This window comes from Mauremys reevesii, linkage group 6 (assembly GCF_016161935.1).
Source record: "Mauremys reevesii isolate NIE-2019 linkage group 6, ASM1616193v1, whole genome shotgun sequence".
NCBI lineage: Eukaryota > Metazoa > Chordata > Testudines > Geoemydidae > Mauremys > Mauremys reevesii.
In genome coordinates this window covers 79,213,817-79,459,582 of record NC_052628.1, presented here as the reverse complement: position 1 = coordinate 79,459,582, position 245,766 = coordinate 79,213,817, and the positions used below count along the sequence as shown (strand labels likewise).

The window sequence follows — 245,766 nt, the reverse complement described above, 5'->3', positions numbered from 1 at the left end:
CTGCTGTGAAGCACTGCAGTACCGTGTCTGCCAGCAGCACCCAGGAGACATACAGTGACAGTGAACTTAGTGGGCTCCAGGCTTGCTGTGGTATGTCATCTACATAGGTAACCAAGGAAAAAAGGTGAGAAACGATTTTTTTGTTGTTGCTTTCACAGAGGGAGGGAGGAATGGGGGCCTGATGACATGTACCCAGAACCATCTGCGACAATGTTTTTGCCCCATCAGGCATTGGGAGCTCAACCCAGAATTCCAATGGGTGGGAGAGAATGCGGGAACTATGGGATAGCTACCACAGTGCAATGCTGCAAAAATCAACGCTAGCCTCAGTACTGTGGACTCACACCACCGACTTAATGCGCTTAGTGGGGACATACACAATTGACTATATCAAATTGATTTCTAAAATATCAACTTCTATTAAATCAACCTAATTTTGTAGTGTTGACATACCCCAAGAATTCCCAAAAGCTACAAATTACATTTTGCATATTCTTTTTTATTTCATTGATAAATATATACAGATTTAGGGCAAACTGGGATTTGATTTGAATGTTACAATTCACTCTCTCCACTAGTGAAACACAACACCAGACAGTTTGAAGAATGTAGTGCTGAATGAGGCTCAAAAATCTTGGGATCTAATAGTGCCTCAAGAAGCTGCTTTGTTACCATGGCAATTTACCACACCCAGGAGCCACATTATAAAGGTGTTGCTGTGGTAACCCCTGCTTGGTGAGGCCAGGGCAGGATTTTAGCAAAGCCTGCACTACAGAGGGATTACAGGGGATACAGGGGTCCCACCTTCCACCCCACTACTGGTGCCAGTCTGGGTAGCAGTGGCAGACATGGCAGCGCCAACTCCCAGGTCTGTCTGTCTGTTTCTTCACTGTAAATAAGATTAGCTTTTAATAGCTATTCAATTATTCATTGGGCTGAGGCAGGAATAACTAATTTGTGCTTTGCACCTAACCTGTCAAAAAAGTAATGAGCTGTCACTGGGACAGAGACTGTCTCTTTGTTCTATGTCTTTCTTCTGTCTAGCACAATAGAGCCCTGGCGATTAGGCACGACTGTTAAACATATCAGTGATAATGAAGTGGGAGAAAATAGATTTTTTTCTCTAATCACATTATTATAGCAATCAAGTGTTGTTTGTAGGGGGGAAGTATAGCTCAGTGGTTTGAGTGTTGGCCTGCTAAAGCCAGGGTTGTGAGTTCAATCCTTGAGGAGGCTACTGAGGGATCTGGGGCAAAAATTGGTCCTGCTAGTGAAGGCAGGGGGCTGGACCTTGATGACCTTTCAAGGTCCCTTCCAGTTCTAGGAGATTGGTATGTCTCCAGTTATTACCTTTAATAAATAACTTAAATTTTTCTATGACCATGATTTTTAATTTGTCCTGACTATTCTTCAAGTGTAAAACTTCTTTACATTTTGCTGTATGCTGAAGGGCAAACTTAAGACCTAAGCTCAATAACTGAGCAAGAAACTAACAGGAAAAAAATTCATTGCAATGCATTTTGCAGTGCATTTAGCATGGGAAATGAAGCATAATTATCACCACTGATTTCACTCCAGTTCAAGTTAAGACAAGCAACAAAATACATCTCAAAGAACTTCATTGAAATAAAGGGTAATAAAATACAAATCAATCAATTGATTTTGCAGAATGTACTTATATCACTTTTGCACGCACAACTTGATTTTTTTCAGTTACTTTTTATGATGTATCTTGGGATCACCCATTTCTCGGCCATATTCCTTATTGTTCATTGTTAGCATTTCTTCCTTTAAAATAGATTGACACACTGTGTTATATTGCTTTGACAAGCACCATCCCTTCAAATCAATGACTTAAAAAAAATGTTCAATGCACAGTATGTTTTGTTCCATTGCAATAGATCAATTATCGTTAACATATTAGGGTGAAGGTTTATAGCACTGTGGTTAAGGAAATATTTCCCCCCATCTCAGTTATGTCACCACAATCTGTTTTAAATTTGCAACTGCTTCCCTTTGTAATCTGTAAATTTGCAACTGCTTTGTCACATATCATTTGGCATTGATCATTGCCAAATATATTTACTATCATCATCTGGTTCTACACTAGGTGGGCCATTCTGTAGCACTGTTTGTTCTGGATTCTTTTGGATTCATAATTATGGCCTCAAATGGATTTTATTGAATTATTATTAAACTAATGTTCTTGCATGCATTTTTTTGATCAGTGAGAAAGAGGTCTGATTATGAAAGTCAACACCTTGAAATAAAGTCACTTCTCAATGCCGTACAAACTTACATTTTCCCACGTATTCCAGATGAATTTACATGCCTGATCTGTGGAAGTAAGGTTTCCAAAGTGTAAGTCAGAGAGAAAAGAAGAAAGGTTTTTAAAAACCATCATAGGCTTTTCATTTAAACGCCTATGAGATACTGAAATAACTGTCTTGAGCTCTTGAAAGGGAGACACAGAAATGTGTGTTTGGCATCACAGATTATCAAGTAAAATTTTTAAATGTCAGCTATTGCTCAGAAATGCAAGAATCAATATGGATCTAGGAGTTTCAGCTCATCTAAGATGCACATAACAGCACAAGCACCAATATATTGGTAAAATCAGGCAAATGGTAGAAGCCATAAGACTTTATGAAAGTGACACAATTTCTGTATTTTTCCCAAAATGCTGATTATAGGAATGGGTGAATCGATGCAGATAAGTTAAGAACCACCTTCCAGGGAAGGAATATATAAAAACTTCTCTTTAATGGAGAGAAATCCCAAAGGCAAAAATAAACGACAACAACCCAGGTTAATCTACCAGATGAGCATTAAAAATACTGGTCTTGTGCTTGCTGCTAGACCTGGCTTTGTGCCTTTAGCAATGCCCAAATTCTACTAGACAAGGATGTCCTTGGAAGTTGAAATGAGCTTGCAGAATAAGATTATGTAAATAATAAACCAACTCATCTGCTCAAGCATAATAATTAGTTTTCTTCTTTATTACAACAGTCAGTATAATTTACCTCATATATGCCCCCAAACAATTGAGATAACTCATCACCACTCTTTAATACAAAAAATGCATTAATAAAACATTACCTAAGGTAACCCATGATCACTACAAACAACACCTGCCACTTATTGGTCCACCAGTCCCTCTACTCCACCTGCTGGTCCTCAGCCAGTTTCTCTGATGTTCTGGATCTGAATTCTATTGGAAACCATATTGCATTGCAACTATTGTACATATATAATAAGTTACTATAGTTTAATCATAGCGGTGACATGCATTTTTTCCCCCCTGGAGATTAGTGTCAGAGTAATATATGCCTTGTGGGAAAAGTTGTACACTAACAGTCCAGTATTTCCTGATTATGGCTGTGCCAGGCAGATCATGAAGTGCCATGAGTCATTTGTGATGACTGTGGAGTATACTGCAGTCCTGTTACTTTACAGTTTAAATAATAGCTGTCTTTTCCAAAAGCAACAACTTTTTATGTGTATTGATGGTCTTTTAAAGATGTTACCACTTCGATAAACAATTAACACTTGTTCACTTTCAAAACACCACCTGCTACAAAAATTCTGGCATGAGCACAAGCTTTAATTTTATTATAAATCAACACATCTTAAAGCTCATGGGATAAATATTATGGGAAGTAATTCAAAATCTATTGTTCAAAATCGCTACTAAAATGTTTCATTGCAAAGGGAGAGACTTTTTGCAAACAGTCCATGGCATAGAAGATGTGTAGGCCCCAATCCATTGTATGGGAGAAGCAGGGAGGACCCTATAATTTTATGTTTGGGAGTGGGAGGAGTTGAAAGGGGGAAAATGGCTAGTTTTTGAGGTGATCACTGTAAATGTAGGCTTTAGGATCAACAAAATATAGACGAGGTTAAACAAAGGACCAACAAAGGAATTCAGTTCTTTCCCCACATCCTTTAATCTTTATCTGCTTAGGTTGTAAATGTTATAGAAGGGACTTATCTTTATCATACAGCTTTGAGGTTCCCAACACACTTATGCACTAGATTAAAAATAAATAGTAATAATTTGGGTTTTCTAACCATGCTACTTTTGCAAGAAAATGTAATATTTACTATGTATCCCTTCTCCTAAACTTCAGACAAACTCAGTTTGATTTCCTTAAATTATCCATAGTAAAATGAGCTTGTATGTCAGATAAAACTATTAACCACTATTAACCTCTGCTCTGTAGACAGTTGTATCTTTTGCTAAGTGGGATATATATAGCTTCCCCTGGTGTTCAAAACCTGAACTGGACAAGAATGTTGCTGACTATCAAAAAGCCAGAGGTTGTAATAGTTCTGGAGATGTGGACATCCATCCACTATGAAATTAACTGAGACCACTAACTCCGTTCATGTAAGCTACTGAATAGCCATCAGATGGTATATGTTTTTAGCCTCCAGGGCAAGGTGACTTGGAGATGAAAGGCACTGTGTTCCATATCTAATCCCTTTAGCCAGCCTGATCTGCTTTATTAGTTCACTTTCACTGAATTCACTGTCAGATTTCATATTCAGAAGACATTACAGTACACACTTTAATCCAAATTTCATGAAGCATTTTTGGGTCTGCCCTAAAAATTTCTCAAAGTAACAACAAGAAGCACAAACAGCTTTGCTCAATATGGAATGTTTTTCTATCTGTGGTACTTCCTGGGTCAGATTCTGGTTTCATTTAACCACTGTAAATCTAGAATAACCCCATCGACTTTACAGAGAATAGCAACTGCTCCTCACATTCCCCAAACTTTAGATGTTTATTAATCACTGTTTCAGTCTCTGCATGTTTCTGTATTCCTTTGTGTGTGTGTGTGTAAATCAATCCCTCTGACAGTGCACTTTGTCTCACTGGCATTTTTTACACTATGTAAATATGCTCTGTTACAAAGCCTTGCCTCATGGTGATATTCCATATGTGCGTCTCTGTGTGCTTTCCACCTAATGGAAATGAACACGAGTACAAGCATTCGGAGCTGAAATTTTGCCACCTTTGGGGCAAGATGTCTAAGATGAACATGTAGTCATGAAAATCAAAAGTGCTCATTGTTTGATCAGGATTATCTGAACGATTGAGGTACATCCTTTCAACCTAACCCCATTCTAGTGTGGGTGAATGTCCTTTAAAATAAATGTTGTAAAGTAGATTTTAAAATATCAAGCTATTTTCAAAGAAACAGTTGTTTTACATCTCGTTGGTTGGTTTGTTCGATAAAAGATATCGGAGATGTAACCAGACACTTGATGTGGCTTTATCTGTTTGTTTAGGCACTGAGCAAGTAGGTCACTCAAGTTCATGCTTAATTTTAACTTTAAGTTAATGGGATTTAAGCATGTGCTTAAGTGCTTTGCGAGAGCCTTGTGTGTACACATACTAAGCCTACTACTCCTCTTGCACTGATTTTATATAATTGTAGCTCAATTGACTTCAGATGCACTGATTTATTAATGTAGGTGAGAGGAGAATCAGGTCCATAGTTCCATGTGAGGTGTCTAGAAGCTCAGCAATCACAATGTTTACATGAGTATATTTCATTATATTCAAGCAGTGTAACGCAGGACATCTTTACAGCAAGTTGTGGAGTCATACTGTTGTACATGGAGTCCTTTAAAATAATGAATTAAAACTTTCTTAAAACCAAATGAGCCATGTTCCTGTTTCAACTGAAAAGATGGAATGTAATGAACCCAAATATCTGGACAAAATGTTCCTGAAATAGCAGTGTCACAGAAAAGTCAAAGACTACAAAGACTGGCAGGACATTCTGGAAAAACATCATTAAAAATGTTTTAGAAGTTTAGATTTTCTTACTACCTACAGAATATTAATACTTGGTTTTTGATACTTGATATGCCATCTGAGTAAAAAGTAAGCACTTGAGCATGGGATACAGCCATGTGATTCCTGTTATTGAGGGGGGGGGGAATCTTACAGCTCAGTCCACATGTACCATGTGGAAAATCTCCAAAAGCCTGCAGCTGGAAATCCTTAGCTGCTTTTTATATGAACACTTTCCACGTACAGACCCCACTACCTACACTTTCGAAAAAGTAGTGTAAGTCCATACATAAAATATATGTTCACAAATGTACATCATGGTTGTGATTAGAGCAGGGGTCTCAAACACGGGGCTCACAGGCCCAATGCAGCCCATGAAGTTATTTCCTGCGGCCCACCATAGGCACTGACTCCCCCTCTCTGCCCCTCATCCCCCCTTTTTGCCCCCCCCAAGTGGGCCGTGTCCTAGCTCTTCTGCCTACCTTCCAGTGCTTAGGACTTTTGGGGGGGACGGGGGGAAGAGCGGTGATGCAGCTTGCTCAGGGAAGAGGCGGGGCTGGGGCGGGGATTTGGGGAAGGGGGTGGAGTTGGGGCAGTGACTTTGAGGAAGGGGTTGGAAGAGGCGGGGCATGTACTGAAGTGTCACTAGGTACTTCTTTTCATTAGGTGCCAGCAATGTGCTTGGTAAGACTTCAAACAGCTTACTGTCTAGCAGAGATACACGGGAGCCAGGATGCACAGGAAGACCGAGAGGGGGGATTAACTTGGAGCAGGCTGAGAGAGGGGGTTGTTTGGGCATCTGTGGCATGATTTGAATCATATCTGTCATTCCCCTTGGCTTCAGGGCTTTGCCTGTGTCCCAGCCCCTTGCTGTTCTGGGCTGTGACCTGAGGCTGAAAGGTGCTGCCAGCTGCCTTCAGTGAGGTTCAGCGCATGCTCACGGCCAATGGCTCTTAGCCCATCAGACCCCATGACAGCTCCCTGTGCTTCTGCAAGGGTAATGGCATGTTTGGAAGTACATATATATGTGAACAGTTTTTCTCTTCCATGAAGATTAACAAATCTGTGTTAAGGTCAAGGCTCACTGATGAACATTTGCAAGCAACACTGAGATTGGTTTAGTCTCATAAACTTTAAGGTCAGAAGGGACCATGGTGATCATCTTGTCTGACCTCCTGCACAATACAGGCCACAGAATCTCACCCACCCACTCCTGTATCAAACCCATAACCTCTGTCTGAGCTATTGAAGACCTCAAATCATGTTTTAAAGACTTCAAGGTGCAGAGAATCCTCCAGCAAGTGACCCGTGCCCCATGCTGCAGAGGAAGGTGAAAAAACCTCAGGGCCTCTGCCAATCGGCCTTGGAGGAAAATTCCTTCCCAACCCCAAATATGGCAATCAGTTAAACCCTGAGCATGTGGGCAAGACTCACTAGCCAGACACCCAGGAAAGAATTATCTGTAGTAACTCAGATCCCACCCCATCTAACATCCCATCACAGGCCAATGAGAGCTGCTGGAAGCAGCGCAGGCCGAGGGACGTACTGGCCGCCGCTTCCAGCAGCTCCCATTGGCCTGGAGCAGCGAACCGCGGCCACTGGGAGCTGCAATTGGCCAGACCTGACGACGGGGCAGGTAAACAAACCGGCCTGGCCCACAAGGGCTTTCCCTACACAAGCGGCATCCCAAGTTTGGGAAACACTGTTCAGGACCATAAGTCTTCTTAGGATATTTGGGTCAAAAGAGATTGCAAATTTCCTGCTTCTGATTCTCTTTTCTTTCAAAAAAGAAAATAGGAAAGTAAAGGGCAAAGAGAAAAGTAATGTATATTGTTGAGCTCTGCAGAATTTTTATTTGAAGTTCATTATCCACTTTTATTTTTTAATTAGAGCTTTTGAGCATTTTTGCTTCTTCTTAAGAACATGGGAACATAAGATCAGCCATACTAGCCCAGTGTCCTGTCTTCTGACTGTGGCCAATGCCAGGTGCTATGGAGGGAATGAACAGAACAGGTAATTATCAAGTGATCCATCCCCTGTCACCCATTCCCAGCTTCTGGCAAACAGGAAGTATTTGTCAAAGTTACTGGATCAACATGATGACCATAGTTTGTGCTCCACTTCTGTCACGGGAGGACCAGTTCCCACCATTGTGATTTGCTGAGATCCTTTTGTTTCCTTTCACCATATATGCACCTTTGACTCAGCAATTATAGGAAAGATATTGTCTTCAGTCAATCAGCAGAATGTTTGCCTACTCTACCATTGCCTTTTTATTTCTGTTCTACTTATGGCAGTTCCTGTGACATGTGTTTTGATTACTTCACAGTGAACATGTTAAAACGTAAATCCCGCCCCCCCCCAGAGCTTTATGAATGCCACAAGATTCAGAGGCCTAGGTTTGTTTGGACAAAGATTCACATATCTGGATTTTTATTAGGAATGCAAACTATCTATGGCTATCTCTGGTTCCCCGGCCTGTGTTAGGCTTGATTCACCACTGCCTTGTACCTTACATAGCCATACAGCAGTGCATTGTGCTGGTAAAATATTGTTAAATGAGAATGTTGAAGTTTTCAGCCCACTTTGCGCTCCTTAGGCAAAGATGTAAATGATCCACCAAGTGCATAACAATAGCGAATCAGTCCCTTTGTCTTCTTGCGCAGACAATCTGTTGTCTCTTTGCCAGCAGGCTTCTTTTTTACTTAGGGTATGGGAAGTGCATGATGATGGAGAAATCAGTGGGACTGTTGGTGGCTCATAGGGATCATAGGAAAGAACAGGGGCCAAGTTATGACATCCCACATCTCCCTTCCTAGATGGAGTGTTCTTATCCAAACGTTTTTGACCTTAATAAAAAGGTTTTGGTTTGGAGTTCAGTTGAATGGGTAGGCAAAGAGTTGGATCAGTTCTTGTTTTAACCAACTACTTGGCCTAACCCTAATTATTTAGTATTAGGTAGGTGTTAAGCCTTCCTCAAATACTTTCAAATTAATAACCTACAGACTCTGACATTACCTGGGATGCCTAATTATCAATTGTGCAGCAGCACAATTTTGGGCATAAATTCATTTTAACACCTTTTCTGCAGTGATAGTAAATTAAATATACTATATATAGTAATAAAGGGATTCCTCTCTAGCCATATGAACACATGCACCTGGTAGCATTTGTGCAGAATAATGCAGACTTTTGAACGGAAGGGAATAGTATATTAAATGTTTTGCTAGTGATGGGTAAATGTCAAATAGATCATTGGTTCACGTAAGGTCCCTAAAATTTCTCTTTATGCTGGCTGGAAGTCTCAAAGAACGCTGACATCTTTCTCAGTAGATTTCTAGTTATTGTTATTTTCATCACAATTGGAAATATGGTACTGCAAAACAAACAAGCAAACACCCAAGAAACCAGTTGTTCCCACTGCATTTCTCTATTTCCACTATTGATCTTGGCCAAAACCAAGAAATACAAAGAGTGGAGAAACTTAAAAAAAATGTTTGTTAGCCTTTGTCAACACTCAGAGGAGCTCATATTCATTTGAGGTGAAAGTCCTAATTAATGTGAGCCTGATCAAAACCCCACTGAACTCAATGGGAGTCTTTTTGTTTATTTCAGTTGGCTTTGGCTTGGACCCTATTTCATCCAAACCAGACTGCTTATCTCTCTCTGGTATCACTCTGATTTACAACTCTGAAAATCACTCTGATTTACGACGTCACTCTAATTAATTATGGATTTTTTTTCTAAATTCTCTTATGGAATTAACATTTATACTCTTGAAGCAAAGGGACGAATAGGAACATTTTTATTCTTACCCGCTACTTGAAGATAAAGGCAAAATCAATAGAAATGCCACCATTCCCTGCAGCTACCCTTTACCCCGACTTGGATCCTACCTTTCTCATGCTGAGATGCAATTGAGTACTTTTGTCAGCTTAGTGCTGTCCCCACTGAGCAGAGTTGAACAAGTCAATGAAAGCAAGGGGTGTATTTTTATGGTGTTGAATTACTGCTTCTCTAGGGACTGAGATGAAAACGCCAAATTTACTTTGCAGTCATGCAAGAAAAGCTGGTCCTAAACACTCCAGCTTTCATATATCAAGGACCTCCTGTGTGAAAGTCATAATAAAAAAACCAACAACTGCAGAGTTTTGTGAAATAGAAAGAATCCCCTGTAAAACTGAGTTCTTTTTACACTGCAAATAATAATCAACCATCTTTGTCACATCTTACACATGATAAAAAGAACCTACGGCTCCCCCACCAAAGAGATTTCTTGAAAGAGGTTCTATAACAATATTTAAATGCAGTGAGGAGACCCACACTCCTTGTCCTTGTGCTTTTGGTTTGTTTGTATACAGTAGCTCCTAGAGGTCTCAACCAAGATTGGGGGCTACATTTTGCTAGGTGCTATATGCAAGAGACTGTCCCTTCCCCAAATATAGGGGCAGCTGGTTGTTGGAGTTACTGGGGCTAAGCCCTGCCAATAATGCCACTGCTGTGTAATGTGGCTGATGTACAGGTAAGGGCAGTACCACCTGTGGGCACCAGAAACTCTGGGCCAGGCTGAAATTGCTTTACCCCAGCAGGATGCAGTGCACCTGGCTGCCATCAGGTAGTCTTACTGAGGATGGAGCACATAAAGAATATTGTAGATGAGGGAGAGGGCAAGCAATACAGCAAGCAATACAAGCTTCCATGGAACTAATTGAGATCTGAAGCAGAGTTACATGGCTGTCTGCATATGCTTCCTGCCCAAGCCCTAGAAAAGTTAAAATATAAGCAGCTCAGGATGTTCCCATTCAAATGCACACTTTGAATTTTAATTACATTTCAAAGCATAAAATATATTCACAGGGGAAATGGATGAGTAATACTGTCTATAGAAATGACTGAGTTGCATATTTTCTGTTGAACTTCCAATTTTAATTGCCATTGAATATGCTTTAGAACTATTTTCAGCAAGAGAATTTAATGTTAAAGTTTTCTTTCTTAAACTAATTCAACTTGTAAGATCCAATAAACCAACATTGATTTCTAGCTTCTAAGGAATCATAACTGAGTCTAAAGAAATGACACTGATAAAAGACAGTTATAACCATATATATACACACCTCTTAAATCTGTTTAATTCAGACTTTCTTGATGGTAATGGAATGCGCAGTTCTCTTTTTATTAAATAGTCTAACTTTGATGAAAAGCTTTGGGCAGCATTGTATAATTGGAACACCTTATTTGTCTAGGACTGCAATAGCTTATTCATTGAAGGGAATGGAAATGCAGGATTATAGCAAAAAAGCAGCGGGCCCAGGGTATAAAATGAAGCTTGCACTCATGTTGGTTACTTTTCACTCCAGCTTTCCAGTCTAGTAAAGTTTACCTGTTTTTCCCCACACCCATTTTATACCACTTTACTAATATATATCATTTACATCTTATTTGCTATCAGATTTTGATCCATTCTGTGCATCTCCAGGCTAAATCCATCACTGATTTAAGTAGACATAACTCCACTAATTTTGTTTGTAGTACAGCTAAATGTGACTTATGTATGAAGAAACCCAACATTTCATCTAAGAAGATATGTTCCCTCTGTCCCTGTTGATTGTTTACCTGATAGATTCTTGTTCTTCATGTAATTTGTTCTTACTAGTAGCTACTACATCACTGCCATCACTGACAGTTTTATTTGAAGCTGTCAGAGTTTCCATTACAAACTATATTTTTCATGTTTTTTTATGCCTGAGCTGTGAAAATTCACTGCAGGCTTAAATTCTTATTGTTGTTCCTCTTATTAACATCATGACATACAGAATCTGCCTGAGAGGAAAGTTATGTACTGGTTGCAAAGTAATCATCTTTTTGTTGTGTAAGAGCGGGTGAATTTTTGAAGATAATGCAAACCGAAACTATATTATGAATACCAAAAAATTAATTGGTTTTGTTCTTTCTACACTAGAAAAATGCAACACAATTATTTTTTTTCTATTGGCTACATCATATTGTACACCCATCCTTGTAGGATGAAAATTCATCTCTGTGCACAGACCAAGCATCTGTACCAGTTAAGTCCCACTTATGCCTTCAAAACAGCATGAGAGCCAAAATCAGATTTGAATTTTAAAGAAAGAAATTTGGAAAGCAATCAATGCCAAAGACAGTTATAGAATCGGAAGGGGTGGGGCTCTAAAATTGTTTAGTCCACCTTCCTGTCTTTGCGGGATTGTTCCCTATTGCATATTTACTAGTGCTTGCTCCAATGTAGTTTGGAAGGTGCCAGTGATGGGCTTTCACCACTTCCCTCGGGTATCTTTCATAACCTAACATTTTTTTTGTCAAGACAACAAAAAATCATGACATTCTGTTCAATTGTTTTTCCTTCTTTTATTTCATCCCTTTACTACAAGCTATGCCCCCTTGCACTACACTAAATTAATCTCCCTGGTGAACATCCTTCCAGTAGTTGCAGACTGCTATCTTGTCATCGTGTAATTCTTTGAATCTTTCCTATTAAATCAATTTTTTCTCCAGTTTGTCAACACTTTTTTGGTAAAGAGGTGCCCAGAACTGAATGCAGCTTCCTGAACAGTCTAATGCAAGTCATACAGAAAGGCATTACTATTTTGCCACTAAGGATATAGCTACACTGCAGTTTATGTAGCTATACCCAAGCTTTCTTTAATCTAGCTGTAATAAGAGGAGGGCCTGAGATATAAACCTTGGTATCAGAGGCCTGGTATGAGGCCTAAGGCCTGAACTAAAGTAATGGTCAAGACTTTGCTAACATAAAGCAAAGTTAAGCCGTGAGCCAGAGGCAGGCCCTGCTCACAGAAGCTGGCAAGGAAAGGGCTGATGCTGCAAAAAGAGACATACCTAAAAGGTACTGGACACTAGATATCAGAACATTTGGATACTTGCACATTCCACACAGATAACAAGGAACAGGCTGACCCATCCTAAAGACAGGGTCAAAAGGGTAATATGATGGATGGAGTTGTTTTGTTCGAACCAACATGTAGAAGGTGAGAGGCGGCACCTTGCTACGTAGAGGGGTTGCACCTCAATACATCAGGAGTGATGTGTAACTTGTTTTTACCCATGTATAAGAATGCATCCCTGGGGCGGCGTCTTTGTCTGGCCTAGGGGGCAGTGGAAAGTCCCACCACTGACTGAGCCAGTCCATTGTCAGGGATCACATATGTACTAGCTAGCAGCACCTTAGATATCTAATTCGGGGAGCTGGAGACTGTGTTTCTCTTTGACAATAAACCTGGCCTGGGTGCCTTCGTACCTTATCGGCGTCTGTGGTCATTGGGGGTTCTCTCAGAGTCTGCTGTGCCAGCGATCTGCAGAGCCGGGGCAGCCCACCGAGGGAACACATGCATGCAGCTGACTGATATCAACATTGAATCAGAGCAGAGCACCACACCGGTAGCGTCTGACAACACTAGCCACAGGGGTGGCCCTAGGATTTCCGCCGCCCGGGGAGCTCTGGCGGTCGCCGGTCCCGCGGCTCCAGTGGACCTCCTGCAGATGTGCCTGCGGAGGGTCTGCTGATCCCACGGCTCCAGTGGACCTCCCGCAGGCATGACTGCGGATGCTCCACCAGAACTGCGGGACCAGCGGACCCTCCGCAGGCATGTCTGCAGGAGGTCGACCGGAGCCGCGGGACCAGCGGACCCTCCGCAGGCATGCCTGTGGGAGGTCCACCGGTGCCACCCGCCGCCCTCCCCGCGGGACGCCGCCCCAAGCGCGCGCTTGGCGCGCTGGGCTCTGGAGCCGGCCCTGACTAGCCAGCTCCGGTTTCAGAGCAGTGAAGCTGTGTCAATGCAGACTTCAGCCTGAGTTGTACAAGGCCACCCAAAACCATGGGTAATTACTTAGATGGCTTCACTGCACTGATGCTGCTGTGGCTCCACTGCTCTGGTACCCAAGCTAGCTAGATGAAAGCTATTTCCGATATGTCTACAGGAGCTGCTGTCGCACTCCATGCTGCAGTTCCAATCTCAGTGACTGACACTTCTACTTATACAGCCCAAAACTGCTTGGTCTCTCTTGCTGTCATGTCACACTGCAAATTACTATCTCTGTTGCTCCTCAGTCTCATTTAGCATTACATCTCCCCAGGTTTCTCCCTCCCATTTAATAGCTAGCACTGGATTGAATGAAGAAGAGAGGAATTTGATTCTGTTGTGCTCCGCTGATGTTTTGAATATCTCTAGATCTGTATTATTTCTCTGTCCTCAGTGTATTCCCATCTTCTCCCAGATTATGGTTGTGTCATCCGAGTATTTCATCAGTGTACCATGTGCTTTCTTTTCTCAGTCACAAGGGTTCCATTATGGCTCTCTGGTCGAGGGATGCTCCTTCACTCCCCTCCTTAAATAGCACCACCTGAGTAGGGGTCCCAGCAGCAATTATAATTGTTTAGTGGCAAAGCAGGCAATAACTGAGGGATGTGGGGGGTGGGTGGGGAGAGTGCTGAAGGAGAACAATTGCTAAAGCTGTTCTGCAGGCATAGTCTGCACTCTTCCCATGCTGCTCTGTGCAGGGCATGGCCATGCTGTGAACTTTCAGGTGAACTGTATTACCAAATACATTGCACTCAGCCTCTCCTTCTGCCTCCCTGTTCTGCTATACCTGCAGCTCTTGGCCTCCCTGCTCTTCTCTCTTTCCCCTCCAAGAATCAGAGAGAAAGTGATCCCAGGAATTTAGAGTACTTTTTAGTTAGGGGACAAGTGAAAAGGAAAGCAGCAGGCTCAGCTACTACATTGTTCACAGGAGGGCAGTGGGGAGGTGGCAGAGAGCTGTTGCACTGTTTGCAGGCTGGGAGGTTGTATTCCCTCTCACCATAAACTCCTCTTGTCAATAAAAAAGTAGCAGCTTAATCTGCTCCCTCTCTCCAACTCCCCTTCTCTTGGAAAACAACCTTCAGTTCCTGGGCTGCTGAGCTCCCTTACTAGCTTCTCTTGCTTCTTACAGAAGAAGAAGGGTCCAAGAGTTACTGAAGAGGGGGGAAGAGCATCACCAACAACCTCCACTGGGCAGTAGCATTGGAACTCTGTAGTTATGATGCAGTGGGTAACAGAACTCAGATGTTCCTCATTCTGCCATCTGTCACACATTTCAATAGCTTATTGAAAGGTACAGCTGTGCCCCTGCTGCACTCCAGCATGCAGGGTTGCTAGCTGGCTTCCCACTCCCACCCATTGTTCTCAGAGCAACCAAATAATTTCTTGTTTCTCCATGGGCGCATGGTGGGTACAGAAGCTTCATATAGCCCCTTCTCCTCTGGCAGATCTGCACATGGTGGCTATAACTTAGCCCTTAACAATTGTATCTGAATTTAACCCTTAATAAGCCAGTGTAGAATCAACAATTGTTCTGTTGTGTCAAAGGGCTGAACTGATGACCTCATCAATTTGCAGAGGTGCCCCCCAAGCATTCAACTCATAACATCTATGCATCCATTCAACATCCCCTCTCCTTCATTGCTAAGTCAGCTGGTGTTGGGGAAAGACATCCCAGGGAAATGGTGCCAGTAGTGTAAGGGGCCTACCATCAATCAAACATTGGCCCCTCCCCTGACCTGTCAGGCCCTGCCCACCTTTCGCCCTAAGACCCACCCCTCTGTGGTATTACTTTCGGGGGTCAAGATGGACACATGACCAGAAGCAAGGTGTTGGCATGTGACACCCTAAGAACTCCTCCCACCATCCTCTACCAATTGGGAGGGGTTTAGGGTGACCAGATGTCCCGATATTTAACCCTGTGTCCCGTGTTCCAAACAATGTATGATCGGGATGCCATTTGTCCCAATATTCAGGTAAGGAGGCAAGCAGAGGGAGACGCTGACCCTGTGGGTGCTCTGGGGCTGAAGCACCCGCAGGGAAAAATTGCAGCCAACTTCCCCACTCCTCACCTCCTTCTCCCCTTCTCCCCGCAGCGTGCCACATCCCTGCTCCTCCCCCCATCCCAGCACTTCCCACTGCCTAACAGCTATTTTGCGTCACTTAGCACTTTCCAGGAGGGACAAGGAGGAGTGGAGATGTGGCGCGCTTAGGGGAAGAGGTGGAGAAGAAGCAGGGCAGGGGCAGGGGAGGCGGAGGGTGGGCAAATAGCCACCCAGCAGAGGGGAAGTCGGCACTGTAGGGGTGAGTGGTGGGCGGGCGAGCAAGTGGGAAGGGAGATGAGTAGTGGTTGGGAGACTGAGGAAGGATGCAGCAAGCCAGCAGCACGTGGGGGATGAGGAAGGGTGTGGTGGGGGGGTGGATTGGGGAGGGGGTGGGACCGGGGGCAGAGTGGAGGAGGAGCCTGGGAGGACCGGGGGTGGACTGTGGGCAGGGCCGATGGCACCCCAATGTGTCCCGATATTTTAGTGTGGTGATCTGGTCACCCAAGGTGGGTTTTGCCCCGGTAGCATCACTCCAAGAGGAGATTTGACCAATTGGGAGAAGTTCTGGGGTGGGGTGATCTGTTCGGAAGTGGGTCATCTCGTTCCAAGAACGTATGTTTTAGAAATTGTGGAAATGCTGAGAGGAAACATGGACTTCCCACCCCCGTGAGAACTTTGGAATTTGTTTTAGCTCTGAGGGCCTTTGACCACCTGCAGAGAAATCAGTACAGAGGAGGAGGGAGTGGCCGAGGGGAGCCCTTTGCCCAAGCATTGATGGATACACCAGAACCTGACCCTGAAACACAACCACATGTAAGGCAAACCAATGAGCATGATGGCCTCTTGTCATCCACCCCCTGGAGGAGGAAGGCAACTTGTGGGAGTCACTGGCAGACAAGGTGAACAGAAAAGATGTTGCTCAGGTAAATGAATGATTAAGAAGTGGCCGGCGAGGATGAGGTGTAATGGGGTAGGAACCGAGCTGGAGTTGCGTAAATCTAAAAAAATAGGTGTGGACTTACAGTTGTTTCTTCTCTGAAAATCTCTCGACAGCTCAGTGATGCCTACTGGTACCACCCCCAGATCTGAGCAAGCTGCAGTGGATGACCAGTTCCTTGCTGGTATAGTGACAGCCACAGAGTGATCATGGGAACAGGTACAAAATAAAGTTCTCAGTCAGCACGGGAAATAGGGCAGTTAGAAACAAATTTTACCCCCTTCTCACTCCCTTTCATCACCTGCCTCTTAGTTAATCAGCTTCCCAGGAAAGAAATAACAACACTTTCAAAAGACCTAATATTTTCAGCTACATTCACTATCTTATTTTTCTCTACCTTGCTCCTATGTAAGTTACTGATTTGAATAGGACCAAGACTGGTCCCTTAATGATAATTAGTCAGTTATGGTGGGGATGTGAGGGGGGTTCCAATTCTATTCTTCTCTCTTTTGTAATTTCTAACTAATTGATGTCTCCAATTACAATTGGAAGGTAGGCAGTTTTCATGTTGAATTTTGCCAAAGTTTTGTTGCTGTCAGACCACATGCATATTTCTTTTGTCTGTTCAAAATTAAATAGATTCTATATAAATGGCTCCATGTGGATGGGTGCTTTACACAAATAGCAATAAATAAATTGGGTAGCAGGCCCTGTAAGAGATATTGGGTCTAGCTGTGACTAATCAGCTGCATCCGGGCTGAGGCCAGGGGTCAGGTGAGAGCTTGAAGATTGCCTGGTCCTTATAAAAGACAGCAAGTAAATCAGCTGAGTGGTGAGAATGAATTAACTAGCCCACCAACTTCTTCCTGAAAAGAAAGGGACTAAATCCTGTGGCTGGAGAGTGTGGTTTTTGTGCATGTGCAATGGCTTACAGCTCCCTTTTGTAATAATTTTTGTGTGCTGACTATAACTCCCTGAGTAAATAACCCTTCCTCTTACTTATAGCACATATGATGTCATGTTCTTATCATCAGCAAACATTAGTGCAGTTTGGTCTGATGACTGACTATTGATTTCCCCCCTCCCCCTTGAAAATAAAGTCAGCATCTTGATCTGTTCTCAGTGCTTCCTGAGGAAAGTCATTGTAAGTAAAAATCTTTAACTGAGGGCATTGACCTTTTCTACTTATTTATTTATCTCCTTCTACTGCTACCCAAGTCCCTGTCATATTATGGGCTGGTGGTTGGGAACCAGAGGGCTACTAAGGGCTGGATTTTAAAAGGTGCCTAAAGATATAGATGGGTGCTTAGTGCAATTTACAAAAAACCCTAAGCAGGTTAAGCTACTGAGCTAGGCACCTATATATTTATATGCCTTTGAAAATCTCACTTTAGTTGACTAGCAGCAGGCATTGCACCAAATGAGGAAGGGAAGCGACAGGGGTGGCCAGTAATAGTGACAAAAAACTTGCAGGTTGCCTGTGCTGCTGCTGTCAATCTAATTATAGTGCTGGCTAGGGTGCTTTAAAGGCAAGGGTAGGAAAATGCTGAGCTGTGAGGTACTCAGGAGCTCATGTAAAAGCTAGAGATAGAAGAGCAGGTGTAGCTGGAGCTAATGCATATGTTGTAGTGAATGGTACTGTGATATGATCTGAGTCTTTCTCAGTATAATCTGGCTGTGGATCATCTGTAGAGGAAGCCCCTCTTCTCCAGATCCTCATATGTATGGACAAGAATATTTGCCACATCCTCTGCATTCAAAATGGCACCTCCAGTTCCTGACATCCTGTTTTCTCCAGTCAAACTGTGAAAATTAGATGGATTTTTTTGTGTAGCAGTTTTCTCTAATCTTTCATTCTCTGAAGGGCCAGCTGGTGAGGTGAAAGCTGTGCTGGGGAGGGGCGTGTTAGACCTGTCCTGCAGCATCTGAATGAGGCCTAAATCTATCTTACTGGAAGGCAAGAAATCTTTTTACTTCCACTTCTACTATGAGTTCTTCATTTATTCATTATATGCAGTGACGGACCAGTGCAAACACTTGATGCAGCAGGGGCATGGTGATCTTTCAGAAAACCCTTTTGTACAGAGACTGTTATAGATATCTGGCTGCACCCTTAAAAGCTTGGCATTTAGATATTGTGTTGATGGATTGGATAGATACATAGCTAATAAGGAGCTGCTGATAATATCTAATGTTAAGAATGATAGATAATGACAAGAAAAAATAGAAAATTATGTATTAAAGAAATGCACTTAACAGATTAGAAAATAGCATGCTTATGTATATGGAATGTCAGTGGGATACAGTTATGACAGCAATTAATTAAATGAGACATTTAAATATAAATGTTCATGCTGTTTGCAATGAGGATAGAGCATGGTGGATTGATTTAAAACAAAGCAATTTAAGTCACCAATTTTAATCATGATTTAAATCAACAAGCGAGAAATCTTAATTTAAATAATTGATTTTAAATGTGTTTTGTATTTGTACTTTAGTGTTTTCCTAAAAAGAGGTTGCTTCTCTTTGGTTGGTAATGATTTAAACATGTTGATTTTGCCTTTATCCTAAATTTGGTGCTTCCCTTTGCTAACCGGAAGGACACACTATATCTACACACATTTATTTAAGCAATTATATAGCTTAACTCACATTTATTGAGATTCTTAATGTTTACATTTTTTTGTGTTAGAAAATGGTGAATCTTGTATAGATGGTCATTAATGTTTTACTTGTGATTGGGGTCAAGATCTGTTTGGATGGAAATTCAAAATCAATTAGAAATACACAAACCAGCATTTTAAAGTTGTTAAATAAAATTACTATAAATGTGCTTGATACATAAGGAAAAAAGTTTAGCAAAACATATTTGGTATTTAAAACTAACTAATTTACAAAGGAAGTATTAACTATAGTTAGTGAATTGAACTGATTGTTCCTGGTCAGCATGTCAGTCAAGATTTTAGAACTAGTAGATCTCATCCTCTCACATCTAGTTTTTACTCATAGATTGGAAGAGGAAAATAAGCTTTCTTGGTTTTTCAACTCCCAATCAGTTTCTTAATTTTGAGCTAGTCAGAGAACTGAATTAATTGAATCAAATGAAATGAAGAAAATATTCTCTCTGCTTCCACAGAAGAGGATACTGCTATCAAAATCTGGTGGTGTTCTTCAAAAACTCTGGTTCCAGGTGATTAGCCAGTGACTTACAAGTTCAGTGGTTTGACTTTCTTTAAAAAGTGGCAGGAAACATATACTGCTTGTTTATTATTTTACATTTAATTTAAATAATTTTAATACATTTAGTCCTTAACATAAATTGGAAATTCCAAATTTAAATTTAAATATTTTTTTAAATGAACTTGTATTTAATTAGAACAAGTACTTGTGGCACCTTAGAGACCAACCGGACAGTACGCAAAAGAATAAATGGACACAAATCAGATGTCAAGAATTTTAACTTTCAAAAACCAGTTGGAGAACACTTCAACCTCCCTGGTCACTTGATTACAGACCTCAAAGTCGCAATACTCCAATAAAAAACTTCAAAAACAGACTCCAAGGAGAAACTGCAGAATTGGAATTAATTTGCAAACTGGACACCATTAAATTAGGCTTGAATAAAGACTGGGAGTGGATGGGTCATTACACAAAGTAAAACCTATTTCCCCATGATAATTTTTCCCCCTACTGTTACTCACACCTTCTTGTCAACTGTTGGAAATTGGCCATCCTGATAATCACTACACAAGTTTTTTTTCTGCTGCTGATTATAGCCCACCTTAACTAATTACTCTTGTTATAGTTATTATGGCAATACTCATTTTTTATGTCCTCTGTGTGTGTGTGTGTGTGTATATATATATATAATCTTCCTACTGTATTTTTCCACTGCATGCATCCAATGAAGTCGGTTTTAGCCCATGAAAGCTTATGCTCAAATAAATGTGTTAGTCTCTAAGGTGCCACAAGTACTCCTCGTTCTTTTTGCTGATACAGATTAACACGGCTACCACTCTGAAACTTGGATTTAATTGAAATTTTAAAATTGATTTTTTTAAATTGGATGTTATCCATCCTGGGGCAGTGTGTACTCACACAAGGAGTATATGGTTTGACAGGAAATTAGAGTGGTAAATGCTGAAAGAAATGAGAGATTGGTATGTATATGAAATATGGTTGTGCATGGAAACACTCTGGAACAAGCCTACCACATTGTGGGTGTTATCAGAAGCAAACATTAATAAGTAAGAATTTTAGGGATGATCCTTTCCTAAGGATAAAATCATCTTAGTTTCCTTTCAAAATTAATTCACAGTGATGTGATTTTTCACCTTCAAAACTCAGCACTTGAACAACACATCAACTATGCATTTTTGTTTACTGTTTTAAAATTGACATCTACACTTTAATCCTTTTGTCTTTTGTGTACTAATCAACGCTTGTTTAGAAACAATATTTGCATATTTAACTAATAAATATCTCTTATGAGGTAACTTAAGTGTTAGACTTCAAAGCAAGCATATTACTCTAATAAATAAAATAAGAAAATGCTGCAAATGCACTGTGCTGTAATTCATGCCACTAAAAAGTGATGTGGTTATATTTTCTTTGCCATGCCATGTTTCTTGGCACAGCTAGGGGAGTACCATTACATAAGAGGGGAAGAGTAATAGTAGCATCCATATTATATGTCTCAAAATTGTACACAGTCACTGGACACATGACTGATATTATGCAGGAGAGCCTTACGAGATGATTGAATGTAAAGAAGTTTCCAGAATTGCTCTGCTTTTAGATGACCTGGAGAGTGGCTCATTGAAGTCCACACAACCTGATTGGGCTATATGTAGGAAGTTAGTTGCTTAGAAATTATAGATCTGTCATTGTAAGAGGGAAAACTTTGGAGCAAATACCAGAGGCAGAAGGTGTTTAGGACATGGGAAGAGAACAGGGAGGGAGGTAAGAGAGCAGGCACATGGTCATTGGCACCTAATGCACATAAAATAGTTGCCCTTATTCAGACATTTTCCAGAAGTCTGATTTGTACAGCTACAAATTTGGGGAAATTGCCAAATATTTGTATAAATTAATTTTGCATCAGGGAATTTTGCACTGCCCATTCTCAAGAAAAATTCATTCAAACTACGAATGAACCAAATCTATTAAAGTTAATAAAGAAGGCTATTTTCCAAGCATGTATTTGTAATTTAAAACTTTATTTTGTCTGGCTTATATTCAGTACATCACTGGAAACATAGAAACTTGTAGGTTCAAATGACTTTATATTGGTAGTTTTGAATAAAATATATTAGATAATGAAATGGCAATAAATACATTTGGATGATAACTATATATCTTAATATCTCACATACATATATAAAATTCATGCTTTGTGAATAGTTGACTTGTCCATATCATGTTTTCTCGGTGCTGAAATTCATTGTAGGTCTTACAGGTCTTGAATATGCTCAGGGTAGGTCTTATTAGACCAACTTCTGTTGGGGTGAGAGACAAGTATTTGAGATTACACAGAGCTCTTCTTCAGGTCTGGGAAAGGTACTCAGAGTGTCAAAGCTAAATACAAGATGGAACAGATTGTTTAGCATAAGTAAACAACACATTTAAAGGGACCATTCAAGGTGAAGTGGCCCATTAATACCTCTCCAGTCATACGCGAAGGAGGGGAAAGGGTTAAATGGGTTATAGATTGCTGTAATAAGCAATAAATCCCCTCCTACTGTACAACTCTAGTTGTCACCTACCACCTCACACTGGAATCCATATGGAGTATCATCAGACAGTTACGTCCTATAGTCAATGGGGATCACATCCTGAAAGAAATCTTTCCTGAACCCACTCTTCTGGCCTTCAAAAAACCCTGCAACCTCTCCAAACTCATTATCAGAAGCAAGCTCCCTACAGACCAGGACACACCAATTCAAAGCAGCACCAGACCCTGACAGAACCTCCACTGTTACGATGAACACACTCTCCACAACATACCTTTCAAGATCCCTGGGTCCTACACATACTTATCACAATATGTGGTGTACCTCATCCAGTGCACTAAGTGCCCCAATAACAACTATGTGGGTGAAACAAGACAATCACTATGCTGTAGAATGAACTCACTCAGAAAAATGATAAAAGACAAAAACACCATAGCAACTGTGAGTGAACACTTTTCACAAAGCGATCACTGTATATCAGACCTCTCAGTCCTCATCCTCAAAGGAAATCTGCACAACTTCAAAAGATGAGCCTGGGAGTTTAAATTTATAACTTTGCTAGATACCAAAAATCATGGACTAAGTAGAGACACTGACTTCATGACTTATTACAACAATCTATAACCTACTTAACCACTCCCACAGCTTTTGTTCTTTCCCACCTAAGACTGGAGGGATGCTAAGGGGCCATTTTACCTTGAAGGGTCCCTTGCAATGTATATTTACTACTTATGCTAAATAATCTTTTCCACTTTGTTTATAGCTGAGTTATATTTCCCAGATCTGAAGAAGAGCTCTGTATATGCTCGAAAGCTTATCGTTCTCACCCACAGAAATTTGTCCAATCAAAGGTATTACCTCACCCATCTTGTCTCTCTAATATCCTGGGACCAACAATATTACAGTACTGCATTCAATATGCTCTGTTGTTTATGTACATTTTCAGAGAGCTTCTGTATATTGGTATCACATTACAAAGGAAAACAGAAAGTATAACAAAGCTGTATTTTCTCTTTATTTCCCCTATTATTTTTTTGGTTGTTCTATAAAGAAAAAGAACATCTGTATCAGTAATAGCAAAACAAATATTTTTGACCAACTCACAGATATGAAAATTCTAGTATTATAAACTGCAATGGCAATGCAAGGGTATAAAATATGTTATTTTAGAGTCAGTGGTCCATGAATAATATTGCTTCTATACTATACTATGCTTTAATACATGCAAGTGCATGAAATAAATCATGGCTTGTTATATTGTTGGAGAGGAATCAACTGGGAATCAAAGGAAATGGTCCTTAAGCCTAACAGAAACAGGTTTTACTTCTACTCTCACTGCAGAACTGCTAATCTCTGTTCGCCACTGAAGTCAAGGATGGTATTTGGTCCAATAATATTGATATAGTCATACCCTTTGATGAATAACTTCATCAAAGTAAAAGCAAGTAAGTAATATTGTAATAAGGCTCTTTGTCTTTAAGGTGACTTTTTAGTTTGTTTCTATACAGTTGTCATATAAATGTAGCATGCCAGAAAAAGTTCTCAGACACAAGTCAAACACAATAGTGCCTTTGACACATATTCACAATGTCTAATAGCATCAATTGGAGTTCAATTACCACACAGTTGAGCTCTGTCTATGGCCCATTTTTTAATTTGTTGCTGGCTGCAACAATATTTCTTAAACATAGTCATTCTTTTATTTTCCATTTTTGTTAATGAAGTCTAAAATTAGGAAGATGAGAATCTTTAACCACTTAAACGATTGGCTTACAAACATAGTAAACATCTATGTAATTTCCACTAAATATACCACTGATAAATGCATCACATCACTGTTCTTCAAATACTGTTGTTTTTTTCCAATAGCCTGTCTGAGAGAGAATCCACTCAGCAATATAAAACAATTCCAGAATCCTTTATATGTTTAGTAATTGTTTAAGAGGGTCAATTGACTAGAGAAACCTGAATTTCATTTTAATGTGAATATGAAAAGGTGAAGGAAGAGTCTAAGCCTGTTTGTTATACTCACTCCAGTTTTCTCGTTTCTTTTCCTTATTCAGTCATATGTGATTATTTTAAGGATTAAAAAGAAAAACTGGCTCAGTAGCTCTTGGAGCTCGGAATTAGCAGCAGAGTTACAATTCTCTAGATCTATTGCAATTAAATCAGAGGGTGAAATCCCGGCCACACTAAAGTCGGTGAGAGTTTTGCCATTGACTTCAGTGGAGTCAAGATTTTGCCTAGAGAGAATTACAACAGTTAAGTTCTCTCTTTGAGAAAAGCAGTGCTGGCTAGCCTGCTACAATCCTTTTCTACCCATGCTATCCAGTAAGTGGTTGCATTTCTGTTTGGAAGTTAGGAGGTAAACAATAAATCACTTTAAGAACAACAAGGTAATTATTTCTAAAGTGAATACTGCATTTAAACTGTCTTATAAGACATTTATTATGTAACATGCATGCTAATTTTCCTAGTACCTGACTGCATTTTCCAATAATATGCTTTTGACATACACATTTGCGAAAAATACAGTGAACACTTTTTGTTTTAAAGCAGAAAGGTGCAAACTGTAGAATATACAATTTCATATCTTTTAAAAAAGTTAATGTGCTTTTTTCATCTTTGATGGTCTTTGTTTTGCTGTTAGTTGTAGGATATAGAGCAAATCATTCATGTTGTGTATTAAAAAAAAACTTGAGAGATTTCAAAATAACTCACATTAAATACACTTTTTCTCCATCTTGGACTGCAAAAAAGCAGTTTCTCTTAAATAAATAAATAAATAAATAAAGGTCTTAACCTGTTTTCTCTATTGTGAACCTAGTATTGCATTGTAACTCACTTTTTGACTGAACTGTTAATGTGCCAAATCCTGTAGTCTTTACTTAGGCAAGTCTTCTATTAATCCCGCTAGAGATGGGGCCAATAAAAGTTTTCTCTAAGTAAAAACTGCCAGATATGGTTCCCTGAATAGTCTCAGTTGTTCAGACCACAAATTTAAATAATAAATATAACCCCCTTTGCCAATTTAAAGGCAATAAATCTAATTGTTTACTGTATGTTTATCATAAGATGCAGGCAAAATTCTAATTCAGATGCAGTAATTATACAGAAATTTGATTTGGCAAATCTGGCAATATGAGCACAATCATTCTCCTTTGTCTCTCACATGCCTGCCTGCAACTCCATAGACAATCTGTTCATTTACCAATCATATTGTGCTCTTATCAGCAATGTTTGAACTGAATAATTTCCACAGAGGCCTTTGTAGAGGGAGTCCAGAGTATGTCTCCCTGGGGGGAAATGTTTCTGTATCTGCACACCGTATGATATAAACTGTCATGCTCCAAAGGCAAGTATTTGCTCTTCGGAAATATCTTGGGGCCAGAGGTACAGGCCATCCCTGGAAATGATGGTTTAGCTGGGCCCAGAGAGGAAGATCTCCAGTTGACCAAGGAGATTTCCCCCCCTCCCTATCCGTCAGTTCAAACACTGCTCATCAGCATAATATTAAGGAGGGACATAATATGGTAAGAGGAGAGAATCAATATCACATTTAGTTGCATAACCCCTTTATTTCCCCCAAATGTACAATAGTTCATAAATTGGTAGCTCCAGGGTTATCTGCTTCCCCACACCCTCCAACCCTGAACAGTCAGCACCAAGACTTGTACAGAAAAATATTTGTGTTATCTCCAGTGTTTTTGAAGGCTATGATAAGTTATCCAATATGCATTTATACATTCTAGATTTCTTCATTGGCATTTCTTTCTCTTCTAAATCTGCATTATGTAGATACATCACCTTCCATTACAGTTATATGCAAACAGCATAATAAACATAAGTAATTGGCATCCAATCCTTCCATAGTGCAGTATATTGTTAATAAGGAATTAATTTGTTTTCTTCCATTTGCTTTAAAATTAGAAATCCTTTCCTACTTTTTTCATTCTTGGTTTTATTTTCTAACTACGATTTGAGTTGTTGGGAGATTTTTTTCATAGCAAATAACAAACTCCTCTTTTAAAAAATCTATTGTAATTCTTTCATAACAGCTACTAATAAATAGGGTTTCACATGGTTCCTCATTGTCTATAGGTTTCACATTGGGTTCTATCAGAAAGAATGAGACTACATGGTTGCTTCATAACAGTGCAATTTTCACATGACCACACATTTGCCTTTCAGCTTCTCTTTCCTTTTCTGCTGTTTGCTTTTTTTACCATCAATTTGTAAACTCACAGTCCTGCGTTTCTCTAGGTTTAGCAGCTCTTGGAACAGCTCTTTCACATTGTGGTTCAACTTGGCAGAAGTCTCCATAAAGGCACACTTCCACTTCTTGGCCATGGCTTCTCCATCACTGCTCTCCACCTCTCGGTTTTGGTTTTCATCACTTTTATTCCCCACTAGCATAATTGGAATGCTTTCCACATCCCCTTTAATCTGACAGATTTGTTCATAGATGGGTTTGAGTTCCTCCAAGGACTGTCGGCTGGTGATTGAAAAAACCAAAATGAAAGCATGTCCTTTGGAAATAGACAGACGCTGCATGGCTGGAAACTGATGGCTCCCTGTAGTGTCGGTAATCTGCAAAGTGCATATGCTCTTATCACAGCTGATCACCTGCCTGTAGGTGTCTTCAATGGTAGGAATGTAGCTCTCTTTGAAAGTGCCTTTCACGAACCTCAAGACCAAGGAACTTTTGCCAACTCCTCCAGCTCCAAACACCACCACCCTGTAATCATTGCTTTGCTCAGGCATGCTTTTCACTGTATGTGATGCTCAGCTAGGGGGAAAAAAACCTAGGAAGGAAAATGTAACAAAATATTAATACAGCTTTTCATGGGAAAGATGCTTTATAACTTCTATGGTAAGAGACATGAGAAAATGACTGAAGTAATGGCATATTAATAATACATAATGACTCAAAAGGACTGATCATGGGTTATAGAGCAATTCATCTCAACACAGTTTCTAGATTCCAACCCAGTGCAGATTGATAATGGATGAAAATTACTGCTATTTTGTGCTTAACTGGTGGCCTTTGTAAATTGAATGCATAACTTTAAGTCCAGTTACTAGTGGGAAAATGTACATAGCCCAAAAAATACCCATCCATTTGACATCCTTGTTGACAGTCTGTCTACCAAGAGACTGAATTGGCTATGGAAATGGAGCTACACTCTCACCTATAGAAGACGTACTTCTGGTCACTGTTGAAACATATTGATGGGGAGACCAGTGTGTGTGAACGTATCCTTCTGCCCATGCTATACCTCTTCTGTGGATAGAGAATTTGTTTCCAGTGTTGTACAATTCATACCTTTCAGAAGCAAAACTTAAAACTAATGGATAAGTGCTAATATTTCATTGGTAGCACTAAGTGTTTCATAGTCTGTCTTTGGGGGTTTTCACCACTTTGGTTTTACCTCAAAAATATTGTTTTATTTCCTAAATGAGCATGCTCATTTATAATTCAAGAGGGAAACTCTAGTTTTTTATTCTGATTTTATTTATTGCACATTGTAATTTTTGCATGCTAATATTTGTCTACATTTACCAGAAAAGAGATTTCTGTGTCTTCATAGAACTTGGAAAAGAATCATATTGTCAAATCTATCAAAGGGATGATAATGCATGGTATACTTGGTAGTAATTTCTCTGTCAACCTTGATGTTCAGCAAGTTCAGCAAGATTACCTGTCACCAAAAATCTCTCCCTAAGCAATTAACTATGAATCTGGTCATAATAATAATAATAATCTATTCCATGTGTAAAGAGGTACCCAAGGTTCTGTTAACTAAGCTAGTTCCAGAATTAGAGACAGTTTGGCTTTAATCATGGGTTTATCTAAGGGCTAAATCTTGCTGACTTTGGAACTGACACAGTACCCATTTATAAAAAGTGGAAAAATTCCCATTCACTTCAGTGGGTGTTTGTCAGGCTGTGAATGATACAAAACATCTCTGCATTTCAGTGAGGCTTATGCAGGCATAAGGGCTGACAATTTGGACCTTAAAAGAGGAAGCAGAGAAGAAAGGAAAGCTAGTTCATAGTTTAAGGCCAGAAAGGGACCCTTAGATCATGTAGTCTGACATCCTGTGTATTACAGGCCATTAAATTTCACCCACTACACTTCTCTGTAGAGCCCAATAACTTGTTTGACTAAAGCATATAATCCAGAAAGGCATGTCTCTAAGACATCAAGAGATGGAGAATTTGCTCCTTATTTCCAATTTGAATATCTGGCTTCAGTTTCCATCATTGGTTTTTGTTATCCCTTTGATCAAAAAATTGAAGAGCTCTTTTGGTACTTGGTATTTTCTCCCATGAAAGTACTTACACACTGTAGACAAGTCACCTCTCAGTCTTCTCTCTGATAAACTAAACAGATGGAGCGCCTTAAGCCTCTCACTGTCAGGTACTTTTTCCAGCTCTCAAATCATGTTTGAGAGTTTTTTCCACCCTCTCCAATTTTTCAACATCAGTTTAAAAAATATATGCTGTTCTGGTATCCCGTATTCTAGTATTGGTCTCACCAACTTCACACACAGAGGTAAAATCGCCTCCCTATTCCTACTCACTACTCCCCTGTTTATACATCAAAAGATTGCATTAGCCCTGTTTGCCACAGCATTGCATTGGGAGCTCATGTTGAATTGCTTGCCCACTATGATCCATAACTCCTTTTCAGAGTCACAGCCTTCCCAGATACAGTCCCCCATTTTGTAGGTCTGGCCTGCATTCTTTGTTCCTAGATCGCTGAGCCTATTATGGTCCCTCTGGAATACTAGAACCTCCACCCCCATTTGATGATGATTCTCTATTGGCAACTATTTTTTTGATATCTGTCAGCTATCCAGATCATAATCCATTTAACATGTGCTTTATTGATATTTTATTGTTCAAATTTTTAAATCAGAATGGTGTGTGGTCCTAAGTCAAATGTATTAAGAAAGTGTTTATTACATCTACACAGTTACCTTTATTAATCAAATTTGTAATCTCAAAGAATGAAAACACGTTTGTTTGAAAAGACCCATTTCTATAAAACCAGGTTGACTTGTATTAATTATATTCCTCTCCTTTAATTCTTTATTAGTCAAAATCCTGCATCAGCTTTTCCACTGATGTTAGACTAACAAGACTTTAGGTATTCAAGCCATCTTGTTTTCCCTTTTTTAATAGTGGCAAAATGATAGCACTGTTCCAGTCCTCTGGTATTTCCCCATGTATTTTATTAAAAATTAACATCTGTGGGCCAGAGACCTCCTTAGCCAGTTCTTTTAGGACTCTGGGGTGCAAATTATCTGGGTCTGCTGATTTTTAAAATGTTTACTCCTAGTAGATGATGTCATTTAACATCCTTCTTGATTACTAATGGACTGGAAAGTACAAATGTGATCCAAGCACATTATCCTCCTCCTGCTTTCCAAATACAGAACAAAAATATTTATTGAACACTTCTTCTGTCTCTGGATCATTATTAACAGTTATACAATCTCCATTTAGTAGTGGACCTATACTATTTCTAAGATTTCTTGTGTTCCTAATATACTTTAAAAATCTCCTTATGTTCTTACTCCTGTTGGCCATGGATTTTTCCCTGATAAAAAAAAAGTTGGGTTTGTTTAGTCTGGAAAAGAGAAGACTGAGAGGGGACATGATAACAGTTTTCAAATACATAAAAGGTTGTTACAAGGAGGATGGAGAAAAATTATTATTCTTAACTGCTGAGGATAGGACAAGAAGCAATGAGCTTCAATTGCAGCAAGGGAGGTTTAGGTTGGACATTAGGAAAATCTTCCTAACTGTCGGGGTGCTTAAGCACTGGAATAAGTTGCCAAGGAGATTGGAATCTTCAGCATTGGAGATTTTTAAGAGCAGGTCAGACAAACACCTGTCAGGAATGGTCTAGATAATACTTAGTCCTGCCTTGAGTGCAGGAGACTGGACTAGATGAGCTCTCAAAGTCCCTTCCAGTCCCATGATTCTATGTCTTCATCCTATTTTATCAATTATCTATACTTCATAACTTCTCATTTACATTTATTGCTATTAATTTCCCTTTTTTCTATGTGTTATATATTGCTTTTTGATTTCTAATTACTTTCTTCACATTTCCACTGAACCAGGGTGGGCTTTCAGTCAATGTTGTCTTCTTTCTTGATTGTGGAATTGTGGTTTTGGGGCCAGCTAGAACTTCTGTTTTCAATTTTCATTAATACTTTCCTCCTAGTCAGTTTTTCTCATATTTTTCCTCAGCTTTGGGAAATTAGCCCTTTTGGAGCTATCTATGTGTGTATACAATATATATATAAAATGTGTGTGTTACTGGTTGGAAGTGTCCTCTGTTTGCCCATATTGAATGTAATCAGGTGATGATCACTGGGTCCTAGGCAACCATAAACTTCCAGTACAGTGATTAATTCACTTCCATCTGTCATAATGAGTTTAGCCCTATTCATCAGTTTCCAAATAGAAGTTTAGAGATGGAATTATATAAAATGTGTGCTTTGTGAATAACTTTGCTTTCATAGTTTTTCTGATCTAGATGGAGACCTGAGAAGACAGAGAAATTTTGCCTCAGTGGTAGGACAGCCACAGAGTGGTTGCATGTTTGAGGAATAGGCAGTCCAGAAAGTACAAGATGATTTCAAGGACTGTTCTTGACCATGAAATAAAATGTAAATAACACATTAGTCAGACATGCAGATACACTTGCTGAGACACAAATGCAGGTAGCCGAGAGAGAGCAAAGACCATTCTGGGTATACAACTGTCATATTGAGTTGCATGCCTAAAACAAGCACATATGTCACTAATCGGGCAAGCACTTCTGCTTGCCAGCACCTTAATATTTTCAGAAGGTGGCACTTCAGTGGATGTAAATAAGTAACCAGATTCTGCAAGCACTCTGCACATGGAATTCTTATTGGCTTCTCCAGTTCTGTAGTCTGCACTCACATGAGTCATCCCATAGTCAATGAAGGCAATGGTACTATTGACTCCCTTTTAGTGCCTAAGAATCTAAACAAAACTAAACACCTACCTTGGAGCACAAACATATGGGTGGATCTGAAGAGTGTGGCCTTTATCGTGCTAGTGAAAATAGATCTACATATTTGTGCACGTAATTGTATGCTTAATTGTGCCTAACTGTACATTTATTATTTTAATGTAGCCATATCTGGATAGTGTCTTTTTGCTGCATTAAAATCCCTTAGAAAAAAGTCTAGCTGACGGGTTAAGACAGAAAGGTAAAGAAAAGATACAGCAAATGGCCAAAACGATCTTAAAGTGGACCTCACTTGTGAGCAGTCATAAGCAGAGGTTTTCATGACCATTTGGTTGTTAAATAGGCAAAATTTCACCATATTTATCAGTGAACAAAAATTTCCATGACAAAAATGATATTTTTCTGCTCCTGTTTTCATGGCAAAATAGTGAATTTTTAAAAAATGTTGCCCCAGGTGGAAACATAACACTCTTAAAGGGAAAATGTAACAGCTAAAATAGTTTTTTTTTTCTTGTAACCCAAAGATTCTGTGCCTGTCAAAAGCATCTTTAATTCTAGCGGTGGATAAAAAAATGTTTTGTAAATATATGGAGCCTAATCCTCAGTGGGTTTAAATCGTCATAGCACCATTGAAGTCAAACCACCACTCCACTGCCAATTCATACCAGCTGAGGGTCTGGTAGAGGGATTGTTCATGCCATTTTTATCAGCAGAAAGAATATCTTCACAGTGCTCATGGCAATGTAGTTGAATGTTAGAGCAGAAACTCAGCCAGGAGAAAATTTTAACTCAAAATAACTTTTGTCTTTCTTCAGAGCATTTAAGTACAATACAAAGCTACTAACAAAGTCACATCAGGTTGAAACATGGTGTGTAGAGTGCATGACCTAATGCAAGTAATTAAAATCCTCTCATGCATTCAGTTTGCCTGAAAAAACAGAAAACAAAATTGTTGTCTGAGTGTTTTGTCATATTCAGCTCCTGCTTTGATTAGCTACTATGGCAAATTGCCTTGTTTTTATAATTGTTTTTTGTTAATCCATATATTGATTTAAAGTTTTTCTCCATGATGGCAACTCCATGCTCTCCAGGAGGCTATTGGACAATGGATGTTAAGGTCTTTAAAAAAGTCTCTTTTATTTATTATTAATATACCTTTGCAAAGTGTAGGTTTCGTATGTATTTCAACTGTTTTGGAGCTAACCTTCTCTATAGTAAAGGAGGGGAATCTCTTGGTGTCTGACATTAAGTGTAACAAAATCCTTCATGTGGTGATGTGAAGAGGGACTTCAAAGCTATCGTATGATTGTGCTTTTGTCAGATCATTTAAGTTGTGCAAAAAAATCATTAAGCCAATTGACCTGTGATTTATCTGGGTTTTCTTAATGCCTGCTATGCAATATAGAATTTAGAATGAAATATATTCCAGGAACCTCTTAACAGTATCGTTCTCTTTGCCTGCGGCTATTCTACCTTATGCTGTCAGATGTCACAAGCTAGTAAGCAGGATCAGCAAGAGGATTGAAAACCTCTAGATGCAGCAGGAAATGGAGCCGGTGACTTGTTAGGTGTCCTTTGAGCCAGTAGAGAATGACAGCGTGGTGAGAGGGGCACAATTTTTGGAGACGTCATCTTTCAGATCAGATGTAAAACAAAAGCCCTGGTCATTAAAGATCCCCTGGTACTTTTCATAAGTACAGTTGTCAATCCCTATGTTCTCACCAATTCCAGCTTGAGTAATTACATTCTTTTGAGATATATTAATGCATCATTGGGATAACCACTGCAGCAGTGCTGATGTTTGGGTGGAAGGAGCATGTGGTTAGGCACGCTGGGAATGGGAGGATTAGTATCTTTAAAAAATGCATTAGGCTTTAGAGTTTTGCCATTGGTCAATATTTGTTAATTTGTCTTTTAAAAAGTGATAGGAGACCTCACAAGCACACTTGGTTTATGCAGGCACTCCTATGTATTTTTCAATGGGCTATGGAAAATACATAGGAGTGTTAGTGTTCAGCTAAATTAAAGCTAGAGAATTGTACATTATTATCTTTAAGAATAATGGGCATGTTGTTTGATCAACTAATATCAAATCTTCTTTGTGTGTCCCAGAATTTAATATCCTTTGTTATTCTTGTTGCTGTATCATGGAGAGGGGGTAATGGTCAGATGGTTGGTGCCCACAAAGTATTGAGGTTCTATAAATAAAGAGAGCGTTTGTTCAAGTGATTTAGGCCCCAGGTCAGCAAAGCATTTAAGAAATTGCAAAAGTGCTTTGCTACATAGATGTGGAGGTAAGTATGTGCTTACAAGTACTGTGTGAAATCAGAGCTCTCACTGAGTCTGACTGAACATTGTTCCTGAATACTGAGTATAGGGCATGCATGTAACAAAAAAGCTGTCGAGAGTGAAAAAAATATAATTAAAAAGGAAATCAGTGATTTTTGTCTAGGTCATTGGGTGCAGCAATTAGAAATTATATGGTTATTTCTGAATATACTGGGTCATGTTGACCGAATGGTGTTCTATTATTGGACACTGGAAAGATCATCACTAATTTGGGTTTAGAATTGCGTTGAAGTAGTCACTGAAAAAAATACCAAGTGTGTGGGATGAGGAAGGGAGTTACTAATTGGATCACTGATTGGGTGGAGGTTTGTAGACCTTTTGTTCAGGGACCATGAGCAAAAGCAGGATTAGGGTTGGTCAGGGTTCATGATGAAAGGTAGTCACAATCAAACTGTAGTAAATGGGAGAGGCAATGCTGACTAACTGGCTTGCATGTGAATCCAGTCAGGAGGTAGTAGAATAATCTGGTTTCACAGTGCACAGCACTAGTTTCTATACAGGGAAATCAAAATGATAAGGCTCTGGGCCCAAACATTCCATTTTCTGTCTGGGATGCTCTCTTCAATAATTTTTGCTTAGTTTTTGAGAATAAGTGATGTCTTCTACTCCACATATTTTATAAGATGCACAAACTCAAACTACTCAGAAGGCTTACCTATGTTCTGAACTGCACACAATGCAAATTGAAAGGAAGGGGGTACAAAAGTTGCTTAAAGCTCACTTGTGAACTTCACTGATTTATGCGGCATTGGTCCCCCTGTATTAAATTAGAGCAGCCAAAGGGTTGATAACAGCCCTATGGGGTCACAACCACAGGTAGAAATATGTGTATTTTGCAGGAGATTGGACTAGATGAGCATAATCGCTTTAAATAAAACCTATGAATTGGAGTGGCCACACACACTCTTGTTCAGTTACCACCCATCTTCCTTGCTCTGATACCAGCAAGAAAGGGGAGAGCATAAAGCCACCAGAGCATCTCTCTTGAACTGGGCTGATCTTTTCAGGCTGGATACACTGGCTTTATAGCGGATTTCATCCACAATGCAAAATACAGTGGTTATACTGTAATGAAGAATCTGTACCAAAATTTGCAAATAAAACAGTGACTTTAATATTGAAAGTATTTTTTTTAGGAACAGGAGTCCTACACTGCTGTCTCAAAGACAAATGAGCATTTAAAGGAGGCAGATCCCCGCAGCTATATCATTCATTGATTACAGAAGCCATGCTCTGATTTTGCAAAGTAACTGGCATGTTTTCAATGAGCAGTCATTAATTTCTATGTTTTTTCAAGGATAAAATATCCACAGAACAACCAGTTCTAACTCATGACATTTCTCCTGAGGTTAGTTTAATTGTGTAGAAAAAAAAGTTTGCACCTGTATGATTAAAAAAAGGTTTAAATAATATTCCAAATTAGTGTCTTTAAAATTGTTTGAACACCTATGAAATATTGTACAGAAGACATTTTCTGGGTGTGGTCCCTCAGTAAAATGAAAAAAGTACTCTAAATTGATATTGTTGTAATAATAAAATCTTGACTGGTTATTAACCCAGGACAATGTCATTTGTGGTTATTGCTGTTACTTGTATTACCATAGTACCTAGGCGCCACAGTCATGGACCAGGACCTCACTGTGCTAGGAGCTGTAAACCCACAGACCGAAAAGACAGTCCCTTCCCCAAAAAGCTTACAATCTAAGTGTAAGACAAGAGACAACAGATGGAAAGAGATGGAAATACAAGGAAACAAAGATGATATTGGTCAGCATGATAGGCTGTGGTCTCAGCATACCAGCAGCCTATTTGTTGGCAATTTTTATAGGCATTAAGGCAGAGGAGAGTTTTAAGGAGGGTTTTGAGGGAGGATAATGAGGTAGATTTATGGATGTTTATGGGGAGCACCTCCTAAGCATGAGGGGTAGCGAGAGAGAAAATATGAAGGTGATTGAAAGTGGGCAATAGAGGCTGGTCTTGTGGGCTGACCAGAGGTAGGAGTCAACATCCTGATGGTGAATCAGAGATGATAGGGGTGAGGCCATGCAGGGTCTTGAAAGTGAAGACAAGCAGCTTTTGGTTGATGTGATAGAGAAAAGGGAGCCAATGGAAGGATTCAAAGAGGGGTGACATGGTCAAAGCAACAGGGTAGGAAAATGATTTTTGCTCCAACATTCTGGATGAATGGGAGTGGAGCAAGATAATGTTTGTCAAGGCCAGAGAGAAACATGTATCAGTAATTGAGACTCAAGATGATTATAGCCTGGACAAGAGTTTTAGCTGTGTGGATGGATAGTAAAGGCCATATCTTAGAGATCTTATGCTGAAAGAATTGGCAAGATTTAGACACAGTCTGGATGTAAAGAGCAAGAGAGAGGTCCAAGTCAAAGATGATACCCATGTTATGAGCATGAAACTTAAAGATAAGGACATGTTTAAGTGCTTTGTTAGATTGTGACCAGAGTGCACTGTGCATTGGAGGATTGAGCACTAGAGAAATGCATATGTAAATATGAATGAATTTCATAAAATGACAAAACCAAAAGGCAAACTAATATTATCCAGAATAATGAGTACCAGTCAAATATCTGTTTAACAAACCCGATGTTCATTTTTAGTTTCTGAAGCTGGTAAATTAAAAAAAAAAAGATCTTTAATAGTTTTGGCTCTGAATTAGCAAGGTAGTTAAACTCAGGCTTCACTTTAACCACATGAGAAGTCCTATTGATGTAGTGGAATTACTCCTATTCTTAAAGTCACACACACATTTCAGTACCATGCTGAATCAGCACTTTAGTTCATTAAACACTTAGGGCCGAATCCTGCTTGCCTTTCTCTCAGGAGTAGTTCCAATTAAACTGAAGTGGAGGTAAGTGAACAGCATTTGGCCCTTACAAAATCCAATACAATGCTGTTAAATGTATTTATTATACGCCAGTCTGTCAAATCCTACAATCCTTATTCAGTCAGAGTAAGGACTGCAAGATTAGATCCTGCAAACACTTATAAGCATGTATAACTTTATGCATCTAGACAAATTGACTAGAGTGGGATAAACACCAAATATTGTGAAACTCATGATAAAATCACAAGAATTGGCAACTATTTACTGTTATATATATATATATATATATATATATATATATATATATATATATATATATATATATATACATACACATACACATACACATACACATACACATACACATACACACACACACTTCAGACTACTTTCTTTTCCTTAGAGGGAATAACAGAAAAACTACAAAAGTTTTGTTTATTCTAACCACACAGTCCTTTAGTCCTGAATAGCTTAATTTTACTGTTACAACAAAAAGCTATTGGTCCAAATCGTCAATGGAAGCAGAATAGTTAGAGATAGGGCTACAGGATTTGACTCATTCTTATGAAAAACTATAACAAATTTTATCTTCTATTGCTAGGAAGATAGTGATGACTATCATGAACACTGGGCCAGATTCTGATACCTTTACTCATGTTGAATAGAACCTTACTCCAGAATAGTCCCATTAAAGTCAATTATACTATCTGTGTAATAAAGTATTGGAATCTGGCCTATTGTCTTAATATCTGAATTTCACAAGATAAAACCCCTTTGCCAAACAATCAATGCAGTGATTTAAACTATATTTTTAAGCTGTTTGTAAAACAAGGATTTAATATAAGATCTGGGTATAGTTTGTAGACTGTTGTATAGCAATAATGGGTTTCTGAAGGGGTTTCTAATTGTTCATAAAATCTATTCTCTGCCAGACTGCAGGAGTGAACAGGCAAAGTTGAATTTGTTTTTTATAAGTTTATATTTTTCTTTACTTTAAAGTAAACACTTTCAACCTTTATTTTCAAAACCCACAACTCTTCCTTTTGGCATCTCTTGAATTTCAGAAGACTGAAGACTATTTGCTTACTAAAAATAAAAGAATAATAAAACCCTGTTTGTTAGTTTAAACTTTGAGTAGTTTTTCTGTGTTTCAGGTAAATACTGTATATGTATGTTTCATTATATTTTTTCTCATTTCAGCCAATGTTACCAAGAAAGAAGACACATGAATTAAGAGCAAAACAGTATCATTAAGACTAAATGATAAGTAAATGTAAATAAGTAAATTACATACAATCAAACATACTTGTATATAAAAAAATATTTTCCAGTCATTCTCTGTTGAAGTTTTCAGTGTTTGGTTGAAGGAATTTGGCAGATTTTAAGGAGACCTTCTTTCTCCATCGGGACTTATTTTTAATATAGCAACATTTCAGTTATCAGCTGTAGCTGATATTTGATTGTTGAAATTACCGATTTTTTTCAAATAAGATAAAAACCTAAGTTAGACTTGCTTGGAGAAGAAAAAGATAAAAATAAAATTAAATAATGTAGTTGTATCTCAACTGTGCATGACATTGATTTTTAAGTCAGAGTTACTGAACATTAAATGGAAGCACCTTGTACAACCCAGAAATGGATTTGCCTTTTGCATGCTGTTGCCTTGCTGCACATCCATCTTAAAGCAGGAATACAAAAGGATGCAAGCATTTCAGTGCCACCGATCCAGTCTCAACCAGAAACTATCCCATTAGCTGCAATCACTATTAGGTAGGCAGCATTTCACTGCTTCAGGATTTGGCAGCACTCCCACCCTTTAGGAAATCTGGGAGATTGATCTCTGTTACATCAGTTTTCCTCTGGTGTTAAATTCATTTGCTCCAGAGGAGCTGCTGATGACTTTCATTGTGTGAGAGGAAAATTAGAGTCTTCATATCACTAGTATAAGTCTCTTCTTCCTCATTTTAAGGTGCTGATGAACTTTGCTCTTCTCTTTTTCTTTACATCCTATTCAAGCGTTGTACAAGATCTGGGAAAGGGATTATTGTTTGGATTTTTTTTAATAATCTCAAACAGAAAATAGGTCAAGGTTCAATTTAGATTTAAAGACATGTTCTCACCTGGAAGTTCTTATTTGCTGTCTTTCCAGTAATTAGAGTAAGATAATATAATTGGTCCCTAGTTCCATGTGAAACTTTGATATAACCCCAGAAAACAGCTGTTTGCTGATCCCATTTTTTTTCTTGCTATGCTGAAACTGAAGATAAAAAACAAATTCAGTCTATTTGGTTAAAAGGTGATATTTTGCTGTGGACAAGGTGCCTTTTACTAGAATGTGTGTTTAAAAAGAAAGAGAGAGAGGGGGAAAAAGTCCATATTTCTAACGTCATGTAACAGCCTTCAGAAATGCACAGTGGTTGTTTTTCCTCATGGATCTAGTCTGTAACATTGATGCTTGCTTGATTAAAGCACCATGAAAAATATTAAAAGAAAAAAATCTGGAGAACCGAATAGCATGTCAATATACGGTAAAGGCAGTAAACTATTGGACCAAATCTTCTGATGTGAGTGCAGTTCCGACTAAAGTGTGTAAATGCTGTGATGCACATATGCAAATTGGGGGTGAAGTGCACAAATGTGTACATTGATTTTAGATGTTTTGCCCCTACTGCAAAAACATTCATAGAGATGCACAGCAAAATACAAATACAGTATAATAAAATGATGCCCCTTTTGAATTATAAACACACACACCACACACAATGAAGGGTCTTGTTAAAAATAAACTGATGGGGAGTAAATAAATAGAGAGCCTCAAATGGTCATTGTAAAATCACATTTGAACAAGAAAATAGTGAGGTGCTTTTTAAAAGGGTGCTGGCAGGAAAACGAAAGAGATTCAGTGGGGAATGCATTCCACATCATACCACAACAAAATTGTGATCATCTGTTAGCTTTGGACACAATGGTGGGACCTTCAAATGGTCAGATGTGTCTGAGCACAAATATTTCTCACACAAAGCTCAATGAGCAGACAGGTCTTGAATGTATAGCCAGAGCCAACAGCAACAAAAGCTTTAAAAACAAGCAGTACCAATTCATATTTGAATCCACTACTTTAAAGAATAGAAATGAAAAGAATACAGGTGAGATGTAATATAATCATGATAGCTCAAACTGGTGAGCAGTCATGCTACTGAACAAATTCCAAATGCTGGTGCATCTTTGAGAGGTCTTTCTTTGAAGAGATTATTACAGTGGCTGAGCCTCAGGGTCACAAAGGCATGCATTTCTGCTATTAGACCATCTTGGAATAAACAAAAGTGCAGCCCAACTGGGGGAAAATCACTTCGGTTCTTGGCTTTCAATGCAGAGGACATGATACCAAGGTTCTTAATCTTTGTGGCCACACGCCTACACAAATAGGGACACAAAGAAGAGACCTCCTGCTATCAACAACATCTACTGAACAGTAAGACTTCTGTCTTCCTAGGGTTGAGGACGAAAATAGCTGGACGTATCATTCAAATGTTTTCCCAGACTTTAGGATTCTATAGGGCAATAGATTTACAGCTGAACCACTGAAATTCTGTGGTTAGAAATGACCACATGCAATGGGAGATAGGATGGAATTTTGTGGTATCACTCATTTAACAATCCTTAGCAATGACACACCTGTCAGTCCCCAAGGACTGACTAATAAAATGCAGTAAATGTAACTGGAACCCTGGGTGGCAGTTCCCTACACCCCAGGAAAAGCCGTCAATCAGTGAAGAAACACCAAAATGGCCAGTTGACCCAAATCTACAAACTGTAGGATCTGTAAATACTATTGATTCAGTGCAATCTGTAAACCCTGGCAAAGGTAGCCATAAAGATCAACCATAAAAGTTTCATTTATAGTGATATCTCTGTGTGTGTGTGTGTGTGTGTGTGTGTGTGTGTGTGTGTGTGTAGTGTGCATACATGGACTATATATATAGTTTTTGTATATACATATAGGCAAATAAATATTTAGTGCATATAATTTGTGTGTGTGTGTTTAAAAAAATACTTTTAAGGATATTACTTAAATCTTGTTGCTCTATCCTGAACTTTCACACCATTGTGATTGTGTACTTCAGCATATACAACAGCCCACATTTTACAGAGAAAACAGCAATAAGAGTAAAGTGAGCTGTTGAGTAAAAATAAAAAGAGTCAGCCTGCGAGAGGAATACTCAAGAGTTGTCTAAAATTTAGTTCTATTGCTTTAAAAAAAGAGAAAATATTTTTTATTTGATTCACACTCAACATTTCCCCCTCCCCATTTCCATAATATACGGTTAAATGTCTTCATCAACATCTTTTTAACCAATGGGTTGAATAAGTGTAAATGAGGGCAGAATTTAGCCCATCATATCTGAATGAAAATCTTTTTCAAATGTTGTTACAAAGCTGTTACTGATATCCCAGTACACTAAGAAATATTTTTTCACGGATGGCCAGTACTCTTGTCACCAGCTCTTGTCTTTTGTTCCCAACCATTACTTATAACATAACATGTCATCTGCATGAGACATGCAGTTAGGACAAAATCTTGCAATCTTCACTCACGCAAAATTCCCATTGACTTCCTTGCCTGAGGAAGGACTGCTGGATTTGGCTAAGAAAAAAAAATTCACCTACTGTTAATACATAGCTAATGTTTCTTATACAATGCTGAGAAGAAAAATGATTTAAGAAGGTTACCTGAGAAGGAACACAACTCCGTCAAATGCTCTTCAGTTTTTGCCTGTCATAGTACCAGTACTACAGCCTTTCTGTTGTGGGTTTTCTCCGAAAGAAAGCTGTCTGTTTTTAAATGAAGGAGCTGTAACTCAGCCGGCTGCTTCTCTCTTGTGTCTTGTTGGTTGTTGCTGTCTGATCCTTGTTCTGCTGCCTGTGCTCTTGCTGTTCTGGTCCTACTAGTCTCTCTCTCTCTCTCTCTCTCTCTGGGTGCCTGGGCCGTGGTTAATGCTTTTGTTGGCTTGGTTGCAATCTCCCTCCAGACACACACACACACACACACTCTCTGCTCTCAGAGATGAACTGACTTCAGCTTCAGCTGCTGCTGGTACCTAAATGGCGACTGCAAAGCTCATCTAAGCTTTTAAGTGCCACCTACTGAGTAACTGTGGAACATATATATGTTTTTAAAGGCTGGAATTTTCTGGTCACTTTACCAACTGCAATGTTATTTGTACAATTAGTCTTGCAATTTCATTATTTTAGTTCCGCCAAACATTTAGTATTCTGTAATTTTAAAACTGTATGTATTCATCTGTGCATATACACCTCCCTGTCTCTAAGTAGCTAAATATGGAGCAAGCACTTTCCTTTATAAAGCTCGCCAAGCTACGCTTGGACTTGTCCTCAGCTGGTGTAAATCAGTGTAGCACTATTCAGGTCACCTGGGCTGTGCTGATCTACATCAGGTGAGGAACTGGCCACTTATGGCAAAGCTTTATTGGAAAAATGCAATAAAATAATTTATTGTAAATGAAACAAAAATCACTTTTTGGTCTAATGATCTAACTCAGCCTTGCAAAATTCCACTCACCTGAAGCAAGTGAGGTTTTTTGCTTGTTTGTTTTTGTGATTTTTGAGGGACGAGTTAAATAGTTTCATTTTTCTTTATGAATAGTCACCATATTAAAATGAATGAATAGATTTTAGGCCTGCACTGGTAAATCTTCATGATTAGTTGTGAAAATCTGATCTAAAGGTTATCACTCTCTTTCACTTCTATACTAATAAAATGCCCATTTTAGTATTCAGAAGAGTTTTTTGTTCAGGGCCAAATCCCAGGACCCATTGCAAAAGCCACCAAAAAATGCAGGCTGTCTGTGCAGTTTGGGAGGTAGGAATCTCTCCATAACCCAGCCGCAGGGTTTGGAGCACCAGTATATTCTACCCCCGACCCTTCATTCAGAGCTTGTGATATGTAGGTGTGTGAAGTCTTGAAAGAACTGGCCTTGTGCCCATCCCTCCAATGAATGATGCCTGTGAATGTGCCGCTGTGGAGCACTGGTTCTGCAGGGTGCAGGTGGTGCTAAGTACACTGGAGCAGCCTTTCTATGCTATGTCCGCCCCTCACAATGGGTCTGCAGGTGTTTAGTTTTCAGGCCTTGCATGCCTGCTGAAGGGGGCAAGAGGTAAACACACTGTGGCTGCACTGGCTGGTCTGATGTTTGGAATTCAATGACATGTTTATTTCATGAGGTTTTGTTTTGCTTATTTTCAGCCTGACTCCATGATTAATCTTAATGGGCACCAGCTGAACACAGATATGAAAGGTTTTTCCAGTAGATGTGTGTGTCACAGTAGAAATTTAACCAGATTATGACCATTTTAATGTGCCTACAGGAAGCAATCTGCACAGGATATAGGGTTGGTACAGATAACTTCCTACCTCCTTCCCCAACCTGCTTCCCGACAAGAGATTGTGACTCTGAGCCCCAGTGGTATTAGAGTAACCATCTCAGCAATAAGCACCCTTCCATACCTAAGTGTCGTATTCTAGGAGCTTTATAATACAGTGAGTCAACCTGGACTTTCAGTTCCACTGGTGCAATCCCACCATAGTGTGAGAGTGGAATTTGTCCCTGTATGCTTGAATTAGACAGAGAAGTGTACAGTACTTCTCCGGATTCAGCTTGGCTGTTTCTGCATTGGCATGCAGGCACAACTTGTAATAAATAATTTTCCAGCTTACATATCTGAATTGTGATCCTGCTGTCATTGAAATCAATGGGAATTTGGCCATTCACTTCAAAGGGAGAAAGAGCAGGAGCAGGCCCTTCATGAGCTCTGACTTTCTGTGAGTTTTTTGCACATTCAAACTTCATTCACGGCTTGGAGATTTAACTATTGAACTACATTTCAGCTGATTTTTTTTCTAATCAGAGTCATTTGCTTTGTTCTTTTTTTAGATTCCCATTCTTTTCAATTTATTTCATGTCCAAAATATTCCCTTGGTCAATGTGTGTGATTCTCCCCTACCCAAAAAATAACCTTTCCTTTGGAGATGACTGAAAAGTCCCTATACTGACACGCATGGGTTCTTGTCATGGAATCCTTACTCAGGCTACATCCCTATTGAAATTATTAGGAGATTTGCCTGTATATATGTGGGCCATTAATCTTTGTACTGAAAAGGATACCATGTGTGACAAGGTGTCCATCCCACACAAACCCTGAGTGTATTAATGTGGACCAGAAGGGGCCAATTAATTTTATATGATGCAGCTGAAGGGAAGCCAGGGATTGATAAGCACTAATTGCACATGGAACCCAGCTGGGGAAGGAGCTGGAATAGGGAATATAAAAGCCAGGAAGTGACAGCAGACAGAGCTACTGGTACAAGAATATGTAGCTTAGGGCAGGAAAGAATATATAAGGAGAACAGATGAAAATGTAGTGCTTATAGGCAAAAATAAATTTACAACATTTATGATAGAATTGATTAATTGCACTTTACAGACAGGGAAGATTATAAAAATAAAAATTATAATGAAAGCAGCAGCAAAGTATTTGCATATAGGCAATCTCTCAATAGACCGCATTCAATGCAATTTTAAACGGAAGTAATAGTGTTGTTTAAACATCATGATTCTAACAGATTTTTGCTAGAATGCACATAGTTTAATAAGACATGGTCAGGAATTATAGAAAACTGTTTTTGAAATGAAAGACAAACCTGACATGATGTATGTACAAGAAACATGGTTAGTGAGAAAATGTAGTTTAGACTTCCAGGATATGATGAATCAGACGTGATAGAGAAACAACAAGAGGAGGAGGGTTCTGTATATTTATAAAGAGAAGGTCTTAGTTAAGTTGAAATAGATGTATAGAACTTAAGGGTTGAGTACAACACTGTTGAGATTCTTCTGCAGAATAATAGTACCTTTATACGAATGTATATTGTTTACAACCCATGTGAAAAAGTAGACAATCCAGAATTGGAGGAGTTAGTTAAGGATGTCAAAGGCCCATGTATTATTTGTGGAGACCTTAATAACCATAACGAATTGTAGGGAAGTAGGAAAACTGATTATAATGGCAAACAGTTCATTGACATGCATAAGCTGGTAATGCTCAATAGTGGAGCACCTACTAGCTTTAATTAGGTGGATGGATGGAACCTTTTCATGTTTAGAGCTGAGAATTGCAACAAGCAATACAGCAAGTAAATACAGCTGGGAAATCTATAAAGAAAATGGAATGGGAAGTGATCACTTCTCTATGCCAATTACATATCACAGCTAAGGTAATGTTGAAAACACTGAAGGAATTCATACCTGGAGCCTTAGAAAAGCAACTCTTAAGAATAAGTGTGCTGAGTATCTAAGTACCAATTGTATAAGTGATAATTTAGAGAAATTTCATGATAATGTAATAAAGGGAGTTGTAGCAGCAATCAACCTAGCTATAAGCAAGGTGTCAAATTGCCAAAAACTCAGAAATCCAGTTTCCTCATGGAATTAATATCGTAAAGAAAGAAAAAAGGTATACAAACAATCAAAAAGTACAGTGAATAGCAAGGACTTGATGAGCTATAAAAGATGAAAAGCAGTGGCACAAAGAATTATTAAAAAGGCAAAGAAAGAGTTGGAGGAAATATTGTGGGAAAATGGACAAAGATTTCAACATTTGAAATATATATAAACAAGTTAAAAGAATAAAATGGTATATGGAGTTAAAACAAATTTATATCTGGTCTTATAGTAAATGATAAAGTTGAAAATTCTAACTTAGGAAAAGCAGACATTTTAGCAAGAGTTCCAAAAAGATAGTAGTGACACAAATCAAAGTAAAGAGTTTTGTGAACAAAAAAAGTATGTTTGCTGAAGAAAAAGGGCTGGAGAGAATATAAGATGACGTACTGAATGAAAATTTCAGCATACAGGAACTCAGAAAGGCTATAGACAAAAGTAAAAATACAGCCCGAGGTAAAGAGAGCATATGTAATGCAATGCTTAAGCACCTACCGGCATTTTAATGAAATTATATAACAAAATATAGGGAAAAGCATACTACTCACAGTATGGAAGCAAGCAGTGGATATACCAATAGGAAAACCTGGCAAATTATGTGTAAGACTTGATGCATATAGACCTATTACCCTCACACAATGTGTGGGCAGAATTATGGAAAGAATCATAAATGAGAGATAAGTAGCATAGTAGGAAAAATGAAATTATAAACTGTGTACAAAATGGTTTCAGGAAAGGAAGATGCACAGTTGATCATATTGTAAGAGTAGAAAGAAAAATACAAAAAGCCATGAGGAACAGAGAGTTTGATAGCTATCTTTTGGGATTTTGAAAAAGCATATATGTCATTGTATGGAAGGAAGTCTTGCTGTAAAATCTAGCTGCAACTGGAATAAGAGGAAGAATGTTCTGGTGTGTAAGAGACTTCTGAAGTGGTAGAACCATAGACGACAGGGTGGGGGCAATTTTGTTTAATATTTATAAACTTACCAATGACACTCCAGGGGGGAGTGTTATCAGCCCAAGCCTGTTTAACATGATTAATGGTGCCCCAGAGAACATACGGGCAGGAACAGGTATTACCCTATTGCAGATGATTGGTATGCAGGCTAATGCACTCAGGGGGAATTCAGAATGGGAAAATACTCAGGGATTGAAATTCTCACTGGCTAAAACAAAAGGAATTATCTTCACAAAAAGGAAGATTGGGAAAGAAAACAATTTATATCTTTATACAGAAAAAAGGCAGGTAGTTCAAAATTTTACATTCTTAGGAATTGTGTTTGATAACAAACTATCTTAGAAGGGTCATATAGATAATATCAAGACTAAATGTAAAGATAGGATGAATCTACTTAAAAGTATTGCAGGAAGAACTGGAGTGCACAGAAGAACATGTTGCTGATGCTGTATAGGACATCAATAAGACTAGCTATAAATTATGCATGCCAAGTCTTTAATTCAGCTTCTAAATCAACAATTATAAAATCAGAGCCAGTCCAAGCCCAAGCTCTGCAAATCGCATGTGGAATAAGTATTATGACACCATTTTGTGTGCTGCAGGTAGCAACTGGAGAAATGGCTATAAATTTAAGGATGAAAGTGTTAGATTTAATCTTTTGGGTTATGGTTAATAGAAATGGTGAAGACAAGACCACTAAATGAATATACAAGGATTGTTGGGAATTAAGTAAACAAGAAGTAACTGGGTGCCACGAATTCCCGCATGGTATCAGAGTCAACAGGTGGGTAAAATACTTGGGTGAAAATGAAGGACTGGAAGAAATTAAAATCTTTAGTAATGGAAAATCAAACTACAGCTAGACAGTTTTCTCTCTAGTTGTGGATTTGGAATTATGTGATTAAATAAAGGAAAGAGCAGGACCGTCAAATATGATTAAGATTTATGAGCTATACATGGCAAATAAGGTCAGCATTGTCAAAACTACACTGATGGCTCTAGAGATGATGACATAAGTAGAGTGGGAATGACCTTTTGTATCCTTGAATTTGGAATTAAGAGCTCTATGAAGCTATCTAATTTTGTGATCATTATGACGGCTGAATTGATGGGCATACCATTGGCACTGACCTAGATAAGGTACGTCCAACTGTGACTGCTATCCTAGCTGACTCTTTATCAGGCATAACGGTAATCAGAAAGGGAGCCTCAGAAAGCCAGAATGACTTAATCAATTAAATAGTGTTCTTAACTACAGAGATAGTACAATTAGGTGTCCATATAGTAACAGTGTGGATTCCAGTGCATGTCAGGATACCAGGCAATGAAATGGCAGATGCAAAAAATGACTTAAAAAATGAGGGTGCTGATGCAGAGATCCTTCTGAGTAAATAGAACTTAAGAAGAAATGGCAAGAACTTTGGACCAAGGTTCTATGAATTATGTCCTAAACTGGAGGATAATGGTATACGTAATAGATGTGAGAAAGGAAGTGAAGTAACTATATTTAGAGTGCTAATAAGTCACTGTGACCTGAACAGTTACTTTTATTTACTAAATAAGCACAAAGACAGGTTGTGTAACACATGAAAAGTCCAAGAAACAGTTGAGCAGCTGCTGTGGCAATGAAGAGAGCAAGAATCTTTATGAAAAATGGAGATGCCTTACAGTGAAAGTGTATAGCCTGAAAGTATTGATGAGAGTACTGGGAAGTGGGGTTGCATTTAAAAAGCATTACTTTGCTTTTTTAAGGATCCAGGACTACATGAGAGGATATAGTTTCTTACATATGCAAAAATTGCAGTAGGTAGTGGTCATAGCATCACAGGCTGAGGAACTGTGCCATCATATGATAGGAAAAGAAAAAGAAGAGGCTGCAGGAGGACGTCTGCAGTTACACCATAGAGGGAAAAGGAGTTGGCTAGACCAAGGAGGAGAGTAAGCCCTGGGGCCCTGCCTTGCATTAGGTAGTCTTACAAGAGAGCTAGAGCAGTGAATCAGATGGGGAATGGAAGATGCTCTGGGGGTAAACCCAGCTATAGGACAAAAGAGAGAGGTGGTGTAGGAAGGAGCTCAAGCAACAGCAACAGGATCTGAGACTGAGCATACCTAGCTTCCTAGTCATAGGGTCCCAGGGCTGGAACCTGGAATAGCAGGAGGGCCTGGGTTGCCCTACCAGCAACAGTAAAAGTGGCACAGGACCTGGAGACATGCAATGGAAGACAATCTTAGGAAGCATCCAGACAGTTTGTACAATGGGACTTTATTATTACAATGGAAGGGTGGGACTCTATAGTGACTTGGCCAGAGGGTCAAGTCATGAAGAGGGAGTGTCTCAATTCATGGAGAGAGAAAAGGGCCACAACATGAGCAACCAATGGCTGGGGGGCACCAGATGAGACGAGAGCTAATTTGCAGACCAAGACACAAGAAGGCACACCTGCAGTGCGTGGAACACCTACATACTACGTGATAACATTTATCTATTGGTTCCTTGCAGGGGAGTAAGGAGCCACAGTGGGCCAAAATCTGCTCTCAATCATACTCATGCAGTCCCACTGAATTTGGGAGAGGTTGCTGAGGTGTCTAGGAGGGCAGAACTAGCTCAGTGTTTGTAAAGAACATTCGGAATCTCAGGCACACATCACCACATAATTAAAAATACTTCATTAGTATAAATGTCCTACAGCAAATCTCACAAACCTAAATCCTGGTCAGCAGCATACAAGCTGGTAGTCAGGATGGAGGGTAGGAATTTTCCCTCTAGTTTGAGGTGCGGGCTGAACTGGTCTGAACGTCTCCACATGCTCTTTGTGTGGACAGGGAAGACCAGGTCTGCATAGCTGCAAAGAGAGCCTATGTGGTCACAGTGTCTGGATTTGCTCCTTAATGCCTAACCTAAAGCCTTTTTAAAAATTTACTAAGACTACAGGAATGGTGAAGGGAACAGCTGCCTTCTTCACTTTAGTGCACAGTGTGTGGTTTTTTTTTTAAATTCATGCTTCATATAACACTGACCTAGTTCTGTTATTCATTTTAAAGAATACCCCAAAAGGCACCAAGCAATATTGCTGTGAAATTTTAAAATATGTACATGTACATCTCATTCATTTCCAATTGACAGGGAGGCTTTAGGAGGCAGAGACACAAAGCCCTGGGAGAATTATACTATTAAAAGCTTCATACAGAAAGTCTTATGCAATCTGTGTGATCACTGTGCTGCTGAAAGCATAAACATTGTACTCCTGATTTAGAGAGAGATCTCAGGGAGCAAGTGACCTGCTTAGAAAAATGTGGGCTGGCTAAAGCCTGTGCACACATTTAGAGAGTCAAACATGCAAGGTCCTGATAAAAAAGAGAACTTCTTGGTCAACACTGAATCCATGTTATGTGTACGCTATGTAAAAATGAGCATATCTCCAGCTGTCTCTTGGGATCACAGTAGATAGAGCTTGAAAACACCCATTAAATCATTTGTCCGCCTAGTAAGGACAAAATTCCCACATAGAAGAGGCATCAGATATCAAATTTTACATTCAGTTTTGTCTTGGGTGAGTGCATGAGGGAGAAGAATAGGGTACAGAAAGCTACACTGCCCTCACCAGCTCTATGCTGCTAGGAGCTGACAGAGTTGCCATTGGTGCTCAGAGCACTAGTAAATACACCGAGTGATACTCCACTGGGGCCTGATTTAAATCCCATTGAAGTCAATAGAAATGCTCTATTGACTTGGAGGGGCTTTGAATCTGTCCCATGAGTTCCTAAGCAGGCTTCATTTTCTCCCCAATTCATTCCTGCTGATATTTAGTACCAGACTTTGGGGAGTGTGTACATTGTTCATTATTACTATTGCTGTTTTACTTTATTATGTATTTGTATAGCTCACACAGAGCGTTAGCCCCTTCACAGACAAGTAGGAAGACTGTAGCCCCGATTCTCTGGTCTGGCTAATCTGTCTTTGGCCCAGGACCTAAGCAGATGTTGGGATTTTATGGCCCCTTTTTGGCTTGCCAGTTTTGGGGCTGGCCCATGTGCAAGAAATCGGTATCTGCCATTTGTAAGGCATCTTTTTTCTGTCCTTTTTGTATTTGCATTTGCTGTGATTTGTGGAAAACAAAAGCCACTTAGAGCTTAATGCTCTAAATCTCGAAAGTAAAATCATTATTAAGCAGATTATTAGCCATGCTGCAACTGCCTTCTGCTGATACGGTGACATGAAGCTGCTGCAACCCTACTAAATCCAGTCTCTGGTAGCATAGGGCTGTCATAGCTTCTCTTATACTCCCCTCGTCCCTCCTTGACCATTGTAAGGAACATGCCTGAAGAAAAGAAGGCATCTCCAGGCCAACTCTGCACTCCAGTGGTCAATAGCGGTTGGAAAGATTTTTGGGTAGCCATCTACTGTAGAACAGTCCTGAGGCTGCTGTACTTTATACCATGGATCAGATGCACACGAATTGAGGAGGGGGTGTGTAAAGATGGCTTTAATGCTACTTCTTCTCCCCCTGCTCTGGTCTGCGTGAAGCTTGAACCAAAGCTGAGGAGCTGGTCCAAGGCAGGTAATAGTTTTAGGATGCTATTACAGAGATTGACTTTCCAGAAACATTTACTAGTGTTTTCTTCAGATATATTTCAACCTTCTCCATCGGATGCGCGGGAGGCTGGAAGGAAGAATGCTTACCCATGATAGCAGGGTGTCTCTGCTGCTGGTCTGTAGTGAAGGAAGATTCTCTGCAGACCTGCACCTTCCGCAGTCATTTATGCAAGTACATGGTGAGTGCAAAGTGGCCATAAAATGCTATCAAATCATATATTGTGGTGTAAATGACTGCACAAAGTGTATTGGCAGAAACTGAGCCCCATGATTTTTTTTTAATGTAGCTATACCTACTGAACAGAGATCTATTTTTAGGAGGTTGGAAGACTAGGTGTGAGTAAGAAATCAGCAATGTGCTAATGCACATGTGATCTGAAGAACTGTAGATGGGATTGGTGCATGACCTGAGTAGAAGTTGACTTCTAATCCTTGCCATGTATCAGTTTTCCCATCTGTAAAACATGAATAATACCTGCTTTACAGGATTGTTTAGTCTGATCCTGCAAGGTGCTGAGTTATCTCAACTTTTTCATAAGTGAACATGAGTTGAGGGACACACTTAGGCAACGTCGAGCATTTTGTCAATCAGGCGAGGAGTTTGTACTTTCTTTTTATTGTTTATACAGTGCTTTGAACATGTAAAGCCCTATGTAACTGTGGAATATTAAGCCACTTCTACTTTTAAAAATGTCATTTTCTAAAATGTATTACTTTTAACTCAGATCAGACTGCATTATAATATATTAACATGCATTAGAACAGTGGATAGCTTATTATTTAAATACATTACACAACATCAGAGGTATTAAACCAGTCTGATTACAAATTCATACTTGGGTGTGTGTTGAGCATTATAAAAAGGCACTTGAAAAATGTATAAATGCCACAGAATGACGGACCAAATTCATCTTAGGTATAACTCAGGGGAGCTAGATTGAGTTCTCCTTTGCATTAGCATTTACTCCAGAATAACTGTTGACTGGAGTTCCCGGGATAGATTTTATCTAGTGTGTTTTATATGCAGTATAACAACCTGATCGACAACCAGATACTTGCCGAAATGCCAATGTCTCTTTGGAAGAGAGAGACAGACATCACCTCTGTCAGAGAAATGACACATTAATATGTCATTGATATTACTAATAAACGTACAAGCTCTTTAATTCACCAACCATGCAGCAACCGATTCTAACTCCCTTCCACTGAACAGTATCTTACTCTGCAAATAGTCCCATTGAAGTCAGAGGGTGTGCTCATGGAAGAAAGTACCACTCAACGTGAATAGGGTTGTCAGAACCTGGTCCTAAATAAGTAGACTTACACATGGCATATTACCAGCAGGTACATTTTCAAAACAAAGTGGCTGTTCCTGAAAACTGACTATGTGCAACTCCCATGGAAATTAGAGGGAGTTAGTAGCTCAGAGGGCTTAAAGGATCAAATTCAAAATAACTGAGAATTTTCTCCTCCTGATCCAAATCTCATTGAAGTAAATGGAAAGACTCCCTTTGATTTCAGTGGGCTTTCAATCAGGAGAAGAAAATTCTGTTACTTTATGCTACTCATGCTACTTGACCAGACCTGTAATATGACATTTGTGTTGCAGTTGTGACTGGTATGAATTGATGAAGACTAGTAATTGGAGAACTTGCTGGTTGATTGTTTCATTGACTGTACTGATCAGAACCAAAAATCTCCAAATTTTGGGGCGGATCATATATGGCCCTTGAGGAAATGGGCAGCACAAGGAGCATTTTTATCACTAATCTCCCACACAAGAGCTGGACAGAACCACAGGGCCTGATTCTGCACCATTAAGGGTTACGGGAGCTCTGCTATTGAGTTCAGTGGAAGCAGGACTAGGGCTATCATCCACTCTTGAGTGTAGGGACTGCTCCCTGCTTGTACCCTCTGGGGCATTAGATACCAAAAAGGTGATGAGGAAGAGATAGAGTCATGGCTCAGTCACCACTACACTGGCCTGCAGATCTGGCCAAATGCACAGGGGAGAGCTTGCTGCCTCCATGAAGAGATGTGGCAGTGGGAATACTCCCCTTGTGGTAACTGTGCTGCCCTGTAGCCCAGTGTCTCCTAGTGCCCTTGTTGGGATGCTGAGGCTTTGCACAACCATCATCACAGGGTGATAGCTAAAAATCACAATAGAACCCTTTAGGTATATACGTAAGAAAATCAGCAGTTGGATTTCTATTTTGGCAAAACCCACATATTGTCTTTATTCCTAACCCTTGGTCAAATTTGTGACAATACAGAAATAAAATAAGGTATTTCTTGCTGAGCTTTGTATCCATTACATTTTACTTTGAAGTGAAGAGAAGTTTCTGAATAGAGCATACTGCCATTTTTTTTAACATACAGATTTCAGAACTTATAATAAACAATAACCAAACCATATTATAAAGCAGCTCATTTTGTAAGGAGCCCACAAAGAATTGGTTTGTGTTCCTTTCATCTCCTGAGGTCTGCATTATTAAAGAAAGAAAGAAGATTGTTTGATATTAGTAGATTATTAGAAAGAGGCCATTTAAATTTGCTTACTTTTCTATAAGACCTGAACTTCACTGCTGTTTTACACAGTGGCTCACCATAACTATATGGATATTGTAAATATCTGATTCATTAGGAGCCCTCTTTTACCAGTATTTCTTAATTTATACAAGCATTCATGCATTGGGCAGTGGATGATATTTTGAAAACAGTATAATAGAACAGGAGCAGGAGCAGGCTCCTAATTTGCAAACCAAATATTCTACATGAAAAGGCTTGTGCAGCATTCAACAATATATAAAGCATAATTGCCTAGTAAGGCAAAAGTCTGAGAGAAGCCACACCAGTGGACTTTACACTGGAAGGTTAATTAACTTGAGGCCGGATCCAGGAAACACGTGGATAATATCAAGCATATACGTAGTTCCACTGGGCTTAATGAGACTACTTGTGTGAGCAAATCTGTGTGCATAAGTGTATTTGTGCATAAGGTGTTAGATGGTGGTAGAAAATAGGAGAAGCAAATTTCAGAGTTGAAGGTTCTAAAATGCTCTAGTTATTGTCATAATACAGTTTTTGTTTTTCTTTATCAGCTTTCTTCAACCATTTTACATCATGTTCATTCTTAAGATCATTTCTACAAAATAAGGCGGTCTGTTTTTAATTTGCTGTTAAACAGAATCTCTGCAGAAGACAACCCCTGTCTCAAGGATGCTGTCCTATAGTTAATCAATGCCAAATAAGGTTCTGAGTTAGATTCTTTTGCTTTCTTCAGTAGCCTTATTACTTTTACGCTATTCTCTACTAGACCATTTGGCTCACTGTAATATGCTTGAACTACTAGTCTATTGCACATTTTTGAATGTGCAAATATGCAAATTGTGGACTGCTGTCTGACATTACCACTGCAGGAATACCATGTCCAGTAGATATTGATTTAATGCATGCTATTACATGCTTTGCTGTGATATTTACCATTAAAGCAATCTCTGCAAAGTGTAATAGTCTAAAATCAAAACATAATCTTTACCAGCATAATAGACTAAATCAATAACAACTTTTATATCAGGCTTCTAAAGCTTCCTGATGTACCAGCATAGGTGCCTTTGCAGACTTAGTCTGGAATTTTTGCCATGTTTTACATTTCTTAACTGTTTTCCATATCCTCATTCATTTGAGGTCAATACAACCTATCTCTGACCCTTCTTTTGCATTTTTCAATTCCTAAATGTCCTTCATGAATTCTAATAAGCATGTCAGGCTGTAACACTTTGGGAACAATTGATCTTTTCCTGATAAGCAAAATGCCATCAATCACAGAAAGTTCTTTGCAATGAAAATATGGACTAGGTATATTTTGGTGTCCAGGCCAACCAACAGTTATAAGTTTGATCACTCTTTGCAAGGTCTCACCTTGTGCTATGGCTGCTGCAAACGTAGTGCACGTTTTGTCAGAGACTGGGTAGTTTTTCTTTAATAGGTTCACAGGCAACTATATCCAGGGCCGCCCAGAGGATTCCGGGGGCCCGGGGTCTTCGGCGGCGGGGGGCCCTTCCGTTCCGGGACCCGCCGCCAAAGTGCCCCGAAGACCCGCGGCGGGGACCCCCCGCCGCCGAATTACCGCCGGAGCGGGACCCGCCGCCGAAGCGCAGCCCGGTCTTCGGCGGTAATTCGGCGGAGGGGGGGCCCCGCCGCGGGTCTTCGGGGCACTTCGGCGGCGGGTCCCGGAATGGAAGGGCCCCCTGCCGCCGAATTACCGCCGAAGACCGAGCTGAACTTCGGCGGCGGGTCCCGCTCCATCTTCGGCGGTAATTCGCCAGCGAGGGGTCCTTCCGCTCCGGGGGGGAAGGACCCCCTGCTGGCAAGGACCGGGAGCAAAGAAGCTCCTGCGCCCGGCCCCGCAAGAGTTTTCCGGGCCCCCCGGAGCGAGTGAGGGACCCCGCTCCAGGGGCCCCGAAAAACTCTCATGGGGGCCCCTGTGGGGCTCGGGGCCTGGGGCAAATTGCCCCTCTTGCCCCCCCCTCTGGGCAGCCCTGACTATATCAGATTCTGAATAATTTTCTGCTACAGTATTATGAAAAGCTATAGCCAGAATGTCCGCAACCTCTAAACCCCTCCCTGGTTTATATTCTATTTGCAAATCCATATAACTTCAACTGAAAAAAAGTCTCTCTATTGAGATGGATATTAAAGGCTTATGGTCTGTTTCAGCAATAACTGGTTGCCCATAGGCGAACACATGAAATTTCTTGCAACCATGCACCGAAGCTAAGCCTCCTACTCAATTTGTGCATATTGACAATCAGTTTTAGTGAGTGCCCTGCAAGCATATGCCACTGATTTCCAGTGTTCATCATACATTTGTAGCAAAGTTGCCCCTATGTCTTCCTTTGAGGCATTTGTGGACAGCTTAGTCTGCCTCTTGCAATCATAAAATCTAAGACAGGAGCCCACTTAATTAGCTGTTTCAGGTTTTCAAATTCCTTGTGTAGATTGACATCCCATGACTATTGATAATCTTTGTGCCAGAGTGCTCTAAGATTGCTGGTTTTAGTAGCCAAATTAGGTACAAACATTCCCATAAATCTGATTATTCCTAAGAATCTTTGCACTCCTCCGTTGACTACTGGGAGGTGAAGTGTTTGTAATTGTCTTAATTCTGTTGGGATTTATTTGGACTCCCTGTTCTGTAAGTTTTTCTCCCAGGTATGTGATATCTTGGTCTGAACATTTTCATTTCTGCTTTTTTAAATTTTAATCTTAGCCCTATCCCTTTCTAATGCTCTCTGTAACCTATGGTCATGTTCTTCTACTGTTCTTCCCCATATTAGAATGTTATCAAAGTACCTTAGCTCCTTCTATATCTTCAACTATGTGTGGCACTATCCTATGATATACCTCTGGTGCAGATTTTAACCTGAATGGCAGTCTGGAAAGGCAGTATCTATCATATGGTGTGTTAAAATTACATAAACTTGTGCTACTCATCTAAGGGGATTTACCAAAATTCTGCTGATGCATCCATCCAATGTGGAGAAATATTTAGCACCAGACATTTCTCCAAAAATTTCTTCCCTAGTGGACATGGGAAAATGTGCTCTTTTGACATATGTGTTTAGTTCTTTCAAGTCTAAGCATAACCTGAGGGTTCCATTTTTCTTTTCTACAATTACTAATGAATAACCCCATTCTGTAGGTGCTTCTACTTTCTTGATTATCTTTAGTGCCACTAATCTATGTAGTTTGTCTTTTGAGCTTTTTTCTCAGAGCTAAAGGAACATTCTTAGGACAATTAGGCTCTGACAATTCACTTTGATATTCTGTTGGCAATATTCCTATGACTTTATAGACATCCTGAAACTGCTCCTCAATACCTGAGTCCCTTTATCCCTCTAATGAGTATAGTCTCTGTATAAACCTAGAGCTTGACCTGTTTTCAAGCCCAGTATAGGCATGAGGTTTTTTTCCTGGCATAATTCCAGAATTTTTATTTCAATCTTATCTTTTAACTGCAGCTTTAGGTCACATGTACCCAGAGTAGAAAGGAGCTCTCCACTGTGAGCCCTTAACTTTACCTATTGTCAGTCTACCCAGTTTTTTTCATTAGACCCTTTAAAATATATTCTGCTATCACATTTGCTTGAAGTCTCAAGGTCCCAAAAGTTCCATTCATTTCCAATCATTTGGTACAGCTGCTTCATTCAAAGCTCCTTAACAAAATGCTAACACTGTTCTCCTCCTGCTACACTGCATGTATACATGGTTTCTTTTTGTCCACCTGCAATTCCTAATTGCACAGTCTTGCAAAATGATTGAATTCATTGTACTTGTTGCAACATCGCCCAAAGGCTGGCTAATGATGAAGTCAGTTTGCTTCCACACTGTGTGCCATTCTTTATGTTGTCCTCAACAAACTCCTTATTTGTAAACTCACTTTTTGCATTTCTGCTCTGCACTGCCTTTGTGCTTTCTCTTTGCATTCAGGGTTTGTGAGTCTGTCCATCAAAGCAGTGTCTTGTTTTCCATCCATAAGTATCAATCTGTTCTAGATAACCTCTGCTGCTTGGCATATTCTTACTGCCTTGCCAGGTTCAAAGCTGAATCTTCCAACAGTCTTCTTCTAATCTTTGGATCTTGAATGCCCATCACAATTTGATCTCTGATTATTGAATCTGTGAGCTGTCCATTATTACATGTTTGGTTCAGCAGTGTGAGATCCAACATAAATTCTTCAAATGACTCTTCCCGCTGCGTTCTCATGTAAAATTTGTATCTTTCAAAAGTTTCAATTGTCTTTGGCCTTTAGTAGTCTTCAAACTTCTGCATTACCATCTTTTAGCATGCCTTGCTCTGCCTGACAGCTGCATTCTGTAATAAACATCTACTGCTTCCTGCCCCACAGTAATTTTACAAAGATAGCTACCTTCTGCTTATCTTCTTTGTCATCTAAGCCACTCGCTTGCATGTACAGGCTGAATCTCTGTTCAAATGTCTTCCAGTTATCTGCTTCATTCCCAGATAACTTCAACTCCAGTGGAGCTCTCAGCTGCTCCACTTTCTTTATCCCTGTTGTCTGTCTGCAATCACTCTTATCAGTCTACTCCTGGCACCATGTAGTGTCTGGGAGTCTGCATAAGAAGACTCAGAATATATTGTTTATTATAGGTTCAGCTCAGCAGCTCAGAGTGATGTTACTGCCTAGGTGGTTGTATCAGAACTGCTCACAGCTCCCCCTAATGCAGGGGCAGGCAAAATTTTTGGCCTGAGGGACGCATCAAGTTTCGTTAATTGTATGGAGGGCCAGTTAGAGGATGGGGTGATGGCCCGGCCCCCACCTCCTATCTGCCCCCCCCCGGACTCCTGCCCCATCCAACCCCCTCCTCTCATTCCTGACTTGCCCCCCTGGGGACCCCTGCCCCATCCAACCCCCTCCTCTCATTTCTGACTTGCCCCCCTGGGGACCCCTGCCCCATCCAACCACCCCTTCTCTCTGTCCCCTGACTGCCCCTGGAACCCCTGCCGCTGACTGCCCCCTGCCGCCCCATCCAAATCCCCCACCTTCCTGACTCCCCCCCCCCCGCCCGGGTCCCCTATCCACACCTGTGCCCCCTGACCACCACCCGAACTTCTCTGCCCTCTGTCCAATCCCCCCTGCTCCCTGCCCCCTTACTGCGCAGCCTGGAGCATGGGTGGCTAGCGCCACTACAGCCACACCACCTGACTGGAGCCAGCCACGCTGCTGCCACCACCATGCAGCACAGAGACCGGGTCAGGCCGGGCTCTGCAGCTGCGCTGCCCCAGGAGCTTACAGCCCTGCTGCCCAGAGCATTGAGCTGGCTGCAGAGCGAGTGAACTGCTGCGGGGGAGGGGGACCAGCAGGGGAGGGGACGGGGCTAGCCTCCCAGGCCAGGAACTCAGGGGCAGGGCAGGATGGTCCCGCGAGCCGGATGTGGCCCGCTGGCCGCAGTTTGCCAACCTCTGTCCTAATGTGTCTGTTCAGCTAAGCAGGGTACAGCTTTTCCAGGGACATCTCCTCACAGCACCTAGCCTTAGCAGCTAGACTTGGCCCAGAGATTTTGTACTAAGGGAATTCTCTCCCTTAAGCTCTGTATGATTGTTACTGTAGCCCTAGATTGCTCCTGTACCTGTACTTCTTCGGAAGAGTGGGGGTGCACAATAAAGAGTAGAACTGGGTAATTACAGGAAGCTTCAATGATGCATAGGAAGCCCTCTCATTCCCTTGGGCTGACTCCCCAAATCCTGCCCCCTCAGCTCTGCAGTGAAACCACACCAATTCCATAGTAGGCAGGGAGGGCAGGATTTGATCTTGTGTGCAAATATGTTGCTAACAGTGTGTAATCATAACCTAGTTGCTGAATTAGGAATCTAATACAAAATTGGCTTAAAAACATGTCCTTCCCTTGTTCACTATCATCCTTTATAGTGCTGAAATCATCTACTTCACTCTCCACAGCCCATTTTGTCAACCTTTCACTTTATCCGTTCAACCCTCATCAGCAGTTTTGCAGACAGAGGTCTTATATCTCTCTGGCAGTGTTTTAACAAGTAGTGCTCCATCACTTTGCTAAGAATAGCCCAGGATTTAACATTCTTTTGCTGCTGCTGTGAGAAACACTGACTCTCTTTTTTTAGCTGATTAACACTCACATTCTGCATTAGCAGGCATGTTTTAAATAGCAGAACAGAATGCAATAACCAGCTGCATGCTTTTTTAGCAATACTGGCTGACTCAGCTAGAATTTCCCCAGGGACCCTTGGGATGCAAAGGTTGGAGTGGCAGCTCTGCCGCTTTTGTGTGGGATGAACTGCACACTCTCCTCTCCCTCCCCTATGTCAGCCTACTCAGTCTAGCTCTGCTTGTCAATGTGAAGGCTAGGCAGATCAATGTTCTAGCCTTGTTTGAGGAGGCTAGCACTAGCAATGACAATAACCATCAGATATCCTTGCTTCCAGGGCCACAAGGAGTCTTTCCCCACCCGTTGGAGCTCCTGTGAAGGGACCAACTACAATCTGTCCCAAAATGTGTTAACTGCAAATGTTACAGCTGATTAACAAGGACAAGTAGGTAAATAATTGATGGATAGGAAAAGGCCTGCCTGCTAACTATGGTAGGTCCTTTTTAGGCCATATCTTGCTGCCATTTATTTTTATTCAAAATTTCCATGTGCATCGCAATGGCGGGATAGGGCCCTTTGAGTGTATCTAAATCCCTGGTTAGTCAGTGTAACCCTTCAGCTATTGCCATTACAACATTTTTCATTCTGTTAAACTCACTGATATTTTTCTCTTTGAAGGCCTTTTCTGGCAACCTACAGCATTTAAATCCTTCAGCTCAGATGCTCCCTTCCATTCAGAAGTAAGAGAGATGAAGCATGTTAGTCACATAAAACAGAGAGGTGTCATCATGGAGGGAGAAGTCGTGATATGCTATATTGCCTTTTCCTGAATTGTCCTCTGCACCATCTAACATCTCTTGGGCACTAATTATTTTATAGGCAGGCGGTGCAGTTAAAACCTTCACTAGGGTTGCAGAGATATTTTAGGCATATGGAATCTTTCTGAAAACATCAGAAGTCAATTCAAGTCCATTGCAACTTATAATCAATATATGCCAGCGGAGGTCAAACTTGCTGACATTGCGAGCCACATACAACAATCTTAAGAAGTTTGAGAGCTGGAGCTCAGGGCTTCAGTCCTGTGGGGAGGGGGTTTCAGGGCTTCAGCCCCATGGAAAGCACCTTCCTGGGCTTAGGGCTCAGCCCCACTCCTGCTGAAGTGTTGAGCTCCAGCAGGAACACCCTGTGGTGCTTAAGCCCTGAGACCCCCCTGCTCCTGGCAGAGGTGATGCATGGGCGGCCTGTGGGGTCACATGCCGCCCCCCGAGAGTTTTGACAGGGTTTGCTGGCCCCGCTTGGTCACATAGTGCCATCAAATCCCATCCCTGCATGGCAGCTGCTGGAGCCAGCAAGCTGGGAGCTGTGGCCGTGGGAATGGGCAATGGCAAACAGCTGGGAGCTGCTGGGAGGGGCCACTGAGGGTAAGGTGGGAGTGTACCTGAGGGGGCGTGACACCTTTAAATTATGCACCCTCCATGCTCCACAGGCACAAGTCATCTCTGGCAGAAGCCCCTAGCTCCCCACCCCACCCAGTCTAGTAGGTGAGAATGGGGGAGGCCTGGAGGGCTCCACAAGTCGCACTTTAACTTTAAAAGAGACATATGTGGCTCCTGCACCACAGTTTGGCCACCCTGCACTCTGTCCAGTGTGTCTATCCCTCATGTAATTCACACAGCTTGATTTCCTGTTTTGCTATCTCTCTGGCTGAGTCTAAAACAAATCATGTGCAATCAACAAACTTCTTATGTGCATCGATCTTCCTGAGAACATCAACCAGTCTCTCTAATTATGATATCTGATCCAAGTACCAAAACTAAATGGCAATGCTCACAAATGTGTCCTAACAAGCTAAGCATGCAGCAATAAAATGGTAGACTGTTTAGTGTGCTTTACACAATTCAAGCACTCAAGGGTGCTTTTATTTTTCTAAACGATTCTAGCAGACGTGCATGAAGAGCAATTTTCTGAAGGGCATTTTTAAGATAAGTATGGCTTCTTGTCAGCAGCAGCAGCACCTCCGTTTTGCATATGCATTTGGATGAGGGTGGAAACCATCATATACCCTTCTGAAAAACATTCTGGGTAGCTGACAATATCCATCTCTTTTGGGAATATTGCTCAAACTTGCATAGATTGTGGGCCAAAGTTGCAGGTACCCCATAAAGAGAAATTTATCACCAAATAATAATAATACCTCCTACATAGCACCTTTCATCAGTAGATTTCAAACTAAGGTAAATGTCTGAATTCTCATTTTACAAACAGGAGACACTGAAGCACAAATGTGAAGTGACTGGCTCAAGGTCACCCAGCAGGCCAATGGCAGAGCCAGGAATAGAAGTCAGCTCTCCTGAATGCCAGTCTAGCGTTCTAGCCAGGAGGCCACACTGCATAGCTATTCTCTATGACACTATAACTGTGGAACCTGGGGTGGGATTTTAAAAAGTACCTAAGTGACTTAAGGGCACAGGTCCCATTTAATCTCAATAGGATTTTTGCCTCTCAGTTACTTAGGGCCAGATTTACAAAGGTATTCAGGTGCCTAAAAATGCAGATAGGTATCTAGCGGGATTTACAAAAACATAGATATTTTTGTAAGTCACAATAGGTTCTTATCTGCATCTTTAAACACCAGACTACATTAAAATCTGGCCCCGTACACTTCTGAAAATCCCACCTTTATTGTCCATAACCACATTCTATTTTCATAGATTCCAAGGCCAAAAGGAGCCATTGTGATCATCCAGTCAGATCTCCTGCATAACACAGGCCATAGAATGTCTCCAGAATAATTCCTAGAGCACATCTTAGAAAAACATCTGAACTTGATGTAAAAATTGTCAGTGACAGAGACACCATCAGCCCCTTGATAAATTGTTCCAATGGTTAATAACTGTCACCGCTATGAAGTTATGCCTCACTTCCAATCTGAATTTGTCTAGCTTCAGCCTTCAGGCTTTGGATTGTGTTATACATTTCTCTGCTAGATTGAAGAGCCCATTATTAAATATTTATTTACCATATAGGTACTTATAGACTGTAATCAAGTCATTCCTCAACCTTCTCTTTGTTAGACTCAAGGAGCTCAATCTATTTAGTTTATCAGTATCAGGCATGTTTTCTATCCCTGTAACCAATCTTGTGGCTCTTCACTGAACCCTCTCCACTCTGCCAACATCTTTCTTGAATTGTGATTGCAAAACTGGACACACTATTCCAGCAATGATCATACAGGTGCCAAATACAAAGGTAAAATAACCTCTCCACTCCTGCTCAAGATTCCTTTTTATGCATCCAATGATTGTATTAGCCCTTTTAGCTACAGCACTGAAGTGGGAGCTCAGGATCAGCTGATTACCCACCCTATCTCTCAAATCTTTTTCAGTCACTGCATCCCAGGACACAGTCCCTCATTCTTTGTTCTTAGATGTATACACTCACATTTAACCATATTAAAATGCAGATAGTTTGCTTGCAACCAGCTTACTAAATGATCCAGATCACTCTTTATCAGTGACCTGCCCTCTTCATTATTTACCACTCTTCCTAAATGATGATTTTATGTTTTCTTCTATATCATTGATGAAAATGTTGAATAGGGTAGGGCCTAGAACTGACACCTGCGAGATCCCCTAGAAACATACCCACTCAATGATGATTCCCCATTTACAGTTACATTTTGAGACTTGTCAATTAGCCATCTTTTAATCCATTTAACTTGTGTTGTGTTAACTTTATAACTTTCTAGTTTTTTAATCAAAATGTCATGCAGTACTAAGTCAAATGCCTTACAGTAGTCTGTTACATCAACACTATTATCTTTATCACCCAAATTTGATCTCTTTTTTTTTGGATGAGATTACAAGTTAATTTGACAGGTCTATTTTCCAGAAAGCCATGTTGATTGGCATTAATTATATTACCCTTGCTTAGTTCTTTATTAATCAAGTCCCATATCAGCTGCTCCATTATCTTGCCGAGGACTGATATCAGACTGATATACTTATAATCACCAGGGTCATCCCTTTTAAAATATTTGCATAACATTAGTTTTCTTCCAGTCTTCTGGAACTTCCCCAGTGTTCTAAGACTTGAAAATCAACATTAACAGTTCAGTGAGCTCCTCAGCCATTTAAAACGTTTGGATGGTATTTGGGTCCTTTCTTTATAGTGCTATCACATCCATACACTGAACCTCTATGGTGCACAGCTGGGACCACATAAACTGAAAAAAATGTAAACCCTATGACCTTTATATTAAATAGGTGGTGGTGATGGGGGGGGGAGGGGAGGAAGTTATAGGTGAGAAAGTTAACAGAGGTAAGTGAACAATATCAGGCCTCTTTTATGCAATTCATGCTATGGCTCTTGAGTACAAAATGTTTTTTCCTTGATGTACACTAAAAGTACATCAGCAATACAAAGTTGAGATACCCAGGAGCAGTTTATGAATACAGGTATCTCACAGACACCCACACAGCTAGTTGCCTCACTTGTTTAAGCTGGAAACCAAGTTTTTTCATCTACTGTAGCATGTTAGGGATGTGATAGTAATAAAAATGTTCCCTGTTTGAAATGTAATTGCCCCTTTGTGTTTAATTTGATTATCCATTGTTCATTTAAATTGCCCACTGTGTGGGCTGTGGGCTATATTACTGTGCAAACATAACATGAATAACAAGAAGAACTATGTTGATGCATAAAAACTGGAAATAGGCTAAATGTTTATTGAATTAAATTTTGAATGGGAAAAGAATGGCTGAAAAAGACGTGTTTAGAATTGTTTTCTAACCTGGCCTTGTTGCCTGCGGAGGATAATACAAGCTACACCACAGGAGTAGGAATGGTCGAAGATCCCTGCTGCTGTGATGCTGTACATTTTCCATTTCCAAGCAGCATAGGAGCAATTCAAGTCCCCTCACAGCCTGACTAGGGAAGTGATGCAATCCATGCATCAATTGTGCAGATACATAGTCTATTCATTAAGGGAGACATTCACCTAGCACCACAGAGCTGCAAAAATCTCCCAGTTCAGTGGAGCTAGTGTGGGTATTTAGCACAGAGAGAAAGTAATTCTGGAGTGGGCATGCAGAAGGGTACTGGAATTCTTGCATTTATCGGAGCTGAGCTCTGTACCAGCTCCACACGGAGAAGAAGTTTGAGGGATGTTGCAGAAGTATTGGGGGAATGTCTACATACACAGATGCAGTAGCCACATGCTCCGATGTATAGGATAACCTGTTGCATCTCTGTGGCAGAAGCAGCAGCTGTGATGGAGCTGTATAATTCCTCTGGGCCAGGTTTTTTAAAGACACATAGGTATTGCTGACTGAGTGGAGCAATATCTAACCCCTGGCTGGCCCATTGCTCAATGGAATTTTAAGCCCTAAGTTAGGCAGCTCTGTGTCTCCTAGACCCCCTATAAAGAGCATGGGGATAGTTAAGCACCTAAGAAAGGGATTTTCAGGAGCTGGCCAGCTGAGCTAGCCCGGAGTGAAATGCCCAGGTGAACCTGACTGATGGGCTGGAAATGGGCACCTTCCTCCACTCGGGATCCTTAGCTGTGAATACTCTCCTGGAGTTAGGCAACTAAGCCAGGTCAGCCACTTAGGTACTCAATGCGTGAGCAGCCAAAACCATCATTCACTTCCTCGCTCAATACCGCTATTGTGCTTGGCCTCCATTTCCCTGTGCCCCTGACTGTCTTTTGTGTGGGTGCTGTGCATAGATGCAGACTTCCTCTCTACCATGGGAGTGCTCAACCCCTCTCTCCATCCCTTTTCCCAAGCCCCCTACCCTTGCCCTGCGTCTTCCTGCTCCTGCCCCGCCTCTTCCCCACTTTTTTTTCTGCTCCCTCCCCCGAGTGTGCCCTGTCCCTATGGCAGGTGGGAAGTGCTGGGAGGGAGGGGAGGAGTTAGTCAGTGGGCTGCCAGCAGGCAAGAGGTGTTGGGGGGGAGAGGAGGCGCTTAGCTGCCAGTGGGTGCTAAGCACCCACTAATTTTTTTCTGTGGGTGCTCCAGGGCTGGAGCACCCACAGAGTCGGTGCCTTGGATGCTGTGTCATTCCCCCATCACCACTCCCATCCTTGATCTTTTTCCAGCCTCCTGCTGCGGAATCTGAGCGATATCAGGTTTTAGGCATGCTCAGAGCATACCTACAGAATTGGGCTCTGCTAGCAAGATAGGGGTTCTCCTTCCTAGTTTAAAAATTCTGCTTAGGAGACTTCTGAGTTTCAGCTTTAGCTATGGCTCTGAGCAGCTTGTTAGCTGTGGGGCATCAGCAGCATTTAGGCTGCTTTAAAAATACCAATCAGTGGAAATGTAGGCACATAGTGGACTTAGGACATGGGTCCAAAGCACAGGATGTGGCATAAACTTCCCTGTGTACCTCATCTCTTTAGTGAAAAATATTACTCAAAACTAGCACAACAGACTTAGCGTTTAGCTTATCAAGCTGTTGCCCTTCCTTCCCAGATACAGACAGTTCAGAGTGAATCGGAGTGATTTTTATCTATCAAATAACAAAATTTCCTCAACCGGAGGGACTTGACCCTGCGGCTAAGTAAAGACAATAAAGTTACCACTTTGCTTTCAATACAATCTTTGTTTTCCTTTTATTTAAAGGTAAAGTCTGCCAAGTTTTGCTGATTTTTTTGTGTGTGACTTTAGGTAGGTTTCATTGTGCATCAAAGTTTAATTATAAGTCAGTTCTACTGTACCTAAAGTAAAACTTGTAACAAACCTTTCTGTAGTCTTCAGTCCAGATGCTTAGCTCCTTCACCTTTTCTTCACAGTCTATGTTGCAAGCATTTTTAGTAAGTAGAATGTACAGTTCTACTTCTAACAAAGGAGAAAAGCAACTATTTCTCATTGGTTGCTTTAGACCATATTTCCTTTGTGGGAATCAGCTTTTTTGGAAATTCATCACAGAAAGCTAAGAGAACACTGTTACCAGAATAGGTTTTCCTCTCATCTGGCCTACTAAGAATGCTGCAAAGGGAAGTTTGTGCCACATCTGAGAAGTTGCCTTCTTAGAAGTGTGAAAAAAAACTTTTTTTTTCCGTTCCCTTTTCTGCAGCTTTTCACAGTTTAACTAGCCAATAATAGCAATCCAGAATGTCCTCTGTTGCTGCAGTTCTGAAATCCTAAAAAAACACCCTACCGTATGGCAAGCCTAGGGGGAAATAAACTAAAATGAACTGACAAATTAGAAGTGAAAACACTGATTCTCATTGCTTCCAAGGAAGGATTAGAGAGAGAGAGCAACATTCAGAACAGGTGTAAGCCAATAAAACTCCATTGAAATCAATGGAATTCAAATGACTTACACGAGGAAAGAATTTGGCCCAAAGGTGACATTTCACAGATTATTTTAAACTAGAATATAATCATGTGGGGTGACGTAGTGATTCTTTAGCCATAATTAACAGATAGAATTAGTAAGGAGAATCTGGACCCATTATATATTACCATCTCAGCAATCCTGGAAGATGTTCTCAAGTTAGACTCCAAAGTGTATATAAGAATAGCCTTCAGCCTTACTCTCTCTCTCTCTCTCTGACACTGTCATAAAAATCAAGCAGGTAAAAGAGCACATCAGGAAACTGACTTTAACCCAGAAAAGCATGGAAATTCAGTGCTAGTGTTGAAGTCCCACTGTGGTGAGACTCAGTAACATCAGGATCTGCAAACTTGACTGTGTGTCTTTCACATCAAACGTGATACAGTCATGCTTTGGTTTTATTTCTCATTTGTCTGAATTAGAAATAGAGATGTGCTATATTGGAATCTGTTAGGTTGTTGCAGACAATCAAAACAGGTTTTCCACTAATTCAAAAATAGTGCAGGGTTTTTGAGAGTTTTTTTTAAATCATTGGTGGCAATAAATTGAATCAGCCAGTTCATTTTGTGTTAAGAATAATTATCTGACATGTATGATTTTTGTTTGTTTCTTTTGACATACTGTGGCTTGTTTCAGTATAACTGTTGTTTCTTTTACTGTGTAAAGCACAAAATATGTGGCACAACAGAACACTACAATATATATGGAGCAGTGCTGGCAATTCAAACTAAAGTATACTGTACTATGACTCAATGTTTTGTTTTGTGTCTTGGCAGGTAATTGAGAGCAGAAGCAGCTGAGGAAAGTGGGTAGTTATTAAGCTAAGGGCAATGGGTAATTTACTGCATACACTCTTATTTAAATCAAGTGGTTTATATCTATAAACAGTGCTGCAGTTCATGTTGTGAAAGCTACAAGCATAATTTACAAACAGAAAGATCTTTCAAACTTCGGGCCTTTGTTTGTTAATAATCTTACACATTTCAGTAAACATTTTGACACTACAATATCAACCAGGTACAGTGAGACTGCAAATATTATTTTTGTTTTGGTGTTTTCATCCTATCCCTACCATAGCTGAATGAACCTAATATTGTTTTCAGTGTTGTAGCCATAGGTCCCAGAATACCAGAAAGAGAAGGTGGGGGAGTTAATATCTCTTATTGGACCAACTTCTGGAAGGGGCAACCTTTCGAACTTTGCAGGCCTGAAGAAGAGCTCATGAAGCTTGAAAGCTTGTCCCTTCCACCAACAAAAGTTGGTCCAATAAAAGATATCACCTGACCTACCAGCAACAGAGGACCGTGTCTCCCTAATGTTGTTGATACTCTCAGTTTCCCAATTGTCCCCTCATATGCTGCCTTATTATATAACACTCTGCCCTTGATCAACAAACTAGAAACCAGGACAGAACAAAGCAAACAAATTAGGCCTGCACCTCATTTACCTGTGGGAATAAGTTGCAGTTACAACCATTTTAAGGCCCATTTATATTCTCAGAGTATTGTAAAGGAGCCTTATTGTGAATGGGAGCCATTTTCTTTCCACATGGATAACATGTAATCCCTGGAAAACACATGCAATTACTTCTAGGACCAAATTCTTCCTTCACTTCTGCCAATTAACCCTTGTTGAATGATCCAAAGTTATTCAAGGTGTAGCATGTCCAATTTTCCTGCTTGTATATGGGTACATATTGACAGAAATGTACATGAACATGAATTCATGTACGTCTGAATTAAGTGCAGATGGGTTTCTGCTCTACAGGACGAGGCAGAGGGGCTAGAAGGCAGTTGAAATCATTGAAGCCAAAGTAGAGCTAGCAGGTGCTTCCAGCTGCACAGGAACATTAGCCTAAAAGTAAGATCTAATAGTGGAAACACTATTAGATGGGATAGAAGACCTAATTATTCATCTTTATCACTAGATTCTCTTCAGTTATTGTCTGGGTTGCCTAGCTGTAATTGAAGACAGAATTTCCTGATGGTCTGGAAATCTGTTTGCCAAAAAGAGCTGTACATAAATCGAACATATTCAAGGTATGTCTAAGTATTTTTAGGATCAAATGAAAACAGAGATCATGGCTTCATAATCATGCTATATTGAAACGTAGTATTGAGGTGCTATAGGGTGGATTGCTCTAGGGCCGAACAGCTTTAGATGTACATGGCCTGGAAGAGCATAGGATGTCAGAATTAACTCCGAAGAAGGTGCTGCTTTAGATTATACATTCAACTAATGTATTTGCATCGCAAACTTTCATATAAAACCTATCTTTTGAACATAAATATTAGTAAATCCAAAGGCATATGGCATTGTACATTTAAAACAATGCTATACCATGAAGAATGACTCCATAAAAATAGTATTGTGGGGCTGCTTCTCAGTGACTCCAGGCCACACTAGTATTTGCTCAGTTTACCAGTAAGACACTTTTTCCTAGTAGTCAGCCTTGAAAAGTCAGGTAGGAATTGGGAAATCAAACTGTGCTCTTTACTGCACTTATATTATTACCAATAGCCTGCCTCAGCTGAGATATATTATCTGTATACTTCTAGACTTGAAAAACTGTTATTAACATGTATCAGCCCAAGCACAAAATCTACTTGGCTGCCTTGTGCTATGATAATTATGACAAAACATGGTGTTTCACTCAGCTGGGACCAGTGGCTATGTTTATTGTGGACAGTAAGTCCCATGTGGCTTTCCCCAATGTGATGTTTTTCCCCAGCAAATACAATCTGAATTTGAATTACCCTGATAAACTGCAACATCAAAATATCAGAGGGGTAGCCGTGTTAGTCTGTGTCTGTAAAAGCAGCAAAGAGTCCTGTGGCACCTTATAGACTAACAGACGTTTTGGAGCATGGGCTTTCGTGGGTGAATACCTACTTCGTCGGATGCATGTATGTATCCCGCATTTGATGGGAAAATGTTTCCGCATTTGATGGGAAAATGTTCCTAATGCATTTTAGGTTCAAGTCAATTGTTTTGCACATCTTTCTTTTGAGCCATCATTTTTTCAAGTGAGTCATAATAAAAGATAGAATTAATTATAAAGAAAATGGAGGAAGTTTTGGATTATGTTATAAATTATAAACTGAGCTTCATTCCAGCAACATAAGGGTTGAGATACCCTCCTCATCCCATATTAAGTCAACCTTGTCTTGCTGGTTGTAATTAAACTGGACAAATTAGTGACAGAGATATTTTGTTGCATAAGAAAAGGATTATGTGGTACTGAAAATGTATTAAGGTGGCAAAACAAAATGCAGCAATTACAATTTTACGGATTCATTTACCTTCTATTTTCTAAACATTCTTCTCATCTCTTAATCATAAAATATTCTTCTGATTATTGTACAATGAAGATTAGCAGTCTCTATTATCAAGTACATAACCAGGGATGAATGAGATGTACAAAACACCATCCTTGAACTAAATGTTGAAGAGTTTAAAATCCAGATCAAGACATGAAAAATTAGTACTTTTGCAACAGTTCCTTTTACACACAAAAAAATCAAGCTGCCAAAGTGTCACATCTGAAGATATTAATCACCACTCTTTGTCAGAGTCTTTCGTTTTCAAAACCACTTTGTTCTATTTATACAATAAAAGGTCAACTGTAATCTGGTAAAAATGCAAAAATAAAATACAACCAGTTTTGTTCTGATGCGAAAGTGTATCCTTGGAAAATGTTAAAGAACAGTCATTAATATGTGATGGAACAAGCCAATCTTTAGCTCACCTGCTTCTTAGTCAGTCTTAAAGGGAAAGAGCAGAAGTAAAATCTGCAAAAGGAATGAAAGTAGTTTTCATTATTTCCATGTATCATGGAGGCCTGCTGTTGCTATTAGTATTTAATAATTCTATTATGATACCGCCCAGGGCCCAGAATAGCCATCATTATACTTGATGCTGTACAGAGAGGTAAGCATTCCCCAAAAGAGAGAGTATCTAAAAAAACTATATTTTGTTCTGAAATGGTGTATTTAGCAGCAAGATGGATTTCTGAAAGTCACACTCCAGTTACCAAAGCTGATGGTGTCTGGTTCCTGGTTAGAAAACTAGCTAATCACAAAATTTTTGCATCTGCAACAAAAGTTTAATATAACTGACATCCACCTCATTTGAACCCAGCTGTACACCACCAGAGGATGTCTTTGTGTCAGGTGAATCCCCAGCTACTCCTTGGATGGGGAGTAAAGAAATCTATCCTATATATGTGTCCAATCACATAATTCATTTTCAACCTAGACCTCTGGTTCCAAGGATTATTCACTTTTCTTGTTTCCCATGGTGTTTGAGTTCTCTAATGCAGCTCTCCATGCTGATTCTATGGCTATTATTAAAATGCAATCAATAGGTAAGTGGCATCACTCAGAGAGGTTTCTGAGATCTCATCAGTGGCTCTTAGAATTGTTATTCACACTTCATTATCCATTACCAGGCTATTCATTTAAACCTCATCTACCCCTCCGGGATCATGCCTAGCCATGGCTTAACAGACAGATATCAAATATTAGACCCCTAGCTGCATTTATCAATGCTAGAGCTTTATAGTGCCTGCCTGGCTGTTAAGGTCCACATAGGTTGCAGATGTGAATGACACAAGGGGTGGAATTCAACTTTTCATAAGAAATCAGAAGTTGGTATCACTGCTTTTCCAGGGCTCTAATCCATTGATGGAGGACCTCAAAAAGGAAAACCAAAGAGCCTTCATAGTCCCCAAAACTTTTCATCCTAGAGGCACTGAATGCAAACCCATTCTTCAGTATACAGCTCTGTTAATAACTCTTCAACATTCTCTTTTTTTCTTCTTCAGTGGAAAGGGAGCATAGAACATTGAACCCTCAGCACTAGTTCATCTTTCCAGCAGAAAGAAGGAAATGTTAATGAACCCTCACTTCCTCAATGATTATTAGCTGTATGGGGAAAGTGCCTAGTTTGTAAAGGCATTTCTCTGTTTTTGACCTCCAGATCAGTAGCCTTGCGTGATTCCAACCCTATGGTTCTATGATTTTTAGAGGAAGTTCTGTTGCTCCTAATTCTCTGCTCTTCTTGCTGGATCAGTCCCAGTGAGTCTGCAATTCATTGTTCCAATGAATGTAGTGATATCCCAGGAGACTACGCTATATTCAGTGGCATACCTTCAGAGAGGGCTGCCTCAGACTAATGTTCAATTCCTGGTCCTGCTTTTGCCTAGGCCTTGGACTCAAATGTATTTAGAGAACAAGCCCAAAGATGAATGTGTGTGTTTTTGTAGCACACTTATGCCTGATGGCACAGATATACAGCACAGCAGAAGTTGTGGAGGCTGTGAAATAATTGTGTTTTGATCTTCCCTCAATGAACTGAACGAGCCAAATGCTTTACTCGGTTACATAAGCACAACTTGCTCATTCTGTAGGGATTGCATTACATCAGGACAACCAGCTAACCACTCTAGTGGAAGTTGCGTTGCTGACCTTTAAATATGAATACTCTCTATATTATCTAAACAAATTGTTTTAATCACTTTTCATGACATCTATTTTGTCAAGTTCAAATGGATTAATTTTGTATCAAACCATGATGTTGACCTTTCAATCAAAATTGTTTTAAAAATCAAGGAGAACACACTATTTATCTTGAATTTCAATTAGACTTATACAGTAGGTGCTGTAAAGAGCTTTATTACCTCAGATTTCAGAGAAGAATTGAGGGTTTGTTCTCTAATTAAGTTTAGTTTTAAGAAATTATTTTTATTAATGCCCTGGCTTGTTTTGTTTGCTTGTTTGTTTTCACTGCTGAAAGGTGGAGTTATTTATCCATGCGGTCTTAAAACAATTGGAATGAATGAAACAGCTGAAAAATATGTTTAGGTAGTCAATGAATCATAGGCCTCTCTGAATTTGAAGGCATTGAATTACCAATTATGTTTCAATGTAGTTAGATAGTAGTTACCAAAAAAAGTTCACATTTCTCTCTCCTTTTATATTTGGCTGAATTTGGGTATTTGGGGTATATCCTGCTGCTAGAATAGTAAAGTTGTAAATAAAATAAAAAAACCCAGCACACTTCAACAGGAAAGTAGCAACTGGAAACAGAGGGGAAAAACTGGCCAGATGGCAACCCTAGCCCCCTGCCAATGGTAAGAAGTGTTCATAACATGTAGGGCTGTGAGTGCCACTGGGTATAGCAGCGTACAAGTGGTTTTGCTGATATAGCTTATGTTGCTTAGGGAACTGGTATAAGCTATACTGGCAAAAGCACTTTTTCTGCTGGCATAAGCTGTGTCTCCAGTAAGAAGGATTGCTGGTATAGCCAAGTGTAGTGATATTGGTAAAACGTATCTAGTGTAGACCTGGCCTAAGTGGAGCAACATACACCAATAGTTAGGTAAACTGTGAGACAGTACATATACACCCTTTATGCATGGTGCAGCCCCAAGAGAGGTTCAATCTGCCTGAGACACAGTGTCCTCAGTGCTCCTGAAGCAATGAAGTTCCACACTTCCCATCACACAGGGCAATGGCATATGTTCCACAATCTAGACCTGAGCAAATACTGAACATTGGAGAGGTAAATATTAGGGGATTTTTTTTTCAGTAGCACCAACTATATGAACATTTTTCACCTGACCCCAGTAGACACTATAGGTTTTGTAGATGACATAGTCCTAGAAATATATATTTTGCTGTCTCCTGTGTATGAAGCAGACGGTGAGTAAATATGGGGGGGTGGAGAGTTTACTACAGTGTTAGGAACCTTTGTGGTACAATACTACTATGTTTTATAAGTGTGCTTGCTTGTCGTCTATTGTCTGGCCATTGTTGCATAGCTGTTGAAAGAGCACATGTTAAGCATGTGTAGACATGCAAAAACTGCACCCCTAAAATCTTGGGGTTATTTTCAACAGTGTAGCCAAAGTCCCTATGACAACTGTTAAATCATTAGAGCTGGTCAGGAATTTCATACTGCAGGAATTTTCATGCTGCAGGAATTCTGACATTTCAAATATTTTTTTTCATTATGAATCCAAACAAAAAGCTGAAATTTCAAAATTTCCCATGATATAAAATATCTGAAAAATTTTGATTGGGCACTACGGAAACGTTTCATTTCAGCAGCACTGAGCAACATTGTCATTTCAATTAATTTCATTTTGACTATTATATTAAAATATTAATTTTAAGATTACATTATATTTATATATTGTATTCGATTTAATATTATGTACCTATAATATATATGGCATCTAAATTAATGCAATATGAAAGTCAAAACAAAATGAATTGAAACAACAGTATTAAAATTAATTTTTGACGTTGTAACAAAATATTTTGACTCTTGCCCATCTAAAAATATTGTCAAAATCCACGTTCCCGCAAAACATTTCAATTTTGATGAAACTGTATTTTTGACAGAAAACTGTTCTAGTAACAATTTTTCAAAAAGCTCTATTAATAATGCCATGATTATATATGTGCTATTTTGCACCCTCATGTGGCACTTTGGAAATTTAGCCCTTAGTTCCATTTCCCTTCCTCCCACTGAGAGAGAGGAGTCCCAGAGTAGGTTACACCTCCTTCCCTACCACGCTTCTTGGGACAAAAGAAAGGATTTAACAACAAGGCAATGTTACAATGTATTGATATTATATCAGGATTTGACAAGATGATTAATTTGTGCCTGTGTGCTGTTCCATCTAATTATAAAAGGGCTTTTAAGTGTTGGGGAGTAAGTATCAATGAGACAGAGATCTTCAGAAATGATCCTCTATTTTGTGATTCTGAAATAACTGTGTTGTTGAGTAAGCCTGACTTGAACTTCCTTGATTAGGAAAAACTTGATGAAAATTAGAATGCAAATCCATTTAAATCAACATCTACATGATGAGACTCATCTACAGTAATTGTCTTAGATTAATCATTTAATAATATTTCTAAATTACCACCAATGAAACTCTTATTCTTTCTTTAATTTTGTAGTGGAGACGTGCAAAATATGTTGATTCTGAGTAAATTAACCTTGGATGCCTTTATTTGCTCATGTCAAGAAGGCAAGTGTCTGTAACTAAATCAGTAACAGTCAGGGCTCCTGTGATGTGGTATATAAACCTCACGCTGGGATAGCAGGGCCCAGGTGGCTCTGCCCTACTGCACCTGCAGAGCCTGTGCCAGGTGGAGGAGGAGCTTAAAAGGGAGCGACAGCTGAGAAGGGGGCAGACAGGATAGTAGCAGACACTTATATTGGGAGTTCCTGAATAAGGATCCAGCTAGACTCCCAGCTGCATTGGAGAGGGCTATAAGCAACAACTAACCCAAGCCCTAGAGGAGGAACTATCCCTTCCCGAGAACCAGGGACCCATTCACTCCATCTTCCAGTGGATCATTTGTGAGACTTCTGATCAGACCCTGGCCTGGGTGGGTAAATGGTAGAAAGTGGCTTGGGAGGCAGCCCTGAAGAGCCTGTAGGTGTCTGAAATTGCTGCATCTTGGAGGACCCTAGACCAGAGCTCAGTGGTGAGGTTGGGCCTGGGCTGTTCTATGAATCCCCCATTCTGCAAAGGGTGCACAAATCCCTTCCCTCCTGGAGCTAAGTGGAACAGATATACTGTAAGAGGTTAGGACGCACAGCCCACAGAGATCTGGACATGGGCTGAAGACTTTTGTGGGGAATATTGGACTTACATATATATATTTGGACTCCCTTATTCCTGCGCCCTCAGAAAGGGGAAGACTGAACTGGTGACTTGGCCAGAGAGCCAAATCAGTATCTACTGGAAAGGAGATCACCATTGTACTGGAGTGACCACCAGCAAGGGATGCTAGAGATGGCGGATAATTATGACCCACACACCTAACCAGTATGTGGTACCATTGTTAAGCACAGCCTGGCACAGCTCCAGTGAATATTTCCTCCAAAATTTTCTTATATCAACAACTTTCTTGACAAAAGTTTTTCAATAAATTGAAACAGATTAGACACTGGTTAGAGTTAGATGAAGGCAAATAATATCAAAACAGGTACTTGAAGCCATAGACTACGGTAGTTGCTCATGTGTTTATTTTGGAATATATTCTGCATATGGATGAAGGAAAATGAATTGTAAAGGTTCAAAGAAATAGCTTGGTTTAGATAAATAGAACATCTGACCTCCCTGCTCCTTTTCAATGTAGAAGTTAATAATTGGTATAGTTTGTGGAAGAGGGGAAAAAAAGTCAGATTAGAGTTTAAGGAGAAGAGACAGTATGAATGATCAGATTGTTTTTGTACTCAACATCAGGGACCTAATGAAGATACTTGAATAGACAGGAGAGACATGAAATTTGGACTCTGGATCCAAATTGCAGATGGTGCAGTGAAAACAGACAGGGAACAAGAGGGGAGGGATAGCTCAGTGGTTTGAGCATTGGCCTGCTAAACCCAGGGTTGTGAGTTCAATCCTTGAGGGGGCCACTTAGGGATCTGGGGCAAGAATTGGTCCTGCTAGTGAAGGCAGGGGGCTGGACTTGATGACCTTTTAAGGTCCCTTCCAGTTCTAGGAGATTGGTATATCTCCAATTATTATTTTTGTTTATTTTTATTAAGATGAGGGCAGTCAGGAGTTACAAAGGGGATTCTGGCTGGTGAGAGAAGGGAAATAACAATAATGGAATTTCTTGCTGGCTTTCCCTAGTGCAGATCTTCTGTTATATTTTAGGCTCATTTTTTTTATTGTAAACCAAATGTGCACTTGTTCTCCACCCACAAAACTCCATGTGTGATTTTTGTTGCTCACGAAAATCAAAAACTAGTTGCATAGCCTGGTGCATAAGCTATCCCCACACAGCTCTGCCAGTACATCTCAGTCCCAAATACAACACCTCCACTGTTCCTATCCTGAGCCTCTTGAGCAGAAACTGTTAGTCATGCCATATTGCGTGGGGAATTCGTGATGTGAGAAAACACCGCTATAAACTAGAATGAGATGATCAAATGCATTTTCACTTATGAGCTATAATGAGCTCCGAACTCAGGACTTTAGAAGTGCAAAATTAGTGTGTGAATATACTGCCCTGCCTGGAGTCTCTTACCTCTTTTAATTTTGGCTACTTAAAAAGCTTGATGATATCTTGCCATCAACTTATTTCAAGGGCTCAATTCTCAAGTGAGTTATGACCCCTCTTCTCCACTCAGGTGGCAGAAATAGCTGTAATCTATCCACATATTCCCAGCAGAGAATTCCTCAGGCAGAACTCTCTGCCTAGTGTAACTGTGTTAGATCTCGCACCCACCAGTGTAGGGATATGTTGGGGAGATGATGGTGGGGAGTTCTGCTATGCCAATCCTCCACTCTCATGACAAGGACCTCTGTCAGTGGCAAAAATTAGAGTTGCTGGGCAAGTCTAAGAGGAGACTGAGTATGAGAGAGATGTAACCTGCTCCCTTATTGTCCTTCTTCATCTCCCTGAGAGCTGACTGGAGTTCTGGTGCAAGATAGGATCTGGACTAACATAGCTAAAACTGAACAATCTGTTTGTCTGATCTATTTAAGAACATAAGAACAGCCGTACCGGGTCAGACCAAAGGTCCATCTAGCCCAGTATCCTGTCTACGGACAGTGGCCAATGTCAGGTGCCCCAGAGGGAGTGAACCTAACAGGCAATGATCAGGTGATCTCTCTCCTGCCATCCATCTCCACCCTCTGACAAACAGAGGCTAGGGACACCATTCCTTACCCATCCTGGCTAATAGCCATGAATGGACTTAACCACCATGAATTTATCCAGTTCTCTTTTAAACGTTGTTATAGTCCTAGCCTTCACAACCTCCTCAGGTAAGGAGTTTCACAAGATGACTGTGCGCTGCTTGAAGAAGAACTTCCTTTTATTTGTTTTAAACCTGCTGCCCATTAATTTCATTTGGTGACCCCTAGTTCTTGTATTATGGGAATAAGTAAATAACTTTTCCTTATCCACTTTCTCAACATCACTCATGATTTTATATACCTCTATCATATCCCCCCCTTAGTCTCCTCTTTTCCAAGCTGAAGAGTCCTAGCCTCTTTAATCTTTCCTCATATGGACCCTCTCCAAACCCCTAATCATTTTAGTTGCCCTTTTCTGAACCTTTTCTAGTGCTAGAATATCTTTTTTGAGGTGAGGAGACCACATCTGTACACAGTATTCAAGATGTGGGTGTACCATGGATTTATATAAGGGCAATAATATATTCTCAGACTTATTCTCTATCCCCTTTTTAATGATTCCTAACATCCTGTTTGCTTTTTTGACTGCCTCTGCACACTGCGTGGACATCTTCAGAGAACTATCCACGATGACTCCAAGATCTTTTTCCTGACTCGTTGTAGCTAAATTAGCCCCCATCATATTGTATGTATAGTTGGGGTTATTTTTTCCAATGTGCATTACTTTACATTTATCCACATTAAATTTCATTTGCCATTTTGTTGCCCAATCGCTTAGTTTTGTGAGATCTTATTGAAGTTCTTCACAATCTGCTTTGGTCTTAACTATCTTGAGTAGTTTAGTATCATCTGCAAACTTTGCTACCTCACTGTTTACCCCTTTCTCCAGATCATTTATGAATAAACTGAATAGGATTGGTCCTAGGACTGACCCTTGGGGAACACCACTAGTTACCCCTCTCCATTCTGAGAATTTACCATTCATTCCTACCCTTTGTTCCCTGTCTTTTAACCAGTTCTCAATCCATGAAAGGACCTTCCCTTTTATCCCATGACAGCTTAATTTACATAAGAGCCTTTGGTGAGGGACCTTGTCAAAGGCTTTCTGGAAATCTAAGTACACTATGTCCACTGGATCCCCCTTGTCCACATGTTTGTTGACCCCTTCAAAGAACTCTAATAGATTAGTAAGACACAATTTCCCTTTACAGAAACCATGTTGACTATTGCTCAACAGTTTATGTTTTTCTATGTGTCTGACAATTTTATTCTTAATTATTGTTTCGACTAATTTGCCCGGTACCGACGTTAGAGTTACCAGTCTGTAATTGCCGGGATCACATTTAGGTACGTATAAAGCCCTCTTCAACTTGGTATCTGAGTGTCTGAGATTCCAACTTCCTTCACTCCCCCCATTCTCTCTCACTATAGCTACCTCCACCACCATCAACTCTGTCTCTCAAGTCTGTACAGATCTTTGATTTCTCCCTCCTCCTTAGTTTCTCACATCCAGATTGAGGATCCTATTGTGTCTTACCCACAACATCTCCAAAATTTGATCTTTTCATTACTCCACATCAGCAAAAATTCTCGTTCAATGCCCTTATCATTTCACATCTTGAAAATTGCAGCCTCTTCAGACCATTCAAAATGTTGCCATTAAGATCTTGTTGTTTTGCCCCTTGATCTGAAAACCTTTGAATTACTGCAGGAGCAACGCCATCTTTGCTGTATCAAGTTTACGCTTCCCCTCGATTTCAAGGCCTTACATAATTATCCCCCCCCTCCCATTATTATTTGGATTACTTATGTCCCTGTTGTGCAAGACACTGTACAAACAAATAAGAGAACTGGACCCTCAAAGACTTTTCAGTCTGAGAAATCTTACTCTTAGCTGACTTTAGTTTTTTGCATTGCCCCTTTGGAATTGCTGGTGGAACAGAAGGAATATTCTTGATAACTATTAATGATGGAACACTAGATGGGGAGGACTTTGAGTTACTACACAGAATTCTTTCCCAGTTGTCTGGCTGGTGGGTCTTGCCCACGTGCTCAGGGTCTAACTGATCACCATATTTGAGGTCTTGAAGAAATTTTCCCCCAGGTCAAATTGGCAAAGATCCTGGGATTTGGGGGTTTTTTTTTGTTTGTTTTTGTTTTTTGGTTTTTTGGTTTTTTGTTTTGCATTCCTCTGCAGCAGGGAGCACAGGTCACTTGCAGCTTTAAACTAGTGTAAATAGTGGATTCTTTGTTACTTGAAGTCTTTAGTGACTTAGCCACAGGTTATGAATCTATTACAGGAGTGGATGGGCAAGGTGCTGTGAGCACCAACAGAAACAGTAATAATACAAGAGGAATGGTAAAAATAAAAACCTGGGAAACATTGGGAGAACTGTGGGTGTAACTCAGGCTGAATCCTATGGGGAAATAGGAGAGGCTATAAATGTGAATTGCTCACAGCCAGTTATTCTGCACTTTCTGTCACTTAAATTTACTGACAGATGGCTTATGAAGGTTTTTCAAAATAAAAGTGCCCTCTGATATTGTGATATTGTGTTTGCAGTTGCAAGTTAAAAGACTCATTCACCCTCAATTGCTCAGGTCCAGAGCCAATGAGTAAGGCTAGCTGTGCATTCTTGCTATACATATTTAGTTAGGGATTATTCTGTGTGTACTCCTGTACTTAAGACTTCAACCTTGGGTATCTGGACCCTTTCCTTTCTTCCAGCTGTAATAAAAATCTCCTAATGTACTGGATAAGAGTACAAGTGGGTAAGAACATATCAGGTGCCAGGTACCATTGAATGTAACATCTGTAATGCTTTAGTGCTGGCCTTTAATATTATATGACACCAGGTACTCTACAAGGTGAAACTGGAAGAGTTCATTGATATTTTGAATGCTAAACGGTCATCAGACTTTGAATATGACTGTAATTCAGCAATATGGCTTCACTGTTACAATATGGTTGCAGTTCTTTAAAATCAAGGTACAGTAAGTTTCAGACAAAGAACTCTGCACAACTACTGTGATAAACTCTGATAAAAGTAACATACTGCCTATGAAAAAGACAAAGGTTTATTTGATTTGTGCATTGAGATATTTTTATAAAAAATGGTTATTAAAAACTGTTTGACAGCATTGCACAGCTTGTACATTGAAATGAACAGTATGTGGCTTGTATTTCAGAAGCTGAGACAACCCAAAAGCTCATTCCAGGTACAATCAACAAAAGCTGAGAATCATAACTATTTTGCTAATCTGTATTTAATATTTCCTGCAATACACCATGCCACCTGCTGGAAACAGAAAATAAAGGAGCATGGAATTGCACTACCCTCTACAGGACATAGAGAGTAAATCAAAATGCACACAGTTTTATTACCATGAACTATCCATTTTCTAACAATATGGTAAAGCTTAAAGTTAGTTAAAACTCAATGGAAATTCACTTTATGTAAAGATTGCAGGATTTAGCCCAATATCTTTGTAGTGGTGGCATAAGAGTTTAAAAAATATATACAAAACCAAAGGTATACATTGAAAATTGCTAAAGCAGTTTTTGGTGGATTTTAAGTAGAAATTTTTGTTTGTCAAAATAAACAAATAGCCAACTCATACACACAGTAATAGGCATGGACTGAAGTCTAATGACTATGTATACCAATCTGGGGAGAGGGGTCACTTAACCTGGGGGCTAGGCTACAGAGGCAGAGCCCTGGTTGGAGTGGGGCCTGTAGCCTAGGGGCCCAGGCTGCCATAATCCAGTCCTGCCTTGAACAGCATTTGTAGAGCTTAGCTGGTGGATACAGAAATATTACTAGCTGGGCTGCTACCAAAAATCAGTATTGAGAGACCTCAGAGAGAAATTCTCAAGGCTGCCTCTTAAAGGGAAAGTTCCCCTCCAGACTTATGGAGACTGCTGGAAGTGAGACCAGGTGATGGAAGTATAGTCTTTAATGGTGGGACTCTCAGCCATCCTTAAAGGGACAATAGATTTCAGTTGGAGATATCATTAACCCATGGTGAGACCACAAAGGGTCAGAAGTGGATAAGCCCAGTGACACAAGATTGGTGCTCAGAAAGGTTGTGGCTAATGGGTCTTCTGTAGGAGAGTTTCCAAAAGCACAGATTCATGGTGCTATCAGAAACAGCTGTCAAAGGAGAACCCCAGTTGGAAGCAGACATCACCAGAATACCAGATGTCCTCTCAAATTTGGCCTGTAAGGCCAGAAACACACATGCATATGTGTACTCACACTTACAGATGATTAGGCTTTGATAAGTAGCAGGCGTCAGAAGTAATAGTTTATATACTTGACAGGAAATTATGCTGTTAGGGGTGAACAACTGACACAAGCTGTGTAGCTTAAACTTTCTAAGAGGAAGATGTTGGTTAGCGACAGATAATGGGATTTTCTTGGCTGTTCAGACAGTCACCTTTCCAAGTTCACCCATCCATCTCTCAGCTGGAAGAAACATACAAACTGGGGAGGCTATAGGGATAGGTATATGGGGCTGGAGGAGGGAAGGAAATTTATACTTGCATTGAATGATGATGTTGGCTGTGCTTCATCTTTATGCTCTTGTAGAATTCCATAAGTATTTGGAGCATCATCCATCTATATTTGTTGCAATTGCTGTGTCAATATACAGCACTTGTAATTGACAATTACAGGCTGAGTTGCCTAAACGTCTACCATATGGCAAGATGTGACTGTTTCAGAATTTCTTGTTTGTACAGATTAGCTTTATCTTATTTTGTCCAAACTGTTTCTTTCTCAGTCCCAGCTGCCACATTTGATTGATAAAACAATAGCTTATAGAGGTTTACTGAGGAGAACTGGACTATTGTGTCATAAAAGCTCTCAGCCTTATTGGCATTTCTGAGGCAATCTTGTTCACATTAGAGCATATTTACAGAATGGTGTGCTGCAGTGAGAGGACAGCTATCATCTGTCGGAGCCTCTTGTAATGATCCTATAGAACAGGTGGAAGTGTCAGCAGGGTGTTCTAGTCTGAAAGGGAATCCTGCTTATCACATATCAGAGGGGTAGCCGTGTTAGTCTGGATCTGTAAAAAGCAACAATGAGTCCTGTGGCACCTTAAAGACTAACAGATGTATTGGAGCATAAGCTTTTGTGGGTGAATACCCACTTTGTCAGATGCATGTAATGGAAATTTCCAGAGGCAGGTATAAATATGCAAGCAAGAATCAGTCTGGAGATAACAAGGTTAGTTCAATCAGGGAGGGTGAGGCCCTCTTCTAGCAGTTGAGGTGTGAACACCAAGGGAGGAGAAACTACTTTTGTAGTTGGCTAGCCATTCACAGTCTTTGTTTAATCCTGATCTGATGGTGTCAAATTTGCAAATGAACTGAAGCTAATCAGTTTCTCTTTGAAGTCTGGTCCTGAAGTTTTTTTGCTGTAAAATGGCTACCTTTACATCTGATATTGTGTGGCCAGGAAGGTTGAAGTGTTCTCCTACAAGTTTTTGTATATTGTCATTCCTAATATCTGACTTGTGTCCATTTATCCTTTTACCAGTTTGGTCGATGTACATAGCAGAGGGGCATTGCTGGCACATGATGGCATATATAACATTGGTGGACATGCAGGCGAATGAACCGGTGATGGTGTGGCTGATCTGGTTAGGTCCTGTGATGGTGTTGCTGGTGTAGATATGTGGGCAGAATTGGCATCGAGGTTTGTTGTATGGATTGGTTCCTGAGTTAGAGTTGTTATGGTGCGGTGTGTGGTTGCTGGTGAGAATATACTTAAGGTTGGCAGGTTGTCTGTGGGCGAGGACTGGCCTGCCTCCCAAGGTCTGTGAAAGCAAGGGATCATTGTCCAGGATGGGTTGTAGATCATTGATAATGCATTGGAGAGGTTTAAGCTGAGGACTGTAAGTGATGGCCAGTGGAGTTCTGTTGGTTTCTTTCTTGGGCTTGTCTTGTAGCAGGAGGCTTCTGGGTACACGTCTGGCTCTGTTTATTTGTTTCCTTATTTCCTCGTGTGGATATCGTAGTTTTGAGAATGCTTGGTGAAGATCTTGTAGGTGTTGGTCTCTGTCTGTGGTGTTGGAGCAAATGCGGTTGTACTTCAGTGCTTGGCTGTAGATGATGGATCGTGTGGTGTGTCCGGGGTGGAAGCTGGAGGCATGACGGTAGGCATAGCAGTCGGTGGGTTTTTGGTATAGGGTGGTGTTAACATGACCATCACTTATTTGTACTGTGGTGTCTAGGAAGTGGACCTCCTGTGAGATTGGTCCAGGCTGAGGTTGATGGTGGGATGGAAGCTGTTGAAATTGTGGTGGAATTCTTCCAGAGTCTCCTTCCCATGGGTCCAGATAATGAAGATGTTGTCAATGTAGCATAGGTAGAGACGGGGCGTGAGTGGATGAGAGCTGAGGAAGCGTTGTTCCAGGTCAGCCATAAAAATGTTGGCATATTGTGGGGTCATGTGGGTGCCCATGGTGGTGCCACTGGTCTGGAGGTATATATTGTCACCAAATTTGAAATAATTGTGCATGAGGATAAAGTCACAGAGCTCAGCAACAAGTTGTGCTGTGTCATCATCAGGGATACTGTTCCTGCCAGCTTGTATTCCATTTGTGTGTGGGATGTTTGTGTAGATAGGCTCCACATCCATTGTGGCTAGGATGGTGTTCTCTGGAAGATCACCAATGCATTGTAGTTTTCTCAGGAAATCAGTGGTGTCACGGAGATAGCTGGGAGTGCTGGTGGCATAGGGTCTGAGTAGAAAGTCCACATATCTGGATAGTCCTTCAGTGAGTGCCAATTCCAGAGATGATGAGGCATCCAGGATTTCCAGGTTTGTGGATCTTGGGTAGTAGATAGAATAACCCCAGTCGGGGCTCTAAGGGTGTGTTGATTTGTTCCTGTGTTAGTGTAGGGACTGTCCTGAGTAGATGGTGCAGTTTCTTAGTATATTCCTCAGTGGGATCTGAAGAAAGTGGCCTGTAGAATTTGGTATTGGAGAGTTATCTGGCAGCCTCCTTCTGGTAGTCAGATCTGTTCATGATGACAACACCACCTCCTTTATATATAATTTTGATTATAATGTCAGGGTTGTTTCTGAGGCTGTGGATGGCATTGCGTTCTGCACGACTTAGGTTATGAGGCAAGCAATATTGTTTTCCACAATTTCTGCCTGTGCATGTCAGCGGAAGCATTCTATGTATAGGTCCAGATTGTCATTTCGACCCTCAGTAGGAGTCCATGTGGAGTTCTTCTTCTTGTGTTGTTGGTGCAAGGGTATCTGTGTACCAGTGCACTGTTCAGTGTTATCTTGAAAGTATTCTTTGAGTCAGAGGCTTATCACAGCAGCTGACTATGTGAGCTCCTACACTTTCCAGATTAATGAATGTTTGTGTAGGTGACTATTGTACCCTGCCATTCTGTGTTGACTAAATGCAAACCTCTTTTAGCAAATACAAAGGAAAGGAGAGCACGGTGTTCTGTCCAATCTTCCCTCCGCTGTTTCAAGACATTTTCCCTGAGCTTCTCTCTGAATAAACTCAGACTACAGTCCATTTGAAAAAAATGTGTATGAATACATTGGTCATGAATGGTGCTAGGCTGGCAGTCCCAGAGAATTAAGTCTTCCATTTATTCACAGATCAGTACAGCATGGGCTATGACAAATTTAAGTTTCTCGGTACTGTTTCTCATGCCAGACCATTTCTGGAGGTCAAAATAATTCAGTCCCAATGCCCCTCAGTCTTTGGTCTCTCTGCTGAGACTGTCAAGAAAGGTACCAACTAAAACCGATTGAGGAGGTTTTGGCTTTCATTTTGTAGATACTCAGCCATTGGTAAGTGGACAAAGAACTCCACATAAGCCATCAAACAGCAATCAGATAGTACCAGTGTTTTGCCATCCACCCATTTAGGCTGAATTTGAACAAATGTCCTAGGGATGTTGGCCTCCTTTTCAAGTTAGACATGTTTATGTTTAAGCAGTACATACAAATCAATGGGACACTAAATCAGTATAATCAAAATGTGTTTCTTACCCATGTTTACTTGATATATATGTACATTGTCTCTTGTAGCTTGAATGTCTAGGAGTGAATTGTTCATATAACGGTTTGCAACTGAACCGTTTTGGTGCTAGCACTGTTTTTATTTGGCATCAAGGAGATGAAGAGAAGAAAGTGCACCAACTGCTTAAGAATAGTCTTAGAAGAGGTGTTGCAGGGCACCCCTTCTGCCTCGCCAGACTTAGGGTACGTCTACACTAGGGGATTTTTTTTTTTGCATAAATTTTTTTTGTAAAATTTATAAAAAAAAATCGGGTGGCGCGCCCACTAACACATTAAAATCGGTGGTGTGTGGTGGTCCCGGTGGCTGGCGCCGTGGATTTCTGGGCTGTGCACTGTGGGTAGCCTATCTATATCCCATAGTTCCCGCAGCCTCCCCCCCCCCTGCCCCTTGTTGATCCCCCAGTGCCTGGGCCAAAAAAAAAAAAATGGTGGTTCTGGGGTGGTGTCATCAGTCATCGTCTTTCTCTGGAAAGCAACCAGACAGCAATTCAGCGCTTTTTTTCTGGATTGCCCTGGCAGATTGCATAGCATGGCAATCATGGAGCTTGTTTTGCTTTGTGTTGTTCTCACCGTTGACTCTCACCACCTGTGCACTCACCAAGCAATACAGCAGCACACAGCAGCACAGCTTTTTTTTTTTGCTTTTGCATGCATGCAGAGAGAGATACTAGCCATCCATGCACCAACCAAAACATATATTGATGATCATGGCTACTGATGATGAGGCTACCAGTCCTTTTGTACCATTTGCAGCTAGTGCCCCTGGCCATCAGCCAGGCGCAAAGCCAAGAGATTTACTAGCCCACATTTTGCCCTTCCATCGCTTTTGTTTCATTTGCTGCTCCAGTGTGCCCCTCATCAAAGGGAAATTGGGGAAAAAAATTGGAAATTGGGAATGACTCCTCCCCCTCCTTTGCCAAAAAAAAATAAAAAATAAAAAGTGTGAATAAATATAGTGTGCTAGACCAGAGAGACAGCTGCAGAGAGCAGAGCTGCCTGCTGCTGAGCTGTGTCTGCATGCTGATTGATGTCTATGTCTGCCCAGGGGGTGCTCCTGTAACAACCCCTCCTTTCTTTCTTCTTCTTTCCCCAGCTGTCCTTGGCTGTGTAGTGTTGTCCCCCCCTTGTGTGATGAAATAAGACAATAATGATGAAAAATGAACACTGACATGCAGTGGAAAGAAGTGAGAAGCTTGAAGAGCAGAGACAGAGTGGAGTCAGGAGAGAGTGCAGGACATTAAGCAGGGCAACTGAAGAAGCCCTTACTACCTTTGGGGCCCACTTTCTTTTGGGGGGCACAGGGCTGATGGGGCTTGCTATGGGGAGGATGGTGATGGTGGTGACAGATCCATATACCCAACCATCCATCCACCAAAAAAATGGCCAGAAGGCTGACCACCAAAAAAATTGGCCACATCAGATGATGAGGAGAGAGACTGAGATTGATGATGAGGATGGATGAGGATGGATTTCATCCACCCATGGCATCAGCCACCCAGGGTGTTGGTGTGCACAAGCTGTTTGGCTATGCATCTGCACATTCAGTAAAGATAGTAAAACATTAAAAAGATGGAGAGGTGTGAAGAGTTTTTTTTGTGGGGGGGGGGGGTGGGTGGTGGGGTGGGTGGGGGGGTGACCCGCGGACACTGTGTGACCCCTACAGCATTTGCTGCTCAGCCAAGCTAGAAAGCCAATTTTGCAGATGCAGGATAGATTTCTATAGAAAAGTCCTCCAAAGTCATGAGCCCAGTCTTGATCCATCCATCTGATTCCCATGGCTTTTCGCTGCTGCTCCTGCGCTATGGCGCTGTTGGTCGCTCTGTCCTGATTTGATTCTCTGGTTTTGATTCTTTCATTTGTCTGAAGATCTTCTTCTGCCTTGGATGATCCTCTTCTGCATGCCTGCCGATTTAGCGGCGCATCTTTCCTTTTTTTTTTTTTCGCATTTTTTATTTTGATTGCTGATCGGAGCTCACGCCTGGCAAACGAAAATTCAAAAAACGGAAAGGGAAATTCTTGCTTCTTTTTTCGTTTTCACATTCTTCAGCATGTGCACAGAGTCACTGCGTCACTGTGGAGCAGAGCGTCATCGACTAGCCCGAGCAGGATAGCTCCGATCCCACCGATATAATCCGACCCCATTAATACCGTTACTACCCTAAGCGTTAGGTTCTCGTAGGGGAGGAGTACAGAAAAAGTTTTAAAAGAGCTAAGTAAGGTGCCTTAAAGTTTTTAAAAAAACTCGTTAAGTGCCTTTAAATCGAAAAAAATTTATTTAAACTCCTTTTTACGCTCAGTAAACCCAGAGCTTAGTGCTCCCTCTTCTGATCTGGACAGGGCCTGGGGTAAATCAGCCCCCCACTCTGGAGTGTCTGTCTTCCCTCTTCGTGGTTTGTTTCTCAGAGCCTTCCCAGTAGGCCTTGGGCAGGACTGAGGAGTGCTCCTATGCCAAACAAAGGGGAAAAGTGTATAACGCACTGAAACAAAAGGGGATTACATTTCCCTGGACCCACACTGGGGCACATGTTGTCCTGTCACTGGCCCCAGGGTGTCAGTCCTTCCCCTAAACAGGCACTGGGTTTTGGGTGTCTTCCCTATGGTGCGGAGTCTCTCTCACTGGAGAAAACCTATCTCGCTGCTGCCTCTAGCCTTGCAGCAGTTTGTCTCTCACCACCCTCACCAGGAGAGAGATTTTAACAGGTTTCAGGCAGCCCTTAATTGGACTCAGGTGTCCCTAATAGACCTGAAGTAACCTCTTCTCAGCTTGTAGGAAAATGGGCCTTTAGCATTCTAGGGCTAACATACCTGTTTTCCCAGCCCCTCCTGCAGGAGTCTGGCCTGACTTTGTCACAGAGGAAAAAGGTTACAAAATGTGTGAACAGGGACGGCTCCAGGCCCCAGCATGCCAAGCATGTGCCTGGGGCAGCAAGCCGTGGGGGGCGCTCTGTCGGCGCCGCGAGTGCGGCAGGCAGGCACGCCAAAGGCAGCCTGCCTGCCATGCTTGGGGCAGCAAAATGCCTAGAGCCGCCCCTGTGTGTGAATGAAAAACATTAATGTAATAATTTATCTCACTTTTCAACTCTGGCACTTTCTACTCCTATTCTCATCCTTGAATATTTTGGGGGGTAGAGGGGAGAACAAGAAATGGAACAAAACAATTTTAAGCAGAGTTGGTAGTGCTACACAGAGTCATGGTTGCCTGACACTTTTAATTATAAAACTTGGTTGCCAGTTATTTAAAACTTTACTAAACTGTAATCATTCAGGCTGAATTTTTCCATGCCCAGTGTCTGCCTCACACTGTCATTTTAAAGAAATATATATAATTTAAGCTTCAGCTAAAATGGTTTGCCCATTCCCAAAAAGGCTATTAGGCAAAAATGTTTTGCCAATCTGAGACGGTGAAAGAAAACTTTTATAACCTTTTATTGATGAGCTCAGGTGCCATCGTGCTTTGGAACAAAACCTTGGAACTCTGCAGAGTGGTTGCCCTTGTGTCAGGGGTGTGCCATTTTCTGTGAAAATTTCCCCCCAAATTTGGCTTCTAGAAGAACCCCTCAGTTGGCACATGCTCAGTAGAGATTTGTTAGACTTAGGCAGCAAAACTCTCTATGCCACCTGTGCTGAGCAGACTCCATTTCAGGACTGCAGAGACTAAGCAGGACTTGTTGCAACTGCTGGTCCAGGTTGCTGTGCTGCCAGACACCAGAGTTGAGAGTGGGAAATTATCTGCCCTGTGGTCTCCAGATGCTGTGAAGAGATAGTTTGGAGGATCTGAGTTTTAGAAAAGACAGCTCAAACCATGGAAGGAGATAGCAGAGAGAGTAAATTGGAACAATGAACCTGTGGAGAAGACTGGGACAGGGTGGGCAAGGACACTGAGGGTAGGTCTACATTTAAAATGCTGCAGCTATGCCACTGTATATACTTTGATTTTAATAAGGTTTTTGACACAGTCCCACATGACATTCTCTTAAACTAGGGAAATGTGGTCTAAAAAATTATTATAAGGTGGGTGCATCACTGGTTGAAAGACCATACTCAAAGAGTAGTCACCAATGGTTGTCTGTCAAAATGGGAAGGTGTATTTAGTGGGAACCCACAGGGGTTTATTCTGAGTATGGTATTAGTCAACATTTTCATTAATGACTTGGATAATGGAGTAGAGAGTATGTTTATAAAATTTGACACCAAGCAGGGAGAGGTTGCAAGCAGATTAGAGGACAGAATTCCTCCAATTCAAAATGATCTTGAGAAACTGGAGACTTTTTGGTCTGAATTCAAGATGATATTCAATAAAGACAAGTGCAAAATACTTCACTTAGGAAGGAAGGATTGGACTCCCAGTCACTCACTGGAGGTTTTAAACAAAAGGTTAGACAAACTCCTGTCAGGGAAGTTCTAGGTTTACTTGGTCCTGCTTCAGTGCAGGGGGCTGGACTTGATGACTTCTTGAGGTCCCTTCCAGCCCTACATGTCTATGATCACATACTTTTTCCATAATACCCTGGCTCCTTCAGTGCACGGGATCTATAATGCTCACTTACTGAATAGCCATTCAATATTTTATTTTCTCCTCGTTCAGTGTGTGACCTATGACCTTATTTACTGACCATCATCCAAATCCTGCTCTGAAGACAGAATTAACTTCTTCAGGGCTTCTTTTTAACAGTTCACATCTGTGCTATCTGTGTGCTCCACAAACATTAATTTATTTTCACAACACTCCTGCAAGATGAGGGGAAATCATTATCTGCGTTTGATTAGATTGGGAACTGAGGCACTGAGAGATGGTGTCCACTAATTTTGGGTGTCCAATCTGAGATCACTAAGATCCTTTTTTTGGCGTACTTAGCATTGCTGTGTTCAAAGTATAAATCCCATTATTGTCAGTGGCAGTTGTGAGTGCTCAGCACATCTGCAAATACTACTGGAGCATCTCAAGTAGGGCATCCAGAAAATGAACACACAATGACCACTGTTGTGTATTTGGTTGTCATGGTAATAGCACCTTGTTGCTATGGCAACTGAGGCAGATTATATGGGGATAGCGCTGCCAGTTTGGGCTGGTTTTGGTTAGTTCAGTGCGTGGAAATAAATGGCTCCTTTTAAGGTTCACAACTCTCTCTTTTAGCATTTCTTCCTAAAACTACTGCCCCCAAGGATACAACAAAGTGGCGATGAGGATGGGAATCCTGTGCTGCCCCAGCAACAGAAGGAAGTAGAAGTCAAGATACAAAAAAACAAAAACAAAAAAACCTTTTTGCTGTTGGAAGGGAGTGAGAACTGGCATGTTTGCACTGACTGTGAAACCTGAAACTAAAACCATGGCTACACTTACAGGGCCACTGGAACCTTTTGAGGAGACTATAGTGCAATGGCATGTATATACTGAGCGCTTTGAGCTTTTTGTTATTGCAAATGACATTACAGAAGAAAAGAAGATGCCAATATTCTTAAGTGTTGTAGGAGCTAAGACCTACTCCCTGCTACACAGCTTACTACACCCTGTTAAGCCAGAGACCAAATCTTACAGTGACATTGTGGAAACCCTGGGGTCCCATTTTTCTCCAAAACCATTGGTAATTGCTGGATATAGGTTCCACAAAAGAGACCAAAAAGAAGATGAAACAGTTGTACAATTTGTAGCAACTTTTAAAAGGCTAGCAGAACACTGTGAATTTAAGGAGATGTTAAATGATGCCCTTTGTGACAGGTTAGTGTGTGGCCTGCACAGTGAAGCTATATGGAAGCGCCTATTGACAGAGGCTCAGCTTACCTTACCGGAGGCTGTTGATATTGCGGTCTCCATGGAACTGGCTACAAAGGAGCCGCAATACATCGGGTGCATCCCCTAGGGTGCATAAGTTGTCACAAGAACCTACCCACAAAACTCTGGGGAGTTAGGAATGTTACCGCTGTGATAAGCCAGGTCACCATGCATCAGAATGCTGGTGTAAGGACCTGGTGTGTCAACACTGTGGCAAAAAGGGACACAATCAGTGTGCCTGTAAACAAAAGAAAAAGAGGCCTGTGGTCTGGCTGACCAAAAAGGGAAACCTACATACCCTAGAGCAGACCCAGGATGATCAAGGTGACACCTCATCACAAGAAGTGCCACTCCACTTTTTGTCTTTGGCAGTGGGCTCACATGAATACTGGGTAACCCCGTTGTTGGACAGCAAACCTATACGCATGGAACTGGACACCAGTGCAGCCATCTCACTGGTCCCGAAGACTGTTTATAAAGAAAAGCTACAGAATCTTCCACTTAAAGCAACAAAAACTGTTCTGAAGACCTATACTGGAGAAGCTGTACCCATGTTGGGCACTATTGATGTTAAGGTGGAGCTGAATGGACAGGCTGCTAAAATGTCACTGTTTGTGCTGAGAGGTAATTATCCAGCCTTAATGGGTAGGTCTTGGCTTAGGAAGATTCAGCTGAACTGGGCAGAAGTGCACTGAATGACTAAAGAAGAAACCGGTCTGACTGTTATACTAAGGAAACATGCTGCTGTTTTTGGAGAGGATCTGGGTATGAAGGGAATCACTGTGACATTGAACATTAAACCTAACAGTCAACCAAAATATCTGAAAGCCCGAACTGTGCCATATTCCATCAGGTAGAAAGTTGAAGCAGACCTGGAGCTCCTGGTCACCAATGGAGTCCTAATACCAGTTACCCATAGCCCATGGGCGACTCCTATCATTCCAATAGTGAAAAAAGATGTCTCCCTCCGGATCTGTGGTGATTTTTAAAGTCACTGTCAACCCGGTGTTGTGTGCAGAGCAATACTCGCTTCTCTGCATTGATGACCTCTTCACAGGCCTGGCTGGGGGACAAAAGTTCAGTAAGATTGATCTGAATCGAGCATATTTACAGTTGTCCGTTGATGAAAAGTCCCAAGAGTTGTTGACTATTGCGACGCATAAAGGGCTTTATCGATACTGTCGCCTATCCTTCGGAATAACATCTGCTCCCGCCCTGTTCCAGAGGGCTATGGACCAGATCTTGTGCGGCTTGCCAGGAGTTCAATGCTATTTGGACGACATCCTGGTCACTGGAAGGAATGAGGAGGATCACTTAAAGAATTTAGAGGCTACCCTACAAAGACTGGAAGAGTATGGCCTATGAGTCCGCAAAGACAAGTGTGAATTCTTTCAGCCCTCTGAATATTTGGGACACATCATTGATGCTACAGGTCTTCATAAGGCCCCTGCAAAAGTTAAAGCTATTGTGGAGGCTCCCCCACCTCGAAATGTTAGCTAGCTTTGCTCGTTTCTAGGTCTATTGAACTATTATGGAAAGTTCATCTCACAGTTAGCCACACTGCTAAAACCACTTCATGAACTCCTTGGGCAGAACAAGATCTGGAAGTGGACTGAAGCCTGTGATGTTGCATTTAACAAAGCTAAGGATGCATTGCTAAATTCTGAAATCCTTACCCCCTACAGTTGGCCTGTGATGCCTCCCCTTATGGAGTAGGAGCAATCATGTCACACATTTTGCCTTCGGGAGAAGAAAGACCTATTGCTTTTGCTTCACGCACTCTGAGAAAAGCAGAAACTAACTATGCCCAAGTCGAACATGGGACATTGGGAATCATTATTGGAATTCAGAAGTTTCATCATTACCTGTTCAGGCAGAAGTTTACCCTTCTCACAGACCATCAACCTCTGACTTCAATTTTTGGACCCCACACAGGCATTTCCCCCACTAGCTGCTAGTCGTATGCAACATTGGGCATTGTTGCTTTCAGCGCACACGTATGAAATCAAATATCGGAAATCCACTCTGCACGGCAATGCGGATGGTCTCTCAAGGTTGCCTTTGCCAGTCAAACATCAAGATACTGCCCAAAAGGAAATCTTTCTCTTTGGACAGGTAGAGAATACACCCATCATCACCTCTTAGGGCTGGTCTACACTAAGGGGAAAAATCGATATAAGATACGCAACTTCAGCTACGTGAATAACGTAGCTGAAGTCGAAGTATCTTATATCGATAACTTACCCGTCCTCACGGCGCGGGATCGATGTCCGGGGCTCTCCATGTCGACGCCGCCACCGCCGTTCGCGGCGGTGGAGTTCCGGAATCGATAGAAGCGCGTTCGGGGATCGATATATCGCGTCTAGATGAGACGCGATATATCGATCCCTGAAAAATCGATCGCTACCCGCCGATACGGCGGGTAGTGTAGACGTAGCCTCAGATAAAGAAGGCAACTCACATTGACCCAGTATTGTCCCAAGTTATGGACCTGGTGATGCATGGAAAATCTCGACAAACCTCTCCGGTCTCACTCTATCTTGTTACCTACATGTCCGGGAGTACAGAGTTATCGATCCAATCTGGTTGTTTGTTGTGGGGAAGACATGTCATTGCCCCACCACCACTGAGATCACAGATGTTAGAACAGTTACATTCCGGTCACTGTGGCATAGTGCACATGAAGGAAATTACATGAAGCTATTTTTGGTGGCCTGGATTGGACAGTGCTATTGAAGAGAAGGCAAGAGCTTGTATGTCATGTCAGGGTGTCAGGAATGCACCTCAGTGGGCGCCCCTACTCCCATGGGACTGGCCTGAAAACCCGTGGCAACATATTCATGTTGACTTTGCTGGCACCCTTGAAGGAAGCATGTTCTTAATGGTGGTAGATGCCCATTCTAAATGGCCTGAAGTCTCTCTAATGCAGTCCACTACTGCAGAGAGTACTATCCAAAAACTACGGGGACTCTTTAGTCGTTTTGGTCTGCCAGAACATCTTGTGAGCGACAACAGACTGCAATTGTCTCTCAGGAGTTTCAAAACTTTATGAAGGCAAATGGGATACACCACGTCACTTCAGCACCACATCATCCATCCACCAATGGATTAGCTGAAAGATTTGTGCAGACAATGAAACAAGCTTTGAAATCGGCAAGGAGACAATTATCCATTCAAAAGTATCTGGACACCTTCTTACTATGCTACAGAAACACACCTCATGCTACGACCAAGACATCCCCAGCCTTTCTAATGATGGGATGACAGCTGTGCACTTGCTTTGATCTGCTGAAACCTTCTGAACCCAGACAAATTGTGCAATGTCAGCAGCAATATCAAGTCATCAGGCATGCACCCAGAACAAAAGACCAAACCTTTAGCCTGGGACAGTCAGTTTTGGCTTGGAATTATACTTCTGGAGCTAAATGGGTCCCTTCCATGGTCATTGCTCAAACATGACTGTTTCCTACATAGTCCGGACTGCAGAGAATCTGACCTGGCAACGATATGTAGATCAGCTGTTGCCAGGTCATACCAGTCCTCAGGACATATCTTCAGTTGAGTTGTCTGACTTCACCTCTTCTGGCAAGACACCGAATCAAGAATCACCTGTTCCTGACTGTTATCCTCCATTACTGCTGGTGGCTGAGATACCCCCTTTCCCAGAACGAGCTGATACCACCTCCTCATCCATTCGCGCTACAAACCCTGAGCCCGTTGTCAAGCCTGCGCCCAAGAGGATAGACCAGAGAATTGCACCGTCACCAGGAAAAAGCAGGTCTACGTGATTGGGGATGCCTTACTGAGAAGAATAGGCAGGCCTGTAACTAGAGCTGATCCGGAGAACAGAAGGGTATGCTGTGTGCCGGGTGCTAAGATATGGCATGTGGACCTGAGGCTGAAAAGGATCCTAACAGGAGCGGGAAAGAATCCGCTGATTGTCCTTCATGTGGGAACGAATGATACGGCTAGATTCTCGCTGGAATGTATCAAGGGAGAATATGCCGGATTGGGGAAGATGCTTAAGGAAATCGAGGCTCAGGTGATCTTCAGTGGGATTCTGCCTGTTCCTAGAGAAGGGCAACAAAGGTGTGACAAGATTATGGCCATCAACAGATGGCTCAGGCAGTGGTGCTATAAGGAGGGCTTTGGGATGTATGGCCACTGGGAAGCATTCATGGACAGAGGACTGTTTTCTCTCGGGATGGACTTCACCTGAGTAAGGCAGGAAATAGACTTCTAGGATGGAGGCTGGCACAACTGATGAAGAGAGCTTTAAACTAGGAATTTGGGGGAGATGGTTGGGAGATGTCCAGGTAATCTCCACATCGGAATTTAACATTGAGAGGGAAGAAAACGAAGTAAGAAAGGATACAGCTGTGGGTAGGAGAATGGACATAAGGAGGAAGGGTAGTGTAGATACCAGTCTAATAGGTGATACTGGTGGTAGAATGTCTGTTCCTAATTGGGTAAAGAATGTCAGTGAAGCCAAATGGCAAAAATTAAGATGTTTATACACTAATGCGAGGAGTTTAGGTAACAAAATGGAGGAACTAGAGCTACTGGTGCAGGAAGTGAAACCAGATATTATAGGGATAACAGAAACATGGTGGAATAGTAGTCATGACTGGAGTACAGGTATTGAATGGTATGTGCTGTTTAGGAAAGACAGGAATAAAGGCAAAGGTGGTGGAGTAGCATTGTATATCAATGATGAGGTAGATTGTAAAGAAATAAGAAGTGATGGAATGGATAAGACAGTCTGTCTGGGTAAAAATCACATTGGGAAAGAAAGCTACTAGAGCCTCCTCTGAGATAGTGCTTGGGGTGTGCTACAGACCACCAGGATCCGATTTGGATATGGATAGAGACCTCTTTAATGTTTTTAATGAAGTAAACACTAATGGGAATTGTGTGATCATGGGAGACTTTAACTTCCCAGATATAGACTGGAGGACAAGTGCTAGGAATAATAATAAGGCTCAGATCTTTCTGGATGCGATAGCAAGTAGTTGAAGAACCAACAAGAGGGGATGCCATTTTAGATTTGGTTTTGGTGAGTAGTGAGGACCTCATAGAAGAAATGGTTGTAGGGGACAACCTTGGTTTGAGTCATCATAAGCTAATTCAGTTCAAACTAGATGGAAGGATAAATAAAAATAGATCTGGGACTAGGGTTTTTTATTTCAAAAGGGAAAACTTTAAAGAATTAAGGAAATTAATTAGGGAAGTGGATTGGATTGAAGAACGTGTGGATCTAAAGGTGGAGGAGGCCTGGAATTACTTCAAGTCAAAGTTGCAGAAACTATCAGAAGCCTGCATCCCAAGAAAGGGGGAAAAATTCATAGGCAGGAGTTGTAGACCAAGCTGGATGAGCAAGCATCTCAGAGAGGTGATTAAGAAAAAGCAGAGAGCCTACAAGGAATGGAAGATGGGAGTGATCAGCAAGGAAAGCTACCTTATTGAGGTCAGAACATGTAGGGATAAAGTGAGAAAGGCCAAAAGCCATGTAGAGTTGGACCTTGCAAAGGGAATTAAAACCAATAGTAAAAGGTTCTATAGCCATATAAATAAGAAGAAAACAAAGCAAGAAGTGGGACCGCCAAACACTGAAGATGGAGTGGAGGTTAAGGATAATCTAGGCATGGCCCAATATCTAAACAAATACTTTGGCTCAGTCTTTAATGAAGCTAACGAGGAGCTTAGGGATAATGGTAGGATGACAAATGGGAATGAGAATATGAAGGTAGATATTACCACATCCGAGGTAGAAGCCAAACTCAAACAGCTTAATGGGATGAAATTGGAGGGCCCAGATAATCTTCATCCAGGAATATTAAAGGAACTGGCACATGAAATTGCAAGCCCATTAGCAAGAATTTTTAATGAATAAGTAAACTCAGAGGTTGTACCATACGACTGGAGAATTGCTAACATAGTTCCTATTTTTAAGAAAGGCGAAAAAAGTGATCTGAGTAACTATAGGCCTGTTAGTTTGACATCTGTAGTATGCGAGGTCTTGGAAAAAATTTTGAAGGCGAAAGTAGTTAAGGACATTGAGGTCAATGGTAATTGGGACAAAATACAACATGGTTTTACGAAAGGTAGATCGTGCCAAACCAACCTGATCTCCTTTTTTGAGAAGGTAACAGATTTTTTAGACAAAGGAAATGCAGTGGATCTAATTTACCTCGATTTCAGTAAGGCATTTGATATGGTTCCACATGTGGAATTTATTAGTTAAATTGGAGAAGATGGGGATCAATATGAAAATTGAAAGGTGGATAAGGAACTGGTTAAAGGGGAGACTACAGCGGGTCATACTGAAAGGTGAACTGTCAGGCTTGAAGGAGGTTACTAGTGGAGTTCCTCAGAGATCAGTTTTGGGACTAATCTTATTTAATCTTTTTATTACTGACCTTGGCACAAAAAGTGGGAATGTGCTAATAAGACTGTGGATGACACAAAGCTGGGAGGTATTGCTAACACAGAGAAGGACCGGGGTGTCATACAGGAAGATCTGGATGACCTTGTAAACTGGAGTAATAGTAATAGGAGGAAATGTAATAGTGAAAAGTGCAAGGTCATGCATTTAGGGATTCATAACAAGAATTTTGGTTATAAATTGGGGACATATCAGTTGGAAGTAACAGAGGCGGAGAAGGACCTCGGAGTATTGGTTGATCGCAGGATGACTATGAACTGCCAATGTGATATGGCCGTTAAAAAAGCTAATGCGGTTTTGGGATGCATCAGGCGAGGTATTTCCAGTAAAGATAAGGAGATGTTAGTACCGTTATACATGGCACTGGTGAGACCTCATCAGGGTGTGCAGTTCTGGTCTCCCATGTTTAAGAAGGATGAATTCAAACTGGAATAGGTACAGAGAAGGGCTACTAAGATGATCCGAGGAATGGAAAACCTGTCTTATGAAAGGAGACTCAAAAAGCTTGGCTTGGTTAGTTAGCCTAACCAAAGGAAGGTTGAGGGGGGATATGATTGCTCTTTATAAATATATCAAAGGGATAAATATCAGGGAGGGAGAGGAATTATTTAAGCTCAATACCAATGTGGACACAAGAACAAATGGATATAAATTGGACACTAGGAAGTTTAGACTTGAAATTAGATGAAGGTTTCTAACCATCAGAGGAGTGACGTTCTGGAACAGCCAAGGGGAGTAGTGGGGGCAAAAGACATCTGGCTTCAAGACTAAGCTTGATAAGTTTATGGAGGGGATGTTATGAGGGGATAGCCTAATTTTGGCAATTAATTCATCTTTGATTATTAGCAGGTAAATATGCCCAATAGTCTGTGATGGGATGTTAGATGGAGTGGGATCTGAGTTACTACAAAGAATTCTTTCCTGGGTGGTGGCTGGTGAGTCTTGCCCACATGCTCAGGGTTTAACTGATTGCCATATTTGGGGTCAGGAAGGAATTTTCCTCCAGGGAAGATTGGCAGAGGCTCTGGAGGTTTTTCGCCTTCCTCTGTAGCATGGGGCCCGGGTCACTTGCTGGAGGATTCTCTGTACCTTGAGGTCTTCAAACCATGACTTGAGAACTTCAATAACTCAGACATAGGTTATGGGTTTGTTACAGGAGTGGGTGGGTGAGATTTTGTGGCCTGCATTGTGCAGGAGGTCAGACTAGATGATCATAATGGTCCCTTCTGACCTTAAAGTCTATGAGTCTATTACTGCTGGCGGCTGAGATACCGCCCCCCTTGCCCAGAACCAGCTGATACCACCTCCTCACCCATTCACGCTACAAACCCTGAGCCCATTGTCAGGCCTGCGCCCAAAGTACTTTCAGGTGCAACAACACTAGAAATTCACTGTAATCCACCTAGAGACAGAAGACCTCCTCAATGGCTGGATCTTTAGCTAGGGCAAATCCATAGTTATGGGGCAAAATAATCCCTGGGGTTTAGCTGGGAATGGAGACAGTCTACCCTCCTTCTCTAGTTTAGTGTTTGTTTTAATTAGGGGATGTTCTTATGAAGGGGGGAGGAATATGTTGTGTATTTGGTTGTCGTGGTAATAGCACCTTGTTGTTGCTATGGCAACTGAGTTATCTTATTAGGGGATAGCCCAGCCAGTTTTGGCTGGTTTTGGTTAGTTCAGTGCATGGAAATAAATGGCTGCTTTTAAGGTTCACAGCTCTCTGTGTCTCAAGTGATTTCTTCCTAAAACTATTGCCCCTATATACAACTATACAACAACCACCTGTGAAAAGTTTGGGTTAATTGACTTGTCTATCACCACATAGGAATTTTGTGGCAGAAATAGAGAGAGGATCAAGTTCTCCAGTGTGTCATTCAACAGGGTCTGGGGGGCAGGAGCTGTGGGAGGGCACTTTTGGGGGCCCTGCAGTCCCAGAGTGGCCCGGGGGATTAGTAGGGGGCCGGGAGCAGCCCGTTCTGCTTCCCTTGCCCCGGCCCCAGCCGTGTCGCTCAGGGGAGGAGGCTTGGGGGAAGGGTTCCTTCCCTGCACTTACCAGCAGCGGCAGAAGCAGAGCAGCTCGGCCCCAGCCCGCCCCACTCTGCCAGCTCCCAGACGCAGTGCTCCGCTTCCCACCACAGGTGAGTACGGGGAGGCATCCTTTCCCCAACCTCCCCGCACTGACCTGCGGTGGGAAGCGGAGCAATGCGGCCCCATCCCACTCCGCTTTCCTTGCCCCAGCCCCAATTGTGTTGCTGGGGGGTGGCTGGGGAAAGGTCCTGCACTCACCTGCCCGGTGGGAAGTGGAGCGCCACAGCTGGTAGCTGGCGGAGTAGAGCTGGCTGGGGCTGGGCTGCAGGGCTGCCCAGAGGATTCAGGGGGCCTGGGGCAAAGCAATTTCGGGGGCCCCTTCCATAAAAAAGTTGCAATACTATAGAATACTATATTCTCGTAGCGGGCCTCGTAGGGCCCAGGGCCTGAGGCAAATTGCCCCACTTGCTCCCCCCTCTGGGCAGCCCTGCTGGGCTGCTCAGCTTCCCACCACTGGTGAGTGCGGGGAGGTTGGGGAAAGGATGCCCTACGCACTCACTGGCAGCGGGAAGCAAAGCAGCCCAGCCCCAGCCAGCTCCACTCCGCCAGCTCCCAGCTGTGGTGCTCCACTTCCCGCCACAGGTGAGTGCAGGACCAATCCCCAGCTGCCCCCCAGCGACACAGCTGGGACCAGGGCAAGGAAAGCGGAGTGGGCTGGGGCAGCGCTGCCTGCCTGAGATACCCCTGAGATACACTCCTCTCTTCCCACAGTGGACAGCTAGGTTGCTCAGCTCACTTGCCTGCCTGGCATGCTGTTGAGAAGCCAGGGCTCCCAGGTTACTTGGGTCCCTGACATCTCATCAGGTGGGCTCCCCAGGCTCTCCCTGGGCTGGCTGGCTTCCCAAGCGCTCTCCTTGCAGTTATTCCTTATACATTCTTCTAGTTTTAAAAGACAGTGAATAAATTGGGTAAAAATAAAGTAATTTTGCTGCAAATTTTGTGGCGTACATTAGCATGAGTTCTTAATATAAAACAATTAAATTAAAAAAAAATTGCAGTTGGGTCTGCAGTGGACATGAAACTGCTTTGGAGCTGAATAAATGTACAGTGTGCACTGATGTTAATCCTGAGAATGTAACAGGCTGTTCACACTAGCATAGTATGTTCTAGGGGTGGCTGGTGCATCTTGCTTGCAGCTCTATCCTAAAATCCTGCAGATGCAAATTATTTTATCCTTCAGCATCTGTGTATTAACCTTTTCTTTTTTGGTCTCTGAATTTCATATTCTTTTAATTACTTTGAAAGCTACAGAATGGTCGAGTAAGAGAATATAATCTAGGACAATGGGGTCAGTTTGCAGTATTATAAATATAACCTTTTGAAATTCAGAGCAGTCTATTCTCCTTTAGATATGAGGGGGGACATCAGAGTTAGTGAGTCTTGTAGCTATATAGTCAACTTGTTAGAACACTGAACAGTGTGTTAAAAATGGGCTCTAGGCTTGTCAAAACCTGGCTGTGAGACCTTGGACAAGTGACTTACGCTAGCAGTTTGAAAGGACCCTAAGGGAGTTAGGCACCCAACTCATTTGTAAATCATGAGATTTGGGCATCTAGACCCAAATTAAGAGGTATTCAAGTGCCTAGAGATGCATATAAGTGCCTCGTGGGATTTTCAAACACACCTAGGCACTTAAGTCTGAGTTAGGCACTCTTGAAAATTCTACTATGTACCTAAATACTTTTAAAAATATAGCCTCTAGTTCCCTTAAACTCCTTTGAAAAGCCCTGCCTCTCTGCTTCTGTTTCCCTATTTCTAAAATGGGAATAATAAAAATAACACTTACACACCTTTGCAGAGCCCTTTCGGATAAAAAGCACTATGTGAATGAAAAGTGTCATTACTAAGCACGGAATGTAACAACACTTCCCCATATTAGGGACCAACCTAAAAAATTCAAATCTAGATTTTTAAATAACCCCAAAGTCCAGGGCTGTTCATGTTCATCTTTAATTTGTGTGTATGTGTCACCCTTTTATTAACAAAAACAAGTGTTGAAGCATTTCTGTCTAAACCTCTTTGGAGGCTCTCTCTCCCCTTGTAGGTTTGCAGCAGTGCTGTGGTGAGGACCCAAGCACACAGGAAAGGATATCCTCACACGTGGTTAAGCTAGCTGGACATACCATAGACTGTGTTATTTCCTTTCTCATCAGGGCCTTCTGCAGCCAGGTGACTTTTTTAAACCTAGGCTGATATTTTCTCTTGGACTCGCATAATCCCTTTTATTGCTTATCTGTGCCAACAAAACACAAACTGCATCTTTTGATGTATGTCCCTTTATCATACACAGCAAAGAAAGCAGTTCTGTGTGTCTGTGGTACTTGTATGATCCTCATGACTAAGCACCTCATAATCTTCAATGTATTTACCTCACAACTCTCTGTGAAGTAAGAAAGTAGTAGTATCCTCATTTTATAGAGGAGCAACTGAAACACAGAAACTAAATGAATTGCTCAAGATCACACAGGAAATCTGTGGTGGACCAAAGAATTTAATGTTGGTTTAGACAGAAATGCTTCAACACTTGTTTTTGTTAATTAAAGGTTGACACATACACACAAATTAATTTAGTCCCAATCTAGCATCCTAACCACCATCATTCCTCCTTGTTTGAAAATACTAGGGCTTCATCACTGAGTGAAGCAATAGCAGCAGAAGAAGAATGCCATTGCTGAGGATGAAAGAGGAATGAAGGAGGAAAGGGATTCAATGTTTGTTCCTTTCCCTTCCAGCACAGTGCTACACGTTATATTTCAGCAGGTCAGATTGCCAGTGGATGGCAGATGTCATTTGCCCATTCATATTGCAATCAACTACTGTCCAGTCTGAAAGGGCAAAACCTGATATTCCTTATGGTACCATTAATGTTGGTTATCATTTGACTAACAGAGAGAGCTAGAGAGAGCGCTTCCTTCTAAGGTCTAGTACTGTATTTCATATCTGAACAACTTGTTCTTACTGAAAGCAGCACAGTTAATTTTTTTAATACTTCTTATAGAAACAAGAGCTAGCATTATTGTCCTGTTACAGGTAGTAGAGATGGTTGTTCTAATCTCCTATATTACAGTCAAAGGCTCCATGGAAATCAGGAGAAACTCCACTGAAGTCACAGTAGCTACACTTGTATAAAACCAATGTAAGTGAGATCAGAATCAGGCCTACTTTTGTTTCCTATTCAATGGGCACATTAGTGGAGCTATGAGACTTGCAGCAGTTTTGGTTCTTAGGGAGTTAAGGAGATGTTTTGTGCATGGGTTTGCACCTCCTTTGAGTGAAACTCTTCTGCAGTTTCAGATTTTAGTCAATTTCCCCAGCGCTCATGCAGTAAATAAAGAAAAAATTCACCCAGTACCTGACTCCAGTTCAAGGTTCACTCAATATTTTTTAACTTTGTTGTATTTGGGTCATGTTTTGAGCTTGAAATGACTCTTTCCTAGCTCCATTCTGGAGCCCTGTAGAGATAGAGCAAGAGTTAAAGACATGCAAAGCTTTCTCCATTGCTATTTATAATCACACAAGCAAGCCAAGACTAATCTCTAGTGCTAAAGAAAAAGGAAAAGCACCATCTTTCTAACTCCAGCTCTCTCTGTCTCTCATATGCACCAAACAGTTGAGCTGGCTGGCTATACAGGGGGAATAATTCCTCCCAAAGCTCCCCTACCTACTGCCAACAGCAAGCTATGCCTTAAAGGCACACTGAGCCCTAAATGATTTAGTCAGATAAAAGCTTAACGTGTGTGCATGGATACACAGAGAAAAGCATGTTATAATTTACCATTTTTCTGTCCTCCTGTCTTTCTCTCTCACTTGCTTTTATGACAGGGAAGAAAAAGCAAGCAGTGAAATGGACTAAAATTTCAGAGGATAGTAACATTTGACTGGAATTAAAGTTTGGCCTTCTTTAAGACATCCCTTTTTTTAAATATACATTGTACACATTGTCCCTTTGGGAAGAATCTCACTGACTCATCAAATCTGACTAAATGAATGACTCTGTATAATCAGCATACTCACCAGAACAGGCTTCTGACAGATTAACAAAGTACATTTTTCTGCCCCTCCCACAAATTGTAGGCATGTGTGGATTCATACAATATTTAATGGCTGGGGAAACCCAACAAACCAGTTCCAGTGAAACATTATTATTGATACCACTCTCATCTCCTCTCATTCATCTTCTTTAAAACTTAAACAGTTCTAATCTTTTCACTGCTTCCAAGTCTCTAATCATTGTTGTTACCAAACTCTGAACTTCTGCTGTTTCTACAACTTTTTTTCTTTTAGAGATAGTCACCAGATCTGAAAACAGTATTTGCAGTGAAGATATATTGTTGAATTATATAATGGGGCTAGTACTATTTTCAGTGTTATTTTTTTCTCATTCTTCATGCATCCTAACAGTTTGCTTGCTTGACTTCTGCTGCTTATTGAGTAAAGGTTTTCATTGGGCAGTCCACAATGACATCTAGGTTTCTTTCCTTAGTGGTAACGCTAAATTTAGATCCCTGCAATATGCATGAGTAGTTGAAACGATTCCTTACAAAGTGTAGGATCCAGCAATTGTCAACAGAACATTTCTAATGTCATTAATAGAGGAGAGTGGCCTAGTGTCCAGCACACTGGACTGGGACCCAGGGGCCTGAGTTCTATTTCTGGCTCTGCCACTGGCCTGCTGGGTGACATTGGGCAAGTCACTTCACCTCTCCATGTCTGAATTTCCCCATCTGTAAAGTGAGGATAATGATACTGAACTCCTTTGTAAAACACTTTGATTTCTACTGATGAAAAACTACGAATTATTTTTATCATGATACAAATTCAGCTCTGTTAGGTCCTTCTCATTCTCCTCGCAGTCTTCTGCAATTCTGATTATTCAAAATAACTTTGTTTCATCAGCAGATTTGTCACTTGATTGTTCATGCTTGTTTTCCAATCACCGAAATGTACCTTATACAACACCAGTTCTAGGAGGTAGAAAACTGGCTTAACCAGCCTGTTGAGGATTGTCCTAGCATAGGGGAATTCCCAAATGGAATAGGGCCAAGAAAATTAGCTCTGTGCCACCTCCTTGCCATGCCCTAACATAAAAGGAATGGCTGAGAGAAAAGGGGCACGGCTGGAATGCCTCTGTACTCAGGTAATCCCCAGCTAGTGGAATGGTTTCTTGGTCCCCAAGGCTGCTCTACATTGTTCCATGAGACCAGATCAGCCACCAGGAGTCTGAGGATCAGGAAGCCTTCACAGCTCCTATTCTACCCCCTAAGCAGGGCTAGGTGCAGAATAGGGACCTGAGAATCTTGCCCCCAGTAAGTATGTTGGAAAAACCCACTGTTTACCTTCTGGCATGTTGAAAACTGATTATTTATTCTTTATTTTCTGTTTTTTAACCAACTTCTAATCAATGACTCCATAACTGCTTCGTTTTCATAATAGCTTCTTGTTAGGGGCTTTGTCACAGACTTTTAAAGTCCAAGTATCTACTAGTTCCCCCTTTATGTACATTTTTTGGACACACGCCAAAAATTCAAGTAGATTAGAGGCAGATAAACTCTGCTTGTTTGTCCTTATCATATCTTGTTTCTTCTCATTATTTCACTCATTGATCTCAATATGCACCATATTTTGATCTTGTTTCAAATAGTCTTATAATTGCTACAACCACATGAGTCAAACTGACAACTAGAAATAGGGATAATGGACAAGCAGAGAAATAAAATAGGTACTGGCCCAAACTTTTGCCCTAACTTTGAACGAACCTACTCCTGATGCTTTCTAAGATCAATAAGGTTTGGATAAATATACTTGAGGTTAGTCAAGAATGTTGTATGTTTTAAATTATCATAATTGTATGCAGTCAAAATAATGTAAACATACACTTAGCATTAGTTCTGAACCCATTCTATTCTATCTTGGTAAGTAAAAAATATGGGATTTTTAACCACGTTATACAGCAAGTGAGATTGCCTCTGATGTGTTTTCCCCCACACAATTCACATCAGCAAATCTATATATACCCAAAGCAAGCATAATGCTAAAAATGTTTGTGGATGACACAAAGCTGGGAGGTATTGCCAGTACAGAGAAGGACCGGGATATCACACAGGAAGATCTGGATGACCTTGTAAACTGAAGTAATGCTAATAGGATGAAATGTAATAGTGAAAAGTGCAAGGTCATGCATTTAGGGATTCATAACAAGAATTTTTGTTATAAGATGGAGACGAATCAGTTGGAAGTAACAGAGGAGAAGGACCTCGGAGTATTGCTTGATCACAGGATGACTATGAGCCGCCAATGTGATATGGCCGTGAAAAAAGCTAATGTGATCTTGGGATGCATCAGGGGAGGTATTTCCAGTAGAGATGAGGAGGTGTTATACAAGGCACTGGTGAGACTTCATCTGGAATACTGTGTGCAGTTCTGGTCTCCCATGTTTAAGAAGGATGAATTCAAACTGGAACAGGTACAGAGAGGGGCTACTAAGATGATCCGAGGAATGGAAAACCTGTCTTATGAAAGGAGACTCAAAGAGCTTGGCTTGTTTAGCCTAACCAAAAGAAGGCTGAGGGGAGATATGATTGCCCTCTCTAAATATATCAGAGGAATAAATACCAGGGAGGGAGGGGAATTATTTAAGCTCAATACCAATGTGGACACAAGAACAAATGGATATAAACTGGCCATCAGGAAGTTTAGACTTGAAATTAGATGAAGGTTTCTAACCATCAGAGGAGTGAAGTCTGGAACAGCCTTCCAAGGGGAGAAGTGGGGTCAAAAGACTAAGCTTGATAAGTTTATGGAGGGGATGTTATGACAGGATAGCCTAATTTTGGCAATTAATTGGTCTTTGACTATTAGCGATAAATATGCCCAATGGCCTGTGGTGGGATGTTAGATGGAGTGGGATCTGAGTTACTACAGAGAATTCTTTCCTGGGTGTCTGGCTGGTGAGTCTTGCATGCTCAGGGTTTAGCTGATCGCCATATTTGGGGTCGGGAAGGAATTTTTCTCCCGGGCACATTGGCAGAGACCTTGGAGGGTTTTCACCTTCCTCTGCAGTGTGGGGCACAGGTCACTTACTGGAGGATTCTCTGCACCTTTAAGTCTTTAAATGATTTGAGGACTTCAGAAGCTCAGACATAGATTAGGGTTTTGATACAAGAGTGAGAGAGTGAGATTCTGTGGGCTACATTGTGCAGGAGGTCAGACTAGATGATCTTAATGGTTCCATCTGACCTTCAAGTCTATGATTCCATAATCAACAGGCTTTCACACTGACACAGTTAAATTGCCTATCTATCTTAGCAGGCTGGGGATTCATTTTTTGTTTTTCCTCACTTTAATTCTTGTTTAACAGCATTTCATTTTCCTTTTAGACTGCCACCATTGTAGTCTCCTCACATCCAGCTATATGTAGATGAAATCCCAATAGCAACATAAAAAGTTAGTACTTGTACTGTGTGAAATCTCTTAGGTCCTGATACTTATTTACAGTTAGACTCTTTTATACTGCTCAGGCAGCATAAAGAAACCTTAGTGTAAACGAGAATCCATTCATTACTCTTTGCTGCTTGTGATCTAAGTCCAAAACTCAGTTCATTCTGACTCTAATACAGCACACTTGTTTTTGTGCGACAATGTCCCTGTCAGGCTATCAGCTTTTAATTTCTCCAATGTTGTTCACTGTTGTTGTACTAACAGTGAATTACTGCTTCTTTTAGTAGTTAATAACTCTCAACTGCCATATATATAGTACAGGATGTAATTAAATTCAATAAATTTTATTTAAATTTTCTTTTCCTTATCAAAATGAGTTGCTTATCTCTTCCTCTGTGCACTCAATGGAGCCTAATCCTGCTGACATTTACTACTGACATACAGCTTCCTCCCATGAGTTGTTCCTTTGACTTAAATGGGGCTTATCACCACAATAAGTGCTACACCAGATATGTTCACTTTCAAAATGAAATATTTCAAGGTTTCATTTCAAAAATTGCCTAATTTCTTCTTTAAAATTCTTTATTCAAAAAAAAGACACCCCAAACCAAATTGTCTTGTTTCAGGTTGAACAACAATAGTTTTGTCTCACCCAAAACAAACTTTGTTTTTGGTTTTGCTAGAGAGCCAAAAAATAAATTATTTGCACAGCTCTAATGAAAGGGCAGGAAAGTGTCGAAGGTGGAGGAAGCCCCTGTAATTGAGCAGCAGGAAGGATCTGAGGAGATAAATGAGGAGCAGTCCTTTAATGGGAGGAGAGGGAGATGTCCAAAGGAAGCCCTGCTTGTGTGCAGTAGCAGCTCCTAGGGAAGCAGAGGAAACTCAATTTGGAGTAGGAGAAGCCATGGGGAGCAGCAGCAGGGCTGCCCAGAGGGGGGGGCCAGTGGGACAATTTGCCCCAGGCCCCGTAGGAGCCCCCACGAGAGTTTTTGGGGCCCCCAGAGCAGGATCTTTCACTCACTCCAGGAGCCCCAGAAAACTCTCGCGGGGCCCGGGCCCCCAGAGCTTCTTCCACTCTGGATCTGCGGCAGCGGGGGGTCCTTCCGCTCCGGGGCAGAAGGACCCCCCACCGGCGAATTACCTCCAAAGCAGGGGGCCCCTTCCACCAAAGACCCCAGGCCCCCAGACCTCTGGGCGGTCCTGGGGCAGGGTGCACTTGACCCAGCTATCAGGAGCTGTACTGTCTGGCACACAAGAATGAATTTAGTCTAGGCTGGGCACATACAAAGGAGTCAGCTGCGGGGAAGGAGAGGACATGCAAATCTGCTGGGAATGCATGTGCGCACACACTTAAAGCGGGGACAATTGCTTGTAAATATATTGTGGAGACGTGCTGGATACATGGAATTGTAATTGATTTTAGGTTGGGGGTGTGAATGCAAGCTAACCTGATTTTGCGGGGGCATAGATAGGCTGGTTACAAATGAGTTTCATTGGTGTGTTTTTGGCAGGGCATGCAAACTTGACCGGTAGGGAGAGAACATCAAACGAGCCTCTCCTTACATAACCATCTTCTACACCAACCATCCACAACTACCAGTGTTGGAAAAAAATAATCTTGTAAAGGGTAGAAGAGGAAAAAGGGGTAGAGATCCGTGGGGTCTGTTACAATGGAAAGGCTAATTATTACACAGTTAATATTTTTTTCATATGGAAGACCACTGAACTTGAGATTCATCAGTGTATTTAAGTGTGTTCCAAACTTCAGTGGGATGGGTCTCGTGCTTAAGTACTTTCTGAAATTGGAGTTTTAAGGATGAACAATTACAGAGTTGGAGCTGGTTTGGTTTGGGGTTTGTTTTTGTTTATATAGATGTTTAATACAAATCACTACTGTTGGAGGCTCCCATTTTGCATGATATAATATTTTATTTATAAGCAATAAATACCTATGATGTCATAAATAAGAATAAATAAATAGTAGACTGACATAAATATAGTGTTACAAATACAGTAAAATGATCTGAATATATTTCCACACTGCACAAATAGAATAAATAGTAGCAACAGCTTTTAAAATTCCACTGCATCTCATTTTACATCATGTATAAAATATTAATTTATTTCAGTTAGTATTTTTAAAAGGTTGGTATTTTAATATCTTAACTTCTTTGTGAGTTTGTCCTATAGTTGAAAACTTTCTAATTCCATTTGGATTTTCTTGCCAGCACTGAGGCTGAACTGCTTCTCTGCTAGGAAATAATTGATATCTCTTCACTTTCATCCTGGTGAGTTGAAAGTCTTTTTTTCCTTCCTGGTTAGAGAGTCCCACCTTCCATCATTGCAACGAAACATGTCTTCAGATGCCCAGCTGGCTGATGAGTCTATGTTGGACTCTGAATGGAACTCCCATCTCAGGTAGTTTGGGAGAGATTTTTGCAAAAGCAGCAGGAGATATATTGGAAGATTTCTTGGATTGTCAGGGACACTCAGAACTTGAGAACCTCTTGGTGCCATCTGAAATCTTTCTTTGTTCTGACATTATAGGAAAATTATCCACACCTGTTTGTTTGGAAGCTGTTCCAGTTCACATGTATTATGCTGTTTAACTGTGGTTATACTGCATGTTACAGTTCAGAGGTGAGATTTGATCAGAGAAGAGTTGAACCATAGAAATATATAGCAAACACATGTCGACAATGTTTAAGGTCCAACCCTTTCTTTTAAAATTCGTATTTGTCTTGTAACTATTGTGCATCAATATCCTTCATTTTTCATTTTAAACACTGAGTAAATGAACAGAATATTATCACATAAAATGTACTTTGTGCAGTTGGAATTCCATAATAGAGTGAATGTATTGCATAATACGTCAAGCATTATGGAGTGTTAGAAATGACTGTGGGAAGAATCAGCAGGGAGGAGGGATTCCACTGCATCCTCCTGTTTTAACTTCAGTAGTTGCAGCATCCAGAGCTGAAATGAAATGATGATGTTCGTCCATCGTTTTCGAAGAAGACCTTAACATCTATCAGGTTGTGAGCTGTCCACGGTGCGTCCGCAAATGGCTGGTAAGGCCAATACGGGCACGGAATGTTCTGCCACATGTCGGGCAGACATGTGTGGGCACCACTGTTACAACATTTGCAGCTCTGGCTTTACGGAGTGCTCGCTTCTCTTGTGCTAGGGTTATCCTTCTGGCTTCAGATGTCTGGCAGCCTTGATGGATCAGCGTACGCCATGTCGATCGGTCTTGTGCCAGGGTTTCCCAGGAGGTGATGTCGATATCCAGGGACTTAAGAGAGGCTTTCAGCGTATCTTTGTATCGCTTCTTTTGTCCCCCGTGTGATCGCTTTCCTTGAGACAGCTCACCATAGAAGAGCTGTTTGGGGATGCGGTGGTCTGGCATCCTTGCAACATGGCCTGCCCAGCGTGTCTGGGCTTTCATAAGCAGAGTGTAAACTGACGGCAGGCCTGCTCTGGAAAGGACTTCTGTGTCAGGCACCTTATCCTGCCACCGAATCCTCAGAAGTCTGCGGAGGCAAGTCGTGTGGAAGTGGTTCAATTGCCTAGCGTGCCTCCTGTATACAGTCCAGGTCTCACTGGCATACATCAAGGTAGTTAGCACTACTGCTTGGTAGACTTTAAGCTTTGTAGCAAGCTTATTCCCACGCGTCCCACCACGTTGTCAGCAGTCCCGCCAAATGCAGAGCTTGCCTTGGCTTCTGCAGTTGACCTCGATGTCAATTGTTACTGCGCGGGAGAGGGTGCTGCCAAGGTATGTAAATTGGTCCACTGCTTGCAGCTTCTGCCCCTTCACTGTGATGGTGGGCTCTTGGTGTTGGGCTTTTGGAGCTGGCTGGTGCATCACTTCGGTTTTCTTTATGTTGATAAGAAGGCCGAAGTTATCGCATGCTGCTGCGAATTTGTCCATGCTGGCTTGCATTTCCTGCTCTGATCCAGCATTCAGGGCACAATCATCAGCAAAAAGGAGGTCTCGTAGCACAGTCTCCTTTATCTTGGTGACAGCCTGGAGTCTTCGCAGGTTGAACAGTTTCCCATCAGTCCTGTATCTCAGGCTGACTCCCAAGGAACTGTTCTGAAAGGCGTCTGACAGCATGGCTGAAAACATCATGCTGAACAGGGTCGGTGCCAACACACACCCTTGCTTGACGCCATTTGTGACGGGAAAGGCCTCTGAAGCTTCTCTGTCATCCAGAACATGAGCCGTCATGCCGTCGTGGAATTGACGTGCCATCAGGATGAATCTATCAGGGCACCCAAACTTTGACATGATACGCCACAGACCTTCACGACTGACAGTGTCAAAAGCCTTAGTGAGATCCACAAAGATGGTGTACAGTTCACGATTCTGCTCTTGACACTTCTCTTGGAGCTGTCGGACTGCGAAGATCATGTCCACAGTGCCACGCTCTTTACGAAAGCCGCACTGTGTCTCGGGTAATAGACCCTGTTCCAGGTGGTCAATCAGGCGATTCAGCAACACTCGTGCAAAGATCTTGCCTGCGCTGGAAAGCAATGATATTCCTCTATGATTGTCGCAGACTTTTCGATTTCCTTTCCTCTTATAGAGGTGTACGATGGACGCGTCTTTCAATTCCTGAGGGATAGACCCTTGATTCCAAAAGGACTGAAACAGTTGAGTGAGTTTGTCAACAAGCACTGCACCACCAGCCTTATAAACTTCTGCTGGGATCGCATCAGATCCTGAGGCCTTGCCACTGGACAGCTGGCTAGTGGCCTGTAGGATTTCAGTCACTGATGGTGGGACGTCCAGACTGTGGTTGATATCCGCCTGGGGCATTCTATCAATCGCCTCATTATTAATGGAAGATGGGCGGTTCAGTACGGATTGAAAATGCTCAGCCCAACGCTGTAGAATCAGAGTCTTCTCAGTAATGAGAGTTACACCATCTAAATCCAGCAAAGGAGAGCTCCCTGAGGGCTGAGGGCCGTACAAGGATCTGATGGCTTCATAGAACCGTTTGGCATCATTTCTATCAGCAAACATCTGGATTTCACCTGCCTTGGCACTCAACCAGGAGTCCTGCATCTTGCGAAGCTTGCTCTGTACGGTCCTGCGAGTGTTGTTATAGGCATTTTTCTTAGCTGATGACGACGGGTCATTCTGATGAGCACGGTAAAGGCGGTGCTTTTCAGCAAGTAAGGCCTTGATCTCTTCATCGTTTTCATCAAACCAGTCCTGCTGTTTCCTGTGTGAGGGTCCAAGAACCTTTAGTGCAGAAGAGTGCACAATATTCCGGAAGCGTTCCCAGTCCTTCTCAGCATTTTCCTCTAATTGCAGCTCTAAGAGTTGGTTGTCAAGATCTTCTGCTAGTAAAGCTGCTGTATTGGGGTTCCTCAGTTTACTGATGTTAATCTTTTTCACCACAGCTCTGTTTCCCTGCGGACGTCTCTTTGGCTTGATTTAAAGGCTTAATTTAGAGATGATGAGTCTATGATCAGTCCAACAGTCAGCACTAGGCATGGCCTTAGTCACCCTTACATCCTGTCTGTCTTTCCTCCGCACGATGACATAATCAATGAGATGCCAGTGCTTGGAGCATGGATGCATCCAGGACGTCTTTTTGCGAGTGGGCAGGCGGAAGATGGTATTGGTAATGATCAGATCATGAGCCACACATGTCTTCAGGAGTAGTAGGCCATTGCTGTTACATTTGCCGATTCCATTTTTTCCAATGACGCCATTCCAGGCAGAGTGATCAGATCCTACTCTCGCGTTAAAATCGCCAAGTAGAATCAGCCTGTCGGTACGCTTCACAGATGAGAGTAGGGCATCAAGATCTTCATAAAACTTGTCCTTTACTTCATCCGGATTCGTCATTGTGGGTGCGTAAGCACTGATTAGTATAGCTTGCTTTCCTCTCGGTAGTGGAAGATGCAGCGTCATGAGTCGGTCGTTCACACCCTTGGGAAGACTGGCAAATTTGTGGACAAGTTGATTCTTAACCGCAAAGCCAACTCCAGATTCACGACGTTCGTCACTGCTACGTCCACACCAGAAGAATGTGTAACCACCCCCTATTTCTGTGAGCTGACCTTCGTTGGCTAGACGAGTTTCACACAAGGCTGCAATATCGGTGTTAAATCTTGCGAGCTCTCTAGCGACCAGGGCTGTTCTTCTTTCTGGTCGATCTGCTGAGGGGTTATCTTGAAGCGTGTGTACATTCCATGTGCCAATAATGAGTGGTGTCACCTTGCGGTTTGTTATTTGAAGTTTTGTTGTTCGACCGCATAAGATGGGATCCCCTCCAGCCGCAGTAAGCTGGCCAGAGTTCTGTGAAGCAAGCAATGTTTAGGGCACCTTTTCTAGCCCCTTCCTCTTGCTACAGAGGTGAGCAGTGCGGTCCTAAAAAGGGCTGCTCAGTCACTCAGGTAGACGCCGAATCCAGCTGTTGCTTCGATCAGCAAGAAGATGACCATTAGACCTGAGCCGCCTGTGTGCAGGTCCGCGGCTACAGCTCCCAGTGTATCCACACCTGCTGCTTCGTCGCTCGCCCATCGCCACAGGACTTTGAAATTTACGGAAGTTAGGAGATGTCAAGACTTGCGCGTGGATTGGATTAAAGTGAGGGAGAGGTGCGCATAGTCAGCCTCACTCTCTCTTCCCAGATCCCATCTTGCTCCAATGGCAGGACAAGAGTCGAGACGGTTGGAGATGGGCTGGGCGCAGTGGTTGACCAGGGCATCTTTCGCGTCTTGCCATGCTCTTAGCGTACCACACCGCTTGCAGAAACCGCCTTCATAACCGTTGGTCCTATTCTAGAAGGTCTCATCCGCTCAATCCGCCGGAGTCTGTCTTCACATGCTCGAGATAGACAAAGCCCTATCTCACCGGAGGTCTAAGCCCAATGGCTACCCTCAACCTGGTTTAGCCAGCCTGTCGAAGCTGTTGCCCGGGGTGTGGCTGCTGCGCATGCTACAGCTACAGGGAGCCACAGGTGAGAGCTGAGTGACAGGTGGGGACCAAAGGTGGACGAGCTGCCCTGAAAGGACACGACATGCCCCTACACCAGAGGTGCTACCCCTCCCTGAACACCCCATACACCCCAAATGAAATGAAATAGGAAATAGTTGACACACAAAGGGAAAAAATATAATTTTCATTGAATTGATCTCAATAAATTAAATGAAAATATCTTTTCCACACATAAGCTCGCAAGTCATTTAGTATGTAAATATTTTTTAAAAGTCTTTAGGAAGCTTCTCAAACCTTGGAATACTAGAAATAGTTCTCATGAGGACAGATTAATTAATAACAATGATGATAATCATAGAAACACACTACATATGTTGTAGTTAGAGTACTTTGTGGTGTGGGAGGGAGGAAAATATCATTATCTGATGACCAAAGTGCTGGTGAGGTGCCTGAGGAGTCCACATATGTGTACTTTGTTGCTTTTTATAGATCCAGACTAACACAGCTACCCCTCTGATATAAAATATCCACTATCTCTGTTCAGCTGTAAAAATTATACTAATGTTAGGTCATTAACTCCAGGGAAAAGCTTGGTACTGTACCTAAGTTACTAAGGCTTCTAGTGAGTTTGTCAATCAGTACAAAACATCTGGGTATTTCCATGCGAATGATCTCCTAGGCACACAGGCTGTACTGCTTTACTTTCAGGGGATAGATGCTTTCCTAAAAGAATTGTTTCATTCTCTGACTGGTGTGCTGGAGGTCCTCACTTTCTGAGTTGGGTAAGTCCTTCTCCAGCTGTGCTCTCAAACATGCCTCCAGCCGCTGAATTTGCTGGTAAAGTCCATTTTGGAACCTGACTATAGAAGTCCCATCCCAGGTACTTTGGGTGAGGTTTTTGCTAAAGATGTTGAAGATCTCTTGGAGGATCTCTTGGATTGCCACCTTGGCATTCTCCTTGTGGAACAGTGGGAGTTGGGAAACTTCCTGGGCGGGCTTGAAAGCTGCCCTTTCATGTATGCATTGTGAGGGGACATTTCCGCTCATTTTCTTCAGAAGCTCCAACCTCTCTTTGTTCACTTTGTTCTGCTGGAAGTGAAGCATGGTACAGAGCCGAGATGGGATTTCAGTGGAGAAGAGCAGTATGAGGCAAACATGCAGCAAACACCTGGAGGTCATGATGATGTCTATACAGTCCTTTTCTTTGTGTGGAACCTTGCACCTGGAGTTTGTTGAAGGTCCTATGTAGATTGTTGTGTCTTCCCTTCATCGCTCTGAATTTAAGTATTTGGTTGGAGAATGTTTCTTTGATCATTTTCTGTTTACAATATTTTCCTTCTTGGAGGTTTCAGAGTTTTTCTTTCTGTTTTTCTTGCTGTTTTCTAGTTTTTACTACGTTTCCTCCTTCTTTTTTGTGAAAGTGACCACTATGACAGTACACAACCCTGTTAACTCATGTTGGATCCACACACATACAGCCTTTTTATCATACATTAATTTTTATGATTTAAGAAGATCATCCACAATTCCAAAATGGTACGGAAAAGACCTCCAATTCATCAGCCAGTGCACTTCCTATTCATAAACTCCTTCATTTAAGAGACAGAAATAGTTTAGGAATATTTAAAGGTTGCTAGACATGGAGGAAATAAATATGGAAGGAAAGGGTTAGTCCTGCCAAAAATATTGGCAAATCTCAACTTTAACCATTTCTTCCAATTTAGAAGGCACATTTAAAATGTAGACAGCACAAACCATCGGTATTTTCCTTCTGTGAAACCACAGGAGCTAGAATGCAATGAGAAAATGAAACCTTAACTCATTGTTTATTTCCAGGTTTTTATATACATACTGTAGCTGATGAATAGTTGCAATTGGAAGGTGTTAATATCATGTCCTGTTGATCACTCCAATAGTGACAATAGTGAAAAATTTAGACTAATTTGTAAAACAGGATGAGCAATTAGTATAGTAACATGCTAGAGAGGTACCCACATGGATGACTATGATTTATAAGGAGGTTATGCAGAGATGTCTCATTATGTATTTTTTACCAATTGTGTCCCTGGGATGAAAGAATTCAAATAATTTAAAAAAAAATCAAATTCAGTGTTCACCATTTTTGCTGGTTCCTTCTCTTTTAACATTTGCCTTCTCCTCAGCTTGCCCAGGGAAATTCTTGTAGTTTATTTAATTCTCTTCACTTCCTGTGGTCACATTTCATTTTCTGGTTCTCAAGCCCTAGCACAGACTTTTGTGCTGGAGTTTTCATCATGGCAGGGAAATGTGTTTTAATTCAAGAAGAAAACACTGAAATTAAAAAAGAAAAATCACATGAAGAAACCATGAAAACATTTTTGTGCATGCTAATTTGGTTAGAGTCTCCCAAGTCTTCCTGTACTTTTATAAAAAAATTGAGATTTTAGCTTCAAATTTTTGAAAGACACTCTGCAAAGCAGAGAAAATAGACTTACCAGAGCCCCCAGATTGTCCTGGGTTATGCTCCCCATTCTCCCATGACTTTCCAGGGGTGTTGGGCATTTGTATTCCACACCAGGGTGAAATTCCAGGGGAAGATGTTGCGGGGTACTGAAAGCAAATGCAGTATATGAATGAGACCATTCTTTTCGTCGCTCTTATTACTTGAAGCTTTCCACCCCCGGCACCCATTGTTCAAGCCTGGGGCAGCCCTGGCAGGGTGGCTGTAATGGAACCACACTGATAAGGACCGGAAGGCATGTCTTACTAGACCCTAGAAGTGATGCAGCCACTCGGGTGCTCTGTGTGGAAAGATTTTGTGTTCTGTGCAGAAGCCATTGCATCATCTATTTCTGTGATGAAAGCGTGGTAAACTATTTCTTCCTGCCTGCTAATGAGATAAGGGTGAGCTTAAGTGGGGATGTATTAGTTGTGTTTTCCTCCCTTTTTATCTACCTGTGGTTGGCTTTCCCACAGGAAGACCTAAAGTCATAGATGATGGATAACATCACATAGCTCTTAAGTACATTAAAAGATTCTTCTACGTAGCACAGCTTTAAAAACAATGTGATGGAATGATTGTCAGGCGGTTCTCCTCTGCACTATAGGGGTAATGAAGAAGTTAGACTTTGAAGAAGAGTTTGTATGGCTCCTATGTGCACTATGACGAGGTCAAAGCCCCACTCCAGCCACTCCCCATAATTGAGGTTCCGTTTCAGCATGTAGCTGTGGATATTCTGGTCCTTTCAATAAGAAGACACCCAGAGGAAAGCTGACTTGCATACTGACTTGCTTGGCTGCAAGGCCAGGGCCACTGCTACCTCTGACCGACAGTTTCATAAAGATGTGTTCAGCTATTGAGGGTCTAATCCTCCCAGAAGAAATGGAACATTTTCATGGTGTGACGTTCTGTACCTCCACCACTCAGGCAGTGCAGCTTCCCTCCCACTCTTAGAGCCATAACTGAGTCCCATATGTATATATTTGTTATAACATTGCATTGGCCATGAAGCATCACTTTATATTGCACATGCTACATTATAAACGTACATTATACTTAAGATCATCTTTCCTTTTGTAAAGATGTAACCACCTTATATAAAATTGAGCAAAATGCTTAAAACAGTTCAGGCACATTATGTGAGGAAAATATACACACCGAAAATGTGTTGTGGTTACAGAAGTCTTACCCAGGCCTATGTCCTTCAGTCCTGCATCTCAGGATATAAGATACTCTAGATCTGCTATAAGCTGTACAAAGGGAGACTGTCTCTACAATGTAAATAGTTGAAGTGGTCTAAGACATACTTGCTTTTCTTGGGCAAGACCTCATAAGATCAGATGACATGTTCTTCAATTTTGCTCAGTTTTGCTGTGTAAAAGAATGAAAGCTGGCACCTCCTAGAGTAGAAAACCTCCCAAACATTTTAGAAACTAATTAACCACTATATTAAGTCACACGTGCTGCCCTACCCTCTGTTTATAAACAAAAGCAGAATATAAGCAGAATAGCTGTACTGTGCTGCCTCTTGGACTCTGTTGTGCTTTTCTCTGCAACAGAATGGAGGGCTGCGGGTGTAGCCACTAGACAGGTCTGTGCTGCAGTAGGTGACAACCAATGTATGAGGTGTATAGGAACCCCATTTGTCTGTACCACGAGAGCACCAGTGCAGCTATTCCATGCCAACCCAGCAGGCTAAGGGGTAAAATATTCCACCCAAAGCACGGTTTTTTAGCTTTTGGCACCATTTGGCCCGTGTGTTCTGTATTTCTTGCCTCATTTTCTTGCTAAGGATATTTGCATACCATAATCTTCCCCTTTCTCTGACCTCATAACTTCCATAGCAAGTTGTTTCTAATGTCATAAGCAGTGATGATATGTGGTAGATAAGCAGCAGTAGATGAACTTAAGATGTACAATGTATAGCATGTTTTCAAGCTTAAGAAAAAAAAAGCTCAAGTATTGATTTGTTTATAATCCTTATTTACAATCTTTTACCAAATTTTTCAAATGTATTTGAACACATTGGATTAGAATGAACAATCTTGGATCCTTGGATAATTAGGGTAGTTTAATGACTAATAGCAATGGAAACCAAGTGTTCCACCTAACAAAATAATAACTTAGGAGTTCTCAGGACTAGGCAGATACAGGGCCAGAATAAGGTGTAGTGATCCTTTCCCCAAGTACAGGGTATATATCTAGTGCTCAAGATAATGTTAAAAGATGCAGTCCAGGTGCCCCACACTACTACATTGCCCAAGGAAATGTGGTTCACAAACAAGGGGGCAAAGCTATGCACCAGCTAATGCATAGTCATCGTCTTCTGCACAGAAGCACAGTGTATGTGCATGGCCATGAACCAAATGCTGCTTGTTTGACTAATGGCAAAATTGTCAGTTCCAAGAAGCACACCTACTGATTTTTGGATCTGTTTTCGATTCTTAACCGTGGAGGAAATTCATATCCCACCTGTCAAAAAACACAGAAAGCGAAATACATATTTTTCCTGTGGTGGTTTCTTTTCACAATTTTTAGTGTCTTTTCTTCATGTTCATCCCTGTATATTTATACAAGGCACTCAGTTTACTGTTCCACACCGTTTTTGTTTTGGGGATGATGTTTTCTCCATTCCACTTGACACTGTAATATTTATTGTCCTGCTGTATGGGGAGATTTCAGAATCAGTAAAGTGCCTTAAACCACTATTGCTTATTGCTAAGAGCAGCCAATTCAGCAGGCTGTAAAGTAGCCATGCAACAGCCTTAGTTTGACCAAGGCAGGAGGGGAGGGGGATTTGGGTGCCACAGAAAAGGCAGCTTGACCCTGTGTCCTTCCTGATAAGAATTGTGTTGAAGTTGCTGATACATGCATTTTAGAAGAGTAGGATGTGCCCTCAGGAATGTCTATTAGGACCTCAAGGCTGCAAACTCTGGGAAAAACCCACACCAGGTTAATCAATAATCAGAAGAAAACTTCTTGCTTGACCACTGAAACTGCTTGCTTAGCAAATTTTCTTTAAGAGACATGTCATTGTGTTACTAATGTATAAAATAAGGGGAAAAGTTTGAGGTAGTGGGACTCTTCAGGATGAGACTCTCCCTCTGGATGCATCTTGTGTTCCCCACCGGCAGATGGGCTGCCGCCTAGCTTTAAGTGAAAGCACTCTTGTGTTGTCCTGGTTCTGCCAGCCATCTATCGGTCGGACGGCCGTGTCTGCCCAGATTTATTTCCTGACACCACCTCGCACAGAGTAAAAGTTACCAAGAGCTTTGGGTTGAAAGAACCTCAGGTAACACTGCCACCATCATAAAAACTGTTTCACAAAGCTAGAGATTTTCTAAAATGCCAAACACTGTTGGGCTGTCCAGTCCATAAATACCTTTTAGAAAATAACATCTTCAAACTAGGTCTAAATAATTATCTTCTATATTTCCCATATGCTTACTGTTCATCTAACAATTATGGCACCACAACAAAATTCATGGCATATCTCCCACATAATTTCTTCTCTTTTTCCTCTCTCTTGGTCTGTGTCAAGCTTGCCTGTACTTTTCCTTTTATGGACAGCTTCATCTCCCTGTTAGACCAAAACTGTGCTAGATAACCTGTAAGGGCCATCAGATAAACCCCTTTAATCCTAATTTCCCTCGAGGGTCTTTCCAACCTTGGGGAACTTTTTGGCTAAAAGTCAAGTTCATCTTGGCCTACATGCATCTGAACGTCTGACAACGTGGCAACCCTTCAACACAACTTCTTACACAAAAGAACAATTTCATACCTACGGGGTAATTGGTTTCAATTACTTGACTGTGTATTCATGCCGGTGATAGTCAAATGCACAGATATTTACAGCATGTATGCAACTGACATTTGCAAAATAATATAATGTTAAACTATCTTCTATGTTGAAAAGTTATGACTTTCAAAAAGATATGCTAAATATGTGAATCAGAATGCATCGATTCTCCCCATGTGTAAATCTGTATGGTGTAAATCTGCTCCTTGAACATCTGTCAGATACTTCTTTGTGTAATGTATGAGAAAATGTAAGTGCACTGATATGACACACAGGATCACAACACAGACTGACGTACAAGCAGAAGGCCATAAATAGACAAGGCAGAGGTGCTATAGTTGTTACCTAAACACAAAAACTTACATAAGGTAAAGAACCACCACAGGCTATGGCAAAGGTGATTCCAAGTAACAGGAATGATGTTTTTCATGCTCATACTCACAGAGTAAAACATACTCTTCAGTCTAGATTTGTTTTCATTCAGGTCAAGGAAAAACATCAAAGAAAGGGCTTAACCCTGAGAGGCACTAATCGCTTCCTTCAAGGTCCTGAGCACCCTGATCTCCCACTGAACTAGTGGGTGCTCAGCACGTCTCAGAATTGGGCCCAAAGACTGAACAAATAGAAATTTTCCACGACAGAGAAAACACAGTGACTGTAACATGCTGCATCTTAAGGACAAGATGGCAGCTGCATTAGGCAGGGAGAAAATCTACTTCTAAAAGTGTAGTATTTAGAAAACAGCCTTTAATTTACATTGCTATGTGTAGAAAGAATAGTTAGACATAATAGGCAAGATTCTGCCACACCTACACACACTGAGTAATACCTCACTCTCCTAACACTGATTTCAATGGGGGTTGCTTTTGGGGTATTGTACTAGTCAACATAAGGGTGGCAGAGTCTGACCCAACATGAGAACAATGGGCCAGATCCTCAGCTCATGGAATACAGCATGGCACCTTGGCTGGCCCAATATTATTAGACGAATCCAGATAAGCCACAGTAGAAGTCAGTTACAGAGATTGGTGTAAGAGGGTCAGAGCCAGAACCTGACAATAAAATTCGTGTATATATATATATATATATATGGAGAGAGATAGAGAGATCATCCAGAGCTCTGAGATGATAATAGAGAGCCCCTGACTAAGCCAGCCCTGATTACAGAATGGGCCCCACCTGAGAGAAATTAGGTGATTTCAGGTTTAACTACTGAGTGGGCCCAGCTGAGGAAGGGCTGGAGGAAAGAAAATGCTGGGAGTCAGAAAATGCCTGCAGGGTTTTGAGTGAGCAAGGAGGCACCTTGGATAACCAGGGAACAGATTTGGAGACCCAGAAGGGAAGGAAAGGAAAGAGGTGAGGAAGGAAGGAAGGAAGGAAATAGTTCAGGGAAAACTGCCATATGGGTAGAGGATTTGATGTAGCTGTGCAGTACAGGGCCCTGGGCTGTAACCCAGAATTGAGGTTGGGACTGGATTCCCCTACCAGCCCCAAGGAAGTGGTGTACATGGGTAGCTGAGCCCAGCAAAGGGGCTACAGGCTGAATGTGACCTTGCTGAAGAAGAGCATAGTGGTGAGTAAACCCTGTTACCATGCTTTTTCTTACATTACTTTAACTGCAGCGTGTCTGAAACAACTATATTTTTGTAGTTTTCCTTGTCCACTGTCTCTTTTCCTACACCTCTTGGTAAAAGCGCTGTATCTCAGCCCTAGCCTACATCCAGCTCCTTCTTTCTTCCAAGGCCATCTCACTGATGATAGCACCTCTGGCAAACAGTAAATGACTGACTGTCCTTAGCCACTGTGATATTGTGTGAGTACATGTGCAGAAGGGATTCCCTATCTGCAGAAGGGATTCTTTCAGCAGCAAATTAATATGAAGTGATTTACTTTGTCCATATTGGATCCAAGGTTAAGGGAGTGGGGGGAATAACTGCAGGTTCCACTTGCATTTGAAATTTTTATTTCCATATTCCATAAGTCCTTTGGAAGAAATTTCATACAAAATGAAATCAAAGATTGCCTACTTGAAACTTCTTTTTTGGATGGGATAAGTATTGCTGGTAAGATTTGAATTTACTTAGCTCCTGGCCTAGCCCAAATGTGGTCACTTTATTTTTTTTATTCTACATAGATTGTGCTGCCTTGGAACAATAAATAAACTCCAAACTAGAAAAGACACATTCTATGCATTACGTGCCGGCTTCTTCTCCCCTTTACTTTCACTGAGCAGTACTTTTATTCCACAAGTCGTCCCCCTGACTTCAGTGGGAAACTTTACAAATAAGATACTAAAAGTGTGTGCTGTAACAGCATTGATCCCTTGTTGCCACTTTTTCAAGAGCTCAGTTCCCATTTAGTGCTTTAGTGAAGTGGCCAGACTTTCAAAAGTGCTCCATACCTGCCCGCTCCCACCATTGTAGCCTTTTGAAAATCTGATGCTAAATATTTGTCAGTGCACTAATTATGTTCTTCAAAGGCAGACAGAATGTGAGATCTTTTATGGTAGAACAGTTCTGAGACATAGCTCAGGATAATAGAACAGACTTGATGCTGCAATTCAGCTAATTAAAATGATTGTAGTCATTTCCTGAACTACATTTCCCAGGATTATTTCAACCTAAGAGTAGAACTCTTCCTCTTCCCAGGTATAAATGCCAAGCCCTGGAAAGTCTTGATAGAGGGTCTTAAACAGCATAGTGTAGAGACCATCCAACCAGGTACGCATGTATGTCTAAATGACTCCCTTTCATTAGCCCCGATTTAGCTACTCCCTCCAAAAACTGTGTACTTTAAATTTTCCTGTAATTATATGCTTTCTTAAATACACCTTTTTTACCAGTTCACTACCTGTCTGAGGTCATGACCTGCATGGTTCAGGATTGCTTGTGTGTTTGACACTCTCAACATGCTGGACAGCAGAAAGGAGTAGGGGAGTGGGGTGAAGCAGAACATATCCATGCAGATATCAGTTCATTTCTATACATGCATGTGCCTATTCCATATACGCACAGGAACCTGAGATCACCTGACTCATTTGCTCACTGGCATAGCAAGCTGTGATTCCCCAAACGAGAAAATAAACCCAAATAAAGGATCACATCCCCCCCCAATCTAATTCACAAAATAGAAGCACTAGGTAATTGTGCAGCTGGTGCCATGTCCAGCTGCTGCAGAGTATGTATCTACCCTAGCCATGAGTAAAACCACCATCCCCATAGTACTTTATATAGGTGGCCAACACCATTATTAAAAAAAAAAGAATTGCTCATTGCTGTATAGAAAATGAGCCCTATAAGGTATATTGTGTATTTATGGAATGGGACACATTTTGAAGTTTGCCCCATTGTCCTGTATTGGGGGCAGGTCTTCAAGGATATTCCAGCATTTTATTTTGTAAAATATATGGGCTCTTCCTGATCTCCAGCAGAGGGATGCTCCACAGGCAAGGGATCTCAGTTCCAGAGGGAAGTGTAACTTGACCAGTGAGTGTTGTATTTTTTCCCCTCCAAGCTCTGTCAGTCATATTTGTTTTTTTGTGTGGATTGGTATGTTCTTGAAGGGTTGCACAGAGCCCCTGATCTAGCTCCCATTATTGGAGCTTTATAGATTAGGGGTAGGACCTCAAAGCAAATCCTGCACTGGGGAGACACTGCAGTGCATTGAACATGGCCTAATAAGCTGTTGCCAAGGTGATGATGCCAGGAGTAGTTCCAGCATGCTGGACCAGTTGAAGCTTCATCTAGATTGGTCTGATTGAGGAAGTAGAGTGGATGGTAAACGCATGTATTGCTGCAGCCAGGGCTTCATCTGGGATGGGCAGGGGGATTGTTTCCTGCTTCTGTTATGCATACCTGGAAGTATAAAACAAAAATCAGTTTCTTTACTGATTGTTTTCCCCTCAATTTAACATACACATGATAACTTGTTGTAGGGAGTTAGGACAACTCACCTTGATGGTGTCCCTTCTTGGCATGCAAATATTTTATTTATAAAAGTAGATATTTTTGTTACTGACCTTCTGGGAAGGACTAATGGACAGGCAGTAGATACTGAAGAGGTGGAGCCAGTATTTCAAAGCCAGTAAATAAATTACCTATTTGCTTTAGAAGTACGTTTTAGTTTCCTCTGAGTGCTAGCTAACAGATCTTTTATGGCCAAACCTCAGCATTTGCACAAAGCCTTATGCAAATCCAGAAACTACATGTAACTGACCAATTTGCCATGCACATAAATCTGTCTACAAATGTTGAGGAAGCCTTTAAGGAGGTTTGTTAAACATTTGGCCTGACAGTCATACAAGAAAGGTAGAAATGTAAAAGTTGTTCCACTTATTTGTAGCAGATTGCTTCTCTAATGTGCATGTCCAGCATATGTACATGTGTCTTTATGATGACAGTTAAGGAACTGGGTGAATCTGCTTTAAATTGCAAAATCTGTTGGATAGAGGGATGGTGTCCATAGCCTCTGTTTGCCTGAAGCTGGGAATGGGCAATGGGGTAGAGTACGTGATGATTACCTGTTCTCTTCATTTCCTCTGAGGCACCTGGCATTGAACACTGTTGGAAGACAGACAGGGTACTGGGCTGGATGGACCTTTGGTCTGACCCAGTATGGCCATTCTTATGTTGAATAAGTTTCATAAAGATGTGTTCGGCTATTGAGGCTCTTATCGTCCCAGAAGAAATGTAACATTTTCATGGACTCTCTGTCTGCAAGGGTTTAGCTACATAGTTTGCCTTATTCAGCTGCTTGATGACCTTAAAGGGCCCATCCCAGGCAGCCTGTAGTTTGCTCTTTCTCACAGGAATGAGAACCGTCACCTAGTCCCTAGTAGCATAGGAGAGGGCACCTATTTGCTTCCCTTGGGCCTAGGGTAAATTCTCCCTAGCCAAGTCCATGAGCTCAGCCAGCTTTTCCAGGAAAGTGTGTACATATTCCACCTCTAATTTTTCCATCAGGGGAGGCCTTCCCCTCCCATTCGTCCCTTAGCAAGTGCAGGGGTGCCCTTACCTTACAGCAACTCAAGAGGAGAGAACACGGTTGATTCCTGGGGCACTTCCCGGTACACGAACAGCAGGTGAGGTAAATACTTGTCCCAGTCCTGTGGGTGCTGGTTCATAAAGGTTATCAATGTCTGCCACAGTGTCTGCCTCAATAGAGGACAAGGCCACAGCCTTAGGATAGTGAGTAGCGAAATCTACCACCACCAGAATGTATTCTTTCCCTGTCCAAGTTGCTTTGCTGAGGGGGCCACCTTCTGGAAAGGCTCTTCTATGATGAGCTGGGGCCCCAAAGCTGCTTTCCCCTTGTCCTAGGCCTTCCCCACCCTCTAGCAGGGGTCGCAGGACGTGCAGTACTACTGGACGGCATCAAATATCCTGGACCAGTAAAAGTTCTGTAGCAGCCTCTGCCTGGTGCACTGAATTTCCTGGTGTCCCGAGAGAGGGATATTGTGGGCCAGGTACAGTAGCCTGTGGCAGTACTTCTGGGGGACCACTAGCTGTCTCCTGATCCCCCACAGTTCCGATGGCCGCAAGGCCAGTGGGGGGCCGGCCCGCCGATGGCCTGTTTCATAATATTGTTTTGAGATATGAAGGGGGGGAGGTAGCTCTGTCTTTTCTCTCAACTGGATAGGTGGAAAAGGCAGCACTTATCGTGTATGAAGCTTGGGTCCAGGTGTGAAAAATCATTAGTGTATTAGCTAGAAACTACTCATTTGGAACCCCATATATGTAAGTAAATCAGGAACATCTAGCAAGATGCAATGAGGTTTGTGTCTTAAGAGGTTTGTACACATGATTTTTAGTTAGCTGGTGTCAACAGCTGATTTATTTTTCTTTTCCTTTCTCAACTCTTCTCCAGAGCGGGAGGGAAAGGGCTTGAGGGTATCCTACGGGAAGGTATTCCGAATTGTGCCTTCTGGGCTCTCACAGGGGTTCTGCACTTGGGTGGTGTCAGCATTTACCAATCCAAGGTCAAACTGCCAGAGTGGGGAATCAGCCTAGACATGGTTGCAGAGCAGTGGGATCATTTTGAACCAGAAGCACAGAGCTCAGGATTTTAAAAGGACACATTTTTCCTTTTGGCAGCCTGCAAAGCCATGGAGTCTTTTTTTTTTTTTCCTCCTGAGGGGGAGCAGGCATGCAGAGGGTTCAGCCTGCAAAGCCAGGGAGTCCAACAAGCAGGGTTCTTTTTTGTTTGTTTGTTTGTTTGGTTTTTTAGACTTTTTTCAGAAGAATTCAGTATTGTTCCTGGTTACTAACTGACTGAATCCTGTGGCACCTTATAGACTAACAGACGTTCTGCAGCATGAGCTTTCGTGGGTGAATACCCACTTCTTCAGATGCAAGAACCCTGTAATTCTTGCATCTGAAGAAGTGGGTATTCACCCACGAAAGCTCATGCTGCAGAACGTCTGTTAGTCTATATACAGATCCAGACTAACACGGCTACCCCTCTGATACTTAACTGACTGACGTATTCCACCAAACAGGGGCCTGAATTTAGAGATGGGGGCGGGGGGAAGAAAGGTGATAATCCTTATTCAAATGGCCTATTCCTGGTCTCATAACTGACATGAAATTTTGTTTGTGGTGTACATCCAAGAATGAAGTTAGTCTGGGCGCACATACAGGTAATGAGATGGGGTGGGAGGGATCACAAACCTGATAAAAATGAATGTGAGCACCGGCTTAATATTGAGGGGCAGTGCTTGTAAATGTATTGCGGGTAGGTGCTGGATACGTTCCCTCTTCCCCCACCAAAATCAAATCAAGTTTGTATGTGAGTGCACACAAACCACATTGACGGGGTATGGGCAGGCTAATTACAAACTAATTTAATTGGTATGTGTTAAGGGGTGCATGCAATCTGGTTTACTAGGGAGGAGGGCACCAATCTAGCCTCTTCCAACATGACCATCTCCTACATTACACATCCACAACAAGAAGTTTTTTTGGGGGAAATGTAACCTCATGAGAGAGAAGAGGAAAAGGAGGCCATGTTCGTGTGGTGCGTGGTCTGTTAGAATGGAAAGGCTAATGATCATTCAGTCATTGTACTGCAAACTGGGACACTGAGTCATCAATGTATTTATATATGTTCCCAACTGGAAGCACTAAAATCAATGGATTGGGTCATAGACTTTGTTAGTCACATGCATATGTACTCTGTGGAGCTGGGGCTTTAAGGCTGAACAATTACAGGGGTTTTTTTCTGTTCTTTTTCTTCATTTATTAATTATTGTGGTTAAATAGGTATTTAATACAAACCACTACCAGTATAGGTTGCCATTTTGTATAAAATAATACTTTATTTATAAATAATAAATATCTTTGTAAAATACTTAAATAAGAGCAATAATTAAATAATTGACTTCCATAAATATCCTGTTACAAATAAATAATAGCAACATCTTTTAAAATTCCACTGCATCTCATTTCACATGATGTATAAAATATCAGTAGATTTCAGATAGTACTTCTAAAAATTTTGGTTTCCAAACTTCTTTGTGAGTTGGTCCTATAACTGAAAATTTTCTAATTCCACTTGGATTCTCTTGCCAGCACTGAAGCTGAACTGCTTCTCTGTTGGGAAATAATTGCTATCTCTTCATTTTCATCTTCATAAGCTCTAGGTTATAGAATATCAGGGTTGGAAGGGACCTCAGGAGGTCATCTAGCCTAACCCCCTACTCAAAGCTGGACCAATCCCCAGACAGATTTTTGCCCCAGATCCCTAAATGGCTCCCTCAAGGATTGAGCTCATAATGCTGGGTTTAACAGGCCAATGTTCAAACCACTAAACTATCCCTCACCCCAGGGCCTTTCTTCCTGGTCAGAGAATCCCATTTCCTATTATTGCAACCAAACATGTCTCTAGATGCCCAACTTGCTGACGAGTCTAGGTTGGAATCTCTGAATGAAAGTCCCACCTCAGGTAGCTTAGGAGAGATTTTTTGCAAAAGCAGCAGGAAATGTTTTGGAAGATTTTCTGGATTGTGACCTGGGCATTTTCCTTCAGGGACACTCAGGGCTTGAGAACCTCTTGGGACCATCCAAAATCTCTCTCTTCATTCTAACATTATAGCATTTTTCTTTGGAAGTTGTTCTGGTTCACATTTGTTCTGCTGTTATACTGTGATTATACTGCATGTTCGGGTTCAGAGATGAGATTTGATCAGAGAAGAGTTGAAGCACATACATATACAGCAAACATATAATGTCAGCAATGTTAAAGGACCAATCCTTTCTTTTAAAATTCTTGAGTCTTCTGGCACCTTATAGACTAACAGACGTTTTGGAGCATGAGCTGTTAGTCTATAAGGTGCCACAAGACTCTTTGCTGCTTTTACAGATCCAGACTAACATGGCTACCCCTCTGATACTTTAAAATTCTTAATTGTCTCGTAACTTTTTTGCATTGATATCCTTCATTCATAACGGTTTTCAAGTACATAAAAGGTTACTGCAAGGAGGTAGGAGGGAGAAAAAAATTTCTCCTTAACCTCTGAGGATAGGACAAGAAGCAATGGACTTAAATTGGAGGAGGGGTGGTTTAGATTGGATATTAGGACAATCTTCCTAAGTGTCAGGGTGGTAAAGCACTGGAATAAATTGCAGAGGGAGGTTGTGGAATCTCCGTCATTGGAGATGTTTAAGAGTAGGTTAGATAAACGCCTCTCATGGATGGCCTAGATAATATTTAGTCCTACCATGAGGGAACTGGACTAGATCTCTTGAGGTCCTTTCCAGTCCTCTGATTCTATGATTTTGCATTTTCAACACTGAGTAAATGAACAGAATATTATCACTTAAAATGTAATTTGTGCAGTTGGAATTTCATAATAGGGAGTCAATTGCATAATACAAGGTCAAGCCTTATAGAGTGTTACAAGTCACTGTGGGAATAATCAGCAGAGAGGAGGGATTCCACTGCATCCTTCTGTTTTAACCTCAGTAGCAGCATCTGGAGCTGAAATGAAATGGGAATTGGTTGAAACACAAAAGGGAAAAATATAATTTCCATTGTATTAATCTCAATCTCAATTACTTAAATGAAAATATCATTTTTTTACATCAGAATCTCATAAGTCTTTAGTATGTTCATATTTTTTATAAATGGATCGAGGAAGATTCCCAAGCCTTGGAATACAAGACACAGCTCTCATGAGGACAGATGAATGAACAGAAAAATGATAATCATAGAAATACACTACATATGTAACTGTCAGAGTATTTGGGTGGAGGTGTGAGGGGGAATATCAGTACCTGATGACCAAAGTGCTGGTGAGGTGGATAAGGATTCCAGATATGTGTACTTTGTTGCATGGTCTGCCAATTACCTACTGCATGACAGCACCTGATAGGTAGGAGATTGTGAAGATGTACAAAAATAAATCCATGTCCCTGAAAATCCATTTCTAGTACAGGACAGGAAGAGCCTAAAGCTGCTGCTATGGAAATCAGTTGCTATTTGGCCACTGATCCTATAGAAGAAGGATCAGGCCCTATATAAGCAGAGTTATAAAATATCCACTATCTTTCTTCAGCTGTATAACTGACACCAATGTCATCGTTTTCAGTAAATCTGTATGGTAACAGCCACAGGTGCCGGCTTCCTCCAGGCCCCAGGGGTACTCAACGCCCCCCTCCCTGCTCTGCCCATGGCCCCACCCCCACCCGCCCACTTCCCACAAGCTCCCACCCCTGCCCCGCCTCTTCCCGCCTACGCTCCTCCCCAGGTCCTGCCCTCACCCCTTCCCAAACTCCTGCCCTGCCTCTTTCCATCCTCACCACCCCTTCCTTGTCTCTTCCCACCCACTTCTGCCCCTCCTCTGAGCGTGCCCCATCCCCACTCCTCCCCCTTCCCAGCGCCTCCTGCACGCCGTGGAACAGCTGATTGTGGTGGGTGGGAGGTGTTGGGAAGGAGGGGGAGGAATTGATCAGCAGGGCTGCTGGCAGATCGGAGGCACAGCGGGGACGGGAGGAGCTGGCTGCCAGTGGGTGCTAAGCACCCACTAATTTTTTTCATTTTTTTTCAGCCCTGGAGCACCCATGGACCTGGCTCCTATGGTAACAGCAATTCAGGGGTGCTGGAACAATTTTTATAGTTGGGGATGCTGAAAGCCATTGAACAAAAGTGTGAACCCCATATATGATGGAAACCATGCATTCGCTTCCTAATATTACTTCATGCTGGACACCGCAGTGCCCCTACTTCCAGCTCCCCTGCAGCATGTATGCAAACAGCTAGTCCAGGGGTTGGCAACCTTTCAGAAGTGCTGTGCCAAATCTTCATTTATTCAATCTAATTTAAGGTTTTGCATGCTGGTGATACATTAGAGACCTTCTAAAAAGGTTAACTCTGTGAGTCTATAATATATAACTAAACTATTGTTGTATGTAAAGTAAATAAGGGTTTTAAACTATTTAAGAAACTTCATTTAAAATTAAATTAAAATGCAAAGACCCCTGGACCAGTGGCCAGGCAGTATGAGTGCCACTGAAAATCAGCTCATGTGCCGCCTTCATGTGCACCCGTGCCATAGGTTGCCTACCCCTGAGCTAGTCTGTTGTTTGAAGAAAGTTAGTTACAAACTGCTCAGAGCCTGCTGGAGAGGATCCATGCAGGGATAGAGCCATCTGCATGTGACTCTTACCTGTGCCACATGGAAGTGAGATGAGGGGCCAGGAAGTAAGATGCTTTTGAACATACTTCCTTCTTGGGTTGTTCTTTGTGCAGTTATTCGTCGGTGGGGGGCCTATAGTGAGCAGATGCGCATTGGGCTCTGGCAGTTAGTTCGCAATGTCAGCGGCACAAAAATTACAATGTGTGGAAAGACCTTGTGTTCCGTACAGAAACCCGAGTCTCATCTGTTTCTATGACGAAAGCTGGAGACAAACCTGTCACTATTTCCTCCCACTGACCAATGGAAGTCATCAAATGGCTCCTTAAATAAATGAATTGATTCTTCCATGTAGCACAGCTTACAATCATTCCATCACACTGTTTTTTCAGGAGGTTCCCCTCTGCACTGTAGGGGTAATGAATTAGACAGACTTTGAAGAAGAACTTGTATGCTCCCACATTCTCTGTTACTGCCACATACCACCAGAGAGGGGGATACATTTTGGAGGTTGTGAACCAATCCGTTTATAATCCTCGACTTGTTTATACAGTCTATTTTTTGTTTGCTCTCATTTTCATGTCATTGTGTTTTGTCAGTATAACTTGTAGGCTTCAGCTCCACCAAAGAATGAATGAATGCAGAGAGACTTGAGCAAGAAAGAATTACTACCACTGATAGGCACAGCTACTGAAAAAAGCCTCCACCATAAGAAAGAATAGGCATTTATTTGAAGAGTTAACTCCTTGTACATGCCTCTAAACCAGCAGATCCCAAATTGAGGTTCATGTATCAGTGGTGGCACATGAAGGACCTGATGTTGGTCTTCAGTGAAATGGCTGTTCCCACATTCCTAGTACTGAAATTACTATAAATGCATTCCTAGTACTACTTTTCTTTGTAAGCATTTGCTGTACCTGCCATGAAGGTGTTACCTGATCTCGAATAGGTGGGGAAATGGTCCACAGAACAATTTTTGTAAGATTAGGCCCACATCATAAACTGTTTTAGAATCACAGAGGAAAGACAAGCAAAGGATTCTGCAGTGGCACCATCAGTTGAGTTTGACTGTACAGAGGCGCCTATTAGCAACTCCGTATTTTCGATTGCATGATAAAAGGGATTTCCAGTAGGGAATATGTTCTTATTTTTTCCCGAAAGGCAGATTGACAATCATTGTGAGAATTCACACACAATTTGTTTTTTATACTATTTGAACATTTAATGTAGTGGCTGTTTGATTTCTTTTTAAAACTTTTTAAAATAAGAAATCTCCGGATTTAGTGTCTGGCTTAAATTTGTCCTAGGCAGTGCTAGGATTGCCTAGTAGCACTTCAGACTACTATCTATGTACCCAGATTTGGCAGAGAGGTAGATCCTCACTAGGTCTGGTCTAATGGCCAGGGCTGGCTCTAGGCACCAGCTCTCCAAGCATGTGCTTGGGGCGGCCCTTTCTAAGGAGCAGCAGTCTGCGCGCCCCCCCCCTTTTTATTTTTATTTTTTTTTATTTTTTTTGCTTGGGGTGCAGCCACTCGCCCTGTCAGCACACGAACTGGGATCCACGCCCCCTACCCAGCCCGGCAGCGCCCTGCACAGCCCACTCGGGGAAACGCCATGCTGCCCTGGGGAGACTCAGAGTGGCAGCGGCAGCAGGACCCCTCCTCCCTCCCTGCATCCCGGGACCGGCCTCCCTCCCTCCCTGGCTCCTCACACATTCCGAGAGCCCCTCTCTCCGAGCCCGGACTGCGGCGGCGGCAAGAGGAGCGCCCAGAGTGTGTGAGGAGCCGGGGAGGGAGGGAGGCAGGGTCCCCTGGAGCCGAGCCTGGGCTGCAGCAGCGGCAAGAATGGCTCCCAGAGCAGGGGCGGCTCTAGCAATCCCGCCACCCCAAGCAGGGCAGCACGCCGGGGTGGAAGTGCTCGGTCGGGTTCCGGCTCGCTCGGGCTCTCGCTGCCTGCTGCGGTTCGCGGGAGGCCGCCGGCGGCGCGGTAGCATCCGGCGAAGAACGTCTGCGGGTCAGCGGGAGACCGGCGACCCGCATGAGCGCTCCGGCTGCTGCGGGCAGTCCACACAGGTCCACTGTGACTGCGGCGCCTGCCCCCCCGCCCCCCGCCCCAAAGCCCGCGCCCACGCGCCGCGGGCTGGGCCGCGCGCGCTGTGTCCCAGAGTCAGGGCCACCCAGGGGGGAAGCAAGTGGGGCAATTTTTCCCCAGGCCCCGCAGGGGCCCCCACAAGTATGTCAGAGGCTCCCCCTGCCTCCGTCTTCCCCCATTTCCCCCGGTGTCTCAGCTGGTAAGAGGGCAGGACTGTGAGCTGCAGCCGAGCAGTGGGAATGCAGCCCCACTGGAGACACCATGCCACTGCAGCGCTGTCCGGGAGAGGGGGTAAGTGGCATGGTAAGGGGCTGGAGCCGGGCACCCCCCAGACCCCATCCCCCCCTCCCAGCTCCGAGCCCAGCCCCTCTGAACTGGGCACCCCCCTGACCCCATCCCCCACAGCCTTGACACCCAGCCCCTCTGAGCCGGGCACCCCCGACTCCATCCCCCACAGCCCCGACCCCCAGCTCCGAGCCCAGCCCTTCTAAGCCAGGCACTCCCCTCGACCCCATCCCCCCCACAGCCCTAACCCCCAGCTCTGAGACCAGCCGCTCTGAGCCAGACACCCCCGACCCCATCTCCCCACAGCCCTGAGCCCAGCCCCTGTGAGCAGGGGACCCCCCAGCCCAGAGCCCAGCTCCCCACCCAGCCCTGGGCAACAGCAGCACCACCCCCAGGCAGCGACAGCCCATTGGCACCAACCATCACCCAGCAACAGCCCATTATGTAATTGCAAATGTAGACATACCATTAAAGCATTTAATGTTTTTAAATAATGCATTTAGTGTATTTTCAAATTATTACAAATTAATTTTTGAATGTATTTCACTAGTTATTTTTTACATTTCCAAATACATGTTACTATAGTATTGCAACTTTTTTCATGGAAGGGGCCCCTGAAATTGCTTTGCCCCAGGCCCCCTGAATCCTCTGGGTGGCCCTGAGCAGCAGCAACTCCAGAAGAAATGGGAAGAACAGAAGACCAGCTGAAGACAATGCTAGAAGCAGGGTCTGGTGCAATGGGCAAATGAGGACACTGATGCCACTCCCATTATACTTGTATGTATTGAAGACAGGTTCTCTTCTCTAAGAAGCTCCACATTCTTGGCCAGGCTTATGTGGCTTTGGCCGCTCAAGGTAGTGAATGAGGCTCAGCTAGCTGAGCCTCATCTCAAAGTGAAGAGCTGAGCAGGTGTTCTCTGAACTGTCTCTGCATTCCTGTGGGGGTGTCTCCCAAGCTGGGGCCCACTGCTGTCATAGGTGGTACAGCCTGAAGGAATCAGCCCTGAGTGCTATGGTCTAATTGGATCAGATTGCAAGGACAGGATTTTTGGGACTTCCTCCTGCAGATGAAATCTAATGAGAAATACAAAATGAATTACTGATTATTATGTTATACTGGTGTCCCCTTTGTGCATTCACATTGAACTAGTTGGTCACAGATTCCTAACAAATACTTTCAGAAGCACCATGCATATTGTGTTTTCTTTAGCCAGCTACACACTTTCCACAAAGATTAATGATTTGAATTGACTGATAGCTGGCATCCTTTGCACAGAGTATAATAGTATATAGTAGAAAGAGTTTGTTGGCTAACAAATTTGAAGATTTTCCACTCCACCCACAAAAAAGTCAATATATTTATATTTGAGGTACAGCTTTACATTTATTTGCATTAAGTCTCAGGTGAAATGCTAACAATGATTCTAAAAAATAGAGGGGCGGGAGGAAATGTAAGCAGCCTCATGGAATTCCAATTTTCTTTGCTTGAATCATCCTATATTGCTTATACATAACCTGGGATCATGCTGTACCATATTTCAATGGGGATTTCTGCTTAAAAGCTAATGGTACAATATGGCCTGTGGTCTTGATAATGGTTTTCAAAAGCCATTTTAATCAGATTATGCTCCATTCACAGAGGGAGGGTGGGACTGTGCCATCCAAAATTATAATCAGTTTTTTTTAAATGGCTTCTTGGAATAGCTTTTTTTGGTATAGTTTTAGCCTATGGGCAATGGGCCTACAGTACAGTGAGTTTCAGAAGATTTCCCAATAGGAAAGAACCAGAAACAGAGGTATACTGCTCAGATAAATACCTTACTTAGTATAGTTAGGACTGGGGCAGGCAAACTTCTTGGCCTGAGGGCTGCTTCGGGTTTTGGAAATTTTATGGAGGGCTGGTTAGAGGAGGGGGTCGTAGCCCCCCCCCCTCTTGCTCCCATCCAACCACCCCTTCTCCCTGTCCCCTGACAGCCCCTGGAACCCCTGCCCCTGACTTCCCCTTGCTGCTCCATCCAACCGCTCCTCCTTCCTGACTGCCCCCCTGGGACCACTGCCCCTATTCAACTCCCTATTCCCCCCACAACCACTCTGCTCCCTATCCACTCCCCTGCCCCCTGATCACCACCCCAAACTCCCCTACCCTCTATCCAACCCTCCCTGCCCCCTTACTGCGATGTCTGGAGCACCAGTGGCTGGTGGCGCTACAGTTGTGCCACCGCCACCACACAGCTCTGAGCACCGGGTCAGGCTGCGGCTCTGCAGTTGCGCTGCCCCAGGAGCTCACAGCCCTGCCACCTAGAGCATTGTGCCTGCAGCCAGGCGAGCTGAGGCTGTGGGGGAGGAGGAACAGTAGGGGAGGGGCTGAGGGCTAGCCTCCCAGGCCAGGAGCTCGGGGGCCATGAAAGATGGTCCTGTGGGCTGGATGTGGCCCACCCCGAGTTAGGAGATGCCAGAATTTAGAACTTTCAGGCTCTAAGGTTTGTAAGGTTTTTCTTCCATATTGTGATAAGAAAAGAGTAAGTAGATTCCTATATAGAAAATAAGAACCTGTTCCCTCCACTAGCAAGTGTGAAAGGTTGAAGAAACCTCTGAGCTTCCCAAGGAGCTTTCACCTGCAGGAAGGTTACTGTTAGAGAGTGGTCTGAATAGCCTAGTTAAATGGTCACCGATAAATGCAAGGTAATACAGCTGGGAACAAGGAATGCAGGCTATACTGACAGGTGGGGAGGTTGTCTTGGAAAGCAGTGACTCGGAGAAGGACTTTAGGAGTCATTGTATACAATGCCTGAGCATGAACTTGGTATAATACTAATGCAATCTTTAGATGTATAAAAAGGGGGATGAAGTAGGGAAATGATCTTGCTCTGTACACAGCATTGGTAAATCACTACTGGAAAACTGTGTCTAGTTCTGGTACCCCCATTTCAAGAAGGATATGGAAACACTGGAAAGTTCAAAGGAAGGCCACAAAAGAGATCTAAAGGTTGGAAATCAAGCCTCACATTACAAAGCTTGAAGAGCTTATCACAGAGAAGGTTGAGAGGTGACTTAATCAATGTGTCTAGGCACTTACACATAAAACATATCTGATAGTGGGTGTGCTTCATTCTTGTTGACAAAGGCATAACAAATTCAAGGTCTAGAAGCTGAAGTTAGACAAATTCAGCGTTGAAATAAGGTACAATTTCTTAAGCTCTGAGGATAATTAAACATTGGAATAGTTCACCCAAAGAGGTGGTGGACTCACCATTGCTTGGAGTTCTCAAGACAAGAGTAGGCAGTTTTAAAAGATATGATTTAATCCAGTTCTGCAATACCATTGCCTAGCCAGTTATTCCCCATTTGGTATTTGGACATTTTTTTTTCTTAGGGTACGTCTACACTACCCGCCCGGGTCGGCGGGTAGCGTTCTACTTCTCAGAGCGCTCCGAACGCGCTCCCGTCAACTCCGGAACTCCACCACTGCGAACGGCGGTGGCGGAGTCAACGGGGGAGCCGCAGACTTCGATCCCGCGGCGTCTGGATGGGTGAGTAGTTTGAACTAAGGTAGTTCGAGTTCAGCGACGCTATTCGCGTAGCTGAACTTGCGTACCTTAGTTCGACCTCCCCCCCCTCAGTGTAGACCAGGCCTTAGTGCAGTACTTTGAACTTGTCTTTATTAAATTTCATTGATTTCAGACCAATTCTTCAATGTATCAAGGTCACTTTGAATTCTAATCTTGCAAAATATTTACAATTCCTCCTGCCTTTGTCATTTTCAAATTTTTATAAGTGTACTCCGCTTCATTATTAATGCAAATATTGAATTGTAACGAACAGCCCCCACTGTACCCCATAATTACTGTTTGGATACACTTTTCCAAATAGTTGTACACCCATGTTATAATAATTTCATGCAGACCACATAAAACACACACTGAATATGAATCAACAACATGATGCAGTTGCATAAAAGGCTAATATCATTCTGGGATGTCAGAATAGGAGTGTCATTTGTAAGACCCAGGAGGTAATTGTTCCACTCTACTTGGCACTAGTGAAGCCTCAGCTGGAGTATCGTATCCAGTTTTTGGCACCATACCACACCTTCAGAAAGCTGTGAACACTCTGGAGAGAGTCCAGAGGAAAGTAACAAAAAGAATAAGTTTGGAAAACAGGAAAGACGGAAAGAATAGGGCATGTTTCTTCTAGAGAAGAAGAGGCTGCGGATGGACACATGCTAAGAATCTTCAGATACATTAAAGGCAGTTATGAATAGGCTGGTTATCAACTGCTCTCCATGCCCACTGACGGTAAGATGAGGTAATGGGCTGGATGTCCAGTAAAAGAGAGTTAGATTGGATATTAGGAAACACTTTCTAAGGATAAGGCTAGGTAAGCACAGGAAAAGGTTATCTCAGGAGGTGGTGGAATCTCTCTCACTGAAGGTTTTTAAGAACAAGTTAGACAGCTGTCAGGGATGGTCTAGGTTTATTTGGCCTTGCATCAGCCAAGGGGGCTGGACTTTATAACCTCTCCGAGTCACTTCCAGTCTTTTTTTATTATTATTCTATGAAACCCAGCGTGGGCGGGTTCCCCCTGAACTCTTTTGGACCAGAAAGGAAAGTGGGAAGGATTATTTTGCAGCTCCCTAATGAAACTGGCCTGGGGGAAAGGCAAGAGAGGGAGGTGTGGAATTGTGGGAAGTGTTTCACAGGGACGGATCAGAGGCTGCAGACAGGAAAGGGAGAAGAAGACAGCTGCGGCACAGCCACCCAACGCCGAGCTGGTGCATCCTGGCTGGGGAAGCCGGTGGCCTCCCTGAACTTGTCAAGGCTGTTAAGCAAATGAAAGGGGGAGCAGCTGCGGTCCTGCCCAATGAGGAAGTGTGTGAGCTGAAACCAGGCTAGGAGGAAGTAGCCGAGGCTGCCACAGAAAATGAGGAAGCGAAGGTTTCGCTGAACGCAGGTTCGGGAGGCAGCGCGCTGGAGCCGAGCCGGGACCCCCGCAGCAGGGCACAGCGGCTGCTGCCTCCGCCCCTCGGCTTCCCTCCGCGCTGCTCCTGGGCTGGGGGTGTCCCCCCGGGGGACCCGCCCCGCTGAGGTGTGGACGCTCCGGCAGCCTCGCCGTGGGGGCTCAGCCGCAGCTTGCCCGCGGCCACCAGCCGCCTCGCTCAGCCGGGGAAGGGCGCCGCACCCAGGGAGGTTTTCCCTCCCTTCCCGCCCCCGGCCAGGATCCCTGCGGATTGACAGCCCGCGGCGCTCCCCGTTCGCCGTGCCTAGGTAAGCGCCGCTGCCTGCTCGCTGCGGCAGGTGAGGGAGCCCTGGGCGGGACGCGCTGGCTGGGGCACGCTCGGGAGTCCGGGGCTCCGCCAGCAAAGACACGGGTTGTCCCTTTTGTGATCTGAGAGCGGGGAAGCTTCGCGGCTAGACTGGGCTGCAATTGTCAGTAACGCGTTAGGAAAGGGACACGCACGGGGTGAGCAAACCCAGTGCATGGATCGGTTTCTTCCGCCTTCGCTTTCAAGGTGCTTTATAGCTAACTGCCCGTCGCATCTCCTTACACCCTTTAGATACAGCTTGGGAGGATATTTTGCCCCGTTCCAAGCACGTTGGGATGCATCAAGTAACAACATTTAGTAGAGAGGGGCCTCAAGTGGCAAAATTCACATTCATGCCCCCCATACCTTCGCGTGCCAAGGTCTGAGGTGTTCAAATCTGCAATTTTGTTTGGGCACATCCCTAAAATAACATTTAAATTTCCTTCACGCCTAAAAGCCAAATTTGGCCAACTAGGTTTCTTTGTTAATCCCATGCTTATTTTTTATGTATAATTTGAAAAACAGTGGAGTAAATGATACAGGGAAAAATACACACCATACAATGGCAAATCAAAAATACAAATTAGGCAGTCAAATAAAATTTATTACTCACACTTTTTAAAAAAAAATACTTACTAAATTCATAAGGAAACAAATTTACACCAAAAAGTAATATAAGGAGTCATATCCCACTAAACTGCTTACTATGAAAACAAATGAAATGTACTAGTTTGAAAGCAAACAAAAAACTCTGTAAATTACAACTGTCTTTAAAATCAACACAAACCAGTATTTGAGTAAATGAGCATAGTTAGATACATGAATGTAAAACTGATTTGTTCAGTAAACATAACAAACAATGCTCATGGTTTGCATGGGATGAAGTTACAGGGATGCTAAATACAATATATTAATTCAGGGTTTTAAAGCCTATCTTTTTTTTGTCAAATGTCTTTGATTTTTTTCTAAGAAAAAAAATTGCAGAATATTATTAGACACACTGAAATGAATTGGATGCAGTCACCACTATTTATTTCAGTTTTACACAAGTGAAACTCCATTGATTTTAATAGTCACAGTAACATAAAACTTGAGGAGTATAGCAGTGGTATGTCAGGCCAATTTTGGGGCCAATCCAGCATTTCTTTCTTAGGCACAAATACTACTGACTTCAGTGGACCAGGATCAAGCCCAAAATCACATTTGCTAATTTGGTTTAATTATAAGGTAATTTTGGAAAGTATCTCCCTCTTATGACAATTTTTTCCCATAATTCAACAAGCCATTTACATTTTCACTCATAATTTTTGTTAATATCCTTTATTTTGGGCTTTGTCTTGCAAGCCGTCCATGTACAAAGTATTTTAATGTCCTGGACCTTTGGACCTAAATGTGAAGTCTGATCCATGTGCATTGACCCTGCACAGATCTGATAAGAAGATCAGGGCCATAAACTGTTACAGCCTGAGAGCACTTGGAGTGGGTACTTTTACAGGAACTATGACGCTTTCCTTTCTCAGCCATTCGTTAAGCTTAAGCTTCCTTATTTCTGCATTTATCAGTCTTGAGACATGAGTGTTTTTATTTTCTGACAGTTTTTTTGTGGAGAGGAAGGTTAGGAGGAAGGCCTCATCTTGAATAGATAAAACAACTTGGAATAAATGTCTTTAAACCATTTTAGGAAGATCAGAATGACTAAACTAATTAATATTTGCTCTTATTTTCATGTTCAGTTGAAGAAATCATTAAAACCCATAACTGTATTTTATAAAGCTTTCAGGTTTTGTTTCTACTAAAAATATTAAAGCCCAGCAAAATCAAAAATGTAATTTTACTCAGTTACATTTCTATTTTGAAGTCATCATGGTTGTACTAATGTAACTAGATCAAATTCTGCTCAAAGTGTGTGTGTTGGGGGAGTTATTTTTGGAAGCAGTTAATAGGTGTCTTTTAAAAAGTACTAGGAGCCAAAAAAAATGTTAAGAGTGGTACTAACGTTATAATGTTTTTAACTTTAGTGACTACACTATAATGGCACTGATGCATTTGATTCCTTTTTTCTCTTTGCATTTGCTATGGAAGTGCCTACTCTTGCTCCCACTATAGTCAATGGTAAAACTGCTGTTGAAGGCAGAGGATGCAAGTTTTAGATTTTATTTTTTTTAAGGCAAATAAAATTTTTCTTATTCCTTCCAAATGCTGATATGATATATTGCATTAAGATAAAACTTGGCAATGATATTCATGTAGGAGTCTGATGCTGTTTGAGAATGTTATTTGTTAATTTTGATTTTTGTAAGTGTGCCTAATTAGTTGATCTGCAGACTGATTCAAAACCTAATAAAGTTATTAGAAAGACTCCCACTGATATCACTGGGCTTTGGATCAGGCCCTAGAGGCAGAGGAACACAGGGAGTGATTAAGACAAATACTTCCTCCATTTGCACTCGTTTAAATTCAGAGTAACCCCAGTGAAGTAAAGAAAATGAATCTAGCTACTATCGTAACTGAGAGAGCAAAATTTGGCCCTTAGAAAATATGTGACTGTTAATGGTATATTATAGATCAATTTCCCTCATTTGACTGAAGTAACTTCACTAATAGCAATGGAATATTCCATATTTACACACTGGTGTAACTGAGCAAAGAACTGAGCCCTGCATAATTAATTAGCCAAGGGTTTCAATGAGGCTACTCAAGTACTTTGTGAATTGGGGCCAAAGTGCTTAAAACCTCTCAGGATCAGGCCCTAGAAACTTATCTCATCAGGTCTAGCTCAAATGATCATTTATTCAGTTTTGGCCTGATCCTGTAATATCTTATCAGTGTGAGTTGTTGATCCCATGTAAGTCAATGGATCTAGTTGTGTGAGTAAAGACTTCTCTCACATGGACAAGGGTTTGCAAAGTCAGGTCCTTTAGTTGTAATGTGAAATATCTTTTCTTATAACAATATTTTTCAGTTTACAACTCCTATTTTCATTTGAAATAACAAGAACATCTTTTTAAAAGTCTCACCTTTACAGTTATTGAAAATCCTCTCTTCTCTTTTGGTATATGAGTAGTTCCACTGATTACTCCCGTAAGTAAAGACAAATCATGTGATTAAGCTTTGCAGGATCAGACCCTGCACACTATCTACATAGTGTCAAGTATCAGAGGGGTAGCCGTGTTATTCTGGATCTGTAAAAGCAGCAAAGAATCCTGTGGCACCTTATAGACTATCTACATAGTGGAACACTTGAGGAATACGCTGAGCAATTATTACTGGTTTTGTTTGCATTTCCAAAATTATAATACTAACAGATATTTTGTTGCAAAGGTATAGTTAAAATTACAGAAATAAAATGCGGGAGTTAAGCTTCCAACAACGTTAACTTGCTCATATTATATATGTTTTTTATTATTTACACCTTACAACACAAAGAAGATATGCATTTAATGAGGGGAAAAAAACAAAGACAAAATACTATGTGTGCTTTATAGCTGAATTAATGTTGCACTTGAACCCCTCATTTTTGCATTCCCAGACTTTTTGTAATTTTAAGCGAGCAATTGCAACAATTCATTATCATGATGTTTTAACCTTAGTGGAAACTAAAGTTTGCCTCCTTGGGGGTGAATCCACTAAGAGTATATGAGGCATTGTTGTTACAGGCAAGTTGTGCTTCTGTAGGGCAGAGAGATCAATCCAGATCTCACTATAATATTATGGAGCAATATACATACTTTTGATACAAAATATCACCTACTGCAGTAGAATGAAGTTACATTATAAAGTTTTTAGCCTCTTTTGATTATTGTTCACATTCCAAAGTTAAAAATAGTCTATAACTTCCTGTCCATCTAGTCAAATTGACTAGATGAGCGCTGCAAAAAAGCATAGAGAAGAAAAAGCGTTTTAACTTTATGGTTTGCATTTTTGTATAACTGCACGTGATTTCATTTGGCTTGCACTTTTGCCACTGTATGTTTGTATCCTTTTGCAAAGCGGTGAGATTTGTACCATTGCAATATGAAAATTCAGCCTGTTGTAGTGAAGCAGCTCTTAGATTGGTAATGCATCTTACCCTGTCACGAACCCCCAGTGTGGGTGGAGATAGGTTGGGGAAGCAAGTGCAATAATGGCAGGAAGTGTAAGAATAAAAAGTGTACCAGGGAAATGAGTATTATAGAATTGTACAAATACTTAAGGATTATAAAGCACAGAAGCATTTCCTAAACCTTTTAAAAAACTGCATTAAAACCTTTGCCTCACAGTACAAATTCATCACAATTAGCAGTGCTTTCTTTCCCCCACACATACATTCTTTTTTAATCCCCTTGGTTAAGTGGTGTTTTAAGTTGCTGGGGTAAGTGAGATAAGACTACAATCAAGATCCATATTCTGACCTCATCTACACAGTCCTTTGGAAGTCAGTGGAGTTCCTCTCCACTTAAAATTATGTAACTGAGAGCAGATTCAGACTTTAAAATTACACCACTGAGTAAAGAAATCAGATTCTGCTCTCATTTACACAAATTTAAATCAAGAGGGACTCCATTGACTTTGATGGAATTACTGTCAATGTAAAATGATGTCACAGAGGGAAACTACGGGGCCGCCCAGAGGATTCAGGGGGCCTGGGGCAAAGCAATTTCAGGGGCCCCTTCCATTAAAAAAAAGTTGCAGTACTATAGAATACTATATTCTCGTGGAGGCCCCTGCAGCACCCAAGGCAAATTGCCCCACTTCCCCCCCGTCCCACCGCCCGGCAGCCCTGGGAAAAATACACATTTAAAAACCTTCCGCATCTCGGCACAAATCCAGTTTTGAGAGAGCTTCTTTTCAAGTCACCTTTACAAGATATCACTGGTTCACAGCATCAGCTAGTGCTAAAAGACACTAAAGCTCATTAAAAGGGTTGGACAAATATTTTCCGTCAAAACTTTTTTTTGGATTGAAAACTAGGGGTTTTTAAAAAGCAGAAAAAAATCATGGACAATATCTGCTTTCCTTTAAAATTTGTTGTGTGTTTTTTTTAATTGAAAAGCTGAAATTAGTCTGCCGAACATGATTTGTGGTTTCAGAAGTGTGTGGCCAAATATTTGCTGCTTGCTGTGTTTGTTTAAAGAGACAATAAAAAAAATTCTGTTTTTAAAAAAAAAAATTCAAAACTTTTGAACCACCTCAGCTTGTGACCAAACGCCTGAGCCCATCCAGTCAGAGATTTTTCCAGGTTTCTGATACTCTGCTGACTTCCTTGACTCATATCTGTCTCCATAACTTTGGGTTCATTTAGCTTAGAACATAAGAACGGCCATACTGGGTCAGACCAAAGGTCCATCCAGCCCAGTATCCACCTTCTGACAAACAGAGGCTAGGGACACCATTCCTTACCCATCCTGGCTAATAGCCATTAATGGACTTAACCTCCATAAATGTATGTGTTTCCTAGAGACTGGCTCCATGGGGTCCCTCACAAACTGGAGACGGTTACTGTGGGTTTGTCTTTAGTATATCTTATGTACATACTCCACGAACTGAGCATTTGAGCTTGTTCCAGAATCTGGGATGAGCTTAGGTGAAAAATGAAATGCTCAAAATAACACATGCATGTGAATGGACACAGGGTGCTAAAATTAAATTAACCCAGGGGTTCTCAAACTGGGGGTCGGGACCCCTCTGGGGGTCACGAGGTGTCAGCCTCCATCTCAAACCCTGCTTTGCCTCCAGCATTTATAATAGTGTTAAATATATTAAAAAGTGTTTTTAATTTATAAGGGGGGTCACACTCATAGGTTTGTTATGTGAAAGGGGTCACCATTACAAAAGTTTGAGAACCACTGAATTAACCCCTCTGGAATCTCAGGGAATCCAGGGGATGGGGAAGGTCTCCCTTGGTAGGGTTGGGAAGGAGGTAGGTGGTGTAGGATTTTGGTATTCTCATGTGATCCCTCCCCCATGGAAAAGATAACAGCTTGGCTCTTTGTGTTAAATAGCTGTCCGCAAGCCTCAAACTGCTGAATGAACTTTAGGGTAGAGAAGGCTGTGCCTCCTCAAACAGCCTGGCCCTGCCCCCCATCTGACCCCCATCCACTTCCTGCCCCCCGACTACCCCCCTCAGAATCCCCAACCCATCCTGCTCCTTGTCCCCTCACCACCACCCCTAGACTTCCCAACCACCACCTCAGGACCACCCCCCTCCCCCTGTTCCCTGACTGCCCCAACCCCTATCCACCCCCACCCCCTGCCAAGTCCTGACAAACCCCCAGAATGCCCATGATCCAACCCCCCATTCTCCGTCCCCTGACTGCCCTCCCAGAACCTCTGTCCACTCCCTGTGCCCTGACTGTCCCTGGGACTCCCTGCCCCTTATCCAACCCCCCTGGCCCCAGTCCCCTGCCATGCTGCTTACCCCTGCCTCCTCCTGCTCCTGGAGCCTCAGCTCACCGTGTGCAGGAGCAGCCCCACCCCCTTACCACGCAGCTCCAAGCGGGAAGGACTCAGGCCCCGCCTGAGCCATGCTGCTTTAGCTCTGTCCAGGGCTTCTCCTGAACGCGGCGCACTGAGGTGCCAGGGGATGGGGGAAGGCAGAGGTGGGGCTGGGGCCGGAGCATTCGCGTGGGGGCCCCTGCAGGGCCCGGGGCCTGGGGCAAATTGCCCCACTTGCCCCCGCCCCCCTCTGGGCAGCCCTGGGAAACTGACTCTCTAGAGTTACTTTTAATTTAAATTAGTGAATTGAGAGTAGAATTTGGCACAAAGTACAGATGGTTTTTCAAAGTTGTACTATATTCTGATATAGCAACATTTAAATTAAAAATCCAGTGTGGGAGTTTTATCTGTAAAGATCAGGAAAATGTGCAGTAGTTTGATTTGCACTCACCAGTGCAGGTACATGATCTTCGAGCTCTTGTGCATTTCAGTACTCCCACTTTTGAAAATGTGGCCCTTGATCATTGATGTGTGAACTGAGACTGTTTATTTCACGCAATTAAAAGGATGATTTTGATATGGTGGGAAGAACTTTTGAATAGAAAATCTCCTCCAACATCTAAGCCTTGTTAAATATGATACATTTCAAAGAAGATAATGGGCAATTAATGCAGTATGTGCTTGAGTTAAAAGGGAAAATTTTACTGCACATCAAAGCAGATATGTGAATTCAATAGGATGCCTTTTGCTAGGAGGTCTGTAAAACAGATAGTAGCATGTGGCAGTTATTTTTGTAAATCAGATAACTGGGTTAGCTTTCTTTTAGATCAAGGGAATGTCTAATACATTGACAGGAAATATGTCATTTTTATCATATGACCAATTTTTGTTTAAAATAGAGTCCTGGTCTGAGGTTGTCAGGGTGCCAAGAAGCTATGTATGGAAAAAGTGATTGGTAAAGAGGGAACTTTTGGAGTGGCAGGTAGATCTTTTATTCTCAGTTCTGACGGGGGTTTTGTGTGTCATGCAATGCCTGGGTAAACTGGACTTGATGAGTGGACAGAAAGAATAGTAAGGGTCTGATGGACATAAAAATCCCCACAGAAGTGATACAGAAAAATATGCCATAAGAGGAGGGAACAGTTTCCTCTATAATATCCACTGGATATTTTTGTGTGTAGCAGCAACAGTAGGAATGAATACTGTTTAGCAGAGGCATCCCATGCCCAACAAAAGGCAAACGGCCATAACATCAGTACTCTAGAAGCAAATTCCTATATTGGCTTTTTTCTGGCAAGTGTCAAGCTGCACTGGCAGTGAAGTCAGTAAGTAACCAGACCTGGTGTTCCAGCAACTCTCATTGACCTCAAGGGCAGGCAACCAAAAGAACCATCATAAGCCCAGGAGAAAGAAAAAGCAAGTGACCAGCCAATTAGTGGTGAAGATGTTCTGAGTGGCATGGATTAGAGGATGAGGGAACAAGAGCAGCTTGGAAAACAAGAGCAGCTGGTATCATAGATATTAGCGAATATTTTAGAAGCTATAGGGATATGGAGATCTAACGGGTGTCAGGTAATCATAATACTCTGATCCAGATCCAGCAGCTAGGATATAACGAACCTCAGTGGTACCAGTATTAGTCATTCTTCCATACCTGATGTAGTGGGCACTGTACAGTCATTTACATTCAGATCACTTTGCAATACAATAGCTAATATTGCTGAGAAGACAGCACAAGAGAACACTTTTGGCTACCAAATATTTTCCCAATCTGGCAGCTTCTTTTAGCAACAGCAATACAAAAACTAGAGACAAATTGCCCATTGGCCCAGAACACTTTGGGGCCAGGTGCATCCTCTTTCTGCCGAGAAAGGGGCCTTTATCAAGAGAAATTTTCCTCCCATTGTGAGACTATTTTTATTGCCTCATAAAGTAAAGCGAATAAATTTCAGCAGCTTTAGCTGAGCTTTTTGTTCTGTGGATACAGAATAGTGTCTGGAGGACACAAAACTAGATCTTCTCTAGAATAGTTTAGACTAGTGACACACTGAAGTATTAGGAGTGGTTAGAAGCCTTTTATTCCACAACATGTCTTTCAGATCTGTGTCCTGGTTGGTTGAAGGCCAGCCAGGAAGAACTGGCTCCACTGTTGGAGGAAAGTGTAAATGCCTCTTTTAGGGAGGCAAGTTGATAGCTTCTCTTACGGAAGCCATTATGTGGGCTTTGCTTAAGAAACCAATCCTTAATGTTCACAATCTGACTAACTGTTAGCCAGAATAACATCCTCTATTAGCAACATTTTTATTATTTTTTCTTTGGCTCTATCTTGGTGGAACCTTTTCCTTTGGGTCTGAACTTGTCTGCCAGCATGACTGTCTGCATGGACATAGGGGAAATGTAAATCACATCCTTTCTACACCAGTGAGGGTTAATCTCACCTGTTTCCTGTTGATACCTTAATCTTAGAAAAATTAGACTAACTCAGTATACTTCAGCAAAGTTTACCAGGAACATTGATGGAGAAGCTTTTCAGTGTACTGTAATCCTTTCTGTCCTAGGAGATGAGAAGGCAGACTAACTTGTTTGTGAAAATCCCATCTTAGTTTTGCACTTACTTTTAAATAAGATACTGCAAATTGTGTTTATCAGTATAGATCTTGTGTCCAGTGACATCTGTCTGAATGAGGAAAGGGCCTGATTCTGCCACTTGTATTTGCATTGAGTTGCATCTTAGTCAAATATGACTATTCACAGAGCAAGGTAATTCTCAGTGTAAGGACAGTAAAATGGGCCCAAAATGAGCAAAGTGCCCATTTAGATGCCTGTCTAGTTTAGTATTAATCTCGCTTGATGTGGTCTGAGACACTACCCAAAGAAGAAAAATACACTTTAGAAAATAGTTTAACAGCAAGTTTCAGTGCAATGAATGAAATAGTGTGTGATTTAAGCCTTCTTATTTTAAGAATACATGGTTATGGTGGTTGATAATAGCTCTTTATTTAAGGTGAACACTATTATTTATGTTTAGGGTTTTTAGAACTGAATTTAAGTCTGAGATGTTCAAAGCTGAGTAGGGGAATGGGAGTCAAAATTCTTTAGGCAACTTTGAACATCTCAGCCTGAAACTACTAGTTTAAAAGATGCTGTGAAACCCTCTGCTGAGCCAGATAGGACAGTGTATTATTATAAGAAATGTGATTGTTATTCCAACCAAATTTTTTTAAATGACCCTAGTAGCACTAAATAATTTTAAATGATTCACCACTAATTTTGCCCTTGGCCTACATTTAAATAAGGTGGCGCATGCATGTCACCCACTGTGATACCCTTGCACAATTCTTTTTCAAGTAAGCAGATGTTCAGCTTTTGCTGGAGGACCTCTCATTTTGAGGGAGGGCTTGTATTTTCTCCCATCTCTTGTTCTGTTTCTGGTGAGATCCGCCTTTCTAGGAAGCCTCAGCTTCCAGAGTTGATACGTTTGAGTTCAGAGGGGTAGCTAGTCTCCTGGAGCCCATGCTAGAAGGTCATAAATGGGGATGAGTCAAACCCAGTATTTGAAGGGATGGTGTGCATACATATCCAAATTTAGGGCCTGTGCCTGCAAGATGCTGAGTCAATCCTGAATGAGGCCAAGCAGCCACAACACCAGTTGCAAACTGTGGGAGTTAAGGATGCATAGCACTGTAAGGAGGTGCTCAGCATTGTGGCTATTTCTTTTGTTTGGGAATCGGGCTGAAAATCTGTAGGCAAGGTTAGTCTTTCTGGAAATTGAGTGTTCCTCTCCCACAGCATTCCAGTACTTCAGATTCTTCTCCTGCATGAACCCAGGAAGCACAGGGGTACATCAAACAATTTTATTTAAAGTTAACTTCAATAAAAGATTGGGGTGTAAGTTTGATTTGTATTTTATCCTTACTGGTTTGTCATAATGGCCTCGGGATTACAATCCTGATCTCATCTAAAAGGAGAATAAGCTCCATCACTGACATATTTACTGCCACTGCATCACTGATCCTGAAAATATCCAGGGCAATGGATAGACAGTTACAGTTATTTTTAGTGTTTCTCCTTGCAGATGTACTGAGAAAGTTCTTGTTTAATTCCTAAACTGCTTTTCCCAATTCTGCAAGTTCATTTCACAGTTCACGCTGCTCTGCTGTAATAGCTTCTTTTTGTTTCTGTGTTTAACAACCCAGCTATGTTGTTTTATTTTCACTGTTTGTGTTAGCATTTCTCTTTACTTGTATCTTTTTCAGTTGCTGATTTTTTTTCTTTTCTGTGCTACTGTACTTTACATTTTTGATAAATTGTGCCTAAACATAAGGCATAGAAAACAGCAGAGGACAAACTTCACTTTATACCAAAGTATGAACAGAAATCAGATGGGTTCAAACATGGCAAACCAGGCATCATTAAGCATACTAGAAGGGGTGCAAAGAGGCCATACAGCAGCCAGAGAATCAGGATAAAGTCTAGTCAGCAAGATTTCTTCCTGAGGGTTCTCAGGGTATTACACACCAGTGGGGCAGCGACCCCACCCTTGAGAATGATGCAGCATACTTCCTTCTCTACATGTAGATGGCTCTGCTGGACAGTGCAATGATGCAACTGTGGTTCTACCTCTTTTTCAAGCGACCAGTGGGCACAGGGGCATGAGAATGGAGAAGGGACTATGCTTCCCCATGGAATTCTGATTAGCCCCTTAGTAAGCTGCAGAAAAGCTCCTTGTATTGTCTCCTCCTATCATGTGCAACTTCATCTGGGCTATATCTGGTCCATGCAAAGTAATGCACATTGGAAAACATAATCCCAACTATACATATAAAATGATGGGGTCTAAATTAGCTGTTACCACTCAAGAAAGAGATCTTGGAGTCACTGTGAATAGTTCTCTGAAAACATCCACTCAGTGTGATGGGGCAATAAAAAAGCGAATAGAATGTTGGAAATCATTAAGAAAGAGATAGCTAATAAGATAGAAAACATCATATTGCCTCTGTATAGATTCATGGTACACCCACATCTTGAATACTGTGTGCAGATGTGGTCACCCCATCTCAGAAAAGATATATTGAAATTGGAAAAGATTTAGAAAAGGGCAACAAAAATGATTAGGCGTATGGAATGGCTGCCGTATGTGGAGAGATTAATAAGACTGGGACTTTTCCACTTGGAAAAGAGATGACTAAGGGAGGATATGATAGAAATCTATAAAATCATGACTGGTGTGGAGAAAGTAAATAAGGAAGTGTTGTTTACTCCTTCTCATAACACAAGAACTGGGGGCCACCAAATGAAATTAATAGGCAGCAGGTTTAAAATAAACAAGTCTCTTTTTTCATACAATGCCTAGTCAGCCTGTGGAACTCCATGTTGTGAAGGCCAAGACTATAACAGGGAACTAGATAAATCCGTGGAGGATAGGTCCATCAATAGCTATTAGCCAGGCTGTGCAGGAATGGTGTCCCTAGCCTGTTTGCCAGAAGCTGGGAATGGGCGACTGGGGATGGATCACTTGATGATCACTTGTCCTGTTCATTCCCTCTGGGGCACCTGGCTTTGGTCACTGTTGGAAGACAGGATACTGGGCTAGATGGACCTTTGGTCTGACCCAGTATGGCCATTCTTATGTTTTTATGTTCATATTGTTTTTGTACACTTCTCTATAGCGTTCTGCCTCCAAGTGCTTGCTGTATCATAGAATTAAGTGTATTAAACTAAACTTGGCTTGAAAAGTTCTCTCTGGGACTATAGTATATTACAGAGGTCAGCAACCTTTCAGAATTGATGTGTGCCGAATCTTCATATATTCACTCTAATTTAAGGTTTCACATGCCAATAATACGTTTTAACATTTTTAGAAGGTCTCTGTCTATAAGTTTATAATATATAACTAAACTATTGTTGTATGTAAAGTAAATAAGGCTTTTAAAATGTTTAAGAAGCTTCATTTAAAATTAAATTAAAAAGCAGAGCTCCCTGGACTGGTGGCCAGGACCTGGGCAGTGTGAGTGCCACTGAAAATCAGCTCGTGTGCCGAAGATGGCACGCATGCTATAGGTTGCCTACCCCTGGTATACTATATATTCAGATTCAGCCTTGGGCAAACATTTATGTCTTTGTTATTTAAAATCTTAAAATATGAGTTTATGCCACAAATACTCACTATGGGTTTAAATGAGGTTTTCAATCAGGCCTAGTCAGCCTGAACTTGCTCTTTTTGAAGTCAGTGGTACAATTAGGCCCATAATTGTATATATGTTCTCAGACTTTACAATACACAGGTAATTATGGTCATTACATTATATACTAGTATTATTTAGTGTATGAAATTAACAATTTTAGAAAACACGTTTTTTTCCTACAGTGAAACTGAATTCATAACAAAAAATGGACACAAGGTACCATAAAAATCCTTGCTTGCATATACTGTAATTTAGTTCAATAATTCTTTAAGCATTAAGGTTGGCTGTTGGCGCCATGAACTGATTATATAACTGTGCTCCCCAATACAAGCTTTGTCAGTATTGTCAGCTTGATAACAGAATAAGAGTTAATAAACATTATTACTATTCTGTAGTTGTGAACACACAACATCAGTTGGAGTCAATAGGAGTTCTGTGTGTGCAAGTAGAGGCAAATCCTGTTCCTTTTCCACCCCATTTACTCAAGCTGTGCACTGGGTCTAGTATCAAACCCATTACACATCTCTGTGGTGCAGGCATATTTGGTATACTTGTTTAGTTCTCAATACTTGCACATGAATGAGATTTTCCTGTGCATTGACGAGTAGCCAGTCTACAAGACAGTCCACCAGAAATAACTCAAATGCTTTGAATTCAGCATTAGCAAATCCCCATCAGGTCCTAATTTTTGAAGCTGGCAGAGAGTGGGTACCATGTATTGAAAATCAGTTTGCCTATAAGGGATCATCCTTCTATCCAAACGATGCAATTTGTGTCACAGATGAAATGTTTGATTTCATAGAGGGCATCTTTCTGCCAGAGGCACTGGCTGCTTCATGGCAGCATAAGTATTCTCTAGGCAGGTGGCAAAAGGATGATTTAATAACCACTAAATATGTGATTTTTTTAAAAAAAAAGCAGAAGTAATCTTTTAAACTAAACGTAAAAGGAAATGTAGGTTCCTACTCCCGCCCCACTGAAAAAAGATATAATCAAGGGGACACTCACTATGTGAGGCGCACATGCCAGGCAATTTTTCAATAACTTATTTTACTTAAAGAACCTGATTAGGATGACATGATTTTCAAACCAACACCTGTCAAAGGGTTGTGGGAGATGGGAAGAGTCCAACAGTCATGGGGAGGTGAAGATTCAAGTGGAAGAATTTTGGGATCAAAGGAAGGAGGGAGGTTGGTTCTGCTCCTCTCTCTCCTCTCCTCAGCCTCAGCACAGAAGCACTAGGAGTGGCACTGAAGCAGCTTTATAAATGTCAAAACCAGTCCCATTTTTTATAACCCAAACTGGGATGCCAGGAGAGCTCTTAAAAAAAAAAAAGGTGAGAAATTCTTGTGGTGTGTTTTTTTTTTTTCCAAGGTATCTACTCACCCTATTGGTGGGAGGTCAGTGTTGCCAACTCTTCTGATATCTGCTATTTCTTTTTAAATCCCCATCTCCTGGAGTCATCTGATTGCATGAGAATCTCAACTTTCACTTAAAATAAAAAGGAAGCTTCTAGCCCACGTGCTTGCAGAGAAAAGCTTGACAATGTGAAACCAAAAGGCTCAAAGACCAGAAGGCAAAAACAAAAGAAACCCATTTTTTTTAACATATTATTTTTAAGCCAATTTCAAGGTTACCTTAAACCCGTTCCTGCCTGCTCTCAATGATGTCCATAGCAAAGCTCCCATGGTTATCAGTAAAGAGGAACTTTGGGTCCAAGATATAACTAGTGGTTCTAAGATAGGGTGACCAGATGTCTTGATTTTATTTTATAAGGACAGTCCCGATATTTGGGGCTTTTTCTTAGATAGGCTCCTTTAACCCCTCACCCCCATCTCGATTTTTCACACTTGCTGTCTGGTCACCCTGTTCAAAGATCTCCTTCTGTATAAGAGTCAGCATATAGTATGTCCTATTCTCAGACCAAAACTTAATTAAATTGGAGTTATATTTTTAAGAATCCACATCAGTATCTTAACTGATTTTTTTTAAAGGCTTATAGGAACATTTACAGCTTAGAAACAACCACAAGAAAACCAGGCAATTCAAAGTTAAGGGCAAATGTAATGAAACTCAGCTACTTTAAAATGTGAAAATGCACAGGAAGGGTACCTCACAAACAAGATGATTTTTATCTCAAAAGTATGGAGGCAGAGTAAGTGTTGAGGCGAAATGGAAATGGTGAAAATGGAACTTGCTGTAAGGGTTATCGATAGACTTTCAGAATGCAACAATCAGAGGTGTAAAGGACAGCATGCTGTGCAATAAGGAAAGTTTTTGGTACCCAAGAAAGGAGTATCTAAGAGTTTGAAGTACAATCAAAGGCAGAGACAAATAAAGAGTAATTAGACATTTGCAATAGAAGTTAGGTGATACTAGAGTCAGAAACAGCATAGTACTTAAAGCGATCAAAGAGGATGGAAGTGGTCAGGAGCTATGTTGGGTCAAGAGTAAGATCTCTATCTACCACCTAATAAAGGTAGCTTTATTGCCAGTGAGAGCAGGGAAACCAGACTTTGGGTGGGCGGGGGGGTGACGGTGACTGCAGGCTGTGAGGTGGGTGGAGAAACGTTGGGTGAAGTCTGCAAACATACTGCCTTAGGCTTTCATACATAATGCTGTCAGCCCTCCAAGGAAAGCCCAGTATACGAAATGTATTGTGGATCCTATGGAGGTCACTCTTTTCCCTGAATCAGTACTGAACTATGTTCCAGCATGACGTTAAGGGGCATTGTGAGGAAGTGCCATCTGTTGGATGAGATATAAAATCAAACTCTTGACCACTTGTGATCATTAAGGATCCCAGGGATTTTGTGTAATAAATAGCCATGCAAACTGGAATGACTAATTTTTCTAAGTTTCAATTACTCTCCTAAACTGCATATTATTAAACAGCTACTATGTTCTTCAACTTCTGGATAATTTTTCCCCTTTTTCCTTTCCTTGGGCTTATTGTGAATAAAAACTCACTTTTATAGTAGACAATGAAAACAAAGGGAATCCTGAACGAAATTAACAATATAATCTAAATGCCTAGGCACAGGAAAGTTACTAGCAATCATATGTCATGTGTCAAAAATATGAAGATGAGAAATGAGAATTGACTTACTGATATTTGAAATCCATCATACTTGTTAAAAATACTGTAAAAATGTAAGTTTTTGTTTTCAAAGTGGGGGGAAAAAAAAGTATGGATTTATAGCACCTCTGTAACTACCCCAATTTACAACAAATTTACAACACCATCAAAGGTAGTATTAAAGAATTCTATGGACTAGATATTAACCTCAATCCACACACAACTCACAGATATAGATATCTAATGGCTAGAAATATTTGGACATTGTTATCCTTGTGTGTTATAAATGTTATATTGCGGGTGCTCCTTTGCATGCTAATCTTATTACACTTTTTCTGTCTATGGATCAAGGGCAGTTTATGGACTTTAATGCATTAACCAGGTTGTTCTGATGTGAGGCCAGAGTGATGTGTAATACACTGCATATTTCATCTTGGTCCAGATCCTCAGCTGGTGTCCACTGACATAGTTTTATTGATTTCAACAGAGCTATTAATTTACATTAGATGAGGATCTGGCTCCTTTTACTTACAAATAGCAAAGTGCTATCACTTCTTGTTTTTAATCTGTCACACCAGTTCACTACAGAATAGAGGCTGATGCAGAGCAGGTGTGAAACTTGCACAGCTGGATCGGCTAGTCTTGAAACTGCCACCAAGTATATATTCTCCTTTAGAAGCATGCTTAACTCCTTTTAGGATTAATGGGTATTATATAAGGAGAAAATATACATCTAGTTGTTAGACCAAAAATTGGAGTACTGTTTGCAGATTAGCTAATTTTGCTTGAAAGAATATTAACTAGGCCAAAATCCTACGTATACTGACTTATCATTTAGAGTACAAAGGAATTCCTCAAAATCAGTATCTAATTCATTTGGAAGAGCAATATTGGAGGCAGTCATTGTGCATAAAATAGTTCAGGAAAAAGTTGTACACTAATGCTGTTCAAATTTCTCTTCAATATATAATCAGATAATTGTGAAAGTTAAAGGTGTAAAAGATCTATTGAATGATGGTTTTGCTAAGTAGGCTTGTCCCTGTCAGCATATATTCATTTTGTCCAGTCTAGTTTTAAATGTTCCTAACTATAAGGGTTCCCGCTACTTCCTTGAAAGACCATTGCAGCATGCTACATCTTGTTAGTAGAAAGTTGTGTTTTTTATTTTTTTTATTTTTTATTTAATGATATTCAGCCTACATCTTCCTTTTTCTTAATTTCATCCTGTTACTTCCAGCTGTATCCTTGTGCATTACACTAAATTCCTCTCCACCCTTGTTTTTCACGCTATTCAAATATTTACAGACTTTATCAAGCAAACCCCTACTTTATTGCCAGTTAGCCATGTTTTTAATATTCCCTCACAATTCAGTTCCTTTACTCTGAGATTATGATTGCAAGAGCAGACTAACTTGCTATCCCCAGGTTTCTTTCAGCATTATTGTTTCTTCTCCTTACTGATTTTCATATTATTTGTATTCTGGTAGCATCTATAGGTGCCAGACTTGTTGTGCTGGATACTATATAAACATATCACAAAAAGATGGTCCCTAAGTAGAAGAGGCAATAGGTGGACATAATGGGGAGGGAACACAGACAGAGCTCCCCTGTAACTTCTTCCAAATTAGTCGTATATGTGACTGTAATTAATGTGCCACTAAACTCTAGTATAATTTATGTTTTGTATTTCTGCTTTTTGGATGTGTATATGATCTCAGTCTGTGTGGAAAGACCTACTTCCCTGATGTTATGCTGTTTACCATATGGCAGGGGTACGCAACACTGACTGCCTTACTGGCAACTCTGCCAGCCACATGTGGTGGTACCTAATTTGCTTATATATTTACATATTTAAAAAAAAAAGAAAATTAACCAACCATAATATTTGCGTATACATCTATCTTCTTTGCTAGATTATTGTCACAGTTACAGGGCAAGGTGTATCTTAGACCCCTTTGCTGTCCCTCTTAAGCTCAGACCTCTGGTAACAGGCTTCATTTCCGTCACCTCTCATCCTGTGATTCAATCTCTTAGACTGGATCTTAGGGCTGCAGTCCCCTATTTCCCAACTGTGTTAACCTGACAGACTGTATTTGGCAGCTGCAAGAAATTTTCTTGCATAGCCTGTGACCAGCAGCTGATTAAAGTGATCCACAATAGCTTTTTCAAAATCAATGTATTGTTTGTTCACCCAAACAATATAACAAACGAGCAAAGAGTTAAAATAACGAAAGACCTATAAGCCTGGGTCTTTTCCTTTCCTTGCACATTTTGGTAAGTGCCACTTAGCCCAGGTATCCCCACTTCTGGGCTGAAGGTGCGGGGGCAGAGTGCCCTGCTGCAGTTTCTCTATCCTAGTGTCTCTCCTGCAATGTCTGCCCTGAGTAGCTGCTGCTCACTTACAAGGTCCTCCCCCTCCCAGGCAGGCAGGGGCGGCTCTAGGAATTTCGACGCCCCAAGCATGGCGGCACGCTGTGGGGGGGCGCTCTGGCGGTCGCTGGTCCCGCGGCTCCGGTGGAGCATCCGCAGGCATGCCTGTGGGAGGTCCACCGGAGCCGCCTGCCGCCCTCCCGGCAACAGGCAGAGCGCCCCCCGCAACATGCCGCGCCAAGCGCGCGCTTCGCGCTGGGGTCTGGAGCTGGCCCTGCAGGCAGGGGTTTTCACAGTTCTGTTTCCCTTGGATCTTAGGCCCCAGCCTGGAAATATAAGCCTGCTAATCTTAAGGGAGCAAGGCCCCGGGTGGGTAGGCACTTTCCAATTAATAGCCCACTCATTTTGTTCTTAAGGACCTTTGAATTATTTTCCCTGCTTCATCCCCTCCCCCCCCCAATATCTTATTTATAATCATTGTTTTGTTTCCCAACAGGCCAGTACTGGCCAGTCTAGTCACACATTCCAATAGCCAATGCAGAGCCAGATGGGGTTATCTTAACAGCTAGGTCACACATTTATAAAATTGTTACAGATTAACTCTGTTGTCCACAATAATCGATACTGCTTGTTGTCTGAGTGACCATAAGTAAAACACCTCACTTGATAGCTTGGTTCTCACTATGCTGTTTCATAGGTAGGGCAGTTTAGGGGTCAAGCACTGCAGCTAGCTCTAAAGTCACACATTATGTGTCCTGCCCTCTGTTATGGTACTTTTTTTTCCTCCTTCTCACTTTGGCCCAAATACTTTCCCTTGTGAAAAGACTAAGGATAGGATTATGACATGCTTACTCATGGTGAGTAGTGCCTAATGCCATGAGTAGACCATTGAAATAAATGGGACTACTTGTGGATAAAAGGTATTACTTCATGTGAGTAAGAGTGCCAGAATCCATCCCTAAGTAAATGGGCTTTGCACAGTATAGTTCCCTGGGGACTGAGGAAGACAGATCTTCCCTGGCTCTCCTCCACATTTGCCTGTGCACGGAGTTCTGGTCTGGTGTATCTACATTGTTATGCATCCCCTGGCCATTCCCTCACACCTCTCCTAGCCTGTCCTGGCATTGCCCATTACCCCCACTCTACATTAGTCTGGATGGAATCTTGGTGGGGTGCCAAGCAGTGATTTCAAGGGAAACACACTGTGCTCCTACAGTGGTTTAGGAGGAGGGGTGAGATTTGTGCCATAATCAACTTCTCTTAGTTGCTAATGGATTGTTGATCCTACCACTGTGTTTGAATCCCAGAAAGAAAGGCAAGTCAGTTATGTAGGAAACCACTATACAAAGAACAAATCCAGAGAGAGAAATTGTCTAGACTGAGCTGGGTTTTGTACTGGTGCATATCTATGCACCATTATATCAAACGTTTAAAAATTGTCACTTGACCTGAATATTCCTAACAATTCTTGAAGAAGAATTCAGGCAAACTGAAGAAACTCTTACTGAATTCTATCAAAGTTACTATATCACCTTGCAAACTCATGTCTAATTTGTGATTCTCTGCTATAGTTATGAATAAATGGATTATAAATATTAAAGAGGCCTATAAGGATTCTTGCTGTTGTTTCTGTTATGACTGAGAAATCTTCAGCTTTTGTTTAATGGAGCTTCTTATTTTTGTGTGCTTTAATAATCTTTATTTCATCTTCTAAAAACTTAAGAACTAATGCTATGTCCCTGAGGTCAGTTCTAGTATTCCGTCTTCAGCCATTCACAGTGCAGCTGTGCAGAGTATGTAGCTGCCTCTTGGTTAAACTATGTGGCTTTTGAGTGTCCACCAGCTGCAGTGAGAAATGGAAAGGTCTGTGAGATTGTTACATCTATGGACAGATAAACATCTGAATGCAGAAAAGCAATGCACTGGTGACATTATGAGAGTAACCAATCAAATCTCAAGAGAGTATTTCACAGAAACTGTTATAAGAAACTTCCTGTTTCAAATATTATCTACATTAAACTTATGCATTTACTCGTATAGAAAGCCTATCCAGAATGTAATTTTCATGGTTTTCAATGCTATCCAGGTTATAGAAGGTTAAGGATACTGGATCCACACTGGATCAACTTATTCAGGGGAAATATTAGCTTGCTGGAGAGAAGTGGCTGTAGAGCTGCCTGGGAGAACAAGAGCTAATTTTTCACCTCCTGACCTGTGAGTGGCCTGTCTTCCTCATTCTGTGACCATGAAATCCTTGGGAGTTTCCACAGATCTGAGTCATAATTGAATGGGGAGACAGATTATCACATCTTGGCCTAAAGAATGCGACATAATTTTTACCTGGGAAGAGGGTTCTCCCTGCCCCAGTCTCCTTTGTATAGTATTAATATTCCTCATTCTTTCCTGGCTATACTTCTGGAAGGAGATGTCACTGAGGAGATCTAGAGCCAGACCCTCATCTGATATAAATTGGCATAGCTCTGTTAAAGTCAGTGGAGCTATATGAATATTCAATATCTGAGAATCTGGCCTGTAATCCTGCAACCAATTCATAATTCTTCCCTGCCTCTCTGGTGCTCCCTCACACTACTGGGGGAAATACACAGGGCTAAACTTTATCTCAAAGCCTCATTCCTCCATGGATGGCATGTGAGGGACTCCTCAAGAGAAATTCTGGTAGACATTCCCATAATTCACCCTTGCCCCTGCTGTGACACCCCCAGGGAGGGTTTAGCATGTGCTCATTTCCATGCCCAGCATCTGTGCTAATTAGTACAGAGGGAGGTGGCAGGGGCACTGCCCCTTGGGGAGTCCTGTGCCACAGATGAGGATAGCTCTGCACAGTGCCTACTTTCTCTAGCCATTCAATGACTGGCTCTTGCACAGCTACACACAGCTGAGGGGAAGGCTTCTTGTACCCTCTTTTCTCCTTGTACACCTGCACTGGGCCAGTCACAGTGTGATCCTAAGTATTCGCTGGGAGGTTGCAAGAGGAAAGACAAACCAAAGAACATTCAGTGCATCCTTCAACACCATTCCCCTGAGCTCAGTTATCTCAGTTGCCATATGATATTTGAGCCAGCTGGAATTCATGACTCTGTGCTGGGAATGGGGCTGCCACAGGCCCTTTTATAATACTTAATGTGCATGATAAAAATGCTATATAAGGGCTAGGTAATATTATTCCCAGGTCAGTGCCCAGGCCGAAGTGCCCCTTTAGAAGTAGCATATAGCTGCATAGCCCGAGAGCTTCTGCTCTCCAGTAGATGTGAAGCCTGTTTGACGACTCTTGTGAGTTGCTCTCCTTCCCGACCAAGGCGAAGAATGTTTCCTTTCTCATCTCCTTTGAAAGATGCTTCTTGATGGAATGATATAGGTTTTAAAATAACTTTAAATATTCCCTCCACCCCTGCAAAAAACCCAACAAGCTAGCAAAGTCTTGTTTCGTTTGTAGGTATAGCAGAAGGGATGAGTCCTGGTTCTGAACTTACCATATACACTCATTCATAAGCTGAATTTTTTTAGTAAGAAGGGGAAGCACCAGAGAAGGGGGTCAGCTTATGAACGGGATATAGAGAGGGAGAGGTGGGACCAGGGCCGCCCAGAGGATTCAGGGAGCCTTGGGCAAAGTGGGGGAGCTGCGGTGCTTGTACTCACCTGGCGGCAGTCCAGGTCTTTGGCGGCGCTGAAGGCCCCCCCCCCCCGGCTGCCAAAATGCTGCCAAAGACCCGGAGTGACTGAAGGGCCCCCTGCCACCGAAATGCCGCCGAAGGCCTAGACCGCTGCCAGGCCAGGGCTCGCGGGGCTCCTGCGGGGCCTGGGACAAATTGCCCCACTTGCCCCCCCGGGCGGCCTTAGGTGGGACACAGCCCCTCCCCCAACAGAGGGGGCAAGGAGAGGCAGCACAGCCAGCAGAGCCAGAAAGGAAGAGGCAGGGTTGGAGTCTCTTCGCTTCCCGGCCGTACTGCTCAGGGGCGGCTCTACCTTTTTGGCCGCCCCAAGCAGTCATGCGCGGGAGGCGCCCCGGAGCCGCGGGAGCAGCAGACCTCCCGCGGGCATGACTGCAGAGGGACCGCTGGTCCCGCGTGGCTCGGCTGGACCTCCCGCGGCTGCGGACGGTTCGCGGGTCCGGCGGCTCCGCTTGAGCTGCCGCAGTCATGCCTGTGGGAGGTCCAGCCGAGCCGCGGGACGAGCACCCCCTCCGCAGTCATGCCTGCGGCAGGTCCAGTCATCCTGGGGCTCCGGTGGACCTCCCGCAGGCATGACTGCGGCAGGTCCGCCGGCCCAGCCTGCCGCCCCCACCGGCAGCAGGGGACGGGCCGCTCCTCGGCTCGCAGCGGCAGAATGAGCTGGGGCCCCAGCCTTTTGCCACCCCCTAGATTTTGCCGCCCTAGGCACCAGCTTGTTTTGCTGGTACCTAGAGCCGCCCCTGGTGCTGCTCTCCCCCAGACTCCGAAGCAGCTGCAGCTCCCGGGCTGGCAGGCTGCAGCCATGCCGCTCGTCCCCACCCACCAGAGCAGGCTGTGGCCATGCTGCCTGGCCCACCAGAGCTTGCTGCGGCCATGCTGCCTGGCCCAGCCCACTGGAACATTCTGCGGCTGCGCTGCCCAGCTTGCCGGAGCAGCTCCAGCCAGGCCAGGGACATCCTCCCCTGGCTCTCCCCAGATAAGGTGGGAAGGGATGGGATGGGGAGAGTGTGGAGGTCCTGGGCTAGGGGTGGGGTCATGTGGGGAGTGGTAACAGGGGTGACCCCTGACCCCCAGCTTCTCCCCCACAAAAATTTCCCCGCCAGTTGCTGTCCCAGCCCATTAGGGTAAGCAGCTGGTGCTCCAGGACTCTTTATTTACTTAGGTTTACCTCCGTGCCTGCGGACGCTCGGGGTAAACAAACCATCTTGGCCCGCCAGCAGCTTATCCTGATGGCCCGGGAGCCAAAGTTTGCTGACCCCTGAATTATAGGGTTGGCTTATGAACGGGTTATAGAAATTTTCCATTTTTACTTATCCATCTTGGGAGGGTCAGCTTATAAATGAACCGGCTTATGATTGAGTATATACGGTAGTTTCCTTTTGGTTCATACTTTTCCCCCTTCATTTGAATTGAAGTCTTTTGTTTTATCTTAGGCTTTAACCACACCGGTGAAAGTGACCTGGAGAATCTCCCATTCTGCAATTTTTATGTTTAAAATTCACATTTTACTAAATTGTATTAAACACACATACTTCATTTTCTAAAAAGAAACCAATTCAGTGACTAATTTAGAGTAGGAACTATACTGTGATTGTACAGCCAATCTCTTCTTTTGCCCACAACAGTTCTCATCCTCCCAGCATATAGCATCTTCACTGAAAGGAGATCTCTCTTTTATAAGATACTAAAATCAGACAGGTAAGATCTGACTAAATCCTTGGAATAATTACCAGAGATGAATTTTCATAGAGATGGGGTGTTTCATACATTCAGAATACTGACTCCTATCTTATAGCTAAAAGTCTTACGAGCTAAGAAATGTCAGCAACTGAAATACTACAGCACTAATAGATTTGTTTATTAATCTTGTGTGTTATCTGAAATTTCTGATGGATACCAAGAAAATACTGCCTTTATTTTTATTTAATTTTAGAACACCTTTATTGATTTTAAAACAGAAATACATGGTAATGGCAAATGCAAAAAAAATAAAACAAGCTGCAGTTACTTTCATCAAATAATTCTGTCACTATTCTGTATCTATGGCAATTATATGAGAGAATAAATAGCAGATATTTGCTGTGTTCTGGATGTGTTTTAGTAGCCAGGCGACATTTGGACCTGTTTAGCTTTTCCTGAGCCACTGTGAAAGTTATCACTTAAATGTGCCTATGTGAAATCCACTGCTTTGGGATTACATGTTTTTAGTTTTTACTGAACCTAATCTGGCAGAATTGGTTTAACTAGGTTCATATTTCTTGAAGTTTACTTGGAGTTTTCAGGTCCATATGAACACAGGAATTCCAAATGAATCTTCCAGTGAAACATGTCAGTTTAGTAAGAGAGTATATGTGGGGGGCTCGTTGGCCCCAGAATAAAGTAAAGAGCGTTTCACAAATAGCAGCAGAACAAAAGGACCATTTCCCAGTGCTTGTGGAAATGGGCACGCTGCCTGCTCTATAGAGATATTTCTTATGCCAATAGATCGCACAAGGCAGATGGCAGATAGTGTCTGCTGGATCAAAGAGTCCAGGCAGATTGAAAGAAGGTTCTTGGTCTGCCCATGTGTTTCACTAAGGTTTGGGGAACATTATTAATTTCAAGGTCATGTGAAATCCCAAACCATGTATGTTTCAGCTGGCTTCAAGTATCAGAGAGGTAGCCGTGTTAGTCTGGATCTGTAAAAGCAGCAAAGAGTTCTGTGGCACCTTATAGACTAACAGACGTTTTGGAGCAGCTGCTTCAGCTGGCTTGTTGTTTCAAAGAGAGAGTTCTTGCCTTCCTTTTTGACCCTTGGCTTTGGTTCCTAATGCCCACCCTGACCACTAGACTAGACTGCTCACATCCCAGTCAGCTGACACTCTAGCCCAGGGGTCAGCAACCTTTCAGAAGAGGTGTGCCAAGTCTTCGTTTATTCACTCTAAGTTAAGGTTTCGCGTGCCAGTAATACATTTTAACGTTTTTAGACGGTCTCAAAAGTGTATAATATATAACTAAACTGTTGTTGTATGTAAAGTAAATAAGATTTTTAAAATGTTTAAGAAGCTTCATTTAAAATTAAATTAAAATGCAGAGCCCCCTGGACTGGTGGCCAGGACCCTGGCAGTGTGAGTGCCACTGAAAATCGCCTTCTGTGCCTCCTTCGGCACGTGTGCCATAGGTTGCCTACCCCTGCTCTAGCCACTCAGTTGAAACTCCTTTTGTCTTAGATGGGGCTGTGTGATTAATCTAGGCTTAGTTAGTTAATTGAAGGGTGAGTTCAGAGCAACGGAGAGGTCTCCCATTCATCCAGTCATTAGTACCTCTCAGTTTAATAGTACAAGGCAGCAAAAGGAAACTAAGGCTTTCGGGATGGGCTGTAACTTGAGAACCCCTTGGTGAAATTACCCAAAATTTGGAAGTCTAGCACTCCCCCATGAGGCACATCAAATTTCATAACAGTCCGGTTAACCATTTGGATTTTAGAGCACTTGCAAGAGTTGGCTTTAAAGCATATAAAGCGGTGGAAATGGAAACCCTCTAGCTGTTTTTCTGAATTGGTACTGGTGCAATATAAAAAAAAGTATATTTTCTTAAATACTATTTTCAGCTGTAATAATTTGTCAACCTTTATACAAAAGTGGAATTGCACAAAATTAATGGAAGTTACAACACCTATTACCTAGTTGTATTTGGAAGCTATGTTGAGGAAGGTTTTATGCACATGGTCTAGTATGTTTTCTTGTGTCATACAGAAGACCGTGTTCTGAAATGAAAGAATGCAGAAATAAAGCTGTGCACAGGAAGATGCAGCCTTAAATGCTGATTATGCCCTGTGGTATCCTTTCCCTCTCAATTGTTTTACCTTCTACAAAGTTATAAATTCATTAATCTTTTAATAACTTGCATTCAAAATCTTCTAAGAATGATGTATGTAAACAGCTAGTACAATGATACGTAATTTAATTGCCCACAATGGTAGGTGAAATTCTTTGCAGCTTGTTTCACATATCATTTTGCTTCGTTTTGATTATGTTGCCATAATCCCCTATATTGCCTGAGAGATTTCTTTAAAAGTCTTGAACTTTTGTTTGAATTATAAAGCTGATGAATTTGGGCCTTCATTTCCTTCTGATGAGCAGACATGATACCAGTCCTTACAGTCAATTAAATTACTTTTCCCCTTTTTTGCAAAAGAAAAGACAAGAAAAGGAGGCATCTATTTCCTTCTTAATTAATGATTTTTTTATATTCATTTGTATACAGTGATGATATCTGTTCACTGCAAAATACTAAGCAACATTTCCTCTGGTTCTTGTTTCTTAGACTCAAAGTACCCAATAGAAATGCAGCGTGTATAATGATTTTTCTTTGCAGTAGAGAGAAATTAAATTGGATGAGTAAGAGTTTATTTTTGTTGAAAACCCAGGACTGAGCATGAGTAGTTCCAGGACCCAGCCAGGGGTGCTAGAACAATCTGTATAGTGAGGGTGCCGAGAGCCATTGAACCAAACTGTAAACCCTGTATATGATGGAATCCATTTCAAGCCAGGGGGTGCAGAAGCACCCCCTGCACCCCTAGTTCCAGCAACTATGGGTCCAGTATACTATCTAGCCTGATCTACAGACGCACATGTGCTTAACTTTATGCAGGTGAGTCATTCCATGGATTTCAGTAGAACTATTCCTGGGCATATTTGCGGGACTGACTCCATTGGGAGTTGCTCTTGTTCCCCTGACCCAGCAAAGCATTTATACAAAAACTTACCTTTAAGTATGGGATTAATCCCATTTACAGTACTTTGGTATTCTTCTTTTGTTTAAAGTTGAGTATGTGCATATATGCTTTGCAGGGTCATGGTCATGCAGTGACTGGAGAGTTGAGCCATAGTTTGTATGAGTATATAGTGGTATTTCATTTAACTTGTATTGGGATGAAACTGAAAGTGTGACATTTTGTATTTGAAACTAATAGCGTGGTTCAAAAAGTGATATAAGGACTAGTTTGAATGTTTAATTGGAAAACTTCATTACATTTCAGTAAGGTAAATTATGACATATACAACATAAATGGTTAAGTGTATTAAAGTTACACCATAAGATAAACTTATAAAATGTATCAGCAGCTAATTTAGATTTTTGGAGGGCAGGTGTTAATAAATCCTTCATGTCTGTTCTAAGATGTATGGCCCCAGTTCAGCAAAGTATACAAACAAGTGCTTAAGTCCATCCCTCTTCATCAAAGCACTTCAGCACATGCTCTAGTCTTCTTAATGGGACTTAAGCACGTGCCTCAAGTTAATGACCTACGTACGTACTTTGCTGAATAGGGATGGCCTGCTGAAGAAGGGCCTTGAGAAATAAGTGAGCTGCTGTATTCTGCAACTGTTGTAGACCCTTTTATCAATTTCAAGCAAAACCCAATTAGGAACACATGATAATAGCCTACCCTGGATAAAATAGAGAGATAAATTACTGGTGAGATGTGTATCACAAAGAAGCAGGTGGACCTTCTGGTTAAGAAATATAAGGCAATAAGCATTCTTGACCGTTATTGCATCACTGGCCTCCATTCTGAGAAAGGTAGTCAAGGGTGACCCGCAAATTCAGGCAGTCTCAAAAGTAACAGCTGTACTTCCTGAATAATAAGCATGTACAAGCCACCAGCTAGATTCTCAAAATATTTTCTTCTACCGACAAGCAGCACCTCTATCTTGTTTGAGTTGAGTCTTAACTAGTTGTTTCTCATTCAGATAATAAAATGTCTAGATAGATGGTCCATAATAGATTTATTTAAAAGGAAGCTAATGGTGTTACGTGTCATCAGCACTGAAGGGAGAACAGACAGCAGCAAATTTATATTTTTAGTGATACTTAAAGTAACAGTTGCTTAAGCGTTTGTTGAACAAAGTTCCAAGATATTTTTCTTTTTCCTTTACTAGAAAATTGCTTTTACAAATTGTATGGTATGTTCTTTAATTGTGTAATGAATTTAAATAAGATATAATATAAATAAAAACATACTTGCTAGGCAGAATATTAAGTGGTCCCTATAATTTTTTCATATACAAAAAATTCCTTTGGACTTTGATACCATAAATCTATTCAGGCAGCTAAAATAAAAAGCCATAATTTATATCCATTGTTTTTATTGGAAATTTTTTTTCTTTTAATCATTCTAGAATCTTGGTCTTTATGAAGATCACCCTACATTGCCGTATCGAGATACGGCATATTGTATTTACATTTAGTACTGAGTTTCACTGAGACTTAGGCTTCTAAATCACTTAGGCATTCTTGGAAAATTTTGGCCCTGTGACTGCTGCACAATTAATGTGACTGACTTCAGAATTCTTTACTACTTTTTAAGAGTAAAATTAGACTTTTCTGAAACTTTCTTTTCATTAGGTTTCTGAATTAACAGCAACATAGAAACTTGACATCATAGTGTCAGGCAGCCTTGACTTCTGTAGCCATTGGATCATGCCCTTAATTAACCAGGAAGCTCAGCATTGTCCATTCCCACGCTAGGGTATTTTTTTGTTCTTTTTCAAACATGATGCTACTGGAAATGGTGCTGTAATGCATGCATGTAAGGTGAGGCAAAGACACTGGAAACAAGGTTCATGTATATTTGAGCTTGGAAATAAATCCTTATAAAATATACTAGAGTATTCTACTTTGATTGTCCCCAAACACTAAGCTGGCAATAATGTTACTGCAGTATTTTGAGCTATCACTGCTGAAGACCACACCATTCTTAACAAGGGAATCACATGGGCTTATTTTGCTTAGTCTTCTGATTTGTGAATGCTTGGAGTTAGCAGTACCACTATTTGGCAGTGGGGCAGTGCTATGTCAGATTCTGCTACATCACCACTCTGGCCGTTTCTCAGCTAACTACTGAGCAGCAGTGCTTTGTGAAGGGATTGAGGGTTTTGGAGAACGGGATGGGGATCAGGGCTGGCGCAGGGGGTTGGGGCATGGGAAGAGGCTCAAGGTTGCAGGCTCTGAGCGACACTTATTTCAAGCGGCTCCCAGAAGCAGTGGCATGTCCCTTCTCCAGCTCCTACGTGTGGAGTGGCCCTGAGCCTGCTAGAGCGCCGGAGTGGGGCCATGCCGCTGCTTCCGCATGGTGCGGCCCCCTGACCCTGCGCCCCCAGCTGGAGCTCACAGGCCGGCTTAAAATGGCTCATGGGCCGGATCCGACCCGTGGGCCATAGTTTGCCGACCCCTGCCCTAGGTCCTTGAATGATTGCCTCTTGTCCTACCTAACAGCCTGCTAATTATGGTCTGCTTATTTTGATGCCTGTAGGCAGAGACAAGGGTCACTCAAGGGTCTTTGGCTGAACCAGCTCTTGGAAGAGTCCATTGCTGGCTGCCTTACCTCTGTTAGTTCTATTTCGTTAAGTAGACTTATAGCTGACACCTTCTGGGGGCACTTCCCTTTTGTTTTTCTCATTCCTCTGACAAGTCTGTAACTCACTGTTTTGGGAGTGTGGTGTGTTTTTGATGCTATTAGTCTTCTTTGTATTTAGTTTAATCATATAAACAGTTGAAATAAGCAGGGGTTTTTCCTGGAAACTCTTGTTAGTGCTAATGAAAATTACAACCCCTAGGTGTGAATGGGTGTTCATCCAATTTTTCAGTTTAGAACATTTTTAGGATAAAATAGTTATAGCTTTGTTTTAGATAATTAATTATTTTTAAGAAATGAAAATTTGACCTTCAACCCTTCAAAATAGTTATAAATCCTAGTGTGTTTATTCTAACACAAAATTCTTTATAACAAGCAAATAATGGATTATATACGTGTTTGGCTTATATTTGTCTGCTGTAGCCTGTTATAACTAAACAACTATGTCTGTGTATCAGAAACCACTTGAGACAATCTGGTGCCCCAGCAGTTCGGAGCCATCCCCAGTCCACAGCACCTATATTGTGCAATAGGGTGCGATGACAGCTACAGCATTCACCAGCAGTGTGGGAGGTTGAGGGTGGAGGGTATCTGGGAGAAGCAGGGGGTGCCTGATGGGTGCTTGCAGGAGACTGGGGGGATTGTGTGGGAGGTGAGGGTATTTGGAGGAAGCACGTGGTGCATGAGGGGGAGGGTTGTGTGGGAGGTGGAGAAGCAGAGTTATCCCTGATTCACTCTCCCCTCCTCCCCTGCACACATCCCTGTCAGGAGCAGGTACCAGGTGCCCAGCTGCCCTTGCCTCATAGCTGCTGAGCCCAGAAAAATTGGAGGCACTTCCCCATTGCTGCTTCCCGCCCTCAAAACTAGCACTTTGCAGTGTGTGCGCGCGCAGGGGCCTTTCCAGTTTGACTGACATGAACAGACTACACCATTGCAGTTCCAGGAGGATCTACCTGGGGCCTTTAAAGCACTATGTGTTAAGGTACTCTGCAGTTCATATCTCCATAGACCGGTTTGTGGCACCCTGTAAAATCACTTCTCCCAGAAATCTGCTACCTGAGGCAGTTGCCTAGTTTGGTCTCTGCTGTAGATAGCAAGAAAGAAACTCTTCATATACTTTAAAACACAAGATAAAATTCAAATTTACTTTTGCTCTATTTTATTTACCCTACATTTCCTTTCATTTTTTCATCCTAATTTGTTTTATTTTTCCATGTTGTGTATATCATGTTTCCCAGAACATAACTGTATTTTCATAACTGCACAGTGAATTCAGAAAGCAGGCTCTGCCACTGGTTTAATGAACCTGAAGTATAACAAATACAGCAAGAGTGGGAAGCAAATATATTGTTGAAATGACAAATCACATAAGAATATCAAGTATCAGAGGGGTAGCCGTGTTAGTCTGGTTCTGTAGAAGCAGCAAAGAATCCTGTGGCACCTTATAGACTAACAGACGTTTTGCAGCACGAGCTTTCGTGGGTGAATACATCTTGCATCCGAAGAAGTGGGTATTCACCCACGAAAGCTCATGCTGCAAAATGTCTGTTAGTCTATAAGGTGCCATAGGATTCTTTGCTGCTTCATAAGAATATCAACTTAAGCATCTATTAACCTAAATGTCTGTTTACTGAATGCATTATGTGAGAGTGACTTCACATATTCACTGTTAGGAGCTTTGGGTCTATCATTAGATGCCCAATGGATTAAATTCATTTGAAGAAAAGCTTTCATAGTTTTCATCTTGTGCAGACAGTCTTAGCCTTGTGAATAGTTATTTTGTATGAAATCAATGTTTGATATCACTTATACATCACCATTTATTTTGGTCTTAACTGAATTCTCAATTTTCATTGGTGATTTTATGCCATTTTAATTTCTTTTAATTTATTCTTTCATATTTAATGCATAAAAACTGTATTATTAATAGATTAAGATTAAGAACATAAACGTCCAGACACCAGGCTATTCAGAAGTGTAGGGAACCTGCCAGCACTGTGGGTGACCAAAAATCCCAGGCAAGGTTTAAGTAGAGGTATGTAGCAAGTGATTCTCTTAAACCACAGATTTTTGTTTCAGACCAGCCAGGGTAGTAAATACTATGCTGCATGTCGCGATGTTGTGTGGGGCTGCAGTAGTTCTGTAGCTCCAACTTGCCCCTTTCCTGGCACAAAGTGAAGACAAGAAGATTCACATAGCAACAGATCTCCTGGCCCTGGCCATAGGCCCAGTCCCATATGTGTCCTGAACCCTGTTATGCAAGGGCTGCAGACCCCCTGTATAGACTCCCTAGAATCCTACCCCTTCCCTTTGACACTGAAACAGCACTAGTTCTGCTGCTGGGGATCCTGCACAGCAACAGAGTCAGGAATCGCTCTTCTTTGAGGCCTGGTCTACATGTAAAACTTAGATTGACCTAGCTACATCACTCAGGACTGTGAAAAATTTTGACACATAGGTCAACCTAATCCCCCAGTATATATGTGGCTAGGTCAACAGGAGAGTTCATTTATCAACCTAGCTACTGTCTCTTGGAGAGTTGGATCAACTAAATTGACAGAAAAACACTTTCTGTGGTGTAGATGTAGGAAGCACCTATAACAGCTTCATGTGGCACTATAACAGCACAGCTTCAGGGATGTGGTTGTGATGCTGTAGTGGCTGTACTATAGACACGGCCTAAAGAAAAGGATGTACTGCATTCATGCAGCATGCTATCACCAGTAAATTGTAACCATTTCGTTTCACAGCTGGTTTTTTCAGACTTAACAAAACATCCCTTCTTCACTGAGGTTGTAGTCTCTAAACAAAATCATTTTCTTATTAATGAATGTGGGAAAATATGTGGGGAAACATTTTCTTAATAAGTTCCTCTCTTCATGCCTGGCTATCTCCGAAGCAGCCACACTACATTTCTATATCTTACATTTGGGCTGAAAATAAGTATATAAAAATTAGCTGAAAGGATATATATTATCTGAAAATTGTAAGCACCTGAAAATAGGAACTTGGATGAAAGAGTCTCATGAAATCATAACCACAGCTGCAGTGCTATAAAAAGACATGTTTGGTCATGTCATATATAGTCTACTGCTAGTTTAAAAAGTGCAACACCTAGTTTTTGGTCCCTCATAGTGGAACAAAGTGGAAGTGAAAAGTGGGAGGTGTCTTTCTGCATCTGTAATCTTGAATATTCTTCTGTAGATGTCACAGTCCAGTGGGATCCACAGATGGTATCTTTGAACTGGCCAGAAATAACCTGGCACAGCAGGGTCCAAAATAATGCAATAGGCTGGTCTACCTTAGTCTATAAAATCCACTGCTTATTTGTAGACAGACTAGTAAAGCTGTAAAACAGCATCCCAGTGTAAATACTATGGATTAAACATGGAGTCAAATTCTCAGTTAGTGTACGTTTGTCAGCATTACTTCATCAACTTCAGCATGGCCCATTGTTTCTACTTCTAACAAAACACTAGCTTTTTAAAACTGAAACATTGTATCAAGTGAATAATATTAATGAATTGTTTAAACATCAAGAACCAAAATCTGCCCTCAGTTACATGCATAAACACCAGTTTAAAACTATGGGGGGGGTCCGCACAAATATGTCTGAAGGCAGAATTTGGTCCTTTGTCATTATGAGTGTCCTTTGGTTTATTTTAAGAAAAAATTATTACTGCTTTAATTTAAAAAAAAATCATGATTCTGTCACTACAGATTTGAAGTGTATGCATTTGATGTGCAAAAGGAAAACAGTTATTCAAATATAACATCTGTATGTTGCTATATATAAACATAAGTTATCCCCCATATTCAGTAATCTTGTACTCTAAAACTCAGTGCTCAGCTTTCTTTCAGATGATGAGTTCATGATGCATGTGCAAGACTTAGCAGTTTGAATGTAGTAATTTTATTAAAATATATACACAAAATGGCATCCTTCATGCAGGTTCAGGGGCCAGACAAAATTGTTCAGAGGGCCTAGCCACTCCCAGGACACATATTGCATATGTGGACTTCATGCCATTGGTCTAGGGTATGTTCTGCCATCATCCCATATGCAGATTGCCCTTTGAGTTCGATGGGAGGTTTTCTTGAAACATTGCAGGAAATGGCCTTGTGCCTTTTTGGTCCAAAAAATGGTAATCTCATGTTTGTGTAGTACAGTGACAAAACAGTTAGGACCCCATCCTGCTCCTGTTGAAGCCAATGGCAAAACTCCCTTTGACTTAAATGGGGAAGGATTATTAGCAAATTCCTCAAAATGTTGTCTTTTGTTTTTTCCAGTGGATGCTTATTTTTCCTTCCTTTGTTTATTTTTTTATTATAGGTACAAAACATTAGTCCTTGCTGATCAAAAGGAAAAGCCATGGCCACCAACATGGTTAACACTGCTAACCATCTGCCCTACTTTTTTGGCAATATTACACGTGAAGAAGCAGAAGATTACCTGCTGCAAGGAGGGCTGAGTGATGGACTATATCTGTTGCGCCAGAGTCGAAACTACCTTGGTGGCTTTGCTTTGTCCCTGGCACATGGAAGGAAGGTTCATCACTACACAATTGAAAGAGAGCTGAGTGGCTCTTATGCCATTGCAGGAGGGAAGTCACATATGAGTCCTTCTGAACTCATTAACTATCACTCAGAAGAAGCTGATGGTCTTGTTTGTCTACTGAGGAGACCTTACAACCGGCCACCAGGTGTTGAGCCAAAAACAGGACCATTTGAGGATTTAAAAGAGAACCTTATCAGGGAATATGTCAAACAAACTTGGAACCTACAGGTAAATGCAATCCCATTTCTGCAATACAGATGCTTCACTCTGAATTTTTAAAAAGTCAGTATTATATGGGGTTTTTTTCAGTACTTTGTATTAACTTGGCCATAAATGTATTTTTTCCTGAAATGTGGCACAGTTTATCATTTATTTTTAAGTGTTATAAGATCAAGTCTCTTATTGCATCTCTCTACGCCAATCAGGATTGAAAACAAACCAAAAAATAGGTAATAGTTAACTGTTAAACACACACACTTTTTTTTTTTTAAGGAAAGTTGTTGTATACAGAGTGTATGTTTATGCTTGGCGCGCAAGTTATTTTATGTTGCATCCTCCCCTCCTGGCCTGCTTCGTTTGTATGTCTATTTAGATTGTATGCAATTTAGAACAGGAACTTGTCTTCCTACATGGCTGTGAGTTTAAGCACAGCATTTTTATACCAAAAGCCTTAGTCTGTTGGTCTGTGAAAACCCATTTGATCCAGTACAGGCAAGCCACCCTAAGGGGCAGTACACCACTAGAGTTGTTTACAGGTTCAGTGACTAGCCTTAATCATGCGGCATGCCCCACAGTTTTAGTTTCTAGGGGAGCTGTGATAACTCTCCACCTACTGGAGTTCCAAAGAATTGCTAGCCCAAAATGATACATAAACCATTCATAAACATATACAATACAGTCTCCCAAAGATACCTTATCACAAACATAAACCCCAGATATCTGAATTTCAGAGTGTCTGTCTGAATTTAGTTTCTGCCCTATGAGTCCAAAACTTTTTATAGTAATCTAATTAATTTTATCTAAAACTTTGATTATCCACAGAGTTTGGATGTGTCTCTCACAGTCCAGTAATGGCATTTACTATAATGTTGTGTGTGTTGGGTTTTGTTTTGTTTTTTGCACTGTAACAGAAAACAGTATAACTGACCTTCTGTGCTTTGCCCACTCTGCAGGGTAATGCCCTCGAACAAGCTATTATTAGTCAAAAACCACAGCTGGAGAAGCTGATTGCCACTACTGCCCATGAGAAGATGCCTTGGTTCCATGGGAAGATCTCTAGGGAAGAATCAGAGCACCGTGTCCTTTTAGGGATAAGGACCAACGGAAAATTTTTGTGAGTACTTTCATCTTTGGCACTAGTAGTTGCCACCATGATTGCTGCACCTTTTCCATAACTAAATCATGAATGAGACTGTGAGAAAGGAGTTGGATCATTCACTGTGGGAAAGCCCAATGCAGTGTGACATTCATTGCTGCTAACCATTCCAAAGCTAAGCAGATGTCTTTGAGATTAGTTTTTCCCCTTTACTCAAATGAAAATATAGAGTGAAAGCAAGGATCATGTTTTTTCTCAAGCAGACATTGAGGTTAAATCTGTATGAAGCAGCAGAGGAATTCAGAGTGCCAAGAAAATTCCATTCAGCTTTATATTATGAGTGAAGGTATAGTATTGAATGTGATATCAAAGAAATACAAAATACTAGTAAACAACATTAACATTTAGTGTCCATAATTATTTGTTTTTCAAAGAGGCAATAACAATACTTTGTTCTGCAACTAAGTGGCAGCAAGAATGTAATTAAATAATGCTACTTTTACTTTATCGTTCCATTCTGTGTCTATTTCTCTATCCACTCATATGACCTCTCTACAGTTTACCTGATCACAAACAAGACACTTTGGATAATGATTAATCAGAGCCAGTTAATCAGGAGAAGAGGTGAGCTGAAAATTTTCCAGTGGGACAGTTTTCTCTTGGAAAATGCTAATTTGACTCAGTCAAAACATTTTGTGGGTTGAATTCAATCCGGAATTACAAATTGTTCTGGTGCCTCAGAAAATGCATTTTTGGATTAATTTACTATTCATCGAAGAAATTTTGTCTAGCTGTAGTCACAGTTCCCTCCCTGGTCTGCTCCTGGACCAATGCAGCTACACACTGTAAACTGGGCAAAGGGCAAAGTGACAATCTAGCCCTGAGTCATTTTCCTGGTACCTGTAATTTCCCCAATATGTGTTTTCCACGGTAGAAGTTGAGAAATAAACCACTGCTTTATTAAACAGGAACAGGAACTCCAAAACTTCTGAGAATGATAGAAAGGAAACAAAGCTTTAGGTTACAGGTTGCACACGTCACATACCGGTAAATACTCCTTACCAAACAACAGTGTATAGCAATGTGCATGATAAGATTCTACCATGTAGTTATAGACTAAGTACTGTAAGCACTTCTTTCTGTGACAGTAGCTGCTCTGAAACAGATTACATGGTTTTTTCTCTTGCTGCTACAGACAAGGCTAACTTGGCAGCTACATGGAATGTAGAATTTCTGTGCCTTCTCAATAGGCGTTCTCATCTTTTTCTGCTATTTCTTGGAATTTACTTCATATGTGGTCTGAGTTAAGACATGCAACTGAGCATCTCCAACAGTCTGCTTGTGGCAGCTGTCTTTGTTTTCTGTAATCTGTACACACATTGTAGAAGCAGCTTCCAAAGCAGAAGAAGCCTAACAACAAACAGAAGAAGGTGCAAGATCTGTCCTTCACAGAAGGCAAAGAAGCGTTTCAGGGAGATAAGCTTTCTGGTCACTGTGAACATCTGTTATTCCCAGTAGGTGTTGGGCAGTTATGGCTTCAGCTTGTTTGGGATGGTTCTCAGCGGCTTTATGGAAGAACCTGGACTCAGTACACAGCTTAGTGTAACGGGGTTCACTGACCACTCTGGCGCCTCCTGCCATCTATCATGTGAATTAGCTCTGCATGTCAGTTCACCCTCTTCGGGTGGTGCCTCACCCCTGTCACTCCTGCTCTAGGACCCACATCTCTCCAAGGACCACAGCCATGGCACACACTGTGCTTCCCCCCATTCTGGGGGACCTGCAGTCCGCTGTTCAGCCACTTCCCTTAGAGGCTACTGCAGTGAATTGTCTGGCCACTTCCTCATGGCCCCAGCATCCTTTTTGCCTTTGCCTCAAGGCCTCAGCCTGCAAACCCCAGCAGCCAGCCAGGAGCTGTCTCTCACTCCCCGGGTCCCTGCTTGCAGCACTGCTCTGTCCAGGGTACTGGCAGTTCTCTCAGAGCAGAGACAGTCCTTCCTCCTTGGACTCCCAGCAGAGAACTGTCTTCCTCTGCCCTGCAGCTCCCTTTTTATATAGGTCTGCTTGCCCCTGATTGGCTGCCTCCTGCACAGCCTCCCTAGGGCTCAATTAATCCCTTAGAGCCCAGAGTGGGGCAGGCACCCCATCACACTTAGCAAGGAGGAAGTTCACTTGGTATGGCAGAGACCTGAAGTCAACATGAAATTAGAAGAGAAGGAGGTTGAAAAAAGCTAGCGTTTGGTAGAAGTAAGGTATGTCAGGGGTTTCCAGCACACTATCCCATTCAGTAGTAGGCTTGAGTCACTTGCTGTCAGCTGATTTCTCAAACCATTCTGGCCTTTCCCTTTAAAAAATAAAGTAGCTAAGATTGGAGCATTCCTAGTGCTGCTACATGCTCTTTTGCAATTGTCTCTAGAGCTTATTCACCCAAGAAATCTGCCAGAGTCCTGACCAACTTTGCACTTTCTACTTCTCTTGATTCAGTGCCCAATAACAGGGTCTGAGTCTGAATAAATACCTAAATCCCTTCAGGAGTATCTCATGGGAGGACTGGTGTTATCAAACCTGGAAAGTTTTCATTGCTATGAAATATGAAGATAATCAGGAAAGAAGACTTTTAAAGGGCTCCCCTTAGTATTGAGGAATGACAAGTGAGAGAAGGCTCTCCTTTCCCATTTAAATTCAGAAGATTATAGATACCACCGGAACTCAAGTACTCTGCCCCCAGAACAAGCAGATAAGTACATAAATAGCTGTGGGTAGTTTGGGTTAGGAATTCTCAAAGGTCATTTTACGCTCCTATCTGTTCAGAAAATGTAATCACATTTACTGCAGGCTTTGTCTTAAGAATCTTCTTCCACTCAGCTTCTGATGCTCTAGAAAGGAAACAGTCTGTCCAGTGATTTGTTGCTGGGGTAGTTTAGTGCTACTCTGGTTCTTTGTGTGTATTTTGCAGTCAAGGTTCCTGCTTCCCTGATGGACAGAACAGAATTAACCATGGTGAGAAAATTCCCTAGCAGAGGAGACCTCCTCTCACAGGTCTGCTCTTCTTCTTTACCTTGTGACACTGTGATCTGATGGCAGAACACTGAGTAGTGCTGGTTTAGAGATGAGGGTTTTTTGAAAGAGTTTGCTGTCTGTCACACAGAGGATTGCACTTGACTTCCCTTGCCTATTCCTGGATTAGCAATACCTTTTCCAGTGAGACATTCTGAACATGGCTGGATGTGTATTCCTGCTCCTCCCAGAATGTTGTTTTTTTTACCTGTCTGGTTTCTAAAAAGGTCTCTGAATCAAGTTGGTGCAAGTCCACCTCAGCCATTTCATCTATACATGATCCCATCAAGACAGAGAAATGATTCTCCTCCCTATATTCAAAAGCTGCTTTGTCCTCTTCTTTTGAGGAGACCTAGGCATTGACCATTGGTTCTTCAGTAGACCCTACCATTGGTTTTCCAGGTGTTTGTAGAACCCATTCAAAGCTTTAGGAGCCATAACTTTAGAAACTGTAGGTACCTAAGGCCTGGTCTACACTGTGGGGGAGGGGGCAGGGATCGATCTAAGTTATGCAACTTCAGCAATGTGAATAACGGCGGTCAATTTATCGCATCTTCACTAGACGCGATAAATCGACCCCAGCTGAATCAATTGCTCTGGAGGTAAGTGTAGACATGCCTTGAGAGTGATACATAAGAACTTCTTTCTCTTTAGGGAGAATTTTTTAGTTACTGTCAATGTAGCTTGCAGAATGGGGGAAGATGTGTCCTGCTAATTTCTTATCTTCAATTCTGAAGTTTGGTGGGGCGGGGGAGGGTTCACCTGCATCCTCTACCCCAAGGCAATCCATTTAGTGTCAATTAACCTCTTTTGTTTTAAATATGTTATGTTGCAATGTCTCTTTGCAGCAGAGATGAGTGAGATCAGAAATTTTACGTAAATCATGCTCATAATTTATTAAAAAAAAAAAAAGTTAACAATTTTTTTGGAGATTATAACAAGGGAAAGAAGGCTACTAGTGGATTAAGGATTATTTCCCATTACCTTAAGGCTAAGCCAAACAACTACATCCAAAATTGTGAAGTCCCACATAAATATAGTGATTTCATGGGCTCAGTGAATAGGAGGTTCTGCCTCTGGAATTTGTAAAGTGACTACCCAGCATCTCTGGGCGGTTTTCACATGCACTTTTAGGTTATGTCTACACTAGAGACTTTACAGTAGCACGGATCTCTCATGAGCTGCTGTAAGGTCTCCCATGTAGTCGCTCTATGCCAACGGGAGAGAGCTCTCTCACTTCGGTATAATTAAACAACCCACAATGAGCAGCGGTAGCTATGTCAGTGGGAGATGCTCTCCCGCTGACATAGTGCTGTCAACACCAGTGCTTTTGTCAGTGTAATTTATGTTGCTCGGGGGGGGGGGTGTTTTTCACAGCCCTGACTGACAAAAGTGCTAGTGTAGACATAGCCTTAGTTGGCTTTGTCATTCCCTTCTGAAACTTATTGGCCATTAGGTGCTCCAAATGCCATAAGGCATGCTTACCTTCTTTGGCTCATTGCTTGTAGCAGCCACTGTCTATAACTTCTGTTACTGGATAGGATGGTGGAAGAGAACTATAAGAAACAGAATTACTAGTGAATAATTTTCTGATGCTTAAGTGATATTTATGTGCAGTAAAATAGTTTCACTAAAAGTGGTAATTTCTGGCAACTTGCTGTGAATTTTTTCTATGAGATTCTTCATGATTTGAAACCCTCCCTGATTGACTGATCTGCCTGTTCTAAAAAAGAAACTGAGTTAGGTATAAGCAACAAAGAATCCTGTGGCACCTTATAGACTAACACAGTTTTTTTGCAGCAGCTTTTTTCGTGGTGAAATATCTTTTTCTCAAGAGTGCAGTGCAGAAGAAAGTGATTCTGCAACACATGCTGCTAAACATGCTGTTATCTATAAGATAGTGCTCAGTTTGCTTTGTTCAGACTACACAGCCCCTCTGATACTTGAGTTAGGTATGTAATGTGATGTATGTCACAAGAAAACTGCTTCATTACCGCCTCAGCTTCATGCAGATCATTTTTCAATTCCTAACAGCGTGGCTGGTTGTGTCAGCACTTTGCCCCAGATGCAGAGAGAGGTAGTTTCTACTCCTAGATGATGTATCGGCAGGGGGTAGAAGATCAAATCATTTTTTTTTCATTTATCGCAGAAATAGCCTTACCAGCTAGCATTTTTAAGAATTAGAGAAAACATGTTCTCCATTTCAGAACATGGAAACATATGTTTTCTTTGCGACAAAAGAGGTCTGGGAAATGTTACACCCCCATCACCACCTCAACAGGTGGCATTCATTAAATGAGCAGAAGAATAGACTGAGAGATTCTTGTAAAATACTTGTCAGCTTTCTTATTATTTCATTCTTCTCTCTGCATGGCTCTAAAATTTTATTGAAAGTCTATGAATTTTCCAATAAACTTTCTTTCTGGGTGCATAATATTAGAATGTGATTACGAGCAATGATTATTACAAATACAGGTTTGTGCATGGGCTCAGTAAATTCCCATTAAGAAATAAAATAAACATTTGCCAACAATTACAAACCAGCCATATCTAAAATGCCAGTTTTCTCCTGCACTTCAAATGGGATATAACTGTGGTATCTGTTTGTCTGTTGCTGCTGCTGTTAGTATTGGCCAGAAGTGCTTAATTAGTGGTTTGGCAGTTCATAGCCCTGGTACCTCTGGGTTTTCCGCGTCAGTTATGAATGTGCAAAAATTGCTTGTGCTCTAGCACCTAATTAAGCAATGGTAGCCAGCATACACCTGACTTTTGAATTTGTAAATTTAGTTTTATAAGCATGTGTTTAGAAGATGAATTCCTGCAAGACATAAAGGCTAGATTTAGAAATTTAGCCGTACAGCTTGGGGGAGGGATAGCTCAGTGGTTTGAGCAATGGCCTGCTGGATCTGGGGCAAAAAAAAATTGGTCCTGCTAGTGAAGGCAGGGGGCTGGACTCAATGACCTTTCAAGGTCCTTTCCAGTTCTAGGAGATTGGTATATCTCCAATTATTACCTTTAGCTTCAAATCTTGTAGTTTGAAATGAGATATATAGTTTCTAACACATTTATAAACTTTAAATTCAGCATTAGATACAAACACATACAGCTTCTCTAATTACTTGTAATTACATACGATCATGTACATGTTATCAGAAGGTTCACAGCCACATATAGTTTGTATATAACTTGAACACGCATGCAGAAGTACCGAGAAGGAACCAAAACATAATTTTAATATCACAAGGATGCCTACAGTACCTGTTGAGCTTGCCAAGGCCGAGCAAAGCTAGTCTAGTCCATTAAAGGGACTAATGGCCTCCTGTCCCGCATTATTTGATGTGATATCACACCTGATGACACTAAATGCTTTTCTCATGTACTGGAACAATTGATGCAGCGGGAATCTAGTCTCAGAAGTCTGCTTTTCTTTTTAAATACTGCCTGACCAAACTACATGGTGCTGAATTGCGTAATGCACATCTGCATTATTTTTATTAGCTCTGTATCTATAAATAGGACTCGGAACTGCTGACATAGGCTATCATGAACATAAAAATATCTATAATACTTTAATTAAGGAACTGGAAAATTCTATCCAACTATTCCACTGATAAAGGTATTACAGGATCATGTTAGTTGTTGACTGTGGGCCAGATAGCCATCTCTGTTCTGTGGCCTAGGGGTACGACACACATACACATGAGCATGAAAAGGGGATGAGTAACTACACTATGTGTTTCCTCCTCTCTTCTCACTTTCCACCAGACTTACTGGCAGCCCTTTTTTGGCTACACTTCCATGGGTGTTAGACCCAATGGAAAGTAGGGAGGGCTTGTCCCCACCAATATTTAACTGGGGAGGAGGGACTTTCCTCCCCCCCAAAAAAATTACCAGCCCCTTTTAGTGCTAAATATAGCCTTCAAAAATGTAAATGGATTGCTAGGGTTGGAAGTTGGTGTTAGTGATGATTTTTTTTTCTATAAATTATAGCTTCACATGATTGTTCTTTAGGGGTCTGCAAAGACCCAGCAAGCACCCCAGTATTTTGAGAAGGCCTCTGTTCAATTCACAGTTGGGGAGGGCTGTGATTCTTCAAGCATCCTTGAGTTCCACAGCATTCCAAAACCAAGCCTTTTGCCACTAACTTCTTCCAAACTTCCCCAATGGTAGAATGTCATGAATTTTCCACATTATATTTACAACATTTTTTTCCTCAAAAGGATTGTTTGTTTTTACAGAGGGGATAATTTGGCTTTGTTTGGAAGCAAAAGGTACTGAGATAACATTGAGATTTTTATCCAAGAAAATGTTTAAATGAGCCTACAGAATTTACATTTATCCTTGAAACAGCTATCAGTTGTCACTTAACATTACAGTTGTAAGGACCTAAGAAACCCAAGGGACAGACTGAGTGGAAGAATTCCAACCAATGGAATGAATACATTCTGTTTTCACTGCACCACTCAATACTTAATTTTCGGTTGTGAATTCAGTGTAACCTGGGTGTTTAAAATATAATTAATATAAGAACCAAAACATTTGGACACCAGTGTGGTTCCACCTATTATTGCTATCTATGAGAGTTGACTTCAGTAGGAATAGGAGCAGTGTTTTGTTTCCAGGCATTAACTGTTATATTTTACTTCTGTGGGTGTATGCAAGGGTTGGGATGGAGGAGCAGGTAGTATTCTAGTACTGGTTTCTTTAATAGATCTTGATTTTTAAAAAAGTTTTAAAATATACAATGTCCACAGAAAACCATTTGGACAAGGGATTTATTATTGTTTCCTTTGAACTTCTACATGGAAATCTATTGAAGATTCATAAATGGTGTGGTGCATTGTACAGCACAGTTACAACACACAGTCTAATCAGTTACTTTGTTTTTGCAGTTCTCAGAATTACTAAACAAAAACTTCTGTGAATACAAAATAATGTAGGTGAACCCCAAATCCAACATGGCAACACTGAAACTGTATCATCCTGCCAGTATCACCCTGCCACAATGAGAGCTGTGCAAAACTTGTGGATTTCACTTATGGCGCCTTTCAGAAAATGTTTTCATTTTCAATTTAGGTAGTTCTCTCTTCATTAGTTTCACTGTAATTTTTAAGTTTGTTCAAATTCCATGGGCAAAGGAGACACATTAAGTGGTGAATTTCATTAAGTGCTAAGCAGTATATACTTATCAAGAGTGCCTTAGGATTAGTTTAACCTAGAAAACCATGATTAGTTTCACAAGTTACCATTTCAAAACCAAAATGAAATTGTGAAACCCAGCTTCTAAGAACACTTCCCACTGTCTTGCAAATGCAGCGAGCATTTAGTTTTGAGATGTGACAACAGGTCTGAAGGCCATCTGAAAGTGTGCAGGCTCTTAATTGCATCATAGTGCTAGCATCGCAGATCACAATACTATGTGATGTAGTAACAATGGGTGTGATCTAATTTTTTTATTTGATTCGTTGAATTCAAATAAGACTTGTTTAAGCTTGTTCATGGGTTGTTCTGAACTGCTCATTCAGCCATATTGCATGCAAAGTTATATTTGTTGGTTAAAATTTAAATGTACAGAACATAAATATGATTGGAACACTGACTTGCAGAAAGGGGAAATAGAATAAGATATTTTATTCTGAAACCAAAATAGCTTGCCTATCACTTTAAAAGAAACCTGAACCATATTGTTTGTGGTTTTTCTTAACATACAGGTACTTGCACGCTGACTTCCTGTGCTGACTGACCAGTCAAGAGCAGCAAGGTTTCTGCTAAAATGGAGAATGACTTGCAGTTTGTTGTCCTGTGTATTGCTCTTAATAATTAAAAGAACTAGAAATACATGTTCAGAGTGGAGGGCATTGTCTCCAAAATAGATATGCAATTTTGCATAGCATTCAGAAAGTAACTTGCACCATATTAGGAAATATAATCTGTTATCTCTCAATAACATGGAAAGCAATTGTGTATCCAATATATTGATCTGCTCTACAGAGGCTGACGTTTTACATGTGCAGAGATTATTACTGTTAATGAGTTACCTTCATACATCCTCTCAGGACCAGACATCAGCGAGAGAGTAGACTCCGATTATAGTAAATTTTGTAAGGATCACAGATGAAAAGGAAAATTTTCTGAAGTAGGATACAGCTCTTCAGGGCCCGGCATGTGCCTCTTACTTAGTATCCTGACCTGGTTCACACTTCCTGGTTCACACTTCGCTGCTTCTACATGAAATGCAGGCAGAGATTAAAAAGACAGAATCACAAAACTGTGGCTCAGGCATTTCAGAGTGTTCTGAACAAACTCATCCATATAGATGCCACTGGAAACTTGGTATTTTCTGTCCAGGCATGAGGAGGAGAGAAAGGTACTGGGACTCCTAGCTGCCAAGAGATGGTGGGTGAGAGGAAAGGAGAGACTCCTTCCATCTTACATGTAAGAGAAGAGGGGAAACAAACACACACATCAGGAACCAGGAAGGGGAAAGAGAATTAAACCCCTCTCCTTCACAGCAGCCAGGAAATGAGGAAAGCATTACAAAGCCCAGTGGAGTTACAGGAACATGACCTAATTGCGTATTAATAAATACAACACCAACAAAAGCATCTCGGTACCATGTCTGGGTTTCATGCCATATATTTACCTCTACGTTACTTGAGAAACTATTTGCCAGTGAATAAGGATAAGATTATGTCATGGAGGTCACAGAACTCACAGATTCTGTGACTTTCAGAGACCTCTGACATTTTCTGCTTCAGCCCCAGGATGGAGGGACTGGGGCTGTCAGCTGGTGGGGACCTGGCGCTCTTAGCTGCCATTGGATTTGGGGAGACCTGTAGTTCCCACGGGTCATGGTGGGGCCTCGGAGCTGTTAGCTGCAGCGGCCTTGGAAGCTGCTGGACCCATCCTACCCCCACTGAGGCTTGGGCTTCAGTCAACATCTCTTCCCCCCCCCCCCCATCAGCCCATTATTTTTAGTAAAAGACACAGACAGGTCACAGGCTTCTATGAATTTTTGTTTATTACCCACAACCTGTCCATGACTTTTACTAAAAATAACCATGATGAAATCTTAACCTTAACAATGATTCAGTTTTTCAGTTCTTTAATACTGTGAACCACCATTGTGTATATACTGGTAACTCATTTCAATATAATTTAAACTCTGAAAGCTGTTTGACATATAGACCTGGCTGAGAAACAATTTTTCCCGCCCATGAAAAATTTTGAATTTCGGGGGTGGGGAGGTGGACAACCAAAAAACCCTTTGTCTCTAATTCAGAGAAAAAGGTCAAAACACTGAAATTTTTCACAGGCGAAAGAACCAAAAATGGAATTTTTGGCTTGTTTTCTTGGCTGCCTGACTCATCATACAGGCAATTGCGCTGGGAGTTGGGCCACTTGCCTGAGTCGGGCAGCCTGGCCAACCAAGGATCCTAGGGAGCCTGGCAGTCTGACAAATGGGCTGCTAAGGAGCCCAGGAAGGCATGTGGATGAGCTGACAGGAAACCAGGCAGGTTTCAGTCTAAAGTTTAGTCAAAATTGACACATCCCTTCAGAATGTTTCAATGTAGTTGAAGCTGCATTTTCCAGTGGAAGACATTACATCAGAAAACATATAGACCAATTCAGTTGACAGCCTCCTACCAGCTGTGTTTGAACCTGGGGCCTCTGGATCTAAAATCAAAAGTCTACTTTTTCTGCTAAAGGACCAGTGTGACAGCATAAAGGCAGTAGCATGCTCAAACCATTTCCTGGGGTCAGCAACTGAAGGGAAACAAACCCATACTGGGCTAATGTGACTACAACACATAGTATAGTTTTAAAAGCAGTACTACTGAATGCAGGTACTTCATATATTGTTTTCAGACCTCCTGTTTGGCCAGTATCCTGGATGAATGTGAATAGTACACATTTTTCTTGCACTACATTCCATGGTCTCCTATATAACTTTTTTGATTTTCCTATCTTACCAATGAAGATAATGGGGAGAGAACATGGATCATCTTCATAATCTAATATTATATAAAATAAATAAGAATGGCATGTGAATTCCAAACACTTAAGGGGACAGAACCAGGGTTTGACTTTTTGCCACAGGTCCATTAAGATGATTACTCTGTCTGGGGCAGTAGCCAGAAAGAGAGACACCTCTACCCCGATATAACACAACCCGATATAATATGAATTCGGATATAATGCGGTAAAGCAGTGCTCTGGGGGGGCAGGGCTGTGCACTCCGGCGGATCAAAGCAAGATCAATATCTTTCACCTGTAAGATTTTTTTTTTGGCTCCTGAGGACAGCATTATATTGGGGTAGAGGTGTACTTCAGAGAGAGAAAATAATTGCTTGTGTGCATAGCCAATAGTGCAATGCTTTATGTATCCACTGCAGACCTTGCACCTTGAAGCATAAGATCTAATTTGCTTAACAAACGTTAACATAATTAATACAAGTAGACTGCTTTGTAAAATCCTGCTACGTTGCTTGAACATGACTTAGAGTTAAGGTTAAGATTTTGTCACGGTTATTTTTAATAAAGTCACGGACAGGTCACAGGCAATAAACAAAAATTCACAGAACTTCCTGACCCGTCTGTGACTTTTATTAAAAATTAATGGGAGGTTTGATGGGCGGGTGACAACTGAACCCCGAGCCCCGCTGTGTGGAAGGGGGTCCAGCAACCACCGCAACGGCTGAGAGCTCTGGGGCTCCCTCGTCACCCGCAGCAGCAGACAGCTCTGGGGCACTCCTGCCAGCCACACTGGCTCATAGCTCCGGGGTCCCCATCCCGAGGCTGAAGTGGAAAATGTCACAGACGTCTCAGAAAGTCATGGAATCCATGACCTCCATGACATAATTTTATCCTTACATATAGTCGTAAACACCACAAGCTAATTCAATGTTTCTCTTTTTATTTATGCTTATCTTAACCTGCTATTAATTTCAGATATCCCCCCCCATCTTTGTATTAGGATATAGGATAAAAGAGTGAACAATCAGTTTTCACTATATCTGCCTATCTGTTGATGTCCACTTTATTTGAGGTACCAGAGAGTACGTCTTCACTACCCACCGTATCGGCGGGTAGCAGTCGATTTCTCAGGGATCGATATATCGCGTCTCATCTAAACGCGATATATCGATCCCCGAATGCGCTCCTGTCGACTCCATAACTCCACCAACCCGAACGGCGGTAGCGGAGTCGACATGGGGAGCTGCGGACATCGATCCCGCGCCGTGAGGACGGTAGGTAATTCGATATGATACTTCGACTTCAGCTATGTTATTCACGTAGCTGAAGTTGCGCATCTTATATCGATTTTCCCCTGTAGTGTAGACCTTCCCAGAGAGACGTAAATACAACTGTTATGTACAAGAGCCCTGTCTCTGACTTCAGCCTTGCAGTGCACAAAAGTGCATGCATTCAGAGCCTTTGACTCACTGAGGGCAGGTCTACACTACTGCTTAATTTGATCTAACTTATTACGCTCAGAGGTGTGAAAAAGACACACACCCCCTCTGAGCAAGGCAAGTTACAACAACCTAAGTGCTGTCCACACCAGTGTTAAGTCGGTGGGAGACACCCACCCGCTGACATAGCTTCCACCTCTTGCGGCGGTGGAGTAATTATACTGACAGGAAAGCACTCTCCTGTTGCCATAGAGCGTCTTCACCAGAAGCGCTACAGCAACCAGCTGCATCGGTGCAGCTGTGCCGATGTAGCGCTTCTAGTGTAGACCTGCCCATAGTATGCATGTTGTGCAGAACACAGGATTCTGCTGCTCCCTAGAAAATAGCTCCACAAGTTGGAACTTCCTCCTCCCTCCCTCCGCCCCAGGAAAATGATAAAACAAACTTCAGAAAACTGCATTTTATAAAATTTACACTAAAAGTACATGAGGGTTTTCAAGGGAAGGCCTCAAAAGCTGGGATGCAGATTTAGCCCTATTTCCTTTTGGAAAACTTGTAGAAAATAAGATTTTTTTCCCCAAAATACAGATGCTTGCTACTAGTAGAGAATAACCTTTGATATTTATCTTGTCATTTCAGAATCAGGGAAAGGGACAACAATGGATCCTATGCTCTCTGTCTGCTCAGTGAAGGAAAAGTACTGCATTATCGTATTGACAGAGACAAGACAGGAAAGCTATCTATACCAGATGGAAAAAAGTTTGACACCCTCTGGCAGGTCTGTTAAATTAATCAGTCGGACAACTCTCATTATGTTTCTATAGCACCAAATAAGGCAGTTTCTGTTTTACTTTACAACGCATCCGCAATCTTTAGCTAATTGGCCACATAATTCTAACTTAATTTTTAGTGATTTTCATCCTTTAGGGGGAAAGGGGGAAGTATCTTTTATTATAGAAAGCTATGTAAGTGGTACAGTTTTTGATAGTTTTTTTTAAATATGTTGGCTTAATTTAAATTTTCTCTAGTTATTATTTAAAGAATTGTACATTTCCTTGAATGAAAAGGCATTTTCATTTGTAAAAGCAAGATTAAATAATAGCTCTATGGCATTTCTGTAATGTCCCTTGTGACAAGCAAAAGACAGAACTCTGGTGTGGTAACCACAAAGGGAATAGTTTAGGATGCTAGGCACACACAGTCCTCTTTAGCTCTGTGACTCTCTAGCTGGCAAACTGATAAATCCAGCCTGCCCAGCATTACCAAACCGTCTAAATCCTGGCCCAGATTATGTAATCATGGAATGGATTGCTGATTATACTGTAGTCTGTAATAAAGATGAGGCACTGCAAGGAATAAATGTGGGTAAATTGAAAACACTAAAGGAAATGAAACAGTAGCAGATTTCTGCTGCCGCCTATTGTTTAAAATTATATTAACACAAATTGTTATAACTGTATGTATATAATGTAAGTCTATAGTTGTATATAATAATTGTTAGCCTTTCCCTTAACTGTGCATATCCTTCCTGCTTAATGCAAAGCTGACAAAAATGCTGATTTACTAGTGTTCTCTACTGTTGATGAGGAGAGCGGTATGGGCAAAGGAAATTCTTCCACCACAGACAGATACTGGTGGGAGGCAGGATTTGCCTGTGATCCTAGAGCTGTGTAAAATAAATAAATGCGTGTGTGCGCGCGCGCACGCACACTCTTTTTCCCCTCCCCCCATAATGAATATGTACTGTAGATGCTGTACAATGACTCAGTGTGTTCTCTGAACAGAGCTGCAAATCCTGCCTGCATACCCCACCCCATCCCACCCCACATTAGACAGTAAAATGACTGTGATTCCACAGTCTGTGTACAGGTAAAGCCATCCAAAAATGCAAAGGCCAGTTCTAATAACAATACATGTCTTATTATTAACATCACAGTAGTGTCTACAGGCCCAGCCAAGGCACTGTACAGGCATACAGTGAGAGGCAGTGCCTGCCCTGAAGCGTGTGGGCATGACAGACACAGAGTAGGATGGGAAGCAGAGGCACAGAAAGGTGAAATGACTTGTCAAGAACACACAGCCAGTATTATTGCCCAATATTACCTTCTGACATTCTGTCTTCTATTTTGTCCTGGTAGTTAGTTGAACATTATTCATACAAACCAGATGGGCTGCAAAGGGTCCTCACAATTCCATGTCCACGACTTGGCTCAGAAAATGGTAAGTGATTCAGATGACTGTAAAACTCTAATGTTCCTGCAAAAGATAAGAAGAGGTGTGTGCATTTTCTTCATCAGAGGAATAGGAACATGCAGACTATTCTAAAGAATTGCTCTGGGTAGTGTGAGAAGGTATAGGGGGATTCTATATTAGAGCCATATTTTTGCCTCCAGTGATTGCTAATCTTGATGGCAATTAGTCCCTTGCTATCCTCAGATATTTTAATTCTTCTTGGAATGGTTTCTCTTTCTCAGGCAGTGAAGTATTGTCTGCAACTTTTCAAGGCCAGTAGGCCTGGCAAGTATTCTATCTAGTCCAGAAAGCAGTAAGAAGTTCTGGGCCAGGTTCTAAGGCTGGTTTATATAACAACAAGGGGTGAAAATCTCAACAGGTCGTAAAAATGGCTTTTTCTTCACTTGAAAATTAGTTCTCATAAGAATACAATATTGTAGCATTGTGATAACTAACATGGTGTTGAACATGACTTATCAATCAGTGTAGCCGGTGATTGTTGTGTTAATATCTTGTCAATTGGTCATGAATAAAACCTACTGGAACCATAGTATGTAAAATCTGTAGTTTGATAAGAGGCCATCCACCTGTTTTTTTTGTTGGTTTTTTTTCACGACTATATTCCCCACTCTTGGTAAGAATGGCAGCAATCTATATGCTTACAAAGTAATTCTTATGTTTGATTCCCTTATAGCTAACATTATTTTTGACACCCGTCCACCTCCGCTTCCCGGAACCCATCCTAAGGTAAGAGTAAGCAGTAGCAGCAATGCTTATGTTTAAGAAAAGCAAGTGAGATCCTTAGTATTTCTTAGCATTTTAGGAACTTTAATGAATGCATGCCACTACAGTAGTGAATTAATTTTCTTATGATTGCTGTATATAGACAGTACATGGAAAAGTACATTACCCCGGTTTGAAGTATTCTAGCTTATTCCTTTAATCGGTTTTTGCTCAGAGTTATATGCAACATGTAATTCTTTGGGCTTATTTTAGGCACAAGATTAAAAAATTATGATCTATCATATGCAAAAAGCTACACTATGGCAATATTATGGGCCATATCCTGCACTAACTATAACAACATGGGGGAGCTGAGATACTGCACAGTGCATCTTCTGTTTCAGGAATCTGCTGGCTAAAACAGAATCACTTTGCTGAATAAATACAAACTATTTCCACAGTTAACATTTGTTGCTGACCTCAGGTTTTTAAAGGCCTGATCCAACATGCGCTGAAATCAGTGTTGGGCTATAGCTGACTGGGAGGCTAGAAGCACCCTTGTTTGACCACAGACCATGCACCCTTTAGGATGTGGTTTGCAGACAGAGATGACAGCCAGGCCCATGCGCTGGGCTGTCTGGAAATATTCTGCCCTGCTGCTTCTGCAAAAGATGAAGAGGCAGTAAAAGATTATCTAGACTTTATTCCTTTTTTCGCATCACTGCTGCAGGGGACACGATTTGGCCCCAAACTTGAAATTTTAATTCTACAAAGCACAAGAAATTCAGAATTGGGGTTCACACCAAACAGAACTGCCCTGCTTGCCCATATGGACTGCAAAAGAGTCTTTAATTACATGATCACCAAACATATGCAATCATATCACTTGTTAAATATTAGGAAAATACAGGGATACTTTCAGAGGCACAAATGGCACCTATCTGCCACTAGTTTTAAAAAATATCTAAAATGTGAATCTTGTACCTGTAACACCTATAAATGTTTTAGACTCAGATTTAGGATTCCAGTTAGGGAAACATCAGATACAGAAAAACAATACAGGAAGAGTCTGAAATTGTTGCACTCTAGAGAAACTTTTTTTCCTGGGATAGAATGAGAGAGCCGATGTACCCGAACTAAGACTGTTTTAGGCCTACAGGGGCCCATACCAGCCAGAGCCTGATAAATGGGCAGTAGTTGGGTAGACTGTCCTGGCTCTCCATGAGTGACAATCAGTTAAAAACTAAATGTCACATAGACACAATACATGAGCCTGTGGTGAAGTGCGGGCTGGTGATAGCATTTAGGTAAACAACAGCACAGTACCCTATGTTCAGCCTTTTAGTGTTTGATCAGTAGCAACAGAACATGAAAGGCAGTGGTGCCAGAGAAAAAATGTAATATTTAAAATAATGTAATACCTTTGCCAAGCAAAGCACAAAATGTGACAATAGCAGTGCTGCCTGCATGCATGCATGTACACAGGCTGCGTGAATACTCTCACTGGCCTCAGGGACAACTTTGACTTTGTCACACACTAAGGGCCAAGTCACGGACCAGCTCGCACAACCCAGTTAGAGGGGTGACTGCACCACAGCCATTATTGGAGCCTTGCAGGGTCAAGGGAGATCCATGTAGTAATTTTTAAAAAAACAAAATAAACACTTTTTAAACCTGTATGTCTTCACTTTGATCACAAGCTTTGGGTGAAATCCTGGCCCCATTGAAATCAGTGGGAGTTTTGCTATTGACTTCAGTGGAGCCAGAACTTCACCCAGTGGTTTTTAAAGAAGAAAAATTCCTGGCTCTCAAAAGTGCTGCTTCCCTGCTCTACCAGCCCAGATTTTCCCTAGCTTTTGTGCTGATGGTATGGTTGCTCAAGCTAATGACTGTAGTCTGCCATCCATTCCCTTCATCACAAAACACATCTACCTCTTACTATAATGGTAAATTGTTCAAGTGGCGTTTTCCACAGAGAAATAACCCCAGGAAATACTTTCATGAGAGCGAGAGAGATTTTTGTGAGAATACTGTCCCAATCTGCTATATCATCATACAATATCTGGATTTGGGCCAAGATTTCAAAAATAATTTTGGATGCTTGAATGTTCGGGTGCCAACTGAAGACACCTTAATATGGCCTGATTTTCAGAGGGTAGGAGGCCAGTGCTTTCTGAAAATCAGGCCTCTTTGACATATGCACCCAAAACCATTAACTATTTTTGAAAATCTTGGTCTTGAGGTTTGGCTCCATACAACATATGTGTAACTAAAATTATATTCAAATGTGAAGTTTAAACATGTCAGCGGTACACAAATCATCTTATTTCCACAACCTTAATGGAGGCAGAATGTTAAAATTCAGCTTATGCAAGAACAGAAAATACTACCTATATGCTTGCAAGTGTATAAAGGAAAGGTAATCACTTGAAGCTCTATAAAGTGTTAGTTTATAGAAAAAATTTAGTTCTATTTTTTTATTCTATTAGCTGAATAATAGGTTAAATTGACCAATGTTGTGTGATCATGTAATGAAAGAACACAGGCCAAACTCTTCTCTCCGCTTCATCAGTGAAATTGCAGTGCAGCTCTAATTCTAGTTGTATCATTATAATTTAACATTATTTATATCTCCATAGTTGTTCATGATTCTTTACATACTAATGACCCAGTCCTGCAAACACTTAAAAGTGTGTTTTTACTCATATGAATAGTCCCATTGAATTTAAAAGGCCTGTTCACATGAGTAGAATTATACACATTCTTAGTGTTTTCAGGACTGGGGCTCAAAACACTAAAACTTCAAGGGACTTACAGATATAGACCTGAGTCTTCTGCCATGGAAGTGAATAGAAATTTTGCTATTGACCTCATTTGAAACAGTTTTGAGCCCTTTCTTAGACATATGGTAAAACAGCAAGGAATGTTGGGGAGAACAAAGGGTTCAATGAGAAGTGTTATGTGCATACCATGTTAGTTCCTTTTCTAAAATTATTGTCGTAAGAATATATTCTCAGTAATATATAATTTATAGACTTTTCTGTAATTAACATCTGAACATTGGCATTGCATTAACAGAGTTCCTTTTATGTTATTTCTCTGCTTTTTAATATAAAGGGAAAAATAGAAAATTACATGGAATCCTATTATCTACAGAGCTCAAAAGGTTTACTTACCATAGCTGAATTCCACATGGGCATCCTTGTGGAGAAACAGTAACTCTTAAACTGTTCAGCTGACCACTTATGCAGCAGTTCTTATATACAGAGTTTAATTAAAAAGTAATTCAAACTGCACAGATAGAAATGCATACTCAGAAGAATAAATAACAATTGCAAACACTGATGTAGACCATGTAGAATCTGCAGTTAACTATCTACTTGATTCCAATATACCATTTTCATAGCATGCTAGGTCTGTTCTAAGATCAGAGTTTTCAGAAATCCTGGAGCATTATATCCCTTTAATTTTACAAAGCTGGATAGCAAAGAGCTCCTCCCCTTACCTGCCTCTTCTTTTTTAACTATGGCAGCCAAATCCACTCCCCTCCTCCCACAGACCGGATTCTTCCTGCCTGCCAACCAGCATACAGACCAAGTCCTTCCTCCTTCCTCACTAGCTAGAGAGCCAACAGGGTCTCCTCACCTAAGCAGATTTGCCTCTGCTTCTCCACCTTCTCTCATACTCCTTATTCCATATAGTTCTGCCTTCCTCTCCCTGTCCTGCTCCAACAAGCCCCTATCACCTGCCTATCTTTGTCCTGGCACCCTTCTTCCTACCCTACCCTGTTACTGCTGCTTCCCTTAGTCCCTGGTCTTTTTTTACTCCTAATCTGGCCCCATGTTACTAGTCATCCCCTCAACCTTCTTCTTCTCCCCCACTTGCTATTCTGATCCACCTTTACCCCTGTGCAGAATCATGCCCCCCATGCCAGTAGCCCTTCTCGGTTGCTGTCACTTTCCCACTCCTCACTCTGGTCTTGAATTCTCTAGATACAAAAACCAGCAATGAGGAAGTTACCAAAAGGAGTGATATCTTTTGTGTGAGAGATGTATTTAATCATGAAGTAGAACAGGGAGGTTTGGGTCTGAAAATAGCTGGGCAGCCAATTGAGCTGTAGAAGAAGCTGACATTTTTCTTTCCATGATACTCCTATTTTAAACCTGCAAGCACATTTTTCTTTGGCCCATATCTTTAAATAACAACACTAGCCTCTACTTTGAAAGAGAGAAAGCTACATAGAATGCAGGACTCAATTTAGCATAAATACCAATGGTGACCTATAAAACAAAGCGGAGGTGCTCAGAGCAGGAGATTTAATGTGCTACAAGAGAGCTCTGGAGAGACCTTTATCTAGTGCCCGCTATTCCACAAAAAACATTCACAGTCAATATACATATCTGAACGGAATTCTTCCCAAATACATGCATCAATGACTGCCCTAAACATGACTCTACAGTCAGAGATATCATCCTTTGCTTCTTAGACTTGGCTATTGCCTGAGCTAGGCTGATTAGGGGTAGAGTGGGAAAAACTTTTCAACTGAAACTATAGGCAGAACCCAGCCAAAAACACTTAATGAATTTGTGTCCATTTTGCTAAATGTTTTGTTTTGACATTTTCAAAATTAAATACTTTGACTTTTCAATTTTTAAATGACTTTTCATGTTATTTAAAAAAAAATTAAAAAGGAAAAAAACTCATTTGATCCAAAATGAAGTTCATTTTAGATCAAACAAAATGTTTAGTTTGACTCAAAATGATTTTTTTTAACTTTTTTGACTTGCCGAAAACTTCCAAAAAATTGTTTTCATGTCAGCCTGAAAAAATAAATTTATTCCCAGTGAACAAAAAAAATCTATTCAGATATTTCTGATTAAATGGCCCCAGCTTGTCTTGGAAAAGGCACCCAGAAATAAAGTTGTGTGGAATATATGGAGATAGATAACCAATGCAGGAAGAAGATGGAATAGCCATTGCTGTGTTCACAAGACAAGCCTCCAGTAGTCCCAATATTTCTTAGCTCATGAGAGTGAAGATCACAATTGATGGTTTCAGAGAAGCTACTTGTGTTTATAGTTCATCCTCTGGAGCGTCAATGACTAACAGAGCAGTAGGGTCTCCTGTAACGTTATCACTAGGCCACCAGACAAGATGTCAAAATCCAGTCCTCTCTTCTGCCACACTGAGGTCTCCTTTGCAATGAAACCAGAGCAGAAAGGGGAGACAGGGTGTTGGAAGGCTGTACAAGAGGTACATGTACCATACCGAGCATGAAGCCCTGCTCATCATCCCCATATGTAGCAGTACTCCACCGAAGAGTTGGGCAGGGTAGGAACATTTCCTTCCCATCATATAAGGGGACCTTAAGTAAACTTCTTCAGCCACTGGTTCTACCACCTTGGAGATGATTCCTTCACCTTGAGCATCTTCCCAAAACCTTGATCAAGGATTTAGACCAGGAGATGAGTTTAGGATTTGAGATCAGTCACTACCAATACAGAGAAGCAACAAGTCTAGAGCATCCAGATTTCAGCAACGGTCATCTATCCAAGTATTGTTATATTCATATATTTATATAGTAGTTACCATGCACTAGACATGTAAGTTCTAGGCCCAAACCTAATTAGTTTTTAAATTTTTATGAGTGCCAGCTTATTTAGACTGGTACTGCCATCCTCCAACTTCTACAAAATATTCATCTTAGGATGCATTTTTATGTCTGCAGTACTATCATGTGAGTTAGTTATTATTAGTTCTAAAGCCTTACAAACTGCTGCACAGGCATCGGGTCAAAAGTTAAGGAGTGACTGTTACAGGAAAAGTGTGATGAACAGCACTCACCCTACACAAAAACTCTAAACGCTTTAGAAGATGTATTCATTTGTTGCAGGATAACTAGAAAGTTCCCAAAAGTTTTTGATCCCATATGGAAAGAGAACATTGTCAGATTAAGGAAAATAACCGATTTAATATGCAATTTTAAAAATCTTGGAACTTTGGAATTTCAATCCTAAAATTTGTCTCATACCTGAAATAGGAATATGTACATGTAGGCCGAGTTTGATGTTTTAAAACAAAGCTGCTTTTTTAGTTGTCTGAAAGCAAACGATCCTTTTAAAAAGAAACCTTTGGGGGAAATACAGCTGACAGACTCTTTTTAAATAATAAGATAACTCAAAATTAATTATTTGAAAAGGTCTAAACCTTCAACCTCAAAAGTAAGTTCTGAGACTGTTTTATGTGACTGAAAAGGGGAGTCAAAGTGCCATATCAACTGTAAGTGCGTAATTGTTAGGACAACACAATACTACTTCAAACATTTAAATGTGTGCTCTTTGTCCCTGTTTAGCCCTAAATGGCTTTCTCTAAGAAATAATCAGTCACATAAGGCTAATCAACTCTCATAACATACTTGCCAAACAACATACACCTCTACCCCGATATAATGTGAGCTGATATAACATGAATTTGGATATAACACGGTAAAGCAGCACTCCAGGGGGGCAGGGCTGCGCACTCTGGTGGATCAAAGCAAGTGCGATATAACGCGGTTTCAACTATAATGCGGTAAGATTTTGGCTCCCGAGGACAGCATTATATCGAGGTAGCAGTGTCTTTGCTTTTGTTTTCAATGAATTTATATAGACAAGACTGCATTTGTGGAAATCAAAATCTATTGGTTTGTTGTTTTTTCCCCCAAAAAATACTGTTTTGAGTTCAATTCAGCTTATGTAGTTTTTTTTTAAATAACCATCTTATGTTAATTCTAAAACCAAGGTGTACTTCAAATTGATAGCCGCATTAACCTTAATACATTATAAGTGGAGTATTATCTGCTTCATATTGGTAAATCCTGCTTATTTAGGGAATAAGAATTTCATAGTAGTAGTGGAAGAGGTTTACTGTGTGAATGACTGGGAGAAAAGCCTACTTGTTTTTGATTTATAACTGTAGTCAAATTTGCATTTTGTATTTCTGCAAACTTTGGTGTATTTTCCAACTTTGGAAATTCTATACAATACTAAGGACTAAATTTTGCTGTACACGCATGGAACCTCACTAAAAATAGTGGGATTGCAAGAGTGTAACTGGAAGCAGACTTTATCCCAATGATGCTAGTCAACATGTAACAGTTGTGTTTTTCTCCTTTATGTTGGGATATAATGATTTCTAAAGGAGAGATTTGGAAGGGGAGGGAGTGATATGGTTTAGGGAAGATCTGTTGGAGATTTTACATGTTACTTTTGCATACTTTTTGATTCAGCATAATAATTTAAAAGTATACTTAGACACAGAGTAGAGAAAATACCAGGAATGTTTTGGAAGGTTGTTCTTGTAAAAGTTCATCTGTTTATAAATTACCGTTAGATATTTTCCTGACACATTTACTGTTCCTCTTTGACATTATGGTTTCTAGACTTGGTCAACAGGTGGAATTATCTCAAGACTCAAATCGTACACCTTTCCAAAGCCTGGCAGCAAAAAGGTGCATAATACAGTCTTTGTAGGTTTTTGAATGAGTGAAAAGACTTACCCACACTTGGCTAACCTCACTTCTTTTCCGGCTTGCTGATACTAAGCATGTGTCTGGCTACTAACAATTTAGTCATGTAGATTTGATAATCTTTTTGCTTCTAATCCTTGTTTTATCTAATCACAAATCATATGCACAAATGTGGTCTTGGTTAATTGAATCAAACCAATGCCTGATCCTTAGCAACGGTAAAAGATTGTTTTTGTGTTTTTAGATAACTTAATTCCTCACATCCAGAAATGTTAGCACTGTTTTCAGTATGCCTGAGATACAATACAATGGAGATACTTTAGAAAATAATAAATTATACTAGTACAAAATTATATTTCTAATGTAAACAATTACTAGCCATCAGAAAATTGGCTTGCTTTATGTATTAGTGAATACATTTAGGGTCAAATATTCAAACAACCACTAAAATGCTTCTGCAGAACTTATGTGCACAGATCATGTCATTATGTCTTGGGGTTGATCATGCATTGTGCAAGTGCAGTGTTGCAAGAATAAGCACAATAAGTAGGTAGGGGGGGTCTGGAGAACTCAATCTTGCATTAAAGGGAATACTCCTACATGGCCAATAAATTATCGCTGCACAGTGATAGGTATAGAAGCAAATTCTCAAGCACATTCCTAATGGCTTCATTGCATATTGAGAATAACACTTATGTCCTTTCTTTCACCCACACCTCACCCTTTTTTTAATGCTATGTTCTTGAGAGTAAAGAAGCAGACACTAAAGATGCTTGAGATTTACTCCTGGTCAATGTGGAGAATTATGCTTAGTGCTTACCTTATTTGTCATGCTGGAGCACGAACAACCTTTGCTCTCTGCTGGGCACCATGTAAGGACTTGCAGAAGAAGGCCTTGTTGTAGATGCCCCATTTGCATGCACATGTGCTTGTTTGTGTGCACAATACTTATGGACACAGATTTTAAAGCCCATTTGAAAATTTGCCCATGATGTTGCATATGAGGAGTGTATGGGTGTATGTTGGTTTTTTTTATTACAGTATTGTTGGTTAATAAGTTCCTTGGGGTCTGAATTCTTGCCAGGTATAGATGGGGGGGGGGGGGGAAGCCATCTTGGTCACTGCTGCTATCTAATCATCTAGTATTAGATAGGGATCAAAATAGACCCCAGATTGTGCTCCCACATCACAAAAAACAGCCTCTGTAAGAGAAGTTATGTTTCACAAATCTTCCAGTTGCTTCCCCAAATTTAATAACATCCCACAAATCTTCTCCAAATTGAGCCTCAGCAAGCTTACCTTCCCCTAGACTTCAATCTCTGGTAGACACAGACAAGTGTTTGCCTACATGCACTGGATCAGAGGGACCTAGAGGTAGATTGTCAGCATGCTGGCAATGCCATTTATCCTCAGTACTTGCCACCCACCTCTCATCCACCTCCCCAGTAGGCTCACATGCACACAGGATCATAGGGGATGTAGAATGGAACTCTGCAGAGAGCACCATCAGGATATAACAGTAGTTGCTGGACATCACCGGGTCTATAAGAACTCAGCAACAAAAGACTTTAGCCAACCAATAGCATCCTTATCTGTTCCTTCTTCAGCAAGTCAATACACCTTCTAATCAGTGGTATTGCAGGCAGATTACGCTACCATCATTGACTCCAGACTTTCATTTTACGTGAATATCAACCATCCTAACCAATGCATTAATTGTGTTTCATAAGACAAAGTATTGTTGTATTATCTTATATTTCATAGAAAAGTCTGTGTCCAAGAATTTAAGAAAGAGATATTCAAAGGCAGAAATGGGAGTTAGATGCACCAAACTCCTGTTGGCTTTAAGTGGAAGTTGGGCATATAACTCTCATTTCTGCCTTTGAAAATTTCTCCTTGAAAAATTTCCTTCAACGTGCAGTCCCTTAAGAGGCTAAAGACATTCTTGTTTTGCCACATTTATTCTTTCAGAACTAAACTTCTAGCACCAATGGCTGGCTAATACACAACAGTTCAGGATTTCTTCTCACTCCTTCAAAAACAAATGTGTGTGTGTGTGGTTATCAGGCAGGATCTTGCCGGTTTACAGATTGACAGCCCAGAATCAAACTACCTTGTGAGATTTGGGCTGAAAATGTGGACTGTTCCAGGGAAACTACAACTCTGTTCACTGTGGCAATATAATACATGTTAAATTACAGACAGAGAAAACCTCTCCTCTGAAATACCTGCCTTTCAATGCTACTATATATTTACTAGTGTTTTCTCTAGTCTATTGTTAAAAGTTCTAAGTGATAGTGCTTCCACTACTTCCCTTGGAAGACTGTTCCCCCAGTGGGATACATCTATTGTGAGAAAGCTTTTCCTTCTTGCTAAATTTCCCTTTCTCAGTTTCATGCCAACAACTCCTGGTGATCCCAGTAAGAACCAGCATTTGATGGAAGATTATGGAATCCTAGTGGTATGATCATACATTGATCTCCAGAAGCTGCCACATGGCAGCTACAACCATATTGATTACTGTACTCCAGTCTCTCTCATGCACTTTGTGACAGTGGAAGGTAAATATTGTGGGGGAAAATGGGGTAGAATTAAATAATAAGACTTCTGTTGTCTTCAAAGGGTGCAGAACATAGGCCCAAATGTGCAAAGTGAGTGGATCTCAAGTTAGTGCTAGTAAAGGCAGCCTTGTCTTGTGACACACATGGATTGCAGAATAATATTTTGAGAGGTTGTTGTGCAGCAAAATAATGTCTGGTGGCTGCAGTATAGCATCATACCAAATAGTCTGTACTTTTTTGTGGCTGTTGTGAAGACAACTGCAGTCCTGGAGAGCAGTTTTTGTTGTTTTACGCATATTTGTAAGGAAAGCCTGATATTTTTAGGAAATGGGAGGTAGCTTCTGAAACCTGATTTGATAGCCATTTAACATTACGTATCTGAGTACTCAACAATAATGCAGGTTTTAAGATGATGCAAAATTACAACCCATGCTCAAAAATTAACATACTGAGCTGGAGGTCAAAGTTTATTTCGACTTCATTAATTAGGAAGATTATTATTTCTCCTTAATTACATCCAGAAGTTTCTAGATTGTGCTTTTTAAAAAAGTTAAAAAATAGATCGTTTGATTTTATATCTTAATGTCAAACCAAAATGTTTCCTGGTAGCTTCTTTGGTGACTCAAAATAGACAGTTCAAACATTCATTTAAAGTCAAGTTTAGACAAAGGAAGTCCAAGTCACCTGGCAAAAAAGAAAATTTAAATCAACTAGTGCCATCTAGTGGGGGCTAACATGTTTTAGACGTGTCTGGTGTTTGTTTAGCTAGTAAGGTCTGAGTGCTAACCTGTTGGATTTTGGGTTATGAATATTAGTAAGTGAAAGAGGCAGAATACTTCCATATATAAATTTAGATCAGGTACAAATAGAATATCTTACTAATTATCAAAATGCAAAAATAATTACTTTTTTAATCTTTCATAACTTTACCTCTTTATGATTCAGGCTCCAGATTTGTCTTACTATCAAGCAATTATTTGGCTCATAGTTTCAATCAGCAAGTTCCAGTCCACTAGAAATTCTGAGCTTGTCATTTTTAAGCCCTTTCCCCATTTATATCACATTTCTCCTGAGTTCCTGTTCGAGGAAAAAAAATTGTGCATAAAATCTTTGCTCATCTAAAAAGCAAAGAGGTCTGCTGAATTTAGCAGCAGCAATAACTCCCTGTTATGCAAACACAATAATTGTACAAGCTCTAGAGAACATTCAGCCAATCATGAAAAGAAATAAAGTGAGAATGCCATGCTGCATTGGTTATCTGGGAGCTACAGCTATGGCAAAAGGGCTTTACTTAATCACGACTATAGAAAAGATTTCCTGCAAAGGCTTTTAAAGTAAGCATAAGGGAACATTTCAAGGCATTGGGTTCACAACTTTCCATGCTTAGCACAATCATACAAATCCAAGTACTTTTGGTGTAGTACTGGGCACCCTCAACTCCCACTGAACAACTTCCAACTGTAAGTTGCAGGCATGTGACAATGGCAACCTCACCCAAGGTAGTCTGCAGCCCATGGTCCCCAGACAATTTGGCCAGACCCACACATCTTTGGGTAAATGTTTTATTTGCTGTGCTAAGTAACAATTCCTAGTGTAAGCAGGACAAAAAGGAGCTATTTTTAAAATGCCACTGTTTATCTGAAATTGAAGAGCCCACCTCTGCTATGCATTTCAGAACTCCTCGCTTCCAACTTTGCTGCAAATGCTGCACTGCCAAAAGAAGAAACATCCTTCCCAAGCAGCCTCTCAACAACTTTTCTGGGCAATGGCCCCCTTTTTTCCATCCTTCTCTTCCATGCCTCTTTTGACTGGATCATTTATGGCCTGTTGTACCTGACAGTAAAAGGAATACTAGAAGAAATTAGGACTGACCTTCTGTGCTCTGACACTCTATCCCTAAATCAACCAAACAGCCTCTCTCCAATCTCTTTCACTTCCCCATTCCCCCACATCTCCCATTGCTCATCTATCACTTGATCTTTTTTTTTTTTTTAACCTTCCTTTCAACCTCTTTTCTTCCCCCTTCGTCACATCATTTCATTTCTTCCTCCTGGCTTCCCCATCTTTCTTCTTCCTAGCCTCCCATCTCCCTTCCTCTTCTCCCTTAAAAATGGGGGATACTGCTTTCCCTCATGGCCAGTCTGCTCCCCTAGCTCCTGCTCCCATGGGTGGGCTCCTACAGCACAATCTTTTAGGTGAACAGTTGAAATGAGAGCCCAGTAAATCATATTCTATTTACTTTTTAATTTTGTTCCTCTTTTCTCCTTATGGAATGTCTAATATTAACTCTCTCCTTTTGCTTTGCTGAATTTGTTGTCAAGATGCTTTTAGTAAAACTCCATGACCTAGATAAAAACGTGACCTCATAAAGTGAAGTGACATATGCCAAGGAAACATAGGCCTTAATTCCTGGGTCTGGAAGGACTCACTTGCCCTAGGACCCAAAGTTAGGGTTGGAGAAGAGGGACAAATGTGGTTTTGTACTATCTTTGTGGCTTCACAATTCTGGAGCTGGCCAAGGGCCAGTTTGGCCCCTGCAATATGTCAGAGCAGCCTCAGGAATGCTCTAATTTGTGCTTGTTTGCATATGGTCCTAAGGGGACACTCCAGCTGCCTGGACAAACCAGACTGTGAAATGTTCTGGGCATTTCTGATGTAGCCTACCATGCCCCAACACCGCGGGGGGTGGGGGGGTCAGGGGAAATATACACCTACTATGCTGGTACAGTGGCACAAATGGACCATGGTAGACCTGAGGAGATCAAGCTAGCTCATTATTTGGAGCTTGCTCTACAAGTTTATATAGTAAAACCTTTTCTGTATACCCGATTAGGCAAAATTATTTCTTTAGGTTTTAGTTGGCAATACCTCCTGAACGATGGCTGCTTTTCTTATGAAATGCTATGACTGAGAGGTATAAAAGATAGTGTACCAGTTAATGGATCTGAACTCCTTAGTATTTCTGAAGTTCTGTTTATCCTAACTTGAAAACTATGGCTGTTTTGTTTGTGCCATCAAAAATAAAAGTTGCAGGTATAAAGAAAGCTTTTAAAAACAGTAATATATTCCAATATGTACAAAACATGCCATCTACTGTCTTTCAAGTACAATATATTTGTTATATATTGGATCCTTGCAAACATTTCTTAGTGTCTGAGTATCTATAGCTGAATAACTCACTTCTAAGAATGTGAATTCCATTGGTTGGCTTATACCATTCAAAGTCATCTTTCATATTATTGCTACAACATCAGCTACGATCTTTTCAGAGAATAGAAGAAATCTAGGGCTCAACTGCAAGGTAACTGGTTGTGGCTGCTGGATCCTGAAGCTGGTTCTATAACAGTCCCAGAATAGATTTAGAGCAGCCTGGGGATTTATCTAATCTAGGTTGGCTGCCTATGGCCCCAACGGGGCCATCTACCAGCCAAGGATCACTGGAACACACTTCACACCAGCCATATTCTCTCCCAGCCCTAGCACTCCCCTACAGCAAAGTTTGCAGTGGGGGTGGCGTAACTGGCTCTACATCTGCTGGAGATTCCCCCATCCTGGAAAGGTAGGGTGAGTTTCTGACCCCTTTGTGCAATGAGACAAGCACAAAGGGGACTGAGTAGGGCACAGAATCTGGCCCATATTTTTTTATTGCCTAAGAGTATTAAAGTCATCTCTATCTACCTTTGTTTTCCTCAAAATAGTGGAATTGAAGCCATTTCTACAATATGTGCATTGACGATATAGATATAGATATAGATATTTTTTTTGTGCTCAGAATTTCTGTATGGCCTGGGTTTTGGAAAGACTTAATTAGGGGGTAAAAAAATTAAAGAAAAATATTGAGGACTTCCAGTGTTACACTGAAATAGGATTTGAAAACTGCATGTAAATTAAAATGACCACAGGATAAGATTTGTGCATGAACCATTAAAGTTAATTCTCTCAGAATCAATGCTCTGAAATATTTGCAGTACCTTGTTCTGCTTTAGCAGCATATGTTTTATTTGTCCTGCATATTTACTCAAGCAATAACCTGAAGAATGAGAGAAGCTTGGTTTGACCCCTTTCTTACTCTCTAATTCTCCACCTACATCTTTCTAGCATTCATTATGCCATAACCTCCTGAAAAAAAAATGCTTTGAAAGGAACCATTTCTTAAGCAAACTGAAAAATTCTATTTGTGTGTGCTGCAGTTTCATCAATCCATTCCTCATGATGATTCAGCATCTTTTAATCCTTATGTGCTGCAGAGGACGAGAGCTCTAATGGGAGCTGAACAAGGTAGGCAGAGATATGTTATGTCAATACCAAAACCTTTACCTCTCCCTGCCAATAGTAATCGCTACCAAGCCCAGACATACAGCGGATCCTTCCTTCTTCTCTCCCTTTCCCATGGCTCCTTGACACACAGTCTGAGGTTGCATGGAACCCCACTACATTCTCCACTCTCTTCCCGTGAGCAGCAACACATTGACACAGCATCCTGGTCAGAGGAGTTAGTACAATATGAATAACAGTATGGGGGTGCTTTAGTGATAGCCTGTTTTCCCTCTTTGGGCATTAACAGCCCAGGGCTCAGTGCTGACATAATGTCCTTTACATATGGATAAGAGCTCTGACAGATAATTCAGTGTTTGTTCAGTAACAGCGTTGCAGTCAACTTTTAAAATTTGTGAACATTTCAACAAATGTAGACACTTCAAACCATTTAAAAATCTACTTGCATCCAACGAAGTGGGTATTCACCCATGAAAGCTCATGCTCCAGAACGTCTGTTAGTCTATAAGGTGCCACAGGATTCTTTGCTGCTTTTAAAAATGATTACTACTTATGGGCTAGATTCTACCACATGCATCTTCAGGCATGTTAGATGGATGAAGAGGGGCTCTGCAGCATCTGGAACCTGAGGAAAGTTTCCCCAGCAGTGCTCCTGCACATGCCTGCTATACCACTCTTGAAAAAGAGTGCAGAATATTATACACGTGCACACACACACACCCCTAAAGTTTGAGACCTTAGGTTGTAGAGGTGCAAGTGATCACCTAATTTGGTTTCCAGAATCTTCATCGTCAGTCATGATGTAAAAGAAGGAAAGAATCCAACTTGGACTTTCGGATGCCAGGTTGATCAGGGTTGGCAGTTAGTAAAATATCATGTTCCTTTTAAACAGAGAAAATTAGATCTGGAAATCATTCTGACAATAAACACCGAAGTGCATGATGCCAGTTTTCCCAGAAAAGCACTGTTTTTTTTAAGTTGATGACTGTGTATATTTATGTGGAATGGGAAGGGTAACAGCATACAAATAAGATGTCACCATATAAATAAACTTTTTCCCAAGATTATGCAATCTATCAGAATATGAGCCCAGGCTAACATTTACGATAACACATACAGCAGAGTACTTCCACAAGGAAATTCTTCACTTATTTGTAACATTCTATTTATTTTTCGAGTATACAAAGCTGTAAAAAAAATTGCACATCAGTGTGCCAACAAGGACAGTGCAGGTAGTGATGACAAATGCTACACTTTCTGCTGCTGGTGGTAGTAGAAAGGAAAATAAATTGATAAAAAGATGAGGTAGATTACCATTCTTACCCCCAATCCCCCCCAATGTGAGGAGTGCCATGTGTGTATGAAGCTATCAGTAGCTGGGCTTTTTTTAAGCAAATACTCATACATCTAAACCAAAGGTATGAGTGACAATTCTGATCACCTACACTGTGAATACAGTAGGTGTGAAAGCACAAACTACCATAAGTAACAGACATACTTCCTGTAATTTGGTAACTTGTTCATTGGTTGAAATGCAGGAGATCAGAGGGATGCCTTGCCCATGGACACAGAAGTCTATGAAAGTCCATATGCAGATCCAGAGGAGATAAAACCAAAAAATGTCTCACTAGACCGAAAAATGCTGTCTCTGGATGAAGGAGAACTTGGCTCTGGTAACTTTGGTACTGTAAAGAAAGGGCTCTATATGATGAAAAAGTAAGTTTTTACTACCATTTCATTTAGTGTGACAAAATGTTTTACATACAGTAACTGAGGGTGCAATTCACACACATTTCTCCCTCTGTGTCCAAAAATCTAAGCTTCATGTACTCCCCAGGGGGGTGCGGTCATGGTATTGCCACCTCACTTCTGTGCTGCTTTCAGAGCTGGGCAGCTGGAGAGTGGCAGCTGTTGGCTGGGCACCCAACTCTGAAGGCAGCACCACTGTCAGCAGCAGCACAGAAGTGAGGTGTCATGGTATGGGGGGGAGGGTTCATTGCTTTTTGTGGGGGGCCAGGGCCGGCCTTATGGGTGGGCACCCATGGTGCCACGGTCAGGTGAGTGACATGGTCACTGCACACACACACACACACACACACACATACAGCCAGCGCAAGGTCCCTTTAACCCCCATGTGCTGGGCTCAGAGCCAGGGAGGGACAGGGCTGGGGGAGCTCCCACTTTGTGCCAGGCTCCAGCTGCTAGTCCTAGCTGGGCTGGGCAGGGATAGTACTTCCTTTTTCCGCACACAGGCTGCTCCTGGGGACGGGTCAAACCCAACTCCAGGAAGCTCCGCAGCTGCTAGCTGGGAGCCCAGCTCTGAAGTCTGCGCTGCCACCAGCAGCAGCACAGAAACGAGGGTGGCAATACCGCGTCCCCCCACAGTAGCCTTGCAACTGCCCCCCTCTTTTGGATCAGGACCAGTGTTCCCTCTAACTTTTCCCACCTATGTGCGGAATGAATTTTGTTATGTGCTCCAGTATGGAGGCGATGTGTGACACATCCCCTCCATATTGGTGCACGTAACAAAATTCATGTGGTGGGGAGTGGGGCCAAGGGGTTTGGAGTATGAGAGGGGGCTCAGTGCTGGGGCAGAGGGTTGGGTGCAGGGGTGTGAGGGCTCCAGCTGGGGGTGTGGGCTCTGGGGTGGGGCTGGGGCTGAGGGGCTCAGGGCTGGGGCAGAGGGTTGGGTTCAGGGGGTGAGGGCTCTGGGGTGGGGCTGGGGATGAAGGGTTTGGGGTGCAGGAGGGTGCTCCAGAGCTATGGTGGGGAGAGAGGACTCCCTCCAGCTCTTTCTCCCTGCAGCAGCACCTGGGCTGGAGGGGAGAGGCACGTCTCCCTGCTGCAGCAGCAATGGGGCTGGAGCCACAGGATAGGCGCCTCTCCCCTGCCAGGCCGGGTCGGGGCTGGGTTCAGGCCGGGGAGGGATGCCACAGCAGTCCAAGCTGGGGCTGGGTTCAGGCTCGGAGAGGGGTGCCATGGCAGATTGGGGGCTGGGCTAGCTTCGGGGCAGAGGAGGGGTGCCCCTCCCCCAGCCACAGCAGGTCCCCAGGCAGGTTCTCTGAGCAACTGCGCAGCGCTAAGAAGGCTACTGTGCAGATTACAGGGAATTTAGGTTGGGAGCCCAATGATTACAACACTGTGAACGTTCAGATTTAAATATCTGGAACTGTGAAATTTACAATTTTAAAAATCCTATGATCGTGAAATTTACCAAAATGGACCGTGTGTTCGTTGGCCCAAATTATGACCATTCACCACTGTTCTCCAGACAATGCCTTTCTCATTCAATTGCACGTGCTCTAAGTTACAGCAGCCTTCCCTGACTGCCCTGTCTTCCACCGTGCTGACTAGAGTCTCTGGAGCGCTACATACTCCTGCCTTGCCCTCCACACACCAGTCCCACCCACCCACAACACCATATCAACGTGCCCCTTTACCAGGGCTTATGAAGTGGTCCTTGGAAGGCAGCCTTATAGCTATTTTCCATGTGCCTGCACCAGGGAAATCCTCCCCCAGCCAGACACAGGGCTTTCAGGGCCCCTTCATGCTGCTTCAGACCTTTTATCCAATGTAAAGGGGCCAGAGTGGGAATGAGGATCTTGCAGTTGTTTATAAGACCCTTCTCGTGGATGTGTGTGCATTTTTCCTATGATTTCTTCAATTCTATCTTTCATTCAGCTGTCTTCACCCATTGTAAGAGATACTCTTGTTACACTTTTTTGCCTTTCAGTGCCAAAAATAATTCAAAAGTCCCAATTGTATCACCACTTCTAATCTCCGCTATAAACCTAGAAGTGTCAAAGTCGGTGTACAGTAACACTTGAGAAATTTGTGTGTATGTGCAAGTTAGAATTTTTGTTACAAGTAATCCCACAACTGGACTTCCTTTTATAGGGGTGCCAAGCCAGTAGCTGTAAAAATTCTTAAGAATGAGAATAATGATCCAGCCATAAAGGATGAATTACTGAGAGAAGCCAACGTAATGCAGCAACTGGATAACCCATACATTGTCAGAATGATAGGCATATGTGAAGCTGAGTCCTGGATGTTAGTAATGGAGATGGCGGAACTTGGACCATTAAATAAATTTTTGCAGAAAAACCGGTATGTTGGCTTTGAGTACATTTTATACGGTTTTGTCAAAAAAGGAAATCAGATTGGTATGTTCTTTTTAAAAAAAAAAAAAATTGAATACCAATGAAAAGGGCTCCTTTCTTAAATCTACAGTGTGGAAGGCTACTGTAAGACTCCTTTGTATCAAACATTTTCTGATGAAACTGCCACATTTTTGAATGAATGAAACATTTCCAAATGCCCCACTATCAATGGCCTGTTGATCTGAGCATACAACTCTTATTTTTGTTCAGGAGCCACTTCTGTCATCAGTTCCAATTAAAGTTCATTTAAAACATAAATGAACATGACGACCCATATGATGCGAGGAAGGTCATTTAATGGATTTGTACAGTAGCTCCATTAAAAGTCATGAAAATGAACTACTGACCTCTTACAGACCCAATTATGACTTTCAGACATGTCAAGGAAAAGAATATAACAGAGCTGGTGCATCAGGTTTCCATGGGGATGAAATACTTGGAAGAAAACAATTTTGTACACAGGGATTTGGCTGCAAGAAATGTGTTGCTAGTTACCCAACATTATGCCAAAATTAGTGATTTTGGACTTTCCAAAGCTCTTGCTTCTGATGAGAATTATTACAAGGTAAGATTAGTACAAGGTATATGACTTTGATAGTGATGTGATTTTTTTTTTAATGGAATGATTTTCAGCTGAAGTAGTTACTTTAAAAGTTGAAATACAGAACATATTTTATTATTTTGTTGCCTGTTAGTAGGTAATTAAAAGAAAGGAATGGCCTTACTGAAATGGATAGAGCTGGTTGGGGGAAAAAAAATCCATAGAAATTTTTTTTGGTTTTGGCCTAAAGGCAAAAACTTTTCTGATTTTAATTTTTTGATTACAAGTCAAAGTTTTCCACAGAAAGCAGACACTTTTCTTGTTTCTTTTGTTTAGTCAAAAGCCCAATTTACTGTTGAAAAACAGTTTCAACTAAAAATGTTTGACCAGCCCTAGAAATGGACTCTGCTACAGAATAGTGTCAATCCATTTTCATATATTTTGCACCCAAATTCTTTCAACATCATCAACCAAAACTAAACCTAACACTGTTCATATTATTGAAATATGATGATTCATTTTGGGAGGGGGTTGAATGAAAACAGTTTGGTCAAATGATGGCTAAATAAATCCTTCTCTAGAGGGACAGTTCAGTTTAGCCTGCATCCAAAGGAAAGGAAATGACTGCCAAGTTTCATAAAAATATAACAGTCCTTGGGAGTCAAGGGAGACCCTTTGGGCCCATCATGTCTTTTTTTAATTCCCTTATCTTTTATTCTGATTTTTGGTCCCCCTGTTCCCAACACAAGAACGTTTTATCCTTTTTAAGTTGGTCTGTTGTATTTCCTGAAGAGCAGAATATCTAGGGCTAAAATGAGATCCAACACCCCTGTGGAAGCATTTTCGGATGAACTTATGATACCAGCTCCTCCCCATGCTTTTCACTGCTCTGTCTTCCTTGTCAAAACATCTCCAGGGCTAGGTGACTAGCCAGATATGCATGTAAGGCCTTGCAATTCAAATCATTCCTTGTCCCTGCCCTCTCCTCCTCTTCCTCCTACTCAGTTGATTTATCATCATAGGTAAGTTAGAGGCCAACATGCAGGAAGTCAGGTGTTTTCTCTCACATGAGCAGTAGCATTAAGAAAAGTGTGAGGATGCTCATTACGATTGGTGTTGGGGAGCCACAAACAGTAGAAATATGTTTTTAATTACAGTTAAAATGTTTGGGATCAGGATGAGCTCTTTAAAAGCACAGTTTGTCTCCAGTGAAGAGGGGACCTTAACTGAAGGCATGTCTACGCTACCCCACTACATCGATATAATTATTCCACCTCTGCGAGAGGCCGCCATAGCAAGGTGTGGACAGCACTTTTAGCTGATGTAACTTATGTCGCTCAAGTGTGTCATTTTCACACCCCTGAGTGACTTAAGTTACATGGACTTATGCAGTAGTGTAGACCAGCCCTGAGAGTCGATGACAAAGGTGCATTCCTCTTTCCCACTGAAAAGCAGAGTGGAGTTTCACAGTGACATTGCCTTGTGATAACTTGGTATTGCCACAGAATAGTGTTAAGAAACAATCAGATTGCAACTCAGTATCAGATTGCAATACTATCAGTCCCTATGCTGTTTTGAGGCAAAAGGGAATCTCTGCTTGAGACCAAGTTCTGCCTTGAAGCAAGTATGAGCCTCAGGTTAATTGAGTATGTCTCAGGTTGTGCGAATGAGACTTGATATGAAAACTTTTATTTTTAAAAGACTGACAGAAGGATTGAATGTTTAAATAAAAGAACAGCATGCAGTAGATGCCATTAAAAACATGACCAGAAATCATTTGCAAGTAAATTTACCTTTACTGTGTTATTCGTGGTATTCCTATGCTAGAACATAGTGTGGAATACTGTGAATAGCACAGTAACAACTCCACGGATGCTACTACAAAATGTCTCTTTTATAGCAAATATGCCATCTACTCTCTCTCTCTGTGTGTGTGTGTGTGTGTGTGTGTGTGTGTGTGTGTGTGTGTGTGTGTGAGAGAGAGAGAGAAATCAATTTGATGGCATTGATTTACATTTCTTAAGTTAACATGGCGTATTTGAATTTTGATGAGAACTATAATTGTTTCCACTGCCTGCTTTTTCTTTTGTGACTCATTTTTAGGCACAAAGTCATGGGAAATGGCCAGTCAAGTGGTATGCTCCAGAATGTATGAACTTCTACAAATTTTCTAGCAAGAGTGATGTTTGGAGCTTTGGGGTTCTAATGTGGGAAGCATTTTCCTATGGGCAAAAGCCATATAAGGTGAGTATTTTTTTTTCAATTATGTTTTTGTTAAAGTTAGTGAAAAGTAATGACCTCACACATGTATATGTGCATGCGCACACACGTTTCTGATAGATCCATTCTTCTGCAATAAGTGAGTCTCCCATGCCAGGGCAATTCCCAGCTACCCATTTGTGGAAGCTCGATGAAGCACATGGGCTATAGTGTGCAGGGCTGCCCAGAGGACTCAGGGGGCCTGGGGCAAAGCAATTTCGGGGGTCCCTGCCATAAAAAAAATTGCAATACTATAGAATACTATATTCTTGTGGGGGGCCCTGCAGGACCCAGGGCCTGGGGCAAATTGCCCCTTCCCCCACCCCTCCCCCCCGGGTGGTCCTGATAGTGTGGCTCAGAAGTTTGCTGTGTCTACACCTCTCTCATTCTAAGTGACAGCACGGGTGATGTATTCTATCTGCAACTGAGGCTTTATCGTTCTATTTTAGGGAATGAAAGGAAGTGAAGTTGCCCAGATGATTGAAAGAGGAGACCGAATGGAATCTCCTGAGGCTTGTCCAACTGAAGTCTATGACTTGATGAAACTGTGTTGGACATACAAGTAAGTATAATGTGACGTTTTACCTCCTGTTGATATTTCTTAGGCAGGCTAGCTAATATGTAGAAAGAAAACAAGAGACATTTGAAAACACATACTTTCAGCTGATGTTTTAATTAGAAACAATAAGCTGTAATCTTAAGGCAGTCCATCATGCTTTCAAATAACCACAAGTTGCTGTGGAACTATATGCATTTACCCTCTACCTATCAAACAAAAAATGTATCCAATTTCAAATGTGATATTTTCCACACTGCTTAAACAAGAATAAGGCCTAAAAATGTTCTGGCCAAAAAATAGGGTTTCATCAAAATCCAAAATTGTTCACAGGCAAATGTCACTTTTGATCATATTTTTAACAATTTTTTTTGTTCCATTTCAATTTTTGAAAACAAGAAAATTTCTAACTATCAGATATTTTTCCCACCTCCCCCCTGACCACCTGAATGCAATAGAATAACAGATGTCTAGATTTTTTTCTGTATTTTATTTCCCATCCTCTATCTTTTCAAAACACCCTCAACTTTGGAAAAGGTATTAAGAGGCAAAAAGAAAAAAAACTAACTTTTTAAAGACTGAAGTTTTGAAAAGTTACAGAATGGCTGAGTTAGTTTCATTTTTCCACTCTATAGTTTTTCCAAAGTTGAAGAAATGTAGAAAATTTAAAGCACAAAAACTCACCCTAACCTAGATATTCCTTTTATTGCACTGTGTGATAAATATTCAAAAATTTGACATTTTGAAATATTTTTACTTTGGAAAAAAGGTTTTTTTTAAAAGTTCTTCATTTAGAACGCTGTGAAATGGAAACAACTTGCAAAATATTTCAAAATTTTGATTTTTTTTCCTCCCCATATTTTGTCTACCTCCTATAAAATAAATATCAGACTCTGTGTGGACTACAGTGGCTATGCAGTCTTTTGGTGTCTTCGAATTTAAACTCAAATTATTTAATTTATGCTTTTAATGCTTCAAAATCAGCCAAGGTGAGAAGGCGGGTTCCTAAACAACTTCTACAAATTCAGTGTTCCCGCAAGACAATACAAAAATCATATTGTATGCATCACAGGTACATTTCAAAAAGATAGTCTTCTACAAATGAAAGCAATGGGCCAAACTCTGCTTTCAGTTACATTGGCATAAACTGGGAGAAGTTCCTTTCAGTTTACATCAGTAAATAATCAAAAGCAGAATTTGGTGGATGGTATGTCATGGTGGGAACACAGTCTTTGTGAGCTCAATGCTTATAGAAATAACAACAAACATAATGAGCTTCACAGAAATATAGATTCTTTCTTATAATAAGCCTGACTTTCTTCCCTGATTAATTCAGTGAATGCCATAAACTGTTGTTGATCACATCAGAATCACTTCTGTCGATATTAATTGCAAAGTCTTAAACACTTAATTATGACATAATTGAATAAATATATTATGAGAGCTGATTATTATATCCGTGAAATAAATGTACTGGGGAAAATGCTAAGGACAGTGCACCTGTGCTTGAAAAGGAATTCTGTAGCCATATGAAGTAAATTGATCCATGTATAATGTAAATTTCACAAGGACATGTTCTCAGTTTAATCAGTTGCCTGAATTAATAGTGGGTAAAAGAAACACATTCTAGCCACATATCCAGGACCATTCTCAGAGATGATCAGAAGCAGCTCCAGGGCTGTGGTCATAGCTCTCATTATGAGTCAGATGGTGCACTGTATGGACTATCTTCCACACCTTACATCTGAAATAAATGAGGTAGAAGGTAAAGGGGAGAAAGTTTTATCACTTCATGCACAGGTGTATCAATGACTCTGGCTACATATAGTAATAGGTAATATATTGCATTGTCTATATGATGGGTTAGTTGATCTGGATGTACTTTAGTGTGACAATCACCATTTGGTGTTCTCTCTGGTGGTAATTCTAATAAAATAATCTTGGGAACCTTCAGCAAAGTCTGGAGCTATAAGGAGATGGAAGAGTGGTCCAAAGGCCATTCCTTTCACAGCTTTCCAATTACTGTACAGTCATATCTCTCTTCCTCTTACAGGGTTGATGAGCGACCAGGATTTTCTGCTGTTGAGCTCAGACTACGTAACTACTATTATGATATTTCACATTAACAATGTGGATACTATGGACCTTATGCGCACTTTGGTCTGCTGCAAGCCCCCTTCTGAAAATGAAAGCCAAAAGTTTTAGCTTTAGAAAACATCATGACTTCAGTTTGGTACTGCTGAAGCTCTTTATGTTGTCAAAGTTCAAAGCAAAGCCCTTTGTAATAGATGCCTTTACTTGCTTTCAGTGCAATTTCCGGCCCTTACATATCTTTTAAAAAACAGACATTGCTACACTGTGTGCAGCAAAGACAGCACAATAGATCTTTAGAATTCTACTAAATTAAGTTTGTTTTATTTTACATACAGCCTTCTTGTCTTTGGAGGGAGGGGTGTGTATTGCAAATTCTATTTTCTCTCTTTCATCACTCTTCCTCTCATGCCTATATTTGAATATAGAGCCAGCATAAAAGCCTTGCTACTAATTTTCTCACTACTGGTATTTACCCTAAAAATTGCTCAGAAGTTCCTAAGCTGAAATCCTCTCAAAGTAAAAAGCCCTACACTCCCCTGCAGTAATGCAAGTAGAGAGGAAACAGAATTTGTGAATCCCTGCCATGTGGCAAGGAAGCATCCATTCCCCTCTGAATTATCCTCTTCCCCCCTCCCCCGACCTCTTTCTATCCAGGACTCCCCAGCTTGTCTAGGGGCATAGTTATATATGCAGGAGGAGTTCTTGGGGCATACTCCATTCTAGAAAAGGGGGGTAACAATGCCTCAGTTAATGTTGCTCAGTATTAAACTTATTGTCTGTGCCTGCATTAGCTGAGAGAGCATTGGTTGGCCAATGGAAGCATTTCCTTTTCTGTCTTACCTTTGTCCTCTTCTTCCAATGTCCTTTAACAGATTCCCTATGCTGTATGCCAAACAGTCACCACCCCCTCTTTCAAATACCTCCTTTTCCACAACGCCCATCCATCCAACTTCCACAGATTCCCAGGCCAGAAGGGACCGTAGTGATCATCTAGTCAGAGCTCCAGCACAGGCCATACAACTTCCCCAAAATTCCTAGAGCATACCTTTTACAGAGATCCAGTCTTGATTTTAAAAATTGTCCGTGATTAGAGGATCCACCATGACCATTGGTAAAGTGTTCCAATGGCTAATTACTCCTGCTGTCAAAAAATGACATCGTATTTCCATTCTGAATTTGTCTATCTTTAACTTCCAGCCATTAGATTGTTTTACACCTTCCTCTGCTGGATTGAGAAGCCCATTATTAAATATTTGTTCCCTATCTAGATACTTAATCGAGTCACCTCTTAACCTTCTCTTTGTTAAACTAAATAGATTGAGCTAGAAGGCATATTTTCTATCCTTAAATCAGTCTCATGGCTCTTCTCTGAACCCTCTTCAATTTATCAATATCCTCCTTGAATTGTAGGTACCAGCATTCTTAATATTTTATAACAAAATTGCATAAAAAGGGAACTCAAAAGACATTTGAAGTGCAACCAGTTTTTCACTTCTCACTCTGCAGGAATCAGAGCATCCCCACCCCCAATCCCTTTATCCCAAGGGATGCATCTGCCTCAGTTTCATTACCTTTGCCCTTCCCATAATGTTAGTGTGTGTGTTACCATTATAGCTTTCATCTTGCATTAGATTGTAAACCCTTCAGGAAGAAGTCCTTGTCCTTCCGTTCATTTGCAATGCCCCAAACTATCTCTGGCACTGTATAAAGATGATAAATCATAGAGTTCCCTTCATTGTTCCCTATTATATACTTTTCTCCAGTCTCATTTTAAATATTCCAAATTTATCCTGATATGTAGCCTAAGTTTTCGTTACATTTCTTAATTACAGCCCCATACTCCAATATTAATTTTGAGCCCTGTATTCAATCCTAAATAATTCTTGGTGTTTACACCTTCCAAATATATGTAGACTATTCTTATAAGATAACTAGTTCCCAAAATTAATTTATTGGCTTGCACATAAATTGATACACATTTTATTTTTACAGGAAATATGGGTATGTAAAGGTACTGAAGAATAATGTTTAAGGCTTGATATATTTATTTTTATGTCTTTTCAGAACATATGTATTTTACCATAAAATTAACTGGGTATTTTAAAATTTAGTTTAGATAGTATTTTTGTCCTTTGAAAAAGAAATTAGTTAAACGGTGCCAATGTTTCAAACATAGAAGAGGGTTATAGAAGTTTGGTTTCCATTGTGACACATTTGTAGGTCCTGTAGATGTAATGTAAGAAAATTTGTTTCTTTTTACTAAATTAAGGATAAATGGCCTACATTTTCAAAAGTGACTAGTTATTTTTCAATGCCTTAGTTTTGAGGTGTCCAATGGAAGACATTGTAAAGGTTCCTGATATTTAAAGACACTCAAAACCATGAGTTGCTTTTGAAAATGAAGGCCATTTATCTTTATCCAAGTGGGAACAATATGTAAATTGGTTGGTTTGAAAAGCTAGATATCTCAGCATCTGTTTGTCTGCATGGCCACATTGTCCAGAAGTTGCCGCTGTTTGATTTTTGAGCACTCACTTTTGCACAGTAAATTTAGAATCTCCATGTGCGGTAATCCACCTGTTCATGTAAATTGGATGTAAATCAAAAACAAGTGAGATTTAAGTATAAATCCCATCACCAAGCAAGTGCTATAATTCCACATGCTCTTGGTCCTTCTGAGAGCATGGCCTAATGTGACAAAGTTGGGGAGGACCAACCTCCTCCAATTTCTTTTTTAAAACATTTTTAAAAGTGAAGAAAGATCCTGATTAGTAGTATTTTATAGTTTTTTAGCTTTGCTATAAAAGCCTACAGTGTATGAATACAAAGTTTTGTGACCTAAATGAATATATTATTAAACTGAAATTAAAGGTATTCTTTTGTAAAAGGTTTGGTTGTAATAAGAATCCTTTTTTAAAATATATTTGACTGTGATAGAAAACAGGTAATAATAAAAATAATTATAACCATTACTGATACAAGGTAGAGAATATGTGTTTGTCAAATTACTGTGATTGTTTATTTTGAGCCAGATTGTGATTCCCTTAGTCAGGCCTGGTCTACACCTGCACCCTGAGAGACATAATTAGGTCAACCTAACCCCCACTGTACATGCTGATAGGTTACTGGAGGAATTATTCCTTGCACTTAGTTACCACCTCTCAGAGAGGTGTATTTATTACATTGATGGAAAAGTATAATCTCTAAGATTGATTTATGTAAAGCATTCGATATCATGTCAGTGACCATCTGTTTTAATCACTTACATCTTTGTACTTAGTTGTACTCTGCTCCCACTCACTCATCCCTCTTTATTGCTTACTTAAAGAAACTGAAAAGAACCAGTGTGTAGATAAACTCTAAATATACCGAGGAAATATACCAAGCGAAGATTTTTTTTAAAACTAAGAACCAAAAATAATACCCATAAATTTCATCAACTAAAATAATTACAGCTAGAACTGGTAACAGGTGCAGACTAAACATCTGAAACTGTCTCTCTTTATTTTTAAATGTTCAATAATAATATTCCTCAATCCATTAGTCACTTAGAATTGTGCTGATCCAGCTGTAAGAAACACATCTTGCCAGCAGATGGCAGTGATTGAATAGATTTAATCTTTTTAATTCTCTCTTATTCTCTAAATACTTTACCTTTTATTTTCTGTAACTACCTTTAATTTAATTTGCATTTTCACTTTGATTATATATTTAGAAAAAAGTAAGTTAATTAAATAAATCCATCACTTCCCCTACCATTCAAGTGCAGCCAACTCTGGGATAAAACATGACCGTTGTTGAAGAGCACACAGTAACACACTGTACACGTTAGGGCAAGAGGAAAAGAATATTGTAACTACTAAGTGAATGAGAGTGGAAATCTTAGGCTTGCTGTATGTAACTTCCTGCAATAAATTTTGTCCAGGAAAATGCACCTCTAATTCTTGCAAAAAGTATCCTGGGCTATTTTAATGACCATAGCGAAGGAAAGCATCTCAGGGAGTACAGCTAGCCTTCAGAGCTTGAGTACTAACTCAGAGGGATGCATGCCACCTATCAAATCAATACCTCCCTGCCTGGAGCATCCAGTCATTCCATGGAAGTCTCCCATCCCATCGAAGCACTATTTGAATGTTGCTTCGCTCATGAATTTTAACAAAACTGGCATGTCAGTCTCGGGTAGCGTAGCTTACCTCTAGAAACATAAATGAAAGTAACGATAGAATGTTATTTAATACCAATTTAGCATAGCTATCTCAGGTTAGGGTAACAGTTATAGCAATCACCCACATTTCCCCTGAGCCTTAGCCCTACCTATTAGTTGAGGTGAATAGCAGCTAGATACCTTAACATACACAGAAATATTCACTGAGCCTAGTCATTGCCTTTTTGAATGACTGAGAGATTCACCTTTTCCTTCAGTCACCTCAGCTTTTCCACAGAGTACCACACCTTGATGGACCATCACACTCATAGCTCTCATTTCCGTGAACTCCTTTACAGCCAGCAGGTATAAATATACAGATACCAAAGACTGCCCATCATATTAAATGCTTTACATTGCCATACAAGTAACCGGCTTCAGTGACAGTTTGTCCCTGCAAGAGAGAGAATGGGCGCAGGACTCTATCTGCCTGGCACCTCTGCACAAAGATTAGCCACATTCACTCTCCTTGAACATCCCTCTGGGCCAGAGGAATGCCCTGAGGGAGAGGATGCAGCACTAGCCTCCCAGTGCTTCTGCCCAGTGCCAGATGCTGGGGAAGAGGCATGGAAGAGGTGTTGCAATGGCTGCCTTCCCCTTTTCAAAACAAAGGTTCAAAAGCACAGCAAGTCATTTGGCACACAGACAAAAACTACAATATTAGGAGTGCAGTTGCTTCTTTGAATCCATATTTACATGTTTATTTTGAAGACATGACTGCACTACTGTGAGTGAACATAAATGGTTTTCTTTTCCACATTTGGAATAAAATATTGCTGGTTTGTGCAATATTCCTTCTCAGTTTTATCAATGCCACCAGGATGCAGGGCAGTTCTAGCAAACCCATTTGTTGTGCTCCTCTTGCAGGCTCTGCAGAGACAAGCCAGAAACACTATGCAGCCTACAAAACAATGGCTATTGTGTTTTGATTTTTTTATTTCTTGGAGAAGCAAGAAAGTGAGGGGTAGGAATGGGTTTATGAGCAAGAGCGATGAATTACAGAAACAGAGCATTTAAGCTTTCCCTTATTCCCTTGCAGATTATAACAACTGTAAAACAGGGCATGTGTGGGTCAGAGCTGAGAGTGCCAAACTCAGGGTGGACTGATAAAACAGGCCAGTCACACCCCCAAAGCAGGTGGCTTATTCTATAATTAGCTTTACCAAACCAGTAACAACATGAGCTTCTATAGCACAACACTGGTTAACATGAAGCCAAAACACAGTCCCCTTAGGCAATCCAGTCGTTATCACCACCAAGACACCTGGTCTTTATGATGAAAGGTTACTGAAAAACAGATTCCTCATCTATAAAGTTCTTCCAATCCCAGAGGATCAGACACTTTCCCAGGTCAAGATATAACTCAGATCTTACCCCAAAACTATGCTTGTATCCAAATCCTTTAGCACCTAAAAACTAAAGGTTTAATAATATAAAAAGAAAAGAAGAGAGTTATTAAATGGTTAAGGAGTCACATACATTACCATTTGATTTTCAGAGTTTGCAGGTCAGGATAATATATCTGATGTAAAATCTTCTAACTTTTTATAGTGCTTCCTGTCTTACCCGAGTACTTAATTGGGTTTTCAGATCCCAGTTCTACTTTATTACTCCACTCCTTCATGTCTGAGTAGGTAGGTACATGCCTTGTTTGCTGGATATCAGAGAGGGGTTCTGCACACTGCAATACACAGCTACTGTATGACACTTGGCAAAGTAATTGTAAAAACCCAGGCCAAACAAGATATTGTGTATTGCATGGCTGCTCCTGTCTTTTTAGAATGCTAGTACAGCCCCTTTTTCTTTATACATTCAATTGTAGGCTCTACTCATGCTGTGCTATTGCAGAACCCTGTGTGGCTCAGGTACTATTTTTAAATTCTTCAATAGACTGTGACTCTGTCCATCCACTCACAGAAAGTGAAAGGGTTTAGACACTATGGATTGTAAGTCTGGCATTCTTGACGCATTCATAGATTTTTGCATATATTGAGCGAGTAGAACAAGTACTGATTCTTCTTAGTGATACAGTACTGCACAATTTAGGTTAAAGGATGAAGTATTGAGTAAATCATGCCTCAGAAAGTCACCCTCAATTGTCTGATTGTATCCATTTTAATGCAAAACAGAACTTGCAGTACACACAAACACAAGTACAAAGCGCACAATTTGTTCCCAAAGCTCCCACAGCTGCTTCTGTGCCAGCTTTTTTTTTTAACCCCTCTTGTATTTGTTTACATAACTTTATAACAGGAAATTATTGTGCAATTCTTTTTAGTTACATCCAAACTGTTCCTTTAAAAAATCTGACTATTTTATTCCTATATATTAAATTCCTAGCTGTTCAGTTTGTTCAGCAGATACTTTGTTATAGTATATACTGTATACAATGCATACAGGCTGTAAAGTAATCCTGAAATCAAGCCTCTGATTTATATTTCTGGAAATCTAATAGCTGATCTGAACTCTATCTGTTACGTACTTGCTGTGTTCAGCAGAACTGGGGGGAAAGTTAAATGTTTTCTATGGGAGTCAAAATGTGTAGTTTTCTTCTGCTTTGAGACAAAAGAAGATGTCGTTTCTTATGATCAGCTTTTTTATTCACAAGTTTATTTCAGGGCCTTGAGGGCCATTGCCACTGTAAACCGAGACAAAAAGAGACATTTTCTGTGACGTGTGGAAGAAAGAATGAAATCTTAGTTACCAACAATACTATATGAAGATTATTCCCAGAATGTTGCTGTTGGGTTTTTTTGGGGGTGGGGAGGGGTTCTGCAAGAGCAGAGTTTTTGCATGGCCATCTTTTAAGAAATCCAGACGAGCTGGAACACCTGGGGTTCTAGTGTTGCTCTTTTCCCTGGGCGTTAGTAGAATTTTGTCCAAATGGTTTTACCAGTCCAGCTGGTAAAAGGTCTGTGTGATGCTAGAAGAGTCTCTATCACTTTGGAAGAGTGATAGTTCACAGGCAGGGCGCAATTATGCCAGAGCTCCCCTCTGTAGTTCCTGAAAGGATCTCCTCACAGACAAGGCTCCTCTCAGGCTATGTCTATACTACCCGCCTGGGTCGGCGGGTAGCGTTCGACTTCTCAGAGTTCGATATATCGCGTCTCATCTAGACGCGATATATCGAACTCCGAACGCGCTCCCGTCGACTCCGGAACTCCACCACCGTGAATGGCGGTGGCGGAGTCGACGGGGGAGCCGTGCACTTCGATCCCGCGGCGTCTGGACGGGTGAGTAGTTCGAACTAGACCAGGCCTTAGTCTTCGGCGTGGTCTGCTCCACCACAATGGGAGAGGAGAGCACAAACTAAGGCCTGGTCTACACTGCAGGGGGGGTGGTCGAACTAAGGTACGCAAGTTCAGCTACGCGAATAGCGTAGCTGAACTCGAACTACCTTAGTTTGAACTACTCACCCGTCCAGACGCCGCGGGATCGAAGTCCGCGGCTCCCCCGTCGACTCCGCCACCCCCGTTCGCGGTGGAGTTCCGGAGTCGACGGGAGCGCGTTCGGAGTTCAATGAACTATACTACCGGGCGGGTAGTATAGACATAGCCTGAGAGGTTGTTTGTCAAGGCCCCCATGCACAGAACACACTGCTGGAGTGGCAGGACAGCGTACTCACACACAGTTCTCTGCTTGTGTCTGAGGCGGGGGTTGAGGCCTCTCTCCTCCTGGATGGCTCTCAGCCCATTGAAAGAAAGGGAGCTCTGGGCTGCAAAGGAAGGAGGCCTCAGCCTTCCCAGCGAGCACTGAGGGCATGCCCTATGGGGATGGCTCCTACCATTACCACCCAGAATGGAGCAATGGTGTCCTGCAGCCTCTGAGTCACATTGACTCCCAAACACTAAGTACAATATCAGGCAAGCAGAGCTGTTTTGGGAAGCAAATAAGAGTGCCAACAAGGAGGAATAAGTAGCTATGAAATATACCGGTTGCAGTTGCCTGCTGCCTGTATAAATAAAACACGACTTTGCCCTGGGAAACAGAGTGACAAGAGAATGTTCTATGATTGGTTCCTCTGGTGCAATAGCTGTTTTGGATAATGTCCTCTTCTCTCTTAATGTACATGTACTTTGCTTGCAGTATTGTACAGGACATAACGTACTAAAACAAGCAGCAGTGAGGACAGATGCTGTGTGTTGACTATTCAGAGTTCTGCCATAAAATGCAAGGATGAGGCTTGTATTTTCCTCCATATGTTCTTAGTTTATTTCCCCTACTATTTTGAAATATTGTTCGTGTTTCTTGCTTCTCCAAGAAAAATATGTGGGTCTGCTCCTCTTTGCACTCAGGGATCTCAAAGCACTTTACAACAATATAGTAACTAACCTTAACTACATAGGTTAGGATTATATTAAATAGTTAATGGTTCTACAGTGGCTGAAAATGTAACTGATAAATATTTAATATATTTAAACATATACAGTATTTAAAATTCATATTCTATTTACAAACAAATACTATGTAAAGATGGAATTAAGGGTGAGCGTGTATAAATTATAAGCTCTTTGGGTAGGGGCTCATTTTTGTTCTGTTTGTAAAGCGTCCAGCACAATGAGGTCCTGTGACTAGGGGTGCTACAGTAATACAAATAAATAATAATATAGGCAATTATTCCCAAACCAAACATCAAAAACCTGTGAAGTTCTGAGTTAAGCTTTGACATTAAACGATATATCCAAATGTGTTAAGGTATGGAAACATAGTGGAATAGAGGGCAGAGTACAATGACAATCCCAGGGGAAATCCTCCCCTCAAACCCTTCAGGCCCCCCACTGCCTCCCTAAGTGAAGTTTTTACCCCCTCTCCTCACATCCAGGGCACCTTCTCCCAGTTTAGGAGGGGAAGTCATATGAGGATAGAGTCAACGGTCATGCCAGAGGGTGAATGTGGGTAATGAAGGAGGATATTCAAGGAAGGTTGGTACATGCTGTATCTCATGCCCTAGCTGAAGTATTTGAAACCTCCAGAGCTGCCTGCAGCGAGGGACAGGAAAAAATGGCAATAAGCCTCCTTTGTACGCTGGTCATGCCTTGTCTCACCAGCCGGGTTGTGAAGGGGCACTATGTAGCTGGGCATGCCACCATACCCTGGCTGTGCCCTGTCACCACAAGGGGGCACTGTGAAGCTGCAGCTGCCACCCTCATTACCTTGGCTGTGCTCAGTCTGTCAAACCTCATACCAGGGAGCACTGTGCTGCATGTGTTACTCCCCTCCCTACCCACTCGTGTTGCTTCTCCTGAGACAGACGCTAGAGGCTGCTGTGATTCCTTGGCTGCATCACTTCATACCCTGGTCATCCCTGCCTTTCTAGATTACTACTAGGGGGTTCTGTGTTGCTGGGGCAGCTGCTCTTCATAGCCCAGCTGTGATTTGGCTCTCCCTCATAGACAGTGGGTAGCATAGGCAGGGGAAGGCTGTGCCTCCCCAAACAGCCTGGTGTGGCTCCACTCACACTCTGACCCGCCCCCATGCTCCCTCCTGCCTGCTTCAGTTCCCTTCCTGCTCTTCTGTGGCTGAGACTGGGGCCTGTGCACACAAGGCCCAGGGCTGGGTGCATGCTGCCCATCCAGCACTCTGGAGTTGAGGGTGCTCGCACCACGCCACCTGGTCACGTGTTCTGGACTCCAGCAGGGGAGGGGCCTTGCACGGAGGCAGAGGGGCCTGGGGCTAGCCTCCCCCAATGGCGCATTCACCATCCGCCCATACGCTCCCTTCTTGTTCTATGGCACTGGTTCTCAAACTGTGGCTCAGGACCCAAAGCGGGGCACAACCATGTTTGAATGGAGTCACCAAGGGTGGGTGGGGCTCAGGTTATAGGCCCCTGTGTGAGACTGAAGTCCTTGGTCTTTGGCTCTCCCACACCCCCTGCTCAGGGCCACAGGACTTGGGAGGGCTCAGTCTCCCCCTACTGGGGGTCATGTAGTAATTTTTGTTGTCAGAAGGGGGTTGTGATGCACTGAAGTTTGAGAACTCTTGTTCTACGGCGTGCGTAACTATGTGTAGGGAAGGAATGCATTCATAATCTAAATAGACACGATAGACTAAGGGCCAGTTTTTCTGCTCAATTACTGATGTGTAAACTTGGAGTCACTCCACGAACGTGAGTCGCGTTACTCCACATTTACACTGGCATTACTGAGCTTGGATTTGGTCTATTGGGTGGGAGAAAATAAGATTAGTCCAATTTTATACATGGGGAAACTGAGGCAGAAAGCTGAAGTGATTTGCTTGCAGTCATACTGGAAGTGTGTGGCAGAACAGCTAAAGGCGTCCTGACTTATCCTCTTGGTTATCATATAAGAGCCCACTCCCCATAAACAGCTGAGTCCTAACTCCTGGCTTCCCGCCTGTTCTAACCACTAAATCACACCAAAGGATGGAATCAAGACTACCCCTCCATGTTTCATAAGCCCTATATTGCTAATCATCTGAAAAACTCAGCCATAGCTGCACTCCCCTCTCTTTCCCCTTAGACCAGAACCCAGCTGTATTGACAACCCAACTCAGCAGCTCCTCCCATTGGCTTTCTGCCACTCTCTGCAGCACTCTAGAGCTGGCTGCATTCCTGTTCCCTCCATACCTAGTGGGAGCTTTGATAAACATATGCCTGAAATTAGAGCTGAGGCGTCCACCAGACAGCAGCCAAAAACAGCATAGTGTCAGGAACCTGCATTAAGCTGGCCTAGACCTGTTCATGTTTGGGTGGGACACCTCCAATCCCACATCCAGGTATTTACCAGCTGTCCTGCCCCCGGCAATCCTAGATTTGGGAGTAGGGTTGCCCACTTTCTAACTGCAGAAACCCGAACACCCTTGCCCTGCCCCTTGTCCCAAGGTCCCACCCATTCTGCAAGGCCCTGCCCCGGATCACACAATTCCCCCTCCCTCCATTGCTTGTTCTCACTCCACCACCACCACCACCACCACCACCCCCCCCGCCGCTCACTTTCACCAGGCTGGGGCAGGGGGAGGTGAGGGCTCTGACTGAGGGTGCGGACTCTGGGGATGAGGGGTTTGGGGCCTTGGGGGGGGTCTGGGCTGGGGCTAAGGGGTTTGGAGTGTGGGAGGAGATAAGGGTGCCAGCTGGGGGTGCAGGTTCTGGGGTGGGGCTAGGGATGAGGGGTTTGGGGTGCAGGAGGGGGCTCCAGGATGGGAGGGGGGTTTTGGCTAGGGCAGGGGTATGGGGTATAGGCTGTGGATGGCTCTGGCTGGGGTGGCTTAGGGGGAGCCCTTAAATAGCAGCCACACCAGCACTGCCCTGGCATTGCCCAGAGCTCAGCAGCTGCACTCTCTGCCATGAATCCTGGACACACGGCTTGGCCAGTGCACCAAGGACAAAAGTTTATCCTGTTCTCTGGAATGTGGTGGGGGGGAGGGGAAGAGGGAGCAAATTCCCGACAAGTGCCACACACACATAGCCCACTGCTGCCCCTGGCTTGCTGCATCCCCTAGTATAGCCCAAATCACAGCAGCTCTAGGGAGAACGCTGCTGCAGGTCCCCTCCTCAGCCCTCCCCCCCCATTTGCAGTGATCCCCAGCCCCTCTCCTTTGTCCCCCCAGTCTGGCCACTCATTGGGATCACCACACCCAACTGCTGCCTGACTCTGCTTGGAGTCATTCGCAGGGAGAGCAGTCCAACTTTACCCCCATGCTTCTGCGCAGCCCATTGGGGAGGAGACTGACAAGTCCACAGCCCCTTAGCTGCTGGTTGCATGGTCCCGAGACAAGCCCGGAGCAGCAGCCCCCCAGGAGCAGGCTACGGGACAGCCACTGGCAGCTCATCCTGGCCTCCTACCCTCGCACCAGCTTCATGTAATCTGTGGGGAGCTGGGCTGGCTCCTCTTTCTGCTCCTGCTGGCCGCGGAGTATTCATCGCAGCAGGGAGGGGGCCACCATGGCAGCTGCAGTCTTTCCAAGCCCCTCCGCTGGGATCCACCCCCTGCCCACCAGGGCTCACACCGCTCCTGAGCTCCACAGAGAGAGCTGCTGCAGGCCCCCACTTCACCCCCCCACCCCCACCCCCAATCAGACTTTTAACAGCCTGGGCAGCAGTGCTGACTGGAGCTGCCAGGGTCCCTTTTTGATCAGACACCAGGAACCCCTATTGGGGAGTCAAACACACAAACTATTCCTGAGGGAATTCTGTGCCAAAAAAAAATAAAAATTCTGCACACAATATTTTTAAATTCTGCACATTTTATTTGTCCATAAATAAATGTGGAGGCTCCAGCATTGCAGTGGGGTGAGAGAGCATCTCATAGCTGCCCCCAATACAAAGTTGGTGGTGAGGCTGCACCCAACGCTGATAAAGCACAAGGGCCAGGCCTGTCCTAGAAACACCCCAGGGCCCTGCCCCTCCATGCCAGGTGCACCAAGATAGCAAGTAAAAGGAACAGAGTCTCATATGCACACCCAGCCCTGGCCCTTGATCCAGGTGTAGGCAGGCAGGCTCAGCCCGGATCCAAGTGTAATGAGGCTTAGTGTGAGGGAAGCCAGATGAGAGGGTTCTTTGTGGGGAAATCTGGATGTGAGTTGCCTGGAGGGAGTCTGTTGTGGGGGGGGGGCGGGTCCAGATGCACATGGGCTGTTGGGCAGTTCCAGGTGCAGGGGGATAGGACTCTGTAGCAAGGTCCAGGTGAAGGTGGTTGGGGCTCAGTGGGGGTGGGGAGTCTGGATTTAGGGAAGATAGGGCTCAGCAGGGGTGGGGCTGGATGTGGGGGCTTAGTGGGGAGCCAGGTGCAAGGGAGGCTCATTGGGGTGGGGGGGGAATCAAGTGCAGGGTGCTCAGTGGCGGGGGGGGTCTGGGTGCAGGGGTGGGCTCCGGATGCAGGGGATGAGGCTCAGCAGGGTGGGGGGTTTGGGTGTAGAGGGGCTCAGTGGGGAGGATGTGGGTATGGGCTGGATGCATGGGGGTTGGACAGATGGGGGAGCAGCTCCCTGTACAGTGACCTCTCCCCCATGGCTGAGGAACGATGTGGGGCAGACAGTGGAGGGGAGGGTGCAGAGCTTTCTGCAGCCGGGGGAGGTTTCTGGGGGTAGATCTGACCCAGCCCCAGCCCAGCTGCCCTGTGAAGGGAAGAGGAAGTCCCATCCTCCCCCAACCCAGCCGGAACTAGCAGCTGAGCTCAGCACAGGGTAGGAGCCTTCAGCCAGGTCATCCCCAACTTCCCCCACCCCCACAGTAATTTATCTCTCTGCCCATTGTTCCGGGTGCCCAAACGGACACACCTGTGGTGCTGGGGAGGGGCACATGACTACTCAAGACTTCCCTTTGCTTCCTTGTGAGAAGTCATTTTTTCTGCAGAGACGCAAAGACATCTGTAGGGGACATGAATTCTGCGTGCATGGAGTGGCGCAGTATTCCCCCAGAAATAACACACACACAAAGAAGCCAAGGTGCAATGAGCATGAGATGTTTAATGGCCACCCTCCTAGGTTACAGGAGAGGACAGGGTGTAGGGCTCCCTAAGGTGCAGTGCCAGCTCTAGTGTGTCTTGTCATAGGTGCCAGCTCCCTTGTAGGCCCCAACATAGCCACTGCCATCGGTTACGTCTTCACGGCCAGCTATCCCTTTTCCCTTGCCGCTCTCATCAAACCGTTCCTTGTGGGAACCTGTGTATTTGCTGGTGTCTGTCAGTCTATCAACCCCACCAGCTGTGGTGGTTTTCTGTAAGAGACGGGGCCCAGCAAAAGTCAACAGAATTGAGGGTGGAGTTCACAATAGTTTCAGGTCTATCCCAAAGGGTGGGGACCTGTGTGGGGGTTGTACTGGGCTCATTCCTGCCTCAGGGGGATATAATATCTCCATGAAGTTCATATTAGGTTAGTTCCTGCCCTGAGTGGGGTGTTTTCTCACTATGGTGGGATGACTCACATTATGCTCATTCTTTCCCTGAGTGAAGTGGGATCTTGGGCAGGTGGAAGGGAAGAAGAGTCCTCATAACGAGTTCATTCCTGCCCCAACTGGGGTCTTTACAGATGGCAGGGAGCTCTGGTGCTGGGGTAGGGAAGTGAGGGGTGCCGGGTTTGGGACACCTTAGGGAGAGCTGGTACTCACCGTTACACCCACGTTGGCTGGTTCCTTGCCCTCCATCAGTGCATACACAGCCTGCAGGGCCTCCTCAGGAGACTTGCCCTTGAACCGCTTGCCACACAGCTCCTTCATGGCCTGCTGGAACTCAGCAAAGTTGATGGTGCGAGCGCCTTTGGTCCTGCAGTGAGAGGGGAACAGACATGGGAAGTTACTGCAGCTCCCTGACCCAGTGGTGGCAGCAGAAAGTCCAGAACATCCCCACTGCATTCACACTGGGGAACCAGCTCTTCTCCCCTCTTTGTTTTCCCCTCCCTTATCTGTTGCTCCCGTCTCTTCTCCATTGCCCACGCACTTGACTTTGTTGAACACAATATCGACATCGGTGCTGGTCACAGCCTTCCCGTCCATCACACCACAATCCTTCAACATCTTGGAGAAGTTCTTGCCCGTCATATCATTGCCAGTGGCAGCCGTGTCACCGTACGTGGCAAATTTACGGAAGGCTTTCTCCAACTCTGACATCCTCGGGCTAAGGAAAGAGGGCGACTGTTAGGATGGGCCTCCCCACCAAGACATCACCACTACAACCCCTTCACCCTGAGATTATGTTGTTGGGGGTCATAATGATATTAGCACAAATACAACTGGAATTTAGGAGTGGGGTGTCTGAAGAGAGATGAGAAATGGGTGGGGGATTTCGGGAGAGGGTGTATGTCAGTCTTATTCTATTAAAATGTATAGATATTGGGCACCTAAATCCTCTGGACAGCTTTGGAAACCAAATCCATAGTCAGAGCTCCAGCATCACACAAACCTTGGGATTCCACCCAACAATTCCTGCATGGTCTGCTTTCTCCACCCCCTCCAGTGAATGACATTGGGAGGTCAGACTATAGCTACCTATTTAGGCCCCTATTACCATAGTATCTGAGACTCACACATCCCTGAATTTAGCCTCTGAGGGAGGGAATTATTCCCATTTTATAGATGGGGAACTAAGGGATGGAGAAATGAAGTCTGAGATTTTGAAAGCTGTCTAAGCAATTAGGACATCCAATTCCCATTAAAATTAAATGGAGACTGGTTTTCAAATCCCCTTAGGCAGATCTGAAAATCCTAGTTTAAGTTTTTGGCTGAACTTAGAATGAAACCCAAATAAATCAAACTCTCCCTCTCACTAACTCCCCAGATATAGCTCTTTAGCCTCTTCTGACCCTTTGTCATATTCCATTAATTGTCAGTTGATTCAGACTCAGGACTATCATATTTAGGCTTGAGAGAGAAAGTGTATGAACCATGCCAGGATTTTCAAAGCAGTACAAGGGAGTTGGGCAAACCGATTCTGTTGATTTTTAAAGGTATTTGAGTGTCTAATCCCCTTAGGCTTCTTGGAAATTTCCATCATGTCCTATTGACACCCACGTCCCTTCACCCACTGGTTCTGTCCTTCAAGTTTCTTCAGAGCTGATAGGGTTTTTAAAGTACTCCCAATGTTTCTGGAACTCTAAAGGAAGAACCAGCTTGCTCACCTGGGTAAATCCAGAGGCACTCATCTGAAATCCCAATGTAGTGTCTCTGGATTTAGTCCAGGGGATTACTAAAATCAGAATCGATCCCTTTCCCCTCTAATATTGACTCCTTATCCAGAGGCTGGGCTAACCTGTGTGGGCAGATATTCCTGGCCGTTTGTCTGCTTGTTGCGTGTTTCTCCTGGGAGGAGGTCAAATACTTTAAGCTCAGAGCACCAAAGACTGGGGATTCAGGCTGAGCCACCTATTGTAACCTCATCGGTTGCTTGTGATGTCATCACTTGCCCCACCCACCTGAGCGCTGACATCAGTGTCACAGGGAGAAAGCTAAAAGCAGTGATGGTATCTGGGGAGTTGGGTTGAAGGGTGTGAAATTTTTATACCCTACTACACATTATTTTACAACATTATTTGGGGAAAAATAAGGAAACGGATTCCCCACCCAGGAGCATCCCCTAATGCCAAAACACTTGGAATGAAAACGTGGCTCCACTGAAGTCAACAGAAAAACTCCCATTGTCTTCAGTGGAGCCAGGATGTCCCCCTCGCACACTTTGTCTTCTAATCTCAAAACCACCATAACTGAAGCTCCTCTGTATGTTTAGGAATATCACTGCTCTTCACAGCCCAAACAGTTGGTAGAAATCAATCAAAAGGTGATTTTCCTTGCGTTTCTGGCTCCAGCACTTACTGTCCTAGAAAAAGTTGGATGAATTTCCAGAACTGCAACTTTGTAGAATAAAGCAGCTCTCTGAGCTGAAAGACTAAAAACAAGAGACAGATTTTTGCCCTTCTGAAGTCACATGGACATATGACTCATTTCGCACATCTATGCATGTGTTTTATTCCTACTAATGTTAATGGAAATCATCGGTGTGTAACAAAAGGAGAATCAATCCATTAAAGTTTATTCTACTCTGAAAAGGGAATTTATATTAAAACTGTGAAAATAATTTTTTTGGTTCATTGGCAATTTTGAAAAGTAAACAAAAAAAAGGGTTCTGTTCACCTCAGCATGCATGTGCAGAACTGGCAGTTTCTAGATAAGCAGTCTCTAGATAAGTATTTCTGATAAATTTAGTCCATGTTTATGTAGCATAACATGGGGACTTTGTTATTAAAACACATATAAGTTTAACTTTCTGGTTGGTAAGGAATATTACGAGGCATAAACAATGCTCCTCGAAAATGGGAAACACCAGACAGCTCACCCAACAACATAAATGTTTCCTATCTCAACCATGCTCTCGTTCTTCTTTTTGATAAACTATGTAGATTGAGCTCCTCAAATCTCTCAATGTAAGGCATTTTTTTTCAACCCTCAATGTACACTGTGCCAAGCAATAAAATACTCCTCACTATCACTTATGTGGAAACAGTTTTTTTTTAAAGTATTCCATTAGTGGGAGCCTCGCACCCACATACGAGAGTAGAATGTGTCTGGAGTTGTTTTAGCTCTTACAACTGAAAGCTGTATCTATTTTTTCCTCGGCTCAGAAGTCTGAAAACTCACAGATAAGACCCACTTCTTAGCAAGAATAAACTGTGAGATGTTTTTGAGATTAAAGTTGCGGCTTCAGGGAGTTTCACAAATCCACCGGACTTTGGTATTATTATTTATTAGGATTACAATAGTGCTCGGAGGCCACAATCAGGACTGGGGTTCCACCGTGTTGAGCATTGTATTCCCTGGGTGTTTGATTTTATCTTTCCAGCAATGTTAACTGATCTGTTTGAAACCTTGTACAACCAGAAAGCTTCCTATTGGCTAAACATCTGAGGAGGCACAATGGGTAAGTAAATTAACTATAATTTACACAGAGAAAATGCCTGATCTTGTTCCCAGTGAAGCCAATGGTAAAACCCATACTGATTCCAGTGGTGGAGGTTCAGGTCTTAAATTGAAACAAGTGCTTAGATAGTACCATGTAATGAACTTAGTAATATATTTGGGGCAACCTACGCCTGATTGCTTAGATCAAGTATCACTAGCATTCATCCATTTTAAGGCCAGAAGGGACCATTAGATCACCTAGTGTAATCTCCTATGTAACACTGAGCAGAGATTTTCACCCACTTTACCCTGTATTGAGCCCAAGTACTTGTCACTGATTAACACACATTTTCCAGAAAGAGATCCAGTCTTGCCTTGAAGATATCAAGAGATAGAGAACCCATCATTCCCCTTGGTAGTTTGTCCAATAGATAATCACCCTTCCTGTTAAAAGTGTTGCCTTATTTTTTATTTGAATTTGTCTGACTTTAGCTTCCAGCCATTGCTTTTTGTTTTTTGTTCTGTTTTTGTTTTCTTTGTTAGGCCTTTCTCTGCTAGATTAGATTAATGAGCCCTTTAGTTCCTTGTATTTTCTCCCTACTAAGCTACTTACACACAGTAATCAAGCGAGCTCTCGTTCTTCTTTTTGATAAACTATGTAGATTGAGCTCCTCAAATCTCTCAATGTAAGGCATTTTTTTTCAACCCTCAAACCATTTTTATGCCTCTTTTCTGTGTCCGCTCCAATTTTTCAATATCATTTTTAAAATGTGGATGCCAGAACAGGTCACAGTATTCCAATATTGGTCTCATCTCTGGGCTCCTATTCACTCTTTCCCTGTTTATACGTCCAAGGATAACATTAGCTCTTTTTTGTCACAGCATCACACTGGGAACTCATGTTCTGTTGTTTGTCCACTATGAGCCTAAAATCCTTTTTGGAATCACTGCTTTCCAAGATAACATTTGCCCACTCTGTAGGTATGGCCTGCATTCTTTGTTCCTAAATGTATAACCTTGCATTTGGCTGTATTAAAACTCATTTTGTTTGACTAGGCCCAGCTTACCAAGCAATCCAAATTGCTCCGTATAACTGCCCTCCTCTCCTCATTATTTACCACTCCCCCAATCTTTGTGTCATCTGTAAATTTTTATCAACATTGGTTTAATATTTACTTCCACCTCATTGATCAGAATGTTGACTAGTACCTGGTCTAGTACCAATCCCTACAGAATCCCACCAGCAACACACCCAACTTAATGATGATTCTGCATTGACAACTATTTGTCATGCCTGTCAGTCAGTCTGTTCTTTATCCATTTAACATGGAGGACCTAGCTGTAAAGAGCATCTTTTCTTGTCTAAAGTAGACAGATCACATGGCAGAATAGTTTTCAAAATGTTCTAGGCACATTGCTTCAATGAAGTTACAGCACATCCAGGTCTTTCAACAAAGTCTATACAAGAGATTGCCAAATTTGGTACCATGTAACTAGTTAAGTATTGAGCTACTACCAGTCTCTTACAAACTCAGTTTAGTGAGGTTTGAGATGAGACTCTCATGCGGACAGACACTGAAGACACTAGGGTGAGAACAAGTTAATGCTCTATTTCTGCCACTGAGAAGGGTCACAAAACATCCCTCCTTTGTGGGTTCTTTAAAGAAGTCCCACAAGGTCCACATCTCCACTTTCCAAAGCAAAAGGACAATTTTTTCAAAACTTCACAAATTATGAATTATGAAGGATGCAGAAGTTGCCCAAACCTTCAGCCCTAGGTAAGGGGATGAATCTGCACTAGTAAAACACTTAGCTACTAAATAAACAGAATAATTCAGGATTCTGTTCAAACACTTACATAGTTATTCAGGAAAGTTGGAGGACAGCTTTGATATCGTCATGAGGATTCTTAATAATCTATTTAAAGGAGACCCAAACGTTTTGTAGAGCCTAAAAAAGAAAAAAGTTAGGGCACTTACAATGCTAAAATAATGCAGAACACCAGAAATTCAGGAAAAGAGAAAGATTAAAGTATCAAAATCTTTACTAGGCGAGAAGAATGTTTTTCTGCTTTTATGAATAAATTAACTCCAAATTACTATGTAGCTTCGATATTTTATGAATTATAATCATAATCCTCTGTTTTCACTTGCAGCTGTTTATAGCATACATTCTTTTTTAGTGCCATGATCACAGAAATTGTTTGAATGAAGGCATTAAGACACTGACAATCCCAAGAACTGTATTAAACATTTGAAATCAATCAAAATGAGCTGTTCAAATTACAGATGGACCAAAATCAAAAGTTCAGATCCAAACACCTGTGAACTATGGAGAAGTCTGAAATCATGATGCAGATGTGGATGTAAGTTTTGTGTCTTGAGCCTGTCTCTTGTCGAGGTCAACAGTATTGTATTTTGAGGTTGAACCTTAGACTTTTTGAACTCTAATCAGAAACTCCAGTTACATAGTGTTTTATTTTTAATCAAAGTGCAGTACAGTGGAGTAATATGCTGTCCTCTTTTGAAAGTCAATGATCATATCTGCCTAGCTAAACAAATATACTATGTTTGTTGCAAATGTATAGGAGTAAAAGCAAGATCCTGAGTAGGGCATAATTACCCATTTTTATAGGAAAGCATTTAGAGAGTTTTAGGAAGAGAAAATCCTAGTCTTAGAAACATGACAAACAGCTTGTCAGAAATTAAGATAAGGCAAAATAGATTAAACACTTAGCTGCGCCTAATATTATTTTTTTATGGTTTTACAATTTAATTCTCATAATGAATTTTCCATGTATGTTACAGAAAATGAATCATTTCTCAGGCTCACAGGTTAGATTTTAATTCAGAGGGGAAATTTATCATCATAGGGTTTGTAGTCCCTAAACATATGGGATTATAATTACAGTGTTTTAGTGGAAATTTTAAAGCTGGATATAGCCATACTTCATGGGCCAATCCCCAGGCAAAACTCTTACATACAGTCTTTCCTGGTGCTCTTTCTGGGTAGGAAAGCACTCCTCTGCCGTCAATGTAATGATACAGTGTAAATGCCACAAGACAGCCCATAGTGAGCAAAAAAGCCCCAGTCCATCATTTGAAAACCAGTGTGTGGTACATGACCTTCTCTTGCTGTCCTTGGGTCCTGGAAGTGCCCCCTCCAATTAACTTTCAGAAATAAATCAGAAATTGTCCATGCTAGCCTGTGTATTAAGGACACTGACCTTAGTATGTGCATTCACCACCATAAAAAAATAAAAATATTGTTCCCAGTGACCAATTTCTTGAGACTAGCTCTTCCACAAGTCTATTAAAATCACTGATCTATAGTATCAGACATTGAGAACATAGAGAGGTGGCTGATTTTTGCTTCGACTTTTGGTCATATAGAATCTGTAAAAGACTCTGCAGTTCACTTCAGAGAGAATGCACTTTAACTGGCCACAAATAGGCTGAACTTTCATACAGGGCACTGAGTTTCATTTACAGTGAGACTCTGCTTACCTCTGGCAAGGGGAAATTTTTTTTTTATTAAAAAGAACATTTCATCATTTATAACTAGGGCTCCATGTCTGTCACAGAGGTTGTGGAAGTCACGGAGTCCATGACTTTCTGTGACCTCCATGACTTATGCATGGGCCAGTGTGGCTGACCCCAGGGCCGCCAATGCAGCTGGCTCTGGGGTCAGCTGCTCAGGTGGCCCCAGGACAACCACACCCACCACTGCTGGAGCAGCCCTGGGGACAGCCATACCCAGGGCCACCCGGGGGGAGGGAGGGAAGTGGGGTCCCACAGGGGCCCCGCGAGCCCTGGCCTGGAGGCAGGTCGGGTCTTCGGCAGCATTTCGGCAGCAGGGGGCCCTTCAGTCGCTCTGGGTCTTCGGCGGCATTTTGGCAGCGGGGGGCCCTTCAGTGCTGCCAAAGACGTGGAGCGACTGAAGGGCCCCCCGCCGCCGAAGACCCGGACCGCTGCCGGGTGAGTACAAGCACCGCAGCTCCCCTGCTTTGCCCCAGGCCCCCTGAATCCTCTGGGCGGCCCTGGCCATATCACCCTCTGCTCCCATGGTCCCGGCAATGGTCCTCAGGCAGCCAGACAGAGCAGCCGCAATCTGTGACCCCAGGCAGCAGTCCCCAGGTGGCCAGCCAGAGCAGCTGCAGTCCATGGCCACAGGTAGCAGTCCCTGGCCGGCTGGAGCAGCTGCAGTCCATCGGCCCCAGATGCGGTCCCCGGGTGGCCGGCTGGAGCAGCCGCTGTCTGTGGCCCCAAGCAGCGGTCTCCCGCCAGCCAGCAGCTGTTGCTGCTGGCCCCGGATACCCCCCCTTGTGGGGTCTTCCCATGCTCCCCCAGCATTCCCCCCCCCAAATTGAATCAAAGGTATTTTTAGTATAAGTCATGAAAAGGTCACGAGCCGTGAATTTTTATTTATTTCCCGTGTCCTGTCCCTGACTTTTACTAAAAATACCCATAGCCTTATTTATAAACTGTAAAAAAATTTGATGATCCCAGTACAACCGGAGTGCAAATATTAATTATTCAAGCTTCCACTTGGTGAACTAGTGTGCCTAAAAACAATCAATATTCATTAAATATGAATCAGGGTCCAATGAAAAATAATTCAGAAAAGATTCCAGTGGCCAGGGTCTGTAAAGTGTGCTCTTAGTACCAATAAATGAAAAACATTAGACGTGTTTAACAATATCAGAAAGTTAGACTTCTCTGCTCTAAAAGGAACCAGATGACCTGTGAGTGCTGGAATGAAGGCTAAAGTTAACTACATGCTGTGTGAAGATGCATTTGCATTTTTGTTTGTTTCACAGACATCAATGTCAACAAGGGACTGCCTTGTACTCTTATTATGGAACATGACCAAAATAAAACAATAATCAGTTTTCACTGCACAGTTCTTAATTCTGAACACTTAAATTAAGTTCCCTTTTATTCTTCCCATTATTTTTGGCAGTGGTAGTTTTACTAGGATACCCCCTAGAGGCCCTAATGAAGATCAGGGTCTCATTGTGCTGGACAGCAACAGAAACGTAGTAAGTGAAATTGTTCTTAAGAACCTTGGTTTTACAATTTCTCAAACTGTGTAGATTCTATAATACTTCTCAAAGTATCTTTTCCGCCCTTGTCTAAATGCAGCCCAGAGGCCTCGGGGCTAACAAACTGAACCTAGGGTTAGCAGCCCTCATGTACTTATCGACACTCCTTATACTGCTTCCTTCTCTTCCTACTGACTTGAATAGAATGCTGATTTTGGTTTGCATTGGTTATACTGGGGAGCAGGAAGAATTCTTTTTCCCAGGAACCTGTCCACAAGGGAAAAAAGGTAAAAGTTTCTTTCCGGCTAAGAGGCCCATAGTAAATATTTTGTAGTTGGATGATAGATCCTCAAGACACAGGATGAGGAGGCGAGACAATATCTGCACCCTCCATCTCTGTTGTTTTGAATGGGATAGCATGGGCATAAGTCAGAGTCGAACTTGGTCTATGGTGTCTAATCAATATGCTGGCCATTAACTACTCAAGTGCTAAGTGGACATGCCTTTTGTTGAAAATCTACTGAGGTACAAAGAAACTATTAAATAATTCCAGACTGGCCTTCACAAGGCTGTAGCTAACCTCTTAAGAAAGATGGCATACAATAATGTATCACAGTAATAAAAAAACATGCTATGATGTTAGCAATATTCATCCCTAGTATAATCCTGCTTCCCTGGAGTTGCATCAGGAATGAATTTAGCTCCTGAAGTCTATTTTCTTGTTTTGATATAGTGACCTTATATTAGCTCCCTCAATAATCAAAACTGCACTTGCCTCAGACTTGATTTGATGAAATCATCTGGTAATGAGTGATTGGTTTGGACTTGTTTCAGCAAGTCCAGCCATGTGCATGTTGTTCCAACAGCATTTTTCTGTATGCATAAGACCCTTGGCAGTTTTTCAAGACTAATCTTAAAGAAGCATATCTTAAACTCTTCATGCCGTTTGTACTGTACTTACCGTACTAGTACAGACACTGATGTTTTATCAGCAGTCATTGAAGCTTGATTTTCATGTACAAGAAATATTATGTTAATACTGTTTTAATACTTACATTCTTATTTACCAAAACAAACACTTTAACAAAAATGATACGAGGTAAAAATTACAGAAGTGCCTAAGGAGCCCAGGTCCAATTGACTTTCAGTGGGATTTTGAAGTTAACCCACAGTCAAGCAGTTTAGACCCAACACTTAAGCCTATGGAAAATGTAGATGCTTTCAAGCTTTTGGAGACCTATCTGTCGTGTGAACAGGTTGCCACCCAATGTCCTTACAGGCAAATGTGCAGGACCCCAACAGCGATACACCCACATGACATGAAACTGGTCCTTAATGTCCCTTTTATAGCTAGTGTTTTTTCTCCTTTTCTCATTGACTCGACTGACATGTTTGAACCCTGAAGAATGTTATTTCGAGCTTCTTAAGATGTATTTCAAATCTGTTAACTTTTCCTCTCTATTCTATGGAACAACAACAACATTCTCTAATGTCAATGCATAAAGATCAAGGCTCAATTAATATATGAAAACAGAGCTTTGACCTTGCTTAGGTAGCTATTAAGCAATGTTATTGTAAAAGTTTATATCTGCAGTCTGTATTACATTATCCTTGTGCTATATCATCTCACCTCACACTCCATGAAAAGTAAAAATAACTACTTACAACATCCCAATTAATAAGCCTTGAGCGTAGCATGGCTTAGACAACACAAGGCGATTTAGCTCGCATTTTAGAACTCCCTGTCTGCAGCATGTAGACTCCTTGTACTGTGTGTAGGAAATAATATTACTTGGTTCACAATTTGTTGTGAGTTCTAAAAGCAGAAGTAATGCTCGTTTAGTCATTAGGGGGATTTTAAAACACAAATATCTTTCCATCAAGAAATATCAATGAAAAAATAAAACAGAGATTTTGTTGTTTCCATCAGTGGTAGGAAAAATCATGACCCATTTGAAAATAAACTGTGTTTTGCAAATGAAAAGGCTGCAGCTGCCATCAAACAGAGACTGGGACTGTAAATTTTTCAGAAAGAGAGAGAGACATGAATGAGCACAGAGTCTGAAATTCTCCCACCTGTAGGAGGACCCAATGCTGAAGCAAACTGGTGGGCAAATGGAGGATACCTTGCATTGCTACTACCATTCTGCACGGGGACTGTGTATTAGCAGAGGGCTTCAGTCTTCACAGCTATCAATCCAGCACCTTCTATGAATATCACAGGCACTGAAAATTCTTTATAAAAATCACTAAAGGGGAAGACAAGAAGGAAATCATTGTGTCACGGCTGCCTCTGGGCTGCCTGTCTGTTTGTTGAATCCGCTTGTTGGCTCTCACTGTATTCTGAAATTGTAAGCTCCCTGGGGCAGAGTCTTTTCATTATGTGTACCCAGCACCTAGCAAAATGTGGGCCACAGCTTGGCTGGCGCCTCAGAGCAATAAAATTAATAACTAATAATAATAATAATTTCCAAAAACTTGATTACTGATATAGATACAGCTGGATTATGCAACTAGACCCCCCCGCATCCACCCCTGTGCATAGGATTGAGGCCAATATTAAATGTATTGCAGTATCACAGTCAGCTCTACTTCCTCCGTCCTCACAGCCGACAGCCTAGCAGGAGCAGGTGGTGGGGACCTTTGCAGCAGTGTGAGAAGTTAGAGCACACCAATGAGATTCTAATTTACATTAATAGCCAAATTGGCCCCCAGATTGCCCAAGAATATGGGGAGATGCCAAGATATGATAAAAATCCCCTCTACGCTCCTGCCTCCCTCCACTCCTGAACCAAGTACAACTCAGGCAAAATTGAAACTCACCCCTGGTTTGAGATGTCCTGAGAGAAAAGAGCTTGTGATCTGTGTAATACTCTCTGTTTAAGGTTGGCTGGAGGAAGGCAGTTAAAAAAAAAACTACGCACTTCCACAGACAGGAAGCCAAATCAACTCCAACTGGAATTTGGCGCAGGGAAAGAGATGAGTTTAACCACATGGAGAAAGATTAGCAGAGTTCTGGAAACATAAGAGCAAGAGAGGAAGATGGGAGGAAATAAGCCTTGTATCCCATGGAGTCATTTATACTTTGTGCAGTCTAATGTGCACCTATGTAAATGACATCATATGGTGCAAGGCAGTGGCGAATGAGACCCTAGGCGACAGAGATGAGTTTTGAAATTCAGATAAAGGGAGATGAAATATAGTAAGCAGAATGGAAAGCGTTGTCCACATTAGGAGCAGAATATTTATTGAACAGCCAGGGTCTAATACATTTTCACTGACCAATGTGAATAAGGATTTTTCTGTGCATTTGAGGATAATTGGTAGCATGATTTGGACAGACAGTTGCTCAGAGTTCCTAGGAAATCCATGTTAGTCTAAGGGTACATCTACACTACGGGACTATTCCGAATTTGCATAAACCGGTTTTGTAAAACAGATTGTATAAAATCGAGTGTGCGCGGCCACACTAAACACATTAAATCGGTGGTGTGCGTCCACGGTCCGAGGCTAGCGTCGATTTCTGGAGCATTGCACTGTGGGTCGCTACTCCGTAGCTATCCCATAGTTCCCGCAGCCTCCCCCGCCCCTTTGAATTTCCGGGTTGAGATCCCAGTGCCTGATGCGGCAAAAATCATTGTCGCGGGTGGTTCTGGGTAAATGTCGTCAGTCACTCCTTCCGCTGGGAAAGCAACGGCAGACAACCATTTCATGCCTTTTTTCCCTGGATTGCCCTGGCAGATGCCATAGCATGGCAATCATGGAGCCTGTTTCGCCTTTTGTGACTGTCACCGTATGTGTACTAGATGCCGCTCACAGAGGCGATTCAGCTGCATGCTTTTGCTTTTGCATGATAGCAGAGATGGTTATCAGCCATATTGTACCATCTACCATATCATAAATTGGTAATAAGATGATCATGGCTACCAGTCCTTTTGCACTGTTCCATTTGCTGCTGTCATAAGTGCCCCTGGCTGCTCTTAGCCAGGGGCGCAAAAGCCAAAATTGGGAATGACTCCCTGAGTCAATCCCTCCTTTTTGGTATCTAAAAATAGAATCAGTCCTGCCTAGAATATGGGCAAGTGTACTAGAGAACCACTGTATCAAAGAACCAGAGAGCACAGCTGCTCTGTGTCAGATCCTGCAGAAATTATGAGCTGTATTCTATTCACAGGGGGTGCTCCTGCAACAACCCCACCTGTTGATTCCGTTCTTCCCTCAGCCTTCCTGGGCTACCGTAGCATTGTCCCCCCACTTGTGTGATGAAGTAATAAAGCATGCAGGAATAAGACACAGTGACTTGTTAGTGAGATATGAGTGGAAGGCAGCCTCCAGCTGCTATGATAGTCCAGACAGGACAGTAAGGAGTGTGTAGGAGAGGAGCCCAGCATCCCTCTGCTAGTTCAGGGGCACTTGAATCTTTTCTTTACACATGAAGGGTGGGGGCTGATGGAGCTCAGCCCCCTGTTGCTATGACGACGATGGTTATCAGCCATATTGTACCATCTACCAGGAAAAATTAGGACCAGGCGCCCTTGATCAACCTAACAGATGCTAGTCAGCATGGTTACCAGTCCTTTTGCACTGCCCCATGTGCCAATAGGCTGATGACGAGGACGGATACCAGTCGTATTGTACCATCAGCCAGCCATAGTGTGGGGGGAGCAAGGATGTTGGTGTTGAGTGCTGCACCATCGCGTCTATCTGCAGCATTCAGTAAAGATAGAGTGACATGTAAAAGAGTCAAGAGAGGATTGTTTTCCCTTTCACTTCTGGGGGTAGGTGGGGGGGTGTAAATTGCCGAGCTATGCCCTGACCCACCGCGGACACTGTTTTTGACCCTAGAAGCATTTGGAGCTCAGCCAAGAATGCAAATGCTTTTCAGAGACTGCAGGAAATGTGGGATAGCTTGAGTCCTCCAGTCCATGAGCGTCCATTTGATTCTTTGGCTTTCCGTTACGCTTGTCACGCAGCAGTGCGCTGAGTCCCTGCTATGGCATCTGTCTGGAGATATTTAAAAAATGATTTTGAATTTCGTCTTCTGTAACGGAGCGCTGATAGAACAGATTTGCCTGCCCTTACAGCGATCACGTCCGCATCGTCCATGCAGGAGCTCTTTCTTTATTTTGATTTTTAACTGCATCACCACCCGTGCTGATCAGAGCTCCACGCTGGGCAAACAGGAAATATTCAAAAGTTCGCGGGGCTTTTCCTGTCTACCTGGCCACTGCATCCGAGTTCAGATTGCTGTCCAGAGCGGTCAGTGGTGCACTGTGGGATACCGCCCGGAGGCCAATACCGTCGATCTGCGGCCACACTAACCCCAATCCGATATGGTAATACCGATATTAGCCCTACTCCTCTCGTTAGGGAGGAGTACAGAAACCGGTTTAAAGAGCCCTTTATACCGATATAAAGGGCCTCTTAGTGTGGACGGTTGTGGCGTTAAATCGGTTTTACGCTCCTAAAACCGGTTTAAACGCGTAGTGTAGACCAGGCTTCTCACAGTCCTGCTCCCAGCAAAGACAAGACAAAGAGGCATAAGATTAGAAACAGGGCAGTGAAGAGAAAAAAGCAACGTTAAAGAGCATCAGCAGTGTTCTAGCTCCAAGAAATCTGTCCAGCTCAGGGGGCTGAATCTTTGCTATTCCTTCTTATCTCCTCGTTATTTCATGACATACAATGCAAAATACTCTGCTTAATTTTAAAAATTCTTCCTGGGCCAGATCCTCAGAGGGTGAAAATCAGCACAGCTACACAAAATTAGGAACACGGACCCAAATTTTTAAAAGTTTAACATTAAAAGGGGCCAGGGAACCACACATCCTCTCCCTTTCTCATTCTTACAAATAGGCATTTTGCTGCACCATGAAGAGAGGTTTACTGGACACAAGCCACAGCTCATTCTGGATATTTCCACAAGCCCAGCTAAGCAGAACAGTCCCATCACTGTCAGGTCAGAGAGAACTCACAATATTTTACGCAACTATTTTTGTGGTGGAATTGAATGGCCTGGTATCTGGGACATCTGCCGGAAGCAAGACACCCTTTGTGGGAGTCTACACAACTCAGCTGGCCTCACTCTGCCGGTTGCTGAAGCCACAGCCTGGGACTGCTTTACAGGTCTGGTTAAGGGGGGTGGAAAAAAACCAAAACCCAGCTTGTTTAAAGCTGATATCAGTCAAGCCCTGTGTTTCCATCTTAGGTGAATCGTGTGCAAAAACAGAGAACCTGAGGTGAAATATATATATACACACATACACACACACATCTATATATATATATATTCCTATTTTTGTGAAAGGAACAGGTGTGAACCCATGCTTGTGGTACACAATGCTCAGGACCTCACCACCTGCTACTCCTAATTATAGGGGAATGCTGGTTTTATTAGCAGAAATACACACACATGTTCTATATGAGCACAACGGTTCAACTGTCAATTTCAGCCACTGGTTCCTTCATGGAAACAAGATATAAATATAAACTTCTCTGCCCCTGAATTATCTTTTGCTGCTTTGACACTTGGATTTTTAGTATCAATTTTCAAGATAAATAATTCAGTATTTAGAGCCACCTATTACCTTTGATGCAGGCCTTCAGTCCTCTTTAGCATCAATGGGAGTGTCAGGGTATGGCTGGAGGGTAGCAGTTTTTAGGGGTAGGAGTTATATCAACTCCTCCATCTGAATTAAATTAAAAACCTCATTGTGGTGCTAACATCATCTCCTAATTGGTAAGAGAAAACACCTGGCATTTGGGGAAAACAGGACTTCTTTTCCACACAGCCATTTTATACTTATAACTGCACATGGTTTGAAAGCATAAAAATGTATATGAGCTGGGATCAAGATTTATAAATGGGTACAGATTCTTCTTGCTTTATTCATGGTACACATTCAAACTTGATGTCATTGGGACTATCTGTATGAATAAAGGGCAGCAGAGGTTAGCCCCAAGCTATATGGGTACCTATGCATGCATAAACACTATAGATATTAATGGGAGATATGTACACACATGGAAGACAGAATAGCTTTGAAAATTTTAATGCTCTAGAATATTTTTTCCCCCAAAAATTTCAGAAATCTCAATACAAAAGAATTGCACTTGATGAATACCTCTGGCTTGTATAATGCACGGCAGACTAGATGATCATAATGGTCCCTTCCAGACTTAAAAATCTATGGAAGAACCTCTTTAAACTGTATTAATGAAGGGAAGGCTCATTGCAAATGATCAAATGTTGTGGTTTACTAACTATACAAACAAACAATCACTAAGCCCTCCTGCCCCTCATCCAGTGAGGATTTGTACACTCTGCAGCTTAGTGAGCACTGGAAATGGGAAGGAGTTCCAGTACTTATGACCTATTATTAATACCCTGGTCATGTTCCAAGACATTATTGAGTGCCACAGGTGGTGGCTTGGTGCTCTCCTATTGGCATAAGAATAAGCACACTGCCTCTTTCCCTGGCACAGCAGCAGAATATCATCAGTTTGGTCTTTGCCAATCTCCAAATCCAAAAAGGGATTCTAAATTCTGATTTTGGATTAAAAACTACATACTAAATAGTTTTCTTGGATTCAAATTCACTCTTGTGTGTGTGAAGCTGGCAGAGCCCTCTGCTTCATCACATGTGCAAAAAGTGCCAGTAACAGTAAACCCCTGACAGGATGGGCAGTAACATCTAGAATTCCCCTTCAGCTTCCACTAGAAGGACTAATATCTGTTGATGCTGGAGGCTCTGAGTCGGCAGGCAATATACTCAGCCCCTCCAATCCTCAGAGCTGGCACAGCAGGGGCAGGGATAAGCTGCTCAGATGGCATCAGTAAAAGAACTCTTCAAGCATCACCCAACTCTGCCAGCAAGCCAGCTAGGGCAATCACACAGGTATCCTGGGAATGATTGGTGTCTGGCTTGTGGGCATTCAGGGTGGGATTTTTCAAAAGTGACAGCCTAACTGAATTCAATGGTAAAACTCCATTGACAGCAGACTTAGGCCAACACTGAGCACTTTTGAAAATCCCAGCCTGAATGATAAAATGATTAAGGTACTAGAATAAAGTGCTACCCACCTAACTACTTGGAAAACATTTGGTATGTCTGATCACTCCACATGACATTCCAATGCCACAATTCCTGTGAAGTGCATCATTCTCAGAAGTAACATTTTTGGGAGACGTCTGTATGGTATTTCCATGGAATGATAGGAATCAGCATGGTCCACCGAATGACGGGGCAGGCAGGAGTGGAAACAAAAACAATCACTCTGGCCATCAGGCCTTCAAACATTCAGAGGCAAGCTCATTTTTCTGAGTACATTCAGTTCGTCCCTCATTCCACTTAAATACATGTATAAAGGCTAAGGGGCAGATTCTCCGCTGGTATAGACTGTTAAAGCTCCACTTTTTCAGTTAAGACAATTTTGGCCCCAAGTACCTCCATGCCTGGTTTCTTTATTCTTTTATACAAATATGTTTAAACAAAAGTAAGACTAAATCATTGGAAAAAACCCTCTAATGCCACATTGGAGAGAGATTTCAGTGGATGATTTCACAAGGATGTTATGGCTATGTGAATAGGACTCAGCAATTCCCTATAATGTGTCTTCAGCTAAGCGTGATATCAGTCAGTACCGTACTTCCTATAAGGATACAGAATGATTATATTTTTAGATACTACGAGTGAAAAACACTGCTCTAAAAATAGGTCAGTCCAGGTATTCAAATAAAAAATTATTGTGATTTGATACAATTGGAACAAAAATATTCTGATGCAGATAGATTTAGCCACAAGAAAGGGAATTAGCAACAAAATCCCCAGCAACTCACACAGGTGCTGTTGAACTCTTACCTACAAAACAATGGAACAATAATATAATTTACATACTGCACGTCTCTTGCCAGCGTTGCAGTCACCTTACTTAAAAACATAGCCTTAAAAGACTTCAGATCATTACAGTCATGGAAAATCATATCCAAATATAAAACTAAATCACAACAGCTGAAAACTAAATCACTTATTACTTAAAAAATAACCTGAAAAATGATTTTAAGATTCTCTTTGAAAAGCTAAAGGGCCAGCTCCTCAGGTATATGCACTGACATCATGATGCACAAAAATGTGCCTGCAGGCAGGGGCAGTAATGTATGTAATCTCTGCATCTGTGGATTTGGAATGGCAGAGCAGCAGAAATATCTAAGAGCCATACAGACCTGTATGCACCTGTATGGTGCTGATCTAACCTGAGGCTTCTGAAGCAGGGAGGTCTGAATCAGACTGACCTCTCTACCATGAGCATTTATACTGTTGCTTCAATGCAGGGGAATCCTGCCATCCGCTGCTGGTTCCATCACAGATCTCCCACTGAAGGAATTCTTCCCATACCTCCTATCTCCACTGGCAGAGTGAAAAAGGGAGGCCTCAGAAAAGGGACCCTGCCACATTTACTATAGGGCCTATATTGTTAATACTTATGCATCTGTATAACTCTGCTATTTTGAGCAGGCTCATTGAAGTTAACAGATCTGCTCACGTGAGCAAACTTCTGCCTGTGCTTAAATGTTTGCAAGATCAGTTATATTTTTCTTGCTTATAAACTGAATAAGTCAATCTCCTGCAGTGCACAATATTTCCCATGAACTGAAGGGTAGAAGTATAAAACTACAGAAATGTTGCAACTGCAGCAACCATTCCAGCCATGTGCACACAGACAGATTTCCTGGTGCTTCCTTCAAACTCTTCCCCCTCATGCAACCTGTACTCCTCCCTCCAAATTCCATGCAAGTTGCTACACTCTGGAAATACAAATACTTCATCCAGAGGAACAAGGCTGCACTGTAGTGAATAAGCCCTTCACCACCATGCCATGCCACTCCCAAATCCCAGGCAACAGTTTCAGATGTCAGCAAAATGCACTGCTGCCATGTTACTTTGCAAACTACAGTGACTTTGTGTTAAATTATCTTTAATTTGCTATTGGGGATATCAGACATTTTCCAAATGTAATCAGTGCTCTCTTCAAAAGAGTGAAATTAATTAGGCTCACCATTAATGTAAGAAGTTTTCTAATTAACCTACTGTGTTGCATGATAAAACACCTTTCAC

At 41.8% G+C, this 245,766-nt stretch overlaps 4 protein-coding genes across 7 annotated transcripts; 1 reads left to right on the top strand and 3 right to left on the bottom strand.

Moving 5' to 3' along the window:
• Nucleotides 1–24,943: 24,943 nt before the first annotated feature.
• Nucleotides 24,944–41,902, bottom strand: DIRAS2 (DIRAS family GTPase 2). 2 transcript variants are annotated; one of them, XM_039542939.1, is made up of 2 exons: nucleotides 41,321–41,902; nucleotides 24,944–27,178 (listed from the first exon to the last, which is right to left on the bottom strand). In XM_039542939.1, exon 2 carries the CDS (start codon nucleotides 27,135–27,137, stop codon nucleotides 26,538–26,540), a length of 600 nt encoding a protein of 199 aa, XP_039398873.1. In that variant the 5' UTR covers nucleotides 27,138–27,178; nucleotides 41,321–41,902; the 3' UTR covers nucleotides 24,944–26,537. The 2 variants fall into 2 exon arrangements, with proteins under 2 accessions (XP_039398873.1, XP_039398874.1); XM_039542940.1 differs by lacking the exon at nucleotides 41,321–41,902 and adding an exon at nucleotides 38,710–38,731.
• A 72,912-nt stretch (nucleotides 41,903–114,814) lies between these two features.
• Nucleotides 114,815–115,270, bottom strand: LOC120407278 (interferon beta-2-like). Its single transcript, XM_039542788.1, has one exon. It carries the CDS (start codon nucleotides 115,268–115,270, stop codon nucleotides 114,815–114,817), a length of 456 nt encoding a protein of 151 aa, XP_039398722.1.
• Nucleotides 115,271–121,705: 6,435 nt separating this feature from the next.
• Nucleotides 121,706–215,953, top strand: SYK (spleen associated tyrosine kinase). 3 transcript variants are annotated; one of them, XM_039544787.1, is made up of 14 exons: nucleotides 121,706–121,942; nucleotides 172,144–172,596; nucleotides 173,541–173,701; nucleotides 186,796–186,934; nucleotides 188,295–188,376; nucleotides 189,083–189,135; nucleotides 196,532–196,600; nucleotides 203,370–203,457; nucleotides 204,993–205,170; nucleotides 207,352–207,561; nucleotides 207,990–208,179; nucleotides 210,259–210,399; nucleotides 210,864–210,976; nucleotides 213,024–215,953. In XM_039544787.1, the coding sequence occupies exons 2-14, from the start codon at nucleotides 172,183–172,185 to the stop codon at nucleotides 213,094–213,096; spliced, it is 1,911 nt and encodes a 636-aa protein (XP_039400721.1). In that variant the 5' UTR covers nucleotides 121,706–121,942; nucleotides 172,144–172,182; the 3' UTR covers nucleotides 213,097–215,953. The 3 variants fall into 3 exon arrangements, with proteins under 3 accessions (XP_039400721.1, XP_039400720.1, XP_039400722.1); XM_039544786.1 differs by lacking the exon at nucleotides 121,706–121,942 and adding an exon at nucleotides 138,036–138,639; XM_039544788.1 differs by lacking the exons at nucleotides 121,706–121,942; nucleotides 196,532–196,600 and adding an exon at nucleotides 138,036–138,639.
• Nucleotides 215,954–226,666: 10,713 nt separating this feature from the next.
• On the bottom strand, nucleotides 226,667–229,123 carry LOC120407427 (tubulin polymerization-promoting protein family member 2-like). The gene is made up of 4 exons (XM_039543065.1): nucleotides 228,968–229,123; nucleotides 227,660–227,836; nucleotides 227,332–227,485; nucleotides 226,667–226,941 (listed from the first exon to the last, which is right to left on the bottom strand). The coding sequence occupies exons 2-4, from the start codon at nucleotides 227,827–227,829 to the stop codon at nucleotides 226,759–226,761; spliced, it is 507 nt and encodes a 168-aa protein (XP_039398999.1). The 5' UTR covers nucleotides 227,830–227,836; nucleotides 228,968–229,123; the 3' UTR covers nucleotides 226,667–226,758.
• Nucleotides 229,124–245,766: the final 16,643 nt, after the last annotated feature.

Coding starts and splice junctions, on each gene's coding strand:
- DIRAS2 (XM_039542939.1), bottom strand. CDS start 27,137: ATGCCTGAGCAAAGCAATGATTACAGGGTGGTGGTGTTTGGAGCTGGA.
- LOC120407278 (XM_039542788.1), bottom strand. CDS start 115,270: ATGACCTCCAGGTGTTTGCTGCATGTTTGCCTCATACTGCTCTTCTCC.
- SYK (XM_039544787.1), top strand. CDS start 172,183: ATGGCCACCAACATGGTTAACACTGCTAACCATCTGCCCTACTTTTTT. Junction 203,458..204,992: donor TCTAATGGGAGCTGAACAAG/GTAGGCAGAGAT, acceptor GTTGAAATGCAG/GAGATCAGAGGGATGCCTTG. Junction 210,977..213,023: donor AAACTGTGTTGGACATACAA/GTAAGTATAATG, acceptor TTCCTCTTACAG/GGTTGATGAGCGACCAGGAT.
- LOC120407427 (XM_039543065.1), bottom strand. CDS start 227,829: ATGTCAGAGTTGGAGAAAGCCTTCCGTAAATTTGCCACGTACGGTGAC. Junction 227,486..227,659: donor ATTGTGTTCAACAAAGTCAA/GTGCGTGGGCAA, acceptor CTCTCACTGCAG/GACCAAAGGCGCTCGCACCA. Junction 226,942..227,331: donor CAGCCAACGTGGGTGTAACG/GTGAGTACCAGC, acceptor CGTCTCTTACAG/AAAACCACCACAGCTGGTGG.